Source organism: Neovison vison, chromosome X, assembly GCF_020171115.1.
Source record: "Neovison vison isolate M4711 chromosome X, ASM_NN_V1, whole genome shotgun sequence".
In the NCBI taxonomy this organism is placed as follows: domain Eukaryota; kingdom Metazoa; phylum Chordata; class Mammalia; order Carnivora; family Mustelidae; genus Neogale; species Neogale vison.
Genome location: NC_058105.1, coordinates 59,029,311 through 59,317,668, shown reverse-complemented (window position 1 = coordinate 59,317,668; position 288,358 = coordinate 59,029,311). Strand labels below are relative to the sequence as shown.

At 36.7% G+C, this 288,358-nt stretch overlaps 1 protein-coding gene and 1 pseudogene across 1 annotated transcript; both read right to left on the bottom strand.

Annotated features, from left to right (window-relative positions):
* Nucleotides 1-45,940: 45,940 nt before the first annotated feature.
* Nucleotides 45,941-46,589, bottom strand: LOC122896582 (annotated as a pseudogene).
* Nucleotides 46,590-73,135: 26,546 nt separating this feature from the next.
* Nucleotides 73,136-268,887, bottom strand: HDX (highly divergent homeobox). Its single transcript, XM_044235562.1, has 9 exons — nt 268,741-268,887; nt 261,450-262,565; nt 220,948-221,001; nt 138,079-138,225; nt 108,451-108,658; nt 94,562-94,638; nt 91,762-91,845; nt 77,679-77,801; nt 73,136-73,594 (listed from the first exon to the last, which is right to left on the bottom strand). Exons 1-9 carry the CDS (start codon nt 268,885-268,887, stop codon nt 73,469-73,471), a joined length of 2,082 nt encoding a protein of 693 aa, XP_044091497.1. The 3' UTR covers nt 73,136-73,468.
* Between the last annotated feature and the right edge of the window lie 19,471 nt (nt 268,888-288,358).

Sequence of the window (288,358 nt, the reverse complement as noted above, 5' to 3'; positions counted from 1 at the left end):
AGGAGTTCTTTATAGATCCTGGATATCAACCTTTTGTCTGTACTGTCATTTGCAAATATCTTCTCCCATTCCATGGGTTGCCTTTTTGTTTTCTTGACTGTTTCCTTTGCTGTGCAGAAGCTTTTGATTCTGACGAAGTCCCAGAAGTTTATTTTGGTTTTGTTTCCTTTGCCTTTGGAGACATATCTTGAAAGAAGTTGCTGTGGCTGATATCGAAGAGATTACTGCCTATGTTCTGTTATGCTGAAAATAAATAAAAAATAAATTAAAAAAAGAATACACTTATCCAAAAAATGGCTAAAGAAAAGAGGGAGTATATCCATGGGTTTCTAAACTCAATGATTATTTCTCTAAATTCCCTTGATTCAATTCAACTTAAGCTCCTTTCCCAATCAGGAATATTCCAATTTTTAAATATGTCTTGCTTCTGGAAGCAAAAGAAGATGTTAGAAAAACGTGTAGGCCTATTTTAGGGCATAGGCTGGTTCTGGAGGAAAGCAGGGTCTAGAGTCTTAGAGGTCTAACAGTTGTCAAGAGGATCAAAGTTGTGCAGGGTCCATTAGCTTTAATCTGAGGACAGCATCTATTTGTTTCTGCTAGATTTTAACCTACTTGCTGGGTGTGGTTTTACAGGTGTAGATTATATCCAGAACAAATTAAGAAGGCTGTAGGTAAATTCTGCCCTTACCAGAAAGCCAGGGATAGAGACACAGTAGAATCACTCCCATACCTTTTTATCATCAAGTCCCTTCTCTGAAATTGAAAAGAGTAGTTACTTAAAGGTCTTCCCCATCTTTTTGTCAACCTTTTGACCCTCTCTTTGCAGAGCCCACTCTTTTTATTTTGCTGTTTGATGAATTTTCCATGCTGACGTTTCTCTCTCTCCCTGACTGTTTTACCATTCCTCCCCTTCTGCCCAACCTTCATTTCCTACTTCTTGACCTTGCCTTAGCACCCTGAAAACTTGGTTGGCCTCACAGATCTACAGCTGCTCACTTTCTCTAAAGTCATTTTCAACCTGGATCTTCCAGGATGCCTTTGGCCATAGTTCCTTTGTAAACCCCAAAATACCAAGTTGACAGGAAAGACTGGACAGAATCAAGATCAAATCCAAATATTGAGAAAAAATCTCCACCTTCTCTTTTAGTATTTTTCTGGGTTTTTAATGGTGGTTTTCTTTGTTTCAATTGTGCATCATGGAGGTGTGAAAGGTATGCCTTCTTCCATATTTTATCTACTATATGGTAAGAACTGTCTACACTCAGAATGTTCTATATAATAAAAACAACATTGATTACTATAATACAGTTGTGTTGGGGAGGACTTGGGGATTCCTTGAAGAAACTCCTGGTGGAGGAACAGCTTGGTGTAGAGAAAAGAACACTGAACTAGGAGTTAATACCTGCATTCTAGTCCCAGATGTGTCACTCAATTCCTGTGTAACTTTGGGCAAGTTATTCTTTTTCTCCATTATATAAAAACAACAACAGCAGCAGCAGCAGCAACAACAACAGCTTATTATTTACCATGTTCCAAGAATGAAAGAAACACTATATATGCCCTATCATATTTAATATTTACAACAGCCCCATAATAGAGATAAAAATAGTTATAATAATCACTTTTCAGTTTTGATAACTGAAGGTCATAGAGGTTGAAAAAATTGTTCAAAGTTGCATATAGTCTAGGGGGTTTACAGGGTTTCAGAACTGGAGTACAAGGAGCTAGTAAGTATTATAACCAGCGTACAAATTCAGGTCCATCTGACTCCAGAGAACATACTTTTAAGCAGAATGAAATGTTACTGCTTTAAACATTTTATCAAACCTTAGTTCTCACATTCATAAAAATAAGGGTTTTGGGTTAACCTCTAAATTCTGTTTTAGTTCTAACTTGTTAACAGAGCCAAAAAAATCCATGTCGGTTCTTTCACAAATGGAAAGGACAATGTCTTGCCAGTGTTTTTCTTAGCAACATTAGGAAGAAGGAGGAATGTATAGCATCAATAGCTTTTGAGCCATAGGTCAGAAGGAGAGAAGAGCCTAGTATTTCTATCAGGAAACTGAGGACTAGGGGCACCTGATGGCTCAGTCAGTTAAGTGTCTGACTTCAACTCAGGTTATGATCCTGTGGTCCTGAGATCGAGCCCTGTGTTGGCCTCCTTGCTCAGCAGAGTTGGCTTCTCCCTATCTCTCATCCTTTGCCCCTACCTCCCCACTCATGCTTTCGCTCTCATGCTCTTTCTCTCTCTCTCTCTGTCTCAAATAAATAAATAAAATCTTTTTTTAAAAAAAAAAGTGAAACTAAAGACTAGCAGAAACACATAGCTTCAGATCTAATAAATTTGCCAGGGATAAAATGGGCATTATCTTCCAAGAACTAGGGGAGGCCAGCTCTGTAAAAATTGGTAACCAATAACAGTGTATAAAGAAGCTCTAAATCTACTGAGAATTGAGCAAGGCTTGACTTTCAAGGATGAAACACTTGGGAATATTAATTTCAGTGTCATAAATAACAAATTACTACCAGAGAAAAACATTCCAGATGAGAATTTCATGACTTTAGCTGATATACCACAAAGACAGGGAGCACTGGTGAAGCCAAGGATTATTTTGAGAGTCATTCTCCCTCTACATTTTCTACTTTTAAGCCCTTGCCCACTAATGTAGCTTCAACTGTCACATCTCTCTGGACAACTCCCAAATCTATATCTGCAGTTTTATCCTATCACACTAACTCCAACTCTTTATCACAGCTACTTCCTGGACATTTCCACAACTTTCTGACATCACTTCAAACTTATTAAACATCTAATCAGATGCATCATATTCTGTTTCAAGCTAGCCCAAACTAAAGTAAGAAAAATGCTTTGACACCTATAAAGACAAGTGCAAATATAAAGTAGTATTATTTTTATTTATCAATGTCAATAGCACCATTGTTTACCCAGGCACATAAGCCTGGGACTTTGGAGTACTTCTCCAAAACCAGGCACTTATTAATCTAATAGTTTCTTCCCTTGTGGGATCTTTCATATTTGTCCCTTCTTTTCCATTATCTCACATCATTACTTCCAGACTGATGAATCCTAAATATTTATCTCTTAACTTCTGTAAATGAATGTAACTATATCCAGCATCTGGCACACAGTGGTGATCAATGTTAGATGCATTTGAAGCCCTAGGCATACTTCACTTAGGTATCTTTCTAGTACCTCAAGCTCAACATGTTCTGAAATAATGGATTTTCTTCTCTGAACTAGTTTCTCCTGACTTCCCACTATCAGTTATTGACACTATAGTCTGCTCATTCAAGTCAAAACCTGGGTGGTGTGACTTCTTTCAGTTTTTTTCTTTTTTGCTACCTACAAATAATTACTTGTCAAGTCTTATCAATTGTGTCTTGTATTTCTTTCCAATACTTTTCCCCTCTATGTCTTCATTGCCATCATCCCAAAGAAAGGTCTTTGGAGGGCTTCCATGTGTGATGCAGTGGGTTAAGCATCTGACTCTTGGTTTTGGCTCTGGTTATGATCTCAGGGTCCGGGGATTGAGCACTGTGTCAGACCCCCTGCTCAGAGTGGAGTCTGTTTGAGATTCCTTCTCTCCCACTCCCTCTGCCTCACCCACTCATTTTTTTTGTTTCTTAAATTCCACATATGAGTGAAATCAAATGGTATTTCTCTTTCTCTGATGTATTTTTCTTAGCACCATATTCGCTAGATCCATACATGTTGTTACAAATGGCAAGATTTCATTCATTTTCATCACTGAATAATATTCCATTATATGTATATACCACTTCTCTTTTATTCACTCATCTGTCAATGGACAGTTAGGTTGTTTCCATATCTTGACTATTGTAAATAATGTTGTAATAAATGTAGGGGTGCATATATCACTTTATTTTTTTAAATTAATTTATTTATTTGACAGAGAGAGATCACAAGTAGGCAGAGAGGCAGGCAGAGAGAGAGAGAGAGAGAGAGAGAAGGAAGCAGGCTCTCCGCTGAGCAGAGAGCCCGACGCGGGGCTCGATCCCAGGACCCTGGAATCATGACCTGAGCCGAAGGCAGAGGCTTTAACCCACTGAGCCACCCAGGCGCCCCCATATATCACTTTAATTAGCGTTCTTGTTTTCTTTCAGTAAATAGTAAGCAGTGCAATTTCTGGAGTATAGAGCAGTTCTATTTTTAACAATTTGAGGACCTTCCATATTATTTTCCACAGAGGCTCTGTTTGCATTCCCAACAGTGCAGGAAGGGTGACCTTTCTCCACATCCTCAACAAAACTTATTGTTTCATGTGTTGCTGATTTGGGGGATTTTGATGAGTCTGAGATGATATCTCATTGTAGTTTTGATTTGCATTTCCCAGATGGTAAGGGATGATGAATATCTGTTCATGTGTCTGTGGGATATCTCCACATCTTCTCTAGAAAAATGTCTATTCGTAACATCTGCACATTTTAAATTGGATTATCTGTGTTTTGTGTTAAGTTTAATATGTTTTTAATAGATTTTGGATGCATATTTTATGGCATTTGGAAATATCTTATCCCACACTATAGGTTATCTTGTAGTTTTGTGTGTGTATGTGTGTGTGTGTGTGCGCGCGCGTGTTTCTTTGCTGTGCAGAGTATTTTTATTTTTATTTTTTTATTTTGATATTTTTTATTTGGTTTTGATATTTTTATTTTGATGAAGTTCCAATAGATTATTTTTCCTCTTGTTTCCCTTGCCTCAAGAGACATATAGAAAAAGAAGTCGCTATGGCCCATGCCAAAGAAGATATTGCCTGTGTTCTATTCTAGGATTTTTGTGGTGTCAGGTCTCACATAGAAGCCTTTAATCTATGCTGAGTTTATTTTGTGTATGGTGTAGGAAATTGGTCCAGTTTCATTCTTTTGCATGTAGCTGTCCAGTTTCCCAACACCATTTGTTGAAGAGACTGTCTTTTTCCCATTGGATATTCTTTTCTGCTTTGTCAAAGTGACCATATAGTTGTAGGTTTTTTTCTGAATTTTCTATTCTGTTCTATTCTATATGTATACTTTTGTGCCACTACCATACTGTTTGATTACTGCAGTTTTGTAATATAACTTGAACTCTGGAATTGTGATACCTCCAGTCTTGCTTTCTTTTTAAATCTTCCGTTGGCTATTCAGGGTCTCTTTTTGCTCCATACAATGTTTAGGACTGTTTATTCTAACTCTGTGATAAGGTTGAATTAAATATGTAGATTGCATTGGGTAGTAGGGAATTTTTTTTATTCAAATTCAGTTAGCCAGCATATAGTACATCATTTTTTTCAGATATAGTGTTCAATAATTTATCAGTTGCATATAACACCCAGTGCTCATCACATCATGTGCCCTCCTTAAAGCCCATAATCCAATTACTCCATCCTCCCACCCACCTCTCCTCCAGAAAACATCAGTTTTTTCCCTATAGTTAAGAGTCTCTTATGGTTTGTCTCCCTCTCAGACGACTTCCCAGTCATTTTCCTTCCATTCCCCGATGATCCTCTGTGCTGTTTCTTATATTACACATATGAGTGAAACCGTATGATAGTCTTTCTCTGATTGACTTATTTAACTCAGCATAATACCCTCCTGTTCCATCCATGTTGATGTCAATGTTAAGTATTCACCCTTTCTGATGACTGAGTCATATTCCACTGTACATATATACCACAGTTTCTTCATCCATTCATCTTTCAGTGGACATCTCAACTCTTTCCACTTTTGGCAACTGTAGACATGGCTGCTATGAACACTGGGGGGTATGTGCCCCTTGTGATCACTGCATTTGTATTGTTGGGGTAAATATGTGTTAGTGCAATAGCTGGGTTGTAGGGTAGTTCTATTTTAACTTCTTTAGGAAACTCCATACTGTATTCCACAGTGGCTATAAAGAATTGATATAATTCACAATTGCACCAAACACCATAAGATACCCCATAATAAATCTAACCAAAGAACTCCAAGATCTATACTCTAAAAACTACAAAACACTTATGAAAGTAATTGAGGAAGACACCAAGAAATGGAAAAACATTCCATGTTCATGGATTGGAAGAATAAACATTGTTAAAATATCTATGCTATGCAGAGCAATCTATACAGTCAATTCAATCCCTATCAAAATCATTGAAAATCTTCACAGAATGCAAACAAATAATCCTAAAATTTCTATGGAACCAAAAAGTACCCCGAATAGCCAGAGGTGGTTGAAAAAGAAAGCCAGAGCCGGTCGCATCACAATGCCAGACATCAAGCTACATTACAAAGTCACAATCATCACAAAATTTTGTGTCTGGCAGAAAAACAGAAATGGAACCTCAACTCTATGATCAATTACAACAAGGCAGAAAAGAATGTCCAGTGGAAAAATGACAATCTATTCAAAAAATGGTATTGAGAAAATTGGACAGCCACATACACAAGAACAAAACTGGACCATATTCTTTTTTTTTCCAATTTATTTATTTTCAGAAAAACATTATTCATTATTTTTTTCACCACACCCAGTGCTCCATGCAAGCCGTGCCCTCTATAATACCCACCACCTGGTACCCCAACCTCCCACCCCCCCCCGCCACTTCAAACCCCTCAGATTGTTTTTCAGAGTCCATAGTCTCTCATGGTTCACCTCCCCTTCCAATTTACCCAAATTCCCTACTCCTCTCTAACGCCCCTTGTCCTCCATGCTATTTGTTATGCTCCACAAATAAGTGAAACCATATGATAATTGACTCTCTCTGCTTGACTTATTTCACTCAGCATAATCTCTTCCAGTCCCGTCCATGTTGCTACAAAAGGTAGGTATTCATCCTTTCTGATGGAGGCATAATACTCCATAGTGTATATGGACCACATCTTCCTTATCCATTCATCCGTTGAAGGGCACCTTGGTTCTTTCCATAGTTTGGCGACTATGGCCATTGCTGCTATAAACATTGGGGTACAGATGGCCCTTCTTTTCACGACATCTGTGTCTTTGGGGTAAATACCCAGGAGTGCAATTGCAGGGTCATAGGGAAGCTCTATTTTTAATTTCTTGAGGAATCTCCACACTGTTCTCCAAAGTGGCTGCACCAACTTGCATTCCCACCAACAGTGGAAGAGGGTTCCCCTTTCTCCACATCCTCTCCAACACATGTTGTTTCCTGTCTTGCTAATTTTGGCCATTCTAACTGGTGTAAGGTGATATCTCAATGTGGTTTTAATTTTAATCTCCCTGAGGGCTAATGATGATGAGCATTTTTTCATGTGTCTGATAGCCATTTGTGTGTCTTGATTGGAGAAGTGTCTGTTCATATCTTCTGCCCATTTTTTGATGTGTTTGTCTGTTTCGTGTGGGTTGAGTTTGAGGAGTTCATTATAGATCCTGGATATCAACCTTTTGTCTGTACTGTCATTTGCAAATATCTTCTCCCATTCCATGGGTTGCCTCTTTGTTTTTTTTGACTGTTTCCTCTGCTGTGCAGAAGCTTTTGATTTTGATGAAGTCCCAGAAGTTTATTTTCGCTTTTGTTTCCTTTGCCTTTGGAGACGTATCTTGAAAGAAGTTGCTGTGGCTGATATCAAAGAGATTACTGCCTATGTTCTCCTCTAAGATTCTGATGGATTCCTGTCTCACGTTGAGGTCTTTTATCCATTTTGAGTTGATCTTTGTGTACGGTGTAAGAGAATGGTCGACTTTCATTCTTCTACATATAGCTGTCCAGTTTTCCCAGCACCATTTATTGAAGAGACTGTCTTTTTTCCACTGTATATTTTTTCCTGTTTTGTAAAACATTAATTGACCATAGAGTTGAGGGTCTGTCTGGGCTCTCTACTCTGTTCCACTGGTCTATGTGTCTGTTTTTATGCCAGTACCATGCTGTCTTGGTGATCACAGCTTTGTAATAAAGCTAGAAAGCAGGTAAGGTGATGCCGCCAGCTTTATTTTTGTTTTTCAACATTTCCTTAGGGATTCGGGGTCTCTTCTCATTCCATACAAATTTTAGGATTATTTGCTCCAGCTCTTTGAAGAATGCCAGTGGAATTTGGATCGGAATGGCATTAAAAGTATAGATTGCTCTAGGCAGTATAGACATTTTAACAATGTTTATTCTTCCGATCCAAGAGCATGGTATGGTCTTCCATCTATTTGTGTCTTCTTCAATTTCTTTCATGAGTGTTCTATAGTTCCTCAAGTACAGATCCTTTACCTCTTTAGTCAGGTTTATTCCCAGGTATCTTATGGTTCTTGGTGCTATAGTAAATGGAATCGATTCTCTAATTTCCCTTTCTGTATTTTCATTGTTAGTGTATAAGAAAGCCACTGATTTCTGCACATGGACTTTGTATCCTGCCACATTGCTGAATTGCTGTATGAGTTCTAGTAGTTTGGGGGTGGAGTCTTTTGGGTTTTCCATATAAAGAATCATGTCATCTGCGAAGAGAGAGAGTTTGACTTCTTCATTACCAATTTGGATACCTTTTATTTCTCTCTGTTGTCTGATTGCTGTTGCTAGGACTTCTAATACTATGTTGAACAAGAGTGGTGAAAGTGGGCATCCTTGTCTTGTTCCTGATCTCAATGGGAAGGCTGCAAGCTTTTTCCCATTGAGGATGATATTTGCTGTGGGTCTTTCATAGATAGATTTGATGAGGTTCAGGAATGTTCCCTCTATCCCTATACTTTGAAGCGTTTTAATCAGGAACAGATGCTGGATTTTGTCAAATGCTTTTTCTGCATCAATTGAGAGGACCATGTGGTTCTTCTCTCTTCTCATATTTATTTGTTGTATCACATTGATTGATTTGCGAATGTTGAACCATCCTTGTAGCCCAGGGATGCATCCCACCTGATCATGGTGGATAATCTTTTTAATGTGCTGTTGGATCCTGTTGGCTAGGATCTTGTTGAGAATCTTAGCATCCATATTCATCAGTGATATTGGTCTGAAATTCTCCTTTTTGGTAGGGTCCTTGCCTGGTTTGGGGATCAGGGTAATGCTGGCTTCATAGAAAGAGTCTGGAAGTTTTCCTTCTGCTTCAATTTTTTGAAACAGCTTCAGGAGAATAGGTGTTATTTCTTCTTTGAAGGTTTGGTAGAATTCCCCAGGGAATCCGTCAGGTCCTGGGATCTTGTTTTTTGGGAGGTTTTTGATCACTGATTCAATCTCGTTATTAGATATCGGTCTATTCAGGTTGTCAATTTCTTCCTGCTTCAATTTTGGGAGTTTATTGTTTTCCAGGAATGCATCCATTTCATCTAGGTTGCTAAGCTTATTGGCATATAACTGTTCATAATAACGTCTGATGATTGTTTCTACTTCCTTGGTGTTAGTTGTGATCTCTCCCTTTTCATTCATAATTTTATGAATTTGGGTTTTCTCTCTTTTCTTTTGGATTAGTGTAGCCAGTGGCTTATCGATCTTATTGATTCTTTCAAAAAACCAGCTTCTAGTTTCATTGATACGTTCTACTGTATCTCTGGTTTCTCCCTCATTGATCTCAGCTCTAATCTTGATGATTTCCCTTCTTATGTGTGGAGTTGGTTTGATTTGTTGTTGATCCTCCAGTTCTTTAAGGTGTAGAGACAACTGGTGTGTTCTGGATTTTTCCAATTTTTTTGAGCGAGGCTTGGATGGCTATGTATTTTCCCCTTAGGACCTCCTTTGCTGTATCCCATAGGTTTTGGACCTAAGCGTCTTCATTCTCACTGGTTTCCATGAATTGTTTCAGTTCTTCTTTGATATCCTGGTTGATCCAAGCATTCTTAAGCAAGGTGGTCTTTAGCTTCCAGGTGTTTGAGTTCCTTCAGAACGTTTCCTTGTTATTGAGCTCCAGTTTCAAAGCATTGTGATCTGAGAATATGCAGGGAATAATCTCAGTCTTTTGGTATCGGTTGAGTCCTGATTTGTGACCCAGTATGTGGTCTATTCTGGAGAAGGTTCCGTGTGCACTTGAAAAGAATGAGTATTCTATTGTTTTAGGGTGGAATGTTCTGTATATATCTATGAGGTCCATCTGGTCCAATGTGTCATTCAATGCTCTTGTTTCTTTATTGATTTTCTGCTTCGATGATCTGTCTAATTCTGAAAGAGGCGTGTTAAGATCTCCTATGATTAGTGTATTCATATCAATATGACTCTTTATCTTGATTAACAGTTTTCTTAAGTAATTGGCTGCTCCCATATTGGGAGCATAGATATTTACAATTGTTAGATCATCTTGGTGGATAGTCCCTTTAAGGATTATGTAGTGTCCTTCTGTATCTCTGACTACAGTCTTTAGTTTGAAGTCTAATTTATCTGATATGAGAATCGCTACCCCAGCCTTCTTTTGAGTCCCATTGGCATGAAAGATGCTTCTCCACCCCTTCACTTTCAGTCTGCGTGTATCTTTAGGTTCAAAATGGGTCTCTTGTAGACAACATATGGATGGGTCCTGTCGTTTTATCCAATCTGCAGCCCTGTGCCATTTTATGGGTGCATTTAGGCCATTCACTTTGAGAGTGATTATTGATAGATACGTTTTTATTGACATGGTGTTACCTTTGAAGTCTTTCTTTCTGTAGACTGTCTCTATATTTCTGTTCAATGCTATTCTTGGGATTTTTCCTCCTTTATAGAATCCCCCTTAATATTTCCTGCAGTGACGGCTGGGTGGTTGCATAGTCTTTTAAGCCTTGCTGGTCTTGGAAACTCTTTATCTCTCCATCCATTTTGAATGTCAGTCTTGCTGGATAAAGTATTCTTGGCTGCATGTTCTTCTCATTTAGTGCCCTGAATAAATCTTGCCAGCCTCTTCTGGCTTGCCAGGTCTCTGTGGACAGGTCTGACGTTATTCTGATGGGCTTCCCTCTGTAAGTAAGGAGCCTCTTTGCCCTGGCAGCTTTCAAGAGATTATACCTACAATTATAATTCCTCAATTTGACTATCAGGTGTCGTGATGTTTTTTTGGAGTGTATAATCTTGGGTGGAGACCGTTCAGCCTCTAGTACATGAACGTTGGTTTCATTCGCGAGATTCGGAAAATTTTCATGAAGGACTTGTTCCACGATATCTTCTAGACTTCTTTCTTTCTCCTCCCCTTCAGGGATTCCAATAATTCTGACGTTGGAATGCTTCATGGCATCATTTATTTCCCTGATTCTGCTTTCGTGGGATCTAAGCTGTTTGTTCCAGGCTTCCTCCTGATCCTTTCTCTCTATCTGTTTGTCTTCCAGATCACTAATTCTATCTTCTGTCTCAGTTACCCTAGCTTTGAGAGAGTTTAGATTAGATTGGAACTCATTGAGAGCATTGTGGACCTCCTCCCTGGTAGCTTTAAGCTCCGCCCTAACATTGTGAACATCCTGTCTGGTCGCTTTCAGTTCGGCCCTAATCAATTCTGTTTGGTCATCCATGGCTTTCTCCAACCTAGCTATTGCCTGGATAATTGTTAGCCTGAATTCTCTTTCCAACATATTGTCTATGTTGATAGCTGTTAGCTCTGTTGCAGAAGGTCCATCCTCTGTATTTTTCTTCTGTTGGGCATTCCTCCTCCTAGTCATTTTGGTGGGAGAAGACTGAACAGATGTAGCTGGATGTATCAACTCTGGTGCATTCAAGGTGCACCCTGGAACACTTCTGAGCAATCTGGATTCCCCACCCAAATGAGAGACAAAAGAAAAGAAAAAGAAAAAGAAAAAGAAAAAAAAAGAGAGAGAGAGACAGGAAAGAAAGGGAAGATGAAAGAGAAGGTTCAGCCCAGATGGGCCCCAAGGTAAGATTTATGAAGTAGACAAACAAAAAGAGATAAAAAGACTGATACAATTATATGGCAAGAGAAAGAAAAAAAAATATATATGCAAATAAAGAAAGAACCTCGTCAAAAAGAACCACAAGTGTAAAATTTATATGCTATCAGGACAAACTCAAAAAACACAGAAACACTGGTGGAAGAAGATGGGAGAGTTCTTATAAATTCTCAGTGTGTGCGAGGAAGGTTGTTTTGCTTCTTCCTGGATGTATCTTGATATCTTTGTTAAAGGACTCAACTTTCCTAACATAAAGGGGATTAAAAATTGGTTTACCTATAGGGGTAGTATTGATTGGGGAAAGGGGATTACTTTGAAGTTAACTCTATATGAATATTAGAGGATAAAAATAAAAAGGAATATACTAGACTAAACTAAACTAAAATTTTAAAAAAAGGAATTCAAAAAATAAAAATGCAAAAGAAAAACATAGGTGTATGTATCAAAAAGTTCAGGATAGAAAGGTATTATGGAATTTGATGTACTGTACAGCTCGCTGTGGTGGTAAATAGGTTAAAAAAATTACCTATGTGTAAAAATATATATATATATATATATATATATATATATATATATATATATGAACCGGAATAGTGGAAACGAGTGAATAATACAAGTTTTCCTATGAAGTAGTGGTGGTTCTCTTGTAGTCCTTTTTTTTTCTTTCTTGGTTTGTTTTCTGGGGGAGGGGCCTGCCACGTGGGTTGTCAGTCAATGATGTTTCCTGAGTTGAGTCCCCCCACCCCCCTCAAGGGGGGTGGGCTCTGGGGAAACTGGTTTTTTTCAGGCTTTTGTTCTCTGGCGGTTTTTTTGCTTGTTCACTTTTTTCCCTCTCACCTTGACCGCCTTTGATGGTTTTTGTAGTATTAGAAGAAATCAAACCGCCCCCTGATCTCCGTCTCAGAGAGAAGCCTCAGTCTGGGTGCAGAAGCTGAATAAATTCCCCCTTGGCCGCTGGCAGCGCAGGTTCCAAGTTGCAGACCCTGGGGGCGCAGGATCTTTTGCTCGTCCCCAAAGCCAAGGCAGTGGCGGCTGTCTGGGAGCTCCCGACCGCCAGAGAGGTTCCAAGCAGCGATCGCACACTGAGATTTTGCCGCCGGCCCGGGCTGGGAGTGCCCGGATTGCACGCACCTCTTTTCAGAGGCGGCTGTGGGTCGGGCGCGCGTCTGGGGCACTGAGAACAGGGCGCTGGTCCGTAAGCCGCAGGCTGGGCTTTTGCGCGCCTCTGTCCGGGGAAGAGTTGAGCACGCGCGCACGCGGCTTAGGCTTTGAAACAATGGCGCGGGTCAAGGAGCGCCGGCTGGGCCTCAGTAACCCAGGGGAGCTCTAGGGACATGCACGCGCATCTCAAGCTTTGTGGTAGGGCTAGCGCGCATTCTGCAGACCGGCGCAGCTCCCATCCCCTCACAGGAGCCGGAACCCACGCGCTCTGGGGCGCGCTGGTGGCTTAGAGACCAGGAGCTGGTTTCTCAGCCGAACTTTCTCTGCCTCCGCGCCGCGGAGGCCCTCTGGGACCGGGGACTTAAGCCCCTGTCCCTAGCCGCCTCGATTCCCACAATTTCCCCCCGCGATCCTTTGCTCTTTTGGAGTGCTTTCAACCAGTCTCCAAGTTAATGCTGGTCCCCAGACGCAGGGCACTCTTGCTCGTATTGGGGTATTACTTTCCCACCGGTCGCCACTGGTGGCTCCCTTCCCCTTTTGTTTATCTTTCGATATCAGTCCGCTGTTCCCATCCCGCTTTACCTGCTCACTGGCATCTTCTGCCCCTGTAGAGATCCAGACGTGTATAATTCTGATCTCAGGCTGATTTCATGGGTGATCGGAGTTCTTTGGTAGGTGATCAGCTCACTTTGGGGTACCAGCTGAAAAGACGCCTCTTCCTACTACCCCGCCATCTTGTCCCCCCTCCCTAGTAGTTCATTTTTGCTCTTACTTCCCTTGCCTTTGACAATGTTTCTAGGAAGAGTTTTCTGCAGCTGAGTTCAAAGAGGCTGCTGCCTATGTTCTTTTCAAGAATTTTGATGGATTCCTGTTTCACATGGAATTCTTTCATCCATTTTGAGTCAATTTTTTTATGTGGTGTAAGGAAATGGTCCAGTTTCATTCTTTTGCATGTGGCTGTCCAATTTTCCCAACACTATTTGTTAAAGGGACTGTCTTTGTTCCATTGAACATTCTTTGCAGCTTTGTCAAAGATTAGTTGACCATAGAGTTGAGGGTCCATTTCTGGGCTCTCTATTCTCTTCCATTGACCTATATTTCTGTTTTTGTGACAATACCTTACTGTCCTGATGATTACAGCTTTGTAATAGAACTTGAAGTCTGGAATTGTGATGCTGTCAACTTTGGTTTTCTTTTTCAACATTCCTCTGGCTATTCAGGGTCTTTTCTGTTTCCATATAAATTTTAGGATTATTTGTTCCATTTCTCTGAAAAAAAAAGTTGATGGTATTTTGATAAAGATTGCATTAAATGTGTAGATTGCTCTAGGTAGCATAGACATTTTCACATTTGTTTTTCCAAACCATGAGTATGGAATATTTCTCCATTTTTTTGTCTTCCTCAATTTCTTTCATGAGTACTTTATAGTTTTCAGAGTATAGATTCTTTGCCTCTTTGGTTATGTTTATTCCTAGTTATCTTACAGTTTGGAGTGCAATTGTAAATGGGATTGACTCCTTAACTTCTTCTATCTTGCTGTTGGTGTATAGAAATGCAGCTGATTTCTGTGCATTGATTTTATATCCTGACACTTTACTGAATTCCTGTATGAGTTCTAGCAGTTTTGGAGTGGAGTCTTTTGGGTTTTCCACATAAAGTATATATCATCTGCAAAGAGTGAGAGTTTGACTTCTTCTTTGTCAATTCAGATGCTTTTTATTTCTTTTTGTTGTCTGGTTGCTGAGGTTAGGACTTCTACTACTATGTTGAATAACAGTGTTGATAGTGGACATCCCTCCCATGTTCCTGACCTTAGGGGAAAAAGCTCTAGGTTTTTCCCCATTGAGAATGATATTCAATGTGGGTTTTTCACAGATAGCTTTTATGATATTAAGGTATGTACCCACTATCCCAAAACTGTGAAGAGTTTTGATCAAGAAAGGATGCTGCACTTTATCAAACACTTTTTCAACATCTATTGGGAGTATCAGTTGGTTCTTGTTCTTTCTTTTATTATTATATTGTATCACATTTATAGACTTGTGGATGTTGGATCAGTCTTGCAGCACAGGAATAAATCCCACTTGGTTGTGGTGAATAATCCTTATTGTGCTGTTGGATCCTATTGGCTAGTATTTTGGTGAGGATTTTTACATCTGTGTTCATCAATGATATTGATCTGTAATTCTCCTTTTTAATGGGGTCTTTGTCTGGTTTTGAGATCAAGGTCATGCTGTCCTCATAAAATGAGATTGGATGTTTTCTTTCCATCTCTATTTTTTGAAACAGTGTCAGAAGAATAGATATTAATTCTTCTGTAAATGTATGATAGAATCCCCTTGGGAAGCCATCCACCCGTGAGTTCTTGTTTGTTGGGAGACTTTTGATGGGAGTTTCAATCTCCCTACTGGTTATGGGTTCGCTTAGATTTTCTGTTTCTTCCTGGTTCAGCATGGGTAGTTTGTATGTCTCCAGGGATGCATCCATTTCTTCCAGATTGTCAAATTTGCTGGTGTATTGTTATTCATAACGTGTTCTTAAAATTGTTTTTATTTCCTGGTGCTGGTTGTGATTTCTCCTCTTTCATTCATGATTTTATTAATGTGGGTCCGATTGCATTTCTTTTTGATAAGTGTGGCCAGGAGTTTATTGATATTATTAATTCTTTCAAAGAATTAGCTCCTACTTCTGTTGATTTGTTTTATAGTTCTTTTGGTTTCTAGTGCATTGATTTCTGCTCTGATCTTTATTATTTCTCTTCTCCTGCTGGCTTTAGGCTTTCTTGGTTGTTAGCTCCTTTAGGTGTAGGATTAGGTTGTGCAATTCAGAACTTGTTTCTTGAGAAAGTCTTGTATTGTTATATATTTTCCTCTCAGTACTGCCTTTCCTCAGTCCCAAGGATTTTGAACACTTGTGTTTTCAATTTCATTTGTTTCCATGATTTTTTTAAATTCTTAATTTCCTGATTGACCCATTCATTCTTTAGAAGGATTCTCTTTAGCCTCCATGTATTTGAGTTCTTTCCAACTTTTCTCTTATGGTTGAGTTCTAGTTTCAGAGCATGATCTGAAAATATGCAGGGAATGATCCCAATTTTTTGGTACCAGTTGAGACCAGATTTGTGACCCAGGATATAATCTATTCTGGAGAATGCTCCATGTGCACTAGAGAAGAATGTGTATTCTGTTGCTTTGGGATGGAATGTTCTGAATATATTTGTGATATCCATCTGGTCCAGTGTGTCATTTAAAGCCTTTATTTCTGGGGCACCTTGGTGGCTCAGTGGGTTAAAACCTCTGCCTTTGGCTCAGGTCATGCTCCCAGGGTCCTGAGATCGAGCCCCACATCGGGATCTCTGCTCAACAGGGAGCCTGTTTCCATTCCTCTCTCTCTGCCTGCCTCTCTGCCTACTTATGATCTCTGTCTGTCAAATAAATAAATAAAATCTTTAAATAAATAAAGGTTTATTTCCTTGTTGACCTTTCACTTAGATGATCTGTCATTTTCAGTGAGGGGGTGTTACATCCCCTACTATTATTGTATTATTGTTGATGTGTTTCTTTGATTTTGTTATTAACTGGTTTATATAATTGACTGCTCCTGTGTTAGGAGCATAGATATTTAAAATTGTTAGATCTTCTTTTAGACAAGCCCTTTAAATATTATATAGTGTCCTTCCTCATCTCTTATTATAGTCTGTTGTTTAAAATCTAACTTATCTGATATAAGGTTTGCCACCCCAGCTTTCTTTTGATGTCCATTAGCATGGTAAATTGTTTTCTACCTCCTCACTTTAAATCTGGAGGTGTCTTTTGGTATAAAATGAGTTTCTTGCAGACAGCATATTGATGGTTTTTATTTTTTATCCATTCTTATACCCTCTGTCTTTTGATTGGGGCATTTAGCCCATTTACATTCAGGGTAACTATTGAAAGATATGAATTTAGTGCCATTGTATTGTCTGTGAGGTGACTGTTACTGTACATTGTCTGTTCCTTTCTGGTCTGTTTCTTTTAGGCTCTCTCTTTGCTTAGAGGACCCCTTTCATATTTCTTGTAGGGCAAGCTTGGTGTTTGCAAATTCTTTTAGTTTTTGTTTGTCCTGGAAGCTTTTTATCTCTCCTTCTCTTTTCAATGATAGCCTAGCTGGATATAGTATTCTTGGCTGCATATTTTTCTTGTTTAGTACTCTGAACAACTCATGCCAGTCCTTTCTGGCTCACCAGGTCTCTGTGGATTGGTCTGTTGCCAATCTAATATTTTTACCATTGTGTGTTACAGACCTCTTGTCGGAGCTGCTTTCAGGATTTTCTCCTTGTCACTGAGACTTGTAAGTTTTATTATTTGATGGTGGGGTGTTGACCTGGTTTTATTGATTTTGAAGGAGTTATCTGTGCCTCCTGGATTTTGATGGTTGTTTCCTTCCTCAAATTAGAGAAGTTCTCTTCTATAATTTGCTCCAATATACCTTCTGCCTCCCTATATCTTTCTTCCTCTTCTGGGGCCTCAATTTTTCTAATATTGTTTCATTTTATGGTATCACTTATCTCTCTAATTCTCCCCTCTGTGGTCCAGTAGGTGTTTATCTCTCTTTTTCTCAGCTTCATTATTCTCCATCATTTGGTCTTCTATACCACTAATTCTCTCTTCTACCTCCTTTACCCTAGCAGTAAGAGTCTCCATTTTTTATTGCACATCATTAAAACTTTTTTTTTATTTCAAGTTGGTTAGATTTTAGTTCTTTTATTTTTCCAGAAAGGGATTCTCTAGTACCTTCCATGCTTTTTTTGAGCCTAGATAGCACCTTGAGAATTGTCATACTGAACTCTGGTTCTGACATCTTAGTAATGTCCATATTGATTAGGTCCCTAGCCATTGGTACGGCCTCTTTTTCTTTCTTTCTTTTTTTTTTTTTTGAAGTGAGTTTTTCCACCTTGTAATTTGATGAGTGAGAGAACAAAATACTAAATACTAAGATACTAAAAGGGTAGAAAGGACCCCAGAAAAATATACACTAGTCAAATCAGAAGAGACCCAAAACCAGGGGGCAAGGGACAGTGAGAAGAAAGGAATAGAACAGAGCCACATACTTGATTTTGGATGTACCTTGGTCTGTTAGAAGAAACTGACTCCCAAATTTTAAAGAAAGAAAAACTTATGTATATACAAAAATAAGGGTAAACATGATGAAGGGATGTATTGTGAATGTAAAGATGAACACTTAAAAAGATTCTTAAAAAGGAATTGATAAGATAAAAAGTTGGTTGAAAAAAGAAAAAAAGAAGAAAGAATGTGATCAGTCTGGAGACTACAACAAAGCTATGTGCTAGATTTATGGTATATTTTGACCTGTTAGAAGAAACTGTATCCAAAAATTTTAAAGATATATATATAGATATCTATATATATATGCACACACACACACACACACATACATACATATACACATACGCACAAAAAAATTAGGTTAAATACAACAAAGAGATAGAATATGACTACAAAAATGAAAACTAAAAAATATTTTTCCTATGGACCTGCAATTGCACTACTGGTTATTTACCACAAAGATACAGATTTAGTGAAAACGAGGGCCATATGTACCCAAATGTTCATAGCAGCAATGTCCACAATGGCCAAACTGTGGGAAGAGCCAAGATGCCCTTAAACAAATGGATAAAGAAGATGTGGTCCATATATACAATGGAATATTACTCAGCCATCAGAAAAGATGAATACCTAACTTTTGTATCAACATAGATAGGATTGGAGTTTATCCTGAGTGAAATAAGTCAAGAAGAGAAAGTCAATTATCGTATGGTTTCACTTACTTGTGGAACATAAGGAATAACATGGAGGACATTAGAAGAGGGAAAGGAAAAGTGAAGTGGGGGAAACCAGAGGAGGAGATGAACCATGAGAGATTGTGGACTCCAAGAAAAAAATTGAGGGTTTTAGAGGGGAGGGGGTTGGTGATGGGTGAGCTTGGTAGTGGACATTATGGAGGGCACGAATTGCATGGAGCCCTGGGTGTGGTATATAAACAATGAATCTTGATACACTGAAAAAATACCATAAAATTTGGGGAAAAATTAAAAAAAGATTTTTTTAAAGAGGTATTGATAAGATAAAATAGTTTAAGGGTTCCTGGGTGGCTCAGTGGGTTAAGCCGCTGCCTTCAGCTCAGGTCATGATCTCAGAGTCCTGGGATCGAGTCCCGCATCGGGCTCTCTACTCAGCAAGGAGCCTGCTTCCTCCTCTCTCTCTGCCTGCCTCTCTGCCTACTTGTGATCTCTGTCGAATAAATAAATAAAATCTTTAAAAAGAAGATAAAATAGTTTAAAAATGTTAAAATAGGAAAGAGGAAAAATTTTAAAAATAGAAGAAGAAAAAAATAAAATTTAAAGATATTTAACTTTGAATGAGTAAAGAATCATGGGGGAAAAAGCCAGGAATGCTATGAGTTGCTTTCCCCTAGCTCTGGAGTTCCACAGTTCTCTTTGATTTGGGAACTTGGTCTTAGCTGGATGTTCTTGCTAATCTTCTGGGGGAGGGGCTTTTTGCACTAATTCTCAAATTACTGTTTTTCCCCGAGGAGGAATTACACTGCCTTTGCCAGGGACCAGGCTGAGTAATCTGCTCAATTTTGCTCTTGGTGACTTTTTTTTTCCCTGAAAGCTTTCTGCACAGCTTTGGAAGATGAAAATGAAAATGGTGGCTCCCAATCTCTGGCCCCATGGGAGCTGAGAGCTCAGGAACCCACTCTTCAGTGTGGCCTCAGAGAAAAGCAGTCAGTCACTCCCTTCTCCCTGGTCTCTGGCTCCGTGCTCACCCAGCCTGTGACCAAGTATTTTTATCTGGTGCATGGCCTCATTTGGAGTCTCCATACCCAGCAGATTCCTGTAGCATGCTCCTGTACCATTTTCCCAGAGGGGGAAGGAGGGTGTTTCCATAGAACTTCCTCTTGTGCGATCACTGCTCGAGGAGCAGTGGCCTGACTGTGCCTCAGAGCATGGTTTAAGGTAACCCTGAGTTGAGAGCCCACTCCTGGGCTCTGTCACTGCAGCTGCTTTCCCTGCTTGGATACCTGGGAGCTCCGCCACACTCAGACACCCACCATGGTCTTTTTGTGACCCTGTGCATGCTGAAACCACACTGTCCAGGCAAGGGCTCCAACCCCTGCTCAGCCTCTGGAGTGATGTCCCTCAGTGGAGCAGACTTCTGAAAGTCTAAAAGAGACTTTGTCTGTACTGTCATTTGCAAATATCTTCTCCCATTCCATGGGTTGCCTCTTTGTTTTCTTGACTGTTTCCTTTGCTGTGCAGAAGCTTTTGATTTTGATGAAGTCCCAAAACTTTATTTTCGCTTTTGTTTCCTTTGCCTTTGGAAACAGATCTTGAAAGAAGTTTCTGTGGCTTATATCAAAGAGATTACTGCCTACGTTCTCTTCTAGGATTCTAATGGATTCCTATCTCACGCTGAGGTCTTTTATCCATTTTGAGTTTACCTTTGTGTACAGTATAAGAGAATGGTCGAGTTTCATTCTTCTACATATAGCTTCCCAGGTTTCCCAGGATCTATAAAGAACTCCTCAAACACACACAAAACAGATAATCATATCAAAAAATGGGAAGAAGATATGAACAGACACTTCTCCAATGAAGACATACAAATGGCTAACAGACACATGAAAAAATGTTCATCATCATTAGCCCTCAGGGAGATTCAAATTAAAACCACTTTGAGATATCACCTTACACCACTTAGAATGGCCAAAATTAGCAAGACAGGAAACAACATGTGTTGGAGGGGATGTGGAGAAAGGGGAACCCTCTTACACTCTTGGTGGGAATGCAAGTTGGTGCAGCCACTTTGGAGAACAATGTGGAGATTTCTTAAGAAATTAAAAATAGAACTTCCCTATGACCCTGCCATTGCACTCCTGGGTATTTACCCCAAAGATACAGATGTCATGAAAAGAAGGGCCATCTGTACCCCAATGTTTATAGCAGCAATGGCCACGGTCACCAAACTGTGGAAAGAACAAAGATGCCCTTCAACAGGCGAATGGATAAGGAAAATGTGGTCCATATACACTATGGAGTATTATGCCTCCATCAGAAAGGATGAATACCCAACTTTTGTAGCAACATGGATGGGACTGGAAGAGATTATGCTGAGTGAAATCAGTCAAGCAGAGAGAGTCAATTATCATATGGTTTCACTTATTTGCAGAGCAGAGCAAATAACATGGAGGATATGGGGAGTTAGGAGAAGGGAGTTGGGGGAAATTGGAAGGGGAGGTGAACCATGAGAGATTATGCACTCTGAAAAACAATCTGAGGGATTAGAAGTGATGGGGGGGTGGGAGGTTGGGGGATCCAGGTGGTGGGTATTAGAGAGGGCACAGATTGCATGGAGCACTGGGTGTGGTACAAAAACAATGAATACAGATATATGGACCCTCAACTCTATGGTCAATTAATCTTCAACAAAACAGGAAAAAATATACAGAGGAAAAAAGACAGTCTCTTCAATAAATGGTGCTGGGAAAATGGGACAGCTATATGTAGAAGAATGAAACTCGACCATTCTCTTACACCGTACACAAAGATCAACTCAAAATGGATAAAAGAGCTCAATGTGAGACAGGAATCCATCAGAATCCTAGAGGAGAACATAGGCAGTAATCTCTTTGATATCAGTTACAGGAACTTCTTTCAAGATATGTCTCTAAAGGCAAAGGAAACAAAAGCGAAAATAAACTTTTGGGACTTCATCAAAATCAAATGCTTCTGCACAGCAAAGGAAACCATCAAAAAAACAAAGAGGCAACCCACGGAATGGGAGAAGATATTTGCAAATGACAGTACAGACAAAAGGTTGATATCCAGCATCTATAACGAACTCCTCAAACTCAACACACACAAAACAGACAATCATATAAAAAAAAATGGGCAGACGATATGGACAGACACTTCTCCAATGAGGATATAAAAATGGCTATCAGACACATGAAAAAATGTTCATCATCACTAGCCCTCAGGGAGTTTCAAATTAAAACCACATTGAGTTATCACCTTACACCAGTTATGCTGAAAATAAATTAAAAAATATAATAATTATAAAAGAGACTTTTGTGCTCTGCTTCTCTACTACTTCCCAGGAACAGGCCCCTCCCCCAGTCGTCTATCTTCCCATGTATTACCTAGGATTAACTTCTCCACATGTCCTACCTTCCAGAAAGTGTTCATTTTTCTGTTCCTAGAATTTCTGCTCTTCTTCTCTTTGATCTCCTGTTCAGTTTGTAGGTGTTCAGAATGGTTTAACAACTATCTCGCTGAACTCCTGGGACCCCACAATATTTAGATATCTTACTCCTCTGCCATCATGCCTTCTGTTCCTCTCACTTTAAAAAAAAGTTTTTTGTTATGTTATTCACCATACAGTACACCATTAATTTCTGCTGCAGTGTTCCATGATTCATTATTTGCATACAACACCAAGTGCTCCATACAATCTGTGCCCTCCTTAATACCCATCACCAGGCTTACTCATTGCCACACCTCTTTCCCTTCTAAAGTCCTCAGTTTGTTTCCTGGAGGCCATAGTGTCTCATAGTTCACCTCCCAATCTGGTCACTCCCCTTCAGTTTGTCTTCTAGATCACTAATTCAATCTTCTGCCTCATTTACCCTAGCTGTTAGAATATCTAGGTTAGATTGGATCTCATTGATAGCATTTCTAACTTCTGCCTGATCAGCTCTCACTTCTGCCTTTAGAGAATCTATGTTGCCACTAATGGTTTTCTCCAAACTAGCCATTGTCTGGATAACTGTTACCCTGAATTCTATTTCCAATATCTTGCTTATGTCTATGTCCATTATTTCTGTGGCAGAGGTCACGGTCTTTTTTTTTTTTTTTTCTCTGTTGGGGTTCCTCCTCCTAGTCATTCTGGTAAGAGGTGGTTGAGGGACCGTACAGATTCCAAACTATTGGCCATAATCCAAGCAAGATATACCTGTATGATAGGGACTTTTGGGTTCTTGGCATCTTTTTCTTTCAGCCTACCTTCTGCAGGGAGAGGCCTGCCATGCTGTTACTCAGGCAAGCCCATTTGGGCAGAAAAGCTATCCCCCTGTAGTGGGGGATGGGCTCAAAGGAAAATGGTTTTGGGAGGCTTTTGTTCTCTGGCTTTCCCTGGCGGGTTTCTGTGTCCCTTCCAAGAGTCATAGTAGAAGTGACTGTACCCAAACTTCTGTTTCAGAACAGAGAGAGCACAGACTGTTCTCTAGAAAGCCTCCCAGGTCACTTTTACTCAGTTTTTGTTTGTGCTGCTAAAAACCACAGGACCCTGAGTTGTGCACCCCACTTCAGCTCTCCCAGCCCTCACTTCCAGTTCTAGGCACATCTCTGCCTTTTGTGTTTCTAAAACCTCCAGCTACCACCAGTTCATGCATGCACCCCCTCAGCTCCAGGTTTCAGCCTGGTGGGCTGCCCTAAAGTCCTTTACCTGTGGCTAGCAGTCTGTGAATCTGTGCCTGGGCCCCAGCAAAGGATACTTTTGTGCTCCTGTGTTATTTCACCTTCCCAGCACCAGTGCTTATGGGGGCTCCCTCCCTGTTCCCTTTACCTTCCAAGATCTGCCAACAGAATGTTGCTCCCTGCTTCATGCCTTGAAACCCACTCCCAAAGATATTCTGTTGGTATAGATGCTGATATATGGCAGAGGAAGAGAGAGAGATTGAATCTTAGGTAGGCTCCATGCTCAGTGTGCTCTGTACCATTACACTGGGCTTGATCTCACAACCCTGATATCATGACCTAGTCAAGCTCAAGAGTTGGATGCTTAACCAACTGAGACACCCAGATGTCCCAGGATCTGTAGAGTTTAATGGGAGTTGGAAAAGTCTGCATGATTTGAAAACTAGACAGGAAAGCCCAAGTACAAATATATAGGAAGATGTGTTGGATACCTTAATAGAGAGAGGGGGTTGGTAAAACAAAGGGTAGGATTTAAGAGATGTAATGAAAACATACAAATGGCTATCAGACACATGAAGAAATGTTCATCATCACTAGCCATCAAGAAGATTCAAATTAAAAGTACATTGAGATATCACCTTACACCAGTTAGAATGGCCAAAATTAGCAAGACAGGAAACAACGTGTGTTGGAGGGGATGTGGAGAAAGGGGAACCCTCTTACACTGTTGGTGGGAATGCAAGTTGGTGCAGCCTCTTTGTAGAACAGTGTGGAGATTCCTCAAGAAATTAAAAATAGAACTTCCCTATGACCCTGCCATTGCACTCCTGGGTATTTACCCCAAAGATACAGATGTCGTGAAAAGAAGGGCCATCTGTACCCCAATGTTTATAGCAGCCATGGCCACGGTCGCCAAACTGTGGAAAGAACCAAGATGCCCTTCAACCGATGAATGGGTAAGGAAAATGTGGTCCATATACACTATGGAGTATTATGCCTCCATCAGAAAGGACAAATATCCAACTTTTGTAGCAACATGGACGGGACTGGAAGAGATTATGCTGAGTGAAATCAGTCAAGCAGAGAGAGTCAATTATCATATGGTTTCACTTATTTGTGGAGCATAACAAATAGCATGGAGGACATGGGGAGTTAGAGAGGAGAAGGGAGTTGGGGGAAATTGGAAGGGGGAGGTGAATCATGAGAGACTATGGACTCTGAAAAACAATCTGAGGGTTTTGAAGGGGCGGAGGGTGGGAGGTTGGGGTACCAGGAGGTGGGTATTATACAGGGCACGGATTGCATGGAGCACTGGGTGTGGTGCAAAAATAATGAATACTGTTATGCTGAAAATAAAAAATAAATTAAAAAAAAGAGAGATGTAATGGGGTTGAGACTAAAACCAGCCCTAGACAAAATTGTGGTTTCTCCATAGTGCCACCTGTACCTCTTTCACCAGCCAATTCTTGCTGTTTTTAATACCACTCCCACCTCTGTGCATTTAGCAAACCAATACTAAGTTGTACGTGGCTTAGTGTATTTTCTTTCTCAGCAAAACTATGCCTTTCTTAGAAAAATATTTTGTTTATTTATTTGAGAGAGAGAGAGAGCGAGCATGAGAGCACAAGAGGAGGGAGAGGCAGGGGAGAAGCAGGCTCCCCACTGAGCAGAGAGCCTGAGGTGGGACTTGATCCCAGGACCCTGGGATCATGATCTGAGCCAAAGGCAGATGCTTAACTGACTGAGGCACCCAGGTGCCCCCAACCATGTTTTATTTAATGAATACTCTTGAAAGCTCTTTTTATCAACCAAATGTACCTTAGTACAATCTCAGAATGAATCAGAATATATGAAAGTCAAAATCTCAGGAAAAACTATGTAGGAGTAGCAGTAAAAGTAAGTAAGTATTCTATTCTCTAGAATATCTAATTCTGAGGTAGGGATGGAAGGTGAGGAGAAGCACAACCAAAAGGGAATAGAGCACTGGGAAAACCACATGTGGAACATCCTTATGGGTCTGGGCAGGGACTCTTATTCTCCCATGTCCTGTAAGACATCCTTCTACTTCTCTGCATAAAGTTTCTGATTCCTAAGTAGGGTATTAGAATTATTTTTCTACATTTTTAGAAATATGAATATTTTAATTAAATAGAATGGACCTTTACAGAAACTTTGAGAAGATATTAGTCAGGAATCTGCCTATTGACAGTCCCTACCCAGGGAGTCAGTATGACTTGTACAGAGAAGTGATAGAACACTGATTATAATATTTTCTCACTTTTGCCAGATGTCAGCCAAATACATAATTCAAAATATCAAAATATGAAGATTCTCCATTCCAACTTTTCTAAAGAGAACAGCAACCATTTTGAGAAGTGTTTGTGTATACAGATCCCAGGTAGCACACATTCAGCTCTTTTATTTGTTTTCAAAGGACTTACCTTGCAAAAGAGCTCTGAGTAGATAAAATAAGTATCAGTGGTATCCACATCCCCACCCTCTCCATTATGATGTGTGAGTCACTAGCCTCATGTGGCTATTTCCCTAGTCACCCCATGTATGCCTCCTTTTCTTTCGTTGCTTAGTCATTAAAGCAATGTGCGACTTCCCCGAGAGAATTTTGTAGTTCCTGCTGTAGCTGACGTAATTTTCAGATGAATTTGTATAATAAAAATTTTCACTGTCCTGATTCAAGCCAGGACAACAATAAACTAGGCCAGTGGAATGGATATACTAAAGAATGGACTTTGAAACTCTGAAGACTTATCATTGTTAACAGCTCAACAACTCCTCCAAAATGGGTTTGATTTTGCCTCTGACCAAGAACAAAAACAGCAATGTACCTTTTCCCTTTGTGAAGCTATCTCTAATCTAGTCTGTGATTTGAAATGAAGATAACCATTGCAATGTCAAAATAAAATCAAGCAACTTTACACTTGATCTTAGCCAAAAGGCTGAGAAGTGATTCAAGGGATTTTGAATCCATTTAGATTTCTCCTTGTTTCAGGGATGATACTAATAAGATGAGGGGGGAAGATCTCATATGTTGTGATTTCAGGGTTTCAGGGTACAATGAGAAAGCACCATTTCTTCCAAAACATCTTCCTCTATTAAACTGCTAATGCCCCAATATCTGTCATCCGTTTATTTGATACTTACTTGCAGTATCTACCACGTACCAGGTATATTCTCAGGAACATGACCAAGGTTGAGGCATATTCAGATGCAGAAAGAGAAATAGTATTAAAAACTACTTGAAAGCTGGCCTGCAGGTAATGGGGGAGGGGAGGGGAAAAAGGGATTAACACCAAAAGAAGAAAAAGTTAAGAAGAGAGAGATAGACAAATTTTCCTGATTTCTTAATTGTGGTCCCAACAGCACTGTCAATATGTCTCATCTACAACTCCAATTAGACGGTTTGGTGATTGTAGATACTCGAATGTGTCTTAATTGTGGGAGAGAAATATCCTGAAAAAAGTAATGTTTTACATTTGTATTTCTTTATTTTGAGGGTTTTGAAATATTATCTAAAAATAAATTAATACATTTTACTATTTTAATTAAATTAAATTCAGTAATTAAATGTTCAATATGTTTTCAACTTATAATTGATTCATCACTCTTGTTTAAAGAGATAAATATTTTGCATAGCTTATCAAGGTTTTTCCCCAAGACTTTTTAAATTTTTAATTCCTGATAAAATATTAATCTAAGGTATATGGGGTTTTTTGTGTGTGTGAACCAACTGAATATGTTCAAAGATCAGTGATTACACCTTGTTGGCATTGACAGTTTCCCAAAAAGACCAACATCGGTTTTAGCAGCATTTTTCATGTGATTCCTCAGACCAGGAGGCAATGATCTTGATAATACCCTGGCCACATTGTTAAATAAGACCTATACTTGCAATAGAAATCTCACACCCTGAGATGGCTGTTTTTTGGAGATTAGAGTTTATTTTCTAAATCTTCCTTACTCTCTACTTAAGCATATGGTCAATGAATTTCTCCCCCATAAACATCAACAATTCATCCTTTAATAGACCTGATACCATAAACATACAAAAAATATTAAAAGTATGATTGTGAAGTACTACTTTGACATATATGTAATATAATATTGTTGTTTAACATAAGCTCAAAACTAGAGTGGTGGTACTTGTTATGTAATCAAATTTTAGTCATGTGAAAGTTGATAATTTCTGGTACATTACTATCTGACTTATTCCACTTATCATAATACACTCTGGTTCCATCCATTCTGATGCAATTGGAAAGATTTAATTATTTTTGATGGGTGAGTAGTATCCCATTATAGATATATACACACATGTTCTTTATCTATTCATCCATTGATGGGTATCTTGGCTCTTGCCATAATTTGGTTATTGCTGATAGGGCTGCTATAAACGTTGGCATGCATGTGTCCCTTCAATCATCAGTTCTGTATCCTTCAGACAAATACATAGCAGTGTCATTGCTGAATCATAGGGTACTACTATTTTTAACTTTTTGAGGAACCTCCATAATGTTTTCCACAGTGGCTCTACTAGATGACATTCCTACCAATGGTGCAAAAGTATTTCCTTTTCTCTGCATCCTCCCCAACATCTCTTTCCTGATTATTAAATTTAGCCATTCTGACCAAAGTAAGGTGGTATCTAATTGCATTTTGGTTTATATATCCCTGATGATGAATGACGTTGAGCATTTTTTCATGTTTTGTAGCCATTTGTATGTCTTTCTAAAAATATATCTTTGTGACTTTTGCCCATTTCTCAATGGGATTATTTCTTTTTTGGGTGTTGAGTTTGAAAAGTTCTTTATAGATTTTGGATAAAAACCTGTTATCAGATAGTCATTTTCAAATAACTTCTACCATTTCATAGGTTGCCTTTTAGTTTTGTTAATTGTTTCCTTCACTGTGCAGATGATTTTTACCTTGATGAAGTCTAAATAGTTGATTTTTGTGTTTCTTTTCCTAGGTTCAGGAGACTTTTATAGTGAGACACAGCTGCAGCCAATGTCAAAGAGGTTACTACCTGTGTTCTCCTCTAGGATTTTGATGACTTCTTTTCTCACATTTAGGTCTTTCATCCATTTTGAATTTATTTTTGTGTATGGCATAAGAAAATGGTCCAGTTTCATTCTTCTGCAAGCCACTGTGCAGGTTTGCCAATACCATTTATTGAGGAGACTCTTTTTCCTCCCATTGGATATTACTCCCTGCTTTGTCAAAAACTAATTGACCATATAGTTGTGGGCCCATTTCTGGGATTTCTATAGTGTTCCATTGATCTATGTGTCTGTTTTTGTGCCAGTACCACACTATCTTGATGATTACAGCTTTTTAATACAGATTAAAGTCTGGGATTGCGAAACCTCCCACTTAGCTTTTTTTTTTTCCTTTTTTTTCTTTTTTTTCAACATCACTTTGACTATTCAGGTCTTTCCTGGTTCCATACACATTTAAGGACTGCTCTAGTTCTGTGAAAAATGCTGGTGTTATTTTCACCAGGCTTGTGTTGAATGTGCAGATTGTTTTGGATAGTATGGGCCAATATTTGTTCTCCCTATCCATGAGCATGGAATGTTTTTCCATTTCTTTGTGTCCTCATCAATTTCATTCGTAAGTGCTCTATAGTTTTTAGCTACAGATTTTTTTCTCTTTGGTTAAATATATTCCTAGGTATCTTATGGTTTTAGGTGCAGTTGTAAATAGGATCAATTCCTTGATTTCTCTTTCTGCTGTTTCACTATTGGTGTATAGAAATGCAACGGGGGCACCTGGGTGGCTCAGTGAGTTAAGCCTCTGCCTTTGGCTCAGGTCATGATCTCAGGGTCCTTGGATCAAACCCTGCATAAGGGCTCTCTGCTCATCAGGGAGCCTGCTTCCTCCTCTCTCTGCTGCCTCTCTGCCTACTTGTGATCACTCTCTCTTTCTCTCTCTCTCTCTGTTAATAAATAAATAAAATCTTAAAAAAAACTGAGAGAGGGTGCCTGGGTGGCTTAGTTGTTAAGTGTGTGCCTTTGGCTCAGGTCATGATCCCAGAATCCCAGGATTTGGGCCCACATGGGGCTTGCTGCTGGATGGGAAGCCTGCTCAGTGAATGGTAGCTGTAGAAAATGTGAAACCTAAAATTTCCCTCTCCCTCAATGGCATGGAGATGGAGAAAATGAATGATATTGCAATATGTGTGCAACTTGATAGGTCATATGATCTATAAAACTAGTCTTCCACTTATAAATTCTGTACCAAAAGTTATAAACAAATTGCTAATATGCCATAAAGACAATATTCTAAATGGTGGTTAAGCTCCCCACATCAGCCAGTTTAAACCATTTTAACCTGGAATATAATACAAAGAGTACAATACTGTATACTTATTGTTCTCATAGTAGTGGCACCTCCTAGGAGACGTGGGCCCCTGAAGGAGGAGTGAGCTATCAATGATCTTGGGAGTGCAGAACTATAAACCAGTCTGTTCATCAGCATGTGCGGGTCAATGAGACACTATCTCTATTAAGATATATCATATGTCAGTTTCAGAAAAAAAAACATACCTGAAGTAACAAACTATAAAAAGTAGCAAGATACAGAATCACAATTATCACTTAGGCTACTTAGGCTAGCATCATTGTGGTGATAATAGAGAATGTCTTGGTGTACTCCTCCTGCATACAACTTTAACTTGTAGTAAACACAGACCACTTTATATTTATAGTATGTTTTCAAATCATAAATAGTTCCATATGAACACAAGGGAGACAGGTCTATGCTATTTAACATCTATACATTGGGGAGCCTGGGTGGCTCTGTGGGCTAAGCCTCTGCCTTCAACTCAGGTTGTGATCTCAGGGTCCTGGGATTGTGCCCTGCATGGGCATTGGACTCTCTGCTCAACAGGGAGCCTGCTTCCCCCTCTCTCTCTGCCTGCCTCTCGGCCTACTTGTGCTCTCTCTCTCTCTGTGTCTAATAAATAAAATCTTAAAAAAATAAAATCTTTAAAAAAAAGAAATGCAACGCATTTCTGTATGTGGATTTTATACCCTGTTACTTTGCTGAATTCATGAATCAGTTCTAGAAATTTTTTGGGTGGAGTCTTATAATTTTTCCTTTTTTAAAAATTTAAATTCAGTTAGCCAACATATAAAACTTCATTAGTTTCAGATGTGGAGTTCAGTAATTCATTGGTTGCATATAATGCCCAGTGCTCATGAAATCACATCCCCTCTTTAATGCCTGTCACCCAGTTACCCCATCCACTCACCCAACTCCCCTCCAAAGACTCAGTTTCTTTCCCACAGTTAAGAGTCTCTCATGGGGGACGCCTGGGTGGCTCAGTTGGTTGAGCAGCTGCCTTCGGCTCAGGTCATGATCCCAGCATCCTGGGATCGAGTCCCACATCGGGCTCCTTGCTCGGCGGGGAGCCTGCTTCTCCCTCTGCCTCTGCCTGCCTCTCTGTCTGCCTGTGCTCGCTCTCTCTCCCTCTCTCTGACAAATAAATAAATAAAATCTTAAAAAAAAAAAAAAGAGTCTCTCATGGTTTGTTTCCCTCTCTGATTTCTTCCCATTCAGTTATTCCCTCCTTTCCCCTATGATCCTCTGTACTGTTTCTAGTCCACATATGAGTGAAACATTATACTAATTGTCTTTCTCTTATTGACCTATTTTGCTCAACATAATACCCACCTGTTCCATCCATGTCAATGTAAAGAGTAAGATTTTATCCTTTCTGAAGGCTCAGTAATATTACACATGCACACACACACACACACACACACACACTCACAGAGAGAGAGAGAGAGACAAACACACACACACACACACACACATTAATATCATGTTCTTTATCCATTCATCTGTCAGTGGACATCTCAGCTCTTCCCATAGTTTGACTACAGTGGACAATGCCACTATAAACATTGGGATGCAGATGCCCCTTCAGATCACTACATTTGTATCTTTGCAGTAAAATTTAGTAATGTGATCATTGGGTCATATGGTAAATCTATTTTCAGATTATTGAGAAACCTCTTTACTGTTTTCCAGAGTGGCTATACCAGCTTGTATTCCCATCCAAAGTTTAAGAGAGTTCCCCTTTCTCTGCATCCTCACTAACGTTTGCTGTTTCCTCACTTCTTAATTATACCCATTTTGACTGGTGTGAGGTGGTATCTCATTGTGGTTTTGATTTATATTTCCCTGATGCCAGGTCATATTGAGCATTTCTTCATCGGTTTGTTGGCCATTTGTATGTCTTCTTTGGAGAAATGTCTGTTCATGTCTTCTGCCTATTTCTGAACTGGAGTCTTTGTTTCTTGGGTGTTGAGTTTGATTAAGTTCCTTGTAGATCTTGGATACTAGCTAGCCCTTTAGCTGATATGCCATTTGCAAATATCTTCTCCCATTTCATGGTTTGCCCCTTTGTTTCATTGACTGTTTCCTTTGCTGTGCAAAAGCTTTTTATCTTGGAAGTGTCAATAGTTCATTTTTTCTTTTGTTTCCCTTGCCTTTGGAGACATGTCTAGCAAGAAGTTGCTGCAGTTGAGGTGGAGGAGGTTGCTGCCTGTTTTCTCCCTCAGGATTTTGATTGGGTTCTGTCTCACATTCAGGTCTTTCATCTACTTTGAGTTTATCTTTGGGTGTGGTGTAAGAAAATGGTCCACTTTCATTTTTCTACACCAGACTGTCCAATTTTACCAGCACCATTTATTGAAGAGGCTGTCCTTTTTCCACTGGATATTCTTTCCTGCTTTGTCAAAGATTAGTTGACCATGGAGTTGAGGATCCACTTCCAGGTTCTCTATTCTTTTCTGTTGATCTGTGTGTCTGTTTTTGTGCCTGTACCATACTGTCTTTATGATCACAGCTTTGTAATATAGCTTGAAGTCAGGCATAGTGATGCTCCCAGCTTTGGTTTTCTTTTTCAACATTCTCAGGGCCTTTTCTGGTTCCATACAAGTTTTAGGATTGTTCGTTCCAGAGCTGTGAAAAATGTTAATGGTATTTTAGTAGGAATTGCATTGAAAGTGTAGATTAGGGGCACCTGGATGCCTCAGTTGTTAAGCATCTGCCTTCGGCTCAGGTCATGACCCCAGAGTCCTGGGTTCGAGCCCCGCATCGAGCTCTCTGCTCAACGGGAAGCCTGCTTCTCCCTCTCCCTCTGTCTGCCTCTCTGCCTGCTTGTGATCTCTCTCTCTCTCTGTCAAATAAATAAATAAGATCTTAAAATTAAAAAAAAGAAAGTGTAGATTACTCTCAGAACCATAGATATTTTAACAAAGTTTATTCTTCTAATTCATGAGTATGTAATGTTTTTCCATCTCTTTGTGTAATCCTCAATTTCTTTCAAGTGTTCTGTAGTTTCTAGAATATAGTTCCTTTACTGCTTTTCTTAGGTTTATTCTTAGGTATTTTATGGGTTTTGGTGCTATTGTAAATAGAATCGATCCCTTAATTTCTCTTTCTCCAGTTAACGTTATTAGTTTGTAGAATGGCAACTGATTTCTGTGCACTGATTTTTTATCCTGTCATGTTGCTGAATTTCTCTGAGTTCTATTAATTTGGGGAAGGGTTTTTTGGGTTTTCCACATAAATCATGTCATTTGTGAAGAGAGAGAGAGTTTAACTTCTTCTTTGCCCATTTGAATGCCTTTTATTTTTTTTAATTGTCTGATTGTTGAAGCTAGGACTTCTATTACTATTTTGAACAACAGTGGTGAGAGTGAACATTCTTCAGGTGTTCCTGACCTTAGGGGAAAGCTCTGTTTTTCCCCATTGAGAATGACTTTCACTGTGGGATTTTTATAGTTGGCTTTTATGATGTTGAGGCATGTTTCCTCTATGCCTACATGGTGGAGAGTTTTAAACAAAGGGTCTTCATCTCTGAGTGTGACCCCTTGCCTTCTTCTCCCTTTCACAGCAAAGTTTGGGGGTAATCTTTCATCCACTGGTAATCTTTCATCCATTCAGGCATTGTTGGCCATTTCTGGCATCCCAGATTGCCTAATTTGTTGGCATAGAGTTGCTCATCATATGTTCATAAAATTGCATTTCCATGGTGTTGGTCGTGATCACTCCTCTTTCCTTTATGATTTTATTAATCTGGGCCTTTTCTCCTTTCTCTTTGATAAGTCTGTCTAGGAATTTATGAATCTTATTAATTCTTTCAAAGAACAGTTCCTTATCTCATTAATTTGTTTTACTGTTCTTTTGGGTTCTATTTCATTGATTTCTTTTTTTAAAGATTTTATTTATTTATTTGACAGACAGAGATCACAAGTAGGCAAAGAGGCAGGCAGAGAGAGAGGAGGGGAAGCAGGATCCCCGCTGAGCAGAAAGCCCGATGCGGGGCTCAATCCCAGGACCCTAGGATCATGACCTGAGCCAAAGGCAGAGGCTTACACCCACTGAGCCACCTAGATGCCCCTGTTTCATTGATTTCTGCTCTAATCTTTATTCTCTTCTCCTTCTTGGTTTAGGCTTTGTTTGCTCTTTTCTATCCAGCTCCTTTAGGTGAATGGTTAGGTTGCATATTCGAGACTTTTCTAGTTTCTTGAGAAAGGCTTGTATTGCTATGTACTTTCCTCTTGCAACCACCTTTGCTGCATCCCAAACGTTATGAACAATTGTATTTTCATTTTCATTTGTTTCCATGATTTTTAAAATCTTTTTAATTTCCTGTTTGACCCGTTGATTTTTTGGTAGGTTGCTCTTTAACCTCCAAATATTTGAGTTCCTTCCAAATTTTCTCTTGTGGTTGTGTTCATGTTTCAGAGCACTGTGTCCTGGAAATATGCAGAGAATAATCCCAATTTTTTGGTACAGGTTGAGACCTCTTTGTAAACTAGTATGTGATCTATCCTGGAGAATGTTCTAGGTGCACTTGAGAAGAATGTGTATCCTGTTGCTTTAAGATGGAACGTTCTGTACATATGTGGGAAGTCCATCTTGTCCAGTGTGTCTTTCAAACCCACTGTTTCCTTGTTGATGTTCTGCTTAGATGATCTGTCCCTTGTTGTGAGTGGGGTGTTAAATCCCATTATTATATTATTATCAATGTGTTTCTTTAATTTTGTTATTAATTGGTTTCTATAATTGGCTATTCCCAAAGTAGGAGCATAAATATTCATAATTGTTTGATCTTCTTGTTGAGCTAGACCTTTTATGTATGATATACTTACTCATTCTACATCCCTTAGTACAGTCTTTGATTTAAAATCTAATTTTTCTCATATAAGGATTGCTACCTTTGCTTTCTTTTGATGTCTTTTAGCATGAAAATTTTTTCTCCACCACCCAGAGCAGGAGTTGTTCATTTCTGTGTGAACTATAAAGTTGGAATTAGCTTGATGTTCCTGTTTGTCTTCTGGGGATGGGGCCTGTTGCACTGATTCTCAGGTGTTTTTGCCTGGGTGGAGTTTCACCACCCCTTGGCAGGGAGCCAGGTTCAGTATACACTGCTTGGGGTTGCTCTATTGGCTTTGTTCCATGAATGCTTTGCCTGCCACTTCAAAGGCTGGAAAATACATAAAACAAAATGGCTCCAGCCTGGTCTCCAGCCCCGGAGCTGAACAATTGCAGTGCACCCTCAGGGAAAAGCAACCAATCATTTCTGTGTATGCCAAACTCTGCAGACTCCTGCAGTGTGCACATGTGCCAGTTCCCCCAGGGTAACAGGGAAGTCTTACCATGGTTCTGCCCCTTGTTGGGCCCCTGCTCTTAGACCAATATCTGGATCAGTTCACACCCATGCTGCTCCTCCTGGGAGAAGGTGAAGGGTCTCTCAGTGGTTCCTCCACTTGTTGGGCCACTGCTTGGAGAGCAGTCTCCTGATCCTGCCTTTGGTCATGGTTTATGGCAACACTGAGCTTCGAGCCCATTTCTGGGCTTGCTGATTATAGCTGGCTTTCCTGCTCCAATGCTTAGGGACTCTGCTGCACTCAGGTACCCCTATTTTTTCTGTGATCCCAGAGATCCTGAGACCACACTGCCCTACCTAGAATTCTGCCCCGCTTCACTACCTGAGCACCTGTCAGGCAAGGACATCCCTCACCAGAACAGACTTTTCTAAAAGTTCTGATTGCATTCTCTGTTGCTATGTCACTTTCCAGTAGCTGGCTTACAGAGGTTCTTCCCCCTGAAATTTATCTTCCTATATATATCTCCTCAGATTCACTTCTCTGTACCTCCTACTTTGCAATAAGTGGTCACTTTTCTATTTGTAGAATTGCAGCAATTCTTTTCTTAGAACTCTGGTTGAATTCACAGTTGTTCAGGATTATTTGAAAGACTCTGGTTGAATTCAAGGGACCAGACAAAATGAGGGTCACCTACAGTTCTACCATCTTCCTTCCTGGGTTTTCTACATAGAGTATCATGTCCTCTGCAAACAGTGAAATACTGACTTCTTCCTTTCCAGTTTGGATGCCTTTTGCTGTTGTTGTTGTTGTCGTCTGATGGCTGAGGCTAGGACCTCCAGTACTGTGCTAAATCAAAGTGATGAGAGTGGACTTCACTGTCTTGTTTCTGGCCATAGAGGAAAATCTCTCAATTTTTCCCAATTAAGGATGACAGTAGTCATGATGACACTAGGTTTTTCATATATGGCCTTTATGAAGTTGTAGTATGTTCACCCTACCCCTACGTGGTTGTGGGTTTTAATCATGAAAGCATATGGTACTTTGTCAAATGCTTTTCCTGCCTTTATTGGGAGGATCATATGATTCTTATTCTTTCTTTGTTAATGTGGTATCTCATATTGATTGATTTGCAAGTGTTTAACGACACTTGCAGCCCAGGGATAAATCCCCCTTGATCATGGTGAATTATTCTTTTAATGTACTGTTTGATTCTATTTGCCAGTATTTTGTTGAGAATTTTTGCATCCATGTTCATCAGGAATATTAGCCTGTAGTTCTCATTTTCAGTGGAGTTTTTTGTCTGGTTTTGGAATTAGGGTCATGGTGACCTCATAGAATGAGTTTGGAAGTTTTGTTTTCATTTCTGTTTTTGGAATAGTTTGAGAAGAACAGATATTAAATCTTCTTTAAATGTTTGGTAGAACATTCATAGATGGCTATGAAGCCGTCTGACCCTGGACTTATGTTTGTTGGGGGATTTTTGATTACTGATTCAATTTCTTTGCCAGTTATGGGTCTGTTCAAATTTTATAGTTATTCCTGTTTCAGTTTGATAGCTTATATGTTTCTAGGAATTTACTCATTTCTTCCAGATTGTGTAATTTGTTGACATATCATTTTTCTTAATAGTTTATACTTCTGTGGTGTTGGTTGTTATTTCTCCTCCCTCATTTGTGATTTTATTTATTTCCATCATTTCTCTTTTCTTTTTGATAGGTGTCAGTATTATTAAGTTTTGGAGGGATCTAGCTCCTAGTTTCATTGATCTGTTTTAATGTTTTTCTAGTTTCTATATCACTTGTTTCTGCTCTAATCTTTATTATTTTCCTTCTTCTGCTTTCTTTAGGCTTTGTTTATTGATTCTTCTTAGCTGCTTTAGGTTTAAGGTTAGGTTGTTTATTTGAGATTCTTCTTGCTTCTTGACTTAGACCTGTGTTGCTATATATTTCCCTCTTGTGACTATTTTTGCTACATCCAAAATGTTTTGGACCATATTGCTTTCAATTTCAATTTATTTTCATGTATTTCTAATTTCTTAATTTCCTGGTTGACTCAGTTCTTCTTTAGCAGCATATTGTTTAACCTGCATGTATTTGTGGTCTTTCCTAATTTTTTCTTGTGGTTGGCTTCATTTTTTGTAGTGTTCTGGTTGGAAAATATGCATAGTAGGGTCTGAATCTTTTTGTACTTGTTGAGGCCAGATTTGTGACCTAGTATGTCATTTATTCTGGAGAATGTCCCAGGTGCACTTGAAAAGAATGTGTATGCTGCTGCTTTAGGATGAAATGTTCTCTATATCTTTTATGTCTATCTGGTCCAAGGTGTCATTCAAAACCATTGTTTCCTTGTTAATTTTCTGCTTACATCATCTGTGCATCGATGTAAGTGGGGTGTAAGTTCCCCTACTATTATTGTATTATTATCAATTTGTTCCTTTATGCTTGTTATTGCTTTACATGTTTCAGTGCTCCCAAGTTGGGGGCATCAATATTTACAATTGTTATATCTTGTTGGATGGTGCCCTTTATTATGATATAGTGACTTTCTTCATCTGTTGTTATTGTCTTTGGTTTAAAATCTAGTTTGTCTGATACAACTATTGCTATTCCAGCTTGCTTTTGGTGTCATTTGCGTGAGAGATATGTCTGAACCACCTCACTTTCAATATGCAAGTGTCTTTAGGTATAAAATGAGTCTCTTGTAGGCAGCATATTGATGGGCCTTGTTTTTTATCCATTCTAAGACACTACGTCTTTTGATTGGAGCATTTAGTCTTTTTATATTCAGAACAATTATTGATAGATATGTATTTAGTATCATTTTAGTACTTGTTTTGTCATGTTTCTAGAGATTTTCTCTGTTCCTTTCTAATCTTTGTCACTTTTGGTCTTTCCTTCTGACTCAGAATCCTTTATAATATTTCTAGCAGGGCTGGCTTAGTGGTCATGAACTCCATAATTTTTGTTTGTCTGGGAAACTCTTTATCTCTCCTTCTATTGTGAATGATAGTCTCGCTGGATAGAATATTCTTGGCTGCAGAGTTTTCCCATTTAGCACATCAAATATATCATGCCACTCTCTTCTAGCTTGCCAAATTTCACAGGAAAGATCTGCAGCTAACCCTATGGGTCTTCCTTTGTATGTTAGGGACTTCTTTTGTATTTCTGCTTTTAGTCCTTTTTTCTTTTTTTTAGAACTATGTTTTTTTTTTCCCCAATTTATTTATTTTCAGAATGTTTTGCAAATTTAACTGCAGTATATCTTTTTGTTGGTCTGCATTTGTTGATTTTGGTGGGAGTTCTCTGTGCCTTCTGGTTCTGGATGTCTCTTTCCTTTCCCAGATTAGGAAACTTTATAGGTATAATTTCATCAAAAACCTTCTCCTCTTTCTCTCTCTTCTTCTTATGGCACTTCTATGATATGACTGTTATGTTTATTGGAGTCACTGAATTCCCTAAGTCTAATCTCATAATCCATCATTCTTCATTCTTTCTTTTGTTCAGATTCATTTTGGGGGCATTATTTATCTTCTATATCACTTATTTGTTCCTCTGCTTCTTCCATCCCTGTGTTCATTACATCCAGTTGGTTTCAAATCTCAGTTATTTCATATTTAATTTCTGATTGATTGGTTTTTATCTCTTCAGAAGGGTCTCCCTGCTGCCTCCCATGCTTTTCTCTAGGCTAACTAGTTTCCTTATGATTGCTGTTTCAAATTCTCCATCAGACATATTATTTATATCTGTTTTGATTAGATCTTTGGCTGTGACCCTTTCTTGTTTTTTTCTTTTGGAATGAATTCCTCTGTCTCAGCATTTTGTCTAGATTTCTGTCTTCTCTGTGTTACAAAAACCTGTTATGTTTCCTGCCCCTGAGAGTAATTGCTTTATCAAGAAGAGGTTATATGATGTCCAGGAGCTGGTGTTTCAGGAAGTGTCATGATGTGTGCAGTGTGCAATCTGTTGTTGTGTTTTGGCTGCTCTATCCCTCAAGTCAGTTGTCTGCAGAGGGTCTCCTTGCCCACAGTAAACAGTGTTTGGACCTTGGCCACAATGTGACAGGTTTTAACTAGGTGTCCTCTGGTCTGTTTGTTAAATGAGATCTCATGCTATTTTCACTAGAACCGAAGGCTTACAGAACTCTGTGGTTTGTAGACATGGTGAATATGGGGGTTTGTTCTGGTCTTCTGGGAAAGAAGCCCACTGCACAGTACTTAGGCATACTTGCCTGAGAAAAGCAGTACCAGCAAAGCACAAGGGTGGGAGTGTAGACTCATAAGCAGGTTGGACAGTCAATTTTGGCACTGTTACATTTTCTCAAGTTGGCTTGTGCTGAGGGGTAGGGGAGTGAAATGGCACCAGGCAGGTCCTTCGTCCCCAGCAAGGGGAGCCTGTGCTTGTTGCTTTCAGAGAAATGCTCCAGGAAGAGGGAATTATTTCCTCTCATGCATTTTAGGTGTTTTTCAGATTGGTGTTTTCACACTTTTTCTAGGCTGCTTGTCTATCTAGAACAGTGTAGTGCACTTTGGGTTCTATCCTAGCCAAGCCTGTTGACTTTTAAAACCAAAATTTAAGGACCTCGTGTGGAATGGACCTGTGCTGGTCTTCTGGGTGAGGGTCTCACCATGCTGGCACTGATGCATGTTTGATCCAGAAGGGGAGTAGTGCCAGAGCACAGGGGCATGGGATTTGGAGTAAAGCAGGCTAAAAAGCCAGTGTCCGGGTTAGCTCTGCTCAGCAAGTGTCCTCTGCACCTGTGATGAAGGGTGCAGGAGGAAAATGGTGCATGTTAGCTCTTCTGTCTCTGGAGAGGCAGTGCCCCATCTCCCAGATGCACTCCAAAAAGAGGGAATAGTCTTTCTCTGTGTGCCTTAGGTGATCCTCAGATCATGTTGTCTGCCCCGGGGCTGCTTGTGTGCCTTCTTTCCAGGAGTAAGGCAGTGCCCTCAGGGCTCTATTCCAGTCAAGACCATAGACCTTGAAAACTCCTATCTTTGAGCCCAGATGGTTGCAAAAATGCATAAAAATCAGCCCTTCTTGTTTTCCCAGAAGTCAGTGGCTTTGAGGAAGTGTTCTTTTCCTGTGTATCCCTGTACACTCCACTCCTTCTTGTCCCTCTCAGTGACAAGGAATTCTTCCCCTCTCTAGTACCCATGATCCATGATCTGTTTTGACCCCAGACCATGTCTCTGTACTTCCTACCTTCTTTGGTGTGGCCTCTCCTCTCCGTCTAGTTGTGCAGTTTGTTCTATCTGTTCTTGGGTCAATTTCTTGGGTATTCAGAATGATTTTATTGTTACCTAGCTGTGTTCCACGGAAATGTCAAGCCTAGGGTCCTCCTACTATGCCACCAACTGAGCCTCCCAAAAGACAACAATTGTGTGCACTTTCTATTCACCTTTGCTTTGCATCCTCTGGTTCTTGCTCACAGTGGTATTTCAGTAAATATTTATTGAAGTGTTTGAATTTCTATATTTACTATTAAGTATAGTCAAATCAATCATCCAGCCATTCAGCAACATTTACTAGAGATACAGCACTGAACATGATATATAATAGACAATATCTTTATCTTTCTTAATGTTTTCATCCTAATGGAATGGACAAAAAAATACATTATATAATTTCCAGAGTGAAAAAGTGCTATGAAGGCTGGAAACTCCTTGAGAGCAGAGGCAGTTTTGGATTCATCATATTTTGCCATAATGTCAATAAATTCAATAAATTCGTGTTATTGATGATTTTGAATGGTTTCTGATTTAATAAAAAATGAATTAGTAACACCTTTCATTTTATTGCACTTAACAGTTTTAAAGAATTTTTAAGGCTTTTCTGATTTGATACTATCAACCTACTTGTGGACTAGATAGAATGGTTAGTGTTCCCATTTTATAAAATGAGGCAGATAAAGCCCAGGAAGCTTCCTTATTCAATGTTTAAAAGTGGTTCCCTCTTGAACCACTTTGAACCACTGGAAGTCTCAGCCTCAGCAATCAGACAACAAAAAAGAAATAAAAGGCATCTGAATTGGGAAGGAAGAAGTCAAACTTTCACTATTTGCAAGTGACATGATATTCTATGTAGAAAACCCAAAACACCCCACCAAAAAAAATTGCTAGAACTGATTTGTGAGTTCAGGAAAGTTGCAGGATATAAAATCAACAAGCATCATCAAAACATTTCTATACACCACCAACAAAAGAGATTGGCAAGGAAGCGGAGAAAGGAAGACTCTTATGCTGTTGTGAGAGTGCAAAGCGGTGCAGCCACTCTGAAATACAGTATGGAGTTTCTTCAAAAAGTCAAAAATAGAACTAACCTATAACCTAGCAATTGCACTGCTAGGTATTTACCCAAAGAATACAAAAATACTTATTTGAAGGGGCATATGCACCACATATGTGGTGGTTCCCTCATTCACCACATATGAGTGGTTCCCTCATTCATTTAAAAAAAATTATTGATAGCCTACTCTATGAGAAAGCTATAAAGCTAAATAAGGCATGTTTCTAAGGAGCTTCTGATTGAGAGGGGGAAAATGTATTAATTATAACCCAAGACAATATGAACACAATGCATTAAGAAAGTTATCAACATGGCACTCTGGTAGTTCAGGGGAGGAGAATCAGATAAAGTTTTAGGAAGAAGTTGAGCATTTAATCCAGGCCTGAATTTCCCCTCATTTATAATGGCAGTGTGGAGATTATTCAGAAAAATTCCCATTGAGAGAAATGGCCCTATTTTTGTCTCACCCATTATATAAGGCATAACTATAAACCCATAGGACTGATTTTTTCCATGTGGCTCATTATAATAAAATATGTAACTTTTCAAAATTATTACTTTGAAGGGAGCTCCACTCCTTTGACTGTACAATACCAATACTTAATAGCAAATTAACACCTTATTTTTGGGCAAAGATGAATTTTGCTTAGCAAGAGTGTTATCCCTGATATGGTTGAAGTATATATTAGGAACTAAAAGAGCATAAAGTGATAGCATCTTAGGGCTGTAATATAATCTTTTATATCTTATCACCTCAAAGAAAAAGGTAGAGGGTGTTGGGGGCTAAACTGCTATGACAGACTCCTGGGAACTTCCTAAGTATAATAAAGTTCTTGTGTTCCCAAAAACAAGAGATCAATATAATAACATTTAGAATCAGATTTCATTTAAAAATCAGATTTCATAATTACAAATTTGAGAATATAAGACAAATAATCTAAACAAGCTCTACTACCATCTTAGACCTTAGTAGTTTACAGAAAAAATAGTTGTACACAAGTTGTGTGACTAAGCCAAACGTTTCAGTTAAGTCATATTTTAAAGATTAAAATACAGTATCTTAGAAATATATGAAAAGATGTAAATTTTTAAAGTACTAATTAAAATAACTTTGGGAACAAACAGCATGACATCTCATAAAAATCATTTCTCATTTAACTATTGATAAAGTGTATTTTTAAATAAGCTGACTTTCTACAACTTTTTAGATAAATATTTATTTTGTTTAAAGTTAATATTTATTTATTTATTTTTCCAATTTATTTATTTTCAGAAAAACAGTATTCATTATTTTTTTAAAGTTAATATTTAAATTCTACTTAGTTTATTGTAGGGTATTATTGGTTTCAGGTGTAGAATTTAGTGATTTATCACTTACATACAACACCCAGTGCTCATCATAACAAGTGCCCGTCTTAATACACATCACCCATTTAGCCCATCCCCCACGCCCCTCCCCTCCAACAAGGCTATGTCCTCTATAGTTAAGTGTCTCATTTATGGTTTGCCTTCCCACTTTTCTTTTTCCTTTTCCTCTATGTTCATCTGTTGTGTTTCTTAAATTCTGCATATGAATGAAATCATATATTTGTCTTTATCTGACTGACATATATCATTTGGCATAATACACTCTAGCTCCATCCACATCAGTGCAAATGGCAAGATATTTTTTTGATGGCTGAGTAGTATTCCATTGTGTATATATTCCACATCTTTTTTTTTTCCCTTTCATCACACAATGGACATTTTGGCTATTGTCGATAATGGGGCTATAAACACTGTGGTGCATATGCCCCTTCAAATAAGTATTTTTGTATTCTTTGGGTAAATACCTAGCAGTGCAATTGCTAGGTTATAGGTTAGTTCTATTTTTGACTTTTTGAAGAAACTCCATACTGTATTTCAGAGTGGCTGCACCGCTTTGCACTCTCACAACAGCATAAGAGTCTTCCTTTCTCCGCTTCCTTGCCAATCTCTTTTGTTGGTGGTGTATAGAAATGTTTTGATGATGCTTGTTGATTTTATATCCTGCAACTTTCCTGAACTCACAAATCAGTTCTAGCAATTTTTTTTGGTGGGGTGTTTTGGGTTTTCTACATAGAATATCATGTCACTTGTAAATAGTGAAAGTTTGACTTCTCCCTTCGCAATTCAGATGCCTTTTATTTCTTTTTTGTTGTCTGATTGCTGAGGCTGAGACTTCCAGTACTATGTTGGAGCAAACTGGTGAGAATGGACATCTGGTGTTTCTGACCTAAGGGGAAAAGCTTTCAGGTTTTCCCCATTTAGCATGATATTAGCTGTGGGTCTTTTGTATATGGCTTTTATGATGCTGAGTTGTGTTCCTTCTATCCCTACTTCCTTGAGCATTTTTATCAAAAGAAGATGTATTTTATGAAATGCTCTTTCTGCATCTATTAAAAGGATCATACAGTTCTTATCCTTTCTTTTATTAATGTGATGTATCACCTTAATTACAGATATTGAACCACCCTGAAGCCCAGGAATAAATCCCACTTGATCAGGGTGAATAAATCTTTTAATGTACCATTGGATTGGATTTGCCAGTATTTTGTTGAGAATTTTTGCACCTATGTTCATCATGGATATTGGTCTGCAATTCTCCTTTTTGATGGGGTCTTTCCTTTGGTGGGGTCTTTGGCATCAAGGTTATGCAGGTCTTGTAGAATCAGTTTGGAAGTTTTCCTTCCAATTCTAGTTTTTGGAACAGCTTCAGAAAAATAGGTATTAATTCTTTAAATGGCTAGTAGAATTCCCCTGGGAAGCCACGCAACTACAAGAGTCACATAAAAGATTCATAATCACAAATCACCATAACAAATACAATATTTTTTAAAAAATTTTGAAATATCATGAGAATTAACAAAATTTGACACATATGTAAACTGAGCAAATTCTATTTGAAAAGTGGTGCTGATAATCTTGCTTGAAGCAGTGTTGTCACAAACCCCCAATTTGTAAAGCATTCAATACCTGTGATGTGCAATGAAGCCATGTGCAATAAAATTAGATATGTCTGTAGTTGAAATCAATGACATGTTGCTTCATACCATGGACATAGAGGAAGTCATACTTAATGCCTTCTGAAAACAGAGGGCTTTACTCCTTTTGTTTGTTTGTTTTAACTTGTTCTTAAGAATTTAAGATGTGAAAGTTTATTTGCACAGAAATTTATTTATTATTATTAGAGATTTATAAGGGGAGTAAACAACTATGTTTGATCATTCCTAGGCAAGGTACTAGTTGCATAGATCACATCCCAATAGGATACGAATTTGAATAAAGAAAAAGATGTAGGAGCTTCTTGCTATGGTTGGACTATTTAACTTATCTAATGTGCAGCTCTGGCTCCTTTTATTGTATAGAAATCAAGAGTAAAACCATGTTTTGAAGGGGTGGGGGGTGGGAGGTCGGGGTACCAGGTGGTGGGTATTATAGAGGGCACGAATTGCATGAAGCACTGGGTGTGGTGCAAAAATAATGAATAATGTTATGCTGAAAATAAAAAAAAATGGTTGCAAAGACAAAAAAAAGAGTAAAACCATTAGCAGCTCTATTTACTGATGACTGACCATACTGCATCTGGGATATTATTTTTTTTCTAGGTGCAAAAATCTTCTAGAAGGCTATTCTTCTAGAAGAGAGTAGTCAGCCTCATTTAAAGTCTGGTTAGGAAGTCCAATGTGGAATCTTTAGAATAAACCAGGGCATTCGACACAGAAAAATGCTTGTTCTGCATGGAAATTTGAGGTGTGGCTGGAGAGAGAGGCCATGCTTATTGCTTTCAAATATTTTTGGACATTTCACATACAAAACAGGAATTTCTCTGTATCACTTAAGAGGTCAAAGTTTGGTTCAATTGGTAGAAATTACAGGAAATAAGAATTCAGTGCATTAGAATGATAAAGGGATGTCACAATGGAAGAGATTGCATTCTTAAGGAGTGATCTCCCCTTCACTAGAAGTGTTCAAGTAGAAGCTGAAGGACTTTATGACAGTGATTTTATATATATATATATATATATATATCTCATATATATAAATATATGATATATATCTCACTGCAGGGACCTGTGGATGTATGTTAGTTATATATATTAAAATGCATTTTGTTTTTAGACAACCTACATGACATTTTTTCCTTGAAAACAATGCCTTTGTTCCAAATAAAATCAAGGTCAAGGAGTGCTTGTGCTTGAGTGGCCCAGTCAGTTAAACATCTGCCTTTGGCTCAGGTCATGATCTCAGGGTCCTGGGATAGAGGCCCAAGTCAGGCTCTACACTCAGCCAGGAGTCTATTTCTCCCTTTCCCTATGCCCCTACCCCCATCCCTGTGCTCATGCATGCTCTCTCTTTTTCTTTCAAATAAATAAAATATTTAAAATAAACAAATTAATTAAATCAAATAAAATCTTTTAAAAACCAAGGTCAAAATAAGTGAAGAACTCAAGATGACATCAGTCCCATTTTTCTAAGTCCTGGTGTTTTGTGCATGAAGAACAGAAGCCAGTAACAACAATAGGTGATACATTTAAAGTAATCATCAAATTCATTAATATTTTTCCATTTATAAACCATCCTTTAAAAAAATCATATATGGGATCACACCATCCTCCTGGTAGCTCAGCAGAGCAACCATATCATCTGGATTCATGTTTTCACCTATAAGGAATTTGTAATTTTTGAAATTATTAAGGGTGTACAGCCCCTGTCATAAAATGTTTTACTCTTTCTAACTTCTGTTCTTCAAGTTTGCCTTTGATTAACTTCATGTAATCTTTGACGTAATTGCTGTAGGCTTTTTTTGTAAAGCTGGTTTCCTATAAATTAGTGTGCTTGTGGTACCCTTGCTCTCTGGGACTTCAGTAGAGGCATTTGCACCATGAGCAAGTAATCAAGTTTACCCTCAGTTCTTTTTTTTTTTTTTTTTTTAAAGATTTTATTTATTTATTTGACAGACAGAGATCACAAGTAGGCAGAGAGGCAGGCAGAGAGAGAGAGAGGGAAGCAGGCTCCCTGCTGAGCAGAGAGCCCGATGCGGGACTCGATCCCAGGACTCTGAGATCATGACCTGAGCTGAAGGCAGCGGCTTAACCACTGAGCCACCCAGGCGCCCCTACCCTCAGTTCTAAAGACCATCTTCTCCTCTACCTCCAGACACAGCCCATCTGGGATTTTGTAGATATCGGAGAACATCGCATCATGACTGATGAGGTCCCTGTAGATGATCATGACAGTGGCTGGAGTTGACAGATACACTAGCTTAGCAGGAGCAGGTTGTTCTCAACAAGCTTAATGCAGCCAGAGCCACCTTTGCAGGAAACAGGCAGAAAAAAGGCCAGTGATATTTGAAAGGATTTCTTTGTTGGATTAAACATTGATCTGAATCAGTTGCTTTCTTATACACTAACAATGAAAATATAGAAAGGGAAATTAGAGAATCAATTCCATTTACTATGGCACAAAGAACCATAAGATACCTGGGAATAAACCTAACCAAAGAGGTAAAGGATCTGTACTTGAGGAAATACAGAACACTCATGAAAGAAATCGAAGAAGACACAAAAAGAGGGAGGACCATTCCATGGTCATGGATTGGAAGAAAAAACAATCTTAAAATGTCCATATTGCCTAGAGCAATCTATACTTTCAATGGCACCCCTATCAAAATTCCACCAGCATTTTTTTTAAAGAGCTGGAGCAAACAATCCTAAAATTTGTATAGAACCAGAAGAGACACTGAATCGCTAAGGAAATGTTGAAAAAGAAAAACAAAACCGGGAGCATCATGTTTTCTGATTTCAAGCTTTACTACAAAGCTGTGATCACCAAGACAACATGGTACTGGCACAAAAACAGACACATAGACCAGTGGAATGGAGTGGAGAGCCCAGATATGGACCCTCAACTCTATGGTCAAATAAACTTCGACAAAGCAGGAAAAAATATTCAATGGAAAAAAGACAGTCTCTTCAATAAACTGTGCTGGGAAAATTGGACGGCTATGTATAGAAGAATGAAACTCAACCATTCTCTTACACCATACACAAAGATAAACTCGAAATGGGTAAAAGACCTCAAGGTGAGGCAGAAATCCATCCGTGAGTTGAACATAGGCTGAAACTGTTTAAAGGCTTTTATCTTATTTTCTTTTCTTTTAATTTAATTTTATTTTTCAGTGTTCCATGATTCATTGTTTATACACCACACCCAGTGCTCCATACAATACGTGCCTCCCCAATACCCACCACCAGGCTCCCTCTACCCCCCACCCACCTCCCTTCCAAAACCCTCAGTTTGTTTCACAGAGTCCACAGTCTCTCATGGTTCATCTCCACCCCCCCACCCCGATTTCCCCCAATTCACTTTTCCTTTCCTTCTTCTAATGTCCTCCATGTTATTCTTTATGCTCCACAAGTAAGTGAAACCATATGATAATTGAGTCTCTCTGCTTGACTCATTTCACTTAGCATAATCTCCTCCAGTCTCGTCCACGTTGATACAAAAGTTGGGTATTCATCCTTTCTGATGGAGGCATAATACTCCATAGTGTATATGGACCATATCTTCTTTACCCATCCATCCATTGAAGGACATCTTGGCTCATTCCACAGTCTGGGAACTGTGGCCATTGCTGCTATGAAAATTGGGGTACAGATGGCCCTTCTTTTCACTACATCTGTATCTTTGGTAGTGCAATTGCAGGGTCATAGGTAGCTCTGTTTTTAAATTCTTAAGGAGTGTCCTCACTGTTTTCCAAAGTGGATTCACCAACTTGCATTCCCACCAACAGTGTAAGAGGGTTCCCCTTTCTCCACATCCTCTCCAACAGTTGTTGTTTACTGTCTTGTTAATTTTGGCCATTCTAACTGGCATAAGGTGGTATCTCAGTATGGTTTTGATTTCAATTTCCCTGATGGCTAATGATGATGAACATTTTTTCATATGTCTGTTAGCCATTTGTATGTCATCTTTGGAGAAGTGTCTGTTCATGCCTTCTGCCCATTTTTTGACTTGATTATTTGAATTTTGAGTGTTGAGTTTGAGGTGTTCTTTATAGATCTTGGATATAAGCCCCTTGTCTGTAGTGTCATTTGCAAATATCTTCTCCCATTCCGTGGGTTGCCTCTTTGTTTTGTGGACTGTTTCCTTTGCTGTGCAGCAGCTTTTTATCTTGATGAAGTCCCAAAAGTTCGTTTTTGCTTTTGTTTCCTTTGCCTCTGGAGACATGTCTTGAAATAAGTTGCTGTGTCTGATGTCAAAGAGGTTACTGCCTAAGTTCTCTAGGATTCTGATAGATTCCTACCTCATGTTGAGGTCTTTCATCTATTTAGAGATTATCTTTGTGTTTGGTGTAAGTGAATGGTCGAGTTTCATTCTTCTATACATAGCTGTCCAATTCTCCCAGCATCATTTATTGAAGAGACTCTCTTTTTTCCATTGGATATTTTTTCCTCCTTTGTCAAAGATTATTTAATCATAGAGCTGAGGGTCTATATCTGTGCTCTGTACTCTGTTCCATTGGTTTATGTGCCTGTTTTTGTGCCAGTACCATGCTGTCTTGATGGTGATCACAGCTTTGTAGAAAAGCTTGAAATCAGGGAATGTGATGCTGCCAGATTTGTTGTTCTTTTTCAATATTTCCTTAGTGATTTGGGGTCTTTTCTGATTCCATACAAATTTTAGGATTGTTTCTTCAAGCACTTTGAAAAATTCTGGTGGATTTTGATCTGGATGGCATTGAAAATATAGATTGCTCTCGGTAGTACAGACATTTTAACAATGTTTTTTATTCCAATGTGCATGTAATGCTATTTCATCTTTCTGTGTCTTCTTCAATTTCTTCCATGAGTGTTCTGTAGTTCCTCGAGTATAGATCCTTTACCTCTTTGGTTAGGTTTATTTCCCAGTATCTTATGGTTCTTGGTGATATAGTAAATGGGATCAATTCTCTAATTTCCCTTTCTATATTTTCGTTGTTAGTGTATAAGAAAGCAACTGAAACATGGCAATCAATCATACACATTGATTGTGTATCTTGCCACACTACTGAATTACTGTATGAGTTCTAGTAGTTTGGGGGTGGAGTCTTTTGGGTTTTCCGTATAAAGTATCATGTCATCTGTGAAGAGAGAAAGTTTGACTCCTTTATCAATTTGAATACCTTCTTTTTTTTTCTAACTGCTGTTTCTAGGACTTCTGGTACTATGTTGAACAACAGTGGTGAGAGTAGATATCCTTGTCATGTTCCTGATCTAAAAGGAAAGGCTGTCAGCTTTTCCCCACTGAGAATTATATTTGCTGTGGGTTTTTCATAGATAGATTTTATGAAGTTGAGGAATGTTTCTTCCATCCATACACTTTGAAGAGCTTTAATCAGGAACAGATGCTGTATCTTGTCAAATACTTTTTCTGCATCAACTGTGAACACCATTGGTTCTTCTCTCTTCTCTTATTGATTTGTTCTATCACATTGATTGATTGCAAATGTTGAACCACCCTTGCATCCCATGAATAAATCCCACCTGGTCATGGTGGATAATCTTTTTAATGTACTGTTGGATCCTATTAGTTGGGATCTTGTTGAGAATCTTGGCGTCCATATCATCAGGGATATTGGTCTGAAATTCTCCTTTTTGATGGGGTCTTTGACTGGTTTGGGGATCAAAGTGATTCTGGCCTCAAAGAAAGAGTCTGGAACTTTCCCTTCTGTTTCTATTTTTCGAAAAAGCTTCAGGATATTAGGTATTATTTCTCCTTTGAATGTTTGGTAGCATTCTCCAGGGAATATTGGGGGTCAGTTCAGGGGAACAGTTCAACAGCCCAGGTCAGTTCCTGGGCTCTTGTTTTTTGGGAGGTTTTCGGATCACTGCTTCAATCTCATTACTAGATATTGGTCTATTTAGGTTGTCGATTTCTTTTTCAGTCTTGGAAGTTTATATGTTTCCAGGAATGCATCCATTTTGACTAGGTTGCTTAACTTATTGGCATATACCTGTTAATAGTAATTTCTAATGTTTGTTTCTATTTCCTTGGTGTTAGTTGTGATCTCTTTCTTTTCATTTATAATTTTATTAATTTGGGTCCTCTCTCTCTTTTTTTTGGATTAGTTTTGCCAGTGGTTTATTGATATTATTAATTCCTTCAAAGAACCAGCTTCTAGTTTCATTGATGTGTTCTACTATATCTCTAGTTTTTACGTATTGATCTCTGCTGTAATTTTAATTATTACCCTTCTTGTGTGTGGGTTAGCTTAACTTGTTCATTTTCCAGTTATTTAAGGTGTAAAGAGAGTTTGTGTATTTGGGATTTTTCCATTTTTTGTTTTGTTTTTTGTTTGTTTGTTTGTTTTGTTTTGTTTTGTTTTTGTTTTTTGAGTGAGGCTTCATGGCTATGTATTCCTCCCTTAGGATCACCTTTGCCGAATCCCATAGGTTTGGTACTGATGTGTCTTCATTCAAATTGGTTTCCATGAATTGTTTAAGTTCTTCTTTGGTTTCCTGGTTGACCCCAAAATTCCTTTTTTTAAAAAGATTTTATCTATTTATTTGACAGAGAGATCACAAGCAGGCAGAAAGGCAGGCAGAGAGAGGGAAGCAGGCTTTCTGCTGAGCAGAGAGCCTGATGTGGGGCTCGATCTCAGGACCCTAAGATCATGACCTGAGTTGAAGGCAGAGGCTTAACCCACTGAGCCACCCAGGTGCCCCAACCCAAATATTCTTGAGCAGGATGGTCTTTAGTTTCCATTTGTTTGAATTCCTTCCAAACTTTTTCTTGTGGTTGAATTCCAGTTTCAAAGCATTGAGGTCTGAGAATATGCAGGTAATATTCTTAGTCTTTTCATATTATTTGAGCCCAATTTGTGACCCAGTATGTGGTCTCTTCTGGAGAAAGTGCCATGTACACTCAAGAAGAATGAGTATTCTGTTGTTTTACATTGGGATGTTTTGTATAAACCTATGAGTTCTATCTGGCCTAATGTGTCATTCAAAGCTCTTGTTTCTTTGTTGATTTTCTGCTTAGATGACCTGTCTGTTACTGAGAGTGGCATGTTAAGATTGCCTACAATTAATATATTCATATTGATATGACTCTTTATTTTGATTAACAGTTGGCTTACATAGTTGGCTCTCCTATATTGGGGTGCATAAATATTTACAATTGTTTTTTTTATTCTTGGTGGATAGACCATTTATGAATGATGTAGTGTCCTTCTGTATCACTGACTACAGTCTTTAGCTGAAAATCTAATTTATCTGATATGAGAATCACTAGCCCAGCTTTCTTTTGAAGCCTGTTGGCATGAATGTTGCTTCTCCATCCCTTCACTTTCAGTCTAGATATATCTTTAGGTTCCAAATGTATGTCTTGTAGACAATATATGGACATTTTATCCAGTCTGAAACCCTGTGAATTTTATGGGAGCATTTAGTCTGTTCACATTGAGAGTGATTATTGAAAGATACATTTTTATTGACATCATGTTGCCTGTGAAGTCCTTGTTTCTATAGATTGTCTCTGTAAATTTCTGTTCTATGTCACTCTTGGGTTCTTTCTTATTTTATAGAACCCTTCTTAATATTTCTTATAGTTCCAGCTCGGTGGTCACATAATCTTTTAAACTTTGCTGGTCTCAGAAGCTCTTTATCTCTCCATCCACTCTGAATGTCAGTCTTTCTGGAAAAAGTGTTCTTATCCTGCCTTTCTGGCTTGCCATGTTTCTGTGGACAGGTCTGATGTTATTCTCATGGCCCTTCCTCTGTAGTTAAGGAATCTCTTCCCCTTAGCTGCCCTTCAAGACATTTTCTATGAATTTATGTTTCATGAATTTCACAACTATGTACCTGGAAGACTTTCTAGACTCGTTGATTTTGGGGGTGTCCTTTCTGTCTCTAGGACATGAACACTTGTTCCATTCCCCAGATTAGGAAATTTTTCATCCAGGATTTGTTCAACTATATCTTCTCATCTTTTCTCTCTCCACCCACTCAGGGATCCCAACAATTCTGACATTGGGATGTTTCATGGCATCATTTATTTCCCTAATTCCGTTTTCATGGCTTCTAAGCTGTTTGTTCCAGGCCTCCTCCTGATCCTTCTTTTCTATTAGTTTGTCTTCTAGATCACTAATTTGATCTTCTACCTCTGTTACCCTAACTGTTAGAGTATTTACATTAGATTGGATCTCATTGATAGCATTTTTTAAGAAGATTTAATTTATTTATTTGACAGAGAAAGATCACAAGTAGGCAGAGAGGCAGGCAGAGAGAAAGAGAGGAGGAGAGGAGGAAGCACATTCCCTGCCAAGCAAGGAGCCTGATGCAGAATTCCATCCCAGGACCCCAAGATCATGACCTGAACTGAAGGCAGAGGCTTAACCCACTGAGCCACCTAGGCGCCCTCTTTGATAGCATTCTTAACTTCTGCCAGATCAACTCTCACTTCTGCCCTTAGAGATTCTATGTTGTCACTAATGGTTTTCTCCAACATAGGCATTGCCTAGATAATTGTTACCCTGAATTCCCTTTCCAACATACTGTTTATGTCCATATCCAATAGTCTCTGATGGAGAGGGCACTGTCTCTGAAGTTTTCCTCTGCTGGATGTTCCTCTTTCTAATCATTTCAGTGAGAGGTGTTTGAGGGGATGTACAGCTGAATATATCAACCACAGTCCAGGGAACGTGCACCTTGGAAAGTTTCGCAGCATTCAGAAGTCACCACCAAAAAGAAAGAAAAAAGAAAAAAGAGAAAAAGAGAAAGTAAAAAGAAAAAAACACAGCCAAAATGAGCCCCCAAAGTAGGATTTATAAGGAACATAAACAAAAATGAATAAACAAAAAGACTGACAAAAGCAAAAGAAAAAAAATAAAACCGAGCCAAAATGAATCTCTAAAATAAGATTTATATAGTACAGAAACAAAAACAAATACACAGAAACACTGACAGAAGAATAAGATGGGAAGGTGTTTATAAATCCTCAATGTGGGCGAGGAAGTTTATTTCAGTTCTTCCTGGGTTTATCTTGTTCTCTTTTGTTACAGGACTCAACTTTGCAAAGATACAAAGCAATAAAAACTGGTTTATATATAGGAGTAGTATTGAATAGGGAAAAAGGATTACCTTGAAGCTTATATCCATATATCTATATCTATCTATAAGAAAAAAAACAAGTATATGTATAAAGAAAGTTCAAATAAAAAAGTTATTATGGTATATGTTGTATTAAACATCGAGTTGTAATGGTAAGTAGGTTAAGAAAATAATAGAATAATCGCAAGAATGAATAAAAACCAGTTGTATCTATGACATATGTAGGTTTGGAGGAAGTACTGGGAGGTTAATATATTGTTTTCTCCTGATGTTGAGGTTTACAGTTTTATGGGGACCCTATGGTTATTGTCCTTTCGTTCTTTTGGTTTATCTTCTAGTGGCAGGGCCTGCCACATTGTTTTTCAGTCAGTCTTGCTTGGGCTGAGTTGCTCTTCTCCCTATCAAGGGGCTGGGTTCTGTGGAAAATGGTTTTTCAGGCTTTTGTTCCCTGGAAATTTTCTTCTTTGGTGGCTTTTTTCTGCTTTTTGGAGGGTTAGTGTAAAGTAAACTCTCCATACCCAGACCTCTTCCTCAGAGAGAAGCCTCAGTGTGCTCCCCTCTGGGTCATCCAGAACACACAGACTCCTGCTCTGCAAACTCTGTTGAACCTCACTACCTTCCACAGGTGGTGCGCACCCCCCAGCCACTGTCTCAGTGGTGGCCCAAGGTCCCCGCTTGTCTCTGCACCCCCGTGCCACTAAAACCATGAGCAATATTGGTCCAGAGAGCCCACTTCCAGTGGCTGCCTTTGCCAGGACTGCTGTCTGGAGTCTATGCACATGCTGGGTGCTTTCGGACCCTGCAACACAGGTCTCAGAAGGCTGGGGGCTCAGGGTCCTCCAGCAGGAGCCTGAGCAAGGCTCTTTCAGACATGGGTGGGCACCAGCAGTGACTGCCGTGGGATTGTGAGCTTAGGTCCATGCCTGTGGCTTCCCCATTCCACCAGTTGCCCCTTAAGACCCTCTGTTCTGTTTGAGTGCTGTTAACCAGTCTCCAAGTTAATGCTGTCCCCCAACCACAGGGCACTCTCATATTGGGGTATTACTTTCCAATGGGTCACTTCTGGTGGCTCTCTCTCCCTTCTGTTTATCCTCTGATATCAGTCCAAGTGTTCCCACTCCATTTTACCTCTCCACTGATGAGCTTCTGCCCCCAGAGAGATCCAGAAGTGTATAATCTTACATCTCAGGCTGATTTCATGGGTGTTCAGAGTGTTCTGGTAGATATTTAGCTCACTTTAGGGGACCAGTTTAAACAGGGTCTCCTACTTCTCCACCATCTTGCCCTTCTTTTCTTTATTTTATTCCTTTTCAAAGCTGTTTAAAGTCTTTCAAGTCTGAAGGTCTATACCAAAATTGACGCAGTGGATTTTGTCTATAGGATTACTATTTTTTGAATAATATATCACCATCAATAAGCATTTTTGAGTGACTATTGTATACAGAGTGTTGTATTAATTCTTAAAACTATGTATATGCTTACCTTGGTTTGCTCTTGTATTATATTCCGGTAAAAGACTAAAATCCTCCAGCCCCTAAGATATAATGTGTGAAAGTCTGCTTTCTAAGCATTGTATACTATGATTACATTTTGTTTCTGGGAAGTGTTAAAAAAAAAACCCACTACTAAATGCTACTAAATGTGTGAATGAAAAAGTAAATAAACAAATGTGTGAATGTCATCATTATCCAAATGGCTGTTTAGCATGTAGGTGTTTGATGCAAAGAGTTTATGACAGTAAACATAAGATCACTGGGTTATATACTGGCTCCTCAGTTCTTGTCTAACTCTTGGACCTTGGGCAAGTCACTTTTTTAATGATAAAAAATGTTTAACGATATTCAGTTCTAAAATATTTCCCTGCCACATTATGGCTTAAAGAGTTATGGAGATTCAAGAATATCCCAACTCTAGCACATCAGTCAGCCTTTGTTCCACTTTGAAGTTGCTAAAGAGAAATTATATGAGAAACAATGGCAAATGAGAAAGGCAAGTGTGACTGTATTAACTGCACTTGATGGAAAGTACAGTGACCTGGGGAAGAGGAGACTTAAGATCATGTCCTAGCTTTACCCTTATTATTTGTGAGATCTTGGGTAAGTGATGTTATCTATTTGAGCACCATTTCCTTTCTCTATACAATGAGAAATTTGATCTGCAGAAACTCTAAGGTTTTCTTCAGCTCTAGCACTGTATAAACCTGCACATGAGACATTAAATTAATTGAACTTGTTCCAAGAGGTCATAGGCCTATCACCTAGCACAATGCCTGGCACATTAAAATGAATTCAATAAATATTAGTTATACGAATGCAGACAGAAAGTATAAACATGTTCAAACAGAAATTAAATAACTTTTCAAGTGACAGATATGTATTGGACAATGCATTATGGTAAGCTAGGAAAATATTTGAGAACTATCCTTAAACTTCTGAAGACAAATTATATATATATTTCCCCACAACATTTATTGGTAGCCATCAGGGATGAATACTTTATTGGATTCAACCAAATCAAACTTACCTTTTTACACAAAGTTTCTTTCAACAACTACCCCTTATTTAGGTCCCCTCCAAGCAACCCTCTACCAACCTGTTAGCAATCACACCCTGTCATTTAATCCTCAATTATATGCTGTCATTTGTTGCATTTTATCCATTTAAACTAATGTTTCAAAGTATGCCAAGGTCCTGGAAGCCAGGGGAAATACCCCTTTCCATATGACCCTCAGAACCTATATAGTGTGAAATATACAGACAATGAATGAGTACTTTATTAAAAGATGTTAATCATTTGCATTAGTGTTGAGTTTTGTAAGCTATAAAATGCTTTTAAAACTAGTTTATTTGATTCTCACAACCCCTGTGAGAGGCAATCAGAGCAGGCATTATTATTTACATTTCACAGATGAAGAAATTAAGGCTCAAAGAATTTACAGCAGTTTGAGCAAAATCACATAGCTGGTGCTCTTTCTTCTCTACCACACTAGAGTGTATCTTATTGGAGAAAGATGTTGGGACATAGGTTTTAGGATCCAGAAACTTTACATCTCAAATTTCAGTCCCTTCTACTAAAAATGTTTCTACTAGAAAAGGCCAAAAACAAAAAAAGAACAGAAGTCTGTAATTTTGTAATGTTCTAATTAAGGTGAAGAGAAACATTAATCACTGGATAAGTTGCTTTATTACGTTCTGACTTGATATTGTCTTGGTTCTAAGGTTTTCTAAATTCTTCCACCCAAGCTTTGTTTTCTTCCTTGTTTCCACCAAGCATCTGTACTCAAATGGGTTACTATTTCTTTTCTGAGTAGACCTAAGATCTCTTGCCTTTTATGTCTTAACCTTTAGGGATGGTTTCCATTGCTGCTTTTCCAGTTAAAAATATATGCTAGTATTTTAAAAAATGGAAAAAGAATACAAAAATTTATGAGGAGATACAAGAAAATAAATCCACTGAAGTCTTTATGTAATTTCTCTAGCATGTACATTAGTAGATTTTGAAAAAATACCATACAGTATGTAGCATTTTGTGTCTGGTTTCCTTTACTTATCATAATCTCTTTGAGGTTCATCCAAATCCTTGCATGTATCAGTAATTTGTTCCTTGTTTCACTTGATTGGAAACTAAAGATAAGCCAAAACAAAGCAAATAATCTAAAATTTCTGCAGGGAATTTCAAAGGTAAGTGTCAGAAATTTACCTGCATGCACATAAATTAAGCTGGAAATAAACATTTGATATAAAAACAGTAAAATGACTGACTAAAGCAATATCTTTTTCCACAATGAGTGGTTCACATAAATTATAAAACAGTACTTATACAAATAATGGGATCAATAAGAGTGGATATATTGTTACACACTAACAGTATTTTATTCAATCCAAAATAATGTATCTGATTTGTTCCAGTTCCCATGGCAGCTCTTTGATAGTGAGGAAGGGCAATTAACTCTTAAGGCAGTAAGAAGACCATTAAAGGCATACCAATAAAATTGCGCTGCTCTTTAATGTGACAACCCTGCTAGTAAGATACTAAATGTAGTTGAAATTATTTTGAGCTGTGTTTTGATTTTCTTAAATCTTCGCATTAAGCCATTTCTGTCCAGGGCAAAATTGGCAAGTGGAAATTGTCTTTGGTTCCTTTCAATCTGCTTTTCTGTAAGTAATGTTAATAGCATTGACTAACAGTTACCAAGCATTTACTTTGTGCTAGGCACTGTGCTAAGCACTGTATGGTAGGTTATCTTATTCTTCACAATAGCACTATGAGATAGGCACGATCATTATATTTTGCAAAGAAACTGAAACAGTTCAAACAACTTGCCTAAGACCTTTCAGATGGTGTTAAAACATTTGAACCCATGACTTAACTATCAGAATATTCTACCCCAACACCATGCACTACACTACCATACATGCATTTAACCTTCCAGATTTGAGTCTTAAATTCCTTCTCTCCCGCCTATCAGCCATTTAGTGTCTCCCATTGTTAGTCCTCCCTTAAGACTTCTAGAAGTTCTATATTTATTCCTCTTCAGTTTTAATCACCCACCTTACCAACTACCCTTCTCTCAGTGTCCTGCTTTTAACTCAATTTTGTAAAATAATGCAGTTGATAAAGGTATGGTAATGAATATATCATAGAATAATTTATATTTGTTAGGAATTATAAAATTGTATATAAAATTATCCTCAAGGAATTATTACTAATAAACTTCTAACAGAGTCATGGTTGGGGGTAGAAATGGATGGGGGAACCTCCCTAACACCCATTATTTTATGCCACTTAAGCAACATAGAATTTGACTGTATCTCTTATGCTTTCCAACTGGTCCTCAGTTATAAGTGACAGACTACAAGACAAGATTACAAATACAGGTACATGGTAGCTCTGTCATTGAAGGATTTTTTTCTCTTTATATAAGTAAATAATCTGAATGGAGGTCAAACTTGGGTCTCAGAATTATGTTCTATCTAATTTAAGCTAATATGCATTATTGATATCAGTTCCTACATTATTGAAACCATACATTGAATGGTCTCCTAACAGCTTGAAGAAATTAATAAGCCTGTCTAAAGATCTTTTAACTGGGAATGACCTAGGTATTGGGAAATGTTAGTTTTATATGGCTTAGATCACAAAGGAAGTCACTTGATTATGATAGTCTTGGTGCATCATGTAATAAAATGGAAATACAAATACGTTTTTTTCACAGGAAAATCCAGAATTGGCAAAATTTGCCAAACTTCTCAAACTGTCTGAAACAGAACACTTTGATTTCACTATAACACAGTGTATATTATTTTTGGTGCAAGTATAAGTGGGATTGTTTTCTTAAGTTCTCTTTTTGCTACTTCATTGTTAGTGTATATAAATGCAACAGATTTCTGTATATTAATTTTGTAACCTGTGAGTTTACTGAATTCATTTATCAAGTCTAGTAGGTTTGTGTGTGTGTGTGTATGTGTGTGTGTGTGTGTGTGTATGTATGCATGTGTGTAGTCTTTAGGGCTTTCTATACATAGTATGTCATCTACAAATTGTGAAAGTTTAACTTCTTTCTTATTGATTTGGATACATTTTCTTTCTTTTTGTTGTCTGACTGCTGTGACTAGGACTTCCAGTACCATGCTGAATAAAAGTGATGAGTGGACATCCTTGTCTTGATCCTGATCTTAGAGTAAAAGCTCTTATTTTTTCACCAGTGAATCTGATGTTAGCTGTGGGTTTTTCATATCTGGCCTTCCTTATGTTAAGGTATGTTCCCTCTAAACCTACCTTTTAGGGGCTTTTATCATGAATGGTTGTTATACTTTGTCAAATGCTGTTTATGTGTCTATTGAAATAATCATTTTTTTCTTTCTCTTTTGATGTGATGTATCATGTTGACTGATTTGTAAATTCCTTGCATCCCAGGAATAAATCCCACTTGATCATGGTGAATGATTTCTTAAAAAATGAATTGTTGGATTCAGTTTGCTAGTATCTTATTGAGGACTTTGCATCTATGTTCATCAGAGATATGGGGCTATATTTCTCTCTTTCTCTCTCTCTCTCTTTTTTCTTTTAGTGTCTTTACCTGGTTCTGGTATTAGGATAAGTCTGGCCTCATACAATGAGCTGGATTCTTTCCTTCATTCCTAGTTTTTATAATAGTTTGAAAAGACTAGTTATTGATTCTTCTTTAAATGTTTGGTAGAATTCTCCTGTGAATCCATCTGGTGCTATAGTTGTTCGTTGGGAGTATTTTGATTACTGATTCCATTTCATTGTTAGTAATTGGTCTGTTAAAAGTTTCTATTTCTTCCTGATTCAGTTTTGGGGGTTTATATGTTCATAGGAATTTATCCATTTCTTGTAGGTTGGCATATAATTTTTCAAAATATTCTCTTAACAGCCTTTTGTATTTCTGTGGTGGTGTTTTATTATTTCTCCTCCTTTATTACTGATTTTATTTATTTCATGCCTCTCTCTCTCTCTCTCTTTCTCTGTCTCTCTCTCCCCTCCACCCTGTAATCAGTCTGGCTAAAGCTTTATGTTTCATTGACCTTTTCAAAGAGCCAGATCCTGGTTTCATTGATCTGTTCTTTTGAATTTTTTGGTCTCTATTCCATTTATTTCTGCTGTATTATTTCTTATTTCCTTCATTCTACTGGATTTGGGTTTTCTTCTTTTTCTAGCTCTTTCGGGTGTAAGGTTAGGTTGTTTATTTGATTTTTTTTTCTCTAGGTAGGTTTGTATTTCTACAATCTCTCCTCATAGAACAGCTTTTAATGCCTCCCAAAGATTTTGGACCAGTGTGTTTTCATTTTTATTTGCCTTCATATATTTTAAAAAATTTCCTCTTTGAATTCTTGGTTGACCCATTCATTATTTATGTTTATTATAACATTATTTATAATGGCTAAGATATGGAAGCAACCCAGTTGTCTATCCATAGATGAATGGATATAGAATAGGTGGTGTGTGTGTATGGGTGTGTGTTGTGGAATATTACTCAACCATAAAAAAGAACAAGGACTTGCCATTTACAACAACATGGATAGATCTAGAGAGTATAATGCTAAATGGAATAAGTCAGTCAATGAAAGAAAAACACCATTTGATTTCATGCATATGTGGAATTTAAGAAACAAATTGACAAATAAATGAAGAGACAAACAACAACAACAAAAAACAAAAAAAAATAAAACAAAAAAAGAACCCCAAAATAACCACACAGACAAAAAAAAACAGGCTCTCAAATATAGAGAAGAGACTGGTGGTTGCCAGAGGGAAGGTCAGTAGGAAGATAGTTGAAATAGGTGAAGGGGATTAATAGTATACTTTTTATGATGAGCACTGAGTAAATGCCTAGAATTGTTGAATATTTATGTTGTATACCTGAAACTAATATAACACTATATGATAATTATACTTACATTAAAATATAAATAAATAATAATAAAAATCAGTCATAGTCTTTAGAGAAAAATTAGAATTGGATTCCAACTTGCTTCAAAAAATTACTACTGAAGTACCTATTGGTTTATGCAATATGAGATTTTCACACCTAAAAATGATATTGGTTTTATTTTTAAAGTTTAGAATAGCTTACTAGTATAGGTGAAAAAAACATTATTGGAGTCAAAGTATTAAGAAGTATCTTGTAACTTGCAACCAAAGTAGAGAAACTTTATTATTGTGAGGATAAATAAATAACATCATCTGTTTTAAACCATATGAAGACACCTGACTCCAGGAAACAAACTGAGTGTTGAAGAAAGGGAGGTGGGTAGGGGGATGGGGAAATGGGTGATGGGAATTAAAGAGGGCATGTGATATGATGAGCACTGGGTGCTATATTCAACTAATGAATCATTGAAAGTTATATAAAAGACGAATGATGTACATACTATACCTTCTCTAATTGTATTTAAATAAACAAAATCTAAGGTAAGAAAGATAGAATTTATGTAAAGCAGATACTTATTAATTCTCCAGAGCAGATGTATTTTAATCAGAAGAATTTATTTTTTTCTCATATAAATTTTTAGAATTTTTTAATTTTAATTTTTTATTATGTTATGTTCGTCACCATACAGTACATCATTAGTTTTTGATGTAGTATTCCATGATTCATTTTTTGCATATATCTCCCAGTGCTCCATGCAATCTGTGCCCTCTTTAATACCTATTACTGGACTAACCCAGCCCCCCAACCCTCTCCTCTCTGAAACACTCAGTTTGTTTCCTGGAGTCCATAGTCTCTCATAGTTCATCTTTCCATCTGATTTCCCCCCCTTCAGTTCTCCCTTCCTTCCCCTAATGTCTTCCATGTTATTCCTTATGTTCCATAAATAAGTGAAACCATATGATAGTTGTCTTTCTCTGCTTGACTTATTTCACTTAAAATAATCTCCTCCAGTTCCATCCATGTCGATATAAATTGTGGGTATTCATCCTTTCTGATGACTGAGTAATATTCCATTATATATGTGGACCCTTTAAGTCCAAATGTAATTGACAGTAAAATACCTTGGTGACAAATGATTACATAGGAATGCTCTCAATATATTACAAGAAAAAAATGCAGGACATATAAAAGCATATTCAGTATAATCCCAATTTTGCTGAATATATGTAATATGAAGAAGAAAAGACTGGAATGAAATATGCTAAGACGTTAACAATGATATTATTGGAATATGGGGACTGCAAGTCCTTCCTTTTTTCTTTATACTATCTACATTTTCTAGAATACCTAAAATGAATATGTATTACTTTTGTAATATAATACACACAAGAAATGTAAAAAAAAACCATAGTATCAAATGTTGTGAAAAACATTATTCAGTATTATGGACATACTCATCCATTGACTGTCTCTTAAATAGATATATAATTATTCTCATTCATTTTTTTTAAAAATTGTGATTATTTTTTTTAATTTATTTTCAGCATAACAGTATTCATTATTTTTTCACCACACACAGTGCTCCATGCAATCCGTGCCCTGTATAATACCCACCTCCTGTTACCCCAACCTCCCACCCCCCGGCCACTTCAAACCCCTCAGATTGTTTTTCAGAGTCCATGGTCTCTCATGATTCACATCCCCTTCCAATTTTCCCCAACTCCCTTCTCCTCTCTAACTCCCCACATCCTCCATGCTATTTGTTATGCTCCACAAATAAGTGAAACCATATGATAATTGACTCTCTCTGCTTGACTTATTTCACTCAGCATAATCTCTTCCAGTCCCGTCCATGTTGCTACAAAAGTTGGGTATTCCTCCTTTCTGATGGAGGCATAATACTCCATAGTGTATATGGACCACATTTTCCTTATCCATTCATCCGTTGAAGGGCATTTGGTTCTTTCCACAGTTTGGCGACTGTGGCCATGGCTGCTATAAACATTGGGGTACAGATGGCCCTTCTTTTTACGACATCTGTATCTTTGGGGTAAATACCCAGGATTGCAATGGCAGGGTCATAGGGAAGTTCTATTTTTAATTTCTTGAGGAATATCCACACTGTTCTCCAAAGTGGCTGCACCAACTTGCATTCCCACCAACAGTGTAAGAGGGTTCCCCTTTCTCCACATCCCCTCCAACACACGTTGTTTCCTGTCTTGCTAATTTGGGCCATTCTAACTGGTGTAAGGTGACATCTCAATGTGGTTTTAATTTGAATCTCCCTGAGAGCTAGTGATGATGAACATTTTTTCATGTGTCTGATAGCCATTTGCATGTCTTCATGGGAGAAGTGTCTGTTCATATCTTCTGCCCATTTTTGATATGATTGTCTTTTTTGTGTGTGTTGATATCCAGGATCATTATAGATCCTGGATATCAACCTTTTGTCTGTACTGTCATTTACAAATATCTTCTCCCATTCCATGGGTGGCCTCTTTGTTTTTTTGACTGTCTCCTTTGCTGTGCAGAAGCTTTTGATTTTGATGAAGTCCCAAAAGTTTATTTTCACTTTTGTTTCCTTTGCCTTTGGAGACATATCTTGAAAGAAGTTGCTGTGGCTGATATCGAAGAGGTTGCTGCCTATGTTCTCCTCTAGGATTCTGATGGATTCCTGTCTCATGTTGAGGTCTTTTATCTATTTTGAGTTTATCTTTGTGTACGGTGTAAGAGAATGGTCAAGTTTCATTCTTGTACATATAGCTGTCCAGTTTTCCCAGCACCATTTATTGAAGAGACTGTCTTTTTTCCACTGTATATTTTTTCCTGTTTTGTCAAAGATTAATTGACCATAGAGTTGAGGTCCATATCTGGGCTCTCTACTCTGTTCCACAGGTCTATGTGTCTGTTTTTATGCCAGTACCATGCTGTCTTGGTGATCACAGCTTTGTAATAAAGCTTGAAATCAGGTAACGTGATGTCCCCAATTTTATTTTAGTTTTTCGACATCTCCTTAGCAATTCAGGGTCTCTTCTGATTCCATACAAAATTTTGGATTATTTGCTCCAGCTCTTTGAAGAATACCGGTGGAATTTTGATTGCAATGGCATTAAAAGTATAGATTGCTCTAGGCAGTATAGACATTTTAACAATGTTTATTCTTCCGATCCAAGAGAATGGAATGGTCTTCCATCTTTTTGTGTCTTCTTCAATTTCTTTCATGAGTGTTCTATAGTTCCTTGAGTATAGTTCCTTTACTTCTTTGGTTAGGTTTATTCCCAGGTATCTTACAGTTCTTGGTGCTATAGTAAATAGAATCGATTCTCTAATTTCCCTTTCTGTATTCTCACTGTTAGTGTAAAAGAATGCCACTGATTTCTGTACATTGACTTTGTATCCTGTCACGTTGCTGAATTGCTGTATGAGTTCTAGTAGTTTGGTGGTGGAGTCTTTTTGGTTTTCCATATAAAGAATCATGTCATCTGCGAAGAGAGAGAGTTTGACTTCTTCATTACCAATTTGGATACCTTTTCTTTCTCTTTGTTTTCTGAATGCTGTTTCTAGGACTTCTAATACTATGTTGAACAAGAGTGGTGAAAGTGGGCATCCTTGTCTTGTTCCTGATCTCAACGGGAAGGCTGCAAGCTTTTTCCCATTGAGGATGATATTTGCTGTGGGTCTTTCATAGATAGATTTGATGAGGTTCAGGAATGTTCCCTCTATCCCTATACTTTGAAGCCTTTTTAATCAGGAACAGATGCTGGATTTTGTCAAATGCTTTTTCTGCATCAATTGAGAGGACCATGGGGTTCTTCTCTCTTCTCATATTAATTTGTTGTATCACATTGATTGATTTGCAAATGTTGAACCATCCTTGTAGCCCAGGGATGAATCCCACCTGATCATGGTGGATAATCTTTTTAATGTGCTGTTGGATCCTGTTGGCTAGGATCTTGGAAACACTTTATCTCTCCATCCATTTTGAATGTCAGTCTTGCTGGATAAAGTATTCTTGGATGCATGTTCTTCTCATTTAGTGCCCTGAATATATCTTGCCAGCCCTTTCTGGCTTGCCAGGTCTCTGTGGAGTCCTAGCGTCTTTCAAGAGATTATACCTACAATTATGATTCCTCAATCTGACTATCAGGTGTCGTGATGTTTTTTTGGAATGTATAATCTTGGGTGGAGACCGTTCAGCCTCTAGTACATAAACGCTGGTTCCATTCGTGAGATTGGGAAAATTTTCATGAAGAACTTGTTTCACTATATCTTCTAGACTTCTTTCTTTCCCCTCCCCTTCAGGGATTCCAATAATTCTGACGTTGGAACATTTCATGGCATCATTTATTTCCCTGACTCTGTTTTCATGGTTTCTAAGCTGTTTGTTCAAGGCTTCCTCCTGATCCTTTCTCTCTGTTTTTCCTCCAGATCACTAATTCTATCTTCTGTCTCAGTTACCCTAGCTTTGAGAGAATTTAGATTAGATTGGAACTCATTTAGAGTATTGTGAACCTCCTTCCTGGTAGCTTTAAGCTCTGCCCTAACATTGTGAACATCATCTCTCCTCGCTTTCAGCTTGGCCCTAATCAATTCTGTTTGGTCATCTATGCCTTTCTCCAACCTAGCTATTGCCTGGATAATTGTTAGCCTGAATTCTCTTTCCGACATATTGTCTATGTTGATAGCCATTAGCTCTGTTGCAGAAGGTCCATCCTCTGTACTTTTCTTAGGTTGGGCATTCCTCCTCCTAGTCATTTTGGTGAGAGATGACTGAACAGATGTAGCTGGATGTATCAAACATGGTGCAGTCATGGAAAACTTCTGAGCAATCAGGATTCCCCACCCAAGTGAGAGAAAAAAGAAAAGAAAAAGAAAAAAGAGAGAGAGAGAGAGATAGGAAAGAAAGGGAAGATGAAAGAGAAAGTTCAGCCCAAATGGTCCCCAAGGTAAGATTTATGAAGTAGACAAAAACACACAAACAAAAAGACTGATAAAATTATATGACAAGAGAAAAAAATATATATATATGCAAATTAAGGAAGAACCTCGTCAAAAAGAACCCCAAGTGTAAGAATTATATGCTATCAGGATAAACACAAAAACAGAGAAACACTGGTGGAAGAAAAAGATGGGAGAGTGGTTATAAATTCTCAGTGTGGGTGAGGAAGGTTGTTTTGATTCTTCCTGGATGGATCTTGATATCTTTGTTAAAGGACTCAACTTTCCTAAAATAAAGGGGGATTAAAAATTGGCTTAACTATAGGGGTAGTATTGATTGGGGAAAGGGGATTACTTTGAAGTTTAACTCTATATGAATATTAGAAAATAAAAATAAAAAGGAATAAACTAGACTAAACTAAACTAAAATTTAAAAAAAAGGAATTCAAAAAATAGAAATGCAAAAGAAAAACATAGGTGTATGTATCAAAAAGTTCAGGTTAGAAGGTTATTATGGAATTTGATGTACTGGACAGCTCGCTGTGATGGTAAATAGGTTAAAAAAATTATCTATATATTAAAAAAATGAACCAGAATAGTGGGAACGAGTAAAAAATAAAAGTTTTCCTATGAAGTAATGGTTGTTCTCTTGTAGTCCTTTTTTTTTTTTCCTTTCTCGGTTTGTTTTCTGGGGGAGGGGCCTGCCACGTGGGTTTTCAGTCAATGATGTTCCCTGAGTTAATTCCTCCCCCCCCCCCCCCCGCAAGGGGTTGGGCTCTGAGGAAACTGTTTTTTTTTCAGGCTTTTGTTCTCTGGCGGTTTTTATGTTTGTTCACTTTTTTTTTTTTTCTCTCACCTTGACCGCTTTTGATGGTTTTTGTAGTTTTAGAGGAATACAAACTGCACCCCGACCTCCCTCTCAGAGAGAAGCCTCAGTCTGGCTGCAGAGCCCAAATAAGTTCCCCCTTGGCTGCTGGCAGAGCAGGTTCCAAGTCATGATCCCTGGGGACGCAGGATCTTTTGCCTGTACCCAAAGCCAGGGCAGTGGCGTCTGTCTGGGCAGGTCCAGACTGCCAGAGAGGTTCCAAGCAGCAATCACACACTGAGATTTTCCCACTGGCCCAGGCTGGGAGCGCCTGGTCTTTCTGGGTCTAAGAGTGCCCGGGTTGCGCGCACCAATTTCGGGGAAGGCTGTGAGTCGCGCACCGGTCTCAGGCTCTGAGAACGGGGTGCAGGTCTGAAAGCACCAGGCTGGGCCTTCTAGTACCTCTCTGGGGGGAGAGTTTGGTGCACGGCTCTGAAACAATGGCGCATATCAAAGGGTGCTGGCTGGGCCTTTGTACCTCTCTCAGGGGAGTATCTCAGGCTCTATAGCAGGGCTCAGGCATTCTGCCGTCAGGCATGGCTCCCATCCCCTCACAGGAGCTGGTCCCCACGCATTCTCGGGTGTGCTGGCGGCTTAGGGACCAAGACCTGGTTTCTCTGCTGTACTCTCTCTGGCTCAGCACCAGGGGAGGCTGTCCTGGGACCAGGGACTTAAGCCCCAGTCCCTAGCTGCCCCGATTCCCACAATTCCTCTCCCCCCCCCACCGTGATCCTTTGCTCTTTTGGAGTGCTTTCAACCAGTCTCCAAGTTAATGCTGGTCCCCAGATGCAAGGCACTCTCGCTCGTATTGGGGGTATTACTTTCCAACCGGTCACCTCTGGTGGCTCCCTCCCCCTTTTGTTTATCTTCCGCTATCAGTCCGCTGTTCCCACTCCACTTTACCGGCCCACTGGCGTCTTCTGCCCCTGTAGAGATCCAGACGTGTATAATTCTGATCTCAAGCTGATTTCATGGGTGATCAGAGTTCTTTAGTAGGTAATCAGCTCACTTTGGGGTACAGGTTGAAAAGGCACCTCCTCCTACTTCCTCGCCATCTTGTCCCCTGATTCTATTCCCATTCATTTTTATAAAATGAAAGGATTTCACCACCTTAACTCAATGTTTTTGCAGACTGAGAAACACTTGGGTCATTTGTAGTGCATGTTTGTATGTGATTTTTTTCCCCTTGCAACACTCTTGAACTGGGAAGGAAAACTGTTGATGTGCTATTTTAAACTCACCTCCTGCCCTCTCCCATTATTTAGGTAACACGAGCAGTTTTCATTGGTTTAAGATTTTGACAAAAAAATGCATGGGCATATTTTAGCCAAATTAAAAGCATGCTCTACTGGTGTCAAGGAGAGGCAGATTTAGATGCAACCTTATCACTTTAAAAAATTTGTTATGGGGCGCCTGGGTGGCTCAGTGGGTTAAGCCGCTGCATTCGGCTCAGGTCATGATCTCAGGGTCGTGGGATCGAGTCCCGCATTGGGCTCTCTGCTCAGCAGGGAGCTTGCTTCCCTCTCTCTCTCTCTGCCTGCCTCTCCGTCTACTTGTGATTTCTCTCTGTCAAATAAATAAATAAAATCTTAAGAAAAAATTTGTTATGAAAATAACATTCTTTGCTTATTCGGTGGCAATTTACTTTCTGGTTTTACTATTTAAATATCCTTCCCTGGACAAATCTTTTCATCTATCACTGAATATCCACTCTAGTGCATTGAAATTGGAGTAATCCTTTTTTAATTAAAGTCAGTTAAAGATGATGTACTTGAAAGCTTGGAATTCAACCAAATTTTCACTTGAGCATTCCATGTTCTCCCTTCTCTGAGACATAACACCTTATTATTGTCTGCATTTTGGGGGGTCTTTTTATCAGAGCCTTATTTTGGGAGGAAAAATTATCTTTAAAAAAGGAATAATGCTTTAAATACAAAGAGTTATGGGGCATCTGGGTGGCTCAGTCAGCTAAGCATCTGGCTCTTGATTTAGCTCAGGTCATGATCTCAGAGTTGTGAGACAGAGCCCTGCATTGGGCTTCCCATTGAGTGTGTAGCCTACTTAAGATTCTCTCTCTTTTTCTCCCTCTGTCCCTCCTCCCCCTCATTCTTGTTCTCTCTCTCTCTCAAAAACAAACAAACAAACAAAAACCACAAAGACTTAGAAAAATAAACATTAAAAGAAAGAAATAGATGTCTATTAGTTGGAAATCATTTATTGCCTCTATAAAATTTAAATAAAAACCCTATAAAAGATCACATTACAATGATGTAGTTTGAAGGTGGTAATATATTTCAGAGGTAGTATCAGTAAAATGGGATGCAGAATCACTTAAAGGAATTACTTAACAAGTTAACATAAAATAAAATTTCAATGCAGAGCAATATATACTCAGTATAAACTTTAACGGAACAATCAATTATAGTTTCATGAAAATATTATTTTATTCTCTTTCCCTCTTAAGAAATCTGACCTTAATAATGGTTTGTTTGGGGCAATAGTATGCTGACCATAGTCTCACAATTTAGTAGGATCCTCCCTTATATCATCACAAAATAATAGCCTGATATGATGAGTATACTAGTGTTGTCTTCCAAAAATAACACCAACTTCAAAGATAAACATTTACTCATCTTTTAGACACTATAGCATTGATAGCTCCTTAAAGGGCTAATATGTCAGAATTTGTCATTTTTTAGGACCTGAATGAAAATCTAATATATTTTTTTAATTAGGCAATACTCCTCCTATAGCTTCACTACAATGTGGAGAAAGGACAGGCCTTAAAATATTAAGAATTTCTTCTAAAAATGATCATAAACTATTGGGTTAAAATGAGGAAACTATTCCTTGGAAATGGGCTGAATGTTCCCTCCTCCCCCCAAACATAAAGCAACAAAGTCTAATTTAGAGCCTACAATTCTTCTAAATACATAGCTTCTGTTTTTCCTATAAATTTAAAGATGACTGGCTATGAAAGTGCCTTAAAATAGATACTGTTGTCTTTGGGGCCTCTTTGACATTTCTTGAAGTTCTGGTAGTATACACAGCACATGATGTGATTGGTTTGTAGCTTTTTCATCTCCAACAATAACATTTTTATCATGATTACATTGGTAAGCATAGAAGTTCTAATGTTGATATATGACCTTACAACAAAGCATCCCCAGTTCCCATAGAAAGAACAACTTTCTTTCTTTTTTAAGATTTTATTTATTTGACAGAGAGAGAAAGAGAGGGAGGATGAGCAGGGGGTAGGGGCAGTGGCAGAAGCAGACTTCCTGCTCAGCAGGGAGCCTGATGCTGGGCTCCATCCCAGGACCCTGAGATCATGACCTGAGCCAAAGGCAGCTACTTAACAGACTGAACCATCCAGGTGCCCTCCAAGAAGTCCAATTTTCTTTTCTTTTTTTTTCCAGTGTTCCAAAATTCATTAAGAACAATTTTCTTTTAATTTTCCTTGCATATGCTAAGTTTCCTATTTTCCAGGGTAACTATAGTTCTCATTTTCTTGTAACTAATGTTAGCTTGGCTGGAATGAGGAAGGTATCTTCAGGTTATTTTTTAAAACCCATTTTAAAGTAAGTGTCCTTAGATAAACATTTGTTACTTAGAAACTGCTTGGCTATCCTAAGCTGAAAGCAAACATCAAAGTGTAATTAAAAGGAAAAAATTTAAAAAAATTTTTACCTTGGTATCTGTCATTGTGAGAGATGCTTCAGATAGTATAGTCTGTTTTAATGTGTCAAAACCCTAAATCATGAGAGACTACGGACTCTGAAAAACAATCTGAGGGGTTTGAAGTGGCGGGGGTGTAGGAGGTTGGGGTACCAGGTGGTGGGTATTATAGAGGGCACGGATTGCATGGAGCACTGGGTGTGGTGAAAAAATAATGAATACTGTTTTTCTGAAAATAAATAAATTGAAAAAATTTTAAAAAAATTAAAAAAAATGAAACATTAGTTGTTTTTCTCCCCCTAGTCATGAAGATGTCACAAAAGCAGTCAAACTGATATTTTTCTGCTTTAAGATGTCTCAAAAAATTCCAACCTATTATGTGTTAAAAAATATATTTTCTTCATAATAAACTTTTGATACTTGATTTTGGCAACTTCTAAAAAATCTGTAGTACTTAATTTAATTCTGTCAATTGTGATTTTTTTTCTGGATGCAGCTGTTTCTTTTGGTCCCTGGTACAGACCAACTACATTTCATTTTTTAAATGTTTTAATTTTGAGAATAAAATAAATAACTCTGGTGCTGAAACACAAAACAAAAGGATTCCTAAGTGTACTGTTTCTATTTTAATGGAACTTTAAACAGGAACAAAGAAATCATCAATGTGTCCTCTCAAAATTGTAGATGATAACTTTTTCTAGGAATCACACCTAACAATCTTTAAGTTTATTAAAATTTCTACTTAAATAACTTTTATTAGTATCTCTGAGAAAGTGAAAAGACATAATTCGTTTTGAAGTTTATGCCTTGCTAAGGAGTAGAAATCAAATGTCCCTATAGCAGAGGCTCAATGAATATTTTTTGATTTGGTGTCTAATTGCTGAGGTGTAACCGATACAATCTGTAAAGCTGAAAGATGTAGGAGAGAATTATCTATCCTTACTTGGTGACAAGAGGGTGTGGTACATAAACAATGAATCTTGGAACACTGAATAAATAAAATAAAATTGGGGAAAAAAAAAGAACCAAATAAGAAAGAGCTTAAATTGGAGCAGAAGAAATTACAGTTTAAAGATAAACTCAGTGAACAGGATGGAGCTCCTAGGAGAGACTTGAAAGCCTGGAATTTGTTCATTCTATCCTATGAGATGGTTTCTACATTTACTGTGCATAGTAGGGACTCTCTATCTCATGGAGGAATTGACTGATAAATTTATTCCTAATGTCTGAAGTTCTTTTACTCAGAACTCTTTTTCTGAATGGAGTTTTACTTCACAGCAAGGAGTACTAAACATTATTTGAAAAGAACTGTATGGCTTTCATCTAAAAGGGATCATACCTAACCACTGAAATATTTCTGTTAACAAAAGAACCATAGCAGTAGCATGGCAATAGTCATAAACAATAGCTGACAAAATAAAGGATTACCAACGGACATTTCAGGGTCAAAGATAAACATGACTGCCTTTTTGCATTCATAAATAGGTATCTGAATTCCAAGATCAAAATTGATTTTGCTTGCCAATTACAAAAATATGTGACATAGAAACTTGATAGCCAAAAGAGCCATCTAGTTGGAGCATCTGGGTGGCTCAGTCAGTTAAGCATCTGACTACTGATTTCAGCTCAGGTCATGATCTCAGGGTTGTAAGACTGAGACCTAAATAGCGCTGTGGGATGGGCATAGAACCTGCTTAAGATTCTCTCTCTCTCCCTCTCCCTCTGCCCTTCCCCCACCTCTCTCTTTCCCTCTCTTAAAAAAAAATGAAAGTCATCTAGATACTTGATTAATCTTTTAGGAATAGATAGTAATTTAACAATGCAACACAACTCCACACAGCCAACTCGCAAAAACATGATGCCGTATGCTCAGGGAGAAACTAAGAAACTGGCATTTTCCCTTCTTTGGGTCTTGGTAATACCAGCTGGTACCCCAGAAGGAACAGTGTGCAAAGTATTGTCTACAGTGTATGGCCATCTGGTACCTACTAATAGAACAACTGGGTGGCATGCCCATTTTAGGAGTGTACTCACAGAAAAGTGTCCAGGAAATTCAGAGGACTGTGATTTACAACCACAGTAGTGTATAACTCTTTTTTGATATTATCCTTGGTGGATGGCTCTGTACAAGCCTCAGATGAGAATGGGGCAAAATTTGTGACAAAACTCAGTGGCTAGATTAAAAAAGAAGACTCTACCTTACCTTGACTTCCTGTTTCATAAAATGTAAGAATTGAAAAAGTATTATGAAGATAGTGATAAAAGTGTAATATTTGTGCAAAACTTCATCTAACTTAGTTATACAGATTTACTAGTAGAACGTGAATCTTACCAATATTTGTCATTTGCAACAATTAAGAATCCCCATTAAGACTAATCTTTTACAACATTTTGTTTCTATACACTTAATAATTTATTTGATATCATGTTGGTTAATTACTTTTCCATAGTGATTTCCCCCTACCGCCCAAATATTTGGGTTAGAAAATGGAAGAATATCAGCAATTTACAATTATAAACCAGTGATCCTTAAATTTTCATTCATCAGCTGAAGTCAAATTCTCATAGGAAATCGAAAATATATCCTAGGACTCATTCAGGTAAAATAATTTTTAAGGTTTTGTTTTCAAATTTCAGTCCACTTTCCTGAGTAAAGGTGTATGTAGCTGATAGGTAAAGGAGAGAGAATAAAGATGTAATGGCTACAAAACAAAGCTAACCAAGCTTTAGTAACTTGATAAGTAATGCTGAAATAATTTTATTTTTATGTTTCGGGTCAAAACTATTACTAAAACTAAGATTCTTCTAAAAACCAAACAAAAATCTTTCAGAAATTAGACATTACACATTTCAGATAAACTGTTAAAAATTAAATACAAATGTTCCCCAGAGTTTTATCAGTTTGGAAAGATTTCTCAAATGATGCTTTTAAATTTCACATACATTTTTACACTGTAGCCATTATATCTTGTCCATTCTTCACAGAATATGTCAGTTCCAACAATATGTTTTACCAACTGAGGAATTTTGAGGCAAGAGAATGCAGTTATCTGGAAATGCACAACTGTTAGGCAGTCAAAAGTCTGTATGTATCATGTACCCCCCGTCAAATCACAAGCTGTCTGAGGCATTTTTCTCTGATAAAGAAGACACACTGAATGAGGTATCATCAGGCTCTGGTGAGGCATGATTGAAATCCATCTCTTCTAATTCAGGAGGTAAATCTGACAGCAGTGCCTGAGCCAGAAAAATCAATTTTTTAGAATTAGTATGTGGACAGGTGTTTTTTATTTTTTCAATTTTACATTAATAAATGCTCTCTTTTGTCAATTTATATTCATGGACTTAAAGAATGAAACATTTCTCTTCAGGACCTTATACAGTATCTTACATAAAAGAAAACCTCTTCATACACTATTAAGGAAGTAATAAAATACTAGATCTTGAGAGTGTGGATTATGTAGAGTGAAACCCTGGATAAAAGGCAAACTATGAGGGAAATGCTCAACTATTCTGGACAAAGTGCTTTGAAGTATTTGAGAAAAGTGATTTTCATACTAGTTTTTAAGTCTTCACTTATCACTGCTAAAGGGTTTTACAATTATATTCCTTATTAAAATACTCCTGCCCACTTATACTGTCCTTTATAGAAAAACACATATCACAGGACTAGTATGTACTTCACTAGGAGAAAGAACTTATTAGGGAAAATCTCAGTTATTCCACTTTAGACTAAACATTAATAACTTGAAAATTCCAAGTAACTTTTTTTCTTTTCTAAGGCTATGCCCATATCTATCGATGGTCAAGCACCCACCAAGGCACAGTTGGACAGTAAATCTAGCTGTGAAATTATATCTCTAGGGGACTGCTCATTTCTTCGTTGGAGTAAATAGGATAAGCCAAGAGTCATGGACTAAGCTTTGCCATGGAAAAAATGTTTCATCTGGAATTGTATAACATGTATCCATACAAAGGAAATAAATGATTAATACATTTTTATGTGGCTGACAGTCCTGATGCCCATTTGACCATAAAAAATACTGTGAACTAAATGATTGATTTGATGCTTCCAATATTAATAATGTATCATATCCGGGTACTTTAAGACAGAATTACTTGTAGTGTGGACTTTTGGTGCAGTGGTAAATAAGGACCAAAGGAACATGGACAAATGCAAGCTTGTCATTACTGAATTAAGGAACAGAAAGGGCGTACTGGAGAATTTATGAAATCCACTGTTTAAATAAGACAGTATTTTATTCTCTTTATTAAAATAAATGTCATTTATACATTTGTCTTATAGCAGAGAGACAAGATTAGAAACTTTCTCCTTTTTGTTACTCTGCATAAGGAAAGACTAACTCCTATCTGATGGGAAAGTTATTTGTTTTATACTCTTAAATAGCACATGAACCTCTTGCTGAAATTTGGAGAATTCACAAAGCAGTCATCTACTGGTTCTACATGCTTTCTAAGGTGCTAGGTTGCAGTAATAGAACACACAGCCATTTTCTTCTAGAATAGTTGTTTATCACTAACCCAGTCAAGGAGAAACAAAGCCTTTGCTGACATTAGTTGATCATAGTTTAAGAGAAATACATCACTGGATTTAGTTCACTTTGTAACTGTGAAGAAGCCATATGAAAAAAGGCAAAGTCCTCCACTCACATTCATTGAATATGTGCTTAGAGTATTAGAAAGTCAAGTAAATGAACATACTTGATGACATTCTAAATTCTCATGGGGATACCTTCAAGTCAAAAGAGGATTATTATTTTTTTTTGTAACTGAATTTTATGTAGCTGACTGACTATATATAAGGCAGCGTGGGGCACTGTTAATACATGAGGTCCACTTCAAAATTCTTTTAGTATCTTACTGGATTGCAGCATTGACATACTGAACAAATCTATGGATTATGACAATTGCTAGAAATGCCTTTTACATATATATTAAGTAAACACATAACTTTTTTTTTTTTTTACTATAGATTCTTCATCAGTCTATCTTTAGAGACTCATCTGGTGCCATTATTCCCAAAAGATTAAAGCAATTCCCAAATATATCATCTGTCTTTATAATACTTATGCAAAGCCCTGGGGTATCAATGCCAAATTCCATAATATTAATCATTCTTATCCTCCTTACAAAGTGGAAAAATTTAAGTTCAAGAAAAGCAATTGATCTGGCTGGGATCACACAGTGAATTATCAGGAGAAGAAAGACACTAATGATAATACAGTGGTGGCAAAATTATTTTTATTTAAAAATGGCTATTAATTAAAAGAAACCCTTTGGGTAATCTAAAATTTCAATCAGACAGTGCCATATATTTTTTTAAAGCCTGGACTGCTTTATTGCAGAAAAATATGCTGTGAACCACTCATCTCAGTTTACCCAAAGCAAAATTAATTGAAAGAAATTAAGAGTTTTTAAAATAAGAAACCAATGACAAAATGGTTTTCTTTTATTAAATAGAATAAAAATTGCTTTCTTCTATAAATAAAACTTCTAAGTATCTCATAATGTGAAGATCAGTAACTTAAAAGATCACCTTAATAACTTTTGTAAACTACTATTGGTGTCTTCTATACTTATACATGTGTTATACCTGATCTCAACTATAAAAATTAGTATTTTCTCTTTGGATGATGAGCATATAGGGTATGAATTTCAGTGCAATTTTTGTATAATTTTCTCTTTTTTATGGCCAATGTTTTTCCATATCTTAGTTCATCAGTATTCTATCAGAGGAAAAGTATAAGAGGAGAAAAGTAAAATATACAATAGTTATTTTTCTTATTTGTTAGTGGTCTTGGGAAAAGAACCAAGTCATTAGAAGTAGAAACAAAATGCAGTCTGTGTGCTGTTCCTAGATATCAAGACACATAGATAGATGTTGCTAGTTATCTGCCAATGTAACTCTGAATTCAAAACCATGCTTTAACTTTTGGGACCAGGCCCACACTCCAAGTTATTTCTGAAGGTGAACCTAATTTTTTTACAGTTATTGAAAATTTACAGTACCCTTGGGACCATGTTTAAATCTGCCACCTTATTCATTCAAAATCCATAGTTTACATTCCTAAAAAACAAACACACTTTCAATATGCCATGGAATATGGAAAATGAATAACTCATGTAATACAGCAACATGCTTAAATAAAGCTGGCAAAGCTAAGTGAAGACTACTGTCTTGGAATGTCTGTGTGTGCGAAGCACAGGGAAAGTAAACTTATAAAACTGGGCACATACTGTACATGCTTGTTTGAGTCTCATGAGTAAATTCTTTTCTTTTAAAAAAGAATTGTGGGATGCTAATACTCTTCTTTTTCCCTGGAGATATCTGGGATGAGCTACAAATGAGCAGTCTTGCTTGGATATAAGGGATGAATTTTTGTACAGTATGCATGAGATTTCTTTCCTGAATAAAAACCTACAAGACTGCTTCCAAATTAATGGTTACTTGTGTGACCTACTATTCACTGAATGTCTCAAGAATAGTATACCACTCAGGCAAATTTGGTATCATTTAGTATTGAGTGTAACATTAGAAAAATTCTATAATTCTAAAGCAAGCTTAATATATTTTTATATACATTTCACATAAAAATGAGACAACATGTGTAATTTGGGAGGAATTTGTAAATATAATTCCATAGTGACAAATAAAAGACATCTTTGGGGTAAAGGAACCAAGCATTCTAGTTAAATTGGGAAAAGTAAATGATGCACTGTGATCACAAAGAATTTTACAAAGTAATTTCATATTTCTTAGTGATAAGCAACATATTTTGAAATAGAAGGTATTTAAACATTTGTGAAATCTATTGAGGTCTGGAAGGTAACTGAAATACAGAAGAGAGGCAAATGCCTCACCTTTTTTTTTTGGAGTTCCAATAAAACTTTTTTTATAAAAACACACATCAAGTTGGATTTGGCCCTGAACTCTGCACCAGAATATTTTATTCACGAAAGATTTCAAAATGTGTGTTTCTCCAGTTAGGGTAGCCCAGACTCTACAAACATGGAGAATTTCTTTAAAATTCATTTTTAAAATTATTTTTTCCTTTTTAACTCTAGCCTGAAATTAACAAAGTATAAATCAATTATTTTGATTTTCTATTAAGGCAGCACACAAATATCTGAATATCTACTCTTAAAAATACTGTGCTAAAAAAGTTATAAAGTAACAAATCCTTTCTTGAGGCAGGCAGGAAAGAAGTATAAAAATTAAAAAAAGTATTAAGAACTCAAATGTGCCATGTCATTTTTCAACATGATACATTACAGCTTACTATTCTCTTCTGGCACCTACCTGTTGTTGTTCCTTATCATCAGCTTTCATAGCTAGTATCAAGCTTCTAACAAATGTCTGAAGTTTAAAGTATTTTTGCTTTTGAATCTCTAGCTCATTTTCAATGAATCTGACTTCTTCATTCTGAAGGAGAGAAGATCAAACAATACAATTACCCTATGCAAACCTAGGACTATACATGTTTGATGCACAATAAAATTCTAAAAAAGCAATCAAATTAGGAGGACAGTAAAGAAGATGTGGTCCATATAGACAATGGAATATTACTCAGCCATCAGAAAAGATGAATACCCACCATTTGCATCCACATGGATGGAACTGGAGGGGATTATGCTGAGTGAAGTCAGTCAAGCAGAGAAAGACAATTACCATACTGTTTCACTCATATGTAGGACATAAGGAATAGAGTGGAGGACCACAAGGAAAGGGAGGGAGAACTGAATAGGAAGGAATCAGAGAGGGAGACAAACCGTGAGAGACTCTGGACTCTGGGAAACAAACTGAAGGTTACAGAAGGGAGAGGGCTGGGTGGATGGGGTAGCCCAGTGATGGGTATTACGGAGGGCACATGTTGTGATGAGCCCTGAGTGTTAAACACAACTACTGAATCGCTGAACACTACAAAAAACAGAGAAGAAGATAATATTTTGGCATAAGGAATATAAAGCACAGAAGAAAATTTTACTTTTTAATTTTAATTAATTAATTTAATTTAATTTACTTCTAAATTTTAATTTTTCTTTTACTCAAAGACTACTCAAAGCAAATCACAAACAGAAAATAATTTGCAAGGTCAAAAATACAATCAAATAAATTCCAGTAAGGTAGAACTCAAGAAACAGTGCCCTTTTGGAAAGAGTCCTCCTATATTAAACCTAATTAGCATTTAGATTAGGATTAAGAATAGGCAAAGCCCAATTAAGCCCAATTATAGAGCAATAGCAGATGCAGTAATGCAGAATGTACCATTCACAAAGCCAAATACTGAGAACTAAAAAGATTATTTTGCACCAAGGAGGGACTAAAATTACTACTGTCTTTGTCTTAAGTAGTTGTTGAGTTCCCTGCCTTTATGTAGGAGTCTGTTATTCAGAAAATATCTCCTAATATGCCACTGTGTACCACTGAGACACAGTTTCCTTTCACTACTTTTGTTAGTTTGGTAGGAAAAAATAATATACTAGGATTTGGGGAGATTTTAATGCCAGGTCTACTGATAGCTGTGTAAACTTGGGCAGGCCAAACTCTCTGTGATTCTGTTTACTCATCAGTAAAATGGATATAATACTAGTAATCTTTGGCAAATCTAGGTTTGAGGGTTATATGGTCACAAAAGTGTTCTGAATAGATTTTATATTAAAGCTACAGTAATCAAGAAGTTACAGTTTTGGCAAAGGGTGGACATATAGATCAACGGGACAGAAAAGAGTCCAGAAAAAAAATATATACAGTTGATTTTCTTAAAACGTGCTGAGGTAATTCAACAGACAAAGAAAGGACAATCTTCCAAAAAACAGTGGTTGAATAAATGTAAATTCATATTAAAAAAAAGATAATCAACTCTTACGTCATATACACAATTTAACAAGAAATTTGCAAAACCTAAAACCATAAAGCTAGAGGAAACGGGAGAAATTTTTTGTGTCTTTGGGTTAGGCTGTTTCTCAACAGGCACAAAAAGCATGAAACTTAAAAGAATTCATTAAAATTAAAACAAACAAAAACCCCTTTGCTCTTCAAAAGACACTTAAGAAAATAAAAATATGAGCTTCATATTGGGAGAAAATAAATGCAAATCACATAGCTGATAAAATACTTGTATTCACAATACATAAAGAATGCTTATACTACAATTTTAGGATCACAAACAGAATAAAAACAGAGAAAATACTTACACACTTCATCAAAGAAGACATGTGAATGACCAATAAGCATGTGAAAAATGCTTAATATCATTTTTCATTAAGGAAATGCAAATTAAAACCCCAATGAAATATTACCACTAACATATTACAATATCTACAGTTAAAAAGACTGACAATAGCTAGTTCTGGTGAGAATGTGGAGCAATTAGATGTCTTGCACATTGCTGGTAGGATTATAAAACAGTACATATGCTTTGGAAAATGTTTTGGCAGTTTCTTCTAAAATCAAACATTATATAATCTTTCTTTCCTACCATCTGACTCAGCACTACTAAGTATTTACCCAAGGGAAATGAAACATGTGTCCACAGAAAGATATACATGAATATTCATAACAACTTTATTCATAATAAACAGAAACTAAAAACAATACAAGGGTTCATCAGCAGGTAAGTAAATTGTGGTCTTGGTTACAGAACTGTGTCCACTTGTCAAAAGTCATCTAACTATACAAAGAGGTGAACTTTATTGTATGGAAATTATATATCGAGAACTTGATTTAAATTGTTAGCTGGTCCTCTTGCAGGGAAAAAAAAACATAGAAATGTTAAAAATAAGCTATGAGTAAAAAAAAAAGCTATCAATGAAACTAGAAGCTGGTTTTTTGAAAGAATCAATAAGATCGATAAGCCACTGGCTACACTAATCCAAAAGAAAAGAGAGAAAGCCCAAATTCATAAAATTATGAATGAAAAGGGAGAGATCACAACCAACGCCAAGGAAGTAGAAACAATCATCAGAAGTTATTATGAACAGTTATATGCCAATAAGCTTAGCAACCTAGATGAAATGGATGCATTCCTGGAAAAATATAAACTACCAAAATTGAACCAGGAAAAAATCGACAACCTGAATAGACCGATATCTAATAACGAGATTGAATCAGTGATCAAAAACCTCCCAAAAAACAAGAGTCCAGGACCTGACGGATTCCCTGGGGAATTCTACCAAACCTTCCAAGAAGAAATAACACCTATTCTCCTGAAGCTGTTTCAAAAAATTGAAGCAGAAGGAAAACTTCCAGACTCTTTCTATGAAGCCAGCATTACCCTGATCCCCAAACCAGGCAAGGACCCTACCAAAAAGGAGAATTTCAGACCAATATCACTGATGAATATGGATGCTAAGATTCTCAACAAGATCCTAGCCAACAGGATCCAACAGCACATTAAAAAGATTATCCACCACGATCAGGTGGGATTCATCCCTGGGCTACAAGGATGGTTCAACATTTGCAAATCAATCAATGTGATACAACAAAATAATATGAGAAGAGAGAAGAACCCCATGGTCCTCTCAATTGATGCAGAAAAAGCATTTGACAAAATCCAACATCCGTTCCTGATTAAAACGCTTCAAAGTATAGGGATAGAGGGAACATTTCTGAACCTCATCAAATCTACCTATGAAAGACCCACAGCAAATATCATCCTCAATGGGAAAAAGCTTGCAACCTTTCCATTGAGATCAGGAACAAGACAAGGATGCCCACTTTCACCACTCTTGTTCAACATAGTATTAGAAGTCCTAGCAACAGCAATCAGACAACAGAGAGAAATAAAAGGTATCCAAATTGGTAATGAAGAAGTCAAACTCTCTCTCTTCGCAGATGACATGATTCTTTATATGGAAAACCAAAAAGACTCCACCCCCAAACTACTAGAACTCATACAGCAATTCAGCAACGTGACAGGATACAAAGTCAATGTACAGAAATCAGTGGCATTCTTTTACACTAACAGTGAGAATACAGAAAGGGAAATTAGAGAATCGATTCTATTTACTATAGCACCAAGAACTGTAAGATACCTGGGAATAAACCTAACCAAAGAAGTAAAGGAACTATACTCAAGGAACTATAGAACACTCATGAAAGAAATTGAAGAAGACACAAAAAGATGGAAGACCATTCCATTCTCTTGGATCGGAAGAATAAACATTGTTAAAATGTCTATACTGCCTAGAGCAATCTATACTTTTAATGCCATTGCAATCAAAATTCCACCGGTATTCTTCAAAGAGCTGGAACAAATAATCCAAAATTTTGTATGGAATCAGAAGAGACCCTGAATTGCTAAGGAGATGTCGAAAAACAAAAATAAAATTGGGGACATCACGTTACCTGATTTCAAGCTTTATTACAAAGCTGTGATCACCAAGACAGCATGGTACTGGCATAAAAACAGACACATAGACCAGTGGAACAGAGTAGAGAGCCCAGACAGACCCTCAACTCTATGGTCAATTAATGTTTTACAAAACAGGAAAAACTATACAGTGGAAAAAAGACAGTCTCTTCAATAAATGGTGCTGGGAAAACTGGACAGCTATATGTAGAAGAATGAAACTCGACCATTCTCTTACACCGTACACAAAGATAAACTCAAAATGGATAAAAGACCTCAACATGAGACAGGAATCCATCAGAATCTTAGAGGAGAACATAGGAGTAATCTCTTTGACATCAGCCACAGCAACTTCTTTCAAGATACGTCTCCAAAGGCAAAGGAAACAAAAGCGAAAATAAACTTCTGGGACTTCATCAAAATCAAAAGCTTCTGCACAGCAAAGGAAACAGTCAAAAAAACAAAGAGGCAACCCACGGAATGGGGGAAGATATTTGCAAATGACAGTACAGACAAAAGGTTGATATCCAGGATCTATAATGAACTCCTCAAACTCAACCCACACGAAACAGACAAACACATCAAAAAATGGGCAGAAGATATGAACAGACACTTCTCCAATCAAGACATACAAATGGCTATCAGACACAGGAAAAAATGCTCATCATCATTAGCCCTCAGGGAGATTCAAATTAAAACCACATTGAGATATCACCTTACACCAGTTAGAATGGCCATAATTAACAAAACAGGAAACAACATGTGTTGGAGAGGATGTGGAGAAAGGGGAACCCTCTTCCACTGTTGGTGGGAATGCAAGTTGGTGCAGCCTCTTTGGAGAACAGTGTGGAGATTCCTCAAGAAATTAAAAATAGAGCTTCCCTACGACCCTGCAATTGCACTCCTGGGTATTTACCCCAAAGATACAGATGTTGTGAAAAGAAGGGCCATCTGTACCCCAATGTTTATAGCAGCAATGGCCACAGTCGCCAAACTATGGAAAGAACCAAGATGCCCTTCAACGGATGAATGGATAAGGAAGATGTGGTCCATATACACTATGGAGTATTATTCCTCCATCAGAAAGGATGAATACCCACCTTTTGTAGCAACATGGACGGGACTGGAAGAGATTATGCTGAGTGAAATAAGTCAAGCAGAGAGAGTCAATTATCATATGGTTTCACTTATTTGTGGAGCATAACAAATAGCATGGAGGACAAGGGGCGTTAGAGAGGAGTAGGGAATTTGGGTAAATTGGAAGGGGAGGTGAACCATGAGAGACTATGGACTCTGAAAAACAGTCTGAGGGGTTTGAAGTGGCGGGGGGTTGGGAGGTTGGGGTACCAGGTGGTGGGTATTATAGAGGGCACGGCTTGCATGGAGCACTGGGTGTGGTGAAAAAATAATGAATACTGTTTTTCTGAAAATAAATAAATTGGAAAAAAAAAAGCTATGAGTAGTCTCTGTAGCTGGAGAACTGGTCTCAAAGAGCATAGCAGGACTTAACAAGGTATGTTCAAAGAGCTGCATAGTAGGTATTACAATTAGTTAATTATATGCTAATTTTTATTGTTTCAATTGAGAAGATACAGTTACAATAATCATATTCAATCTGTGAACTGCATCAATTATTTTATCAGTTTAGAACTTATTTTACTTAATAAAACTGCTTCCTTTTCAGACCATTTAATATCAAATGCATCATCTGCAAATAAATATTTAAGCTAAATTCCTTATCCACAGGCACCTGACAATCTAAATTATAAGTAAGCATTATAATAAAATTTCACATGCTTCTGCCATATTATGTTTGACTAATTCTAAACTTTTTTTTTTTTTTTTTTTTTTTAGTATTCACTGTCAGAGCAGTAGTATTAGTAAAGTGCTGACTCAGAAGTCTTTTCAAATCAGGACTGTAGTGTCTGCTTTGAATGCATAGTCTTAATGAGCTGCACTCACAGTCCATTAGAAAACATTTTAAAAATATTAACTTACATTTGCAGAAATCACAAATCATCTTTCAGTATACAGATCTCTATTTTCTATGCAAATATTTCTTCTACTCAGTATTTATGCAACATTTGAAAAACAAACAGCTTTAAGATAATTTAATAGTGCAAGTATTTTCTTCTTGGAGCTTTTTTTTAAAAGATTTTTAAAATTTACTTGACAGAGAGAGATAAGTAGGCAGAGAGGCAGGCAGAGGGAGGGCTGGAAGCAGCCTCCCCACTGAGCAGAGAGCCTAATGTGGGGCTCAATCCCAGGACCCTGAGACCATGACCTGAGCTGAAGGCAGAGGCTTAACCTACTGAGCCACCCAGGTACCCCATGGAGTTTCTTTTTGCAAGCCTGTGAAACATTTCCTAGATTAAGGCAGAAATTTATGTATGTATGTATGTGTATATATATTTAAAGATTTTATTTATTTATTTGACAGAGAGAGAGAGATCACAAGTAGGCAGAGAGGCAGGCAGAGAGAGACAGGGTGTGGCGCCAGCAGGCTCCCTGCTGAGCAGAGAGCCCGATGCGGGGCTTGATCCCAGAACGCTGAGATCATGACCTGAGCTGAAGATAGAGGCTTAACCTACTGAGCCACCCAGGTGCCCCTTGGAGTTTCTTTTTGCAATCCTGTGAAACATTTCCTAGATTACAGGCAGAAATTTATGTATATTTTAGGGACTTTCCTAAGTAAGTGTTGTCTTTGTGAGAGGAACTAGTAAGATAACATCAGTCACTGAATTGCACAAAAGATCCAGCTCTAATTTCTTGTTAAAATCTTCCCTGCATTCCTAGTAATCTTTGTCAATTCTTCTCCAAGAAGATTGTAGGGAGAATTCAAGGCTTCATATGGACAGGAGCTCTGATATCTGAGCAGGTAATCAATGGCTGTCCAAACTGAGGTGTTATTTTATGATGTAGCTACTCATAACTCAGAGATTGAGCTCACCAGTTTGTCTCATAAGCATTTTGTATTAGTCAAAACTCCTAGCAATGTGGATTTCTAGCAATCAATCAGAAAACCCACTATGTACAAACTGAATATTGTATAGTAATAGTTATCGAATGCACACAAGTAACCATTCTTTCATTTTGTTACACTGAATCTCAAGAATGAGAGATTTTTTAATTCAATGTGGGAGAAGAGTTAGAGTGATCCAGTTTTTAATCTTAATTGATTTTATGTAAATGAGCATTTGCATACTGCTATTCAAAGTTTTTCCAAGGATAAGTAAACTAACTTCACTCATGCGAACTAAATGCTGGGCACCTTTGTGCTGGAAACTAGGGCCAGGGAACACATGGATGACTAAGATAAATCTCTGCTTTCAAAATACTTATGATGAATATATTTAAGAAACCAACAAAGTGATTATGATCCCAAAACAAGGAACACTAGCATGCATATGCAAAAGAGAACACAACTGTTCTCTGAAAAAAGACTGAATTTCAAAACTGATAAGCTGTTTTTTTAATTTATTTTTTATTGTGTTATGTTAGATAAGCTGTTTTAAGTCAATATTCTGAAATCAGCAATAAGAACCACTATATGGGGTTTTATTTACCCTTAATTTCTATCTTATTTTTCTTTCTGGGAGAAAATAGTTTTCAATCTAACTAATCTCCAATAAATCAATAAGGAAAAGACATTAATGTATTAGAAAATTGGGCAAAATACTTGAAAAGTTACTTCAAAAAGATTATAGAAAAAGCCAATATCATAATTAAATATTTAGGTATATGAATTACCAGGAAAATGAAAATTAAAACCACAATACAATAATATTTCAAATGAAACAGAAAGGCTAATAACATGTAAAAATCAGACAGTACTACTCAAGGAGATTAATAGAATTCCTATTCACTGATGTTGGAAGTGTAAAATTGGGAATTCCATTACAGTTGAACATTTTTACATCTTTTCTTTATAATCCAGCAGTTTCATATGCATAAGCATGGAAGTGTATATACATTTACACATATACATATATTTTATATATATTAGTTTGCTACATAATTATTATTATTGAAGTAAAATTGACATACAATGTTATATTGGTTTCAAGTATACAAAATATTGATTTGACAAGTTTCTCAATGCTCATGACAATAAGTATAGTCCCAGTCTGTCACCATACAATGTTACTACAATGTTATTGAATATATTCCATACATTGTACTTTAGTACTCTGCAACTTATTTATTTTATAACTGGAAATTTGTATCTCTTAATTCCCTTCATCTATTTTGCTCATTCACCCAACCTCCTCCTCTCTGGCAACCACCACTTTGTTCTCTGTATTTAAGTGTCTGTTTATTTTGTTTGTTCATTTGTTTTGTTTCCTGAATTCTGTGTATAAGTGAAACCAAACGGTATTCATCTTTCTCTGTTGAATTCATTTTAATTAGTGTGATACCCTCTAGGTCCATCCACGTGGTTGCAAGTGACAAAATCTCACTCTTTTTTTATGGTGAAGTAATACACATACACCACATACACATAAACACAAACACACACACACAAATGATTTCTTCTTTACCCATTCACCTATCTACGGACAGTTTGGAAGACTATGTTTCTAGGAATTTATTCATTTTTCTAGGTTGTCATATTTGTTGGCATATAATTTTTCCACAATATTCTCTTAATTCTTCATATTTCTGTGGTATCGGTTCATATTTCTCCCCCTTCATTTTATTTGAGTCATCTCTTTTTTCTTGATGAGTCTGGGTAGGGGGTTATCAATTTTGTTTATCTTTTCAAAGAAGCAGCTCTTGGTATCATTGATCCTCTCTGTTATTTTTTTGTCTCTATTTTACTTACTCTTACTCTAATATTTATTATTTCCTTCCTTCTACTAGCTTCAGACTTTGTTCTTCTTTTTCTGTTTCCTTTAGGTGTGAGGTTTGGTTGTTAATTTGAGATAGTTCTCATTTCTTGAAGTATGTCTCTATTGCTATATAAACCTCACTCTTAGAACTGCTTTTGCTGCATCCTAAATATTTGGACTGTTGTGTTTACATTTTCATTTGTCTCCATGCATTTTTTAAATTACCTTTGATTTCTTCATTGACCTATTGTTTGTTCAGTACTGTGTTGTTTACCTCTGTGTGCTTGTGTTTTTTCCAGTTCCCCTCCACCCCGTGATTGATTTCTAGTTTCATACTATTGTGGTTAATATTATGCTTGATATTATTTTAATCTTTTAAAATTTATTGAGACTTGTTGTATGGCCTGATATATGACCTATCCTGGAGAATGTGTCATGTGCCCTTGAAGAGATTGTGTGTTCCTCTGCTTCTGCGTAGAACGTTCTGGAAATGACCATCAGGTTTATCTGGAGTAAGTGCCATTCAAAGCCAGTTTCCTTGTTGATTTCTGTCTGGATGATCTATCCACTGATGCAAGTGAGTTGTTAAAGTCCCCTGCTATTGTTGTATCACTGTCAATTTCCCCCTTTATGTCTGTTAATATTTGCTTTATGTATTTCAGTGCCATGTTGGGTGCATAAATATTTAAATATTTATAATAGTTATATCGTCTTGTTGGATTTTCCCCTTTATCATTATGTAGTATCCTTGTTTGTCTCTTATTACACTCTTTGTTTTAAAGCCTATTTTGTCTCATATAAGTAGTGCTACCCAGCTTTCTTTTTTGCTTCCATTGGCATGGTAAATATTCTTCCATCCCTTCACTTTCAATTTACATGTGTCTTTAGGTCTGAATTAAGTGTTTCGTAGGCATGATATAGATGAATCTTGCTTTTTTATCCATTCAGTCACCCTGTGCTTTTTGATTGGAGCATTTGGTCCACTTGCCTTTAGAGTAATTATTAATGGATACATACTTATTGCCATTTAAAAAATTGTTTTCTGGTTGTTGTGGTAGTTCTTCTTTGTTCCAGTCTTCTCTTGTTTACTTCCCTTATGTTTTGATGGCTTTCTTTAGTGTTATGCTTAGCTTCCCTTCCATTTATTTTCTGTTTCTTGTAATTTTTTGTCTTGTAGTTGCCATTGCATTCATATATTACATTTTCTGTGTATAGCAATCTATAATAAGTTGATGGTCACTTAAGTTTGAACACATTCTAAAAGCACTAAATTGTGACTTCCTCCTCCACGTTTTATGTATATGATGTCATATTTGACATCTTATTTCATGTATCCCTTAACTGATTATTTTAGGCACACTTGATTTCACTACTTTTGTGTTTTAACCTCCATACTGGTTTTATAAGTGACTAATCTACCTTTCACTATATGTTTGTTATTCCCATGAATGTTTCCTTTCTTAATTTTCTTACTCCTAGTCATGGCCTTCTCTTTACACTCAAAAAAGTCCCTTTATCATTACTTGTAAAGTAGATTTAGTGGTGATGAATTCCTTTAACTTCTTTTGTCTGGGAAATTCTTTCTATCCCCTTTAATTCTGAATGATAACCTTGCTGGGTAGGTTATTCTAAGTTGTATTTTTTTTTCCTTTTTTCACTTTAAATATATCATGCCAATCCCTTCTGGCCTATATTTTTCTGGTGAAAAATTAGCTAATAGCCTTTTGGGGTTTCCTTTGCTTGTAACCATTTTCTTTTGTTGCTTTTAAATTCTATCATTACATTTAGCCATTTTAATTATTATGTGTCTTGGTGTAGCCCTCCTTGGGTTCATCTTGTTTGGGCTCCTTTTACTTCTTGAATCTGTATTTCTATTTCCTTCCTCAGGTTAAGGAAGTTTCCAGCTATTATTTTTTTCAAATAGATTTTTTTGGCCCTTTCTTTCTCTCTTCTTCTGGGATTTCTATAATGTGGATGTTATTATGAATGATAGTGTTGTATTGTTTTATTAATTTTTTTAACCTATTCTCCTCCATTATTTTTTCTGCTTTTTGATGTTCAGATTGGTTACTTCCCATTATCTTGTCTTCCAGATCCCCGATCCATTTTTCTGCATTCTCTAATCTGCTGTTAATTTCCTCTAGTGTATTTTTCATGTGAGTTATTGAACTCTTGAGCTCTGACTCATTCTTGTTTATATTCTCTCTCTCTTTTTGGAAGTTCTCACTGGGTTTATCCACTCTTTTCTCAAGTCTTCTGAGTACCTTTATGACCTTTACTTTGAACTCTTTATCAGGCATATTGCTCATCTTTGTTTCATTTCACTCTTTTACTGTGATTTTGTCTTGTTCTTTCATTTGGGACATATTACTCTGTCTCCTCATTTCATCTAACTCTCTGTGTTTGTTTCTATGTGTTAGGTAGGTCAGCTACATCTTCTGATTTTAAAAATTGTGGCCTTCTGTAGAAGAGGTCCTGTGGTGCCCTACAGCACAGTGTTCACATGTCACCAGAACCAGGTGTCCCACAGGTGTCCCCTGTGTGGGCTGTATGTATCCTTCTCTTGTGGCTGAGCCATGTTTACCTTCAGCTCAGATAGCTTCAAAGGCCTACTTCTGTGGGCCTCTGTGAATACACTTTTGAGAGTCTGGGCTGAGGCCAGGTAGGACCGGTTGGTGGGTGGGCCCATTACACATCCTAGCAACATGCTATTAGCCTCTCTGCCAAAACTGCACAGAAGTGTAGGGCTCAGTCCCTGTACATGCAGATAAGAGGCCTGGCTACAGGAACTGTGGGTGCCTGTTGTGTGGGTTTGTTACACCTCCCCACGATGGGGGTCACTTTGGAGTGGCACTGGTCTGGGCCTAAGCTGCATAACAGGTGTGGTTGGGCAGGAGCAGCTTTGGAACTTGTGCCTGCCATGGTAGGTAGGTTGGGTGTAGTTGGTCCACAGGGGAATTACAGGGTGAAGCATTTGTGTTGACAAGGAAGATGGAGAGTGTTATAAATTGTTGTTTTAAGCTTTTGGCTTTTTACACTGGGGGAGGGAAAGAAACAGGTGATAGCTTACACTTTTGTTCTTGTAGAAATTTGCAGATCCTTGCCCTTCTGGCACATGGTCTAAGATGACCCAATAAATCTCTTTCATGTATAACCCAGCCACTTTCCAAACTGCTGTTTCTATGCTATGTCTTGGGCTCATTTATATTACTAATATGTGGTTCTTTATGGGTAGGTACTTGGTTTTCCAGCAACCTCCAGGTTCCCTGACATCAAGCTTACTGATTTTTAAAGCTCCCAGAGTTAAAGTCTGCTAGTTTTCAAAGTCAGACATTAAGGGGAATTGTCTTCCTAGTATGTGTCTCCAGCACCAGTGGTGCCCTGTGTGGGGTCTGAGTCTCTCACTTCTCTGTAGTTGTGATGTCCCTCTTGTTTGTGTTTAGTCACACAGAGAGTTTGGTTCCCAAATGCCTCTCTGCCCCTCTTACCCCTTTCAATGTGGCTTTCTCTCTATGACTAGCTGTGGAATGTCTCTTCTGCTAGTGTTCATCATTTTTTCAGAGATCGTTGCATAGATGTAGTGTTGCCTAGGTGTGTCTGAGGGAAGAGGTAGGCACAGGAGTCTCCTAGTCTGTCACTGTGTTTCTTTCACTAATTTGTCCTGACTTTAGAATTAAGGCAATGCAATTCACAGATGAGGTGAAGTGTTTTTAATAATGATTATGAAAAATATATTTCTATACAATTGTTAAATTTTTAGAGTTAAAAAGTAAATTTATGTAGGTGGTGATGTGTTGTCGAAGACATTCCTAATAGGGTAGTTAAGGACTTCTTGTTCCCACATCATTTACCACATGGAAAACACAGGATCATTAAATGTCCTGTAAAGTTCAATAAAAATGTTAACTAGCATTCCTGGGTTAGATACTCTACCCTACCCTGGTCTTTAGCTCCAAACCTTCTCAAGTGGCACTCCAGAAATTTAAGGTTCTCCAAAGTATCCTTTGTACTGAGCCCAGCCCCATTTGACCTTTTTGAGAGTGTTAAGAGGAGAATACTTAACAGCTGTGCAATCCAGTCCTCTCCTCTGTCCATATCCTGTGCCAAGTGGCACAGAGCACTTTTAAACCTGAATTGGGCATTTGGAAATATTTTATGACTATGTAGGAGAGATTAGAATGATCTCTTATAGTTCAGAAACAATCCTAAAATTTCATTAGTCGGAAATACAGTTTAAATACAGGATTATGCTGTGCTCTTTAGGCACTTATGGAATAAATTTCAAAAGATAATTGTCTTCTGATGATAATATTCAATATTATAAAGTCTGACATGCTATAAACATTTAGGGAACAATCTGTTGAATGACATAACTTTCAATTATAGAAAAATGGAAAAGAGTTTTGAGAAAATGACAGCTATTATCTTTTCTGATTAAATCTTATTTTCTGTTAGCATTTTAAGATTATTAATCTCTGCTTTGAACACTTAAAGTTTTCCACCAAAGGGCTTCTCTGTATGGACAGAATGATTGTTTGGCCAAAATTTCAGAGGCCCGAGGTTACCTAGTAAGATAGGATATTGATTAACAAAGGAAAACAACTACATATCCATGCAGAAAACATATCGATATAGACAGATAGCTCATGTCAAAATTTCATAAAGTTACATATGGCACACTCTCAAAGTAAGCCTTTCAGTTTAGGTACCAGTGAATTTAAGAAAATATCACTTCTCTTTATATTCATTTGGCATTTGCTTCAGGAATTGTCTTTAAACTTCTAAAACTGGTTCCCTAAAAATGATCTTCAAAATTTGCAATTCAAGATAAAATTAGCAAGGGCCACTGGAAAAAATTCTCCCCTTTACCACCATTTAAAAGTAAACACTAGCTTTAAGGCCACTGTCATAAATTTCACATTAACTACCATTATGTCCTGCCTCACCTTGATGTACACTCTCAATACCTACTCCCATTCATCAAGCTCTTTGCTTAAAACAATAACCGCTAAACCAGCCAGAATTAATTAAAATGTCCATATCCTAACTGGTATCTAAGTGCCTGAGAAAGTCAATAGGGAGCCCCACTTTAACTTATTAAAAAAATTGAAAGTGAAATAAGCTAGTACAAAGGCAATATAAAAGTCTGCCTCATTTAGTACCTTCTTTTAAGGAATTCAGAATTTGAAATTACTTTTACCTTATAATCCAAGAGAGAATTGACTTGTTCAACTTCAGAATTACTTATCATGTCACTTTCTTCATCATCAATAATTTCTATTTTCTGTAACACAAGTAGAGAAGTTTTCATAAATACGTATCTGATCATCAACACTATATCCAACAATGTATAGTACATAAACATTCAATGTTTAGTTTTAATGATGGGGTTGTCTTGTCTAAGTTATCCAGAATAAATTCTGATAACTGGTTCTTCAGTGTTATATACAGTGTATGTCTGAGCCACTTTTTGCTACCTTTAGCTGATGACTGCTTTTTAACTAAAAAATTATTATAAAACTATTTAAAATAGAAAAGTCTCTCACAATATTTCTGAAAAACAAGAGGCATTTGAATTCTGCTTAAATAGCGCCCTCCAGTGACAGGAAACTCCCTTCCTTTAAGAGGAGTCTTTCTAATGCTAACCATGTCTACTTTGTTGCATTGTTTTGTTTTTTAATTACCATGTACATCTTTACAATTTCTAATGTAAAATATCAATATGTGACATGCATTCCAAAGTCAAATGCAGTTTTCTAAGTCACTTATTTAATGCACTCCATTAGCTAGACAAATTGAAAGCAGACATTTATGATATAATTATAAAAATAAACTGGTGATTTTCTTCCTTCACTGAACAGTAAAAGGGAGAGAGAGAGATCCTAAAGTGTCATTATGTTATAATTAAGGTGTAACATAGTTCGTACAGTATTTTGCACACAGTAGGTACTAATTAAATATCTGTCAAAAGAGTCAACAAAACAGCTTACTGCTGACGTGAAGAACGACCAGTAAACTCCCAACCATGGGGGCAAAGAAAGTTCTCTAATCATAGAACATTATTTTTTAAAAAAGCAAAAGCAAAACCAAAATGAGCTCTAAATATTTGAGCACTGGTATTGCATGGAAGTATTGAATTACTATATTGTACACATGAAACTAATATTATACTGTATGCTAATTCATTGGAATTTGAATAACAATATTTCAAAAGTCCCAAACATACCTGGAATGATCATACTTAACACATTGCCTATGAGGATATGTAACCATAACAGGATGTGTGACCTACAGGCTTCTGAGTCAAGAGGATAGTTGCAATGAAACTGATTTCTACTGCTGATTGGAGATGAATCTAATTTTTTTTTATTAAAATCACTATAAACTTGGGGTTTCAGTATGTCAGCTTTCACTAGACCTAATTTGATACTTTCAAAAAAAAATTTTTTTAGATTCTCTGTTTGGATCAGTTCTGGAAAAAAAGAGGTAAGTAATCCAGGGAAGAAAGCTCCAAAGTCCACTCTATAGATTTTTGCATATAAATCAGTCTTAAATGTTTTTGTGATTTGCCATCTATGAATAATTGCGGGCACTCAAAGTTACAGGCAGAGGAGATGGACCTTTGACAGTCTGAAGTTCTGTCTCTAAAAGTGAATTTTTTTCCCAAAAATTAGATGCTTAAATGAGTTGGGTCATTCCATGCAATTATTTCATTTATTATTTCCAAATGTCTGCTGAGGAGAGATCCAATGCAGAGAAATTCAGACTAAAAATGAGCATGTGTTTACAGAAGAAAAAAGGGTTTAGTTTGTAAATAATTGTATATAACTTGTTTAGTGTAACTCAAATCTAGAGCAGAGAAGATTATTACTTCACCGAATTTGAGAATATTAACACAACTAATTGTGGAAATAATTATTACCAGCTATCTAATGAATACATTTCATTAAAATCAAAGTTTGTTTTCCTATATGTCTATTGAGTTGTGTTAGTAGGGTCAGACATCAATTGAAATCAGGACTGAAATCAGTTCAGTAAATGTAATCCTAAACTATATTCTGCATGTGGAAAATACTGTTATAAACTGTTGCTTAACAAAAAAGAACAAAACTGTAATTTATGTGTTCAACTTCTACTAAGGAGATGTGGAAGAATTATAGTGTCCTATAAATAATGTTTATAATAGAAACCAGAAATGAAGTTACACCCATTTTGTAACAGAGAAAGCCATTATAGGGACCATTTTTTAAAAGACCACAATCAAGCAAAAATCACTTTGAAAGAAAAAACAAAATGGCATTTGCCTTTATGTTTGACTTTAATATTATTTTGATTTCTATATTACTTGAGAAGTCAGGATACAAACAGACGTGCTAAAACAGCTGCTTTGAGAACATTTCTATATACCAATAATGTTTACATTTTCACAAAGCCCAGTTAAATCCACATATACCCTGTCTCTGCCTATATTTCAGCATGTTAATATTGTCTTTCCTCCATCAGGGCAATTTTTAAGACTAAGAGAGTCTAATTCAACTAGAAAGAAGGGAATGTTCCAAACGTAGTAAAGACAGATATCGTCTGAAAAGAGAACTCTGAATGAGAGTCAAGTGTATCTGAATCAGATACAAGTCTTAGAACTAAGAAAGCCTTCTTTCATTATTGCAGTCTAACCTCAGCCTTAATTCTGTTCTTTGCTAAATATATTAAAGAAAAATAACATATGTATAAAAAGTCTATATGTAGTAAGTTTTGGGTTTTTATATTCGCAAATCTCTTCAGTCAAAAAAATTGAGGCAGAAATGACAGTGCTTTAAATTTCATTTCTTTAACCCTCAAAGATAAATAATTTCATTGATGACAGCTTTGTTTTGGCTTGTGAAGTGGAGAAGAATATAATTACGATAACACTGATATTATTACCAACTAGAAACATATCCTTGAAATCCATCATGTAGGAAAGAAACCATCATGAAGAAAGAATTTTAAAATGTACATACCACATTATCTGCAGATACTGCATGGTGGTCCTCCTCCTTATGAACCCTTGCCTCATTTGGAACTTCACTGGACTCTTCTATGGAAAAAAAAATGCTGTGATTTCATTTTTCATTCCTCAAAACTTTATTGAGAATGCTTCTCTCAAGATCACTTAAATAATTTCTTTATTTTAAAAAGATACAAATGGGGGTGTCTGGGTGGCTCATTCAGTTAAGCATCTGCCTTTAGCTCAGGTCATAATCCCAGGGTCCTGGGATTAAGCCTCACAGTGGGCTCCCACCTCAGTGGGGATCTGGTTTCTCCCTCTTCCTCTGCCACCACCCCTGCTAGTGCTCTCTCACTCTGTCAAATAAATAAACAAAATCTTTACAAATAAATAGACACAAATGATAAATTTATATCATATATGCTTTGATAAGCAGTTGTACTTCTAACAGTGCCTTCTAGGAAATAAGTATGGATAAGTACAAATACAAGGATGGCCGCTACTGTGCTGTTTATAATTGGAAGAAAAAATTGAAGCAGTCTATATGCTTAACAATGGATGATTGTTTCATTTAGGACCTATTCCTTTAATAAATACTATAAAAATGAAGGGCAAGAAGAGTTGATACTAAGGAAAATATTCACCATCTACTGTTAAGTGAACAAATGAAGGTAACAAAACCTACTATGTAGTTACACCATGATTTTATTTATTTATTTATTTATTTATAGAGAGGATGTGAGTGCAAATGGGGGAGGAGTAGAAGGAGAGAGGGAGAGAATCTCTAGCAGACTCTGTGCTAAGCATGGAGCCCACCATGGGGTTCCATCTCATGACCCTGAGATCATGACCTGAGCCAAAACCAAGAGTTGGTTGCTTAACTGAGCCACCCAGACATCCCTATGATCTTAATTTTATAAAAGAAAAAATTGTACATTTTCATCTACAATGAAAAGACTGATATTATTTAGACCAAAATATTGACATTATTATTTTTGGATGGAATTACAGGAAATTTTATTTTTTTCTTTGGTCTAATTTTACTTATTTCAATACTTATTATTTTTTTTAATTTGCTTACTTATATTGAAATATTTTTATAATGAATTTGTATCACTGGTTGTAATAAGAGAAAAAATGATAAAAGCAATTTTTGAATACATGATATAAAACTATAAATATAGTACATTTCCAATTTTTTGAAAAAGCAAGTGTATGTGAATACACATACATACACACACACATACCCCTGCATATATGCAAGGAGAAAACACTGGCAAGAATATTCACCTGCTCCTATTTTAAGAATAGTTATTGCTGAGAGGTAGGATTATGTCAAAACTTCTTACTGTATATTCATATATTTTCTGTAATGAACATGTATTCCTTTTATGATCAAAATGGAGAAAAACCATAAGAGACTCTTAACTATAGGAAATAAATTGGGGGTTGCTGGAGGGAAAGGGGTTGGGGGGATGGGGTAACTGGGTGATGAGCATTAATGAGGGCACATGATGTGATGAGCACTGGGTGTTATATGCAACTGATGAATCACTAAACTCTACCTCTGAAACTAATACAATATATGTTAATTAATTGGTTTTAAGTAAAATAAAAAATTCAATATTCTTAAAATGTGAAAAGGTTAAACTAATAAAAATTAATTAAAAGAAACAAGTCTTTTAAAAACTCTCTGTGTTGAGCTAGGAGAAGTGGCTAGTTCACAGCATAGGCTGTCTACCAAATAAAGCCCTCTCTTTGATTACCCCTACATCTATCTACTCCTTAATAAAATAAGACAGCAATGTTTCTCTCTTCTTTATGCACAGTCATGTCATTGAGATTATTTAAACACTAGCTGAAGTTGTCTGCCTCTTGGTAGCTGATGTTTTTTTTTTTTCAATTTATTTATTTTCAGAAAAACAGTATTCATTATTTTTTCACCACACCCAGTGCTCCATGCAAGCTGTACCCTCTATAATACCCACCACCTGGTACCCCAACCTCCCACCCCCCCTACCACTTCAAACCCCTCAGATTGTTTTTCAGAGTCCATAGTCTCTCATGGTTCACCTCCCATTCCAATTTACCCAAATTCCCTTCTCCTCTCTAACGCCCCTTGTCCTCCATGTTATTTGTTATGCTCCACAAATAAGTGAAACCATATGATAATTGATTCTCTCTGCTTGACTTATTTCACTCAGCATAATCTCTTCCAGTCCCGTCCATGTTGCTACAAAAGGTGGGTATTCATCCTTTCTGATGGAGGCATAATACTCCATAGTGTATATGGACAACATCTTCCTTATCCATTCATCCGTTGAAGGGCATCTTGGTTCTTTCCATAGTTTGGCGACCGTGGCCATTGCTGCTATAAACATTGGGGTACAGATGGCCCTTCTTTTCACGACATCTGTATCTTTGGGGTAAATACCCAGGAGTGCAATTGCAGGGTCATAGGGAAGCTCTATTTTTAATTTCTTGAGGAATCTCCACACTGTTCTCCAAAGAGGCTGCACCAACTTGCACTCCCACCAACAGTGTAAGAGGGTTCCCCTTTCTCCACATCCTCTCCAACACATGTTGTTTCCTGTTTTGTTAATTTTGGCCATTCTAACTGGTGTAAGGTGCTATCTCAATGTGGTTTTAATTTGAATCTCCCTGAGGGCTAATGATGATGAGCATTTTTTCATGTGTCTGATAGCCATTTGTATGTCTTGATTGGAGAAGTGTCTGTTCATATCTTCTGCCCATTTTTTGATGTGTTTGCCTGTTTCATGTGTGTTGAGTTTGAGGAGTTCATTATAGATCCTGGATATCAACCTTTTGTCTGTACTGTCATTTGCAAATATCTTCTCCCATTCCGTGGGTTGCCTCTTTGTTTTTTTGACTGTTTCCTTTGCTGTGCAGAAGCTTTTGATTTTGATGAAGTCCCAAAAGTTTATTTTCGCTTTTGTTTCCTTTGCCTTTGGAGACATATCTTGAAAGAAGTCAAAATTGAGGAATTATAATTGTAGGTATAATCTCTTGAAAGCCGCCAGGGCAAAGAGGCTCCTTACTTACAGAGGGAAGCCCATCAGAATAACGTCAGACCTGTCCACAGAGACCTGGCAAGCCAGAAGAGGCTGGCAAGATATATTCAGGGCACTAAATGAGAAGAACATGCAGGCAAGAATACTTTATCCAGCAAGACTGACATTCAAAATGGATGGAGAGATAAAGAGTTTTCAAGACCGGCAAGGCTTAAAAGACTATGCAACCACCCAGCCAACACTGCAGGAAATATTAAGGGGGGTTCTATAAAAGAGGAAAAATCCCAAGAATAGCATTGAACAGAAATAGAGAGACAGTCTACAGAAAGACTTCAAAGGTAACTCGATGTCAATAAAAACATATCTATCAATAATCACTCTCAATGTGAATGGCCTAAATGCACCCATAAAACAGCACAGGGTTGCAGATTGGATAAAATGACAGGGCCCATCCATATGTTGTCTACAAGAGACCCATTTTGAACCTAAAGATACACGCAGACTGAAAGTGAAGGGATGGAGAAGCATCTTTCATGCCAATGGCCCTCAAAAGAAGGCTGGGGTAGCGATTCTCATATCAGATAAATTGGACTTCAAACTAAAGACTGTAGTCAGAGATACAGAAGGACACTACATAATCCTTAAAGGGACTATCCACCAAGATGATCTAACAATTGTGAATATCTATGCTCCCAATATGGGAGCAGCTAATTACTTAAGAAAACTGTTAATCAAGATAAAGAGTCATATTGATATGAATACAATAATTGTAGGAGATCTTAACACACCTCTTTCAGAATTAGACAGATCATCGAAGCAGAAAATCAATAAAGAAACAAGAGCATTGAATGACACATTGGACCAGATGGACCTCATAGATATATACAGAACATTCCACCCCAAAACAATAGAATACTCATTCTTCTCAAGTGCACACGGAACCTTCTCCAGAATAGACCACATACTGGGTCACAAATCAGGACTCAACCGATACCAAAAGACTGAGATTATTCCCTGCATATTCTCAGATCACAATGCTTTGAAACTGGAGCTCAATCACAAGGAAAAGTTCCGAAGGAACTCAAACACCTGGAAGCTAAAGACCACCTTGCTTAAGAATGCTTGGATCAGCCAGGAGATCAAAGAAGAACTGAAACAATTCATAGAAACCAATGAGAATGAAGACACTTGGGTCCGAAACCTATAGGATATGGCAAAGGCGGTCCTAAGGGGAAAATAAATAGCCATCCAAGCCTCGCTCAAAAAATTTGAAAAAGCTAGAACACATCAGCTGTCTCTACACCTTAAAGAACTGGAGAATGAACAACAAATCAAAACAACTCCACACATAAGAAGGGAAATCATCAAGATTAGAGCTGAGATCAATGAGGTAGAAACCAGAGATACAGTAGAATGTATCAATGAAACTAGAAGCTGTTTTTTTGAAAGAATCAATAAGATCAATAAGCCACTGGTAGCTGATGTTTTATTTCATCATAGAAAGCAGAAGAAAGGAGTGCCTGGGTGGCTCAGTCAGTTAAGCATCTGCCTTTGGCTCAAGTCCTGGGATCTAGCCCAATACTGGGCTCCCCACTCAGCAGCGAGTCTGCTTCTCCCTCTCCCTCTGTAATCCTTCTCACTCTAACTCTCTCAAATAGATAAATAAAAATCTTTTTTAAAAAAAGAACAAAAATATTTATCAGTCTTCCTAAGATTTTTCCAGACACATTCCTTCCCATGGAAAGATGTGTAGAGGTGCCCTGTATGAGCATAGAGCATTAACAGAAAAACAAAAAAACAAAACAAAACGAAACAAAAACTAATGGAGGAACTCACATGAGGACATAAAGAATTAGGTTTAAGATATACAGCAAAACTTTACCAAAATTTTAATGCAAAGTCCACCATAAATTCAATTTATTTATTTATCAAGTTAGTGATTTTCATGTTTTTATTTAAATTCCAGTTACTTAACATACAGTGTAATATTAGGTTTGGGCATACAATATAGTGATTCAACAATTCCTTACAACACCCACTGCCTAAACACAACAAGTGTACTTCTTAAACCCCATCACCTATTCCACCCATCCACCTCACCTCCCTATTGGTAACCATCAGTTTGTTCTCTATAGTTAAGAGTCTATTTCTGGGCACCTGGGTGGGTCAGTGGGTTAAGTCTCTGCCTTCGGATCAGGTGATGATCTCAGGGTCCTGGGACTGAGTCCCACATCGGGCTCTCTGCTTGGCAGGGAGCCTGCTTCCTCCTCTCTCTCTGCCTGTCTCTCTGCCTACTTGTGATCTCGCTCTGTCAAATAAATAAATAAAATCTTAAAAAAAGGAGTCTCTTTCTTAGTTTGCCTCTTTCTCACTTTTTATTCCCTTTGCTTATTTGTTTTGTTTCTTAAACTCCACATATGACTGATCATATGGTATTTGTCTTTCTCTAACTTATTTTGCTTAGCATAATACTTTCTACCTCCATCCATGTCATTGCAAATGGTAAAATTTCACTTTCTTTTATGGCTGAATAATAACCAGTTGTATATATATATACACCACATCTTCTTTATCTAATTATCTATCGACAGGTGCTTGGGCCACTTCCATAGTTTGGCTCTTGTAAATAATGCTGCAGTAAACATAAGGGTGCATGTTTCATTTCAAATTAGTGTTTTTGTACTTTTTGGGTATATACCTAGTAGTACCATTACTGGATTATAGGGTAGCTCAATTTTAATTTTTGAGAAACTTCTCTACTGTTTTCCACAGTGGGTGATCAGTTTGCATTCCCACCAAGAGTGCACAAGGTTAATTTTTCTTCATGTTGCTCCCAGAACTTGTTGTTTTTTGCGTTTTTTATTTCAGCCATTCTGACAGGTGTGAGGTGATAACTTGTAGTTTTGATTTGCATTTTCCTGATGATGAGTGATGTTGAGCATCTTTTCATGTGTTTGTTGGCCATCTGTATGCCTTCATTGGAAAAATGTCAATTTGCCTCTTCTGCCCATTTTTAATTGGGCTATTCACTTTTTGGGTCTTTAGTTTTATAAGTTCTTTATATATTTTGGATACTAACCCTTTATTGGATACATCACTTGCAAATATCTTCTGCCATTCCATAGTGTGCATTTTAGTTTTGTTGGTTGTTTCCTTCACTGTGCAGAAACATCTTATTTTGATGTTGTCCTGATAGTTTGTTTTTTGTTTCCTTTGTCTCAGGAGACGTATCTAAAAAGAAGATACTGCAGCCAGTGTCAAAGAAATTAGTGCCTGTGTTCACTTCTAGGATTTTTATGGTTTCAAGTCTCACATTTTGGTCTTTGATCCATTTTGGATTAATTTTGTGTATGTTGTATTTTGCATGTACTTGTCCAGTTTTCCCACCACCATTTGGGGAAGATAATTTTTCTCATTGAATAATCTCTCCTGCTTTGTTAAAGATTAATTGATATAGAGTTGTGGGTTCATTTCTGGGTTTTCTATTCTGTTCTATTGGTCTACATGTCTATTTCTGTGGCAGCACCACACCATTTTGATCAATACAGCTTTGTAATATAGTCCAGAATCGTGATGCCTCCAGCTTTGCTTTTCTTTTTCAGGATTTCTTTAGCTATAATAATCTTTTGTAGTTCTGTACAAATGTTAGGATTATTCATTCTATCTCTGTGAAAAATGCTGTTGGTATTTTGATAGAGATTGCATTAAATGTGGAGATTGTTTGGGGTAGTATAGACATCTTAACAATATTTTTTCTTCCAATCTATGAGCATGGGATGTCCATTTCTTTGTGTCATTTTCAATTTCTTACATGAATGTTCTATAGTTTTCAGAGTGCAGATCTTTTACCTCTTTGGTTAGGTTTATTCGTAGGTATCTCATGATTTTTGGTGTAATTTTATAAAGGATTTGTTCCTTGATTTCTTTTTCTGCTGCTTCTTTATTGCTGTATAGAAATGCAACAGATTTCTGTATGTTGATTTTGTGTCCTGCAACTTCACTGAATTCCTGTATCTGTTCTAACAGTTTTGTTGTATTCTTTTTTTTTTTTTTTTTTTGGTGGAGGCTTTTAGGTTTTCTATACAGAATATCGTGTCATCTGCAAATAGTCAAAGTATGACTTCTTCCTTGCCAAGTTGGATTACTTTTATTTCTTTTGCTTTCTGATTGCTATGGCTAGGACTTCCAGCACTATGTTAAATAACAGTACTGAGAGGGGACATCTCTGTCTTGTTCCTAACTGTAGAGAAAAAGCTCTGTTTTTTTCCCATTGAGGATGGCATTACCTGTGGATTTTTCATAAATGGCTTCTATTTTGTTGAGGTATAATGCCTCTACACCTACTTTGTTGAGGGTTTTTATCATGAATGGATGTTGTATTTTGCAAAATACTTTCGCTGCCTCTATTGAACACCATAAATTCAATTTATTTTTTTAATAAAAAAATGATTCCTAGATGGAGGAGACTTTATTCATTATTTAGACATTTCAAATCACAGGAATTTCGAAACCTATGTAATCAGCAACTAAATTAAATGAAGGGTGGGTTGTTACCAGGTTTAGCTGCAGAGCTGATACTAGGACTAACTGTCAGAATAGATGTTACAGTGCTCATCAATAAGATCATTACTGGTATCATTCCTTATGGCTTTGCTTTATGTTTCTGTTCCTACTTGCTCAAAACTATATACATTTATGCTTTACTGGCCATATATATATGCAGGGTTTGATATTTTATTAGATGTAAATAAAAATTATTTTGAGGATTTCTAAAATAAAAATGTATGATGTGATACAGCTGAATAAGGCATGTTTTCTTTTGCTTGCAGATAGCTTCCACAGTACTGCAAGTTTGAAGGCTAAACACAGTCAATATGTCGCTTATTCCTCAGGAAAGGCAACTCCGCAAATTGTAAAATAAATAAGTAAAGGTATTATCAGTAAAAACTCTAGAGGGCACTCTATATGGTAGTCAATATACTTAAACTGAGTACCTGCTAAACTATACTTTATATGCACAGCCATATAAACCCACACACATGAAAAGTGGCCTTGCTATAAAATTTAACATTAAAGATGTTACTCTCATACTTTAAAAAGTTTGATTCTCAGGATAGTAAGAATCTTTAAAATTGCTCAGCCATGCATGTATTTTAGCAGAGACACAGAATTTTACATTAAAGAGCTGAGTCATCTATTACTTTTGCTGGAGTTTGCAGTCCTGTGAGGGGTGAAGCCAGGCAGCTTTACCACATCTCCTTTCTCTTTATTTCCACACAGGGAAAGGAAAACAAAATGGAAGAAGTGAAGGTGGGAGACAGAAGGTGGAAGTTTAGAGGTAAGTCAGAATCTTGTATCAGGGAAGTACCTGTTTCTCAGGAAAGAAAAAATGGAACTGAAACTGCTAAAAGATCGTAACACTTTTTGGTGATTTGGGCTAAACTTGCCTTTTACTTTATTTTAAAAATATAATGCTTTGGGGCACCTGGGTGGCTCAGTGGGTTAAGCCTCTGCCTCTGGCTCAGGTCATGATCTCAGGGTCCTGGGATCTAGCCCCAAGCCCTGCATTGGGCTTTCTGCTCAGCAGGGAGACTACTTCCTCCTCCTTCTCTGCCTGCCTCTCTGCCTATGTGATCTCTCTCATCCTGTCAAATAAATAAATAAAAACTAAAAAACAAAACAAAACAAAACTTAAAAAAATTAAAAATATATAAAAAAATATAATCCTTCTTTCAGCATGTAGAGTTTTTTCCTAGAAAAGTTTAACACATTTTAAAACTAATTTTTAACATGTAAAATGTTCCTGCTTTAAATATATTTTTCTTTTTCTTATTTAGAAGATTAATTTTCTTGAAGCAACAGCTATATTATAAGGGACTATGTTTCAAGTTGTTAGAATTTTGAAATAATATGGGCAACTACTCTATTTTGTCTCCATATCTCTCAGACGTAGCAAATGGAAATCTCAAAGTAAACACATTTAACTACATGTTCAAAACTGAAAGAGAATAATGTAGCATATCATAAAGTTATGATATTAGTCTAGGCCACATGATACAATTCACTTAATCATCACAAAAGAATTACACAGCTAAATCAATCAGTTTAGCATTTTCCATCAGCAAAATGAGAGAGAAAATAGTACAGAACTCATTGGAAATAGTACCAAAAAGGGCTCTTTTTATATTTTAAAACTCTTTTATATTTTTCTGCTCCAACTTCTGATGAGAATGAAAAGGTTATTGTGCAGCTGTAAAAAATAAGCCACTGAAAGGAATTCTAGGCAATCTCACTTCCCATCAAGTATTTTTTGATTCATATATTAACTTCTCTCTCTCCTTTTTCTCATTAGGTCTTGATTGCTATGCCAGCCACCTACAGAACACACTATTAAATGACAAAGGATGGCAGTGTAGGAGCAGTGGTCCATTAGCAACCTTAAAATTAACTCACTTTTTCCCCATTAACTACTGATTTTTTAAAATTCCTTTTTAAGTGGGGAAGTAGAAGTCTTAGGTTGAAACTCCCCTTTAGGGGCTTATGTAATTTACTTCAATCAGAATATTTCTTCATAGCTTTCCCACCCACTCACGGAAAAACACAAAACCCCATAATCTTATAAATAGTTGCCAGCCATCATTCTCTAAAGATCCATTCATAAATCACTGAAAATATTCAAGTATTCCCAGGCACATATAATTTAGTAGAGACTAATAGAAGACAAAAATGGTTTAATGGACCAGATTATAAATAAGGGATTTGGAAATGATGAAATAGCTTCTTTTTTTTCCTACTTCACAGTTTTCCTGTACACCAAATTCTGTGTTATCATCTTCGTCAATACCAACAGCAAAGACAGTGAGAGAGACAGAGGGAGGGAGGGAAGAGAGAGAGAGCGCGTGCGAAAGGAAACAACTGAACATTCACAAAAATTTTTAAACACTTGGTATTAAAATATATGGCCCTGGCAATACTAAGAGCTTTTATATGCTGTTCATTACTCAACCTATTGCAATCTGTTGGCTTCTATCTTGCAACACACATTGTTTTTTGAAAGAATCCCTTAATCACCCAATTCAATGGGTTCTCATTCTTTTTAAAATTTTATTTTCATTTTTCTTTTTTATTAAGTTATAATTGGCATACACCACATACACATAATTAATATATACAATTTGGTGAGTTTGGACATGTGAATACACTCATGTTACCATCACCACAATCCAGGTAATAAACATATCCATCACCTCCAGAAGTTTTCTTGTATCCTTATTTTTTGTGTTAAGAACACAATATGATTTACCCTTTTAACAAGATTTTTTTAAGTCTATAACCCCTTATTGCCAGCTATAGGAACTATGTTGTCTAACAGTTATACTATAGTTGTAAAATTGTAACTTTATACTCAATGAACAACTCCTCATATCCCTGTCTCTCATCTTCTGGTACCATTATATTGACCACTTATATACATTTTGCCATTTTTAGATGCCTCATAAGAGAGAAGTTTCTATTTATCTTCCAAGAGATGACCAAGATAATGATATTTCTTTCTTCTGAAATCTCTTTCTTTGATTTTAGTAATAACATAACATCTTCATTCTCCTATATCTGAATATTCTTTTGATGGCTCCCTTTTCTTCTCTAGCCCCCAAATCTGGATATTTCTCAACACACAGCTCTTATACATCTTCTTTTTTATTTTCCATTTTCTCACTTAACTATATTTTCTATTTCTATGGCTAGACTTTTTTTTTTTTTGCCTCAATGTGGGTGGTTCCTATATTTCTTTTCATGTCTTAATTCCTCTTCTGGGTTTCAAACCCACATTATCCATGAGTCTGCTGAACAGCTCCACATGGAAGTTCTAATGTCATCTAAAACTTAACACATGCAAAACTGAATTTATCTTTCTATATTTTACTACCCACTTAATGCAGTGTCAATAAAAAAATCTTAAAATGATTTTGGGGGCGGGCGCCTGGGTGGCTCAGTGGGTTAAGCCGCTGCCTTTGGCTCAGGTCATGATCTCGGGGTCCTGGGATCGAGTCCTGCATCGGGCTCTCTGCTCAGCAGGGAGCCTGCTTCCTCCTCCTTCTCTCTCTACCTGCCTCTCTGCCTACTTGTAATCTCTCTCTGTCAAATAAATAAATAAAATCTTTTAAAAAATGATTTTGGGGGAGAGGGATTGGGGAAAGGTATGACTAAGCAATTCTAATGTCAATCTAGAAGAATCTGGTGCTACAAGAGCTAAGAAGAGTAATCAGATCACTACCAGATATTTAGATATTTTATAAAGCCACAGTTATAAATAATTAGATCAATGTAACATAACAGGAAACCTAAGATGTGTATGTATACATATATGTGTGTATGTATATAATACTTGATAAAAAGCTACAATTAAACTCACTGGGAAAATGCTGGATTATTTAACAAACAGTGTAAAGGCAACTGGTTAACCATTTGGAAAAATAAAATTAGGGGTTTTCCTCACATACCTTAAAGTAAAATAAATTCTACACCAAATAAATATCAAGTTGTAAAAATGAAACCATGAGAATATAAGATGCAAACATGGGGGTATGTTAACATATTCCATTGTGATAAAATATAATCAGGACACTGAAGTCAGAAACCATAAAGAAAAAGATTGATATATTTGGCAACATAAATATTATAAACAAAAGTTCTGACATCCATAATCAAATTTAAAAGGCAAAAATTAAACTGAAAAATATGTTGTTAATATTCATTTTTTTAAAGATTTTTTTTATTTATTTGTTTGACAGATAGAGATCACAGGTAGGCAGAGAGAGAGAGAGAGAGGAGGAAGCAGGTTCCCTGCTGAGCAGAGAGTCCGATGTGGGGCTGGATCCCAGGACCCTGGGACCATGACCTGAGCCGAAGGCAGAGGCTTTAACCCACTGAGCCACCGAGGTGCCCCTGTTGTTAATATTCTGATAAGTAAATTAAACAAAATTGGTCAGTGCAAGATTCTTTTTCTTTCTCTAAGTTGCAAAAAGGCTATATATTGTATGATTCCTTTCATATGAAATATTCAGAAAATACAAGTTTATACTGTCAGAAAGTAGATCTGTGGTTGCCTGGGTTTGGATGTGGAAGTGAGGGTTGATTACAAATGGGCTCAAATTTTTTGAAGTGATGAAAATATTCTAAAGTTGTATTTTAGTGATGGTGATAATCCACAACTCTATAAAACTTACTAAAATTTATGGGATTCTACATTGACAATAGATGAATTTTATGATATGTAAATTAAACCTTAATAAAAGTATTCATTGAAAAAGTGCATGTTATTATTTCAATTCTCACTAGGGAAACACTGAGCACTGTTATAAAGATGATCCAGCCTATTTTCCTTAGTTTACAGATGTGGAGCTAAGGCCCCATGAATTAAATGTTTTGCCTGAAGTCACATAATCATCTAGTGAAAGATCTAGAACTTTCACCCAGGTTGCCTAATACCCTGATGTTAATCACATTATACCATACTTTCTTTTATTATAATACATTGATGATGTTCTAACATAAATCGATTATAATTCCAATAAAATAAAAACCGTCATGTCCTTAATTATAATTATGGATTGTTGCAATAACCAACATTTCTAAATGTGAGAGATCATTATTGTGGTAGATAAGTATTGTGATGACTCAATGAGGCTCTTTAGGTGGAGGCATTAAAAATTAAAAAAAAAAGATTAAAAAACAATGGGTGTTGGTGAGGATAGAGAGCAAAGGGAACTCTTGTACACCATTGGTCTAAATGCAAATTGGCACAGCCATTATGCAAAACAGTATGGGGGTTCCTCAAAAACCTAAAGCTACAACTACCATGTGATCCAGTAATCACTCTTCTGGATATATAAACAAAAGAAATACAATTAGTACCTCAAAGAGATATCTGTGCTCTCACATTTCTTGCAACATTATTTATATTACCCAAATATGGAAGCAACCTAAGTATTTGTTGACAGATAAATGGATAAATTGAGAAATATATATATTAATTATTTATATGAATATATAATATATACATATTAACACACACACACACACACACGGGAATTTATTCAGTCTTAAATAAAGGAGCTCCTGTCATTCTCAATGCATGGATGAACCTGGAGGCATCATGTTAGAGTAAATAAGCCAGGCACAGAACTAAAAATACTGACAATCTCACTTATATGTGGACTCTTAGAAAGCCAAAGAGAAGCAGAGAACAGAATGATAGTTACCATGGTGGGGAGGTCAGGAAATGGGGGAATTTGGCCAAAGGATACAAATTTGCAATTACATAGGATGGAAAAGTCCAGAGATTTAATGTACAGCATGATTATTACAATAAACAATTCAATACTGCATACTAGAAATTTGTTAAGAGAGTAGATTTCAGGTGCTCTCACCATATACATAAATGGTAACTATGTGAGGAATGGATGTATTAATTAGTTTGACTGTAGTAATCATTTCATTATGTAAGTGTGTATATATAAATATATAATCAAGGGGTGCCTACGTGGCTCAGTGGGTTAAGCCTCTGCCTTCCACTCAGGTCATGATCCCAGTGTCCTGGGATCAAGCCCTGCATCAGGCTCTCTGCTCAACAGGGAGCTTGCTTCCCCCTCTCTCTGCCTGCCTCTCTGCCTACTTGTGATCTCTTTCTCTCTGTCAAATAAATAAATAAAATCTTTAAACAATATATAGTCAAAATAAATAAATTTCTTTTCAAATGTTAAAACAAAAGTTTTGAAGACTTTAAATGTGGAATGCAATTAGCTGAGAGCAAATTAAAATCCAACAAATTTACAAAAGCTATTATTAGGAAGTGCAGCATATGAAATACCTTGAGAGCTTCCTTCAGACAAACAGATGGATACTTCATCATTTCTTTCATTATCCTCTCCTACTTCAGGACCAGCTTCCTCTCCTGATGTCAGTGCAGACAAAGAACCAGACTCAGGTTGCTCAGAGAAATCAGCAGGGCCTCCTCTTGGAGGCGGAACTTCAATCCCCATTAAACGATATTTCCTTCTTCGATTCCCAATCCAAGTCTTATAAGAAAAATACAAAAGGAATTTTTGTAAACATAGAATCTTTAGGAATTCTGGCCATTAAAATAACAAATGGATGCTGCATAAAATATTATTAAAACTAAATAGGTACCTAAAATAACAACATTTAATTATTAGTCAGTAAGCAAAAATTTAAGATAATTATGCTTTTACTTTTAAATATATTATTAGCAGAAAGATGACATTTATCTAAATACTCAGACTTTAAAGAAACATGAAGTCCATTGCAGAACACTACTTTTAGACTCCTTTTTCGAGATTGATCATTTTATTAATTTTATATAGTATAATCTATCAAAATGTCCAATATAAATGACTAATAAAAATTTATAAGCAGATATTTATGCTTATGAAGCAAACAAAATTCAAACAGGATAACCTTTAGAGGAAATTTAACAAATGTATTTAATTTTTTGATAAATGATAATTAAATAACAATGTTAACTTTTTAGAAAGTGTTTCTCTTAAATAAATCACTGTCTTTTTTAATTAGTAAAAAATATATAATTTTTGTTTTGTTTTGTTTTCAGTAGAAATAACCCACCAAATCTTTCAAACAAAACACAATTTGATTCTTTTCCTAGTGGCACCAGACATATAGCTATAACTACAGTTCATATCCCATATCCAATCTTGCTTCAAAGGTGAAAATATAACTTTATTAACTTTGATTCTTTAATGGTTACTTGGGTATTTCAAATTTCCTTGAATTCAGAACCAATTTCTAAAAAGTTTCATATTAAAATATTTTTAAAGGCACAGAAGTTTCAAAGGTAGATCTCCTTCACTCAGTTTTCTTCAATTGATGTTTTGCATAATTATATCACAATAATTAAAATTAAAACAGGAAATTAATATTGCACAGTATGTATGTACACTTCTATGTTCCTTTACCACATGATTTTCTCCCTCTTTTATCTATCATTTCCAGCCCTTGGCAACCATTCAACTCTTTTCCACTTCTATAATTGTGTCATTTAGAAAATATTATATACTCCATTTATGGAGTCATACAGCAAGTGATTTTTTTAAAGTTGGCTTTTTTTATTATGTTCAGTTAGCCACTGTACAGTACATAATTAGTTTTTGATATAGTGTTCAATGATTCATTAGTTAAGTATAACACCCAGTACTCAGCACAGCACGTGCCCTTCTCAATACCCATCACCCTGTCACCCCCTCCCCCCACACTCCTCCCCTCTGAAACCAGCAGAAACGACCTGGGGTCCATAGTCTCTCATGGTTCATCTCCCTCTCTAATTTTGTCCCCTTTGGATTTTCCTCCCTTCCCCTATAAGTCCTCTGAGTTATTGCTTATGTTCCATATATGTGTAAAACCATATGATAATTGTCTTCCTTTGCTTGACTAATTTCGCTTTACATAATCCCCTCCAGTTCCATCCGTGTGGATGCAAATGGTGGGTATTCATCCTTTCTGATGGTTGATTAATATTCTATTGAGGCAGGCTTTTTTCACTCAGCATAATTTTCTGAAGATTTTTTCAAGTTGCATTTATCAGCAGTCCATTCCTTTTTATTGTTAAGTTGTATTCCCTGATTATTTATGTACTATTTTTTCCATTTATTTGCAATGTTTGTCTAATCATTCATTCATCAAAGGGAACTTGGGTTGTTTTCATGTTGGGGCCCTTAAAGCTTTTATGAACAGTTGGTCATGAGCAGGTTTTTATGCAGATAAAAGTTTTCATGTCTCTAGAATGCAAATGCTCAAGAATGCAAATGCTCGGACCTATGGTAATTACATGTTTAGTTTTATTTAAAAAAAAAAAAGCTGTCAGATCATCTCCAGAAAAATAGTACCATTTTACATTTTTACCAGCAATGTATAAAAAATCCAGTTTCTTGGCATTCTTGCTAACATCTGGTATTCTCAGTAATTAGAAAATTCGCTGTTCTTATGTGTGCATGCAGTGATAGATCACTGAGTTCTTAATTTGATTTCCCAAAGGCTAGTTGTTGAAAAATTTTTTTATGTGCTTCCATATACTCTCTTCAGCGAAATATTTCTTCATGCATTTTGAAGTATGAGAGACTGTGGATTCTGAGAAACAAACTGAGGGTTTTGGAAAGGAGGGGGTGGAGGGATGGGTGAGCCTGATGGTGGGTATTACGGAGGGCACATCTATTGCATGGAGCACTGGGTATGGTGCATAAACAATGAATCTTGGAACACTGAAAAAATTAGATTAAATTTAAAAATAAATAAAATGTGTTTTAAGAGTTCTTTATATATTCTAGATATGAGTTGTTGTCAGATACGTGGTTTTACAAATATATTCTCCCAGTCTATAGCTTTTATTTTCCTCATCTGGGTCTTTTGCAGAAAAAAATGGGGGATTTTAATTTTGATGAAGTCCAAGCTATTTCTTCTTTTCTTTTCTGGATTGTGCTGTTAGTGTCATTTCTAAAAATATTTCACCAAGCCCTAGGTCCTGAAGATTATCCCCTATCTTTTCTTTTAAATTTTTTATAGTTTTTACTTTTTACATTTAAATCTATGATCCATTTTGAATTCATTTTTGTATAAGGTGTGAGATTTAGATCAAAGTTCATTTCTGTTTTCTATAGATATCAAAGTGTTCCAGAAACATTTTTTGAAAAGACTTTGTCCGTTGAATTGCTTTTGCATCTTTGTCAAAAATCAACTAAATTGTCCATAGCTATTTCTGGGCTCATTAATCTGTTTCACCAATCTGTATATGTATCTTCCTGCAAATACCACATATTCTTGATTACTGTAGCTATATAAGTCTTGAAATTAGGTAGGTGGATTTCTTCCATTACATTCTTTTTTCCCCCCAGAGTAATTTTAATTATAGTAGAATATTTCCTTTCCATATAAATCTTAGAGTTTTCTGGTCTATATCAACCAAAAAATATTGTTGAGACTTTTATAAGAATTATGTTAAACCTGCATATTTGGAGGCATTTCAGTTTTACTATGTTGAGTCTTCCAATCCATGAGCATAGATGTCTTTCCATTTATTTAAAACTTCTTTGATTTCTTTCATCAATGTTTTTTAATTTTTAGCAAAAAAGCCCTATACATATTTTGTTAGATTTACATTATTTTTTTCAGTAATTGAAAATAGTATTATATATTTAATTTCAGTTTCAATATATTCATTTTTACTATGTAAACACACAACTGATTTTTGTATGTTGATCTTGTATCCAGAGACTTTGTTAAATTCACTCATCGGTTATAGGACTGTTTTTGTAGTTTCCTTAGAATTGTCAACATAGGCAATTGTATGTTACTTTTACTTCCTTTTCTTGTTTCATTGCATTAGCTAGAACTTCTAGTATAAATTGAATAAAGGTGGTCAAAGTGGACATCTTGTTTTGTTCTTTATCTCAGGGGGAAATCATTCTGTATTTCACTATTAAGTGTGATGTTAACTGTAGGTTTGGGCACCTGTAGATTTCTTTTTGAAGGGCAATTTAAAAAATATATTTATTTTTTAATTTCTTCTCAGTGTTCCAGAATTCATTGTTTATGCACCACACCCAGTGTTCCATGCAATACATGTCCTCCATAATACCCACCACCAGGCTCACCTAACCCCCCAAACCCCTTCCCTCCAAAACCCTCAGTTAGTTCCTCAGAGTCCATAGTCTCTCATGGTTCGTCTCTCCCTCCAATTTCCCCCAACTCCCTTCTTCTCTCCATCGCCCTATGTCCTCCATGTTATTCCTTATGCTCCACAAATAAGCGAGACCATATGATAATTGACTCTCTCTGCTTGAGTTATTTCACTCAGCATAATCTCTTCCAGTCTGTCCATGTTGATACAAAAGTTAGGTATTCATCCTTTCTGATGGATGGAGGCATAAGGATGAATTCAATTTCCTTAATAGTTATAGGGCTAATCAAATAATATATTTCATATTGGGTAAGTTGTGATAATTTGTACTTTTCCAGGAATTGATCCATCTCGTCTAAGTTCTCAAATTTGTCCATATAGATTTGTTTGATATATTTTCTTTTATCCTTTTTCTGTCTGCAAATTCTGTAGAAATATCCCTTGGCTCATTCCTAATATTACTAACTTCTGTCTTCTTTCTTTTTTCTTTGCCATTCTTACTAGATGTTTGTCAATTTCACTGATCTTTTCAACATACTCACTTAATATTTTATTGATTTTCAAATTCTTATTTATTTTTACTTTTTGACCACCTTTACTCATTTCTCCCATCTTCCAACTCCCTCCCGCACCATTGCATCTGGCAAACACCAATCTGTTCTCTATATCTATTAATTAAAAAAAAAAAAGATAGAATTGGCTTTGGTCAGAGTTCCAAGGTGGCAGTGTAGTAGGGTACTCTGAATTTGCCTCATCCTTGGAATACAACTAGATCAACCTCCAACTATGCTGAACAACCAAGAAGAGGACTGGAGGAGTATGGAAACAGTATATACAGTTGGAGTGAAAGAATTTGGCAGAAGTGAGGTTCAGAGCTCTGAATTGGGGAATTGGGAAACTGCATGGCTGGGAATGAAAGGAAGCTGAGTTCATGAAGTTAAGTCAGGAAGAGGGAGAAAGTTAGAAAGATTATAGCAGTTTGTGACCAAACCATAAGCCATGGCGAGTGGATCCCTGGGAAGCTCAGGGAGAGATTGCTCCCCTTCCTAAAAGGGTATTTGGAGGAGCATATCTGTGCTCTCTAAAGACAAAGGGACAGCTAGGGAACCTTGAGGGGGACTCAACAGCAGGGTCAGAGGGGAGCAGAGAGGGGAGAAAACCTCTTAACTTTTTAGTGTGAGCCACATTAGGTTTAAGCTTCTGTGCATGTGCCAAATAGCTGCTTTTTGGGGGACTTACTGAGCAGATCACAGAGACTAGAGCAGAATGTAGATAAGCTTGCTGCTATTTTTGCTGCTGCCACAACAGATTCAAGCCTCTGCAATGGCTTTTCTGGGTCTAAGGGGAGTAGGGGACTGAATCAAGTACAGATGGCTGATAACAAGACCCCAGCTTTTTGTTGAGTGATACAATAAACTCTAGCCTCTGCACACACATGGGGTGATGGCTTTTCAAGGACAGGATGGTGCTGGCCACACACTGAGCCTCCCAGCCAGGGGACAAGAATGGGCACACACATTAGCAGGCCCTTTAAAATTTTAAGGTTTGAATTCCAGCCACTGGCCAGAGATAAAATACAGGAGATCTGTGGCTCTGGTTATACCAATGACCCAGACCCAGACAGGTCAGGACAGGGAACTGAGGAGGTCCTGGGTCACAGGAGACTGCTTGCTTTTTTAAGAGGGCCTCCTGAGCAGTGGCTGCCAGTTCCACTCCCCAGGGACAAGAGGGAGAGGTGATGCCTTATTCTATCTACCTCTTCCATCCCCCCCCTCCTCTCACCCCCAGGAAAGTCGGACTCCAGAGAGAAACACAGTGCCTCTAGTGGAGGCCCAGACACTCCTACACTAAACCCAGACACCCTGACCTGGCAGGAGCATCTTTAAGAGGGCCAGTCAGATTGTGAGCCAGCACAGCAGATCTCTTCCTCAGAAGACCAAGACAAATCCCCATATCTACCAAGTCTACTTATTAAAGAAAGCTCAAAAACATCAGCTTCCAACTTATCTTCACAAACAAATCAAGGCATAACTACTTAAAGGCCAAAACACTCTCTACTACAAGCAAGTAGGAATTCTGTAGAGAAGGACCATTAGGAAAGATCAGCCAAAATACAACAGCAGAGTGTGCATACCATACACCAGAATCACTTTCTGAAGATATTTTTGTTGTTCTTGATACTATTACTGCTGATTCTGCTGGTTTTGTTTGTTTGTTTGGTTTCTTTTTTTTCCCAAATTATTTTCTTTATTTTATTTAAAAAAATTTTGTTATGTTCACTTAGCCAACATATAGTACATTGTTAGTTTTTGATATAATGTTCAATGATTCATTATTTGGATATAACACCTAGTGCTCATTACATGTGCCCTTCTTAATACACATCACCCTGCTACCCCCTCCCCACCCCCCCGAAACCCTCAGCTTTCTTTCCCTTTCTTTCCTGACCAAATGACTAGAAGGGGAATTTCAAAAGAAAAGGAACAAGTAGATGTAGTACTTCCTGCCACAGATTTAATCAATATGGATATAAGTAAGATTTCAGAACTGGAATTCAGAACAACCTTTATAAAGATACAAGATAGGCTTGAAAAAAGCATAAAAGATTCTAGAGAATCCCTTACTGCTACTGATATAAAAGAAAAAATCTTATCAGGCTGAAAGTAAAAATGCTTTCACTGAGAGGCAAAAAAAAAAAAGAAATGGAGGTTCTAACTACTAGGGTAAATGAGGAAGAAGAGTCAGTGATATAGAAGACAAAATGGTGGAGAAAAAGAAAACTGAGGAAAAGAGAGAAAAACAACTATTGGATCAAGAGGGGATGATTTGAGATATTAGTGACACCATAAAGGGCAATAATATTAGAATAATAGGGGTCCCAGAAAATGAGGAAAGACAGAAGGGGCAGAAGTTTTACTTGAACAAATTGTACCTGAGAACATCCCTAATCTTGGGAAGGAAACAAGCATTCAAGTCCAGGAGGCACAGAGAACCCCCCTCAAAATCAATAAAAATAGGTCAACATTGCAGCATATAATAGTGAAGCTTGCAAATTTCAGAGATAAAGAGAAAATCTTGAAAGCAGCTCAAGACACGAGGCTAAGAGCTCCAGTACTCTGTTGAACAATAGTGGGAGAGTGGACATCTGTGTCTTCTTCCTTACCTTAGGGGTGAAGTTGTCATTTTTTTCCTCATTGAGGATGATAGTCACTGTGGGTATTTTATATATGGCTTTTATGATTTTGAGGAATGTTCCCTTTATCCCTACATGGTAGAGGGTTTTATCAGGAAAAGATGCTGTATTTTATGAAATGCTTTTTCTGCATCTATTGAGATAAAGAAATCTTTAAGAAAATAAAATAAAGTAAGCCAAGTAACCATGAGAGAAGAGAGCAAGAAAAGAAAGGGATGGAGAAAAAGTACAAAACAACCTTATAAAAATTGAAAAACTGGCAAAATATACATATCTATCAATAATTACTTGGAATTTAATTGGCTAAATGCTCTACTCAAATGACAAACATTGATGGACTAGATTAAAACAAACAAACAAACAAATGCACACCAAGGCCCATCTATATACTTCCTATGAGATAATTATTTCAGACCTAAAAACACATGAAGTTTAAAATTTAAGGGTTGGATAATTATTTATCATGCAAATTTCCATGAAAAGAAAGATCTGGTAGCAATACTTACATATGACAAAATAGATCTTGAAACAAAAAGTTTAAAAAGAGACAAAGATGGACTAATCACTGCTGGCACATCCCAATAGGGGGATAATACAACTGAATATTTATGCACCCAAAATGAGAGTACCCAAATTCTTTGAGCAGTTAATAACAATAATAAGGAACAAATCACTAGTAATACAATAATAGTTCGAGACATTAACATCCCCATAAGATAGATCATTGAACCAGAAAATCAACAAGGAAATGTTGGGTTTGAATGATACATTGCCCTAAATAGACTTAATAGCTATATTCAGATAATTTCATCCTGAAACAGCAGCATACACATGCTTTTTAAGTGCACAGGGAATATTCTTCATAACAGGTCATATATCTGGGCACAAAATAAGTCTCAACAAATTCAAAAAGATCAAAATCATTCCGTGGAAATTTTCTGACCATAGCACTTTGAAACTAAAAATCAATCATAAGGAAAAAATCTTGAAGTAGCACAAACATGTGGGAGTTAAATAACATGTTACTAAACAATAAATGGGTCAACCACAAAATCAAAGGGAAAATTAAAAAACAACATGGAGACAAATGAAAATGATACACAAAGTTATAAAATCTCTGGGATGCAGCAAATGCTGTTCTAAGAGGGAATTTTATAGCAATACATGCCTACCTCAAGAAGCAAGAAAAATCTAGGGGCACCTGGGTGGCTCAGTCTGTTAAGTGTCTGCCTTCAGCTCAGGTCATGATCTCAGAGTCCTGAGATTGAGCCCCGCATCAGGCTCCCTGCTCAGCAGGGAGTCTGCTTCTTCCTCTGCCCCTGCCCCAGCTCTTGCTAAATGCTCTTGGCTAAACTTTTTAAAAAATCTTTAAAAAAAGAAGAAGCAAGAAAAATTTCAAATAAACAACAAAACCTCATATCTAAAGGAGCCAGAAAAAATTAACAAACAGAACCCAAACCAATAGAAAGAAGGAAATAATAAAGATTAGATCATAAATAAATAAAATATAAGCTAAAACAAGGGAGCAAATAACCAAACCAGGAACTGGATATTTGTAAAGATTAACAGAATTGATAAAACTTTAGCCAAACTCATTTAAAAAAACATAGAGTGAGTGGATTTAATCAAACAAAATCAGAAATGGAACAGGAGAACAATTGGGCAATACCACAGAAATACAAAGGATTTTAACAGAATATTATACCAACAAATTGGATAACATAGAAGAAATGCATAAATTCCTAGAAACATATAATCTCCCAAAATTGAATCAAGAAGAAACAGAAAATTTTAAAAAGACTGATTACCAGCAATGAAATTGATTCAGTAATCAAATAAGTCCGAAAAAAGAAAAGTTATTGGCCAGAAGGTTTCCCAGATGAATTCTACCAAACATTTAAAAAACAGTTAATACTTATTATTCTCCAACTATTCCAAAGAATAGAAGAGGAAAAAAAATTTCCAAATTCATTCTGTGAGGCCTGCATTACCCTGATATCAAAACCAGATAAAGATTCTACAAAAAAGGGAAATACAGGCCAATATCTCTGAGTTTAGATGCAAAAAGCCTCAACAAAGTTTTGGTAAACTGAATCCAACAATACCTTAAAAAATCATTTACCACAATTAAGTGGGATTTATTCCCAGGATGCAAGAGTACTTCAGTAATCACAAATCAAATAATGCGATACATTACATCAATAAGAGAAAGGATAAAAATCATATGACAATTTCATTAGATGTGGGAAAAGCATTTGAAAACATAAAACAGCCAAGAATTTTATATATATATATATATATATATATATATATATCATACATTAGATTTAGAGGGAGCATACCTTCATATAATAAAGACCACATATGAAAAATCCACAGCTAAATCATACAAAATGGGGAAAAACTGAGAGCTCTTCTAGGATCAGGAGGAAGACAAGGATATCCACTCTCACCCCCCTTTTTCTCCAACACATTATTTGAAGTCATAACCACAGCAATCAGACAAAAAGAAAAGGAATAAAAACAACTACATTGGTAAGGAAGAAGTAAAAATTTCACTATCTGCAGTGACATAACACTATATATTCAAAGCCCCAAAGAATTCACCAAAAATTACTAGAACTGATAAACACATTCAGTAAGTTTGAAGGATACAAAACTCAATGAACAGAAATGTATTGCACTTCTATACACTAACAATGAAACAACAGAAAGAGAAATTAAGAAAATAATCCCTGTGGAATCCCATTTACAACCACACCAAAGATAATGAAACACCTATGAATAAACTTAACGAAGGAGGTGAAAGCTGTATGGTGTGTGAACTATAAAATACTGATGAAAATGACACAAACAAATGGAAAGATACTCCATGCTCATTTACTGGAAGAAGAAATATTGTTAAAATGTCCATATTATCACAGGTGCCTGGGTGGCTCAGTTGGTTAAGTATCAGTCTCTTGATTTGGGCTCAGGTCATGATCTCAGGGTCATGAGATCAAGCCCTGTGTCAAGCTCCACAATCAGTGAGAAGTCTTTTGAGATTATCTTTCTCCCTCTCCCTCTGCCCCTCCCCCCATGCTCTCTCTTTCTATCTAAAATAAATAAATAAATCTTTAAAAAAATGCGTATACTACCCAAAGCACTCTGCAGATTTAATGAATCCCTATCAAAATACCAACAACAGGCTTCATAGAACTAGGAAAAACAATCATAAAACTTGTATGGAAACATGACACTGAATAGCAAAACTATCTCAAAAAAGAAAGACAAAGTTGGGGCACCTGGGTGGCTCAGTGGGTTCAGCCTCTGCCTTCAGCTCAGGTCATGATCTCAGGGTCCTGGGATGGAGTCCCACATTGGGCTGTCTGCTTGGCGGGGATCCTGCTTCCCCTCTCTGCCTGTCTCTCTGCCTACTTGTGATCTCTTTCTGTCTCTCTGCCAAATAAATAAAAATCTTTAAAAAAATAAAAAAATAAAAAATTTTAAGAAAGACAAAGTTGCAGGGGTCACAATTCCATATTTCAAGTTATATCATAAAGCTGTAGTAATAAATACAATATGGTCCTGGCACAAAGACAAACACATAGATCAACAGAACAGGCTAGGTGATCACCAAGACAGCATGGTACTGGCATAAAAACAGACACATAGACCAGTGGAACAGAGGAGAGATCCCAGATATGGACCCTCAACTCCATGGTCAATTAATCTTTGACAAAACAGGAAAAAATATACAGTGGAAAAAAGACAGTCTCTTCAATAAATGGTGCTGGGAAAACTGGACAGCTATATGCAGAAGAATGAAACTCGACCATTCTCTTACACCGTACACAAAGATAAACTCAAAATGGATAAAAGATCTCTACATGAGACAGGAATCCATCAGAATCCTAGAGGAGAACATAGGCAGTAACCTCTTCGATATCAGCCACAGCAACTTCTTTCAAGATATGTCTCCAAAGGCAAAGGAAATAAAAGCGAAAATAAACTTTTGGGACTTCATCAAAGTCAAAAGCTTCTGCACAGCAAAGGAAACAGTCAAGAAAACAAAGAGGCAACCCACGGAATGGGAGAAGATCTCTGCAAATGACAGTACAGACAAAAGGTTGATATCCAGGATCTATAATGAACTCCTCAAACTCAACATACACAAAAGAGACAATCATATCAAAAAATGGGCAGAAGGTATGAGCAGACACTTCTCCAATCAAGACATATAAATGGCTATCAGACACATGAAAAAATGTTCATCATCTCTAGCCATCAGGAAGATTCAAATTAAAACTACATTGAGATATCACCTTACACCAGTTAGAATGGCCAAAATTAGCAAAACAGGAAACAACATGTGTTGGAGAGGATGTGGAGAAAGGGGAACCCTCTTACACTGTTGGTGGGAATGCAAGTTGGTGCAGCCTCTTTGGAGAACAGTGTGGAGATTCCTCAAGAAATTAAAAATAGGACTTCCCTATGACCCTGCCATTGCACTCCTGGGTATTTACCCCAAAGTTACAGATGTCGTGAAAAGAAGGGCCATCTGTACCCCAATGTTTATAGCAGCAATGGCCACGGTCGCCAAACTGTGGAAAAAACCAAGATGCCCTTCAACGGATGAATGGATAAGGAAAATGTGGTCCATATACACTATGGAGTATTATGCCTCCATCAGAAAGGATGAATACCCAACTTTTGTAGCAACATGGACGGGACTGGAAGAGATTATGCTGAGTGAAATAAGTCAAGCAGAGAGAGTCAATTATCATATAGTTTCACTTATTTGTGGAGCATAACAAAAAGCATGGAGGACATGGGGAGTTAGAGAGAAGGGGGTTGGGGTAAATTGGAAGGGGAGGTGAATCATGAGAGACTATAGACTCTGAAAAACAATCTAAGGGGTTTGAAGTGGCGGGGGGGTGGGAGGTCAGGGTACCAGGTGGTGGGTATAATAGAGGGCACGGATTGCATGGAGCACTGGGTGTGGTGAAAAAATAATGATACTGTTATGCTGAAAATAAATAAATGAAAAAAAATAAAACTGCCCTACAATCCAGTAATTGCATTACTGGATATTTACCCAAAGAATACAAAAATAATAATTAGAAAGGATATTTGCACTCCTACTTTTTTTGCAGTATTATTTACAATAGACAAACTATGGATGCAGCCCAAGTGTTCATTACTAGATGAATGGATCAAGAAAATGTGTATATACATATAGATGGAATGTTATTCAGCTGTTAAAAAAGAGTGAAATCTTGCCATTTGTCATAGCATGGATGGAGGTGAAGAGCATGATGCTTAAGTGAAATACATCAGGAAAAGACAAATAACATATGATTAGTCATACATGAAATTTAAGAAACAAACAAAAAAGGAACAAAGGGAAAAAGAGAGAGAGACAAACCAAGAAACAGACACTTAAATATAGAGAAAAAACTGATGGTTACCAGAAGGGTGGTAGTTGTGCAGATGAGTGAAGTAGTTGATGGGGATTATGAAGTACACTTACCATGAGCACTGAGTAATGTATACAATCATTGAATCACTATATTGTACACCTGAAACTAATCTAACATTATAAATCTACTGCACTTGAATTAAAATTAAAATTTAAAAAACTTAAAAAAAGAAAAGATAATCAACATCACTAAGCAACAGGAAAATAAAAATCAAAACTACAGTGAGATATCACCACACACCAGCAAGAATGGATATTATCAAAAATTCAAGCAATAACAAGTGTTACTGAGGATGAGGGGAAAAAGGCAACCCTGGTGTTCTGGTGGTGAGAATGTAAATTGGTGCAACAACTATGGAAAATAATGTAGAGTTTCCTCAATAACTTAAAAAAATTGAAATACCATGTGATCAAGAATTCTACAACAGGATATATACACAAAGATATATAAACTTCTGGGACTTCATCAAAATCAAAAGCTTCTGCACAGCAAAGGAAACAGTCAAAAAAAACAAAGAGGCAGCAGCTTGCATTCCCACCAACAGTGTAGGAGGGTTCCCCTTTCTCCGCATCCTCGCCAGCATCTGTCATTTCCTGACTTGTTGATTTTAGCCATTCTGACTGGTGTGAGGTGATATCTCATTGTGGTTTTGATTTGTATTTCCCTGATGCCGAGTGATATGGAGCACTTTTTCATGTGTCTGTTGGCCATCTGGATGTCTTCTTTGCAGAAATGTCTGTTCATGTCCTCTGCCCATTTCTTGATTGGATTATTTGTTCTTTGGGTGTTGAGTTTGTTAAGTGAAAAAACAAAACAAAACAAAACAAAGAGGCAACCCACGGAATGGGAGAAGATATTTGCAAATGACAGTACAGACAAAAGGTTGATATCCAGGATCTATAATGAACTCCTCAAACTCAACCCACACGAAACAGATAAACACATCAAAAAATGGGCAGAAGATATGAACAGACACTTCTCCAATCAAGACATACAAATGGCTATCAGACACATGAAAAAATGCTCATCATCATTAGCCCTCAGGGAGATTCAAATTAAAACCACATTGAGATATCACCTTACACCAGTTAGAATGGCCAAAATTAACAAAACAGGAAACAACATGTGTTGGAGAGGATGTGGAGAAAGGGGAACCCTCTTACACTGTTGGTGGGAATGCAAGTTGGTGCAGCCTCTTTGGAGAACAGTGTGGAGATTCCTCAAGAAATTAAAAATAGAGCTTCCCTACGACCCTGCAATTGCACTCCTGGGTATTTACCCCAAAGACACAGATGTCGTGAAAAGAAGGGCCATCTGTACCCCAATGTTTATAGCAGCAATGGCCACAGTCGCCAAACTATGGAAAGAACCAAGATGCCCTTCAACGGATGAATGGATAAGGAAGATGTGGTCCATATACACTATGGAGTATTATGCCTCCATCAGAAAGGATGAATACCCAACTTTTGTAGCAACATGGACGGGACTGGAAGAGATTATGCTGAGTGAAATAAGTCAAGCAGAGAGAGTCAATTATCATATGGTTTCACTTATTTGTGGAGCATAACAAATAGCATGGAGGACAAGGGGCGTTAGAGAGGAGTAGGGAATTTGGGTAAATTGGAAGGGGAGGTGAACCATGAGAGACTATAGACTCTGAAAAACAGTCTGAGGGGTTTGAAGTGGCGGGGGGGTGGGAGGTTGGGGTACCAGGTGCTTGCATGGAGCACTCGGTGTGGTGAAAAAATAATGAATACTGTTTTTCTGAAAATAAATAAATTGGGGGAAAAAAAGGATATATACACAAAGAAAATGAAAACACTAATTTGAAAAGATATATGCATTCCTTTGTACATTACAGTATTATTTACAAATGCTAATGTATGAATGTTTAAAGTAGTGTGTAGTGTGTGTGTGTGTGTGTGTGTGTGTGTGTGTGTGTAGAGAATGTCTTGCCAGTTGAGACAACATGGATAGACCTACAGGGCATTATTCTAAGTGAAATAAATCCCACAGGGAAAGACAAGTAAACATGTGATTACACTTATATGTGGAATTTAAGAAACAAACAAATAAAAAAACCCCAAACTAACAAAGATTGGATTAAAAAAAGCAAGAACCATTGATACACTGTCTGTAAGAGACTCATTTTATTTTATTTTTTTACTTTAAAAAAATTTTTTTAATTTTTTATTTTTTTTATAAACATGTAATGTATTATTATCCCCAGGGGTACAGGTCTGTGAATAGCCAGGTTTACACACTTCACAGCACTCACCATAGAACATACCTTCTCCAATGTCCATAACCCCACCACCCTCTCCCGACCCCCTTCCCCCCAGGAACACTCAGTTTGTTTTGTGAGATTAAGAGTCTCTTATGGTTTGTCTCCCTCTCGATCCACCTTGTTTCATTTATTCTTTTCCTACCCCGCAAACACCCCACATTGCCTCTCCACTTCCTCATATCAGGGAGATCATATGATAGTTGTCTTTCTCTGATTGACTTATTTCACTAAGCATAATATCCTCTAGTTCCATCCACATCATTGCAAATGGCAAGTTTTAATTTCTTTTGATGGCTGCATAGTATTCCATTGTATATATATACCACTTCTTCTTTATCCATTCATCTGTTGATGGACATCTAGGTTCTTTCCATAGTTTGGCTATTGTGGACATTGCTGCTATAAACATTCGGGTGCACATGACCCTTCTTTTCACTACATCTGTATCTTTAGGGTAAATACCCAGAAGTGTAATTGCTGGGTCATAGGGTAGCTCTATTTTCAACTTTTTGAGGAACCTCCAAGCTGTTTTCCAGCGTGGTTGCACCAGCTTGCATACCCACCAAGAGTGTAGGAGAGTTCTCCTTTCTCCGCATCCTTGCCAGCATCTGTCATTTCCTGACTTGTTAATTTAAGCCATTCTGACTGCTGTGAGGTGGTAGCTCATTGTGGTTTTGATTTGTATTTCCCTGATGCCCAGTGATGTGGAACACTTTTTCATGTATCTGTTGGCCATCTGGATGTCTTCTTGGCAAAAATGTCTGTTCATGTCCTCTGCCCATTTCTTGATTGGATTATTTATTCTTTGGGTTTTGACTTTGATCAGTTCTTTATAGATTTTGGATACTAGCCCTTTATCTGATATGTCATTTGCAAATATCTTCTCCCATTCTGTCAGTAGTCTTTTGGTTTTGTGAACTGTTTCCTTCACTGTGCAAAAGCTTTTGATCTTGATGAAATCCCAATAGTTCCTTTTTGCCCTTGCTTCCTTTGCCTATGGTGATGTTCCTATGAAGAAGTTGCTGCGGCTGAGGTTGAAGAGGTTGCTGCCTGTGTTCTCCTCAAGGATTTTGAGAGATTCCTTTCTCACATTGAGGTCCTTCATCCATTTTTTCTAAAATTTATTTATTTTTCAGAAAAACATTATTCATTATTTTTTTTTCATCACACCCAGTGCTTCATGCAAGCTGTGCCCTCTATAATACCCACCACCTGGTACCCCAACCTCCCACCCCCGCCCCCACCACTTCAAACCCCTCAGATTGTTTTTCAGAGTCCATAGTCTCTCATGGTTCATCCATTTTGAGTCTATTTTCGTGTTTGGTGTAAGGAAATGGTCCAATTTCATTTTTCTGCATGTGGCTGTCCAATTCTCCCAACACCATTTGTTGAAGAGGCTGTCTTTTTTCTGTTGGGCATTCTTTACTGCTTGGTTGAAGATTAGTTGACCATAGAGTTGAGGGTCTATTTCTGGGCTCTCTATTCTGTTCCATTGATCTATGTGTCTGTTTTTGTGCCAGTACCATAATGTCTTGATGATGACAGCTTTGTAATAGAGCTTGAAGTCTGGAATTGTGATGCCACCAACTTTGGCTTTCTTCTTCAATATCCTTTGGCTATTTGAGGTCTTTTCTGGTTCCATATAAATTTTAGGATTATTTGTTCTATTTCTTTGAAAAAATGGATGGGATTTTGATAGGAATTGCATTAAATGTGTAGACTGCATTAGGTAGCATAGACATATAAACTACCACAACTGAACCAGGAAGAAATAGAAAACTTGAACAGACCCATAGCCAGTAAGGAGATTGAAACAGTCATCAAAAATCTCCAACCACACAAAAGTCCATGGCCAGATGGCTTTCCAGGGGAATTCTACCAAACATTTAAAGAAGAATCTGTACCCCAATGTTTATAGCAGCAATGGCCATGGTCGCCAAACTGTAGAAAGAACCAAGATGCCCTTCAACGGACGAATGGATAAGGAAGATGTGGTCCATATACACTATGGAGTATTATGCCTCCATCAGAAAGGATGAATACCCAACTTTTGTAGCAACATAGACGGGACTGGAAGAGATTATGTTGAGTGAAATAAGTCAAGCAGAGAGTGTCAATTACCATATGGTTTCACTTATTTGTGGCGCATAACAAATAGCATGGAGGACAAGGGGTGTTAGAGAGGAGAAGGGAGTTGGGGGAAATTGGAAGGGGAGGTGAACCATGAGAGACTATGGACTCTGAAAAACAATCTGAGGGGTTTTTAGTGGCCGCGTGGTGGGAGGTTGGGGTACCAGGTGGTGGGTATAGAGAGGGCACAGATTTCATGGAGCACTGGGTGTGGTGAAAAAATAATGAATACCGTTATGCTGAAAATAAATAAATTAATAAAAAAAGAAGAATTAATTCCTATTTTCCTGAAACTCTTCCAAAAAATAGAAATGGAGGGAAAACTTCCAAACTTATTTTATGAGGCCAGCATCACCTTGATCCCAAAACCAGACAAGAATCCCATCAAAAAAGAGAATTACAGACCAATATCCTTGATGAACACAGAGACGAAAATTCTCACCAAAATACTAGCCAATAGGATTCAACAGTAAATATAAAGGAATATTCACCCATGACCAAGTGGGATTTATTCCAGGGCTACAAGGTTGGTTCAACATCCACAAATCAATCAATGTGATACAATACATTAATAAAAGAAAGAACAAGAACCATATGATACTCTCAATAGATGTTGAAAAAGCATTTGACAAAGTACAGCATCCCTTCCTGACCAAAACTCTTCAAAGTGTAGGCATAGAGGGCACATACCTCAATATCATCAAATTCATCTATGAAAAACCCACTGCAAATATCATTCTCAATGGAGAAAAATGGAAAGCTTTGCCGCTAAGGTCAGGAACACGGCAGGGATGTCCATTATCACCACTGCTATTCAACATAGTACCAGAAGTCCTAGCCTCAGCAATTAGACAACAAAAAGAAATTAAAGGCATCCAAATCAGCAAAGACGAAGTCAAACTATCACTCTTTGCAGATGATATGATACTATATGTGGAATGCCCAAACGATTCCACTCCAAAACTGCTAGAACTTGTACAGGAATTCAGTAAAGTGTCAGGATATAAAATCAATGCAGAAATCAGTTGCATTTCTTTACACCAACAACAAGAGAGAAGAAAGAGAAAATTTTTACTTTTTAAAACATCTTGTTTTTTTTATTTTTTCATGTTCCAAGATTCATTCTTTATACACCACACCCACTGCTCCGTGCAATATGTGCCCCCCTTAATATCCACTACCAGGCTCACCTAAACCCCAACCCCCTGCCCTCCAAAACCCTCTGTTTGTTTTGCAGAGTCCACAGTCTCTCATATTTCATCTCCCCCTCAGGATTCCCCCAATTCACTTTTCCCTCTCCTAATGTCGTCCATGTTATTCCTTACATTCTACTAGTAAGTGAAACTATATGATAATTGACTTTCTCTGTTTGACTTATTTCACTCAGCATAATCCCCTCCAGTCCCATCCATGTTGATGCAAAAGTTGGATATGCATCCTTTCTTATGGCTGAGTAATATCCCATTGTATATATGGACCACATCTTCTTTATCCATTCATCCGTTGAAAGGCATCTTGGCTCTTTCCACAGTTTGGCAATTGTGGCCATTGCTGCTATGAACATTGGGGTACATATGGCCCTTCTTTTCACTATATCATCTATCAGATATTTAAAGAAGACTTAATACCTATTCTTCTCAAACTGTTCCAAAAAATAGAAATGGACAGAAAACTTCCAAACTCATTCTACGAAGCCAGCATTACTTTGATTCCAAAAGATTCCACTAAAAAGGAGAATCACAGGCCAACATCCCTGATGAACATGGTTGCAAAAATTTTCAACAAGATACTAGGAAATTGAATCCAACAGTACATTTAAAGAATTATTCACCACAATCAAGTGGGATTTATTCCTGGGCTACAAGGTTCATTCAATATTCACAAATCAATCAATATGATACACCATATTAATAAAAGAAAGGATAAGAACCATATGATCTTCTCCTTAGATTCAGGAAAAGCATTTGACAATATACAGTATCCACTCTTATAATGTCCCTCAGCACAGCAGGGATAGGGGGAACATACTTCAACATCATAAAGGTTATGTGTGAAAGACCCACGGCTAATGTCAATTTCATTGGGCAAAAACTGAGAGATTTTCCTTTATGGTCAAGAATAAGACAGGGATGTCCACTCTCACCATTTTACTTAACATAGAACTGGAAGCTCTAGCCTTAGCAATCAGACAACAAAACAAAACTAAAGGCATTAAATCTGCAAGGAAAAATTCAAATAAGTGTTCAATATTCACAGATGACATGATATGCTATGGAGAAAACCCAAAAGACACCACCAAAAAATTATAAGAACAGAAATATGAATTCAGGAAAATGAATAGGATATAAACAGGATATAAAACGGGATATAAAATCAAGGTCAGAAATCAGTTGCATTATCATACACCAGTAATGAAGCAACTGGAAGAGAAATCAAAGAATCAATCCCATTTACAGTTGCACCAAAAACCATAAGATACCAGGAATAAACTTAACTAAAGAGATAAAGTATCTTTCTTCTGAAAAGTGTAGAACACTAATGAAAGTAATTGAAGAGGACACAAAGAAATGGAATGATAGTCTATGCTCATGGAATGGGAGAACAAATATTGTTGAAATTTCTATACTATCCAAAGCAATCCATGTATTTAAACCAATCATCCCCAGCATTTTTCACAGAGCTAGAACAAACAATCCTCAAATTTGTGTGGACACACAAAAGACCCCAAATAGCCAAAGCAATGTTGAAAAAGAAAAGCAAAGTTGAAGGCATCACAATTCTGGACTTCAAGCTATATTACAAAGCTGCAGTCACCAACACAGTAGGCTACTGGCACAAAAACAGATATATAGATCAGTGGAACAGAATAGACATCCCAGAAATGGACCCATGACTGTATGATTAACTAATCTTTGTCAATGTACAAAAAACTATCCAATGTAAAAAAGACAATCTCTTCAACAAATAGTGTTGAGAAAACTGGACAGCAACATGCAAAAGAATGAAACTGGACCTCATTCTTATACCATACACAGAAATAAATTCAAGATGGATGAAAAACCTAATTGTGAAACAGGAAATAATCAAAATCCTGGAGGAAAACACTGAAAGTAACCTCTTTGACCTTGGCCACAACAACTTCTTGCTAAACACATCTCTGGAGGCAAGGGAAACAAAAAAAAATGAAATATTTGGACTTCATCCAGATTAAAAAAAAATAAACAACAACCTTCTGAGGAATGAAGGAAACAATCACCAAAACTAAGAGACGACCTAAGGAATGGGAGAAGATATTAGCAAATGACATAGCTGATAGCATCCCAAATCTGTAAAGAACTTTCAAACTCAACAACCTCAAAAATAAATAATCCAGTTAAGAAATGGGCAGAAGACATGAATAGATATTTTTCCAAAGAAGACATCTAGATGGCTAACACATGAAAACACATGAAAAGATGTTCAACATCAGTCATCATCAGGGAAATGCAAATCATAACTATGATGAGATACTATCACACAACCTTTCAGAATAGCTAAAATTAATAACATAAGAAACAAATGTGACAAAGGGGAACACTTTCACACTGTTGAAGGGAATACAAATTTGTGCAGTCTCTCTGGAAAATGGGGTGTCCTCAAAAAGTTAAAAGTCGAACTATCTTTTGATCCAGCAACTGTACTACCAGGAATTTACCCATTTGATACAACAAATCTTTTTGACTCTCTGAAGTCAAAGAGACACATGGATTCTGGTGTTTATAACGGTATTATCAACAATAGCCATAGTATGGATAGAGCCCAATTCTCCAAAGACTGATGAATAAAAAAGATGCAGTAAATAAGACAAAATCAGAGAGAGAGAGACAAACCATAAGAAACCCTTAACTATAGGGAACAAACTGAAGGTAGCTGGAGGGGAGGTGGGTAAGAAGATGGGGTGGCTGGGTGATGGGCATTAAAGAGGACACTTGATGTAATCAGCACTGGGTGTTATATGCAAGTGATGAATTACAAAACTCAACCTCTGAAACTGAAAACAAAACAAAACAAAAAGAAGATGTGGGGTGTGTGTGTGTGTGTATATATACACACACACTGGAATATTACTCAGCCATGGAAAGGAATGAAATTTTGTCATTTGCAATGACATGGATGGAGCTAGAGAGTATTATACATAAAATAAGTCAGGTAGTGAAAGAAAATACCATATGGTTTCACTCATACATAGAATTTATGAAACAAAATAGATGAACATAGGGAAAGGGGAAAAATAAAGAGTGAGAGAAGCAAACCATAAGAGACTCTTAACAATGGAGAACAAACTGAGGGTTGACAGAGGGAGGTGGATGGGGATGGGCTAAATGGGTAATGGGTACTAAGTAGGACACTTGTTTTTTGTTTGTTTGTTTGTTTTGTGTATGTGTGTGTGTTTTAATATTTTATTTATTTATTTGACAGACACAGATCACAAGTAGGCAGAGAGGCAGGCAGAAAGAAAGAGGGGGAAGCAGGTTACCTGTTGAGCAGAGAGTCTGATGCAGGACTCAATCCCAGGACTCTGAGATCATGACCTGAGCTGAAGGCAGAGGCTTTAACCCACTGAGCCACCCAGGCGCTTCTTGGAGGGCACTTGTTGAGATGAGCACTGGGTGTTATATGTAAGTGAGAAATCACTAAATTCTACACATGAAATGAATTTTACCATGTATGTTAACTAGAATTTAAATTAAAACTTGAAATTAAAAATGTAAAGGGTCAATTTTACTTCAGTAATAAGTTTGTAGAAAAAAGTAACAAAATATATATAAAATAAAACTTATATGTATTATATATAACATATATGTAGGGGTGTGTGTGTGTGTAATCAATCACTACACTTATGTGGGTGATCACTGAGGAATGTATAGAATTATAAGTCAATATGTTGTATACCTAAAGCTAATATAACATTGTAAGCCAATTTTACTTCAAGAACAAATTATTTTTCCATTCACTTGCCACATACTTTTGTCAAAGATAAGTTGACTATATTTTGTGCATCTACTTCTAGTCTCCCTATTCTTCTCTACCACTTTTTTTTATACTTTTGCCAATACCACATTGTGTTGATTGGTTTAGCTTATGCTAAGTTTTGAAGTTTGGCAGTGTCAGTCTTCTGACTTTTCTCTTTTGATATTTCATTGGCTATTCTATATTGTTGCTATTTTTTTCCAATTTATTTATTTTCAGAAAAACAGTGTTCATTATTTTTTCACCACACCCAGTGCTCCATGCAAGCCGTGCCCTCTATAATACCCACCACCTGGTACCCCAACCTCCCACCCCCCCCATCACTTCAAACCCCTCAGATTGTTTTTCAGAGTCCATAGTCTCTCATGATTCACCTCCCCTTCCAATTTACCCCAAAGCACATACCCTCCCCAATGTCCATAACCCTACCCCCCTTCTCCCAACCCCCTCCCCCCAGCAACCCACAGTTTATTTCGTGAGATTAAGAGTCACTTATGGTTTGTCTCCCTCCCTATCCCATCTTGTTTCATGGATTCTTCTCCTACCCACTTAAGCTATTTTTATATAAACTTTGAATCAGTTTGTCAATATCCACAAAATAACTTGAGGGATTATTATTGTGTTTGCATTAAATCTATAGATCAAGTTGTGAAGAAGTGACATACTAACAATACTGAGTCAATCTATGTACATAGAAAACCTCTCAATTTACTTAAATATTTCATTTCTTTCTTCAGAGTTTTGTAGATTTCCTCTTATAGTTCTTGTACCTATTTTGTTAAAGTTATGTATAATTATTTTATTTTTGGGGTTATTTTAAAATTTTTATTCAAATCCCAGTTTATATAGAGTGTAATATTAGTTACAGGTGTACAATATAATGATTCAACACTCCCATACAATACCCAGTGCTCATTACAAGTGCATTCCTTAATCTCTATCACTTGGTTAACTCATCCCCCAACCCACCTCCCTTCTGGTAACCATGGGTTTATTCTCTATAGTTAAGAGTTCGTTTCTTGGTTTCTTTCTCTCTCTCTCCTCATTTGTTTTGCTTCTTAAATTCCACATATTAGTGAAATCATATAGTATTTGTCTTTCTTTTTTTAAAAATTTATTTATTTGACAAAGATCACAAGTAGGAAGAGAGGAGGAAGCAGGCTCCCCACTGAGCAGAGAGCCTGATGCGGGGCTCAATCCCAGGACCCCAGGATCACGACCCAAGCTGAAGGCAGAGGCTTTAACTCACTGAGCCACCCAGGTGCCCCGTATTTGTCTTTCTTTGACTGACTTCTCTCACTTAGCATAATACTCTCTAGCTCCATCTGTGTTGTTGGAAATGGCAAGTTTCACTCTTTTTTATGGCTGAGTAATATTCTTTTGTGTCTTTTTAAATTCAATTTTTACCTTAAATTCTAATTAGTTAACACATATGGTTAATTTGATTTCAGGTGTAGAATTTAGTGATTCATCACTTACATAGAAATCCCAGTTCTCATCCCAAGTGCCCTCCTTAATAGCTATCACCCATTTAGCCCATCCTCCCCACCCATCTCCCTCCATCAACCCTGTTTTTTCTCTATCCTTAAAAGTCTCTTATGGTTTGCTTCCCTCTCTTTTTTCCCTTCCCCTATGCTTATCTATTTTTTTCTGAAATTCCACATATGAGTGAAATCATATGGTATTTGTCTTTCTCTGATTGACTGATATGACTTAGCATAATACTCTCTAGCTCCATCCAAGTCATTGCCAAAGGCAAGAGTTCATTCCACTCCTTTTGGTGGCTAAGTAATATTCCATTGTAGATATATATACCATATCTTCCTTTTACACTCATTAGTCGTTGAACTCTTGGGCTTTCGCTGTAATTTGGCTATTGTAGATAATGCTTCTATAAACTTTGTGGTGCATGTATCCCTTCGGTGTACTAATGTAAATTGTACTTTTTCAGTTCCATTGAGTTTTGCTCACAACTTTATTATTTCCTTCCTTCTGTTTGCTTTGTGTTTATCTTGGTCCCTTTTTGTGGTTTTTTGAGATGGAGTGTTTAGATTATTGATTTGAGATTTTTCTTTTTGCTAATGTATAACTCAGTGTTATAAATTTCACTCTCAGCACTACTTTAGCTGCATCCCACAAATTTTAATATGTAGTATCCTTTATGTTCATCCTGTGGAGCATCTTTTTACCTTTGCTATTCTCTTACACTGTTCCTTTATACAGATTCAAGTCTTTGAACTACATCATTTTATTTCTTTCTGAAAACTTTTGATTTCTTGCAAGCAGTTCTACTGGCAACGAATACTCACTATTTTTGTTGTTTGTCTGAGAAAAATTTTATATCTCCTTCACTTTTGAAGGATAATTTCATAAATACAAAATTCTAAGTTGGTGTGTATTTTTTAACAAAACTTTAAATATTTTACTTTACTATCCTTTCCTTTGCATGACTTCTAAGATGTCAGACATAATTTTTAAATTTGCTTCTCTATAGGTAAGATATTTTTCCCTTTTTCTTCTCTCAAGATTTATTCTTTTTCTGTTCCCTGCAGTATGAATATGATATACCTAGGTGTATTTTGTGGGGTTTTGCTTGTTGTTGTTTTGTTTTGCATTTATCCTGCTAAGTTCTCTGAGCTTGCTGGATCTATGATTTGCTGTCTGACATTTATTTGAGGGATTTCTCTGTCATTATTGCTTCAAATATTTCTATTGTTTCATTTACTTCTTCTGGCATCCCCATTATGCATATGTTATATATTTTTGAATTGTTCCACAGTTCTTGTATATGTTGTTCTGTTTTATTTCTGTCTTTTATATCTTTTTGCCATTTGGTTTTGGAAGTTTCTGTTGACATATCCCTCACCACAGAGATTCTTTTCACAGACATGCCATCTACTAATAAGCCCATCAATGTCAACCTTCATTTCTGTTGCAGCGTTTTTGATCATTTCTGTTTGTTTCTCAATTAGGATTTCTATCTCTCTTCTTACATAACCTGTTTGTTCTGACATGTTTTCTGCTTTCTGTTTTCTGCCTTCGGCTCAGGGCGTGATCCTGGAGTCCCGGGATCGAGTCCCACATTGGGCTCCCAGCTCCATGGGGAGTCTGCTTCGCTCTCTGACCTTCTCCTCGCTCATGCTCTCTCTCACTGTCTCTCTCTCTCAAATAAATAAATAAAATTTAAAAAAAAATCTTTAATTAAAAAAAAAACTACAGTTCTAGCCTATCAATCATAGTTACTTTACATTTCTGGTCTGTAATTCTAACATCCTTGTCGTACCTGAATCTGGTTCAGATTCTGGCTCTGTCTCTTCAAACTATAGGGTGTTTTGATTTGCCTTTTAGTATACCTTGTAATTTTTTGTTAAATGTCACACACAGTGTAGTGGGTGAAAGGAACTCTGATAAACAGTCCTTTAGTTAGTAGTGGTAAAATGTGGTGTGGGGAAGTAGTCTACAGTCTTACAATTACTATCACTATTATAATTAGTCTGTGCACCTGGCCTATGAATTTCACAAGTGCTCTTTAGCACCATCCACAAACTTTAAGTGGAGCAGAATAGCTAGAGAAAGCTTCAGTTGGTTATTTCACTTTTTCCAGGTTGATTAGGCACTGAGAAATCCCCAGTAGGTTAGGCTATGGTAAAATAGTTTTTTTTTTTTAAATGTAGGCCTTGTCAAGAAGAACAGAATGCTTTAACACATTTTAAAATATACATTTTCCTTGACTTACCATATGTTTGCATCCCAATAAACCCATCATAATTTGAAAATATCATAAGTCAAAAATGTATTTAATACACCTAAGCTATTGAACATCATAGCTTAATCTAGCCTAATTTAGAAATGTTCAGAACACATTAGCTTATAGGTGGGCAAACTAATCTAACACAAAGCCTATTTTATAAAAATTGTTGACTATTTCATGTAGCTTTTTCAATAGTATATTTAATGTGAAAAACAAAATGGTTACATGGTACAGAATGATTGTAAGTGTATTGGTCATTTATCCTAGTTACGTATTTGACTGGTAGTTGTGGTTCATCTCTTCTGCCCAGCATCATGAGAGAGTATTGTACTGAATATTGCTAGCCTGAAGACTAAAATTCATAATTTGAAGTATGATTTCTAATGAACACATATTGCTTTTACACCATTGTGAAGTTGAAAATCTTAAGTCAAACCATCATAAATTGGGGATTATCTGTAGTCACTTTTTTCCTGCCCTTGCCTGACATGGATGATGGGCTCTTCCCTCATATTCACAGTGAGAACTTGATAGACCTCCTGGAGGTAGAACTCATAAAAGTATGGGAACCCCTTTATGACTGACAACCTTCCTGTAGTTTTTAAGTCTAAGACTTTCCACATTGAGCTTTCAGCAATTTGTCAATTATACTTTAAATTTTGTTTTGTTTTGTTAACCTCAGTACTGATTCCCACAGAGGTTTCTGCTCCAGTAAGTTGTGATTCTCTATATTCACCTGCTTATCTCTCTAATCCTGGGGGCAGTGGTTTGCCCTATGACCTCGTTTACCTGGCATATCTAGGAAAATTTGTTAATTTATTAATTTTTTAGCTTTTTATTTGTGTTAAGATAAAGTAAAACTCCAAGCTTCTTACATGCAAGAGCAGAAACTAAACCTCAAATATATATTTTTTATTTCCTTTTAGATTTCCTCTTTGACCTGTGGATTATTTAGAGATGTGTTGTGTAACTTCCAAGCATTTGGAGATCTTCTTGTTATCTTTCTATTATTAACTTGTACTTTGGTTCAACTATGGTCAGAAACATATGCTGTATGATTTCATTTAGTCAATTTATTGATGTTTGTTTAATGGTCCAGGATGCATTTTAACTTGATAGGTGTTCCCTGGGCACTTAAAAGAAATGTGTATACTACTGTTGTTTGGTTGTGTGCTCTATAAATGTCCATTAGATCCTATTGATTGAAGGTAGTTTTATCTTTGCTTGCATAAATAGCTGTACATGATTAATGTATACAACCTGATGGGTTTGAAGATAAGTATACACCCATGAAACGATCCCCACAATCTATGTCATAAACCTGCACATCATTACCAACTTTCCTCTTATTTTTTAATTACTGTTATTTATTATTATTATTTTATTATATGATAACATTTCATAATATCTACCCTTTTGGAAATTTTTTTAAGTATACAATATAGTATTTTTGACTATAGGCAACATGCTATGCAGTAGATCTCTAGAATTTATTCATCTTGTGTAACTGAAATGTTGTATGCTTTGACTAATTCCTCCACATTTCCCCCTACCCTCATCCCTATTCTACTCTCCATTTCTATGAATTAAAAATCAGTAGTATTATGTAGCATTTGTCCTTCTGTGTCTGGTTTATTTCCCTTAGCATAATAACCTCCAGTTTCATCCATGTTGTTGCAAGGCTTTTAAGGCTGAATGATATTCGATTGTATGTATGTTCTCCATTTTCTTTATCCTTTCATCTCTTGATGGGCATTAGGTTGTTTTCATATCGGATATTGTGAATAATGCTTCAGTGAATATGGGAATGAAGATATCTTTTTGAGATAGTGACTTAAACTTCTTTGTGTATATATCCAGAGGTGGGATTGATGAATCACATGGCAGTTCTATTTTTAGTTTAGTTTTTTTAAATTTTTTTTGGAACTTCAATACAATCTTTCCATACTGACTGCACCAATTTACATTCTCATCAATAGTTTAAGGGTTCCCATTTTACCACATCCTCTCCAACAGTAGTTATCTAATAATTATCCTAGTAGGTGTGAGTTGATATCTCATTATTCTTTTGATTTGCATTTCCCTGATGATTAATGATGTTGCATACCTTCTCATATATTTGTTGGCCATTTGTATGTCTTCTTTGGAAAAATGTCTATTCAGTTCCTTTGCCTATTTTAAAATCAAATCATTATCTATCTATCTATCTATCTATGATCTATCTCTATAAGTCATTTGTATTATGACAAAATTACACAAGATGATGAAAGTCTAGGTTTATATTTATATGCATAGATAATGTTTTGTTTATGCATTCACTTGATGGACACTTGTTTTTTTTACCACTTTGATTATTATGAACAATGCTGTTATGAATATTCATATATAAAGTTCTTTAAAGTTTTTTTTTAATTCTAGTTCGATAACATAGAGTGTAATATTACTTCCAGGTGTACAATTTAGTGATTGAACACTTACATACAACCTGATGCTCATCACAAGTGTACTCCTTAATCCCCAGAACCTATAAGCCATCCCCCCAATCACCTTCCTTAAAACTATTAGTTTATTTTATATAGTTAAAAATCTGTTTCTTGGTTTCTTTTTCTCTCTCTCCTTCCCCTATGCTCATTTGTTTCATCAAAATAAAAAGCTTCTGCACAGTGAAGGAAACAATCAACAAAACTAAAAGTCAACCTAAGGAGTAGGAGAAGATATTGGCAAATGAAACATCTGATGAAGGCTTAGTATCCAAAACCTACAAATAATTTATCAAATTCAACATCCCCAAATGAATAATCCAATCAAAAATGGTAAGAAGACCATTTCAAAAGAAGACACTCAGATGGCCCTCAGGCACATGAAAAGATGCTCACCATCACTGATCATCAGGGAAATACCAGAACTACAATGAGCTATCACCTCACACTTGTTAAAATGGCTAAAATTAACAACAGGTGTTGGCAAGCATGTGGAGAGAGGAGAAGCTTCTTGCACTGTTTATGGAATGCAAACTGGTACAGCCACTATGGAAAACAATATGGAGGTTCCTCAAAAAGTTAAAAATAGAACTACCCTATGACCCAGCAGTTGCATTACTATGTATTTATCTGAAGAATACAAAAATACTCATTCAAAGGGATAGATGCAGGCCAATGTTCATAACAGCATTATCAATAATAGCTAAATTATGAAACTAGGCCAAGTGTCCATTGACTGATGAATGGATTATTACTCAGTCATAGAAAAGAATGAAATCTTACCATTTGCAGTGATGTCAATGGAGCTGCAGAGTATTATGCTAAGTGAAATAAGTCAGAGAATGAGAAATACCATATGATTTCGCTCATATATGGAATTTAAGAAACAAAACGAACAAGCATGTGTAAGTTTTTGAGTATACATACATTTCATTTCTTTTGGGTATATAACTTAGAGTGTAATTGCTGGTTCTATGATAACTTTATGTTAAAAATTTTGAGGATTATTTTCCAATGTGGTTAAAACATTTTACATTTCCACCAGAAGTGTATAATGGTTCCAATTTATCCACATCCTGGTCAACACTTGTTATCATCTGTCTTTTTTATTATAGACATCATATTGGCTATTAAGTGGTATCTCATTGTGGTTTTGATTTCCATAATTATAAATGATGAACATTTTTGTGTATTTATTGACCATTTATATAACGCATTTGGATAAATGTGCGTTCAAATTCTTTGCCTTTAATTTCATTATTTGTCTTTTTATTATTAAGATGTAACAGTTAATATTTATACACCCTGAATAGAAGTTCCTTATCAGATATGTGATTTGAGCATATTTCCTTCTATTCTGTGGATTATCTTTTTCACTTTATTGATGTTCTTGTTTACAGTACCTAGTGCAATTTTTTTAAAGCTTTAATTTATGACAGTCTTCAACCACAGCATGAAAATTATTGAAAATGTCTTACCCGAACTATTTCACAGTCAACATTTAATTCAGTTGCAACTGCTTCAATTTTCTCTCTACAAACTGAACCAAGGCTGGTCATTCCATTGTCCCAGTACTTCTTAAGGGTGGCTAAGTCTTGGTCACTGAACTGAGTGCGATCTTGTAGCTGTTAAAACAGATTTAAAATAATTAGAGTAATAAAAGAAAAGAATTTTATAGAAAGGACCATCTGGGTGATATTTGCTAGGTTACTTTCAACACATAACAGTAGATAAATTAATTTCACAGTTTTTTAAATTAATTTATTTGAAAGAGAGGGAGTGGCGGGGGGAGGGGTAAAAGGAGAGGGAGAGAGATTCTTAAGCAGGCTCCATGCTCAGCATAAAGCCTTAGGACCCTAAGATCACAACCTGAGCTGAAACCAGTAATTGGAGGCTTAACTGGCTGTGACACCCAGGCACTTCTGATTTCACAGTTCTTAATATGTGTTCCCCCATTTTGAAATGGGCCTGTCCATATTTTTTTAATTTATTTTCAGAAAAACAGTATTCATTATTTTTTCACCACACCCAGTGCTCCATGCAAGCCGTGCCCTCTATAATACCCACCACCTGGTACCCCAACCTCCCACCCCCCGCCACTTCAAACCCCTCAGATTGTTTTTCAGAGTCCATAGTCTCTCATGGTTCACCTCCCCTTCCAATTTACCCAAATTTCCTACTCCTCTCTAACACCCCTTGTCCTCCATGCTATTTGTTATGCTCCACAAATAAGTGAAACCATATGACAATTGACTCTCTCTGGCCAAAATTAACAAAACGGGAAACAACATGTGTTGGAGAGGATGTGGAGAAAGGGGAACCCTCTTACACTGTTGGTGGGAATGCAAGTTGGTGCAGCCTCTTTGGAGAACAGTGTGGAGATTCCTCAAGAAATTAAAAATAGAGATTCCCTATGACCCTGCAACTGCACTCCTGGGTATTTACCCCAAAGACACAGATGTCGTGAAAAGAAGGGCCATCTGTACCCCAATATTTATAGCAGCAATGGCCACAGTCGCCAAACTATGGAAAGAACCAAGATGCCCTTCAACGGATGAATGGATAAGGAAGATGTGGTCCATATACACTATGGAGTATTATGCCTCCATCAGAAAGGATGAATACCCAACTTTTGTAGCAATATGGACGGGACTGGAAGAGATTATGCTGAGTGAAATAAGTCAAGCAGAGAGAGTCAATTATCATATGGGCCTGTCCATATTTATTTCCATAACATGAAAGTGTGCTAGAATAAAATGAGTAAAGACTGTTTAACTGTTAGGGGCACCTGGGTGGCTCAGTGAGATAAAGCCTCTGCCTTCAACTCAGGTCATGATCCCAGGGTCCTGGGATCGAGCCCCACATTGGGCTCTCTGCTCAGCAGGGAGCCTGCTTCCTCCTCTCTCTCTCTCTGCCTGCCTCTCTGCCTACTTGTGATCTCTATCAAATAAACAAATAAAATCTTTTAAAAAAAGAATGTTTAACTGTTAGAAATTAAGTAGTATTTATTTTAAATAGGTGCAACCACTTAAATAATGCATTGCCATTGCAAAAAATACAGATAAATTAAAAAAAAAGATTTTATATCATCCACAATTCTGGGAAATAGCACTTGTTAACATTATAATGTGTATTTTTCAAGCTTTTTTTCCTATGATACACATATTTACATTCATACTACATACATTTTTAAAATAACAGCATCACATCACTGTGTTGTTTTTAAATAAATTAATCTAGATTTGCCATACATAGGTTTCGTACTGTTATAATTAAAAGTGTAAATAAAAAGTATAAGAAGATAATGTAGACTTAAAAATCAGATTTATGGCTTCAAAAAGTTTCATAATAACCTTGTCCTTTTTTTCTTAGATTTTTTTTTAGTCCAATAAACTATGGTCATTTATATTTTTTTAATTCAATAAATCCTGGAGGCACCCCTAGGAAGTAAATCAGAAGAAGCATGATAGAATAATGACTTCCAGTTTTCCAATAGGGAGTCAGAAAATCAAGGTCAGAGAACTCATTCAACAGGGCACAGAATGTACATGGCAGAGCTAGAAATAGAAATCTCATTTTTTCCCTAGTACCTTCATCCCTATGATGTCTCCAATTATCTCAAAGGGTAGTAAAAACAACCTGAAAATAAATTTTAACTAAAAATATATATCCTGTATAGATATCCTGTATGTGGATGCATGTTTTTGTGATGAAAGAATAATGAGAGATCAAGAGAGTGATAGAAAACCAGTGAGATTGAGTTGAGGAGAAATGTTGCAAATCATGGAATGAGGTATGAGGCTCTGTTGCTGCCCTCGTTTTAGGCTACACCTCAAATACTTTGTAGATATATACTGATTTCTTTCTTTCATTTTTTTAGACTTTATTTATTTATTTGAGAGAGGGAGAGAGCAGAAGCAGGGGAAGGGAGAAGCAGACTTCCCAGTGAGCAGGGAGACCAAGGTGGGCCTAGATCCCAGGACCCTGAGATCATGACTTAGCTGAAGGAAGATGCTTAACCCACTGAGTCACCAGACACCCAACAACATGATTTCAATATTCCCTTTTTTTTCCAATTTATTTATTTTCAGAAAAACAGTATTCATTATTTTTTTACCACACCCAGTGCTCCATGCAAGCCGTGCCCTCTATAATACCCACCACCTGGTACCCCAACCTCCCACCCACCCCCGCCACTTCAAACCCCTCAGATTGTTTTTCAGAGTCCATAGTCTCTCATGGTTCACCTCCCCTTCCAATTTACCCAAAAGCACATACCCTCCCCAATGTCCATAACCCTAGCCCCTTCTCCCAACCCCCCTCCCCCCCAATATTCCCTTTCTAACTGAAATTTAAAATGGAACCCTCTCTTAAATTGATTTGAATAACAGTGGAAAATAATCTATACAATGTATAAAATAGGACTTAAAAGAGTTATCATAGCTAAAACTGATATAATACTAACCAACAAGTGCAAATTTGTTTTAAAGCTACAACCTTGGGACACCTGGGTGACTCAGTTAAGTGTCTGCCTTCAGTTCAGATCATGATCCCAGGGTCCTGAGATTGAGTCCCACACCAGTCTCCTTGCTCAGTAGGAAGCCTGCTTCTCCCTTAGACTGCCACTCCCCTGCTTGTGCTTGCTCTCTGACAAATAAATAATCTTCAAAAAAATTGTTTAAAGCTACACCCTTTTGAAAGAGAGCTTTAAACATCAGGAAGAAAAGCAATATATAAATTCATGGTTTACCACCAAAAGAGTGAATTTAGATTATATAAGTAATATGTCTATTCATAAAAAATATAATAGTTGTTCTGTGTGTATATTAATAATCAAGTTCCTTATCAAATGAATCTTTTCTTCCTCTACTTAAAAAACATGATAAGCAACATGTGTTATAAGAACTGGTACTGAAATAATTATATATCCCTAATAAATGAAGTAAAACATGACACCCAAGTTTTTTTTTTAATCAAGTGGAATAAGCTTCAAGTTATTTATTTATTTTACTTTTTTTAAGATTTTATTTATTTGAGAGAGAAAGAGAGTGAGAGAGAGAGCACTGGAGTGGGGTGAGGAGCAGAGGGAGAAGCAGATGTCCTGCTGAGCAGGAAGCCAAGTGTGGGACTCAGTCCCAGGACTGGGATCATGACCAGAGCAGAAGGAAGATACTTAACCAACTGAGACATCCAGGCACCCATAGTTATTTACATAAATATCTCATTAGGCTCTCATTCTATATTGATTATACAGTAATTTTTGTAGCTGAAATTCTCAAAATAAAACAGAAAGCAAAATAAACACTCATCAGGCTCTATGTAGATTCAAATAATCCACCATAACAGCCAGTGTAAGTGTTCTCATATATTTCCATTGCAACAAATGCTCCAGTGCAAGCCTGTCTATATTATTGTCAGAATGGAAGGAATAATGAACAGAACACTGAACACACTCAGTCAATTAATTTGTAATTCATTTAGAAGACACCCAAGGCTGATTCATCCCTTAAATTGAACTAAACAAAATCTGACTTGATTTGTTAGAAGTGTGCTGGGGTCTCAACATTAGCAATACTGAAAGAACCTTTTTTTTTTAAGAGGACCTTTTATGACAGTGCCTATTAAGTAGAAGCTTATGTGGGAAGAGCAAGTTATTTTTAAAGTCCTTAAGAGCATATTTTAACTAAGAAATAAGGTAACAACAATAATATAACATTAAAACTGTAAATATTGATTTAGAGAAGGATAAAAAGGTGGACAGAAAGGATAAAACACATTCTGCTCTGATGTTAAAATCAGTTTTGTTTTCAATTGGGCTCTACGGCCACTTTCACTTTACAAAGAAACCTACAGCCTAAACCACTGGCTCAGTAAGTTAGACATATTAAACAATTCTTTTGTTGATTTTGTGAAAATAGTAACATTCCAGGTACATTCCTTGACAATCTTGGTGAAAGCTCAGGCTTGGCCCTAGTGACCATATAACTATGCTGCTTTTACATGGATTATTTTATAACACAATAAACAGAAACTTTCCGGCTTCTTTACCAGTTTCAGTAACATTTCTAGGAATTTAGTTATTTGCTTTTCTTTCAAAAATAGAACTAGATGACAAAACAGTGATATTGAGGAGCACAGTTTCCTGTCTTAAATATGTGTCATACTTAATTGCAGAACTAAACTATTTGTACTCAGAAGCAATCCCTTTGAAATAAGAAACATTAAAAATTTCTAATCCAACTGACCTTTCCCTCAGTTTACTCCTTCAGTGTTCCATATGCTGTGCACTATTTGGTCTTATTTCAATGATAAGTCCAGACACTAGCTTGTGCTGTTGAGATTTCAAACTTATTTTGTGAAATTCTGTTAATCTTTCCACTTGATAATGGCTTCATTAGTAATGGAGATCATACCTTTTTACTTTTATTTTCATTATAAAAGTGAATTAATAATGCATTTGATAAAAAAGTCAAACTCTCAGAAAGGTGTAAAATGAGCTATAGTCCCTCCTCCTTATTGATAAATTCCTAATCTAAACACCAAAGGCACTGTCAGTAATTACTGTCAGTAATTTCCAGAGTAACTTTACAAAATAAAAATACATATACACTTACAAAAAAGGGATGCTAATATAAACAAATTTTTTTAATTTAAGTTTATCTTAGAGATATTTCTATACCATCATATACAGATACACTACTTCAATCTTTTCAGCTGCTAAATTTTGCTCCATGGACTACATCAAAATAAAAAGCTTCTGGATTGCAAAAGAAATAAGCAACACAACTAAAAGATAACCCACTGAATGGGAAAAGATATTTGCAAGTGACATATCCAATAAAGGGCTAGTATCTAGAATATATAAAGAATTTATACAGCTCAACACCAGAAAAACCTCAAATTATCCACTTAAAAAAACGGGCACAGGACATGAACATATTTTTCTCCAAAGTAGACATACAGATGGCTAATGGACATATGATAATATATAATGCTCAATATCACTCATCATCAGGGAAGCGCAAATCAAAACTACAATGAAACATCCCCTCGCACCCTGTCAGAAAGGCTAAAATTAACAACAAAAGAAACAACAGGTGTTGGTGAGGATGGGGAGAAAGGGGAACTGTCTCACACTATTGGTGGGAATGCAAGCTGGTGCAGCCACTCTAGAAAAGAGTACGGAGGTTCCCCATAAAGTTAAAAATAATCACCCTACTCTTGATTTTGCCTCAGGTCTCAGGGTTGCGGGATTGAGCCCTGTGTCAGGCTCTCTACTCAGCAGGGAGTCTGCTTCTCTCCCTCTCCTTCTGTCTGCCCCTCTGCTCTTTCTAAAACTAACAAATAAATCCTTAAAAAACAATGAGATATCACCTCATACCTGTCAAAATGGCTAAAATCAAAAACAAAACAAACAAACAAAAAAACAAGTGTTGAGGATATGGGAAAAAAGGAACACCCACGCACTGTTGGTAGGAATGCAAACCATTGTGGTCAATGTGGAAAACAGTATGGAGGTTTTCAAAAGATTAAAAATTATCCACTAATTCCACTACTGGGTATTTACCTAAAGAATACAGAAACATTACCCAAAAGATAGATGCATCCTTATTTTAATTGCAGCATTATTTACAATGGTCAAATTATGGAAGCAACCCTAGTGTCCAATGATAGATGAATAGGTAAAGAAGATGTGAGATGCGTGTGTGTGTGTGTGTGTGTGTGTGTGTGTGTGTGTGTAGAGAGAGAGAGAGATAATGGACACTCAACAATTTAGAATTGTCTAATGATGGAACTTTAGGTGGTTTTCAGGTTATTGCTAGTACAAACAATGCTTAAATGAACATTCATATACATAGATCTTGCTTTATATTTGCAATTTATATACTATGGGAAATTCCTAGCTTTGTGTTTTAATCACCTCCACTTCTTCCCACTGGTGAAGAAGGGATTCCTGCCCTAGATGGGGATAGCCAAACAAAACCTCCCAACACCAGACAGATAAAATCAACAGGAGTGTATCGTTTAGGTAAACTCATAGCCTGGAAGAGGAGAACACCATATGCCACACAGGGACACACATATATTCCATTGGGAAACAGAATGAACAAGCAAAGGCTGTACTATAACCTCTAAGAGTGGTGAAACCCCATTTCCCACAGGAGATGTGACTGGCCTGCTTGAACTGAAGGCTTCCATTCAGAAATAATCAGGCATTTTGCTTGGTCCCTGAGATAAATTTAGTTATTTGAATATGGTACTTTATCTGCACAAACAGGATGAGAAGGGGAACTTGTGGTTGGCCATCCTTTGGGACTCTCTTGGCTTTCCTCAGATGTTAAAATGCATGTAATATGGCACTTTAACATCAGGTCTTGTAATTTCTTAAGGATTTTATTTATTTATTTGATAGAGAGACATAGAAGTATACAGAGCAGCAGAGAGAGAGGCAGGAGAAGCAGGCGCCCTGCTAAGCAGAGAGCCCGATGTGAGGCTCAATCCGAGGACCCTGGGACCATGACCTGAGCCAAAGGCAGACACTTAACTGACTGAGCCACCCAAGCACCCCATATTTGAATATATTTGAGACACAGTGTTGCAATAGTTTCGGGTGTACAACACTGTGACTCAACTTCTCCACACATTATGCTATGTTCACTACAGGAGTAGCTACCATCTGTCACCATGTAATGCTATTACAGTATCATTGAATGTATTTCCTATCCTTTTATTCCCATGACTTATACATTCCATAACTGGAAGCCTGTATCTCCCACTCCCCTTCACCCATTTGGCCCATCCCCTACCCCTATTCCTCTGACCATCAGTTTGTTCTCTATATTTATAGATCTGATTCTGCTTTTAGTTTGTTTTTCAGATTCCACATAGTAGTGAAATCATATGGTACATATCTTTCTGACTGATTTATTTTACTTAGTATAATACCTTCTAAATCCGTCCATGTAGGTCTTATACCACAAATTAGGATTAGCAGGCCAAAGAATATGTGCATTTAAATTTTTATAAATCTAGCCAAATTGCCCTTGGGCAAGGGCTGAAATATACGATACTCCTTATAGTCCTATATCTTTGTGATAGATATTGTCCAGTTTTATAATTTTTGCCAGTTTAGTGAAAAATGGTATATTATTTTGATTTGTATGTCTTTAAGAACACTTATTTTTTTAATTTTTAATTTTTTTAATAAACATATAATATATTTTTATCCCCAGGGGTACAGATCTGTGAATCACCAGGTTTACACACTTCATAGCACTCACCATAGCACATACCCTCCCCAATGTCCATAACCCCAGCCCACTTCTCCAAACCCCCCTCCGCCCAGCAACCCTCAGTTTGTTTTGTGAGATTAAGAGTCACTTATGGTTTTGTCTCCCTCCCAATCCCATCTTGTTTCATTTATTCCTCTCCTACCCCCTTAGCCCCCCATGTTGCATCTCCACTTCCTCATATCAGGGAGATCATATGATAGTTGTCTTTCTCCGCTTGACTTATTTCGCTAAGCATGATACCCTCTAATTCCATCCACATCGTCGCAAATGGCAAGATTTCATTTCTTTTGATGGCTGTATAGTATTCCACTGAGTATATATACCACATCTTCTTTATCCATTCATCTGTTGATGAACATCTAGGTTCTTTCCATAGTTTGGCTATTGTAGAAATTGCTGCTATAAACATTCAGGTGCATGTGCCCCTTCGGATCACTACATTTGTATCTTTAAGGTAAATACCCAGTAGTGCTATTGCTGGGTAATAGGGTAGTTCTATTTTCAACTTTTTGAGGAACCTCCATGTTGTTTTCCAGAGTGGTTGCACCAGCTTGCATTCCCATCAACAGTGTAGGAGGGTTCCCCTTTCTCCGCATCCTCGCCAGCATCTGTCATTTCCTGACTTGTTGATTTTAGCCATTCTGACTGGTGTGAGGTGATATCTCATTGTGGTGTTGATTTGTATTTGCCTGATGCTGAGTGATATGGAGCACTTTTTCATGTATCTGTTGGCCATCTGGATGTCTTCTTTGCAGAAATGTCTGTTCATGTCTTCTGCCCATTTCTTGATTGGATTTGTTCTTTGGGTGTTGAGTTTGATCTGTTCTTTATAGACTTTGGACACTAGCCCTTTATTTGATATGTCATTTGCAAATATCTTCTCCCATTATGTTAGTTGACTTTTGGTTTTGTTAACTGTTTCCTTTGCTGTGCAAAAGCTTTTGATCTTGATAAAATCCCAATAGTTCATTTTTGCCCTTGCTTCCCTTGCCTTTGGCGATGTTCCTGGGAAGATGTTGCTGTGGCTAAGATCGAAGAGGTTGCTTCCTGTGTTCTCCTCAAGGATTTTGATGGATTCCTTTCTCACATTGAGGTCTTTCATCCATTTTGAGTCTATTTTCGTGTGTGGTGTAAGGAAATGGTCCAATTTCATTTTTCTGCATGTGCCTGTCCAATTTTCCCAACACCATTTATTGGAGAGGCTGTCTTTTTTCCATTGGGCATTCTTTCCTGCATTGTTGAAGATTAGTATACCATAGAGTTGAGGGTCTATTTCCAGAAATAGACCCTATTCTGTTTCATTGATCTATGTGTCTGTTTTTCTGTGTCTGTGTCTGTCTCTATTCTGTTTCATTGATCTATATGTCTGTTTTTCTGCCAGTACCATGCTGTCTTGATGATGACAGATTTGTAATAGAGCTTGATGTCCGGAATTATGATGCCACCAACTTTGGCTTTCTTTTTCAATATTCCTTTGACTATTCGAGGTCTTTTCTGGTTCCATATAAATTTTATGATTATTTGTTCCATTTCTTTGAAAAAGATGGATGGTACTTTGATAGGAATTGCATTAAATGTGTAGATTGTTTTAGGTAGCATAGACATTTTCACAATATTTATTCTTCCTATCCAGGGGCATGGAACATTTTTGCATTTCTTTGTGTCTTCCTCAATTACTTTCATGAGTTCTGCGTATAGATACTTTGCCTCTTTGGCTAGGTTTATTCCTAGGTATCTTATGGTTTGGGGTGCAATTGAAAATGGGATTGACTCCTTAATTTCTTTTTTTTCCAATTTATTTATTTTCAGAAAAACAGTATTCATTATTTTTTCACCACACCCAGTGCTCCATGCAAGCCGTGCCCTCTATAATACCCACCACCTGGTACCCCAACCTCCCACCCCCCCGCCACTTCAAACCCCTCAGATTGTTTTTCAGAGTCCATAGTCTTTCATGGTTCACCTCCCCTTCCAATTTACCCAAAAGCACATACCCTCCCCAATGTCCATAACCCTACCCTCCTTCTCCCAACCCCCTCCCCCCAGCAACCCACAGTTTGTTTCGTGAGATTAAGAGTCACTTATGATTTGTCTCCTTCCCTATCCCATCTTGTTTCATGGATTCTTCTCCTACCCACTTAAGCCCCCATGTTGCATCACCACTTCCTCATATCAGGGAGATCATATGATAGTTGTCTTTCTCCGCTTGACTTATTTCGCTAAGCATGATACGCTCTAGTTCCATCCATGTTGTCGCAAATGGCAAGATTTCGTTTCTTTTGATGGCTGCATAGTATTCCATTGTGTATATATACCACATCTTCTTGATCCATTCATCTGTTGATGGACATCTAGGTTCTTTCCATAGTTTGGCTATTGTGGACATTGCTGCTATAAACATTTGGGTGCACGTGCCCCTTTGGATCACTACGTTTGTATCTTTAGGGTAAATTCCCAGTAGTGCAATTGCTGGGTCATAGGGCAGTTCTATTTTCAACATTTTGAGGAAACTCCATGCTGTTTTCCAGAGTGGTTGCACAAGCTTGCATTCCCACCAACAGTGTAGGAGGGTTCCCCTTTCTCCGCATCCTCGCCAGCATCTGTCATTTCCTGACTTGTTGATTTTAGCCATTCTGACTGGTGTGAGGTGATATCTCATTGTGGTTTTGATTTGTATTTCCCTGATGCCGAGTGATATGGAGCACTTTTTCATGTGTCTGTTGGCCATCTGGATGTCTTCTTTGCAGAAATGTCTGTTCATGTCCTCTGCCCATTTCTTGATTGGATTATTTGTTCTTTGGGTGTTGAGATTGCTAAGTTCTTTATAGATTTTAGACACTAGTCCTTTATCTGATATGTAGTTTGCAAATCCTTCTCCCATTCTGTCCGTTGTCTTTTGATTTTGTTAACTGTTTTTTTTTTTGTTGTTTTTTTTTTTTTTTTTTTTTTTTTGCTGTGCAAAAGCTTTTGATCTTGACGAAATCCCAATAGTTCATTTTTGCCCTTGCTTCCCTTGCCTTTGGCAATGTTCCTAGGAAGATGTTTCTGCGGCTGAGGTTGAAGAGGTTGCTGCCTGTGTTCTCCTCAAGGATTTTGATGCATTCCTTTCTCACATTGAGGTCCTTCATCCATTTTGAGTCTATTTTTGTGTGTGGTGTAAGGAAATGGTCCAATTTCATTTTTCTGCACGTGGCTGTCCAATTTTCCCAACACCATTTATTAAAGAGGCTGTCTTTTTTCCATTGGACATTCTTTCCTGCTTTGTCAAAGATTAGTTGACCATAGAGTTGAGGATCTATTTCTGGGCTCTCTATTCTGTTCCATTGATCTATGTGTCTGTTTTTGTGCCAGTACCATGCTGTCTTGATGATGACAGCTTTGTAATAGAGCTTGAAGTCCGGAATTGTGATGCCACCAACTTTGGCTTTCTTTTTCAATATCCCTTTGGCTATTCGAGGTCTTTTCTGGTTCCATATAAATTTTAGAATTATTTGTTCCATTTCTTTGAAAAAGATGGATGGTACTTTGATAGGAATTGCATTAAATGTGTAGATTGCTTTAGGTAGCATAGACATTTTCACAATATTTATTCTTCCAATCCAGGAGAATGGAACATTTTTCCATTTCTTTGTGTCTTCCTCAATTTCTTTCATGAGTACTTTATAGTTTTCTGAGTATAGATTCTTAGCCTCTTTGGTTAGGTTTATTCCTAGGTATCTTATGGTTTGGGGTGCAATTGTAAATGGGATTGACTCCTTAATTTCTCTTTCTTCTGTCTTATTGTTGGTGTAGAGAAATGCTACTGATTTCTGTGCATTGATTTTATATCCTGACACTTTACTGAATTCCTGTACAAGTTCTAGCAGCTTTGGAGTGGAGTCTTTTGGGTTTTCCACATATAGTATCATATCATCTGCAAAGAGTGATAGTTTGACTTCTTCTTTGCCGATTTGGATGCCTTTAATTTCCTTTTGCTGTCTGATTGCTGAGGCTAGGACTTCTAGTACTATGTTGAATAGCAGTGGTGATAATGGACATCCCTGCCGTGTTCCTGACCTTAGCGGAAAAGCTTTCAGTTTTTCTCCATTGAGAAAGATATTTGCGGTGGGTTTTTCATAGATGGCTTTGATAATATTGAGGTATGTTTCCTCTATTGCTACACTTTGAAGAGTTTTGATCGGGAAGGGATGCTGTACTTTGTCAAATGCTTTTCAGCATCTATAGAGAGTTACATATGGTTTTTGTTCTTTCTTTTATTGATGAGTTTTATCACATTGCTTCATTTGCAGATGTTAATCCAATCTTGCAGCCCTGGAATAAATCCCACTTGGTCATGGTGAATAATCCTTTTAATGTACTGTTGAATCCTATTGGCTAGTATTTTGGTGAGAATTTTCACATCTGTGTTCATCAAGAATTATTGGTCTATAGCTCTCTTTTTTGATGGGATCCTTGTCTGGTTTGGGGATCAAGGTGATGCTGGCCTCATAAAATGAGTTTGGAAGTTTTCCTTTCATTCTCTTTTTTGGAACAGTTTCAGGAGACTAGGAATTAGTTCTTTAAATGTTTGGTAGAATTCCCCTGGGAAGCTGTCTGGCCCTGGCTTTTGTTTGTTTGGAGATTTTTGATGACTGTTTCAATCTCCTTACTGGTTATGGGTCTATTCAGGCTTTCTATTTCTTCCTGGTTCAGTTGTGGTAGTTTATATGTTTCTAGGAATGCATCCATTTCTTCCAGATTGTCCAATTTGTTGGCGTAGAGTTGCTCATAGTATGTTCTTATAATAGTTTGTATTTCATTGGTGTTAGTTGTGATCTCTCCTCTTTCATTCATGATTTTATTTATTTGGGTCCTTTCTCTTTTCTTTTTGATAAGTCTGGCCAGGGGTTTATCAATCTTATTAATTCTTTCAAAGAACCAGCTCCTAGTTTCCTTGATTTGTTCTATTGTTTTTTTTTTTTTTTTTGGTTCCTAATTCATTGATTTCTGCTCTGATCTTTATGAATTCTCTTCTCCTGCTGGGTTTAGGGTTTCTTTCTTGTTCTTTCTCCAGCTCCTTTAGGTGTAGGGTTAGGTTGTGTAGCTGAGACTTTTCTTGTTTCTTGAGAAAGGCTTGAACCACTATATATTTTCCTCTCAGGACTGCCTTTGCTGTGTCCCACAGCTTTTGAACCGTTGTGTTTTCATTACCATTTGTTTCCATGAATTTTTTCAATTCTTCTTTAATTTCCTGGTTGACCCATTCATTCTTCAGAAGGATGCTGTTTAGTCTTCATGTATTTGGGTTCTTTCCAAATTTCTTCTTGTGATTGAATTCCAGCTTCAGAGCATTGTGGTCTGAAAATATGCAGGGAATTATCCCAATCTTTTGATACCAGCTGAAACCTGATTTAGGACTGAGGATGTGATCTATTCTGGAGAATGTTCCATGTGCACTAGAGAAGAATGTGTATTCTGTTACTTTGGGATGAAATGTTCTGAATGTATCTGTGATGTCCATCTCATCCTGTGTATCATTTAAGGCCTTTATTTCCCTGTTGATCTTTTGCTTGGATGATCTGTCCATTTCAGTGAGGGGAGTGTTAAAGTCCCCTACTATTATTGTATTATTATTGATGTGTTTCTTTGATTTTGTTATTAATTGGTTTATATAGTTGGCTGCTCCCACGTTGGGGTCATAGATATTTAAAATTATTAGATCTTCTTGTTGGACAGATCCTTTGAGTATGATATAGTGTCCTTCCTCATCTCTCATTATAGTCTTTGGCTTAAAATCTAATTGATCTGATATAAGGATTGCCACTCCTGCTTTCTTCTGATGTCCATTAGCATGGTAACTTCTTTTCCACCCCCTCACTTTAAATCTGGGGGTGTCTTTGGGTTTAAAATGAGTTTCTTGTAGGCAACGTATAGAAGAGTTGTTGTTTTTTTTTTTTTATCCATTCTGATACCCTGTGTCTTTTGATTGGGGCATTTAGCCCTTTAACATTCAGGGTAACTATTGAGAGATATGAATTTAGTGCCATTGTATTGCCTGTAAGGTGACTGTTACTGTATATTGTCCTGTTCCTTTCTGGTCTACTACTTTTAGGCTCTCTCTTTGCTTAGAGGACCCCTTTCATTATTTCCTGTAGAGCTGGTTTGGTGTTTGCAAATTCTTTCAATTTTTGTTTGACCTGGAAGCTTAATCTCTCCTTCTATTTTCAATAATAGCCTAGCTGGATATAGTATTCTTGGCTGCATGTTTTTCTCGTTTAGTGCTCTGAATATATTATGCTAGCTCTTTCTGGCCTGCCAGGTCTCTGTGGATAAGTCTGATGCCAATCTAATATTTTTACCATTGTATGTTACAGACTTCTTTTCCCAGGCTGCTTTCAGGATTTTCTCTTTGTCACTATGACTTGTAAATTTTACTATTAGGTGATGGGGTTTGGACCTATTCTTGTTGATTTTGAGGGGCATTCTCAGCACCTCCTGGATTTTGATGCTTGTTCCCTTTGCCATATTGGGGAAATTCTCTCCAATAATTCTCTCCAATATACCTTCTGCTCCCCTCTCTCTTTCTTCTTCTTCTGGAATCCCAATTATTCTAATGTTGTTTCATCTTATGGTATCACTTATCTCTCGAATTCTCCCCTCGTGGTCCAGTAGCTGTTTGTCCCTCTTTTGCTCAGCTTCTTTATTCTCTGTCATTTGGTCTTCTATATCACTAATTCTTTCTTCTGCCTCATTTCTCCTAGCAGTGAGAGCCTCCATTTTATTGCACCTCATTAATAGCTTTTTTAATTTCAACTTGGTTAGATTTTAGTTCTTTTATTTCTCCAGAAAGGGCTTTTATATCTCCCAAGAGGTTTCTCTAATATCTTCCACGGCTTTTTCGAGCCCAGCTAGAACCTTGAGAATTGTCATTCTGAACTCTAGATCTGACATATTACCAATGTCTGTATTGATTAGGTCCCTAGCCTTTGGTACTGCCTCTTGTTCTTTTTTTTTTTTTGTTGTGAATTTTTCTGCCTTGTCATTTTGTCCAGATAAGAGTATATGAAGGAGCAAGTAAAATACTAAAAGGGTGGCAATAACCCCAGGAAAATATCCTTTAACCAAATCAGAAGAGACCCCAAATCGTGGGGGGGGGAGAAATGGGATAAAAAGAGGTTCAGAAAGAAAAAAAAAAGAAAAGAAAAGTAGCAATTAAAAAAAAAAGAAAACGAATAAGGAAAAAGTATAAAAAAGAAAAATATATATATTATATAAACTGGTTAAAAACTTTAAAAAAGAAAAGGGTAAAAGTTAAAAAAATTTAGCATTAGAAGAGAAAAAAATTGAAAAAGAAAAAAAATTAAATTAACTACAAGACTAAAGAATCATGGGGAGAAAGCCACGAGTTCTGTGCTTTGCTTTCTCCTCCTCTGGAATTCCGCTACTCTACTTGGTATTGAAACTGCACTCCTTGGTAGGTGAACTTGGTCGTGGCTGGATTTCTTGTTGATCTTCTGGGGGAGGGACCTGTTGTAGTGATTCTCAAGTGTCTTTGTACCAGGCGGACTTGCACCGTCCTTACCAGGGGCTGGGCTTAGTAAGCTGCTTGGGTTCGCTTTCGGGAGCTTTTGTTCCCTGAGCACTTTCCATAGAGTTCCAGAGGACAGGAATGAAAATGGCATCCTCCCGGTCTCCGGCCTGGAGGAACTGAGAGCCTGGGGCCCCACTACTCAGTTCGCCCTCAGAGAATAGCGCTCAATTACTCCGGCCACGTTCCGAACTCACCAAGCCTGCGACCAGTTCAATGTAACCCTGAGCTGGGAGCTCACTCCTCGGCTCTGTCTCTGTAGCTGGCTTCCCTGTTCTAATATCAGTAAGCTCTGTGACACTCAGAAACCCCCGATCCTTCTGTGACCCTGCGGGACCTGAGGCCACACTGACCCCGCAAGAGCTTCACCCCAGTTTAGCCTCTGGAGCGATGTCCCTCAGTGGAGCAGACTTTTAAAAGTCCCGATTTTGTGCTCCTTTGCTCCACTGCTTGCCGGGAGCCAGCCCCTCCCCCCGGGGTCTATCTTCCTGTCGCCTTGGATTCACTTCTCCGCCAGTCCTACCTTTCAGAAAGTGGTTGATTATCTGTTTCTAGAATTGCTGCTCTTCTTCTCTTCGATCTGCCGTTGGATTTTTAGGTGTTTTCAATCTTTAGATAAGCTATCTAGCTGATCGCCTGCTAGCTGAAGTAGTCTCAGCCTGCTACTTCTCAGCCATCTTGACTCCTCCTCCAAGAACACTTATTTTTATATGCTTACTAGCCTTATGTATTTATTTTTCTAAGAAATACTTATTTAATGGATCATACTTTTTTCTTCTTTACTGTTTTTTGAAGTTCATAGACTAAACATGTTAGATATCATTTTTATACATTTTTACACATCACATTGAATACATTATCCATGATTAACAATGCACTACCTTTTAAATTATGTATATGACTTTCAGAAAAACTTATGCTCTATAGATCTGAGTCCATTCAATTTAGTAATTAATTGATACATTCTCCACCCTTAGTGAAAGTGTTTGCTTATCTGTAAGACGGTAAATATCATATCCTTAAAAGAGTCCTCTTTTGTAACTGTTGGTGAAAATTTGACATTTTTTCCAAATCATGGTAAAATACACATAATGTAACATGTACCATTTTAATTACTTTTAAGTGTACAGTTCATTAGTAAGTATATTCATATCATTGTGCAACCAATCTCTAAAATTTTTTTATTCCCATTAAATAACAAATTCCCATTTTCCTCTTTCTTTATCCACTGGAAACCACCATTTTATTTTCTGTTTCTATGAATTTGACTCTAGAAGCTCATATAAGTGGAGTAATACAGTATTTGTCTTTTTGTAACTACTTATTTCACTTAGCATAATGTCCTCAAGGTTCATCCTTAATATAGCATGTGTCAAATATTTTTCCCTTTCAGGAATAAATATTCAATTTTATATATATAGCACATTTTTTAAACCAGTACATCTGTTGATGGGCATTTGGGTTGCTTCCACATTTTCATTATTGTGAATAATGTTGCTATGAGCATTGGTATACAGATATCTGTTTGGGTCATTCCTTTGAATTCTTTGGGGTATAAACCTAGAAGTGGAGTTGCTGGGTTATATGGTAATTCTATTTTAATTTTTCTTTAAAGGTTTTATTTATTTATTTGACAAACAGAGATCACAAGTAGGCAGATAGGCAGGCAGAGAGAGAGGAGGAAACAGGCTTCCCACAGAGCAGAGAGACTGACATGGGGCTCGATCTCAGGACCCTGGGATCATGACCTGAGCCGAAGGCAGAGGCTTTAACCCACTGAGCCAGCCAGGCGCCCCTATTTTAATGTTTTGAAGAATCATCCTACTGTTTTTCATAGTGGCTGCATCATTTTATATACCCATCAATAGTGCATAAGTGTTCTAAATTCTCCACATGTTCACCAACACTTGTTAATTCCTGTTTTTTTATAATAATAACCATACTAATCAGTTCTGTGGTGATATTTCGTTGTGGTTTTGATTTGCATTTTTCTGATTACTAGTGGTATTGGCATCTTTTTATATACTTGTTAGCCATTTATATATTTTCCTTGAAAAATTTATATTCAAGTCCTTTGTTCATTTTTATTTATTTTTTATTTTTTTTTAAGATTTTATTTATTTATTTGAGAGAGAGAGACAGTGAGAGAGAGCATGAGCGAGGAGAAGGTCAGAGAGCGAAGCAGACTCCCCATGGAGCTGGGAGCCCGATGTGGGACTCGATCCTGGGACTCCAGGATCACGCCCTGAGCCGAAGGCAGTTGTCCAACCAACTGCGCCACCCAGGCGTCCCCTTTGTTCATTTTTAAATTAGGTTATTTCTTGCTGTTGTTTAGTTGTAAGAGTTCTATATATATATATACACACACACACACACACACATATATATATATATATATATTCATTTTCAGATAAGGGGTTTATTGTATACATCCTGATAATTTCTAGTCCTTGAATTTCTGAGATACATTACTGTGATGATTAACTTTTTGGGTTAATTTAACTGGGTCACAGGCTGGCCAGAAATTCAGTCAGACATTATTCTGGGTGTGTCTGTGAGGTGTTTCTGGATAAGATTAACATCTGAATAAGTAGATTGAATTAAGCAAATTGCCCTTTCCAAAATGGATGAGCTTCATACAATAAACTAAAGACCTGAATAGAAAAAAAGGGCTGAGTAAGAGGGTACTTGGTCTGTCTGAGTCATGAGCTAGAATGTTGGTCTTTTCTGGCCTTTGGACTGGGGCTGAAACATTGACTTTTCTTGGCTCTGGAGCCTGCTGCCGTTTGGAATGGATCTTGCACTATTGACTACCCTTGTTTTGTCATTTAGACCTAGACCAGAACAACACATGGGCACTCATGGCTCTTTAGTTTGCTAACTGCAGATATTTGGACTTTTCAGCCACCATTATTGTGTGGACCAATTTTTTTTATAATAAATCTCTCTCTGGAAGTATACATACATTCTATTTCTTCTGTTTCTCTGGAGATCTCTCACTAATATAATCTCTTTATAAACCCAATGCCACTTACAATTACTTTTGAGATGAACTTCCTTCAGTTTTACATTATAGTTGTCCAAGCATTGGGTATCTTTAACCTTTAGTCCCAGGAATATTGTCATCTGAATTCTTGATCCAACATCCCTCTAAAGGCACCATATGTGAAAATTTACTGTCATTTTGGTTTCATTAAAAAAAAGGATTAACAGTCAATGCTAGAGTTTAAACTGACATTGCCCAGCTAATCTTTTACTAGTCACATGCAGTCCCAATCACAGTCTTCTGCTACAGGAATGACATATAAAAATATTGTGCAGAAATAGAAAACTTCTATCTACTTATAAGCAGAAGTGAAGATAAATCCCAAATCACTACAGCTAAGCTTAAAAACATTGGATGTAGTTAACTTGTTAAGGAATTCACTAAAGACATCGACTCATCTTTGGAAAGAATTAAATAAGTGTTTTCGCTAAACTTAGAAGGCAGCAGTCTCAATACAAAATAAAGGAACTGCTGGTAAGCCTCTATGTACAAGAGCAAACTTGTTAAAAATAAATAAATAAATAAATAAATAAATCTATTTCACACAGTGAGGCACATTACTTCAATGTGTATGCAAAAATCCTATTCTCCAGCAACAATTAAAATCCAGAAGCAATGGAAGTTCTGATTATGATTAGCATATGGTAGGTAGAGCCTTAGGACTGGTGACATACAGCAAGTTAAAACTATCCTTAGTGCAAAATAGTGGGAATAAAAAAAGAGGTCCTGAATTTTAATCCTAACTCTGTCTCTTCCTAGTTTTGGGCAAATGACTTCATCTCTAAGACTCAGTTTCCTTATCTGAAAATGAGCATGATACTAGCTATCTCATAAGATTGTTAAAAGGAAAAAAAAAGATTGTTAAAAGGGTTAAAAGGAAACAGTCAACAAAACAAAGAGGCAACCCACTGAATGGAAGAAGATACTCACAAATGGGGTCACCTGGGTGGCTCAGTGGGTATGCCTCTGCCTTCAGCTCAGGTCATGATCTCAGGGTCCTGGGATAGAGCCCCTCATCAGGCTCTCTGCTCAGCAGGGAGCCTGCCCCCCTCTTTCTCTATCTGCTTCTCTGTCTACTGTGATCTCTGTCTGGCAAATGAATAAATAAAATCTTAAAAAAAAGATATTCACAAATGACACTACAGACAAAGGGCTGATATCCAAGATCTATAAAAAACTCCTCAAACTCAACACCCTCACAAAACAGATGACCATGTTAACAAATGGGCAGAAGACATGAACAGACACTTCTCCAAAGAAGATATACAAATGGCTATCAGACACGATGGGAGAAGATATTTGCAAATGACAGTACAGACAAAAGTTTGATATCCAGGATCTATAAAGAACTCCTCAAACTCAACACACACAAAACAGACAATCATATTAAAAAATGGGTAGAAGATATGAACAGACACTTCTCCAATCAAGACATACAAATGGCTGTCAGACACATGAAAAAATGCTCATCATAAGTCTACGGCCATACCACCCTGAACGCGCCCGATCTCGTCTGAAAAAATGCTCATCATCATTAGCCATCAGGGAGATTCAAATCAAAACCACATTGAGATACCACCTTACACCAGTTAGAATGGTCAAAATTAACAAGCCAAGAAACAGGTGTTGGAGAGGATGTGGAGAAAGGGGAACCCTCTTACACTGTTGGTGGGAATGAAAGTTGGTGCAGCCACTTTGGAGAACAGTGTGGACATTCCTTAAGAAATTAAAAATAGAGCTTCCCTATGACCCTGCAATTGCATTACTTGGTATTTACCCCAAAGATACAGATGTAATGAAAAGAAAGGCCATCTGTACCCCAATGTTCATAGCAGCAATGGCCACGGTCGCCAAATTGTGGAAAGAACCAAAATGCCCTTCAACTGATGAATGGATAAAGAATATATGGTCCAGGAGGGGGGACAAGATGGCGGGGAAGTAGGAGGAGGCGCCTTTTCAGCCTGTACACCAAAGTGAGCTGATTACATACCAAAGAACCCCGTTCACCCTTGAAATCAGCCTGAGATCAGAATTATACATGTCTGGATCTCTACAGGGGCAGAAGACGCCAGTGGGCAGGTAAAGCGGAGTGGGAATGGTGGACTGATATCAGAAGATTAAAAAAAAAGGGGAGGGAGCCACCAGAGGCAACTGGTAGGAAAGTAATACCCCAATACGAGCGAGAATGCCCTGCATCTGGGGACCAGCATTAACTTGGAGACTGGTTGAAAGCACTCAAAAAGAGCAAAGGATCGTGGGGGGAAATTGTGGGAATCGGCTAGGGACAGGGGCTTAAGTCCCAGTCCCAGGACAGCCTCCCCGGTGCTGAGGCAGAGAGAGTGCGATGGAGAAACCAGGTCTTGGTCCCTAAGCTGCCAGCGCACCCGAGAATGCACGAGTTCTAGCTCCTGTGAGGGGATGAGAGCCACGCCGGTCGGCAGAACGCGCGAGCCCTACTACAAAGCCTGAGATACGTGTGCATGTCCCTCATGCTCCCCTGAGAGAGACAAAGTCCCGGCCGGCACTCTTTGACCCGCGCCATTGTTTCAGAGCCTAAGCCGCATGCCCCAAACTCTCTCCCCTGACAGAGGTGCGCAAAAGCCCAGCCTGGTGCTTTCGGACCTGTGCCCCGTTCTCAGTGCCTGAGACGTGCGCATGACCCATAGCCACCCCTGAAAGAGGTGCACGCAAGCCGGGCACTCTTAGACCTAGCAAGACCAGGCACTCCCAGCCCGGGCCAGTGGGAAAAATCTCAGTGTGCGATTGCTGCTTGGAACCTCTCTGGCGTTCGGGAGCTCCCAGACAGCCGCTACTGCCTTGGCCTTGGGTACAAGCAAAAGATCCTGCATCCCCAGGGTCTGCAACTTGGAACCTGCTCTGCCAGTGGCCAAGGGGGAACTTATTTAGTTAGGCTCTGCACCCAGACTGAGGCTTCTCTCTGAGAGGGAGATCAGGGTGCGGTTTGTTTTCCTCTAAAACTACAAAAACCAGCAAAAGCGGTCAAGGTGAGAGAAAAAAAAGTGAACAAACATAAAAACCGCCAGAGAACAAAAGCCTGAAAAAAACCATTTTCCTCAGATCCCACCCCCTTGAGGGGGGCGGGAGGACTTAACTCAGAAAACATCATTGACTGACAACCCAGGAGGCAGGCCCCTCCCCCAGAAAACAAACCAAGAAAAAAAAAGAAGAAAAAAAAAAAGGACTACTAGAGAACAACCACTACTTCAGAGGAAAACTTTTATTTTTCACTCGTTCCCACTATTCTGGTTTTGGTTTGTATTTTTTTTTTTTTACACATAGGTAATTTTTTTAACCTATTTACCATCACAGCGAGCTGTACAGTACATCAAATTCCATAATACCCTTCAATCCTGAACTTTTTGATACATACACCTATGTTTTTCTTTTGCATATCTATTTTTTGAATTCCTTTTTTTAAAATTTTAGTTTAGTTTAGTCTAGTTTATTCCTTTTTATTTTTATCCTCTAATATTCATATAGAGTTAAACTTCAAAGTAATCTCCTTTCCCCAGTCAATACTACCCCTATAGGTAAACCAATTTTTAATTCCCTTTATCTTTGGAAAGTTGAGTCCTTTAACAAAGAAATCAAGATACATCAGGGAAGAATCAAAACAACCTTCCTCGCAGACACGGAGAATTTATAACCACTCTTCCATCTTCTTCTTCCACCAGTGTTTCTGTGTTTTTGTGTTTGTCCTGACAGCATATAAATCTTACACTTGGGGTTCTTTTTGATGAGGTTCTTCCTTTATTTGCATATATATACATATATATATATTTTGCTCTTGTCATATACTTGTATCAGTCTTTTTGTTTGTCTATTCCATAAATCTTACCTTGGGGCCCATCTGGGCTGAACCTTCTCTTTCATCTTCCCTTTCTTTACTGTCTCTCTCTCTCTCTCTCTCTTTTTTTTTTCTTTTTCTTTTTCTTTATCTTTTCCTTTGTCTCTCGTTTGGGTGGGGAATCCTTATTGCTCAGAAGTGTTGCAGGGTGCACCTTGACTGCACCACAGTTGATACATCCAGCTACATCTGTTCAGTCATCTCCCACCAAAATGACTAGGAGGAGGAATGCCCAACAGAAGAAAAATACAGAGGATGGACCTTCTGCAACAGAGCTAACGGCTATCAACATAGACAATATGTCGGAAAGAGAATTCAGGCTAACAATTATCCAGGCAATAGCTAGGTTGGAGAAAGCCATGGATGACCAAACAGAATTGATTAGGGCCGAACTGAAAGCGACCAGACAGGATGTTCACAATGTTAGGGTGGAGCTTAAAGCTACCAGGAGGAGGTTCACAATGCTCTCAATGAGTTCCAATCTAATCTAAACTCTCTCAAAGCTAGGGTAACTGAGACAGAGGATAGATCAAAAGGATAAACAGATAGAGAGAAAGGATCAGGAGGAAGCCTGGAACAAACAGCTTAGAAACCACGAGAACCGAATCAGGGAAATAAATGATGCCATGAAGCGTTCCAACGTCAGAATTATTGGAATCCCTGAAGGGGAGGAGAAAGAAAGAAGTCTAGAAGATATAGTGGAACAAGTCCTTTATGAAAATTTCCCCAATCTCGTGAATGGAACCAGCATTAATGTACTAGAGGCCGAACGGTCTCCACCCAAGATTATACATTCCAAAAAAACATCACGACACCTGATAGTCAAATTGAGGAATTATAATTGTAGGTAAAATCTCTTGAAAGCCGCCAGGGCAAAGAGGCTCCATACTTATAGAGGGAAGCTCATCAGAATAACGTTAGACCTGTCCACAGAGACCTGGCAAGTCAGAAAAGGCAGACAAGATATATTCAGGGCACTAAATGAGAAGAACATGCAGCCAAGAATACTTTATCCAGCAAGACTGACATTCAAAATGGGTGGAGAGATAAAGAGTTTCCACGACTGGCAAGGCTTAAAAGACTATGCAACCACCCAGCCGACACTGCAGGAAATATTAAGGGGGGTTCTATAAAAGAGGAAAAATCCCAAGAATAGCATTGAACAGAAATATAGAGACAGTTTACAGAAAGAAAGACTTCAGAGGTAACTCGATGTCAATAAAAACGTATCTATCAATAATCACTCTCAATGTGAATGGCCTAAATGCACCCATAAAACGGCACAGGGTTGCAGATTGGATAAAACGACAGGACCCATCCATACGTTGTCTACAAGAGACCCATTTTAATCCTAAAGATACATGCAGACTGAAAGTGAAGGGGTGGAGAAGCATCTTTCATGCCAATGGGACTCAAAAGAAGGCTAGGGAAGCGATTCTCATATCAGATAAATTGGACTTCAAACTAAAGACTGTAGTCAGAGATACAGAAGGACACTACATAATCCTTAAAGGGATTATCCATCAAGATGATCTAACAATTGTAAATATCTATGCTCCCAATATAGGAGCAGCCAATTACTTAAGAAAACTGTTAAGTAAGATAAAGAGTCATATTGATATGAATACACTAATCATAGGAGATCTTAACACACCTTTCTCAGAAATAGATCATTGAAGCAGAAAATCAATAAAGAAATAAGAGCATTGAATGACACATTGAACCAGATGGACCTCATAGATATATACAGAACATTCCACCATAAAACAACAGAATACTCATTCTTCTCAAGTGCCCATGGAGCCTTCTCAAGAATAGCCCACATACTGGGTCACAAATCAAGACTCAACCAATACCAAAAGACCGAGATTATTCCCTGCATATTCTCAGATCACAATGCTTTGAAACTGGAGCTCAATCACAAGGAAAAGTTCCAAAGGAACTCAAACACCTGGAAGCTAAAGACCGCCTTGCTTAAGAATGCTTGGATCAACCAGGATATCAAAGAAGAACTGAAACAATTCATGGAAACCAATGAGAATGAAGACGCTTAGGTCCAAAACCTATGGGATACAGCAAAGGCGGTCCTAAGGGGGAAATACATAGCCATCCAAGCCTCCCTCAAAAAAAAAAAAAATTGAAAAATCCAGAACACAGCAGCTGTCTCTACACCTTAAAGAACTGGAGAATCAACAACATATCAAACCAACTCAAAACACAAGAAGGGAAATCATCAAGATTAGAGCTGAGATCAATGAGGTAGAAACCAGAGATACAGTAGAACATATCAATGAAACTAGAACCTGGTTTTTTGAAAGAATCAATAAGATCGACAAACCATCGGGCACACTAATCCAAAAGAAAAGAGAGAAAGCCCAAATTCATAAAATTATGAATGAAAAGGGAGAGATCACAACTAACACCAAGGAAGTAGAAACAATCATCAGAAGTTATTATCAACAGTTATATGCCAATAAGCTTAGCAACCTAGACGAAATGGATGCATTCCTGGAAAACTGTCAACTCCCAAAATTGAACCAGGAATAAATCGACAACTTGAATAGGCCGATATCTAGTAATGAGATTGAAGCAGTGATCAAAAACTTCCCAAAAAACAAGAGCCCAGGACCTGACGGATTCCCTGGGGAAATCTATCAAACTTTCAATGAAGAAATAACACCTATTCTCCTGAAGCTGTTTCAAAAAATTGAAGCAGAAGGAAATCTTCCAGACTCTTTCTATGAAGCCAGCATTACCCTGATCCCCAAACCAGGCAAAGATCCTACCAAAAAGGAGAATTTCAGACCAATATCACTGATGAATATGGATGCTAAGATTCTCAACAAGATCCTAGCCAACAGGATCCAACAGCACATTAAAAAGATTATCCACCATGATCAGGTGGGATTCATCCCTGGGCTACAAGGATGGTTCAACATTTGCAAATCAATCAATGTGATACAACAAATTAATATGAGAAGAGAGAAGAACCCCATGGACCTCTCAATTGATGCAGAAAAAGCATTTGACAAAATCCAGCATCTGTTCCTGATTAAAAGGCTTCAAAGTATAGGGATAGAGGGAACATTCCTGAACCTCATCAAATCTATCTATGAAAGACCCACAGCAAATATCATCCTCAATGGGAAAAAGCTTGCAACCTTCCTGTTGAGATCAGGAACAAGACAAGGATGCCCACTTTCACCACTCTTGTTCAACATAGTATTAAAAGTCCTAGCAACAGCAATCAGAGAAATAAAGACAACAAAGAGGAATAAAAGGTATCCAAATTGGCAATGAAGTAGTCAAACACTCTCTCTTCGCAGATGACATGATTCTTTATATGGAAAACCCAAAAGACTCCACCCCCAAACTACTAGAACTCATACAGCAATTCAGCAACGTGGCAGGATACAAAGTAAATGTGCAGAAATCAGTGGCTTTCTTATACACTAACAATGAAAATACAGAAAGGGAAATTAGAGAATCGATTCCATTTATTATAGCATCAAGAACCATAAGATACCTGGGAATAAACCTAACAAAAAATGTAAAGGATCTGTACTTGAGGAACTACAGAACACTCATGAAAGAAATTGAAGAAGACACAAAAAGATGGAAGACCATTTCATGCTCTTGGATCGGAAGAATAAACATTGTTAAAATGTCTATACTGCCTAGAGCAATCTATACTTTTATTGCCATTCTGAACAAAATTCCACCAGTATTCTTCAAAGAGCTGGAGCAAATAATCCAAAAATTTGTATGGAATCAGAAGATATCCCGAATCTCTAAGGAAATGTTGAAAAACAAAAATAAAGCTGGGGGCATCACGTTACCTGATTTCAAGCTTTACTACAAAGCTGTGATCACCAAGACAGCATGGTCCTGGCATAAAAACAGACACATAGACCAGTGGAACAGAGTAGAGAGCCTCAATTCTATGGTCAATTAATCATCGACAAAACAGGAAAAAATATACAGTGGAAAAAAGACAGTCTCTTCAATAAATGGTGCTGGTAAAACTGGAGAGCTATACACAGAAGAATGAAACTCAACTATTCTCTTACACCGTACACAAAGATAAACTGAAAATGGATAAAAGACCTCAACGTGAGACAGGAATCCATCAGAATCCTAGAGGAGAACATAGGCAGTAATCACTTTGCTATCAGCCACAGCAACTTCTTTCAAGATATGTCTCCAAAGGCAAAGGAAACAAAAGCGAAAATAAACTTTTGGGACTTCATCAAAATCAAAAGCTTCTGCACAGCAAAGGAAACAGTCAAGAAAACAAAGAGGCAACCCACGGAATGGGAGAAGATATTTGCAAATGACAGTAGAGACAAAAGGTGGATATCCGGGATCTATAATGAACTCCTCAAACTCAAAACACATGAAACAGGCAAACATATCAAAAAATGGGCAGAAGATATGAACAGACACTTCTCCAATCAAGACATACAAATAGCTATCAGACACATGAAAAAATGTTCATCATCACTAGCCCTCAGGGAGATTCAAATTAAAACCACTTTGAGATATCACCTTACACCAGTTAGAATGGCCAAAATTAACAAAACAGGAAACAACATGTGTTGGAGAGGATGCGGAGAAAGGGGAACCCTTTTACACAGTGGGTGGGAATGCAAGTTGGTGCAGCCTCTTTGGAGAACAGTGTGGAGATTCCTCAAGAAATTAAAAATAGGACTTCCCTATGACCCTGCAATTGCACTCCTGGGTATTTACCCCAAAGTTACAGATGTCGTGAAAAGAAGGGCCATCTGTACCGCAATGTTTATAGCAGCAATGGCCACGGTCACCAAACTGTGGAAAGAACCAGATGCCCTTCACTGTACGAATGGATGAGGAAGATGTGGTCCATATACACTATGGAGTATTATGCCTCCCATCAGAAAGGATGAATATCCAACTTTTGTAGCAACATGGACGGGATTGGAAGAGATTATGCTGAGTGAAATAAGTCAAGCAGAGAGAGTCAACTATCATAGGGTTTCACTTATTTGTGGAGCATAACAAATATCATGGAGGACAAGGGGTGTTAGGAGAAGGGAGTTTGGGGAAATTCCAGGGGAGGTGAATCATGAGAGACGATGGACTCTGAAAAACAATCTGAGGGGTTTGATGTGGCGGGGGGGTGGGTGGGAGGTTGGGGTACCAGGTGGTGGGTATTATAGAGGGTATGGTTATTGCATGGAGCACTGTGTGTGGTGAAAAAATAATGAATATTGTTTTTCTGAAAATAAATTAATTAATTAAAAAAAGATGATATGGTCCATATTTACAATGGAGTATTATTTGAAAAGATGAACACCTCCATCAGAAAGGATGAATACACAACTTTTGTATCAACATGGATGGAACTGGACGAGATTATGCTGAGTGAAATAAGTTAAGCAGAGAGAGTCAATTATATGGTTTCACTTACTTATGGAGCATAAGGAATAACATGGAGGGCACTGGGAGATGGATAGGAGAATTGAGTTGGGGGAAATTCGAGGGGGAGACAAACCATGAGAGGCTGTGTATTCTGAGACACAAGCTGAGGGTTTTGGAGGGGAGGTGGTTAGCGGTTGGGTGAGCCTGGTGGTGGGGTATTATGGAGGGCATGTATTGCATGGAGCACTGGGTGTGATGCATAAACAAAGAATGCTGGAACACTGATAAGAAATAAAATAAAATAAAATAAAATAAAATAAAATAAAATGGAAAAATAGGATTAACTAAAAACCCACATGAAATAAATCATGCTCATAGAGGGACCCAACAGATGTTAGTCTTCCTCTGACAAACTTCCCCACACACCCACCCACTTATATCCTAAACAGGAAGAAATTACAAAGTTCTCTTTGGGGGATACTAATTCATAAAAATCTCATATACCTGACAGAATAACCTGGCAGTTTAGAAAGAACTGCAGTAGCTGGGCATGCTTGGAATATGCTCCAGCTTCTTTGTGAAGCGCATCTAATCCTGCCTATTATTATTTTCTTTTTTAATTATATACTTGCATATATTCAATAGAGAGAATGTAGCTTTTTGGAAATATATATTTGAGTCACAAGCACCATGAAACACAGATGTCACTTGGATGATAGCTGATAATATGAGAAAAAGGTCTGATTTTCTACCTTGTCAGTATCATCATGTTACTATTCAGAAAAATATATACATAGCTCCATTAAAAGCTTCTCTGACATTCCCAGTGATGGCTACTCAGATTCACATTTAGTACTGCCAGCTACTCTGTGCTCCCTGAGGAACCTTGTATGTTGACTAAATTAAATATTGGGACTCCATACCATGAAGAAAAGTGTGGACTGAAAGTCAAACTGCTGTAGGCTTCTTCTACAGTATGGTCAGTTGCCCATTTCTACTGCTAACTTCCTACAGTTCTTATACACTGGCTGCATTTCTCCATTACTCATTTAGAAATTGGTAAATTTAGGAAGAATTTAGTTTAAAAAATAAATCAAAATTGAAAGCTGACACCAAAATGTAATTTGAAAGGTGATACAGTAGAATGAGTGTATAGATGTATTAAAATGTTCAGATCCAATAAAACAGCAGCCATAACATAGAATAAGATATCACAGAATTATAGACAAAAGAAGTAAGCATATTAACAAATCAGCACTGATTACATGATATTTCCTTACATATCTCTTATAATCTTAATCCCACAGCAGAAAGTGTTATCACATTTTTCAATGTTAAGTAAAATTTTTGGTGTCATATATAGAAATATGTATATCCACATTTAATATACAATTTTAAGACATACTGAATAAAAAATACTTTTTGCATAATCCTATATGAGGAGAGAATCTTCCACTAGAAAGGATCTTCTCTCAGCCAATTAACATTATTGGTTTTCTAGTTGCTATGTGGTACATAAGTATACAGCAGTACTGTTTATAAGTTCACATTTAACTGCCACTAAAAATAATTTTGTGGTCAAGGATTCCATAAAGCTGTCGGCATCACCTTACCTGATTTCAAGCTTTATTACAAAGCTGTGATCACCAAGACAGCATGGTACTGGCATAAAAACAGACACATAGACCAGTGGAACAGAGTAGAGAGCCCTGATATGGACCATAAAGAATTCAAAACCTCAGAAAATTTTTGCCTTTTAAATTCTTTTTTTTAAATATTTTACTTATTTATTTGACAGACAAGATCACAACTAGGCAGAGAGGCAGGCAGAGAGAGAGGAGGAAGTAGGCTTCCTGCCGAGTAGAGAGCCCAATGTGATGCTCGATCCCAGAGTCCTGGGATCTGAGCCGAAGGCAGAGGCTTTAACCCACTGAGACACCCAGGCACTCCAATGCCTTCTAAATTCTTTTCTTTAATCTCTTTTCATTGTACAGGTACTTATTTATCCTTACAGTCTCTTATAAAAATACTTCTATCTTATCTTACTGAAGTAAGGTATAATATACATCTAAAAATAGGAATTGAGAATTGTACTTGAAAATTGAAAATTGAATTAAACCCCAAAAGATTTATCAGAAGGTATGACTTTTAAGATAGCACTCTTACCTGAGGATAGGAAACGTTCTGTAATAAGTATAAAACAAATATAATCATAAAATTAAGGCATTTAATTTACAGCATGTAAGACACAAGACAATAAAATAGCTACATAACTGGTATTCTGCCACCCCCATTCCTACGCTAAAACCCCCAGAAGAAAGACAAAAAAAATCTGTAATCACTCTGACAACTCTATTTAAAGCACTCATATCTTCAAATGACAGCATTAAGATAAAGATCATTAAATTGCCCAAAATTAGAGCTATTTTGGTTTCATTAAAACTATGTCATTTATAAATAAATTATGGGTTTATTCATAAATGCTGAGGTTTTAAAAATGGTTAAAACAAAACAAAACACAAGTCCATAAGCATTTTACAAAGAGTAAGACCTAATTTAGGGAAAAGCCAGCCTTACCAGCCAGGTTGTCCCTAACCTAACCATTGTGAAGGAACTAAGAACAGAGCTACTCTGAAGAGTAGCACAAAAGATTCAAAATCCAGATTAATTTAACATATGCATTTGTTATTGAAAATAGAAAATATTGCCTGTAAATGGGCTTTGATCCATGTTTTGAAACACTGGAACCTGGTAAGCAATGTGGATTAGCAAAAAGATTTAGTTCTAAGTCTTGGCACTTTGACTATTATGGCAAAAGAACACAGATACTTAACACAAATTACAAAGTGCACTCAAATTACATAGAAACGTTATCTTAAAAAAATAAAAATAATTCCTAAAACAGTTTTCAATAACCAAATTAAGTCATGATCATTTTGAAAATTTGAACAATATATTAAGTTTAAAAGTGATATACATGAAGTAAAAGCACAGTGTTCTCAATTCTGGCCATTTGTAATCTACCTATAAAGTGATGCCATCAACAACACAAGGAAAAAACATTTTGGGAGAGTAGACTTACCCTAAGAAATGTTTAGAAATAACATAACTGTTTGTGGATGGCTGAAATTAAGTCACCCAAAGAAAAGACTATTCCTAGATGATTTCATAATGTCTCACGTGAATTTTGAAATCTGATTTCATGAAAATGTTAATCATAGCTAGAGAAATCTAGATCCAGTACACATCACAAGACATCTCCAAAAGAATGTACTTAATGTTTATTGTATCCCATCAGTAATACTGAGTAAAATCTAATGTTCAGTCCATTGTTATTTTTTATTAATGTGCATTTTTTGAAGTTTTCACTAATAATTTCAGTAATAAGGAATAAATATTTTAAAAGTCACCAAGATAATATGTTTGGCTACATTTACCTGTTGTTGCTGTATTGTTTTGTTAATATTGAATTCTGTCCCTAGAAGCATCAGCCATCCCAATTTCTATTCACACATGCATCTTGTTCTAAATAATATGGTGCAATAGACTTAAAATCATTACTACCGGTTAAGTGTAAAAACTAATTCTACTTTTCCCAGCACATTAATTTGTGATTGATGTTAACTAAGCTTACTGTGGTAATAATTTCACAATATACACACATATATCAAACCATTATGTTGTACACCTTGGAATAATGCAATGTTATATGCCAATCATATCTTAATAAAATTGGAAAAAATAAACTTATCATTAAGGCAATAATTCATATTCAGTTTTACTTTGGACTAGATTAAATATATTTTATACAAAGGAACTTTTAAATAGTTAATTTAAGTTTCCAGTATTGTAACTTAATAGCCTTTCTTGTACATGACTAGTTATAGTATAAATATCACTTATGTTTTTATTTAAATTCCAGTTAGTTAACATACAGTGAAATATTAGTTTCAGGTTTAGAATTTAGTGGCTCATCACCTACATACAATGCCAAGGGCTCATCACAACAAGTACACTCCATAATACCCATCACCTATTTAACCCATCCAGTGGCCCATCTGCCCTCCATTAATCCTCAGCTTCTTCTCTATACTTAAGAGTCTGTCCCATGGTTTGCATCTCTTTTTTCCCCCCTTTGTTCATCTGTTTTGTTACTTAAATTCCACATGAGTGAAATCATATAGTACTTGTCTTTTTCTCACTGACATACTTTGCTTAGTATAATATGCTCTAGCTCCATCCATGTCATTGCAAATGGCAAGATTTCATTCTTTGATATACCTAGAAAGAAGTTGCCACTGCCACTGTCAAAGAGATTACTGCCTGTGTTCTCCCCTATGATTTTGACGGTTTCTTGTTTTGCATTTAGATCTTTCATTCATTTTGAATTTATTTTTCTGAATGGTGTAAGAAAGTGGGTCCGGTTTTCCAAACATCATGTGTTGAAGATACTGTCTTTTTTATTGGATATTCTTTCCTTTGTCAAAGATTAGTTGACCATATAGTTGTGGGTCCATTTCTGGGTTTTCTATTCTGTTATATTATCTACGTGTTCATTTTTGTGTGATTACTACATACTCTTGACCAATACAGCTTTGTAATATAACCTGAAATCTGGGACTGTGATGCTTTCAACATTGCTCTTCTTCTTCAGGGTTGCTTTGGCTATTCAGGGACTTTTGTGGTTACATAAAATGTTTAGGACTGTTTGTTCTTGCTCTGTAAAAAATGCTGGTGGGATTTTGATAGGGATTGCATTAAATGTGTAGATTGCTTTGGATACTATAGATATTTTAACAGTATTTATTCTTCCAATCCATAAACATGGGATGTTTTTCCATTTCTTTGTGTCCTCTTCAATTTCTTTCATAAGTGTTTTAATTTTTTCAGAGTACAGGTCTTTCACCACTTTGGTTAGGTTTATACCTAAGTATCTTATGGTTTTTGATGCACTTGAAAATGGTATTGACTCCTTTGTTTCCTTTCTGCTGCTTCATTATTGGTGTATAGAAATACAAAAGGTTTCTGTTTGTTGATATTGTACCTGTGGCTTTCCTGAATTCATGTATCAGTTCTAGCAAATTTTGAAAATTTAGTTACAGTATATCTTGATGTTGGCCTGCTTTTGTTGATTTCGATGGGAGTTTTCTGTGCCTCCTATATTTGGATGTCTGTTTCCTTCCCCAGATTAGGGAAGTTTTCAGCTATTATTTCCTTAAGTAATTCTTCTTGACCCTTTTCACTTGCTTTTTTTTTTCTGGGACTCCTGTAATGAGGATGTTATTTTGAGTTTCTAAGTCTAGTCTTGTGACCTATAACTCTTTCTCTATTTTGTTCAGCTTTGTTATTTTCCATATTCCTTTGATTCTTCCATCCTTGCAATTATTACATCTAGTCAATTTCCAATCTCAATTATTGTATGTTCATTTCTGACTTTTTAAACTGTTTTAGCTCTGTAGTAAAGGCCTTCCTGATGTATTCTGTACTTTTCCCTAGCCCAGTCAGTATCCTTATGATTATTGCTTCAAATTCTCAATCAGGCATGCTACTTATGTCTACTTTGATTAGAATTCTTGCCATGACCTTTTCTTGTTCTTTCTTTTGGGATGAATTACTCCATCTTGGCATTTTGTGTAGGTCACTGTCCTCTGTGTTAGAAAAGTCTGTTAGGTTTCCTGTTCTCGAGAGTAATGGCTTTATGCAGAAGAGGTCATATATTGTCCAGGGCCTGGCTCTGCAAGGAGTGTTGCTGGTATGTGCTGTGTCTACTCTGCTGCCCTGTTTTGGCTGTTCTACCTTTCATGTCAGTCATCTGCAGGGTTACTCTTTTTCTGTAGTGGATAGTGTTTGGACATTGGCCAGAGTCTGGGGAGTTTTAACTAGATATGCTCTGGTCTGCTTATAAATTGAGACCTGATGCTAGTAGAACTGAAACCTTGCATAAGTCTCTGTTCTGGAGACACGGTGTTTGCAAGTGTTTCTGCTGGTCTTCTGGGGATGGGCTCTGCTGCTCTGAGACTTAGGCACACTTGCCAGAGAAAAGCAGTACCTGCAGATCCATAGGGGCTGGGGCTTGGTGAAATTGTGTTAGGTAGCCAGTTTTGGCACTTGTGCTATTTACTGAATCTGTTTTATGTTGAAGGTTGTTGGGGGGGAGAAATGGAGCCAGCCAGCTCTGCCTCTGTGCTTGCTGCTAGCAGGGAAGCACTCTTGGAAGGGCGAATAATTTATCCTTGTGTGTCCCAGGCATTCTTCAGATTGCCATTTTTATGCTGTCCATCTCCTGATTGCTTGCCTGCTTGGGTCAGTGTAGTGCACTTTGGGATGTATCCCAGCCAAGTCTGCTGACATTAAAACTCCAAGCTTTCAGGGTGTGTTGTGGCGGAGGCCTGCACTAGTCTTCTGGGTAAGTGAACTGCCATGCTGACATGGTTGTACGTATAACCAAGAAGGGCAGTTGTGCCAGATTGGAGGGTTGTGAAACTTGCAGCAAGCAGGCTGAACAGCCTTTGTCAGGGTGAGACGCCCTTAGCAGGTGTTTATGCACCCATGTTGAGGGGTGGGGAAAGGAAATAGTGCCTACCACTTCTTTTTTCCCCAGAGAGGCATCTATGAATGTCACCTTTCACAGATGAGCTCCAAGAACAGAGTACAGTCTCTCTCCTCCTTGCCTTAGGTGATTCTCAGTTCATAATATTAGCTCTGGTGATATTTGCCTGCCTTCTCTCCAAGAGTGGGGTAGTGTCCTCAGCATTCTTTCTCAGCCAAACCTGTAGACTTTAAAAAACTCCAGTCTCAAGCTACACTGGTTGCAAAAACATAAAAATCAGCCCCTCTCATTTCCCAGCCAATGGCTTTGGGGAAGCGTTCTCCTTGTGTGTTTCCCTGTATCTCCTCTCTCCCTTTCGCTCTCGTTCTCTCTCTTTCTCTTTCTCTCACTCTTTGTCTTCCTAACCAGGGCTCCCTTTCCTCTGAATTGCCCTCAGTCCATTTCTCCCCCAAACAACATCTCCACACTTCCTACTTTCCTCAATGTGGCCTCTTCTCTCCCTCTAGTTGTCTAGTTGTGTAGTTTATTCTGTCAGTCCTCAGGTCTATTTCTTGAGTATTCAAAATGATTTGATAGTTATATAGCTGTGTTCAGGGCACAAGAAAAGCTTAGGGTCCTCCTACTATGCCACAAACTTAGCTCCCCTCTCTTATGGTATAAATATTTTTTAAAAATAATATTCCAAAATTTTGTTTAGCTTTTAACTAGAAGTTACTAGAGGGCAGGGATTGGAAGTATTAACTTTCTTTTGTACACTTAGCATAGATTAAGAGTATAATTCTGAGGCATGCTGTGGCTCATAGAACCACAGAAAAAGTAGATCTCTAGCAATTCTTCAATCCAGGCTGGACAACTTCAAAATTATACAAGATAATTGAGTATCAGTATTTGTCTGTGGTTATCCAGTCTATAAAAGGAGAATCTATGCAAGTTACCAAAAGATTCTAATTTATTATAACTTGTAATCTCATGTACATAAATAGTAAGTAAAATAAAGTAATTGACTCATTTTTCACACATTCTCTTGCATAAGAAAATAGCTTAAAGAGTTAGTCAGTTAACCATTGTTAACATGGTTAACAATAAGGGATTCAAATGGAGACTTGTCCCATAATAAGACATACCTAAGATGTGGATAACTGTTATTAGTTATAGCAGTAACTATATTGGTAAAGCAGATGAATGCAGAAATTGAGAACTCCTATACAATCAATTTAATTTTGAAAGATTTAAATTTTGTGCACTCCATTGCAGGCTTTACATGTATCTGTATAGCCTTTTGTTATAAAATTCTCTGTGTTTTATAGTGTAATATGTCCACCATTACAGGACTATATGGAACATTTCACCTCCCTAAAAATAAATCCTCTGGAACATGAGGATTTATTCAACAACAATGCCCCAGTGAATCCTTGGAAACCACTGTCCTGTTTATCATCTATATAGTTTTGCCTTTTTCAGAATGTCATATAAATGGAATCATACAGATTAAGGCTTTTAAAACAGGTTGTTTCTCCTAGGAAAATGCATTTAAGATTTATTAATGTCTTTTTAAAAAAGATTTTATTTATTTATTTGACAGACAGAGATCACAAGTAGGCAGAGAGGCAGGCAGAGAGAGAAGGGGAAGGAGGCTCCCTGCTGAGCAGAGAGCCTGATGCGGGGCTTGATCCCAGGACCCTGGGATCATGACCTGAGCCAAAGGCAGAGGCTTTAACCCAATGAGCCACCCAGGCACCCCCATCAATGTCTTTTTTAAAAATAATTTTTTTTGAGCAAATACAATTTTAATGCCAAAACTAGTAAAGGATAGCTTTAAAAAAGAATGTCACAGGCAAATTTCACTCAGAAATAAAGATGCAAAAATTACAAACAAAATCTTAACAAACCATATCCAGTAGTTAAAAAAATACATATAATATCATGACTGAATTGAGATTATCATGGAAATCAAGGGTGGTTTAATAGAAAATCTATAGATGTTCTTTACCATATTAACAAATTATTGGAGAAGAACAATGTGATCTCAACTTCCAGGAAAAAAAATACTTGATAAAATTCAATACAAATTCATAACAAAAGATTTTGTGTGTTGTTTTTAAGCATTTTTTTTCCAAACAGAATGAAGAGCCCCAAAGTAGACAGACATTTACATAGAAATTTTAAATATTTTGTTACCTTGAAGATCACTAAGAAAGGAGGAAACTAGTTAATAAATAGTGCTGACTGACATGATTCTCTCTCAGGAAAAGAAAATAAAACTAAACCTCTCATATCATTCCATACACAAAAATCAAATCAATTTTAGATGGATTAAGGACATCAAATAGGCGGCAAAATCTTAAGATGTTTGATTTGGGAGAACATACCCTCAGGGTAGAGGAGGTCATCTTAACAAATAGAGCACTAGCCATGGAAAAAAAAGTTATCAAGTTCATCATTGTTAAAATTAAGAACGCTTTGGGGCACCTGGGTGGTTTGGAGGGTTGGGCCTCTGCCTTCAGCTCAGGTCATGATCTCGGGGTCCTGGGATCGAGCCCTGTGTCGGGCTCTCTGCTTGGCAGGGAGCCTGCTTCTCCCTTTCTCTGCCTACCTGTGATTTCTGTCAAATAGATAAATAAAATCTTCAAAAAAAATTAAGAATGCTTTATTCATCAAAAGATAGCATAAGCAAAGTAAAAAGACAAGTCACATACTAGAAGGGCTTTAACTGTAGCACATACAACTGACAAAAAGCCAAGTAACTCTATAAAATCTGTCACCATGTCAGGAAAAGACAAGCGACCCATTAGAAAAACGGATATCAGTCTTGAACAGCTATTTCACAAACAGAAAGTAGAAATGGCCTATTTATATATCACAATTACCTAACCTCTTTGGCATCTTAATTTGCATTTCTTGGTTACTAATAAGATGTTGTTTTATGCCCCTTAGATTAGCAAAAATTACAAAGCCTGGAATAAAATTACTGGCAAGGACATGGATCAAAAGGAATTTACATATGTGCTGAGATGTGGAAACTGAGCTGTCACTTGGGAAAACAACTGGGCATTATCTTCTCATTGTGAAAATTATCATACATTGTGACCTAGCAATTCAGCATCCATCCCCAAAGCCAAATGTGAGAATGTTCATGGTAGCAAAACCATAATTTTGAAAAGAAAAAGAAACAATCTAAAAATTCTTCAACAGGTATATATACCACATCTTCTTTATCCATTCATCTGTTGATGGACATCTAGGTTCTTTCCATAGTTTGGCTATTGTGGACATTGCTGCTATAAACATTCGGGTGCATGTGCCCCTTTGGATCACTACGTTTGTATCTTTAGGGTAAATACCCAGTAGTGCAATTGCTGGGTCATAGGGCAGTTCTATTTTCAACATTTTGAGGAACCTCCATGCTGTTTTCCAGAGTGGTGGCACCAGCTTGCATTCCCACCAACAGTGTAGGAGGGTTCCCCTTTCTCCGCATCCTCGCCAGCATCTGTCATTTCCTGACTTGTTGATTTTAGCCATTCTGACTGGTGTGAGGTGATATCTCATTGTGGTTTTGATTTGTATTTCCCTGATGCCGAGTGATATGGAGCACTTTTTCATGTATCTGTAGGCCATCTGGATGTCTTCTTTGCAGAAACGTCTGTTCATGTCCTCTGCCCATTTCTTGATTGGATTATTTGTTCTTTGGGTGTTGAGTTTGTTAAGTTCTTTATAGATTTTGGACACTAGTCCTTTATCTGATATGTCATTTGCAAATATCTTCTCCCATTCTGTCCGTTGTCTTTTGATTTTGTTAACTGTTTCCTTTGCTGTGCAAAAGCTTTTGATCTTGACGAAATCCCAATAGTTCATTTTTGCCTTTGCTTCCCTTGCCTTTGGCGATGTTCCTAGGAAGATGTTGCTGCGGCTGAAGTCGAAGAGGTTGCTGCCTGTGTTCTCCTCAAGGATTTTGATGCATTCCTTTCTCACATTGAGGTCCTTCATCCATTTTGAGTCTATTTTTGTGTGTGGTGTAAGGAAATGGTCCAATTTCATTTTTCTGCACGTGGCTGTCCAATTTTCCCAACACCATTTATTAAAGAGGCTGTCTTTTTTCCATTGGACATTCTTTCCTGCTTTGTCAAAGATTAGTTGACCATAGAGTTGAGGGTCTATTTCTGGGCTCTCTATTCTGTTCCATTGATCTATGTGTCTGTTTTTGTGCCTGAACAATGTTCGCATACAATATTCCTTTAGTTTCAGGTGTAAACCGTAATTCAACATATCTGTGTGTTACGCTATGCTCACCACAAGTGTAATTACCATATGATACCATGCATTACTATTATAATATCATTGACTGTGTTCCCTATACTGTGTCCTTTGTCCCTGTAACTTATTCATTCCATAACTGGAAGCCTGACCTCCCATTTCCCTTCACCAAACTTGCCCATCCTCCCATGCCCTCTTCCCTCTGGCAATCATCAATTTGTTCTCTGTATTTATAGAGAACAAATTTGTTTTTTATATATTTATTGATATATTTATTTCTGCTTTCTGTTTATTCATTTGTCTTATATATAGACTCCACATTTGAGTGAAATCACATGGAATTTGTTTCTCAGTCTACTTTATTTCACTTAGCACAATACCCTCTGGGTCCACCCGTGTTGTCACAAATGGCAGGATCTTATCCATTTTTTATGGCAGTCTAATGTTTTACTGTAAGTATATATATATATATGTGTGTGTGTGTGTGTGTGTGTGTGTGTGTATCACATCTTCTTTCACCACTTTGTTAAGAATTTTTATCATGGGGCACCTGATGGCTCCATGGGTTAAAGCCTCTGCCTTCGGCTCAGGTTGTGATCTCAGGGTCCTGGGATCAGGGTCCTGGGATCGAGTCCTGCATCGGGCTCTCTGCTCAGCAGGGAGCCTGCTTCCTCCTCTCTCTCTCTGCCTGCCTCTCTGCCCACTTGTAATCTCTCTCTGTCAAATAAATAAATAAAATCTTTTAAAAAAAAAGACATCTTGGTTGTTTCCAGTTTTTTTTGGTTATGAATAAAGCTGTTATAAATATTTACATGTAGGATTTAAGTAAGCATACATTTTCAGATCAGTTTGGTAAATACCTAGGAGCATGATTGCTGGAACATATGGTAAGACTATGTTTAGCTTTTTGAGAAACTTTCAGAGTTTTTTCCAAAGTGATTGTATCATTTTATATTTTACATTTTACATTCACTACAAATAAACAAGAATTTCTTTTGCTTCTCATCAGCAATTGTTATTCTCTGTCTTTTGGATTTAGCCATTCTAGCGGGGGTATAGCATTTTGGGGTAAAACATATACAGTCAAAAATGACGGAATTTTCACACTTAAAGAGGCATCTGGGTGGCTCAGTTGGTTGAGCACCTGCCTTCACTCAGGTCCTGGGATCAAGTCCTACATCAGGCTCTCCACTTGGCAGGGAGCCTGCTTCGCCCTCTCCCCCTACCTGCAGCTCTGCCTACTTGTGCTCTCTGTCAAATAAATAAAATCTTTGAGAAAATAAATAAAAATAAAAAAAGAGGAAGAAAAAGAATTTTCACACTAAGGACATGGCACTTTGCAAAATCACCTTTGTATGAAATTTTTAGGATTTGTTTGTTTGTTTCAGAATGTTAAAAACTGTGACTTTATATTTGAGCTTAAATATGCATTTATGCCAAATTTTACATGAGCTTAGAAAGTATTTTTTAAAAGTCTAGAGCTATTTGCTCCAATATGACTTGGGGAAAAGTCATAGTAATTAACTCATTTTACCAATCATCTTAGAATATAGTGTTAGCCAAAACAAAACAAAACAAAAACAATAATAGAGTTTGCTATTTGCATGCAGAAAATGCTAGACTCTAGTCAAACTTTGCAGTAACTTTTACTATGAAACATCCAGCAATTCTAAGCTAAATAAGCAGATTGAGACATACTAATACATAAAAATAAGTGTTAAGTAGAATGTCTTTTGTACTTTATCTATCTAAAAATAAAAAGGAGGGATTGGAAGAAGGTAAAAGGTACAAACTTCTAGATATAAGGTAAATAATTACTAGGCGTGTAATGTACAGCTGATGACTATAGTCAATACTGCTGTATAATAGATTCAAAAATTGTTGACAGAACAAATACTAAGAGTTCTTACCACAAGGAAAAAACTTTTTTTTCTTTTTTTGTATCCATATGAGATGATGGATGCTAACTAAATTTATTGTAATGATCAATTTATAGTATTTGTAAGTCAAGTCATTATGCTGTATGCCTTGAACTGATACATTATGGTATGCCAATTACATTTTAATAAAACTGGGGGAGGAAAAAGCTAAATTTCCTTTTGATAATATTAAGACTGCCAATTCCAAAACAAAATGGACAAACAAAAAAAATCAAAATATACAGAAGAACATATTGTAAAATTATCATTTGGGAGCTATATCACTATAAGAAGATAAAAATCCATACTTATACTGCATATTTAATAAATGACAAAGAGTAATTAATGCTCAAAATAGATGTACAATTCTAAGTATACTAGAATTACTATAATGTTTTAATACTGATCTTAGTTTTTACTAATTTGAATATATTGAAATAGACAGGACACCAAATACCTTAATACAGAAATTTTTGTTGTCTAACAGCCCAACTATAAACCACAAAGCTTAGTAAGCAGCCTAAGTCACATTATGCTGGAATACAGAGTAAGATAGTCAATGTCTTTCAACATCTATATACAATGTCTGTAAACTAAGCTCTTCAAACTAAATTTAAACCTCTGTTTTCCTTTTAATATGGGAAAGGGAATCTTGTAATAAATATTTTCAAAAATCAAAATAACTAAAAAAAATAAATTTAAACTTCATCACAATTAAAAAACGAACTAATTTACATGTAGGTAGGAAATTTAAAATGTACATCATAAAGACATATTAAACTCTCACAGAAATTTTATATGACATTCACTCAACAGAAGATGGATGTATTATTTTTTCAGGTATACAATACTAAATTGGAAAAAAAGTGCAGTATATTAATTTGGGACAGAGGAAAGAGAGAAAGGAAAAGAAATTGTGCTTCCTTAAAATACCTTTAAATAAACTACACTGGTAAACATATTTTTAAAACACTCATAATTCTTTCTTTTTTGTTAACCCTTTTAAAAGTAAACTTATCTTAATTTAGTTACAAATAACTATTCTAAGCATCTAGTTCCTGATAAAAAGTAGATTAATCTAGTTAATTTCTTTTAATATTTTATTTATTTGGCAGAGAGAGAGCACAAGCAGAGGGAGAAGCAGGAAGAGGGAGAAGAAGGCTCCTTGCTGAGCAAGGGAGCCCAATGCGGGGCTCAGTCCCAGGACCCTGGGACCATGTCCTGAACTGAAGGCAGATGTTGAATGACTGAGCCACCCAGGCACCCTTAATTTCTTAAATCAAAAAAGTATCTGAATTATAAAAATACTTTCATAAGCACACACCTTCATGTTGCTAAAAAAGATTTACTTCCTGTGATTCTTATTTTATACAGTTCTTACTGTTTTCATAATACCAGAGCTGTGTCACATCTCTAGGGTTTTTATAAGCAATGGTATCACTCAACAGATTTAGAAACAATCAGCGTACTTTTTGAAAAACCATGAAATTGATTTTTGTCCAGTAACTGGCTGATTAATGAAGTCAAAATAGTCCACCTAAAGTCCTTATACAAAGAATATTGTACTTTAATACACCACCAATTCATTTCAACATGCTTACAGGTAAAGGCTAAGAACTTTATTATTAAGTATTATAGGTGATAGAAGAGAGTCTTTCTTGGGAGGCAGAATAAACAAACAGAAATTGAAAGCTTAATGGAACTAAAGGCTGAAATGTATCACAAAAATTGTAAGCATTATAGAATTTCAGATGGAAGGAGGGCAATGTAGGTCACTGGAGTGGACTATGAGTTGAGCCTGAGATATGAATAAGATTCAAGTAGAGAGAGATAAGGGATAAAGTAAGAACAGTAAAAGTGAAAGCAAGGAAACCAGACAACACAATGTATATGCTCAAGTGAACAAAGGAGGCAAAAATATACATTGAAAGATAAATTTAAAAAGGCAAGTTGAGACAAGGCAATAGTGGGCTCTAATGACACAATAAGTTTTTATTAGATTCCACAGGCAATAAGGAGCCACAGCAGCTGCATCAAACAGGAGGAACAAGAAAGAAACTATAGAAATGCTAAAGAAGAATACAGATGCCAGACAGGGGCACTTATATTTCAAATATCACAGAGAAAAGAAATAGAACTATATATTCCAATTATCAAGGCAAAGTCTAACATGTAAGTATTAAGTAATGGCCAAAAATTCATATATAAGTAATATGCTAAAATTGTTTTAAAAAAACCCTAGACTTCATAACAGTTAACTCTAAAGGAATTCCACAGTAGTGCTGCTGGAATTACAAAGGCAAAGCCTTTTGAGTATTGAAATGACCAAGAACCAACATGGCACACTGGTAAATCTTTCCCTTCACTGAGGCTTATATAATACTGGAAACTGTTTCTCTTGCCTCTCAGCACTAGCAATGCCCTTTACTCTGTTTGTTTTTTTTTTTCCCCTCCGTGGTACTTAAAAGCTTCTGATATATAATTTATTTCCTTATCTGTTTACTGTGTATATCCCCTAACTACAAAGTAAGATCCACAAAGGCATGGATCTTTGTTTGTGTCGTTCTTGATATATAACAAATGGTAGATTAATGTCTGAAACAACAGGAGCTTCAAATAAATACTTCTTGAATGAGTAACTGAATGAATGAATGGATGAATGAATGACTGAATGAATATAAGGATTTTATTAAAATGTATTACAGTCTATTATATTCCCAGATTATGGAAGCAAGATATGAATATAGCAATTAAAAACTGAATGAAAAGGAGAAAACGTGTCTGTTGGCCATCTATATATCTTCTTTGGAGAAATGTCTGTTCATGTTTTCTCCCCATTTTTAATTGGATTATTTAGTTTCTGGGTGTTGAATTTTATAAGTTCTCTATATATTTTGGATACTAACACTTTATCAAATACATTCATATGCAAATACTTTCTCCCATTCCATAGATTGCCTATTAGTTTTGTTGATTGCTTCCTTTACTCCTTCACTATGAAGAAGCTTTTTTATTTTGATGTAGAGACATTTCTAGAGAAAAGTTGTTACATCTAATGTCAAAGAAGTTACTGCTTGGTTCTCTTCTAGGATTTTTATGGTTTCAGATATCACACTTAGGTCTTTAATCCATTTTATGGTTTTTTGTGTGCCTGGTGTAAGAATATGGTCAAGCTTCATTCTTTTGCACAATGCTATCCAGTTTTCCAGACTAGAGAAAAGTCTGGACTGGAAAAAGTCTTTTCCCCATTGGATATTATTTCCTGCTTTCTTTTAAAAAAGATTTTATTTATTTAATTGACACACAGAGAGAGAGAGCAGCAGAGGTAGAGGAAGAAGCAGACTCCCAGCTGAGCAGGAAGCCTGATGTGTGCTTGATCCCAGGACCCTGAGATCATGACCTGGGCCAAAGGCACACACTTGACTGAGCCACCAAGGCACCCTCTTTCCTACATTCTTGAAGATTGACAATTATCATTAGGAAAATGCAAATAAAAAATACGAGATATCACTTCTTACCTGTCAGAATGGTTAAAAGAAAAACCACAAGAAACAACGATTGTTCGTGGGAGTGTGGAGAAAAAGGAATATTTGTGCCATGCTGGTGGGAATGCAAAAGGGTGCAGTCACTGTGGAAAACAGCATGGAGGTTCCTCAGAACGTTAAAAATAGAAATAACCTACGATCCAACAATCACAGTACCAGGTATATGTCCAAAGAAGACAGCACTAATTCAAAGGGACACATGCACCCCTATGCTTATAGCAGCATTATTAATAACAGCCAAGATATGGAAGCAGCCCAAGTGTTTATCAACTGATGAATGAATAAAGATGGTTGTTAGGTGGGTGGAGGAAAGGGTCAAATAGGTGATAGGGTTTAAGAAGTACACCTGCCCTGATGAACACAGGATGATGTATGAAAGTGTTGAATCACTATATTGTACACCAGTAACCAATATAGTACTGTATGTAAACTAACTAGAATTAAAACAAAAACTTTTTAAAAAGGGAGAAAGTAGGAGGTATCATGTAAGTATTTATAAATTAAGCTACTTTTATCTTCCAAGTTTTTTGGATAGGTGCTTTGGTTTGAATGAGAAGTTAAAAGATAAGGTGTGTAAGGTAGAAAGAATAAAAAGAATCAACTATTAGTTCACAAGAAAAAAAAATGAGATTTTTCCCTTATGCAAAGTGCATAGCATCATTCATTTTCTCAATACAGAAATATAGAAAGGCAATTAAATAGACAGAGAATGAAGCATACACTTCTTCCACTAGGTCTCATGTTGTAAAAAAAATGAATATTGCAGACATATTATATGAGAATTTTAATGTAATAATACTCAATAAATTGACATTTTACCTGTACTAATTTTATGTAAAAATGAACAGAAAAAAATAAGTTCAGTTGAAAACTTTGGTCTATAGCAAATACTCTAAAAATTTAAAAAAGAGCCACAAAGCAACAAGAATTTTAAGATTTCAAATCAAGCTCTGTCAATCATCTAGCTATCCTTTTTAGAAAATCTTAATTTCAATCCAGAAATTTAGATGAAGTCATTTAGGTTTTAAAAATACAAATACAACTAGTTCAAACTTAATTTTCCTAGAATTTCTACATATTCTGCATGAGATAAATTTCAACCTCCTACAGACCAAACCAGTATCTTCTTTTTTTGAAAGTTTTCACATTTTAAATGTGTATTTTTAAGGGTTTTTAAAAGGCACCTAAACAGATATAAGCAGAAAAGTAATGCCTTGCAAAAGTGACATTAACTGAATTAAAAATGTCTTTTAACTGTATTTTTACTTTGTAATGATTGAAGACTATTGCATGGTTAGTTGTTGTAAATGTACTATCACTTCCTTGGAGATTCATTTTGATAACTATAGGATCTTGATTTGATATTTTTCTATTGCTTCCCTATTTCAGAACTATGGATTGTGAGCCTGACAGACTATATATTTTTACAAAGTATGAGTGAATGCTATTACTCTATTTTGAGAAACTGTTTTTTCTTCTATTGGTGCCAACCCATTATGAAATATTGACTATAATCCTTTTTCAATGAACTAGACTCAGGGGCATCCTGGGAGACGGTAGAGTAGGAAAACCCTAAGCTTGCCTTGTCCCACAAATACAACTAGGTAACACTCACATCAGAATAAGTAATTCAGAAAATGATCCAAAGATTGACAGAATAAAAAAACAAAAAACAAAAAACACAACCCTCCATAACTAACGGTAGAGAAGAGGCCACATCAAATCATGTAGGAAGGGTGAAGACACAGTTTGGGAGGCAAATGGACTATGGCTATCCACAGTGGGAAGGGAACCGGTAGTACAGAAGGAGGGCAAAAAACAGACATTCACATAGGGAGCCCACACAAGAAAGATGAATTCCCAAAGCATTTGGGTTTGAAAGTGAGAAGAACCAAATTTCATGAGTTCTTAGAACCAGTAGGACTTAAACTTGGAATTCTAAAATTCCAGTGGGTTTGTCTCTGAGAACAAGGAAGACATTAGAAAGCAGAGTCCCTGTCCTTAAAGAGAGAGCATGACAAACAGCCTATGCAGATACAGCAAAAAATTAGCAGTTCAAAAAACACCAAGAGCAGAGGGAGAGTGATTTATTCATTGCAGAGCATGGCCCAGGCCGGCAGAGATCATGAGGAGACCCTTCCGGGAACAAAAGAGCTAGATATGTCATTTCCATCTCCCATCCATCCATTGTGTGTGTGTTGCGAGTTGTGTGTATGTGTGTGTGTGTGTATTACATCTTCTTTACCCATTGATTAGTCAATGAACATTTGAAGTGTTTCCGTAAGTTGGCTCTTGTTGATAACACTGCTATAAACATCGGTTGCATGCATCCTTACAATAGTATTTTTGTGCCTTGGGGTAAATACCTAGTGGTGCAATTCCTGGATCATATGTAGTTCTATTTTTAATTTTGGGGGGAACCTCCATACTATTTTCCAGAGTGGCTGCACAAGTTTCCATTCCCTAGGATGGGTTCACCATTCTCCACATCCTCGCCAAAATCTGTTCTTTTCTGTGTTGTTAATTTTACTCTTTCTGAGAGCTGTGAGGTGATATCTCACTGTAGTTTTGATTTGTAGTTCCCTGATGAAGAATGATATTGAGCACATTTTCAAGTTTCTATTAGCCATTTGTATGCCTTCTTTGGAAAAATCTCTATTCATGTGTTCGGCCCATTTTTTAACCAGATTTTTTTAATGTTCAGTTTTATAAGTTCTTTACATATTTTAGATAATAACCCTTTATCAAATATGTCATTTGTAAATACCATCTCTCATTTCATTGGTTTCCTTTTAGTTTTATTGATGGTTTTCTTTGCTGTGTAGAAGTGTTTTATTTTTATGAAGTCTGAATAGTCTATTTTTTCTTTTTGTTCCCTTGTCTCAAGAGACTTATCTACAAAGAAGGTGTACAGCCAATATCAAAGAAGTTACTGCCTCTGCTCTCTTCTAAGATTTTTATATGCTCAGGTTTCACACTTAAGTCTTTTAAGCATTTTGAGTATATTTTTTGTGTATGGCATAAGGAAGGGGCTCAGTTTCACTCTTTTGCAGGTAGTTGTCAGTTTTCCCAACACCATTTGTTGAAAAGACAAATTCTGAAAAGACCACAAATATATGGATGTTAAATAACATGCTACTAAACTATAAAGGGTGGAACGAGAAATCAAAGAGCAAATAAAAATGTACATGGAAAGGAATGAAAATGAAGACACAAACTTCCAGAATATTTGGGTTTCAGTAAAAGTGGTTTTTAGAGGTAAGTTTATAGTAATACAGGCTTACATTGGGAAGCAAGAAAAATCTAAAAAAAAACAACCAACCAAACAAACAAAAAAACAACAAAACCTAAACTTACACCTAACGGAGCTAGAATAACAACAAACACAACCCCAAACTAGTGCAAGGAAGGAAATAAATGATACAGAAACTAAAGAAACAATAGAGCAATGAAGGCAGGAGCTGATTCTTTGGGGGAAAAATCCTGATCAACCTTTATGTAGAACCATCAAGAAAAAGAAAGAGAGATAGGGAGAGAAAATATTCAAACAAAACTACAAATGAGAGAGGAGAAATAATGACCAAAACCACAGAAAATACAAATAATTTTAAAAGAATATTATAAAAATTTTGTGTCATCAAACTGGCCTAGAAGAAATGGATAAATATAAACAAACATATAACCCGCCAAAACTGAAGCAGGAAAAAATACAAAATTTGAACAAACCAATTACTAGTAAGCAAATTTAATCAGTCCTCAAAACATTCTCAAACAAAAGTCCAGGACTAGATGGTTTCACAGGGAATTCTACAAAAAATAATTTAATGTCTATTCTTCTCAAAGTATTCCAAAAAACAGAAGAGAAAGGAAAATTTTCAAATTATTTCTACGAAGCCAGCATTACCATAATACCAAAACCAGAAAAGATAACACCAAAATGGAGTATTACAGGCCAATATGTGATGGACCTAGATGTAAAAAATATATATAAAACACTAGCAAACAGAATTCTACAATAAATTTTAAAAAATCACAAGCACATAGGATTTATTCCTGGGTTATAAGAGTGATTTAATATTTGCCAGTCAATCAATGTGATACATCTCATCAATAAGAGTGAGGATGAAAACCATGTGATGATTTCAATAGATTCGGAAAAAGCATTTGACAATGTACAGCACCAATTCGTGATAAAAGCCCTCAACAAAGTAGGTTTGGCCGTACATGACAAAACCAGAACTAATATCATCCTCAGTGGGGAGCAACTCAGAGTTTTCCCTACAGTCAGGAACACAACAGGGATGCCCACTCTCACCACTGTTATTTAACATAGTACTGGAAGTCCTAGCTTCAGCAATCAGACAACAAAAATAAATAAAAAGCATCCAATCAGCAAGGAAGAAGTCATACTTTCACTATTTGCAGATGACATGATGCACTATATAGAAAACGAGAAGGACTCCACCAAGAAACTGGTACTAAATTTGCAGGATGCAAAATCAATGTATAAGAATTCAATTGCATTTCTATATACCAGTAATGGAGCAGGAGAAAGAGAAATCAAGGAATCAATCTTATTTGAAATTGCATGAAAAACCATAAGATACCTAGAAAAAAACTAAATGAAGAGGTAAAAAATCTGTTCTCTGAAAACTATAAAACAGTGAAGGAAGAAATTGAAAATGACTAAAAATTGGAAAGACATTCCATGCTCATGGATTGGAAGAACAAATACTGTTAAAATGTCTATACCACCCAAAGCAAACTAAACATATAATGTAATCTCTATCAAAATACCAATAGCATTGTTCACTGAACTAGGACAAACAATCTTAAAATTTGTATGGAACGACAAAAGACCCTGCATAGCCAAAAAAATCTTGAAAAATGAAAGCAAGCTGGAGGTATCACAATGCCAGTGGTATTACAGTTATATTACAAAGCTGTAATAATCAAAATAGTATGTACTGGAAGAAAAAATAGACACATAGATCAATGGAACAGAATAGAAAATTCACTGGGTGTGGTGAAAAAATAATGAATAATGTTTTTCTGAAAATAAATAAATTGAAAAAAAAGAATAGAAAACTCAGAAATGAACCCACAACTCTATGATCAATTAATCTTCAAAAAAGCAGGAAAGAAAATCCAATGAGAAAAAGACAGCATCTTCAGCAAATGGAGCTACATAAATTGATCAGCCACATACAAAAGAATGGAACTGGACCACTTTCTTATGCTATTAAAAAACAAATTGAACACCTAAATGTGAGACCTGAAACCATTCAAATCCTTGAAGAGAATACAGGCAGTAATGCCTCTGTGTTGGCCATAGCATCCTTTTTCTAAATATATCTCTTAAGGTAAGGAAAATAAGGCAAAAATAAAGTACTTGAGACTACATCAAAATAGAAAATTTCTGCACAGTGAAGGAAACAATCAACAAAACTAAAAAACAACTTACTGAATGGGAGAAGATATTTGGAAATGTCTTATCTGATAAAACATTAGTATTCAAATATATAAAGCAGTGATAAAACTCAACACTCAAAAAACCCCAACAATAAATAATCTAATTAATATGGATGGGACTGGAAGAGATTATGCTGAGTGAAATAACTCAAGCAGAGAGAGTCAATTATCATATGGTTTCGCTTATTTGTGAAGCATAAGGAACAACATGGAGGACATGGGTAGATGGAGAGGAGAAGGGAGCTGGGGAAATTGGATGGGGAGACAAACCATAAGAGACTGTGGACTCAGGAACTGAGGATTTTGGTGGGGAGGAGGGTGGGAGGTTGGGTGAGCCTGGTGGTGGGTATTGTGGAGGGCACGTATTGCATGGAGCACTGGGTGTGGTGCATAAACAGTGAATTCTGGAACACTGAAAAGAAATTAAAAAAAAAGAAATAAAATTTTTAAAAAAAGAAATGAGCAAACTTTTATCCCAATGGCCAACAAATATATGAAAAGATGCTCAACATCACTCATCATCACAGAAATGCAAATCAAAACTACAATGCAAATCAAAACTACACTTGTTAGAATGGCTAAAATCAAAAACACAGGTAATGAGTGTTGGCAAGGATGTGGAGTAAAAGAAACATCTGTGTACTGCTGGTAAGAATGAAAACTGGTGCAGACACTGTGGAATACAGTATGGAACTTCCAAAGTTAAAATTAAAATTACCCTACAATTCAGTAACAAATTCGTTGTAGAGAATTATAAAAATATAGAAAAGTCTCTGAAAAATTTTAAAATTACTTAATACCCCACCACCCAATGAAAACCACAGCCAACATTCCGCAGTGCTTGCTTTGTGTGTTTGTGTATAAATTGAGTTCATATTGTATATATAATTTTGTTGTTCATTCTTTTCAATCAACATTATGTCATAAGCATTTTCCTATATCATCAACCATCAAAAATAATAAACTGGCTACATAGTATTCCAGAATAAGAAAAAAAGTTACCCTACAATTCAGTAATTTCCCTACTGGGTATTTATCCCTAAAATACAAAAACACTAATTCAAAGGGATATGTGCATCTCTATGTTTATTGCACCATTATTTACAGTACAGAAGATATGGAAGCAACCCACATGTCTATGGATAGATGAATAGATAAGGAAGAGGTGTTATATATATTATGTTATATATATATATATATATATATATATATATATATATATATATATAAAAGAGAATAGTATTTAGCCATAAAATAAATGACATCTTGCCATTTGCAACAACATGGATGAAACAAGAGAGTATATTGCTTAGTGAAATAAGTCAGTCAGAGAAAGACAAATACCATATAATTTCACTCATATATGGAATATAAGGAACAAAATAAGGAATAGAAGGAATAAAAAAGAGAAGAAAAAGAAACAAATTCCTAAATATAGTCAACAAACTGATGTTTATCCAAGGTGTGTTAATTGGTGGGATGGGTGAAATAGGTGATGGGGATTAAGGAGTGCTCTTGTAGTGATAAGCACTAGGTGATTAATAGAATTATAGAATCACTATATTGTATACCTCTAATTAATATAACACTGTATGTTAACCATACTGGAATTAAAATAAAAACTTAATAAAAAAGAAAACTAAATAAATAAACTGGACTCTACTCCAAAACCATGATTAGTAAACCAAAAAAAAAAAAATCAACAGCAATAATATAGGCCATTACTGAGTACGTTCAAATTTATTTCATTTACATTTCAAAATAACCATGGGTAGTACATAATATTTGGATTTGTGCAGATTTGGGAATTGATGTTCAAGAGTTACATGCTTAACCAACTGAGCCACCCAGAAGCCCCTAAGTGACTAACTTTTAAAGTTAAAAAGTTTAAAAGTTAGCCCCTAAGTGACTAACTTTTAAAAACTTCAGATTCTACCTGGTGAACAATGTGTCCAGCATATGATAGATGGCTCATTTTAATAAATGTAATTAATACAACTAATATTAACCAAGTGATACACTGTTACCAATAGATATGCAAAGTTCATAATGATAGAGTTTAAAATCTGGTGATGATAAAGATCAAGTAAACCAATAAATATGCTACTTTGGACTAATGTTATGTGCTACAAAGAAAATTAAATAGGGTAACAGAACAGAGAGTGACTAGGGCTAGAAGAGAGTTTTTTATATAAGACAGTAAAAAATCTCTTCCAAATGTGGTGACATTCAACCTAGGACCTTAAGACACATACACAATCATACATATTTTTATACAAATATTCATATATATCTCCAAATGTGGATAGGTATTTTTAGAAAGTTACAGAGCTTTAATTTTATATTTTTAAGATATAAGACATTCCAAAGTTAATAAAAAATAGACTAAGCAAGAGGCAACCAATACTATGCTCTATTGTGCATGGAAGATCATTGTAAAACTTTAGTCTTTAGGTTTATAATCTTAACTCAGAATGCTTTATTTTTACATATCAAATTAAACAACTGATTTACTAATTTATTCCATATGAAACCAAACAAGAATAAATGCTCACTTTTTTTTAAGTTTTCACTTAAATTTGTTAGTTTACATACAGTTTAATATTAATTTCAGGTATATGATTTAATGATTCAACATTTCCATACAACACTTGGTGCTCATCACAAGTGCAGTCCTTAATCTCCATCACAGATTTAACCCATCGCCCCAACTACCACCCTTCTGGCAACCATCACTTTGTTCTCTATAGCAGAGTCTGATTCTTGGTTTGCCTCTCTTTCTTTTCCCTATCATCTTTAGTTTTAATCTTTTTTGTTTTTTATGATTTTTATTTATTTATTTGAGAGAGAGTGAGCCAGTGAGAGGAGGAGAAGAGGAAGAAGCAGGCTCCCCGCTGAACAGGGAGCCTGAATATCTTTTTCCCATTGGATATTCTTTCCTGCTTTATTTTTTTTTTAAGATTTTATTTACTTATTTAACAGAGAGAACAGCAGAGGGAGAGGGAGAAGCAGACTCCCAACTGAGCAGGGAGGCTGATGCCAGGACCCTGACATTATAATCTGAGCTGAAGGCAGACACTTAACCAACTGAGCCACCCAGGCACCCCAATCCTTTGTTTTAATTCTTATATTTCACATATGAGTGATATTATATTGCATTTATCTTTTTATGACTGGAGTAACACTTTTTAGCTCTATCAATGTCATTGCAAATGCCAAGATTTCATTCTTTTTTTTTATGGCCGAGTAATATTCCTGTGTGTGTGTGTGTGTGTGCGTGCACACGTGCTTCTCTCACTTTTGCTTTATACATTCATCAGTGGATCGACAACTGACTGTTTGCATAATTTGGCTTTTGGAGATAATGCTGCTACAAAAATCAGGGTGCATATATCCCTCTGAATTTGTATTTTTGTATCCTTTGTGTAAATACCTAGTAGTGCAATTGCTGGATCATAGAGTAGTTCTATTTTTAACTTTTTGAGAAACCTCCATACTGTTTTCTAGAGTGGTTACACCAGACTGCATTCCCACCAATGGTGCAGGACTGTTCCACTTTTTCCACATCCTAATCCAACACCTGTTTATTGTTCTGTTAATTTTAGCCATTTTGACAGGTGTGAGATTGTATATCATTGTAGTTTTTATTTGTATTTCCCTGATGATGAGTGATGTTGGGCATCTTCTCATGTGCCTGTTGGCCATCTGGATATCTTCCTTGGAAAAATGTCTATTCATGTCTTCTGCCAATATTTTAATTGGACTATTCATTTTTTGGGGTGTTGAGCTTTAGAAATTCTTTATATATTTTGTATATTAACCCTTTATCAGATAAGTCATTTACAAAAATCATCTACCATTCTGTAGGTTGCCTTTTAGTTTTGTTCATTGTGCCCTGCACTATGCAGAAGCTTTTTATTTTGATGACATCCTAACAGTTAATTTTGCTTTTGTTTCCCCTGTCTCAGGAGACATATCTAGAAAGAAGTTGCTACAGCCAAAGTCAAAGAGATTACTGCCTTTGTTCTCCTCTAGGATTTTAATGGTTTCAGATCTCATATTTCACTCTTTAATCAATTTTTTAAAATTTATTTTTAAACATGGTGTAAGATAGGGTATGTGCTTTTGGGTAAATTGGAAGGGGAGGTGAACCATGAGAGACTATGGACTCTGAAAAACAATCTGAGGGGTTTGAAGTGGCGGGGGGGGGTGGGAGTTTGGGGGTACCAGGTGGTGGGTATTATAGAGGGCACGGCTTGCATGGAGCACTGGGTGTGGTGAAAAAATAATGAATACTGTTTTTCTGAAAATAAATAAATTGGAAAAAGAAAAAAAAAAAGATAGTGAGCCTGTCCCATCCCTTTGTATGTTGCTGTCCAGTTTTCCCACCATTTGTTGAAGAGACTGTCTTTTTCCCATTGGATATTCTTTCCTGCTTTGTTAAAGATTAATTGACTATACACTTGTGGGTTCATTTGTGGGTGTTCTATTCAGCGCCATCAATCTATGTATCTATTTTTGTGCCAGTACCATTCTATTTTGATCACTACAGCTTTGTAATATCACTTGAAGTCCAGAATTGTGATGCCTCCAGCTTTGCTTTTCATTTTCATGGTTGCTTTCACTATTTGGTGTCTTTTGTGGTTCCACACTCATTTTAGGATTATTTGTTCTAGCTCTGTGAAAAATGCTGATGGTACTTTAATAGGAATTGCATTAAATGTGTAGATTGATTTGGGTAGTATAGACATTTTAGTATTTTTTCTTCCAACCCATGAGCATGGAATGTGTTTCCATTTCTTTGTGTCCTCTTCAATTTCTTTCAGAGTATAGGTCTTTCACCTCTTTGGTTAGGTTTATTCCTAAGTATCTTATTGTTTTTTTGTATAGTTGTAAATAGGGTTTATTCATCTATTGCTCTTTGTGCTGCTTCATTGCTGGTATACAGAAATGGAATCAAATCACATATGTTGATTCTGTATCCTACTACATTTCTGAAGTTGTTTATCAGTATAGCAGTTTTTTTGTTGGGAGTCTTTTAGGTTTTCTATATAGAAAATAGTGAAAGTTTTAATTTTTCCTTGATGATTTGGATTCCTTTTATTTCCTTTCATTGTTTGTTGTGGCTAAAAATTCCAGTACTGTGGAGGTGCCTGGGTGGCTCAGTGGGTTAAAGCCTCTGCCTTCAGCTCAGGTCATGATCCCAGGGTCCTAGGATTGAGCCCTGCATTGGGCTCTCCTCAGTGGGGAGCCTGCTTCCCCCTCTTTTCTCTGCCTGCCTCTCTGCCTACTTGTGACTGCTATCTGTCAAATAAATAAAATCTTTAAAAAAAAATTCCAGTACTGTGTTAAATAACAGTAGTGAGTGGACATCCCTGTCTTGCTCCTGACCATAAAGGAAAAGCACTGTTTTTCCTCACTGAGGATGATATTAGCTGTGTGTTTGTCATATATAGCCTTTATTACATTGTGGTATCCTTTCTTTAAACCTACTTTCTTGAGGGTTTTTATCATGAAGTAATGCGTCAAATGCTTTTTCTGAATCTATTGAAATGATATTATGGTTCATATCCTTTCTTTTATTAAGGTGGTGAATCACTCTGATTGATTTGCAAATATTGACCCACCCTTGCAACCCAGGAAAATATCCCAATTGATTGTGGTGAATGAATCAATGTAATTGTGGGTTTGGCTTACTAGTATTTTATTGAGAATTTTTACATTCATTTTCATCACAGATATTGGCCTGTAGTTCTCTTTTTTTATTGGGAGTCTTTATCTGGTTTGGTATTGTGGTAATGCTGGGCTCATAGAATGAATTCAGTTTTCCTTCCTTTTCCATTTTTTAGAGTAGTTTAAGAAGAATAGGTATTAACTCCTTTTTAAATATTTGGTAAAAAAAAATGTTTGGCAGAATTCACCTGTGAAGCCATCTGGCCCTGGACATTTTTTATGTTGGGAGATTTTTTATTCCTGATCCAATTTTTTTGCTCGTTGTAATCAGTTTAAATGTTCTCTTTCTTCCTATTTCACTTTTGGTAGTTAATGTTTCTAGGAATTTATCTATTACATCCTGGATGTAAATTTGTTGGCATATAGATTTTCATAATTGTGTGTTTTTCCATGTTGTTGGTTGTTATTTCTCATTGATAATGTGTTATTTAATGAATTTGGGTCCTTTCTCCTTTTTTGATAAATCTGGCTAGAGGTTTTACAATTTTATTACATTTTTCAAAGAATCAGCTCCTAGTTTCATTGATCTGTTCTTTCTTTCTTTCTTTTTTTTTTAGTTTTTGTATTGTTTATTTCTGGTCTAGTCTTTATTATTTCCTTTAGACTTTAGATTTCATTTGTTGTTTTTTTCTAGCTCTTATATATGTAAAGTTACGCTCATCACAAGATTTTTTCTTGAGGCGGGCCTGTATTGCTATATACTTCTTTCTTATGACAGTTTTGCTACATCTTAATGGTTATGGACCATTCTTTTTTTTCCAATTTATTTATTTTCAGAAAAACAGTATTCATTATTTTTTCACCGCACCCAGTGCTCCATGCAAGCCGTGCCCTCTATAATACCCACCACCTGGTACCCCAAACTCCCACCCCCCCGCCACTTCAAACCCCTCAGATTGTTTTTCAGAGTCCATAGTCTCTCATGGTTCACCTCCCCTTCCAATTTACCAAAATTCCCTTCTCCTCTCTAACGCCCTTTGTCCTCCATGCTATTGGTTATGCTCCACAAATAAGTGAAACCATATGATAATTGACTCTCTCTGCTTGACTTATTTCACTCAGCATAATCTCTTCCAGTCCCGTCCATGTTGCTACAAAAGTTGGGTATTCATCCTTTCTGATGGAGGCATAATACTCCATAGTGTATATGGACCACATCTTCCTTATCCATTCATCCGTTGAAGGTATCTTGGTTCTTTCCATAGTTTGGCGACCGTGGCCATTGCTGCTATAAACATTGGGGTACAGATGGCCCTTCTTTTCACGACATCTGTGTCTTTGGGGTAAATACCCAGGAGTGCAATTGCAGGGTCATAGGGAAGCTCTATTTTTAATTTCTTGAGGAATCTCCACACTGTTCTCCAAAGAGGCTGCACCAACCTGCATTCCCACCAACAGTGGAAGAGGGGTCCCCTTTCTCCACATCCTCTCCAACACATGTTGTTTCCTGTTTTGTTAATTTTGGCCATTCTAACCGGTGTAAGGTGATATCTCAATGTGGTTTTAATTTGAATCTCCCTGAGGGCTAATGATGATGAACATTTTTTCATGTGTCTGATAGCCATTTGTATGTCTTGATTGGAGAAGTGTCTGTTCATATCTTCTGCCCATTTTTTGATGTGTTTGCCTGTTTCGTGTGGGTTGAGTTTGAGGAGTTCATTATAGATCCTGGATATCAACCTTTCGTCTGTACTGTTATTTGCAAATATCTTTTCCCATTCCGTGGGTTGCCTCTTTGTTTTTTTGACTGTTTCCTTTGCTGTGCAGAAGCTTTTGATTTTGATGAAGTCCCAAAAGTTTATTTTCGCTTTTGTTTCCTTTGCCTTTGGAGACGTATCTTGAAAGAAGTTGCTGTGGCTGTAATCGAAGAGATTACTACCTATGTTCTCCTCTAGGATTCTGATGGATTCCTGTCTCACGTTGAGGTCTTTTATCCATTTTGAGTTTATCTTTGTGTACGGTGTAAGAGAATGGTCGAGTTTCATTCTTCTACATATAGCTGTCCAGTTTTCCCAGCACCATTTATTGAAGCGACTGCCTTTTTTCCACTGTATATTTTTTCCTGTTTTGTCGAAGATTAATTGACCATAGAGTAGAGGGTCCATATCTTGGCTCTCTACTCTGTTCCACTGGTCTATGTGTCTGTTTTGGACCATTCTATCTTCATTTTCACTTGTTTCCATGTATTTTTGTTTGTTTGTTTTAATTTCATAGTTAATTTCATAGTCACTATTTAGTGGCATGTTGTTTACCTTCTGTATATTCATTGTCTTTCTAGATTTTTTTTCTTATGACTGACTTCGAGTTACATAGTGTTGTTTTCAGAAAATATGCATGATATGATCTGAAATTTCTGTATTTATTGAGGCCTGATTTATGACCTAATATGGGATCAATTCTGGAGACTGTCTCATGTGCACTCGAAAACAATTTGTATTATGCTGCTTTAGGATGGGATGTACTGAATATATCTGTTAAGTTCATCTGGCCCAGTGTGTCATTCAAAGCCATTGTTTCCTTGTTGACTTTCTGTGTAGAAAATTTGTCCATCGATATAAATGAAATATTTAAAGTCCCCTACTATTATTATATTATAATCAATGTGCTCCTTTATTTTTGTTATGGATACTTCTTTATATTTAGTGCTCCCATGTTGTCTGAATAAATATTTATAATTGTTAGTTCTTCCTGTTGGGTTGTTCTCTTTATTATGATATAGTGTCCTTCTTCATCTCTTATTGCCATCTTTGCTTAATGTCCAGTTTGTCCAACATAAGTATTACTGTTCTGGTTTTTTTTATGTCCATTTGCATAAGAAATATTTCTCTATCCCCTCACTTTCAATCTGCAGGTGTAGTTGGATCTAAAATTAATTTCTTGTAGGCAGCATATAGATGGATCTTATTTTTTATGCTTTCTGATATCCTGAAACAGTCAAAATTTTCAAAGATAGTTAAATCTTTATTTCTCAACAATATTTCTATCTTTAGTTTTATAATTATTATCTTATTTTGGTAAGAATACAACACAAGCTCTAACTGTAGCTTTGTAACATATTTTGAACATGGAAGTGTGATGCCTTCAGATGTGTCCGTTTTGAGAATTTTTGGTTATTCTTAGTCATTTGTGGTTCCACAGGAATTCTGGAATTTTTTTCTGATATATATAAAAAATGTCATTGACTCTTTGGTAGGGATTACACTGAATGTGTATATTGCTGTGAGTAACATGGGCATTTTAACATTAGTTCTTCCAAGCCATGCAAATGGGATTTTTTTCAGTTGTTTTTGTCTTACATAATTTCTTTCACTAATGTTTTGTAGTTTTCAGTTTATGTCTTTAGTTCAGTTTATTCCCCAATATCATCAAAAGAATAAATCTTTTTTGATGCTACTACAAATGGGTTTATTTTCACAATTTCTTTTCAAATAGTTCATCGTTAGTATATAGAAACACAGCAAATTTTTGTATCCTGAAACTTTACTGATTTTAATTATTATAGAATTGTGTGTGTGTGTGTGTGTGTGTGTGTGTGTGTGTAGTATTTAAAGTTTTCTGTATATAAGAACATTTATCTGAAAACAGATTATTTGGATATTTTCTTTTTTTTTTTTTTCCTATTTGCTCTGGCTGGTACTTCCAGTACCACATTGAATAGAAATGGTCAAAGTGAGCATCCTTGCCTTGTTCCTCCTCATCTTAGTGGAAAACTTTCAGTTTTTTACCACTGAGTATAAAGTTAGTTGTTGGCTTTTCATATATGGCCTTTACCATGTTCAGGTACTATACTTCTATTCCCAGTTTGCTGAGGGTATTTCTCATTCAGTGGTGCTGAATTTTGCCAAATGCTTTCTCTGCATCTATTAAGATAATCAAGTGATTTTTTCATTTATTCTTTATTTCAGCCAGTATGGTTAACATACAGTGTTATGTTAGTTTCAGTGTACAATATAGTGATTCAACAATTCTATACATTCCTCAATGCTCATTACAAGTGTACTCTTAATCCCCATTCACTTATTTTACCTGTTCCCCAACCCATCTCCCCTCTTGTTGCCATTAGATTGTTCTCTATAATTAAGAGTCTATTATTCTGGTTTGTCTCTTTTTTCTTTGTTCACTTGGTTTCTTAAATTCTACAAATGATTGAACTTATATGGTATTTTTATCCTTTATTGTTTTAATGTGCTCTATTACACTAATTGATTTTCATAGGGCAAAGAAGAGAGAGGTAAACCAAGAAAATGGCTCTTAACTATAGAGAACAACTGATGATTACCAGAAAGGAGGTCAGTGGGGGAGTGTCTTAAATAGTTGATGGGGATTAAGGAGTACACTTGGAATGATCACTAGGGGATGCAAGTATTTACTCACTGAACTGTACACTCTGAACTAATATTGCACTGTATGCTAGTTATAATTTAAATAAAAATGTAAAAGAAATAAAAATAAAATGAAAAATAAAGAATATTTATAACTCCCCCATTTAAAAAAAACAACCTTGCATCCTAGGACAAATCCAGCTTGGTCACAACTTATGAATCTTTTAATATGTTGTTTAATTCAGCTTGCTTGAAAGTTTTTGCATCTATATTCGTCATGGATGAATATAGAAATCTCCCTGATGGCTTGTGATGATGAACATTTTTTCATGTGTCTGTTAGCCATTTGTATGTCTTCTTTGGAGAAGTGTCTGTTCACGTCCAGGTCTTCCTATTCTTCCATCTTGCTGATATCACTGCCATTATTCTTTTTTAAAGATTAAAACAAGAGTTTCAAAGGCTTACAGGCAAGACCCCATCAAATAGGAGACTTTCAGACAGATATCCCTGATATGGATGCCAAGATTCTCAACAAGATCCTAGCTAATAGGATCCAACAGTACATTAAAAATGTACTTACAACCATGAACAGGTGGGATTTATCTCTGGGTTGCAAGGGTGGTTCAACATTCGCAAATCAATCAATGTGATAGAACAAATCAATAAGAGAAGAGAAAAGAAACACATGGTCCTCTCAATTGTTGCAGAAAATGTATTTGACAAGATACAGCATCTGTTCCTGATTAAAACTCATCAAAGTATAGGGATAGAGGGAATATTCCTCAACTTCAAAAGTCTATCTATGAAAAACCCACAGAAAATATCATTCTCAATGAGGAAAAGCTGACAGCATTCCCTTTGAGATCAGGAACATGACAAGGGGGCCTACTCTCACAACTGTTATTCAACATAGTACTAGAAGTCCTAGCAACAGCAATCAGACAACAAAAAAAGAAATAAAAGGTACTCAAATTGGCAAAGAAGAAGTCAAACTCTCTCTTCACAGATGATATGGCACTTTATATGGAAACCCAAAAGACTCCATCCCCAAATTGCTAGAACTCATATAGCAATTCAGTAATGTGGCAAGATACAAAAATCAATTCACAGAAATCAGGTGCTTTCTTATGCACTAACAATGAAAATATAGAAAGGGAAAATAGAGAATTGATTCCATTTATTTTAGCACCAAGAGCCACAAGATACCTGGGAATAAACCTAACCAAAGAGTTAAAGGATCTGTACTTGAGGAACTACAGAACACTCATGAAAGAAATTGAAGAAGACACAGAAAGATGGAAGAACATTCCATGCTCATGGATCGGAAGAATAAACATTGTTAGAATGTCTATACTGCCCAGAGAATTCTATATGCTCAAAGCCATCCCAATCAAAATTCCACCAGCATTTTTTTTTAACAGGAAATATATATTTTTTATTATAAATCACAATATCACAGTATTTCAAAACAACCAATGTTGAAATGCCTCCAATAGAAGTACAGAAGCATATACTTACAGTGATGACTCAAGAGAATATTGCTAGACTCCAGCTGACTTCAGGAAGAACCAGTGAGTATTCTAAGCCAGTGGTTCTTATAGTGTGGTACCTGGACAAGCAGTCTGTGCAACACCTGAAAACTTGTTGGAAATGCAAATGCCCAAGTTCCATCCCAGACCTATTGAATCAGAAACTCTGTGGTGAAGACCCAATAATAACAAGACTTCAGGTAATTGACATGAAGCTGAAGATTGAAAACCACTGTTCTAAGCTACTATACAAGAAGAATTTTAGAAATTATAAGAACATCTACTTAAACTCTTTCATGACACTAAGATTCACAGTGTTCATGAAAAAGAGATTACTACATTAACAAAATGCATTCGGTAGATTAAGTGTAGTCTATTTCTCAACAGTAGACAGGTTGTTTTATATGAGACACATAAAATATTTTACATACATACATGTGAGCATGTGTACGTGCACACACATACACAAACACACATAAAATTAGTTTTTTTTTTCTTAAAAGATTCTTTTTTTTTTAAGACTTTTATCCATTTATTTGACAGAGAGAGATCACAAGTAGGCGGGGTGGGGGAGGAAGCAGGCTCTCTGCTCAGCAGAGAGCCCGATGCAGGGCCCGACCCCAGGACCCTGAGACCATGACCTGAGCTGAAGGCAGAGGCTTAAGCCACTGAGCCACCCAGGCACCCCTTTCTTAAAAGATTCTTAAGAGGTTGTTTAAGTCATGTACTCAAAGTGTAATCCCTAGACCAAACATTAGGATTACCTGGGAGCTTATTAGAAATGCAGATCTCAGCAACACCTGGGTGGCTCAGTGGGTTAAAGCCTCCGCCTTCAGCTCAGGCCATGATCTCAAGGCCCCGGGATCGAGCCCCGCACCGGGCCCTCTGCTCAGCAGGGAACCAGCATTTTTTAAAGTGTTGGAAAAAATAATCCTAAACTTTGTATGGAACTAGAAAAGACCCTGAATTGCTAAGGAAATGTTGAAAAAGAAAAACAAAGCTGGGGGCATCAGGTTACCTGATTTTAAGCTTTACTATAAAGCTATGATCACCAGGACAGCATGGTACTGGCACAAAAACAGACACATAGACCAGTGGAACAGAGTAGAGAGCCCAGATATGGACCTTCAACTCTATGGTCAAATGATCTTCGGCAAAGCAGGAAAAAATACCAGGGGGAAAAACACAGTCTCTTCAATAAATGGTGTTGGGAAAAATGGACTGCTATGTATAGAAGAATGAAACTTGACCATTCTGTTACACCATATACAAAGATAAACTCGAAATGGATAAAAGACCTCAACGTGAGGCACGAATGTATCAAAATCCTAGGGGAGCACACAGGCGGTAACCTCTTCGACACTGGCCACAGAAACTCCTTTTAAGATATGTCTCCAAAAAAAAAAAAAAAAAAAAAAAAAAGATATGTCTCCAAAGGCAAAGGAAACAAAAGCAAAAATGAACTTTTGGGACTTCAAGATAAAAAGTTTCTGCACAGCAAAGGAGACAGTCAACAAAAAAAAGAGGCAACCCACGGAATGGGAGAAGATATTTGCGAATGATACTACAGAAAAAGGCCTGATATCTAAGATCTATAAAGAACTTCCCAAATTCAACACCCCCAAAACAGATAATTACAACAAGAAATGGGCAGAAGACATGAACAGACAATTCTCTGAAGAAGACATACAAACGTCTAACAGACACATGAAAAAATGTTCATCATCACTAGCCATTAGGGAGATTCAAATCAAAACCACATTGAGATACCACCTTACACCAGGTTAGAATGGCCAAAATTAACAAGACAAGAAGCAACAAGTGTTGGAGAAGATGTGGAGAAAGGGGAACCCTCTTACACTGTTGTGGGAATGCAAGTTGGTGCAGCCACTTTGGAAAACAGTGTGGACATTCTTTAAGAAATTAAAAATAGAGCTTCCCTATGACCCTGCAATTGCACTCCTGGGTATTTACCCCAAAGATACAGATGTAGTGAAAAGAAGGGCCATCTGTACCCTAATGTTTATAGCAGCAATGGCCACGGTCGCCAAACTGTGGAAAGAACCAAGATGCCTTTCACTGGACAAATGGATAAGGAAGATGTAGTCCATATATACTATGGAGTTTTATGCCTCCATCAGAAAGGATGAATACGCAACTTTTATACCAACATGGATGGGACTGGAAGAGATTATGCTGAATGAAATAAGTCAAGCAGAGAAAGGCAATTATCATATAGTTTCACTTACTTGCGGATCATAAGGAATAACATGGGGGACATTAGGAGAAGGAAAGAAAAAGTGAATTAGGGGAAATCAGAGAGGGAGTTGAACCATGAGAGACTGTGGACTCTGAGAAACAAACTGAGGGTTTTGGAAGGGAGGGGGTGGGGGAATGGGTAAGCCTAGTGGTGGGTATTATGGAGGGCACGTATTGCATGGAGCACTGGTTGTAGTGTATAAACTATTAATCTTGGAACACTGAAAAATAAAAATAAAATAAAAATGACCTTTCAAGATGGTGTATGCTGACAGTGATTATTACACAAACAGAATGTTAAAGACAATGTGCATAATGATATCTAGGTGTACACTGATAAGAAAGAAAATAAAAGCAGCCACTGTCATCCAAAATTATCTGATGTTCAGAGTTAGACATCTAGGTGTACACTGATAAGAAAGAAAATAAAAGCAGCCACTGTCATCCAAAATTATCTGATGTTCAGAGTTAGACCTCAATATTAATACAAGCTGGACTGACACTCATATGCAGGCCATTTCGTTGTCTTGTTGGACATCATCTCACAGACTACTACCTAAAACAAGTTTACTCTGACACCATGATAAAGTGAAACAAAACAAGGCTACTTCATAATTTTGCCTAAACATACACAAAGCTATGGCTGCTATGTCACACAAAAAATACAATGATAGAATTGCTCCCACTTTCTCACAGTACCCAATCTAGAGCAAACCCTCACTTCCTTAAACCTTCCCCCAAAATAACCCAAAGCCAAAATCCTCTAATAAGTTATTTCTAACATTGTCTCACTGAGATATGCCATCATTTTTCATGGTATGTGTTCTCTTTTGCTGCAATAAATAATAAACACAACTTACTTAATTACTGGTATGTTCTTACTTGGTTTTGACTGAGGGGCATTGACCCTGGTAAGATTTTAGAAGTGGGTGGAAGAATTTTCAGAGACTGTCATAATATTTCACTTTGTGAGTAAAGTTCACTTCCAGAAGAAGCTAGAAAGTGATGAATGTGGTCATTTGTCACAATGACATTTTTAATATATTATTATGTGATTGTTTCAGTAATACCTCTCCTTCATATTAAATCTAGATGGTTAGTTCCCTGACAGAAGGGAAAATCTCTGGTTGTTCTCACTACTGCCTCTGTAAGATCAAGCACAATACCTTGTATATTAAGGACCAGTGTAAAACAATAGCAATATAATATGAGCCACACATATAGGCTCATATTTTCTAGTAACAACATTAAAAAATCATTTTCAATAATATAGTTTAACTCAATTTATCCAACATATTATCATTTGAATGTGTAGTTTATATAAAGATTACTAAGATATTCTACGTATTACTTTTCAGCATTGAAAAATCTTTGAATTCGATGTTTTACACTTACAGCACATGTCACTTTGAATGCTAAATATCTACCACCAAACTTGATTTATTTGTAAATTTCATAAGGTTAACAGTTGAAAAAGTAGATTCAAATACCTAGGTTCCTTAATAACAGAATTTAGGTTTTTTTTTAAGATTTATTGAAGTACAATTACATAAAATTAATTTCACTTATTTAAACTGTACTATTAGATGTTTTGATAAGTGTATACACTCAAGAAACACACCTACCATCGCCAAAAGTTTCCTAATGCCTACTTTCAATTTCCCCTACCTTTCTCTCCATAGCTAACCATAAACCACTGATCTACTTCCTCTCACTAGTTTTCATTTTCATTAGTTTTACATAGATGGAAGCATATAGTATATGTTCTTTTTTAAATCTTTTTTTTCCTCTCAGCCTGATTATTTTAAGATTTACCCATGTTCTTGTGTGCATCAATAGTTCATTTTTTATTGTTTAATAGTATTTCTCTATATGGATAAAAACTATTTGTTTATTCGTTCACCTATTAATGAACATTTGGTTTGTTCCTAAGTTTGGCTATTGCAAATTAAGCCACTTTCAGCATTCATGTGCAAGTCTTTGTATGAATATGTGCTATCACTCTTCTTGGGTAAATACTTACAGAATAGCTAGATCATGGGACGAGCGTGCACTTAAATTTTTAATGAACTGCAAAACTGTTTTCCAGAGTGGTTGTACCATTTCACATTCCTGATGGCATTGTATTTCATTGCCAATTCTTTCACTTCCTCACCAAGATTTGGTATGATCAGACTTTTTAATTTCAGAATCTCATGTGGCCCTTGTGAATGATTTTTTTAATACACTGTTGAATTCCTTTTCCTACTATTTTAGTAAGAATTTTTCTATCTGTGTTCAACAGGGATATTGGCTTGTAATTCCCCGTATAGTAGTGTCTTTTTTTGGTTTTGGTATCGGGATAATCCTGGACTCATTGAATGACTTTGGAAGTTTCCCTTCCTTTTCTAATTTATGGCATAGTTTGAGAAAGCTAGGTATTAACTCTTCTTTAAAGGTTTGTTCAAATTTCCCTGTGAAACTACCTGGTCTTGGACTTTTGTTTGTTGGGAGTCTGCTTACTGATTCATTTTTTTTTTCCTGGTTGTCATTCTGTTCAAGTTTTGTTATTTCTTTCTGTTTCAGTTTTGTTAGTCTTTATGTGTCTAGGAACTTGTTCATTTCTTACAGGTTGTCTAATGTGTTGGCATATATTTTTCCATAATATTCTCTTATAATTGTTTGTGTTTCTGTGGTGGCGTTTGTTATTTCTCCTCTCTCGTTTGTGATTTTATGTACTTGGGTCCTTTCTCTTTTCCTTTCGATTAAATCTGGCTAGGTTTAATAAATTTTATTAATTTTTTCAAAGATACACCTCTTAGTTTCTTTAATCTGTTTTATTGTTTTTCAATCTTTGTTTTTACTTTTTATATCATTTATTTGTGCTTGTTTTTACTTTCTATATCATTTATTTGTTCTTTAATATTTATTATTTGCCTACTACTGGATGTAAGCTTTATTGTTCTTTTTCTAGCTCCTTTAGGTATAAGGTTAAGTAGTTTATTTGAGATATTTCTTGCCTCTTCAAGTAGATCTGTATTGCCATATACTTCCCTCTTAGGACAGCTTTTGCTACATCTCAATGGTTTTGGACCATGTGTTTTCATTTTAATTTCTTTTCATGTATTTTTTTATATTTGTTCTTTTATTTATGGGTTGATCCATTCATTATTTTGTAGCATATTGTTTTACTTCTCTGTATATGTTGTCTTTCCAAATTTCCTCTTGTGGTTGATCTCAAGTTTCATAACATTGTGTTCAGAAAATATGCATGATATGATCTGAATCTTTTTGTACTTCTTGAGGCCTGATTTGTGACCTCATGTGTAATCTATTCTGGAGGAAGTCCCAGGTGCACTTGAAAAGAATGTATAATCTTCTGCTTTAGGGTAGAATATTCTGAATATACCTTTTAAGTCCCTCTGTCCAGTGGGTCATGGAATGTCATTCTTTCCTTTAAATTTTCAGTTTAGCTGACCAGTCCATTGATATAATTGAGGTGTTAAAGTCCCCACACAATTATTGTATTATCAATGTGTTCCTTTGTTTGTTTTTCCTTTTTAATATATATATTTGTGTACTTCCATGCTGGGTGTCTAAAAATTTCAGTTGTTAGATCTTCTTGTTGGATTGCCCCTTTTATTATACTATAAGTCCTTCTTCATCTGTTTTTACAGTCTTTGGTTTAAAATCTAGATTTCCTGATACAAGTATGGTTACTCTGGCTTTCTTTTGATGTCCATTTGTGTTATAAATATTTCTTCATCTCCTCACTTTCAATCCACATGTGTCTTTATGTCTAAGCGTGCCTCTTTTTTTTTTAAAAAGATTTTATTTATTTATCAGAGAGAGAGAGGGAGAGTGAGCACAGGCAGACAGAATGGCAGGCAGAGGCAGAGGGAGAAGCAGGCTCCCCGCCGAGCAAGGAGCCTGATGTGGGACTTGATCCCAGGACGCTGGGATCATGACCCGAGCTGAAGGCAGCTGCTCAACCAACTGAGCCACCCAGGCGTCCCTAAGTGTGCCTCTCGTAGGCAGCATTAACGGGTCTTTTTTTTTTTTCATTCATTCTGACACCTTGTGACTTTTTTTTTTTTTAAGATTTTATTTATTTATTTGAGAGAGAGAGACAGTGAGAGAAAGCATGAGCGAGGAGAAGGTCAGAGAGCGAAGCAGACTCCCCATGGAGCTGGGAGCCCGATGTGGGACTCGATCCCGGGACTCCAGGATCACGCCCTGAGCCGAAGGCAGTCGTCCAACCAACTGAGCCACCCAGGCGTCCCACCTTATGACTTTTGATTGGAGTGTTTAGTCCACTTACAGAATAATTATCGATAGCTATGTATTTAGTGCCATTTTATTACTTGTTTTGTCATTGTTTCTACAGATTTTCTCTGATCCTTTGTTTTCATCCCTGTCTTTCATTTCCACTCAAAGAATCCCCTTTAATATTTCTTGCAGGGTTGGTTTAGTAGTCAAGAACACTTTAGTTTTCTGTGAAAATTTCTCTCTCCATTTATTCCAAATGATAGCCTTGCTGGATAGAGTATTCTTGGCTGCAGATTTTTTCCCATTCAGCATGTTGAATATGTCATGCCACTGGCTTCTGACCTGTATAGTTTCTGTTGAGAGATATGCATTGTCCAGATTACAGAAGTTTTCAGGTATTGTTTTCCCGAAATAAATTTTCTGTCCCCTTTCCCCTCTCTTCTTCTGGGACTGTAAAATACAAATGTTATTACATTTAATGGAGTCACTGATTACCAAACATCTATTCTTGTGTTTCCATAATTCTTTTTCTCTTTTGTTCACCTTCATTATTTTTCATTATTTTATCTTCTAAATCATTAATTTGTTCCTCTGCTTCATCCAACTTGCTGTTCATTGCATCAAGCCTGTTTCTAATTTCGTTTATTGCATCCATCCTCTCTGATTAATTCCTTTTAACTCTTTTTTATCACTGTGGTAAGTGTCTCACTGATGTCGTCCATTGTTTCCTCAGGCCCAGCAAGTATCTTTTTCATTGTTGCTTTAAGTTCTCCATCAGTCATGTTACTTATATCTGTTTTGCTTAGATCTCTATCCATGGCCTTATCTTATTCTTGCATTTGGGATGAATTTCTCTTAGTTGGTATTTTTCCAAGTTTCTGTCCTCTTCTGTGTGTCAGAAAAGCCAGCTATTTTTTCTTCTTCTAGCAGTAATGCCTTTATGAAGTAGAAGCCATATATTGTCCAGGGCCTGGCACTTTAGAGCATCTCTGTTGTGTGTTGTTCGTGGTTTGCTTTTGTGTTTTGGCTGCTCTATACTTCAGGCCAGGCTGAGGCCCTTCTTGCCTATTTTGGGCAGTGTTTTTTTCCTGGTCTGTATGTGACAAGTTTTGGAACTAGGTGTGCTCTGGTCTGCTTATAAAATGAGACCTGTCATGACTTTCACCATACCTGAGGACCCGAGGAACTCTGTGGTCAGGAGATGTGGGTTGTGTGTATGTTTGTGCTGTTTTTCTGGGGGAGGGACCTCCTGCACTGGGACTGAGAGAAGCATGACTCATTAAATGCAGTCCCACCAGATCATAGGGACGTGGTGATTGGGGTACAAAACTCAGGCAGCCAGTGTCAGCACTGATTTACACAGTGGGCTCTGAGTTTATGCTGAGGTTTGGGGGAAGAAAATTGCACTGGTGTGCTCCTTTGTTTTGGGAGAGATGTCTCTGAATCCTGCCTGTCAGGGATGCACATGGAGATGAACAAATTATCTTCTCACTGTCATACCAGGCACTCTTCTGATTACAGTTTCCACACTGTCAGTACCTGGGTTATTTGCCTGCCTTTTCTTAAGGAGCAGGGAAATGCCCTTTGGGCTCTATCCAAGCCAAGACCACTGACATTTAAATCTCCAGGTTTTAAGCCCCATTGTTTGTAAGAATCCTTGAAAAACAGCCCCTCTCATTTTCCAAGCCAATGCCTTTGGATAAATGTTCTCTGTGTAGGTTCCCATGTGCTCCTCTCTCTCTCACCCTTCTCTGTGACCTCAGCTCCCTTCACTCCATAGCACCTGTGATCTGTTTCTCCTCTAAACTCCATCTCTGTACTTTCTACATTCTTCAGTGTGACCCTATCTCTCCCTTTACTTGTGGAGATTTTTCTATCAGTTTTCAAGTCTGTTTCTGTGGTATTTAGGATGATTTGATAGATATATAGTTGTGTTGATGGGACCAAGGCTCACCTAGGCTTCTCCTATTCTAATCATCCTCTCTCCAAAATCCAGCTAGGTTTTTTTTTTCCTAAGTTGTTTTGGCCATTTTATGTCCTTTGAATTATAATATAAATATTAGAGTCATTTTGTCATTTTCTACAAAAACCCTACTGCAGTTCCATTTAGAGTTGTTTTGAATATATAGATAAATATGGAGAGAATAGCATTTTAGCAATATTAAATATCTTGACCCTTTTTTTTAAGCCTTTTAAATTTTACCCAGAGATAGTTTGTTATTTTTGTTGTGGAGCTTGTGAGTTCTATCCCTCATTATTTCATATTTCTAAGATATCTTCAATGTTTTTCAAATTTCAATTTCTGATTATTTGTTGGGTTGTAAATACACATCTTGTATCCCGTCATCTTTCTAAACTCACTATTTCTAGTTGATTTTTTCATGAATTCTATTGAATTATCTACATAAATGATCATATCATCTAGGAATAAAGATATCTTCACTTCCTTCCAATATGAATAATATTTTCTCTTATCTTATAGCATTATATAGAATTTCCAACACAGTGTGGAATATAAGTGGAGAGAGTAGACATCTATGTTTTGTATTTGATCTTAGTAAGGAGTCATTCAGCCTTTCACCATGAAGTATGATGTTAAGTATAGGGTTTTTGAATATGCACTTTATAAAGTTGAGAAGTTCCCTTCTACTTCTAGATTTCTGTGTTTATCAATAATGGACATTAACAAATGCTCTTTCTACATCAATTGATATAACCATGTGATTTTTCTTTTTATTTCATAGTATCATGACTGCTTTGATTTTTTAATGTTAAACTAATCTTGTATTGCTGGTATAACCTCGACTGGATCCAAACTGCTTGATGAATTCTTTCAGTTGGTGTGTATCTGAAAAGGTCTTTATTTCATGGTCAATTTTGAATATTCTAGTTGGGTATAACAATCTGATTGAGTTTTTATTCCAGTGTTTTAATAAAATTATTGTGCCACTGCCTTATTACCTGTATTGTTTCCCATGAGAAACCCAATACCATCCTTATCTTTGTTTCTCTGTTCATAACATATTTTTTTCTGGATGCTTTTAATTTTTCTGTTCATCCTTAATATTAAACATTTTTTATGATGTGCCTTTGTGGTTCTTATACCTGGGTTTCATTGAGCTTCTTGGGTCTGTGTATAGTTTCATCAAGTTTGGAACATTTTAATATATTATTTTTTCAAATATTTTTCTGTCTTATCTCTAATTCTTTGAGATACTTCAATTATAAGATACATTGGGCTACTTAAAATTCTCTCACAGGTTATTGATGCTCCTCTTTCAATATTTTCTTCTGTTTCACTTTGAATATTTTGAATTTTTGTGCCTCCAAATTCACTAATCTTTTCTCTTGCAACATCTAATTAATTCCATCTAATATTTCCCCCCACCTCAGACATTGTAACTTTTGTCTCTAGAAGTTTTATTTGGTCTTTTTATATGTGCCACATCTCCACTTAACTTTTAAAACATACAAAATACATTAAATAACTGCATTCATTTCCTCTTCTGCTAATTCTAGCATGTTTCCATTCTGGGTCATTTTCATTTAATTAATTTTCTCCTAATCATGGGTCATATTTTCTTGCTTCTCCATATGTTTTCCTTTGCTTCTTTTTCCAGTAGTTTTTGATGAATAACAGACACTGTAAATTTTATCTTGTTGAATGTCATATATTTTTAATTTCCATAATATTTAACTTTGATCTAGGATACCAATAGGTTACTTGGAAGCTTATCCTTTCTGAATTTGCTTTTAGGATTTGTTAGGTAGAATATGAGAAGCATTTAGTCTACAACGAGCTTTTTGTGTGGCTTACACAATGAGTCATGAATCGTGTTTTCTGGTATGGTTGGTAGGTAAGTCACTCTTCCTGGCCCATATGAACACTAAGTCATTTCATTTTCAGTCATTTCAAATCTTTTCAGATGGGTATTTTTCTAGACTTAATTTCTCCATACATATGGGTAGCCAGTACCCAGTTCACTATTCAAGGATAAACTTCTGCCAAATTCCTGAGTTCTCTCTGTGTGTAGCACTCTCCTCTCCAATACTCTGCCTGGCAAATTCTAACCATCTTATTTTCCCTGGCCTCTTAATTCCATCTCTTCAACTGAAAAAGTACTTTTAGGCTCCACTTGGGCTTCTCCTCCCTACATCAGAGTCTACGAGCTTTTTGAAGGCAGTAAGATGCCTTCAAAGATTGCCAGGAAGATTTAGTATCACTATTGTCCATTTTTGTGGCTGTCTCTAAGGTGGAAACCTCATTAACCCATCACCTGGTTTTCAAGTGCTTGTATAATCCCTTCCTCTGAATATGGGTAGGATCTGTGACTTGTTTCTAACCAACAGAATATAGTAAAAATGATAGGATGTCATTCTTATAATAATGTTATATTATAAAAGACTTTGTTTTGCTAGTGGACTCACTCTAGATTCTAGAGACTCCCCTTGATGGCTTGAAAGCACAAATGACCGTGTTTTTAAAGCCTACATGACAACAAAATATGTGAAGTATCTAGGACCAGTGGGTAACCTCTAGGAATTAAGAAATGTCTCTAGAACTGTAGGAAGCCCCTTGTAGGACCTGAGGGTAGCCTCCAGGTTAAAACCAACATGATGTCAAGGCCTCACACTTACAGTCACAAAGAATGTATTGTTCCAACAACCTGTGTGAAATTAAAAGTGTATTCATCCATATTCAAACCCCCATAAGCGAACACAGACTAGCCACCCCCTTGATCACATCTTTGTGAGAGCCTAAGCAAAAGACCCAGCTAAGGTATGCCTGGACTCCTGACTCACAGAAATGGTGAGATAATAGATGCATGTTATTTTAAGTAGCTAAGACTGGTAATTTTTCATGCAGCAACAGATAACTAACACAGTTGCCAGGTTTCCAGTGTTTTGAAAACTATTGTTTCATATATTTAGTTCAGTTTTCTGGTCCTTTCAGGTATGACTATAAGTCTAGTATTACTCAGGCTAGGTCAGAAGTGGAAGTCCATGTATCAGATTTTGAATTTTAATTTAAAATAATGAAATAAACTGTGAAAATTCAGATCCTCAGTTGCACTAGCCACATTCAAAGTAAGCAATAGTCTAGCTGCATGTGCTAGTGGTAACTGTATTAGGTAAACACTTTAACCAAAATATGAATCAAATGAACAAATGGCAGTTGTCATGATTCGGGCTTCTCTCAGGCTTCATCTCAGAATATGTTTTCAGAGAAAGTAAGTTGAGAAAGATGAGATGAAGTGAAGTAAAGACATGGGTGCCAGATTATCTCTATAGCAGTGACATTAGATTATTTGTGTCATACAAACTGAAAGAGAAATCATGAATGATGGAGGGCTGGGGACAGAAACTAAAGAGAAGTGGGACTTGAAAGGTGTGTGTGCAAGTGTGTGTAAGTGGTATTGAACATGTAAATATTTTAGAGTTCATTCTAACAACTCCTCTAAACCTCAAGTATTCTAGTCACAACTACATTAGTCTTTCCAAATGCATTCATCCTTCTTAATTCCTTATGTTGGTTAATGGAATTCCCATTTAGTCACCAATGTTTTTGTTTGTTGTTTTTTTTCAAGATTTTATTTATTTGACACAGAGAGAGAGCTCATAATCAGGAGGAGCAGCAAGCTGAAGGAGAGGGAGAAGTAGGCTACCCACTGAGCAGAGAGCCTGACTTGGGGCTCAATCCCAGGACCCCAGGATCATGATCTGACCCGAAGGCAGACAACCAATCAACTGAGCCACCCAGGTGCCCCCTACCTAGTCACCATGGTAAAAAAAAAAAAGTCACTTATGGTTTCATGCACTCATTCATCCTTTCCACATTGATTCATTTACCAAGTCCAATAATTTTTCTCCTTAACATCTATTGTGTTCACTGCCCCATTCTATCCTCACTGTTACTGCCTTCATTCAAATCTTCATCACATCCTGCTTGGAGTATTGAAATTATAATAGCATTGTTTTCCTAGCTTCAGTTTAATATTTTTCCTGTTCTGCTAGAGGTTTATCAATTTTACTAATTTTTATCCAGAATCAGATTAATCGTTTATTGATTTATTTACCTCTTTCATATTTTAATTTCAATGATCTCTGCTGTTATAATATCCTGCTTTTTCTTTGCTCTGGGTTTGTTTTGTTCTCATTTTTTCAGTTTCTTTTTTTTTTTAAGATTTTATTTATTTATTTGACAGAGAGAGATCATAAGGAGGCAGAAAGGCAGGCAGAGAGAAAGAGGGGAAGCAGGCTCCTCCCCGCTGAGCAGAGATCCTGATGCAGGGGCTCAATCCCAGGGTCATGACCTGAGCCGAAGGCAGAGGCTTTAACCCACTGAGCCACCCAGGCGCCCCTTTAGTTTCTTTAAATACAAACTTAGATGTTCAATTTCAGTCTTTTTCTCATTTCCGGTGTGAGCATGTAGCATGGCAATAAAAATTTTAATATTGTTTTAGCTATATCCCACATCTTTTGATATGCTATATTTTCATTTTATGTACTTATATGTATTTCTATGATTTTCTCTTTACTCATAGATTATTTAGAAGCATGTTGTTTAATTTATATATAATTAGTTAATGTTCATGTTGTTTTTCTGTTACTGATTTCTAGTTTCATTCTAGTGAGGTCTGAGTATACAACATGTATGGTTTCAATCTTTTAAAGCTATTGAGATTTGTTTTACAGCATAAAGCAAATGACTTGATGACTGTTCAGGGATCTTTTAAAACTATGTGTTCTTGTTGGGTGGAGTGTTTTATACATGTTCTATATGTTTTGATTAGATTTTTTTGGTTGATTGTGTTGTTCAAATCTTCTTTGTCCTTACTGATTCTCTGTCTAGTAGCTCTATCAGTTTCTGAGAAGAGGGTGTTGAAGTATCCCTCTACAATTGTAGATTTGCCTATTATCTTTTCTGCTCTATCAGTTCTTGTTTCATGCATTTTGAAGATCTGTTGCTTTTGTACATTTTTGTACATTGTTCTGTTTTCCTGGTGGACATATCACTTTACATTATCTAATAACTTCTTTTTCTCTAGTAATTTTATTTATTTTAAAGTTTATTTTAGTTTTGTTGATTTCTTCCTTCACTGCGCATAAGTTTTTCTCTTGATTAAGTCTCAATAGTTCATTTTAGCTTTTGTTCCCTTCCTTCCAGTGATGTGTCTAGTAAGAAGTTGCTGTGGCCAAGGCCAAAGAAGTTACTGTCTATGTTCTTCCTTATGATTTTGATGGTTTCCTACATCACACTTACATCTTTCATCCATTTTGAATTTATTTTCCAGTATGGTATAAGAAAGTGGTTCAGTTTTATTCTTTGGCATGTTTCTGTCCAGTTTTCTCACCAGCATTTATTGAGGAGACCCTCTTTTTAAAATTGGATATTCTCTCAGTTTTTTTGAAGTTTAGTTGACCATATAGTTGTAGATCCACTTCTGAATTTTCTGTTCTTCTCCAAGGACCTATGTGTCTGTTTTTGTGCCAGTACCATACTGTCTTGATGACTACGGCTTTGTAATATAGCTCGATGCCTGGATTTGTGATGCCTCCAGGTTTGGTTTTCTTTTTCAGGATAGCTTTGGCTATTCAGGGTCTTTGTGGTTCCATACAAATTTCAGGATTGTTTTTTTCTAGCTCTGTAAATAATGCTGGAGATATTTAAAAAAAATTTTTATTTAAATTCAATTGGCCAACATGTAGTAGCACATCATTAGTTTCAGATGTAGAGGGAAGCAATCAACAAAACTAAAAGGCAGCCCATGGAATGGGAGAAGATATTTGCAAATGACATGTGATAAAGGGTTAATATCTAAAATCTATAAAGAACTTACTAAAAACAACATCCCCAAACCAAATAATCTGGTTAAGAAATTATCAGAAAACATGAATAGGTACTTTTCCAAAGAAGACACTTAGATGAATAACAGACACATGAAAAGATGTTTAACATCACTCATTGTTGGGGAAATACAAATCAAAACTATTATGAGTTACCACCTCACACCTGTAAGAATGGGTAAATTTAACAACTCATGAAACAACAGATGTTGTCAAAGATGCAGATAAAGAGGAGCCCTTTTATGTTGTTGGTGGGAATACAAACTGATGCAGACACTAAGGAAAACAGTATGGAGGTTCCTCAAAAAGTTAAGAACAGAACTACCCTATGACCCAGAAATTGTACTACTAGCCATTTAACCAAACAATACACAGATTTGAATGTGGACATTCACCCCAATATTTACAGCAGCATTATCAACGATAGTCAAGCTATGAAAAGAGCCCAAAATGTCCACTGACTGATGGATAAAGAAGATGTGCTCTGTGTGTGTGTAGATATTCACAGTTATCAAAAATTGTCATGAAAAATTTTGATTTTACTTAACCATCAAAGAAATGCAATCTTGCCATATGCAACAAGATGGGTAGAACTAGTGTGTTATGCTAAGCAAAATAAATCAGTCAGAGAAAAACAAATACTATTTGGTTTCACTCCTGTGGAATTCAGGAAAGAAAACAGATGACCAAATTGTAGGGAAAAAAAGAGAAAGACTGGAAAACAAACAAAAAAAAAAGACTCTTAAAGACAGAAAAGAAACTGAGGGTTGATGGTGGGAGCTGGGTAGGCTATTGGCTAGAGGAGTGATGGGTATGATGAAGGTTACTTTTTTATGATGAGAACGGAGTGTTGTATGTAAGGGATGAATCACTAAATTCTACTCTGAAACACGTATTACACTATATGTTAAATAACTAGAATTTAAATAAACATTTGGAGAGAAAAAAAATAAAGTCTATTTTATCTGATGTTAACACAGCTGCTCACTTCTGGCTTTTATGATTAACATTTGCATGGTATATTTTTCCCTAAACATTTGCATGGAATTGGGGCGCCTGGGTGGCTCAGTGGGTTAAGCCGCTGCCTTCGACTCAGGTCATGATCTCAGGGTCCTGGGATCGAGTCCCACATCGGGCTCTCTGCTCAGCAGGGGGCCTGCTTCCCTTCCTCTCTCTCTGCCTGCCTCTCTGCCTACTTGTGATCTCTCTCTGTCAAATAAATAAATTAAAAAAAAACATTTGCATGGAATATTTTCCCCTATCATTTGCATTTCAGACTACATATGCTGCTGAATTTGAAGTCAGATGTTATAAACAGCATAAAATTGAGTTGTGTTGGGGCGCCTGGGTGGCTCAGTGAGTTAAAGCCTCTGCCTTCATCTCAGGTCATGGTCTCAGGGTCCTAGGATCAAGCCCCACATTGGGCTTTCTGCTCAGCAGGGAACCTGCTTCCTCCTCTCTCTCTGCCTGCCTCTCTGCCTACTTATAATCTTTGTCTATCAAATAAATAAATAAAAATCTTTTAAAAAATGAGTTGTGTTTCTTTTATCAGTTCTGCCAATATATATAAATTTTACTTGGTATATTTAAGTAATTATTGCCATATTACGGCTTATGTCTGTCATTTTATTATTTTCCATTTCTTCTGTTTTGTATTCCTCTGTTTCTTTTTTTTTTCTTTTCTTTTCTACCTGTGTGACTTGAATATTTTTTAGGTTTCTATTTTGATTCATTTTAGGTGTTTTATAGTGTATTATTTTGTAGTTTTTGATCGTTCTCGCTATCAAATACACATAATGTGACTGGTCATAGTGTACTGGTTTCCATAACTTACCCCTTCTGACAAAGTGTGGAAACTTTACTTCTGTTTATATGCCTTTAATCTTCCAAGTTTTAAGTACCATTGTCTTGGGTATCAGAGAAATGGTACTATTATTTTTGTTTTAATCAAGAATATAATATAGAAAATTCATGAGGAGCAAGACGGGCCTATTTCTGCACTTTCTGTTGTTATTTCTTCCTCCCTACTGCCCCCAAGTTCCTCTTCTATCATTTTCTTTTTTTGTGAAGAACTTCCTTTAGCCATTGTTTCAGAGTAGGCAAGCTACCAACAAATTACTTTACTTCTTTTCATCTGAAAATGTCTTATTGTTACTTCATTCCCTGAAGGATAGTTTTGTCAAACAAAGAATTATTGGTTGAAAGTTATCCTCTTCAACATGTGAAAAAATATTGACCTTCTGGTCTTCAAGGTTTCAGATGAGAAATCCACTGTCATTTGAATTGGTATTCTTCCAGAAGTAATGCATCATTTCTCTCTGACAGCATTCAAGACTTTTTTGCATTGTCTTTAGTCTTCAGAAGTTTAATTATGATGCTCCTAGGTATGGATTTCTTTGCATCTCTCTTGCTTAGAATTCACTCAGTTTCTTGAATCTGTAGGTAATGTTAGATTTTTTCCCAAATTTGAGATGCTTTTGCCACTGTTTCTTTGAATATTCTTAATGTCCCATTCTCTGTCTCCTCTTACTATAGGACTTCAATGACACAAATATTGAATCTTTTGTTATTTTTCCACAGGATTTTAAGCCTCTAATATTTTTCAGTTTATTTTCTTTCTCTAGTTCCAGTTAGTTAAATTCTATCACTCTGTCCTCAGGTTCATTGATTCTGTTCTCTTTTATCACCACTCAAATCTTGAGGAATCCTGCAGGTTTATTTGTTATTATATTCTTCATTCCTACAATTCTCATTTGGTTCTTTTATAACGTTGATTGTTTTCTTGAGATTTTCTATTTTTTTCGTTTGCTTCAAAGGAATGCGTAACTGCACGTTGGAAGAGTTTTATAATGGATGCTCTAAAATCCTTGTCAGATAATTCCATTATCTACTTCATCTCAGTATTTGTGCCAGTTGATTGTCTCTTATCATTCATTCTGTGATTTTCCTGGCTCTTGGTATTCTGAGTGATTTTTTCCTGAATACTGTGGCCGTTATATAAAGAGATTTTTGGTTTTATTTAAATCTTTTTTTATTTTACCAGGCAGGCACACAGTTCCAGGCTGATGTTTATGGGCTGTGGTTCTAATGGTACCTTCTGGTGGTATTTTAATTTTCAAATAAGCTATAGTGTTGTTTTAATTGCTTGATTTATTTGGTACCACCTGGGCTAGTGTCTCCATGTGGAAAAATAGATTTTCTATCCTTCAGTGATGAACAGCACACTGACAAAGCTGTGCACATATAGTGCCTTGATCACTTTTGCTGGTGCTAACCAAGCCACCTGATTCTCTAAGTTGGGGAAATAATTCTCTGACTTAACCAGGCCAAAGAGGTTTTCCAGGTCAAACTACTTTTTGTGGCATCTCCCTTTGGTATTTCTCCCTGGTATCTCCACCAAAGGAAGAAAGGTTCAGGTGCAACAGAGAATAAGAACACTTCTCTGGTCCCCTTACTGTTACTGAGGCTTCTGACTGCTCTCCTATGGCAATATTGCCAGGATCACTTCATGCTGTTTGGGAACTCCCACCCCAACAATGGGAGGAATGAGCCTACCCAAGCTGTTTTCTCTTATTACACTGGGGGTCATGAGATGCCTGGCCTGGTTACCTTCTGTTGTTAATTGGGAGACAAAATACCCTGTAGTTCTTCCAAGTCCTGGAGTTACTAACAAGTTGCTTCCTTTCCAACTTTTAGAAATCTCCATTGGTGGCATCCTATATTATTTTCATGGTTTATAGTTCTGTTTTGAAGGGAAGAGAAAGTTAAAAAGAGTCTACATAATCCCGTACAGTACAAAAGTTCCTAGCTTCAGTTTTACTATCCCTGAACCTACCTACCATAAAGTAACTTGAGTTATCTTTCTAAAATTCTATTTACGTCTCTTTTATAATTAAAATCTTTTAATGGTTTCCCATCTATTGACCATTTACATCGAAATCTCCTGAGGTGTTTCTTAAAATTCAGATTTATAGGTCCCACACAGACCAACTGAATAAGATTCTTTGATAAAACACAATTTTAATTAAGTTTTTGTTATTAACATTATACAAATCACAATGGTTGGGGTAGGAAGTCAGAAAAACAAAATAAGACTGTTAAACTACTAGTTACTCATTACTTTTGAATACTGAAATGCTAGATTTTCTTGTTGGATAGACCGTTTAAGTATGATATAATGTCCCTATACATATCTTATTACAGTCTTTGGTTTAAAATCTAATTTGTCTGATATGAGGAATGCTATCCCAGCTTTTTTTGAGATCCATTAGCATGGTAAGTTGTTCTTTACCCCCTCACTTTCAATCTGGAGGTGTTTTAGGTTCAAAATGAGTCTCCTTTAGACAGCATATGGATGGATCCTATTTCTTATCCAATCTGAAACCCTGTGTCTTTTGTTTGGAGCATTCAGCCCATTTACATTCAGAGAAACTATTGAAAGATATTAATTTAGTGCCATTGTATTGCCTGCAAAGTCCCTGTTTCTGAAGAATGATTCTGTTACTTTCTGCTCTGTTACTCTTGGTGTCTCTCCTTACATACAGTATCCCCCTTAATATTTCTTGCAGGGCTGGCTTGGTGGACACATATTCTCTTAGCTTCTGTCTGTCTTGGAAACTCTATCTCTCCTTATATTCTGAATGACAGCCTTGCTGGATATTCTTAATTGCATGTTCTTCCCATTTAGTACCCTGAATATAACTTGTCACACCTTTCTGATCTACTAGGTTTCTAAACTCTTCAAAGTATAGAGATACAGGGAACATACCTCAATATCATAAAAGTCATCTATGAAAAGCCTACAGTGAATATCATTCTCAGTGGGGAAAAACTGAGAGCTTTTCCTTTAAGATCAAGAATACAACAGAGATGTCTACTCTCACCACTGTCATTCAAAATTATACTAGAAGTCCTAGCTTCAGCAATAAGACAATAAAACGAAATGAAAACATTCAAGTTGGCAAAGAAGAAGTCAAACTCTCACTCTTTGAAGATGACGTGATTCTTTATGTAGAAAACCCCAAAGACTCCACCCCAAAATTTCTAGAACTCATACAGCAATTCAGCAAAGTGACAGGATACAAAATCTGTGCACAGAAATGAGTTACATTTCTATACACTAGCAATGAGGCAGAAGAAAGAGAAATTAAGAAACGTATCCCATTTACAATTGCACCAAAACCATAAGATACCTTGGAATAAACCTAATCAAAGAGGTAAAAGATCTGTACACTACAAACTGCAGAATGCTTATGAAAGAAACTGAAGAACACAAAGAAATGGGAAAACATCCCATGCTTGTGGATTGGAAGAATAAACATTGCTAAAATGTTTAGGCTGCACAGAGCTATCTACACATTCAATGTAATCCCTATCAAAATACCATTGACATTTTTCACAGAGCTGGAAAAAACAATCCTAAAAGTTGTGTGAAACAAGAAAATACCCTAAATCACCAGAGGAATGTTGAAAAATAAAACCAAACCTGGAGGCATCACAATGCCTGACTTTAAGTTATGTTACAAAGCTGTAATCATCAAGACAGTATGGTACTGGCACAAAACAGACACAGATCAATGGGACAGACTAGAGAGCCCAAAAATGGACCCTCAGTCTTAGGTCAACTAATCTTCAACAAAACAGGAAAGAATATCATACAGAAAAAAGACAGTCTCTTTAATAAACAGTGCTGGGAAAATTGGACAGCCACATGCAGAAGAATGAAGCTGGACCATTCTCTCACACCATACACAAAGACAAACTCAAGATGGATGAAAGATCTAAATGTGAAGACAGGAATCCATCAAAATCCTAGAGGAAAACACAGGAAACAACCTCTTCGACCCTGGATACAGAAATTCTTGCAAGACACATCTCTAAAGGGAAGGGAAACAAAAGCAAAAATGAACTACTGGAACTTCATCAAGATAAAAAGCTTATGCACAGCAAAGGAAGCAATCAACAAACCTAAAAGCAACCTAGGGAATGGGAGAAAATATTTGCAAATGACATATCAGATAAAAGTCTGTTATCCAAGATCTGTAAAGAACTTATGAAACCAAAAAACAAAGAATACAGTCAAGAAGTGGGCAGAAGGCATAAAGAGACACTTCTCCAAAAAAGACATACAAATGGCTAAAAGACCTATGAAAAAATGTTCCATATCACTTGCCATTGGGGAAATATGAATCAAGCCACAATGAGATACTACCTTACACCAGTTAGAATGGCTAAAATTACCAAGGCAGGAAACAACAAATGTTGGTGAGGATGTTGAACAAGGGGAACCCTATTACACTGTTGGTGGGAATGCAAACTGGTACAGCCACTCTGGAAAACAGTATGGTGGTTCCTCAAGATGTTAAAAATAGCACTTCCCTATGACCCAGCAATTGGGTATATTTACCCCAAAGATACAGATATAGTGAAAAGAAGGGGCACATGTATCCCAATGTTAATAGAACCAATGTTCACAATAGCCAAACTGTGGAAGGAGCCAAGATGTTTTTCAATAGATGAATGGGTAAAGAAGATGTGGCTCATACATACAATGGGATATTACTTAGCCATCAGAAAAGATGAATATCATTTACATATACATGGATGGAATTGGAGGTAATTACGCTAAGTGAAATAAGTCAATCAGAGAAAGACAATTATCACATGGGAATGGTTAAGAGTATAATAAGTGAAGGGAGGGGGAAATGAATGAAATCAGAGAGGGAGACAAACCATATGTGACTTCTGACTCTGGGAAACAAACTGAGGACTGCAGAAAGGGAGGGGGGTGGAGAGATGGGGTAACTGGGTGTTGAGCATTAAAGAGGGTAAGTGATGTGATGAGCACTGGATGTTATATACAACTAATGCATAGTTGAACATGTTATCAAAAACTAATGATATACTAATCATTGGATAATTGAATTTAAAGGAAAAAACATATTGTGTGTCAAGGCTTTTACAACCATAAAAATACTGAAATGCACTAAAAATAAATAGTAATGTAAATTTCTTAATTTTGATCGAGACATTTAAATCAATCACAATTCAATTATATGATCAAATTAACTGGGATAATTAGATATAAAAATATTATGGTATTTTATCTTTTTACTGAAGTATAGTTAATATATAGTGTTAGATATATATTAGTTTCAGGGGTGTAATATAATGATTCGACAATTCTATACATTACTCAATGCTCTTCTTATTCCCCTCTATTTCACCTATCCCATTAATTACCTTTGTGTGCTTTTTAAAACTATAAAAACTTGCTCAAAGATTAGATGGTACACTGAATACTACATTTCATTTAAGATTATATTGGTAATATATATAAATATTATGATCTCAGAATATGTACTTTGAGATAATGCAGTTTTAGTGAGGCTCAATTTTGCCAACTTTATAAATAATCATGAAAATATTCTCATTGGCATTCTTAATAACAACAGAGGGGAAAACCCTACTTGTTGTTTTAAATGAAAGATTACTTACTGCTCTTTTTCTAGAACACCCTGTAATCCAAGGCACAGTAAGGTTTCCTGAAATCTGTGGAAACAAGAAATGGAATTTCAGTAAGGTATGCATTGGCAGTACTTCAAATAATGATCAACAGCAAAAAATTCATACAGGATGTCAAGATAGTTATGCATTCAGAGCATATGCCCCATGTAGACAGTGCCATTTCCTTATTGAACACAACAGATTTAAAGGGTCTTCCTTTAGAAGTAGTACAGTTTCCCTGGGAATTCAAGAAAATTTCTAGGGCATTATTGGGGCCTAGAAGCATGCTTCAAAATTCTGTGGACAAGAAAAATTTTATAGGGGAGTCTGGTGGCTCCATTGGTTAAACATCTGCCTTCAGCTCAGGACATGATCCTGGGGTCCTGGGATCAACCCCTGCTTCAGGCTCCCTGCTTGTCCCTCTCCTTCTGCCCCTCTGCACTGTTTGTGCTCTCTCTGAAATAAATAAATAAAATCTTCAAAAAAGAAAATTCTTTTAGTAAAAATTCAGCACTCTGTAGAATATATGTTATAATAATTAACTTATTAACTATAGTCATCATGCTATATATTAGTTTTCTAGACTTAGCCTACATAACCGCAATTTCCTTTTTAAGCAGGAACTACTAAGATGAATAGCCAGCAAAACCTTATTACATCAGCATTGTCTCACAAGGAGATAAGTGCTACTCTAGTTGGATTCTGGCAACTGTTTACAGAGACCAAGGTGGTCCTGTGAGTTACAATACAGAGTAGCCTAGATGTAACCATACATTTCCCTGGGATTCACAAGTTTGGGGGAATACTCCAAATTCTCGTGCTGCCTTCTCCTTCCCTCCCAAACACATACCTCCTGAGAGACTGACAAGTCAAATCAGCCTTGCAAGTTGGTGATGCTGAGAATATGGTATTGAATAGAAAATTTATTGTTTTGATAAAATTACATTTAGTGATGACCTATGAATCATTATTATGCCACTGATAAGGAGTGATATTCAAACAGTCAATGCAAATAGTAAAGTAATATCCTTAATTATTCATAATTCAGATAAATTATTACTGCCCTGGCCACTAGATCTGAAATTTTATTTTGAGTTCAAAGTACACCAACATAAGGGATAGCCTAAGAAAAATTAATGATATAAACTCCAAATAATACTTTTAAGGAAAAAAAATACTTTTATTTGAGTTAAAAATCCCATTACAGTAACGTGGCAATAAACTATAATGCTTGAGGATCATGAAAAGTTTTGAGTAATTGATTCTTAAAATGGTAAACTAAAGTAATAAATAAATAAAATTGGTAAACTGAGTGATAATGAAATTTTTATGGAAAAAAGTTCTTTAAAACATCCACTTTCTTGTCCTCACATCAGTACTTGTTATATAACATAATGTTTGTAAAGTATATTGGTTGCTAGCTCAGTGAAAGAGGTAAGACTACTGCAATAATCACACAATATATTCTTGAAAAAACAGAGATACCCAACAATTTTGGATTATCTGTGCACATGCTTCCTTCCACCCGTTATGATAATTTAAAACTGGCTATATAAATTTGCTCCAAAAAACATGTTAAACCAAACAAATTGCAACCCCCCCATAAACAAGTATTAAAAAGTTGCATATGAAATTTAAAAAAAGGTTCATACAATATACATTATAATTGAATGTCTTTAAAATTGGGCATTATACATTTTAAGAATATAAAATGTGGGTTTTTTTCTGGGGTGCCTGGGTGGTTTAGTCAGTTAAGTGTCTGACTCTTGATTTTGGCTCACGTCATTTCTAGGTGGTGGAATTGAGCCCCATGTTAGGATCCACACTCAGGGGAGGCTGCTTGAGAGTCCCTCTGTCCCTCCCCCCACTGAAACTTGCTCTCTCTCTAAATGAAATTAAATAAATAGATAGATGGATAGATAAAATGTGTTTTTCTGCTTATGTCAATTGTATGTAACCAAGAAAATAGAAAACTCCTATAAGGACATTCACATACAAATATTATCAATTCTATGTGCATTGGGAATAGATGAAGTTTCACCTTTTTTTTTTTTTTTAATAATTCTGGGACACCAGTTACATAATACTCAAATGCTATATTCAACTACCGTCTCCTGGTTACTTCAAATCTTTTTTCAATGGAGAGGAAAAGGGAGTTGGGGGAAATAGGAGGGGGAGATGATCCATGAGAGACTGTGGACTCTGAAAAACAATCTAAGGGTTTTGGAGGGGAGGGGGATGGGGGTTGGGTAAGTCTGGTGATGGGTATTATGGAGGGTATGTATTGCATGGAGCACTGGGTGTGGTGCATAAATAATGAATTCTGGGACGTTGAAAAGAAATTTAAAAAATAAATAAGAATTAAAAAAGAATCTTTTCTCAGTTCTTTGTGTTTCTGGTAAAACTCAGGAAAGCCAACCACAGCAGCTGAACTTGTATGCTTTTTAAAATAATAATACTGTATAAACATATTTTCTTCAAATGTGGAAAGTTTTGTTTGGTCAATAGTGATGATTTAATTTCTTCTTCACCAGAAGCTACAAAAATAGTAATTCAAATGAGCAGCACAATATACATATCATTTAAATGATATTTAAATTCCAAACACATTTTCAACACCATGGTTTGGAAAACTGTAAAATTAATTGACAAAGAAACAAGACTGATGTAACAAATATATTCAAACTTGACACATTTGAATGAGTATTGTATGTTTCAAAGTAGAAAACTTAGGAAGGTATAAAGTCATTACAATGATGTTGCCATTGTTGAAAACATTTTGGGAACTTTTCTTTTGGAGTTGGGAGACAGAGACTCTGTCTCATTAATTCATATTCCCTTTGTTTTAACTGAAAACATAAAAGCCCAAATTGAACATCAATATTATTCACTAAGTGTAGCTTAGAATAAATTTTATGTTCCAAAATCAAATTCTTCCCAAAATGATTTGCATTTAAAAAAATCTTTGCATTTAGTGGCGGTCCCCGAGCTGCAGTTCCGGGAAGCCGGCAAAAGAAGGTTTTCCTTCCAAGTCAGTTCCTCCGTAGTTAGCTACACAATGTTCTTTCACCAGTATTTCCCCCAAGAGTGCGACGATCCAAATAAGGTTTCCCAGTGCAAAGTTCATGGGCGCAGACTTCACACCTGTGATTCAAGTACACGTCTTTCAGGGCACCTTGCTGGCTGGCTCGGTCCAGAGGATCCCCGAGGAAGGCGACTCTTGATCTGTGGGGGTCCTGAGTTCCAGGGCCACACTGGGTGGGTGTACAGAGCTGACAGGCCAAAGACATTTGAACTGCTATGTCGATTTCAAACACAACATAGGAAACCAAAACAAAAATCAGAAATAAAGTCACCCCTGGTCAAAAAAAAAAAAAAACTTTGCATTTAAATTTGCATTTAAAAAATTTGCATTAAAAAATTTTGCATTTTAAAAAAGCATTTAAAAAAACTCAGAGGCTCTTAAAGCAATTGTAAAGAACTTCAATAACTTGACAAATTAAACATCATTGAAGTAAGTATAGATAACTTTCCAAAGTAACTAACTGAAATCTGTTCAAATATTTATCAGGCATCTCTTCTAAAGTAGGTGCTATTTTAGGTGCTATAGGAAATAAAGAAGATGTGTAAGACATAATTTCCTAGAGGGCAGAATTATGAGAGGAAAAGGTAAGAAAGGAACATAAATGACTTTAATATAAGAAAGATACAACAAATTAAATGCAATAGGAGTTCAAGATATGGCAAAACTACATCCAACTTGAGGATTTATCTCAGCTGAACCTTAAAAAAATGAGCAGAATTTTGATAGAAATAACAAAGAGCATTCCAGGGGAAGAGAAGAGCATGGGCACGATGGAATAAAAGGATAGGATGTGTCTGGAAAAGAACAGTTCAACTAGAACTCAAAATGGAATTAGGGTTACTTTGTGGAGGCCATGAATACCAAAATAAATTTATATCTAATTCCATGAAAAATAGAGGAGGTTCCACCAAGATGGTGGAGAAGTGGGGGACTCCTTTTCAACCGGTCCCCTGAATTTACCTAGAAATCTCCCAAGCAACTCTGAACACCCATGAAATCAGCCTGAGATGTAAGATTATACACGTCTGGATCTCTACGGGGGCAGATGATCATCAGTCAAGAGTTATGAAGGATGAGTTGGGATTGTGCAGACAGATATTGGAGGATAAACAGAAGGGGGAGGGGGCCACCAGAAGCTAGCCACTGGAAAGTAAAATAATACCCCAGTGCAAAAACGTCCTGCACCTGGGGACCAGCAATATCTTAGAGACCAATGGCTGCGAGAAGGGAAGGGACTGATAACAGCACTCAAACAGAAAAAAGGGGCCTAAGGGGCAAATGCTGGGACCTGGTGGTGACAGACATGGACCTAAGCCAATGGTCCCAGAAACAGCAAACACCAGGACCAGAATCACTGGTGATTTTGGTGGCATGAGGGTATGGAGACAAGAGGAGTCCACAGTCAACCACTAAAAGGGTCGCTGGGGGCACACACCACTTATAGGAGGCTACTGTTTTCAGTGTCACTTAAAGAAGGGTAGACTACTCTGGAGGCTTCAGATGGGAGCAGACTGCGGCTTCTCTTTGAGCCGGAGGTCGAGTGCAGACAGTTTACTTTGCTATGACCTTCCAAAAAGGTGAAAAAGCCGCCAGAGAACAAAAGCCTCCAGAGAACAAAATCCTGAAAAACCAGTTTCCATGGGGTCTAGCCCCTTAATAGGGGGCAAGGCAACTCCTCCCAAGTAGGACTGACTGAAAAACAACATGGCAGCCTGTTCCCCTAGAACACAAGCTGAAAGAACAAGAGGACAAGAACCGCAGGGTCTCTCTTAAACTGTAAACTTTCAGAACAAGGGGAAAACAATATATTAAGCTCCTGGTATTGCCTTGCAGCCTGTATATTTCTTAGATACAACTTTTCTCTCTTTTTCTTTTAACCTACTTATCATTTCAACTAGATGTTTAATACAACATACTCCATAGTAACTTTTAAACTTGAACTTTTTCAAACATACACTTTTTCTTTTTCATTTTATATAGATATAAATATAAGTGTCAATGTAGTCCTTTTTTCTTTATTCAATACTACCTTGATATATATACCAGTTTTAATTTTCTCGTATTTATGGGAAGTAGAGTTCTCTAACAAAGAGAACAAAATACACCCAGGAAGAACTGAAATACCTTTCCCGATCCAAATGGAGGGATTATAACCACTGTCCCATAACCTGTGCCTTTTATTTTGGGTTCCTTTGTTTTTGTTTTTGTTTTGTTTTGCTTTTCTGTTTTTTTGTTTGTTTGTTTGTTTATTTTTGGGGTTTTTTTGGGTCAGTCTTCTTGTTTGTTTGTTTTTGTTTGTACCTTATAAATCTTACTCTTGTGTCTCATTTTGGCTGGTGTTTTTGTTTGTTTGTTTGGTGACTTCAGATTTCTCTGAACCTTCCCTGGATTGTGGTTGATATTTTAAGCTATACATCCACTCAACCACAACACAACAGAATGACTGGGAGGAGGAACACCCAAAAAAGGAAAGGCCCAGAGACAATGACCTCTCTTGCAGATTTAATGGATATGGATCTAAGCAAGATGTCAGAAATAGACTTCAGTGTAGCAGTTATGAAGACAATAAGCTGGAGAAAACTATTAAGAGCAATATAGATTCTCTAAGGCCAGAAATGAGAGTGGATCTGGCAGAATTTAAAAATGCTATCAATGAGATACAATCTAATCTAGATACTCTAACAGTTAGGGTAAATGATGCAAAAGAACAAATTAGTGATCCTGAAGACAAACTGATAGAAAAGAAGGAGCAAAAGGAGGCCTGGAACAAACAGCTTAAAATCCATGGAAACAGAATTAGAAAAATAAATGATGCCATGATACATTCCAATGTCAGAATTATTGGGATCCCTGAGGGGATGGAGAGAGAGGACTAGAAGATATATTTGACCAAATCAGAGTGGAGAACTTCCCTAATCTGGGGAAGGAAATGAGTAATCACATCCTAGAGGCAGAGAGGACCCCTCCCAGAACCACGTAGACCAGACCAATGCCCTGGCATGTAATAGTAAAACTTACAAATCTTAGAACCAAGGAAACCATTTTAAAGACAGTTAGGGGGAAATGAGTCCTTACATACAGAGAGAGGAACATCAGAATAACATCAGACCTGTCCACAGAGGCGTGGCAAACCAGAAAGGGCAATAAATGAGAATAATATGTAGCCAAGAATTCTTTATCTGGCAAGGCTGTCATTCAGAATGGATGGAGAGATAAGGAGCTTCCAGGACCAGCAGAGACTGAAAGAATGTAACAACTAAACTGGCTCTGCAAGAAATATTAAGTGGGGTTCTGTAAAAGGAGAAAGACCCCAAGTGTGATATAGAACAGAAATTTACAGAGACAATATATAGAAAAAAGGACTTCATAGGCAAAATGATGACAATAAAATCTTATCTTCCAATAATCACTCTTAATTTGAACAGCCTAAATGCTCCTATGAAGTGGCACAGGGTTGCAGATTGGATAAAAACATAGGAGCCATCCTACACGCTGTCTACAAGAGACTCATTTTGAACCTAAAGATACATCCACACTGAAAGGGAAGGGATAGAGAACCATCTCTCATGCCAGTGGACCTCAAAAGGAAGCTGAGGTAGCAATTCTCATATCAGACCAATTAGATTTTTAGCTAAAGACTGTATGTAGTTAGAGATACAGAAGGACACTATATCGTTCTTAAAGGGTCTATCCAAAAAGATCTATCAATTGTAAATATCTATGCCCCTAACATGAAAGCAGCCAACTACATAAGCCAACTGTTGCCCAAAATAGACATATTGATAATAATACCTTAATTGTAGGAGACCTCAACACTCCACTCTCAGCCATAGATAGATCATCTAAGGAGAAAATCAACAAAGAAACAAGAGCTTTGCCAGTTTGGTGATATGGTGAGTGCTGTGAAGTATGTAAGCCTGATGATTCACAAACTTGTGCCCCTGGGGCAAATAATGCATTATATGTTAATAAAAATAATTAATTAAAAAATCAAGGAACACAATATGGTATATAAAAAAAAAGAGAGAGAAGAGGCACCTGGGTGGCTCAGTGGGTTAAAACCTCTGCCTTCAGCTCAGGTCATGATCCCAGGGTCTGGGATCAAGCCCCACATTGGGCTCTCTGCTCAGTGGGGAGCCTGCTTCCTCCTCTCTCTGCCTGCCTCTCTGCCTACTTGTGATCTCTGTCTGTCAAATAAATAAAATCTTAAAAAAAAAAACAAAACAAGAGCTTTGAACGACACACTGGGCCAGATAGAACTCATAGATATACACATAACATTGTACCCTAAAACAACAGAATACTCATTCTTCTTGAGCACGCATGGAACTTTCTCCAGAACAGATCACATACTGGGTCACAAATCAGGTCTCAACCAATATCAAAAGATTGGCATTATTCCCTGCATATTCCCAGACCACAATGCTTTGAAACTGGAACTCAATCACAGGAAAAGTTTGGAAGAAATTAAAATAATTGGCAGCTAAAGAGCATCCTGCTCAAAAATGTTTGGGTTAATGAGGAAATCAAAGAAGAACTTAAACAATTCATGGAAACCAATGAGAATGAAGACCATCAATACAAATCCTATGGGATACGGCAAAGGCCTAAGTCCTAAGGGAGAAATACATAGCCACCCAAGCTTCACTCAAAAAAATAAAAAATTCCTGGATACACGAGCTCTCTTTATACCTTAAAGATCTGGAGGATCAACAACAAATTAAACCTAGCCCATACATGAAAAGGGAAATAATTAAGATTAGAACAGAAATCAGAAATATCGTAGAACACATCAATGAAACTAGAAGTTGGTTCTTTGAAAGAATTAATATGATCGATAAACCACTGGCCAAACTAATCTAAAAGACAAGAGAAAGGACCCAAATTAATAAAATTATGAATGAAAGGAGAGAAGTCACAACTAACAGCAAGGAAATAAATACAATTATCAGAAATTATTAACAACAGCTATATACAAATAAGTTAAGCAACCAGGAAGAAATGGATGCATTCCTGGAAACCTATAAACTTCCAAGACTGAAACACAAAGAAATTGACAACATGAATAGACCAATAACCAGAAATGAGATGGAATTAGTGATCAAAACCTCCAAAAAAACAAGAGTCCACAGGCTGATGTATTCCCTGGGTAAGTCTACCAAACATTCAAAGAATAGTACCTATTTTCCTAAAACTATTTAAAAAAATAGTAACAGAAGGAAAACTTCCAGACTCAGTCTGAGGCCAGCATTACCTTGATCCCCAAACCAAGCAAAGACTGCATCAAAAAGGAGAATTTCAGACCAATATCCTTGATGAATATGGATACCAAAATTCTCAAAAAGATCCTAGCTAATAGGATCCAACAGTACATTAAGATGATTATCCACCATGACCAGATGGGATTTATCCCTGGGATGCAAGGGTGGTTCAACATTTGCAAATCAATCAATGTGATATAATATGTAAATAAGAGAAAAGACAAGATCCATATGGTCCTCTCAAGGATGCAGAAAAAGCATTTGACAAAATATTGCATTCTTTCCAGATTAAAACTCTCTAGAGTATAGGGATAGAGGGAATATTTCTCAACCTCATAAAATCCATATAAAAAAACCCTCAGTGAATATAATTCTCAATGTGGAAAGCTTAGAGATTTCCACCGAGATCAGGATCTGGACAATGATGCCCACTCTCACCACTATCATTAAACATAGTAGCAGAAGTCCTAGCAACAGCAATCAGACAAGAAAAAGAAATAAAATGTATTCAAATAGGCAAAGAAGAAGTCAAACTCTCTGGCTTCAAGGATGATATAATACTTCATGTGGAAAACCCAAAAGACTCCAACCTCAGATTACTAGAACTCATACAGCAATGCAGTAATGTGGCAGGTTACAAAATCAGTGCACAGAAATCAGTTGCTCACTTAAACACTAGCAATGCAACTGTAGAAATAGAAATTAGAGAATCAATTCCATTTGCAATAGCACCAAAAACATAACATACCTTGGAAAAAACCTAATCAAAGAGCTAAAGGATCTATACTCAAGAAGTACAGAAAACTCATTAAAGAAATTGAAGAAGACACAAAAAGATGGAAAAATTTTCCATGCTCATGGATTAGAAGAATAAACGTTGTTAAAATGTCTATGCTGCACAGAGCAATCTATACTTTCAACATCAACCTGATCAAAATACCAATGGTAATTTTCAAAGTGCTGGAGCAAACAATCCTAAAGTTTGTATGGAACCAGAAAAGGCCCTGAATTGCCAAGGAAATGTTGAAAAACAAAAACAAAAACAAAAACAAAAAACCTGGGGGCATCACATTCCCTGATTTCAAGCTCTATTACAAAGCTGTGATCACCAAAACAGCATAGTACTGGCACAAAAAGAGACACATAGATCAATGGAACAGAATAGAGAACCCAGATTTGGACTCTCAACCGTAGGTCAACTAATCTTCAATGAAGCAAGAAAAAATATTCATGGAAAAAAGATAGTTTCTTTGATAAATAGTGCTGAGAAAATTAGACAGCTATATACAGAAGAATGAAACTCGACCATTCTCTTACGCTATACACGAAGATAAACCCTAAATGGATGAAAGACCTCATTGTGAAAGAGGAATCCATCAAAATTTTAGAGTAGAACAAAGGCAGTAACATTTTCGACATCAGCCACAGTAACTTCTTTCAAGACATGTCTCCAAAGGCAAAGGAAACAAAAGTGAAAATGAACTTTTGGGACTTCAGCAAGATAAAATCTTCTGCATAGCCAAGGAAATAATCAACAAAACAAAGAGGCAACCCACAGAATGGGAGAAGATTGTTGCAAATGATACTATAGACAAAGGGCTGATATCCAAGATCCACAGACAACTTCTCAAACTCAACTATCTTAAATATTCTCAAAGAGCTAAAGGAAGATATGACAAAGAACTAAGGGAAAACAGGAAGAAGGTATATGAGCAAAATGAGAATATCATCAAAGAGATAGAAATTATAAAAAGAACCAAACAGGAATTTTGGAAATGACAAGTACAATAATTGAGTTTAAAATTTAACTCACAGAGTTTAGTAGAGGGGCACCTGAGTGGCTCAGTGGGTTAAAGCCTCTGCCTTCCCCTCAGGTCATGATCCCAGGCCTGGGATGGAGTCCCACATCGGGCTCTCTGCTCAGCAGGGAGCCTGCTTCCCCCTCTCCCTCTGCCTGCTTCTCTGCCTACTTGTGATCTCTGTCTGTCAAATAAATAAGTAAAATCTTTTTTTTAAGATTTTTATTCATTTATTTGATAGACAGAGATCACAAGTAGGCAGAGAGGCAGGCAGAGAGAGAGGGGGAAGCAGGCTCCCTGCTGAGCAGAGGGGACGTGGGGCTCAATCCCAGGATCCCGAGATCATGACCTGAGCTGAAGGCAGAGGCCTAAACCACTGAGCCACCCAGGTGCCCCAGTAAAATCTTTTTTAAAAAAAGTTTAGTAGAAAATAGGAAGAGGTAAAAGAATCAGTGGGCTTGAAGGAAAGTAATTAGATATTATCAAGTTTGAGGACCAAAATAAAAGCATGAAAAAAAGTAAACAGGGCCTAAGAAACTTATGGAACATTAACCACCAGACCAATATGTGTATTATAGAAGTCCCAAAAGGAAAAGAAAAAAAGACTAAGAGACAGATAAATGATTTGAATAAATAATAGCTGAAAACTTCCCAAATCTGAGGAAAGTCTTTGACTTTCTTCACATAGAAATTTTTCCACATTGATTTCTCCACATAGAAATCCATAAAGCTCAATGAACTCTTACTAGGGTAAATTCAAAGAGATTCACATGGAGACACATTATAATCAAACTGTCAAAAGACACATACAAGGAGAACATATTGAAATGAGCAAAAGTGACTCATCACACACAGGGGCTCACAACAACTAGCACTCAGATTTGGGCAGATCAAATTCCTGACTGCAATGTCCATGCAGTAGTCCTACCAGTGGTATGGCTTACCTGCAGAGCAGCATGGTTGTATAGTCTGACCGGAGAACTCAGCAAGCTGCAGGTCTGCCTTGTTTGGGTTCTCAAGTGAAGAGCTTTCCAGCCCTGCAGCTTCATCTGCCCCGAGATTGCTAAGTCATGGCCCAACCCATTGCTGAGTGTAGCTTCTAGCCATTCCTAACCAGAAAGGCTAGCCAGAATGCCTGGAAACTGCATAACTCAGCAGCACTAGATTAAAGTGTAGCCGGTAAAGTTGATCATCCACAGAACACAGCAAGGGGCACTATTCAATTAAGGAATTAGGGCAGTAGGCCAATTTTAATCAAGACCATAAATAAAGAGCTTCTCCCAGCTTGGAGTCAGTTTACCTGCTCTGCTCAGCTAGGGGAGTTAATTCATAATCCCCCTCATTGATGAGCATAGCTCCAAACCCCTCTGGACCAGATACTCCAACTGGTCATATATGGAAGGCTGCTTGGGGCTGGCTATCCTGCTTGCTCAGAGGGGAGACACTTCCTACCACACCCACTGCTAAGTGTAGTTCCCAGTACCACCTGACAAGAAACTCTGGCTGACACACCTGGAGAGCATCATAGCCTACCAATACTTGAGTAGAGAATCTGGCAGGAAAAGCTGATTATCCACAGAGCAAGGCCAGTGGCCCCACCGAGCCAGGAAATTTGGTGGCATGGTTTGACTTGAGTCAAGACCAAAAACAAAGAGCCTTCCACCCTTGAAAATAGTTCCCCTCTCCACCCAGCAAGACAAATGAATTTTTAGCCCTTCCCATTGTTAAATACAGCTGCCTATCTAACCAACCTAGGGACCCTAACAAGAGCACATGGGAAGATTCATAGCTCATCCAACAGCCCTGCTTACAGTTAATCTTTTTTTTTTTTTTTTTGCTTACAGTTAATCTTAAGCAGAAAGCAGAACCCATGGCTTTTTCCCACCTGCAAAGGAAAACTGGCGGCCCTATATGGCAAGGGAATTCAGCACATAGTCTTACCTGATTTAAATTTCTGAACAAGAAGATATGCAGAAACTGGGGCCTGTTCTGTTACACTGAACAATTTCAAAGTATCAACTATTAATGAGTATAGTACCCAGACTTAACCATTTAGGAAGTCTGTCAAGGGAACCCAGACAATTGTGGAACATAACCTAAGGGGTAACTTGACCTGCTTGTGCAGAGAAGCAACCGAGCAATCCTATTCAACTGTTCTCAGCCAGAGGAAGCCCAAAAATCTCAGAGCTCAGGCAGTGACCTTGACCCAAAACAAATTCTGTTGGCAAGTTCCACCTTCCCAAAGACATTACCAGCACCATATTCAGAAACCCAGAGTGAGCTGACTGGTGAAGAACTGTCTCTGTCAAAGAGAACATGTGAAGTCTGAAAGAAGAGAGTCTTTACTGAAATGAACAGGCACTAAAGTAAATAATGAAGGATCATGAAAAATCAGGTCAACATACACCACCAAAGGAACTAATAAAATTTCAATAACTGCTCCTAAAGCAATGGGGATCAATGAACAGTTAAAAAAAAAAAGAATTAAAACAATCCCTTTGAACTAGTGAACAGTGAACTAGCACACTGACCTACAAGAATACACAGACATACAATTAATTGAAATTATGGAAACAATGCATGAAAAGAAAGAAAGGTTCAACAAAGAAATAGAAACCACTGAAAACAAAAACAACAACAACCAGAAAGCCTAGATCTGAAAAATATGATGACTGACCTGAAGAATTCAATGGAGAGCTTCAAAACCAGGCTGAGTCATGCAGAAGAAAGAATCAGAGACCTAGAAGATAGATCATTTGATATTACACAGTCAGAAGATCAAAAAGAAAAAAAAAAGAAAAAGAGGGAGAAAGACAATGGAATTTATGGGACACAACAAAAAAACATTTTCTACATTATGAGAATGCCAGAAGAGAAAGAGACAAGGACAGAAAGTATATCTGAAGGAATAATGGCTGAAAACTTTGCAAACGTGGGGAGAAAACTAAACATCCATATCCACAAAGCTCAAAGGACCCTAATAGTGAACAGGGCAGTATTAAGTTTGAACAGTGAACAGTCAACAGGGCACTGTTTGAACAGTGAACAGGGCAATATTAAGATACATTATATACTAAATTATCAAAAGTCAAAGACAAAGAAAGATTTGAGAGTAGCAAGAGAGAAGAAAGTTACATACAAGGGAACTCTCATAAGATTATAAGATTTTCAGGCCAAAAGATAATGGGATGATATAATCAAAATATTGAAAGAGAAAAAAAAAAACAACTGGGGCATCTGGGTGGCTCAGTCACTTAAGATTAAGTCACTTAACCTGACTCTTGGTTTTGGCTCAGGTCATGATTTTATGGATCATGAGATCAAACCCTGTGTTGGGCTCTGTGCTCAGTGGAGAATCTGCTTGAAGATTTTCTTCCTCTGCCCCTCCCATTGTCATGCACTCTCTCTGTCACTTTCTATCTCTCAAATAAGTGAATCTTTAGAAAAAGAAAAGAAAAAATGAACTGTCAACCCAGAAACTATACCCAGCAAAGCTGTCCTGGGTGCCTGGGTGGCTCAGTGGGTTAAGCCGCTGCCTTTGGCTCGGGTCATGATCTCAGGGTCCTGGGATCGAGTCCCGCGTCGGGCTCTCTGCTCAGCAGGAACCTGCTTCCCTTCCTTTCTCTCTGCCTGCTTCTCTGCCTACTTGTGATCTCTCTCTGTCAAATAAATAAATAAAATCTTTAAAAAAAAAAAAAGAAATACTTTCTTGAATAAACAAAAGCTGAGGGAATTCACTAAACTAAACCTGCCTTACAAGAAATGTTAAAGGGAGATCTACTAATGAAATTAAAAATATGCTAACACCATAAAAACACTTAAAGGTAGAATAAAATTTACTAGAAACTATAGTCAAAGTTAGATTCTATAATATGGAAGTGGTGGTGTATCATTTGCTTACACCTGTACTTTAAAAGTTAAAACACATAGTAAATAGATAACTATAAGTAACAAAATGTGTTATTGGTTATGCAATATAAAAATATGTAAACATCTATAACTGAAAATATGGGGGTAGGACATAAAAGTAAAAGAAACAGAATGGCTCAATGGATGAAAAAACATGATCTAATAATATTCTGACTACAAAAGATTCACTTTAAAGACATACATCTTAAAGACATACATAGACTGAAAGTAAAGAGACAGAAAAATATTTCAAAAACACTAAAAAAGAAAGCAAGAATATCTATCATCAAATCAGACAAATTGGACTACACTAAAAAGGGTAAAAAGAGACAAAGAAGGTCATCATACAATGATAATGGGAGCCAATCCATTGACACAATATAAAAAGTATAAATGTTTATGTGCCCAACATCAGAGGACATAAATATATAAAGAACTACAAATGATAAAAGACAAATGGTAATTCAGTCATAGTTGTTGACTTCATAATTTTTAATTTTTTATTTAAACTCTAGTAAGATAACATACAGTGTAATATTAATTTCAGATGTACAGCTTAGTGATTCATTTAAATACAACACCCAGAGCTCATCACAAGTGTACTTCTTAATAGCCAGCACTTATTTAAACCATCCCCCAACCACATTCCCTCTAGTAATCAACAGTCTTCTCTCTAGAGTCAGTCTGTTTCTTAAAGGGGAACACTTCTGCACTGTTCTTTTTTTAAAGATTTTATTTATTTATCTGAAAGAGAGTGAGAGAGACCATGAGAGGGAAGAAGGTCAGAGGGAGAGGCAGACTCTGGGTAGAGCTGGGAGCCTGACATGGGCCTGGATTCCGGGACTTTGGGATCATAACCTGAGCCGAAGGCAATTGCCCAACCAACTGAGCCACCCAGGTGCCCCACTTTTGAACTGTTAATGGAAATGCAAACTGCTGCAGCCACTCTGGAAAACAATATGGAGGTTCCTCAAAAAGCGAAAAATAGAACAACCATCTTACCTAGCAATTGCATTACTAGGAATTTAGTCAAAGGATACAAAAGTACTGATTCAAAGGGGCCTATGTACCTCAATGTTTACAGCAGCACTATCAACAATAATTTTCCACCAGTTGATAAACAAAGAAGATGTGGTGTATATATGTTGGTGTGTATATAAACACACACACACACAAATAGGATATTAGCCTTCAACAAGAATGAAATCTTGTTATTTGAAGCAAAGTAGTATATTATACTAAGCGAAATAAATCAGTCAGAGAAAGACAAATATAAGATTTCACTCACATGTGGAATTTAAGCAACAAAACAGCTAAGCATAGAGGGAAGGGAGGAAAAAAATTAAAAAATAAGATAAAAACAGAAAGAAAGGTAAGCCATAAAACAGACTCTCAACTATAGAGAACAAATTGAGGGTTGCTGGAAGGAAAAGGAGGGCTGGGATGAAAGGGTGATGGGCATTAAGGAGGGTACTTGTTGGGATGAGCACTGGGAGTTGTACGTTAGTGATAAATCCCTAAATCCTACTCCTAAAGCTAATACTACACTGTATGTTAACTAACTTGAATTTTAAAAAAAGACTCTGTTTCTTGGTTTGCATCTCCCCTTTTCCTCCCATGATCATTTGTTTTGTTTCTGAAATTCCACATATAAGTAAAATGATATGGAACTTGCCTTTCTTTGGTAAATTATTTAACATACCATTATACACTCTAGCTCCACCTATGTTGTTGCAAATGGCAAGATTTCATTCTTTCCTGGCTGAATAATATTCCTGTGTGTGTGTGTGTGTGTACCACTTCCTCTTTACCCATATATCCGTTGATGGACATTTGGGCCCTTTCTGTAATTTGGCTATTGATAATGCTGTTATAAACTTTGTGATGCATGTATCACTTTGAATTAGTATTTTTGTATTCTTTGGGTGAATACCTAGTAATGCAATAACTGAACCATAGGTATCTCTATTTTTAAATTTTTGAGGAAACTCCATACTGTTTTCCAGAGTGGCTGGACTAATTTGCATTCCCACTAACAGCGTAAAAACAAGAAAATGAAAACACAACAGTCCAAAACCTTTGTGATACAGCAAAAGTGGTCTTCAGAGGTAACTACATGGCAATATAGGCCCACCTCAAGAAGCAAGAAAAATCTTAACTAATAGAACCTTACAACTAAAGGATCTAGAATAAAAAACAAAAAATGAAGCCTAAAGTGGGAGAAGGAGGGAAATAATAAAAAAATAGATAATTGTCTTTCTCTGATTGACTTATTTTGCTTAGCATGATACCCTCTAGTTCCATCTACATCATTGCAAATGGAAGATTTCATTTTTGATGGCTGCATAGTATTCCATTGTCTATATATACCACTTCTTCTTTATCCATTCCTCTTTTGATGGGCACCTAGGCTCTCCCCATAGTTTGGCTATTGTGGACATTGCTGCTATAAACATTTGGGTGCATGTGCCACTTCAGATCACTACATTTGTATCTTTAGGGTTAATACCCCATAGTGCAGTTGCTGGATCATAGGGTAGCTCCATTTTCAACTTCTTGAGAAACCTCCATACTCATTTCCAGAGTGGCTGCACCAGCTTGTATTCCCACCAATAGGGTAGGAGGGTTCCCCTTTTTCCGCATCCTTACCAGCATCTGTCATTTCCTAACTTGTTAATTTTAGCCATTCTGACTGGTGTGAGATGGTATCTCACTGTGGTTTTGATTTGTATTTCCCTGATGCCAAGTGATGTTGAGCAAGATGGGACCAGGGAGGGAGACATCCATAAGAGACTCTTAATCTCAGGAAATAAACTGAGGGTTTGCTGTAGGGTGGGAGGTAGGATAGGTTGCTTAGCATGATACCCGGTAGTTCCATCTATGTCATTGCATACCCTAGAGGAGGTTATGTGCTATGGTGAATGCTGTGAATTGTATAAGACTGATGATTCACAGACCTGTACCACTGAAGCTAATAATACATCATATGTTAATTTAAAAAATACATTAAAATTTTAGAAAAAAAGATCAGAGCAGAGATAAATAATATAGAAACTTCAAAACAGTACACTTCCTCAATGAAACAAGGAGCTGGTTCTTTGAAAAAAATTGATGAAATCAGTAAACCCACAGTCAGAATTGGCAGAAAAAAGAAAGGACCCAAATAAATAAGATCACTAATGACAGAGGAGAAATAACAACCAACACCAAAGAAATACAAATAATTATAAGACAATATTATGAAAAACTAATGGCAATAAATTGGAAAACCTGGAAAAACTTGATAAATTCCTAGAAACATATAAACTACCAACACTGAAACAGGAAGAAATAAAAAACTTGAGCAGACCAATAACCAGCAAAGAAATTCAATCAGTAATTGAGAATTTACCAACAAAAAAAAAAGTCCAGGGCCAGATAGCTTTATAGACAAATTCTAACAAACATTTAAACAAGAGTTAATACCTCTTCTTCTCTATTTCAAAAAATAGAAATGGAAAGAAAACATCCAAATTCAGTCTACGAGGTTAGCGTTACTCTTATGCCATAACCAGATACATAAAGACTCCACTTAAAAGGAGATTAGACCAATATCCCTGGTGAACATGGATGCAAAAATTTTCAATAAAATAGTATCATATCAAATCCAACAGTACATTAAAATAATCATTCACCACAATCAAGTGGGATTTATTCCTGGGCTGCAAGTGTGGTTCACTATTCACGAATCAGTCAACATAATACACCACATTAATAAAAGAAATTATAGGGGGGCATCTGAGTGGCTCAGTTGGTTAAGCATCTGCCTTTGGCTCAGGTCATGATCTCAGGCTCCTGGGATCAAGCCCCAGGCGTAGGCTTAGTCCTCTCCCTGTGCACCAGCCCCCTCTCTCTCTCAGACAAAATCTTAAAAAAAAAAAAAGAAAAGAAATCATAGGAACCACAGGATAGGAAAAACCAACAGCTAATATCAATCTCATTTGGGGACTTTAAAACCATACTTTCAAGAAGGGATAGATTATCTCAACTGGAAATCAATAAAAAACAGATTTGTACTACAATATAGACCAAATGGACCTAACAGACCTATACAGAGCATTGTATTTGACAACAGCCCAACATACATTCTTCCTAAGTGCACATGGAACATTTTCCAGGTCAGGTCATACGTTGGGCCACAAAATAAGTCTTAGAAAATTCAAGGAGACTGAAATCATACCAACTATCTTCTCTCACCACAGTGGTATGAAACTGGAAGTTGATAATAAGAGGAAAAGTGTAAACTCACAAATACACAGAAATTAAACAATACTTTCTTGAATAACCAATGGAACAATGAAAAATGTAAAGGGAAAAAAAATCCTGAGACCAACAAAAACAGGACTACTGCACTCTGAAATACACAGGATGCAGCAAAAGCCATTTTGAAAACAACATTTATGGCAACAAATGCCTATATTACAAAACAAGAAAGATCTCAAATAATCTATTTCTATGCCTCAAGGAACTAGAGAACGAACAAACTGAACCCAAAGGTAGCAGATGGAAGGAAATAATGAAAAGAATAGAAATAAATGAAATAGAAAACAGGAAAATCAGAAAAGATTAACAAACCTAAGAATTCCTTTTTTTAAATGACAGAGTTGAGAAACCTTTACTTAGATTAACTACAGAAGTGAGAATAAGTCCCCAAATTAACAAAATTATAAGTGAAAAATAAAACATTACTACTGAAACCACACTAATGTGAAGGGTAATAAGGGACTACTATGAACAACTATACACTAAGAAACTGAACAACCTAGAAGAGAAAAATTCTTAGAATCATACAACCCACCTAGAATCAATTAGGAATAAATGGGAAAATTACTCATAAGGAGATTGAATCCATATTCAGAAATCTTCCAACAACAGTTAAATTCCCAGGACCAAATGACTTCACTGATAACTTTTAGTAAACATTTAAAGAAGAGTTAATGGCAACTCTTCTCAAAAACTTCTAAAAAGTCCAAGAGGAGGGAACATTCCAAAACTCATTTCATATGGGCAGCATTACCCTGATAGGCATAAAAGGGCACTACCAGAAAAGAACATTACAAACCAATCCCCAATAAATATAAATACACAAATTCTCATTAAAATACTGGCAAAACAGCAAGGACAGGAAAAGATGTTTAATATTAGTAATAATTACAGAAACGTAAATCAAAACCACAATGGATGGAACTAGAGCGTATCATGCTTAGTGAAATAAGTCAAGCGGAGAAAGACAACTATCATATGATCTCCCTGATATGAGGAAGTGGTGATGCAACATGGGGGCTTAAGTGGGTAGGAGAAGAATCCATGAAACAAGATGGGATAGGGAGCAAGACAAACCATAAGTGACTCTTAATCTCACAAAACAAACTGAGGGTTGCTGGGGGGGAGGGGGGTTGGGAGAAGGGGGGTAGGGTTATGGACATTGGGGAGGGTATGTGCTTTGGTGAGTGCTGTGAAGTGTGTAAACCTGGCGATTCACAGACCTGTACCCCTGGGGATAAAAATACCTGTTTATAAACAATAAAAAATTAAAAAAAAAACCCACAATGAGGTATTGCCTCATACCCACTGTAGGAGCAATTAAAGAAAAAAAAACAGTTGTTAGGATGTGGAGAAACTGAAACTGTTGTGCCTTGTTGGTGCGATGTAAAATGGTGTAGTTGCTATGGAAAACATTATGGCAATCCCTCAAAAAAATTAAAAATAGAATTACTGTGAGGGTGCGCCTGGGTGGCTCAGTGCGTTAAGCCTCTGCCTTCAGCTCAGGTCATGATCCCAGGGTCCTGGGATCAAGTCCCACATCAGGCTCTCTGCTCAGCAGGGAGCCTGCTTCCCCTTCTCTCTCTCTCTGCCTTCCTCTTTGCCTACTTGTGATCTCTCTCTCTGTCAAATTAATAGATAAAATCTTTTTTAAAAAAATAGAACTACTGTGTGATCCTGCAATCTATCTCCATTGTTTGGTACGTATTCAAAAGTATTAAAAAACAGGATCTTGAAGAGATATTTGCCTGTTATGTTCATTACAGAATTATTCACAATTAGCTAAGAGAAGTAAACCAAATATCCATCTTTGGTTGAATGGATAAATAAAATGTTGTGTGTGTATGTATGTGTATATATATATATATTCATTTTGTGTGTGTGTGTGTATATATATATATATATATATACACACAATGTATATGTGTATACCTTGTAGAGAGTCTCAAAAACAAAAACAAAAAAACAAACAAACAAGGAAAGCCTGCCACATTCTACCACACTTATGAACCTTGATAACGTTATACTTTGTGGAATAAACTAATCACGAATAGACAAATACTGACTGTATGACTCCACTTATATGAAGAAGCTAAAGTATTCGAACTCCTAGAAATAGTAAGTAGGATGGTAATTTCCAGGGGATAGTGGGAGGAGGAAATGGGGAATTGTAATTCAATGGGTATAGAGTTTCAGTTTGGGAAGATGGAAAAATTCTAGAGATCTGATACGTAACAGTGTGAATAAAATTAACACTCTGGAACTGTACCTGTAATAATAGGTAATATGGTGAATTTTATGTTACATTTTTTTACCACAATTGAACAACAACAACAACAAAACACATTCATTAAGAAGTAGATAAACTGAGTAGTCCTATATTGAAGAAATTAAAATCCCACACCGTAAACTCCAGGAACAGATGGTTTCATTAATGAATTCTATTAAACATCTGAGGAAGAAATAACACCAGCTATATACAAACTTTAACCAGAAAACTGAAGAGAAAAAAAAATACTCCGGAACTCATTTCATGAGGTTGGCATTATTCTTATAAATCAGACAGGCTTTTTAAGGAAACGCAGATGAATACTTAACATAGATGCAAAATTCTAAACAAAATTTTAGCAAATCAAATCCAACAATATAGTAGAAGAATACAGCATCATGACAATATGGGGCTTATCCCAGGAATTCAGGGTTGTTCTTAAATATAGAGAAAAAAACTGAGGGCTGCTGGACAGGTGAGTTGGGGGATGAGCTAAATGTGTGATGAGCATTAAGGAAGGCACTTGTGATGAGCACTGAGTGTTATATATAAGTGATGAATCCCTAAATTCTATTCTAACTAATATTAGTTCCTCTATGTTAACTAATTAGAATTTAAATAAAAATTTGAACCAAAAAATTAATGTAATTCACCATATTAATAATCTTTTTTTTTTAAAGATTTTATTTATTTATTTGAGAGAGAGACAGTGAGAGAGAACATGAGCGAGGAGAAGGTCAGAAAGAGAAGCAGACTCCCCGTGGAGCTGGGAGCCTGATGCGGGACTCGATCCCGGGACTCCAGGATCATGACCTGAGCCGAAGGCAGTCGTCCAACCAACTGAGCCACCCAGGCTTCCCCATATTAATAATCTTTTAAAAGTTATCTGAGATGCAGAAAAATTGCTTGACAGCATCCAATATCCATTCATGATAAAAATGCTCTGCAAGGGGCTCCTGGGAGGCTCAGTCAGTTGAGCATCTGCCTTTGGCTCCAGTCATGATCCTGGGGTCCTGTAATCCAGTCCTGCTTTGGGCTCCCTGCTCAGTGGGGAGCCTGCTTCTCCCTCACCTTCTGCTGTTCCCCCTGCTTGTGCTCTCTTGCTTATGCTCTCTGTCAAATAAATAAATAAAATCTTAGGGAAAAAATAAAAACTCTCAGCAAACTACAAATATAAGGGAACGTCCTCAATCTGATAAAGATCATCTACAAAAAATTTCAACTAATATTGTATTTAATGATAAAAGGCTGAATACTTTACCCCTAAGATCAGTGACAATACATGGATGTCCATTTTCACCACTTATCGCCAACATTCTATTGCAAATTCAAATTAGTGCATTAGGCAAGAAAAAGAAAAGGCATCCAGATTGGAAAGGAAGAAGTAAAACTATGTTCACAAAAAATATGATTATGTACAAAATCTAATGGAATCTACAAAAATAGCTATTGGAGCTGAGTTTTGGAAGAATATGGAATAATAATATACAAAACCGAACTGTGTTTCTATATAATAATGACAAACAATAAGAAATTAAAAAATAATCAATATCATCTACAAGGGTATCAAAAATATGAAATACTTAGGGATTAGTAATAAAAGATATAAATGGTGTGTATACTAAAAGATATAGAGAAATTAAAGACCTACATAAATGGATTAATATATATTATTCATGGATCCTTAGTTAAGATTACAATTTTCTCTAAATTGTTCTATTGTTTCATTACAGCTCTCCCCCAAATTGAATTTTTTGTAGAAATTGACAGAAATTACTTTAAAACTTACTTAGAAAGTATAGAAAAGCAAAGGCACTAGAATAGCCAAAACAATTCTGAAAAATAACAAAGTCAGAGAACTCACATTACCAAATTTCCAGACTTAAGTACAGTAATCAAAACAGTGTGGCATTAGGTAAAGAATGGACATATCAAATAGTAGAACAGAATAGAGAGCCTAGAAACAGACTCACACAACTGATGCTTCACAAAGGCAATTCATTGGAGGACAGGGAGGGGGATGGGAGGTTGGGTGAGCCTGGTGGTGGGTATTATGGAGGGCATGTATTACATGGAGCACTGGGTGTGATGCATAAACAATGAATTTTGGAACACTGAAAAAAAATTAAAAAAAAAGAAACTCTGCTAGAACAACTGGACACCTGCTTTGTAAAAATGAACAATATATACCTAACACCTTGCATAAAAAATAACTCAGAATGATTGAGGCTTAATTATACACAAGTACACATTATATTTATACAAAGTTATAAAACTGTTAGATAAAAATTTGCATGTCCTTGGGTTTAGATATGAGTTTTTAGATACAGTAAAAAAACAAAAGTACAATACATGAAAGAAAAAAATTGTATTTTATCAAAATTTAACCTTAAGAGAAAAATCACCAAATGCCAGCATGTGATCTCTCACACCTCACACCACCTGTAGCAACCCCAACTCAGCAGTGAGCACAGGTGGCCTGAGAAAAACTGAGGGACAGAAGAGGGGGGCTGATGAAGGCCCTAAGTTTAAATCTTAATGTCAAAGATAAAAAATTAAAAATAAACTAAAACAAAATACTAACAAACCAAGGTCAACAACACATTTAAAGTATTTTTCACCATAATCAGGTGTGATTTATTCCTGAGATGCAAAAAGGGATCAAAATACACAAATCAATCAATCTGATGCAATGCATTCATTAGTAGAATGAAAAAAATATAATCGTCTCAGTAGATGCAGAAAAAGCATCTGACAAAACCCAACATCTGTTAATGCTAAAACGTCTTAACAAATTAGGTATAGAAGGAAGAAATCTCAACATTTAAAAAACCATATATGAAAAGTCCATAAATAACATTATACTCAGTAGTCAGTGGTTTAAAGCTTTTCCTCTAGGATCAGGAATAAGACAGTGGTGCCCTCTCATCACCCTTATTTAACATAATACTGGAAGTCCTAGCCACAGCAATCAGGTAAGAAAAGGAAAAGGCATCAGAATTAGAAAAGAAAAAAGAAAACACAAAATTGGCTCTATCTAGAGATGACATGCTACTATATACAGAAAACCCTAAAGATTCCAAAAAAAAAAAAAACTAGATCCCATCAACAGCTTCAGTAAAGTTGTACAAAAAATTAACATATGAAAATCAGTAATATTTCTATATACTAGCCACAAATTATGTGAAAAGAAATTTAAAAATGATCCCATTTTTAATGGAATCCAAAACAATAAAATACTTAGGAACAAACATAACTAAAAGGATAAGATATCTCTCAAAACTATGATATCTCTAAAAACTATGATATCTCTAAAAACATGGCATTGATGAATGATATCAGAAAAGACACAATTGAAACAGTATCCTATGCTCATGATTTGGAAGAATTAATATTGTTAAAATGGCCACACTACACAAGATTCCAAAGGTATTTTTCTTTTTACTAATGTAAAAAAGAATCCTAAAATTTATATGGAACCATCAAAGACCCTAAGTAGCCAGAGCAATCCTGAGAAAGAACAAAGCAGGAGGCATCATACTTACTGACTTCAACCTATATTAAAAACTATAACAATCAAAAAAGTATGATACTGGCATAAAAACATATAGATGAATGCAACAGAATTGAGACCCTAGAAATGAGTTAATGCATATATATCAAATATATGTCAAATAATACTTGACAAGAAAGCCAAGAATACTCAATAAAGAAAATACAGTCTCCTTAATAAATGGTGCTAAAATAATTATATATTCAGATGTAAAATAATGAAACCAGACCTCTATCTTACAATACTTACAAAAATAAACTCAAAAAGGATTAAAGACTTAAAGGTGAGACTGGAAGCCATAAAACTCCTAGAAGATAGGGAAAAAGCTCCTTGACATGGGTGTTGGCAATGATTTTTTTTTTGTATACAATACCTAAAGCACAAGTAATATAACAAAAAATAAACAAATGGGACTAGGGGCACCTGGCTGGCTCCATCAGTGAAGCATGTGATTCTTTTTTTTTTTTATTTGAGAGGGAGAGAGAAAATAAGCAGGGGGGAGGGCAGAAGGAGAAGCAGACTCCCTACTGAGTGGGGATCCCAACACAGGGCTTGATCCCAGGAACCTGAGATCATGTCTGGAGCTGAAGTCACATACCTAACTGACTGAGCCACACAGGTACCCCATGCATTCAATTCTTGATATTAGGATTGTGAGTTTGAGCCCCATGTTGGGTGTAGATATTACTTAAAAATAAAATCTTCAAAAAAAATGGTACTACATCAAACAAAAAAAGCTTCTGCACATCCAAAGAAATGATCACAAAATGTAAAGGTAATATAAGGAATGCAGAAAAACATTTGTAAATCATGTATCTGATAAATAGCTAATATTCAACATATATAAAGAACTCATATAATGCAATAGCAAAATTCTTACAACCCAGTTAAAAACTGGGCAAAGGACCTCAACAGACATTTTCCAAAGAAGATATATGAGTAGTCAACATGTACATGAAAAGCTGTTCAACATCATTAATCTTAAGGGAAATACAAATCAAAAATCACAATGAGATACAACCTGCCTGTTGAAGTGGCTATCATAAAAAAAAACCACAAGATAACAAACACTGGTGTGGATTTGGATAAAAGGCAATCCTTGTGCACTGTTGGTTAGACTGCAAATTGATATAGCCACTATGCAAAATTGTATGGAAGTTCTTCAAAAAATTAAAAGCAGAACTACTCCATAATCGAGCAATTCTACTTCTGAGAAATAGATATACTCTGTCAAAGAAATATCTGCACTCCCATGTTCATAGCAGCATTATTTTTTACAATAGCCAAGACACAGAAGCAACCTAAATTTCCACTGACAGATGAAAGGAGAAATAAATTGTGGTACACACACACATACACACAGAGAAGAATATTATTCAGCCATAAAAAAAGAAATCCTGTCATTGGCAATATCATGGATGGACCCTAAATTCATTATGCTATGTGAAATAAGTCAGACAGAAAAAGATAAATACTATACGATCACACTTACATGTAGTGTCTAAAAAATAAAACACAACCCCAAAGGAAAAAAAAATGAGATTTGTGGTTATCAGAGGTGGAGGTAAGGGGGGTAGGTATTGGAAGAAGGTGGTCAAAATATACAAACTTTCATTATAAGACAAATAAGTACTAGAAATGTAATGTACAACATGACTATACTTAAAGTTGCTGTATTGGTATATTTGAAAGTTAAGAGTATAGTCCCCAGGGATTCTCATCATAAGGAATAAAACACTTTTGTTTGTTTTTGTTTGTATCTATATGAGATACATAAACTTCTTGTAATACTTTCACAATATAATTGAAATGATTAATGCTGAGCGCCTTAACCTTATACAGTGCTCTATATAAATTATATTTTAAAACTGAAAAAATATATATACAAAATAAACACCAAAAGAATAAAAGGAAAAGAAAATCAAACAGTGCAATACTCCATATTAATAGAGTAAAATTTAAAAAATGTACATGACTATTTCCTTAAGTGCAGAAATAGAATTTGACAAAAATCCAACACTTTTTCATGATAAAAGCCCTCAACAAACCAGGAATGAGAGGGAATTTCCTCATCCTGATAAAGTATATCTACACAAAATCCATAGGTAACACCATATTTAATTGGGAGAGACAGACTGTGTTCAACCTAAGGTCAAGAAGACAGAGATATTTAGTCTTACCAGCTCTATTCAAACTTGTACTGAGGTTAATTAGCAATTAGTCAAGAAAAATAAAATGCATTCAGGTTTTACACAAGTAAAATTATCTGTTTGTAGATGGCATAATTGTATATATAGAAAACCTTAAGGAGTCCACTATTGTCTATCAAAATAATTTAGTTCAGCACATTTTCAGGATATAAGTTCAGAATACAAAAATCAATAAAAAATTCAATAATTAACTAGGCAATTCCATTTAAAATAGCATCAAAAAAGTTATATACTTAAGAATAAATGTAACAAAAGAAGTTCAGGCGTTAGCTACTGAAAAGTAGAACACATTGTTACAAAACTTAATCAAAATTAAAAATATTTCTGTATAAAAAATTCCCTTGAGAAAGGCAAAATATGAGAGAAAATATTTGTAAGTTATATCTCTGATAAGGACTGATGTAGAAAATATGTAAATAATTGAACACTTACAATTCAGAAAGAAAAAAGTAAACAATTGAAAAAAAGGACGAATTATTTGCAGACATTTCCAAGTAAGGTATTCAAATGGCCAACATGTACATCAGAAAAATACATCATTAGCTATTAGAGAAGATCAAAAATTCCATTAGATATTTTATAGAAATGATAATGGTTATAATCAAAATGCCTGACATAACAATTACTGATCAAGATAGGGAGAAACTGGATATCTTATACAATGATGGTGGGAGTTTGAAGTGGTACAGCTACTTTGGGAAAAAGTTTGGCAGTTCCTCAACATTTTAAGCAGAGATTTACAATATGAATTAGAAATCCACTCCCAGATATATTCCCAAAAGTTTTGAAAACATGTCCACACAAAAATTTGTATATGGATACTCCCAGCAGCATTACTCATAAAAAACAAATGTGGAAACAGACCAAATGTACATTAACTAATGAACATACACAAGTTCATATATATATACACACATATATTATATATATATATATGCTATATACACACAAGTGAGTATCATAGAGAAATATAAAATAATGCAGTGCTGATACATATTACAACATGGACAAACTGTGAAAACGTGCTAACTGAAAGAAGCTGTCATACAATATGTGACAGAATGTCACATATTGTATGATTCCATTTAAAATAATATCCAGAATAGACATGCCTGGGGGGCACCTGGGTGGCTTAGTCAGGTAAGTGGCTACCTTCAGCTCAGGTCATGATCCCAGGGTCCTGGGATGGAAACCCACATCAGGTTCCCTGCTCAGGGGGAGACTGTTTTTCTCTCTCCCTCTGTCTGCCACTCCCCCTGCTTTTGCTCTCTCTGTCAAATAAGTAAATAAAATCTTAAAAAAAAAAAAGATAGAGGTGCCTGGATGGCTCAATCTGCCTTCAGCTTTGGTCATGATCCCTGGGTCCTGGGATCCAGCCCTGAACTGTACTCCCTGCTCAGCAGGGAGTCTTCTCCCTGTTCTTCTGACTATTCCCCCATGCTCATGCTCTCACCCTCTCCCCCCTCTCAAATGAATAAATTTTAAAAAGTTTTTTAAAAAGATGTAAAATAATATCCAGAAGAGGTAAATTCATAGAGACATAAAAATGATTAGTGACTGTCTAGTGCTGGGATGGGGGTTTGGCAGGCTAATGGGTAGGTAGTTAATTTTTGAAATGATAAAGTATTATTTTTTTAAGATTTTATTAACTTATTTGACAGAGAGAAACAGTGAGAGAGGGAACACAAGTCGGGGGAGAGGGAGAAGAACAAGCAGGCTTCCTGCAGAGCAGGGAGCACCATGTGGGGTCCTGGGATCATGACTTTAGCTGAAGGTAGACTCTTAACTGACTGAGCCACTCAGGAGCCCTGAAGTAATAAATTATTCTAAAATTAGGTTGTGGTGCTATTTGAACAACTCTTTGAAAAAAAAAGATGCAACTGTACAATTTTTTTTTAAGATTTTATTTATTTACTTGACAGACAGAGATCACAAGCAGGCAGAGAGATAGAGGAGGAAGCAGGCTCCCCGCTGAGCAGAGAGCCTGATGCAGGGCTCGATCCCATGACCCTGGGATCATGACCTGAGCTGAAGGCAGAGGCTTTAACCCACTGAGCCACCCAGGCGCCCCGCAACTGTAAAATTTTAATATGTGAGTTCTATACTACATGAATTTTGTCTCAATGAGGTTTTACAAAAATGATCCCTGCTAACTATATTCATATTCAAAACACATTATTATTATTTTTAAGTTGAATATTTGTCTGAGAGTTATTTTAGCAAAGTCATTTATTACTGACCTCCACTTTTCTCAAATCACAATACCATTTGTATTGGTTGATTTTAAAGTTTATACAACTACTAAATTTTCAAATTTATTGTTAAAAATACACTGAAGTTCACAAATACTTGTAGAAAGTTGGAGTGCACTATGAAAGCACTTTCACTGATGAAGATGCCTTGTATTTATGAAGTATCTTTTAAAGAGTCATTAAAGGTTCTTAGAAACAAAAAACAAAAACAAATAAAGGAAACTCAAGGTACTACTATTAACTCCTAAGTCCTTATGAAGTCCATGAGAGATGGAAATGCAGTTAATTGGTAGGCCACAATAATAACTGTATTTATAGCACCTGTCTCCCAAAATGCTCCAGTATCTTCACATAAGTGATCATCAATTATTAACCTTCAATCAGCACAGTAGTCTTACAATAAATAGATGAACTGACCTAGAGATATCATAAAAAGTGAATCGCACTTTGGAGACCAATATGGTCACAATATGGCCCCAAAGGAGTGAAGTTCGTCTATAACATTTTGTTTGTTTGTTTAAGATAGAAATGGAAAGGGGAGAAGCTAAGATCATAGAGTAGTAGAAGAACCCTAGGCTTGACTCATCCTTTGAACACAGCTAGATAAATATCAAATCATTCTGAATACCCAAGAAATTGATCTGAGGACTGACAAGACAAACTGCACAACTAGAGGGAAAGAAGAGGCAATATAATGGAAAGTAGGATATGTGGAGTTGTGGTTTGGAGGAGAAAGAGACTGCAGGTGCTGCCGAGGGGATGGAGCCCTAGTCACAAGCAGGAGAGAGAGCGAGAGGAATGTACAAGGAAAACACTCCCCCAAAGCCATTGATTGGGAGAGAAAAAGAATGGCTGGTTTTCCTAGGTTTTTGTAACTAACAGGACTCAAAGGTGAATTTTAGAGGTCCTCAGTGTGGCTGGTATGGAGCCCTGAGGGTACCACAGTGCTCCTGGAGAGAAGGCAAGAAGATAGCCTGGGGGCACAAGGCACAATCTCAGAATCCCATGGGACACACTGGTTGAGATGGTTCTTCCTTCTTGGAGTGCATCTGAGAAAGATGGCATTGCCTCTCCTGGGACAAAGGAGATGCAAGTTGCCTTTCCCTTCCTCAGCCCTCAGCATAAGCACAGAAACACCTGCCAAGGGCAAATAACCTAGACATTGGCTCTTTACTGTGCTCAACTTCAAACCCCACACCCCTGCTCTTTGGTGTAAATGCCCTTCTGAGTCAAATCTGCATCAGTCCCAGCACAGCAAGACCCTCCCCCAGAAGACAAGTGTGGGTTGTCACCACACCACGTTCCTAAAGTTTGGAGTTTTAAAATTCAGCCTGCCTGACTAGGATTGAGCCCCAATGTGTACTGTGCTGCTCCAGGCAAGCAAGCAACCCAGACACAGACAACATGAAGGCAGAAGTCTGAAGGATGACTGGGATTCACAAGAGGAAATGGTTATTTCTTTTAGGAGGGCTTCCTGGACAGCAGCAAGTGCAAACCCCCCTCTCCAGGAGCTAAGGAGATGGCTGGTGCCATTTCTGGCCCCATCCCCCAGCATAAGCTAACTTCAGTAAACAGCATGGTGCTAACACTGGCTGACTAAAGTAGTTATGCCAAGCACCCCTGCCTCCTGCGCTCTCCTGGTACTGCTTTTCTTGGTTAAGTGTGCCTGGGAACCAGCTGAGTGGGCTCTAATGTAAGAAGATGTACTCCCAAATGCACAATGTTCACTGTCCATAGAGTTCTGAAAAGCTTCAGCTCTAGTAGAGATAGCATCAGGAGTCTTTTAACAAGAGGATCAGAGCATACCTAGTTAAAACCTGCTACATGCTGGCCAAGATCCAAACACTCCCCACTGAGGCAAGGAGAAACTCTGCAGAGGACTAACCTGAGGGACAGAGTAGCCACAACACAGCAGCAGAGTGCACATAGCATACATCAGAGACACCTGCTGAAGCACCAGGCCCTGGATAGTATATGACCTCTTCTTCAAAAAGCTATTACCCTTAGGAGCAGGAGACAACAGGATTTCCTAACACAGAGAAGACAAAGATCTAGACATAATGCCACGAGAAGGAATTCATCTTAAAAGAAAGAACAATATAAAGTCATGGCTAGGATCTAATCAAAACAGATATAAGAAATATATGTGATGGAAAATTTAAAGCAGCAATCATAAGGATACTGGGTGGGCTTAAGAAAAGCATCAAAAACACCATGTAGTCCCTTACTGCAGAGAGAAAGAGCTAAAAACAGATTAGGATGAAATGAAATGAAAAATGCAATAATCTAGGGGCACCAAGGTGGCTCAGTGGGTTAAGCCTCTGCCTTCAGCTCAGGCCATGGTCTCAGGGTCCTGGGATTGAGCCCCACATTGGGCAATCTGCTCAGTGAGCTTCCCTCACTCTCTGCCTGCCTCTCTGCCTACTTGTGATCTCTCTATCAAATAAATAAAAATATTTTTAAAAATGCAATAATGTAGATTTGAAACCAGCTGGATATAATGATCACAAGGATGGAAGAAACAGGGAAAGAATAAGTGATATAGAAGACAAAATTATAGAAAGTAATGAAGCTGAAAAAAAAAGGAAAAGAAAAATCTTGGATCATGAAAGTACACTAAGGGAACTCAGTAACTCCATAAAGAATAACATTCATATCACAGAAACCCCAGAAGAAGAACATCAGGAAAAGGGGGCAGAGGGTTTATTTGGAGAAATTATAGCTGAAAACTTCCTTAATCTATGGAAGAAAACAGACATCCAAATCCAGGAAGTGTAGAGATCTACCATCAAAATTAACAAGAGCAAGCCAAAACCCAGACATAGCGAAGTTAAATTTGTGAGCTATAGAGATAAAGAAGAAATTCTGAAAAGCAGCAAAGCAAATAAAGTCCCTAACTTAGAAGGGAAGACAAATAAGGTTAGCAACAGATTTCTTCAAAGAAATGTGGGAGGCGAGAAGAAATTGGCATATTATTTTTTTAAGCGGCATATTACATTCAACATGTTGAATGGAAAAAATAAAAAACTATGCAACCAAGAATACTCTAACCAACAAGACTATCATTCAGAAGAGAAGGAGTGATAAGGAATTTCAGAGACAAACAAAAATGAAAGGAGTTTGTGACCATTAAACCAGCCCTTCAAGGAATAGTAAAGGTGATTCTTTAAGTGGGAAACAAAGACCAAAACTGACAAAGACTAGAAAGGAACAGAGAAAATCTCCAGAAACAACAAAACAAGTAATAAATGTCACTAAATTCATAGTTATCAATACTCTGAATGTAAATGTACTAAGTGTCAGAATGGATAAAAGAAACAAGACCCATCTATATCTATATGCTGCCTGAAAGAGAATCATTTTAGACCTAAATACATGTGCAGATTGAAGGTGAGGGGACAGAGAAAGATTTATCATGCAAATGGACATCAAAAGAAAGCCAAAGTAGCCATATGTGTATCAGACAAACCAAATTTTAACCCAAAAACTGTGACAAAGGATGAAGAAGTGCAGCATCATAATAAAGAGGTCTATCCAAGAAGATCTAGCAATTGTAAACATTGATGGACCCAAATTGGGAGTACCTACACATATAAAATAATAAATAATAACCATAAAGATATCATTGATAATAATACGATAATGGTAGGGTACTTTAACACTCACCTTACATCAATGGACAAATCATCTAAAAAGAAAATTAACAAGGAAACAATGGCTTTGAATGACACACTGAACCAGATGGACTTAAGAAATATATTCAGAATATTCCATCCTAAAGCAGCAGAATACACAGTCGTTTCAAGTGCACATGGAAGTTTCTTAAGAATACTTAACATACTGGGTCACAATCGAGCCTCAACAAATAAGAAAAACTTTAGAACATAGCATGCATATTTTCTGAACACAGTGCTATGAAACTTGAAGTCCACCACAAGAAAAAAATTGAAAAGACCAAAAATTCATGGAGGAGAAAGAACATCCTACTAAAGAATGAATGGGTCAACCAAGAAATCAGTGAAGTAATAGCATAGAAACAAATGAAAGTGAAGGTCCCCAAGATGCAGCAAAAGTGGATATAAGAGGTAAGGATGTGTTGGAGAGGATGTGGAGAAAGGGGGACCCTCTTACACTGTTGGTGGGAATGCAGGTTGGTGCAGCCACTTTGGAGAAGAGTGTGGAGATTCCTCAAGAAATTAAAAATAGAGCTTCCCTATGACCCTGCAATTGAACTACTGGGTATTTACCCCAAAGATACAGATGTAATGAAAAGAAGGGCCATCTGTACCCCAATGTTTATAGCAGCAATAGCCACGGTCACCAAACTGTGGAAAGAACCAAGATGCTCTTCAATGGACGAATGGATAAGGAAGATGTGGTCCATATACACTATGGAGTATTGTGCCTCCATCAGAAAGGATGAATATCCAACTTTTTTAGCAACATGGATGGGACTGGAAGAGATTATGCTGAGTGAAATAAGTCAAGCAGAGAGAGTCAATTATCATATGGTTTCATTTATTTGTGGATCATAACAAATAACATGGAGGACATGGGGAGACGGAGAGGAGAAGGGAGCTGAGGGAAATTGGAAGGGGAGGTGAACCATGAGAGACTATGGACCCTGAAAAACAACCTGAGGGTTTTGAAGGGGCGAGGGGTGGGAGGTTGGGGGAACCAGGTGGTGGGTATTGGGGAGGGCACATATTGCATGGAGCTCTGGGTGTAGTGCAAGAACAATGAATACTGTTACGCTGAAAAGAAATTTAAAAAAAAAAGAAAAGTATATTAAAAAAAAGAAAAAAGAGGTAAGTATGTGGCAATACAGGCCTACCTTAAGAAGCATGAAAAAATTCAAATAAAGAACATAGGGATACCTGGGTGGCTCAGTGGGTTAAAGCCTCTGCCTTCGGCTCAGGTCATGATCCCAGGGTCCTGGGATCCAGCCCCACATCAGGCTCTGTGCTCAGCAGGGAGCCTGCTTCCCTTCCTCTCTCTGGCTGCCTCTCTGCCTACTTGGTATCTCTGTCTGTCAAATAAATAAATAAAATCTTTAAAAAAATAAAATAAAATAAAATAAAGAACCTAACCTTACACATAAAGGAGCTAAAAATAGAACAAGAAATGAAGCCTAAAGCCAGTATAACAAGGGAAATGATAAAGGCTAGAGCAGAAGTAAATGATATAGAAACAAACAAACAAAAAAAGTAGAACAGAACAATGAAATCAGGAGCTGATTCTCTGAAAACCTTAATAAAACTGACAACCCCCTATCAGACTCAAAGAAAAAAAAGGAAGAAAGAAAGAAAAGAGAGAGAGAGAGAGAAAGGACTTGATAAAATCACTAATGAGAGAGGGAAAAATCACAACTAACAACACAGAAATACAAACAATTATAAAAGAATGTTATGAATAGGATACACCAACAAACTGGGCAATTGGGAAGAAATGGATAAATTTCTAGAAACTCACAAACTATCAAAACTGAAACAGGAAGAAATAGAAAACTTCTATTTTCTGATAACTTCTATTTTCTAGACTGATAACTAGCAAAGCAATTGAACCAGTAATCAAAAATCTCCCCAAAAGTCCATGGCCAGATGGCTTCAGAGGTGAATTCAATCAAACATTTAAAAAAGAGTTAATACCTACTCTCAAACTGTTCCAAAATGTAGAAAAGGAAGAAAAACTTTCCAACACCTTCCATAAGACCAGCATTACCCAGATTCCAAAACCAGACAAAGATTCCACAAAGAAAGAGAACTATAGGCCAATATCACTGATGAACATGGATGCAAAATTTCTCAATGAATTACTAGCAGAATGAATCCAACAATACATTAAAAAAAACTTCAAGTGGGATTTATCCTGGATTGCAAGGGTGAGTCAATATTTACAAATCAACATGATACATCACATTAATAAAAGAAAGGATAAGAACCTTATGATCCTCTCAATAGATATAGAAAAAGCAACTGAGGGTGTGCAGCAACAATTCTTGATAAAAATCCTCAACAAAATATGGATAGAAGGAACATACCTCAACATCATAAAGGCCATATACAAAAAACAAAAGAAAACAAAAAACCCACAAAGCTAATATCATCCTCAATGGGAAAAAATTGAGAGCTTTTTCTCTATGGTCAAAAACAAGACACAAAATTATGCTGAGTGAAATAAGTCAAGCAGAGAGAGTCAATTATCATATGGTTTCACTTATTTGTGTAGCATAACAATAGCATGGAGGACATGGGGAGTTAGAGAGGAGAAGGGAGTTGGGGGAAATTGGAAGGGGAGGTGAACCATGAGAGACTATGGAATCTGAAAAACAATCTGAGGGGTTTGAAGCGGAGGGGGGTGGGAGATTGGGGGAACCAGGTGGTGGGTATTAGAGAGAGCATGGATTGCATGGAGCACTGGGTGTGGTGCAAAAATAATGAATACTGTTATGCTGAAAATAAATAAAAAAACAAAATAAAACAAAACAAACAACAAACAAACAAACAAAACAAGACACATGTTGGCCACTCTCACCACTGTGATTCAGCACAGCACTGTTTTAAGTCCTGTTCTCAGTAATTAGACAACAAAAAGAAATAAAAGGCTTCAAATCAGCAAGGACAAAGTCAAAGTTTAACTATTTGCAGACAAAATGACGTTCTATGTAGAAAACCCAAAAGACCCCTCAAAAAATTGCTAGAACTGATAAGCAAATTCACTGAAGTCACAGGATACAAAATCAACATAAAGAAACTTGTTTCAGTTCTATATACCCTAATGAAGCAGCAAAAGGAGAAATCAAGGAATTGATCCTATTTACAATTACACCAAAAACTATAAGATACCTAGGGACAGACCTCACCAAACAGTAAAAGATCTGTACTCTTAAAAGTGTAAAACATTTATGAAAGAAATTGAGGAAGACACAAAGAAATGGAAAAACATTCCATGCTCATGGATTGGAAAAATCAAATATTGTTTAAAATGTGGATACTACCGAAAGGAATCTATATCCTTAATGCAATCCCTATCAAAATACCACCAACACTTTTCACAGCATTAGAACTATCCTAAAATCTGTGTGGAACCACAAAAGACCATGAATAGCCAAATCAATCTTGAAAAACAAAAGGAAAGGTGGACACATCACAATACCAGACCTCAAGTTATATTACAAAGCTGTAGTAATGAGGACAGCATGGTACTGGCACAAAAACACACATAGACCAATGGAATAGAAGAGAATAGAGAAGAAAAAAAAATAGAAAACCTCAACATGAACCTACACTATAATGTCAACTAATCTTCAACAAAGAAGGAAAGAATGTCCAATAGAAAAAAAAAATCTCTTCGACAAATGGTGGGAAAACTGGACAGGAACATGCAGAAGAATGAAACTGGATGACCTTCTTTCATGATGCACAAAAAATAAGTTGAAAATGGATGAAAGAACTAAATGTGATTAAGGAAACCACCAAAATCATGTAGGAAAATGCAGACCATAATCTCTCTGACACTGGCCATAGCAAGTACTTACTATAAAGATCTCTGGAGGCAAGGGAAACAAAAGGAAAAATTAATTATTGAGACTTTACCAAGATAAAAAGCTTCTAAGCAGCAAAGGAAACAATCAGCAAAACTAAAAGGCCATCTACAGAAGAGAAGAATGTTTGCAAGTGATATACCTGATAAAGTCTTAGTATCCCCAATATATAAATAATTTACAAAACTCAACACCCAAAGAACAAATAATCCAGTTAACAAATAGGTAGAAGACATGAACACACATTTTTCCAAAGAAGACATACAGGTGACCAACAGACGCATGAAAAGATGCTCAATATCACTCATCATCAGGGAAATAAAAATGAAAACTAAAATGAGCTATTACCTCACAGCTGTAAGAAATATTAAAATTAACAATACAGGAAACAACAGATGTTGGTCAGGATGTAAAGAAAGGGGAGCCCTCCTACACTGTTGGTGGGAATGCAAGCTGGTGCAGCTAGTCTGGAAAAGAGTATGGAGATTCCTCAAAATGTTAAAAATAGATCTACCCTATGATCTAGAGATTCCACTATTGGTATTTACCCAAAGGATACAAAAATACTGATTTGAAGGTATATATGCACCCTGATATTTATGGCAACATTATCAACCATAGCCAAATTATGGAAAGAGCCCAGATGTCTATTGATAAAGGCATAAAGAAGAAGTAGCATATATACACAATGGAATATTACTCAGCCATAAAAGGAATGAAAACTTGCCATTTGCAATGACATGGATGGAGCTAAGAGAAATAAGTCAACCAGAAAAAGACATATACTGTATTATTTCATTCATATGTGGAATTTAAGAAACAAAGCAAATGAATATGGGGGAAAAAGAGAGAGGCCAACCATAAAATGGACTCTTAATTATAGAGAACAAACAGGATTGCTGGAGGACAGGTGGGTGGGGGGATCAGTTAAATGGGCAATGGGTATTAAGGAGGACAATTGTGATGAGCACTGGGTGTTGTATGTAAATGATAAATCAGTAAATTCTACACCTAAAACTGTTATTACACTGTATAGTAACTGGAATTTAAATAGAAGCTTGCAATTACCAAAAAACGTGTATACAAAATGAAATAAACTGGCCTGTAAAGAAAAAAATTAGAACTGAACTTTAGTATCCTGACATAGCCACCCCCTAACAGTTTCCTTACTACCACTTCAAGCTTTAATATGGTATTCCCAAGAGGATCCAAAACAGAGCTTCCTTTCAGCATCCTCTGGGAGTCCTTCAACTGTACTCACTCACCTAGATCGCTTGGAACTAGACTATCTTTCAGGAATAGGACCTCAGCTCGAAGATACCTAGTGTGACAGGGAGAAGAGGCAGATATCTCTGTTATATAGTCCTAAAGTCAGAAACTTTTGCTTGTAGTTTTATAGAAAGTTGCCAATATGGCCATAAGTTCTATTTTTCTAAGTCCTCACCTAATAGTAATGTAACTTGGTAATAGAACTTCATCAAAATCCTATAGAATAACTATCATAGACTGAATGTTTGTACTTCAGCTGAATTCAGATGTTAAAAACTAATCCCGTGTGATGATGTTTCGAGGTTGGGCTTCTGAGAGGTGATTAGGTCATGAGAATGGAACCTCATGAATGGGATTAGTTTCCTTATAATAGCAAACCCAGGGAGCTCCCTTGTCCCTTCTGTCATATGAGGACACAGTGAGAGGACTGTCATTTATGAATTAGGAAACATCCCTTTACCAGATACAGAATCTGTCAGTACCTTGATCTTAGGCTTCCTGGCCTCTAGAACTGTGAGAAATAAATGTTTGTTGTTTAATCTACCCAGTGTATAGTATGTTCGCTATAGCAGCCCAACTGGGCTAAGATATTTTCATGGACTACACTTCCTCAGGCTGCTTTGATTTTTCCAAATCTCAACTAATTAAAAGAAAGGTGGGGCAAAGTAATGCCCCAGGGGTTCTCTGCAAATACCCTTTACCATACTGTCTAAGGTCAAGTTGGAAAAGGTCCAGTATATTATAATTAAGTACATCGATTATGGTAAAGTTGAGGCTAATCTCCAGTCTTTTTCTGGTCAGCCCTACAGCTATTTCTTCTTCAGCTACCCTGTGATAATAGTGGACTCTGCAATATTTTACTTAAAATTGAATGTAAAGGAGATGTGGAGCAGCAGAGCTTCATTAACTTTCCAACTACAACATTAAAAGTTTAAGAATGTTTATGTGCCAGGGAAGGAACAAGTAGCCTTGCACTGATTGTGACATAATTATGTCACAGCTTTCCTGTGAAATGGATATTAACCACATTATACAAATGAGGAAACTGTTAAACAGAGAAGTTGTGTCACTTGCCTGAGGTCACACAAGTGGAAAGTGGCAAAACTTAAATTTGAATCCAGGTCTATTGGGCTCTAAGTCAATGCTCTTCATTGTTATGTCAGACTGCCTTTCTTTAAAGAGATTAGTACTCAATTATTTGCTAAATTTTATTACTTTCAAGAGTTTCTTTTATATAAAACAAATTTAATTTCTTTAAAAGTTTTTTTCAGGAAAAAATAAGACTATAAAAATGTATAGGTTAAGTTATTTTAAAGGGAGTGATTTGCTTATGAAAAAACAAAAGTTAAACTGCACTTTCAGGCTTCCAAATAATTCTAACACAGTTGAAATCATTAGACTATATGATAAAGCATAAAAAAATACATGATATATTTCTTAGTTGGAATACTAGTTCTGTATTGGACTTACTGGCTGTGTAATCTTGGACAAGTTATTGAAATTTATATAAAATGCCTATAAATCCAGAGTGGGCTACATGTCCAGAAGATTAAATGAGATCAGGTATATAAAATGACTAATGATGCTTGGTATGTGGAAGTCCCTCAACAGATGGTAAATTTTACTGTCATTAATATTACTAAGAAAAACACTAAAGGGTATAAAAAGAAGTACAAAAGAGAAGGTGAATTAAAGCTGGTTTGGTGGAAGTTTTTTATTTTTTCATTTTTTTCCATATCTCAGTGGTATGATTCAGTGTTACTTTAAGCATGCTTTAGGAAATAACAAACAGAAAAAAATGAGTGGGTTCTCAGTAATAAATGAATACTAATGATGATGATACAGCCATCCTTTGTTAGGACTAGGCGCAGGAGAGATTCTTCCTATACTCTGTTACAGCTTTTTGTTTTGAAGCAGGGAGCTATAAGATGGGGGGGGGCGGGAATGAGGAGAAACTGGTTCCTTATATAGGTTGAGAAGCGCCTAGAAGGACCTTAAGCCCAGATTAAATGTAAACACTGTGGCCAAGGTCCACCGTACAAAGGTCCAGCTAGTAGCAAGGAAAAACAGCAAACTTCCCTGTCCTATTCAAATTCTCAGAAACATATTTTTTCAGAGAAACCTATGGTCTTGGGATGTTCGGAGGTGGGCTTCTGCCTCAGTGTTGAGATTATTTACAGCACATTTAAACAACTGAATACGTGAAATAGTGAAGAAACAATACTTATTTTCTGCACAGGACTAAAGTTGCTTTAAATTTTACTCTGAATGTCTCTTCTCTATAAACACTTTAAAAACTTGATCAACGGGTGCCTGGGTGGCTCAGTGGGTTAAGCCTCTGCCTTCGGCTCAGGTCATGATCCCCAGGGTCCTGGGATCGAGTCCCACATCGGGCTCTCTGCTCAGCAGGGGGCCTGCTTCCCTTCCTCTCTCTCTGCCTGCCTCTCTGACTACTGTGATCTCTCTCTGTCAAATAAATAAATAAAATCTTTAAAAAAAACTTGATCAACATTCCACTTGATGTTTTAATAAAGCGTTTACTTTTAGAAAAAGCATTTGGCTGAGTTACTGCATACTCTGACTTCTTAGCCACCATCTCTCAAGGAAATGACTGACTTGCTTTGCTATGTATCCAAAGAAAGCACCACTTATCTAGTGACAGCTTTCCAAATTTCAAGTAAAAACCATTACAGGAATAATCTATGTTAAAGGGGATGAGCCGAGTCACTTTAGTCCTATTTTGTGATGGGACATGCCACACTTCCTATAAAACTACTATTTCCTGAACAAAATAATTTTAAATGTCAGGAGAAAGCTTCCATGATTATATTCCATGGAGAAAAACTCACCATTTTAAACATGACCAAGAAAGCACAAGAGTCTTCAAAGATCCCAAAGCACCACTTTGAAGCAAAAACTCTCAAATTACTTCAAAATAAGAGTTAAATGAGCCAGGTCTCATGTTTAACTGGATATCAAACGGCTTTTTATATCAAGCAAAACTTTTAAAAAAACTTTTATAAAATAAATGCATACATTACCTGGTAATTGTTTTGGTTTTGTGACAATCTCAATTGGTTTGATGATGCAAAATGTGAAGAAAAATTACTCCGTGATGGATTTGTATTACTGTACATTGTAGTAGCTACTGTATGTAATGAGGTCCGTGGTGTCAAATGGTAGTCTCTGTTTTGATACAGTACATTGTCTGACAAATCTCTAACATTCACCATTTGTGAATTTGGCATATTTCTTCCTGGTCCAGGCAATGCTGTACTTTGGTTCTCTGTCCCAAGGGATCTGCCACTTTCATAAAATCTTGAGTAGTTTGGTATCTGTGCTCCCATTAATGCCAACTCTTCCTCTTTGGCATACTCATCATCAGCATCTCCAGTCTCCATTGCAATGGACAAACAAGTTCCTTCTGCTGAACTAGGCTTCTGTGGGGCATTTCCCCCCAGAATTCTCTGGGGACAATCACTAACAGCCAATGAAAATACCTCACGGATTTCCAAGTTTTGTGTTCTACAGTAAGGGTCTCTAATAGTTGGCTTTTGCCCACATAAGTTATGTGGTGCTAGACCTGTGTGTTCAGGCTTATACGACCTTTGAATTCCAACTGGTTCAATTTTGCAAGGTCGGTGGCACACAGATGGCTTTTGAGGTACCATCATATCAGAGGCTTGCATTGAAGATCTTCCATAGTTCTTCTTTGTGTGACTGTATACTGAATTTCCAGCATTTAGCACACTTGTCTGTCTTGACAAGATAATTGTTTTTTCACCTACGAGCAGAGAGGCATTTTTACAGTGTGCTACTTGTCTTTGAACAGGAATGTGCAACTCAAACTCAGTATCACTTTTACTGGCCGTTTTCTGAATAGGAATTTTATGTGCTTCTGTAAGTTGTGTATCTGAATGTTTGGTTGTCCCTTGCCTACTTGATGAACTTGCTGGACTGTATGTACCAGTTACAATGACATCATTATTGACAGATGTCCAGGAAGACTGCTGGCTTGAGGGTCGAGTGATGTTAACTACATTTCTGACTGTAATGTCTGGAGATGTCAAAGAGGTACCAGGAAGAGTTCCTGTTGTTGCTGCTCCTGATTCAGAATTCTTACTACTCATTTTTCTTCTCTTATTGCCAACCCACGTCTGTAATGATAAAAAATGACAATATGGAAATGTTCTTAAAATATAGGAAAAAAACTTTTAATGTGATAAATTGTATTCTCATCTGTCATAGAAGTAAGGCCTATACAAATAGTAAACACTACATACAAAATGAATGATGTACTATATGTTGGCTAATTGAATTTAAAAAAAAGAAATAAAAATAAATAAATGAAACAAAAAAGATACAATAAAAGAAAAAGTAACTAAAGTATAAGGTTAGAAAATAAAAATAAAGTATAAGGTCAGTATAATGTTAAAGAACTTGCTCTTAGGGGTGCTTGGGTGGCTCAGTGGGTTAAAGCCTCTGCCTTCGGCTCAGGTCATGATCCCAAGGTCCTGGGATCGAGCCCTGCATCGGGCTCTCTGCTCAGCAGGGGGCCTGCTTCCTCCTCTCTCTCTGCCTGCTTCTCTGCCTATTTGTGATCTCTCTCTCTGTCAAGTAAGTAAATAAAATCTTTAAAAAAAAGAAATAGCCATAGAAAAAGAACTTGCTCTTAATAAATATCTAAGAACTTTGAAAACAGAATTGTATTATTGCTTCTTTCCCCAAAATCCATTCAATTAATGTACAGCAAGAATCCTAAAAATGTTTATATCCCTTGACCTAGTAAATCCATTTCTAGGAATTTATCCTTAAAATAATCATATGTGTATACAAAGTATATATGCAATTATGATCATCATATATTTATTATTAATAGTTAAAGATTGGAAGCATACTAAAGTAGGATGTTAAATGACATTGGAAAATACTCATAGTATTATTAAACAAATATACACTTGTAATCTTCAGTTTTAACAACTTCTGTTCTACAGATATATCATAACTTGGTTAATTTAATATTGCAAGATACTACTGGGTTATTTTTGGAATTATTCACTATTATAAAACCATACTGAAATATATGTCATTATATATGCATCTTTGTGCTAATGAATCATTAAACTTTATATCAAAAACTAATGATGTACTAAGAAAAGAAAGTGTTGGGCTTTTTGATATCTTCAAAGTACCCTCCAATGTATAAGAGTTCTGATTTCTGCACTCCCTCACCAACATCTTGCATTTTCTTTTTGTAGTGTTTACTAGCCAGGAGTTAATATAAGGTATATAATTTCTCTTTGCATTTGAATTTTTATGGTTACTATACTATGCTTAGCCATTAATTTTACTCATTTTTATATTGGGGTATTTATCTTTTTAAGTTTATTTATAAAAGCTATTTTTTAGTAGAGATAGCAACAGTCCCAATTTGCAAATATTTCCCTGTTTGTTACCAATTTATGGTGGTTATTTCCTTCTTTGTATTTTTCTCTACTTACCAAATTTTATATAGTAAATGTGCCTTACTTTTATAAACAGAATAATCATTATTAATAAAAATAACACAAGAGATTGGCATTCGAATTTGATTACAAAATATGTACTTTTATATAAGTAATCTGTTGTAATGATCTTAGTAATATTACACTGAATCATGATTATACAATAAAAATATGCAATAAGAAATATTACATTCCATAATGTGATCAGTAAACCTTATAAGTATTTTAAAATGTATACCACAGTATAAACTGCCAAAACACATTAATCTATTACAAATTTTTTAAAAAATAAGTGAAAATATTAAATAAACTAGCCTTTCACAAACATGGTGCAGGGTGTATTTGGTTAACCTTTATGTGATGTGTTTTTATTTATTTTTTTAAAAGATTTTATTTATTTATTTGACAGACAGAGATCACAAGTAGGCAGAGAGGCAGGCAGAGAGAAAGGAAGGGAAGCAGGCTCCTCGCTGAGCAGAGAGCCTGACGCAGGGCTCAGTCTCAGGACCCTGGGATCATGACCTGAGCTGAAGGCAGAGGCTTTAACCCACTGAGCCACCCAGGCACCCCTGTGATGTGTTTTTAAAGACCACAAGAAATTCTCAGTTTTTGATGTTTATACAGTATACAACATCAATGTTGCTATAATATTATAAATAAAAGCTAACATGTATTGAATCCCCATTATGTTTATATATATTAGCTTATTTGATTATTTTTCTAATTGTATAAATGAAAAAATTGATGTTGAGAAATATTAACTAGCTTATACAAGGATATCCTGTCAGCAAATGATGGAGCAATGATTCAAAATCAAGTCTACTTGACCTCAAAGCACATTCTCCTTCCACTATGGCAAGAAACTCCCAAAATGGTCATCCTTGTTGGCCATTTAATTTTTATACTTAGTATTTCTCTAACAAGGAAAATGTTCCAGAGATGTAGATGCTCTATTTTGTTTCACATGAGGCTGTGGGAATTTTATAGTCACTCTAGTTTTACTAAACAGCAGAGGTGAGAATTACAAGCAAAGGGACAAATAAATGTAAATGTCAATGGAGATGGAGGCAGAGTAGAAAAAGTGAAAGGTTTTGAAGTATATACTCAAAAGAAACATTTAAATAGAAGTGTTTTGGATAAATATAATTTCAAGGTATGGTCCAAAAAGGTGAATTTTACAAATATTCAAACTAAGTTACTGTATTATGGCTTTTCAAGTATGGAATTATGCATAGGAAGCATAGTGCATTTGTTCATAATTTTTAAAAATGTACAGTCATTACACTTAAAAACTTTCAAACTTAGTGAATTTGTAACAGCTGAACTCAAGAAGTACTACATTTGGAGGGCAGATCTGGGCAATATTTCTAAGAAAACAAATAAATGTTCTCATTACTATAACTACCTTAATGCAGAAAGTTTAAGAGTGATCTTAGTGAATTGCAAATTTATGGCTTACTTTAATAGTCCATATATATAATGAATAGTAATGAAAATTATAATGAACTATAATTGTTCATATATATAAAATGAACTGTAAAATTATCAAAATAAGCCATAAATTTACAATATATTTCTATATATAGTTACTTACAGAGTTTTAGATATTTACATTACATACTCATAAAAAAGTAAAATGCAGTAGAATATCATGTGCGTATGAAGCTCAGCTATCTGACAATCTCACTTGTCCAGAACACAGCCAACACGGATATCACAGGATACATGGGCCTTGCTAAAAGCACAACCCTAAACCTTAAAACACACCTTCTCCTATTTTATATATTATTTCACCAAATCTGGTATTCTCATCTGTAACAAATTAGAAATAATAAGCAGAGCATTGGTGACAGAAATTGCTATTAGAGGCAACTAGGATGGCACCAAAACAGAATGTTCATGAAATTTTGCTCACTAAAAAGGTTAAGGAAATACATAAGAAAATTAATGTGAGAAATAATAGTTTGGAGTTCTTCAGTAAAGGAGAAAATCACCCCATATAGCTTACCATGTTATAAGAATTACCATATAATTCATTTTCATAATGAAACTGTGAGTCAAAAAGTAAGTGTTCAGTGATTTTCAATACTTTCCATTGAAGTTAAGTGAGAAAGTATATACTTAAGAAATATTTTTAAAAATTCTGAAAATAAAGAAAATGTATTGCCCAAGCATTCCCAGTAACTGAATTAAATTTAACTTAAAGCCATTCAATTACAGGATCAAAAATTTACCAGTGCTCAGAGGATGTAAATGATTTTCATTCTAAATGTCTCATTGGTTGAGAGAGAAAATGGGTCAAACAAAGCTGATATGATGAGAATCTGGGGTCTATAACTAATAACAAAGCAATACTACATAAAAAAGAAACAATGACACTAGGCCATCAGTTCGTAAAATTCTCTTTCAGTTCTCTCTTTGAAATTAAGTCTCCATTGCTTCTTAGCCTTTTGGCTAAGATCAAATGAAATTCACTGTCTCCAAACCTGTTTTCCTTTTTCTATACCTCCTTCTTTGATTCTGTGTTCCTTTACTCTATTTTTGCATATGTTTTAGCCTTTTAAGTTCATTTTACATTGGGATCAGGTTCTTAGTACCATAAGATTTGAGTTCTGAGGAAAAACACAACAAATATTATATTAAAATAATAAAGAAAGGTCTCTTTCAAGTACAACATATACACCTAGGAAAATATTGAGAACAAGAGAGGTTATAGAATAATGGATCTATAAACAACTCCCTTCTCAGACTGCAGAAAGCAACCAAAATTGTGCTGGAATTTAGATTAGGAAGACTGAATTTCTGTACAATTTATACTCGTTTAGAACAGAGAGAATGAATCTGTTTTACACAAGTCCTTAAAACTTAAGTAATATTTTACTTGTAAGCTTAAAATCTATGAATTTATTTCTGTCATTCTAATTGTTTTTTTAGATTTCATACCATTTGGAACATAAATATAAATGTTTGCATTTCAGCACTGTCAATATTCAAGTACAATCAAGTAAGTTATTGCAATGACAAACTGGAAATATGAACCATCACAAAGTACATAAGAAGCTGTCTGATAAGGATTTTCACTTTTAAGTAATGATAAAATAAAAGGAAGAAAAAATAAGAAGAAAAAGAAAAACAGTTACTCCAAAAACAATGAGTTTGTACTTGTAAAATGCAATCTTGTCAATTTGAAATATAAAATTTATTTTTTTCTAAGGAAATTAAACATTTTTCTATGAGGTTTACTAAAGGGAAATAGGAACTTGAATATACCAGGACAACTTTGACCTTAAAACACACTTTCTCTTATTTTACCAAATTTTATTGTATTATGTTAATTAATTATGTTATTTATAATCAATGTTAATTATATTTATTATATAACCATTATATATAGTACAATATATAATATATAAGTTATTATATACTATAAAATCACATTATATGTATAAATATGATTCTATATAAATATCTAAAAATATAATTGTAAAATAATAATCATTATATAAAAATAATAATCATTATATAAATATCATATAACATATGATATTTATATAATGATTATTATTACATATGATATATAATATACTATATAATGTGATATACTATGATATATTAATTATTAAATATTAATATATTATATTAATATAACTATTTTATCAACTATTTATGGCACAATTTTACCAAATCTTGTACAAAAAAATTAGTCTAGAATTCATAGTAAAGAAGAAATTTGAGCTGTAAATTCAAATAGGGAATTTATATCTACAAATAGAAAGAAGATATTTCTAGTTCTTACACGAATCTGAATATGATGATTGATCTCAGCACATAAAAATAGATATCATGTGATAATTCCCTAGAATTGGTATCATAATTCCCTGTTCAAAGGTAAATATATCCTTTAGTCTTTAAGAAATAGTTTTTCCAAAGAATTCTGCTTGTCAAGAGATTTCTTTTATAATTAGGGTCTTTTGAAAGTTCTTCCAAAAGAAATAAACCTAAAAACTGATGTCCTAGATTCTCTTTGACAAAGTAGCCTAAAGAATGACAAGGATGAGAAAGTCGTCAGTCTGTGAATCCATAACTTTTCAAGCCAGGAGTATTTGTACCATGTTCAGACAAACATGACAGGACCTATGTACTCCAATAAAATCTGTAACTAATTCTGTTAGATTTGTCTCATCTCCTTTCCATCACCTTCTCATTGTCTTTCAAAGAAGTTTAAGGGCTCTGATTTTTACAGCTGAATAACTATGGTTGTGATAAAAGAAAATTTCCTCCCATGGGATTTCTTGTTTCTTACTCATTAATTAACCCATTAAAATCCATGCATTTTACTTAGGATAAGGAGTGGGTATTCATAAAATAGGCCCAGTTTTCCTAAAAAAGCCCAAAATACCGAAGTCAAAAATGCTTCAAAAAAATTCAAATACACCAAGAAAATATTCTAGGTGCACAATAGTCCCTTGGTAAATGCCTGTGTTACTGATATAATTTTGGTGGGTTATCTCCAAATTAATCCTGGGTTTAAAGAAGGCACAGGATAAGCAACTAATCTCAAAAGTATTCATTAGTTCAAAGGATTAGGATTTTTTTAAAGCTATGTTTACAATGCAAAAGTTTTAGTGTTTTCAAGGTATTTACAGAAACAAATACATACTAAATGATTAGCTCTATTTATTATTTTTTAAGAAAGTAGCATTTTTATACCAGGGAAATGAAACTGTTTATAACATTAGTGACTTCATACTCTGATAGTTTTTCTCATAGGAAGCAATTATCACTTATAAAAAGCTATAAATTCAAGAATGACAGCCTCAATACTTACCCTGACTACACTGAAGTCCAGCTTAGTCTCCTGTGCACACTGTAATATGAGCTGAAAGCAATTTTTACTTTGATTTGTCATTCCATTTTCATAATAACGCTGTAAAATCCTTTGTTGTTCTACAGTAAATACAGAACGTAGATTCATCTAAAAATAAAAGAAGATACTCTGAAAATTGTAGTAAGTGTTGGGTGTATGCAGAGTTTGCATGCTACTGTTTTTTATACAGTTTCAGTGCTTCAAAGCTGCAAAATTTATTTAATTGAACTAATTCCCAGTAATGGGCAAGAATTTGTTTGCCAAAGGGAAACAGGCTCTAAGTGACAATTATATATAATGCAAATGCTTATTAAATTTGTTCAGAATAAGTAACAACTTTAAGGACAAAAAAAGAGAGAGAGAGGAAAACCCTATCTGGTTAGTGTTGGTACATTGGGAAGTAACGGTTTTTTCACTGAAATAAATATTTTTGGCTAGTAAAGTCAGAGATGGTGGTAGCCATACATTCATGGTCAGTTATCAACAGGAACTCTCACTGTTCTTTGTCAAACAAGGCATCTGACAAACGTCTTACAGCCAGAAACTGTGGTCTGAAACAAAGAGGTGCTTTTATTTTTTCTTTCTTGAATAAAGGGGTTCTTTGTATATATAAAAACAAAACCTCTCTTTATAAAGCTTAAAAATAAATAGGAAGTGCTGGTAACTCAAAATATCTATACTAATATCTCTACTAACCAAAATAATTATTTTTAATAACTATAGTATATAAATCAAAGTTCAAAATCATGTGCATTTTACTAAAAGGAAACATGTAAAAACTACGTACTTTTAACCCACTGAGCCACCCAGGTGCCCCAAAACTACGTACTTTTAATTAAACTGACAGCATCAAAATTACACAAGAGAAATTTAAAAATGCACTTTATCCTTTCTGCCAATACATAAAGTGTTTAATACTGAGAGGAAAACAACCTGTGAAACTCACAATAAAAAGCAGGTCAAACTCTTTTTTTTCTTAAAAAGGGTGAATTCTAGTAGTGCATTTAATGAAAAAAACCCTTGTAATTAGATTAAGGCAACTTCTGGTTCTTATTTAAAGCATTTATACTGAAATTATTATTCCTAAAAGTTGACAGAAAGAAAGAAAAAAAAACCCTTCCAAAGGAAATTGTCCCTTCAAAATTAGGAAAACAGCAATGACAGAAACACTATAATCCAACCCAAACAAAAATCATTCTAGTATACTGGGTATGGAAACAACCAAGTACACTGATGTGGAAATAAAAATAATTTTCCTTTCTCTGAATATATTGAACTATAAAGGAATTAAAGACAGCCATATAGCAGTCTATTGCCATTTGTACACCTGAGTCTTTTTCCTGCCCACACAAACATCTTCCTATCTAATGTTAAGAAATCCAATTATAGAAAATCAGATGTGGGAAAGGACGCAGAAAAGATAAGTTGATAGTCCCTGAAACTTCATGAATAAAATAACTCCACTAACTTTCTGAAGGGGATCACATTGTGCCACGTGACCAAACTTTCAAGGATGTTTGGGCCAGAGGGTAGTGATGGTATCCATCAAAGCAACATTTACTATCATGGCTGTCACATTTTCGAGCAATTTGGAATTCCTATTCCTAAATAATTCAGCTACAGTCAAGAGAGGAGCCGGGAAGTAGAGGGCAAATACCTAAAATATATCATCTCGTGTGGGTTTAGAAGCAAAGTGTTTTGAAATCAAGGCCATAAACTTCAATTTCACTAACGCATAATGAGGGTAATGGTTCTGATCCTTCTCTGCAGGGCTGTAATTACAAAAACAGAAAATCCTGGAATACGAGATACGAGTGATCCTCATTTGTGGTGATACAGCTGTAAAATATACAAGTGTTTTCCTATTGGCTAGCTACAACAGCAACATGTACTCAAATACGGTATAAATATTAAAAAGCACAGCAATTTCTTCCTCACTGATAACAACAGCCAAATACCCATGCTGAGCACTAAATTGACTTCTGGAATCTACATCCTGACAGGAGACAATGCTATGACCTTTTCAGTTTCTCTCTTAAATTCATAGCAACAGCAAGAAAGCCACCTTGCTCAAGAGAGCGAGTATTCATGGGACATTTATTCTTTATCACAACAACTAGATAAAAACCTTATAACCAAGATAACTTGTCATTATCTCTACCTACCCTAGGTACCTTGGCCTGTGAAGTGGCAAGATATTGAATGACGGCATAGACAAAGTTACTAATCATTTACACAAAAATCAGGAAGAGAATTGTAAAAACCTTCATTTTAAAAGTCCAGTTATTATTTCTGTGGAAATAAAATGGTAACCCATTGGTTTCATGGAAATCGAGGTTTGTTGGGTTGAGGTACGGAGGGTAACTGAATTAAGGAATTAAATACTGAAATAACAAGTCATTAGCCTTACCCCAAGACTTACTAATCTAATACCCTTTGCGATGTGGCACTCACTTAGCACATGATAGCACACAGGAATATGATGACTTGTGTGCTACACTTAGCTCCACTGTGGACTAGTGTGCAAGTCAATTAAATTTTATGAGCCTCTATTTCCTAATCTGTAAAATGCTAGAATATACTACATGTACTACCTACTAGTCTGGGTTTTTACAAATAATTAAGGATTTGGGAGCTCATTTTCTTACATTGTAAAGCATGCTATAATTGTAACATACTTGTAAGTATGACTAGGCTCCTTACTTTATCATATTCAGATATGGGATTTCTCAGGTTGCCCTCAGCTTTGGGATTCAGTGTTTTAATAAAGATTCTGAGCCACAGAGAGGTTTATGTTCAGTGTGTTCTATTCAAACAAGCAAAGCACTGAGTAAAATGTTATATAAATTTATTGCCTCAGGAGTACTTGAAAAATGAAGCTTTTAAGAATGACTTCCCCTTAGCAGTATCACATAGCTTTGGTCATATTTTCACATGGGAACATTTCAGATAAATTTCTCCGTAACACTGTTCTTACACATCTGATTTCACACATAAACCCAGATCTAGTAATGCCCTAATAATGTCTTAACTGGTTAAATCATTTGAAAAATACAAAAAAATTTTACTCCTAAGTATTCATTTTTGGAAAATTGATTCTAAAAATGGATTGAGTCCAAAAAATCACCACCGAGTCAAGTATAAAACATTCTTTCCAATATTAAAAGTAATTTGACCAATACATCTCTATTAACATTGATCTTTTTACCCATTATTATTATTCACTTTTAAATTCATATACAGTTAATTTCATTCATTTTGGTATACAGTTTTATGAGTTAGGACAAACAAATATATTTATGAAACCACCATCACAACCAAGACACAAAACAGATCCATCACTCCAAAAAAAAATCCCTTATGCTGCTCCTATATAATTAAAACCTCTCGCCATCCCATCCTGGGCAACAACTAATCTGGTTCTATAATTTTGACTTTTGAAGAACACTGTATAAATGGAATAACAGTATATATTCTATTCCTCCTAGACTAATATCTTTCACTTAGCATAATGCATTTGAGATTTTTCTGAGTTGTCTGTATGTGGAGTATTCTCCTTTCTATTTCAGTGTAGTATTCCATTGCATAGAATGTACACAGTTTACCCATTTACCCATTGGCAGACATTTGAAATCTCCAAGTTCTTGGCTACTGTGAATACAGTTGATTAAAAAAAAAATTGTGTGCAGGTTTCTGTCTTTTCATTTCTCTGGAGTAAATACCTAGGAGTGGATTTCCTATAGTAAGTGTATGTTTATAAGAAATGACTAAATAGTTTTCAAAAGTGACTGTAAAATTTTGCTTTCTCACCAATATTTGATATAAGCCTGTTTTTTTTTTATTTTATCACCAGTATTTGTTATAAACAGATATTTCTTGTTTTTCAGAGAGGGAGAGAAGGGGGTAAAGGGGTGAAACAGGGAGGGAGAGAATCTTTCTTTTTAATTTTTTTTATTTTTTATTATTTAAAATTTCTTTTCAGCGTAACAGTATTCATTGTTGTTGCACCACACCCAGTGCTCCATGCAATACGTGCCCTCGGTAATACCCACCACCTGGCTCCCCCAACCTCCCATCCCCCGCCCCTTCAAAACCCTCAGGTTGTTTTTCAGAGTCAATAGTCTCTCATGGTTCACCTCCCCTTCCAATTTCCCTCAACTCCCTTCTCTCCATCTACCCATGTCCTCCATGTTATTTGTTATGCTCCACAAATAAGTAAAACCATAGGATAATTGACTTTCTCTGCTTGACTAACTTCACTCAGCATAATCTCTTCCAGTCCTGTCCATGTTGCTACAAAAGTAGGCTATTCATCCTTTCTGATGGAAGCATAATACTCCATAATACTCCATAGTGTATATGGACCACATCTTCCTTACCCATTCGTCCATTGAAGGGCATCTGGGTTCTTTCCACAGTTTGGCGACTGTGGCCATTGCTGCTATAAACATTGGGGTAGAGATGGCCCTTCTTTTCACTACATCTGTATCTCTGGGGTAAATACCCAGTAGTGCAATTGCAGGGTTATAGGGAAGATCTACTTTTAATTTCTTGAGGAATCTCCATACTGTTTTCCAAAGTGGTTGCACCAACTTGCATTCCCACCAACAGTGTAAGAGGGTTCCCCTTTCTCCACATCCTCTCCAACACATGTTGTTTGCTGTCTTGCTAATTTTGGCCATTCTAACTGGTATAAGGTGGTATCTCAATGTGGTTTTAATTTGAATCTCCCCAATGGCTAGTGATGATGAACATTTTTTCATGTGTCTGATAGCCATTTATATGTCTTCATTAGAGAATCCTCTGTTCATATTTTCTGACAACTTTTTGATATGATTATCTGTTTTGTGTGTGTTGATTTTCAGGAGTTCTTTATAGATCCTGGATATCAACCTTTTGTCTGTACTGTCATTTGCAAATATCTTCTCCCATTCCGTGGGTTGCCTCTTTGTTTTGTTGACTGCTTCCTTTGCTGTGCAGAAGCTTTTGATCTTGATGAAGTCCCAAAAGTTCATTTTCGCTTTTGTTTCCTTTGCCTTTGGGGACATATCTTGAAAGAAGTTGCTGTGGCTGATATCAAAGAGGTTACTGCCTATGTTCTCCTCTAGGATTCTGATGGATTCCTGTCTCACATTGAGGTCTTTTATCCATTTTGAGTTCATCTTTGTGTATGGTGTAAGAGAATGGTCGAGTTTCATTCTTCTACATATAGCTGTCCAGTTTTCCCAGCACCATTTATTGAAGAGACTTTTTTCCGCTGTATATTTTTTCCTGCTTTGTCGAAGATTATTTGCCCATAGAGTTGAGGGTCCATATCAGGGCTCTCTACCCTGTTCTACTGGTCTATGTGTCTGTTTTTATGCCAGTACCATGCTGTCTTGGTGATCACAGCTTTGCAGTAAAGCTTGAAATCAGGTAACATGATGCGGCCAGTTTTATTTTTGTTTTTCAACATTTGTTTAGCAATTTGGGGCCTCTTCTGATTCCATACAAATGTTTGGATTATTTGCTCCAGCTCTTTAAAAAATACCGGTGGAATTTTGATCGGAATGACATTAAAAGTATAGATCGCTCCACGCAGTATAGACATTTTAACATTGTTTATTCTTCTGATCCAAGAATATGGAATGATCTTCCTTCTTTTTGTGTCTTCTTAAATTTCTTTCGTGAGTGTTCTGTAGTTCCTCGAGTACAGGTCCTTTACCTCTTTGGTTAGGTTTATTCTCAGGTATCTTATGGTTCTTGGTGCTATAGTAAATGGAATGGATTATCTAATTTGCCTTTCTGTATTTTCATTGTTAGTGTATAAGAAAGCCACTGATTTCTGTACATTGACTTTGTATCCTGCCACATTACTGGACTGCTGTATGAGTTCTAGTAGTTTGGGGTTGGAGTCTTTTGGGTTTTCCATATAAATAATCATGTCATCTGCGAAGAGAAAGAGTTTGACTTCTTCATTGAAAATGTGGATACTTTTCTTTCTCTTTGTTGTCTGATTGCTGTTGATAGGACTTCTAATACTATGTTGAACAAGAGTAGTGAGAGTGGGCATCCTTGTCGTGTTCCTGATCTCAACAGGTAGGCTGTGAGCTTTTCCCATTGAGGATGATATTTGCTGTGGGTCTTTCATAGATTTTATGAAGTTCAGGAATGTTCCCTCTATTCCTATACTTCGAAGCGTTTTAATCAGGAACAGATGCTGGATTTTGTCAAGTGCTTTTCCTGAATCCATTGAGAGGACCATGTGTTTCTTCTCTCTTCTCTTATTGATTTGTTCTATCACATTGATTGATTTACTAATGCTGAACCATCCTTATAACCCAGGGATGAATCCTACCCAGTCATGGTGGATAGTCTTTTTAATGTCCTGTTGGATCCTGTTTGCTAGGATCTTGCTGAGAATCTTAGCATCCATATTCATCAGGGATATTGGTCAAATTTCTTTTTGGTGGGGTCTTTGCCTGGTTTGGGGATTAGGGTAATGCTGGCTGTATAAAAAGTGTCTGGAAGTTTTCCTTCTGCTTCAATTTTTTGAAACAGCTTCAGGAGAATAGGGTTAATTCTTCTTTGAAAGTTTGGTAGAATTCCCCAGGGGATCCGTCAGGTCCTGGGCTCTTGTTTTTTGGGAGGTTTTTGATCACTGCTTCAATCTCGTTACTAGATATTGGTCTATTCAGGTTGTCAATTTCTTCCTGGTTCAATTTTGTAAGTTTATAGTTTTCCAGCAATGCATCCATTTCATCTAGGTTGCTTAGCTTATTGGCATATAACTGTTGATAATAACTTCTGATTATTGTTTCTACTTCTTTGGTGTTAGTTGTGATCTCTCCCTTTTCATTCATAATTTTATTAATTTGAGCTTTCTTTCTTTTCTTTTGGATTAGTCTGGCCAATGGTTTATCAATCTTATTGATTCTTTCAAAAAACCAGCTTCTAGTTTCATTGATACGTTCTACTGTATCTCTAGTTTCTACCTCATTGATCTCAGCTCTAATCTTGATTATTTCCCTTCTTATGTGTGGATTTGGTTTGATTTGTTGTTGATTCTCCAGTTCTTTAAGGTGTAGAGACAGCTGCTGTGTTCTGGATTTTTCAATTTTTTTGAGGGAGGCTTGGATGGCTATGTATTTCCCCCTTAGGACCGCCTTTGCTGTATCCCATAGGTTTTGGACCAAAGTGTCTTCATTCTCATTAATTTTCATGAATTGTTTCAGTTCTTCTTTGATCTCCTGGTTGATCCAAGCATTCTTTTTTTTCCAATTTATTTATCTTCAGAAAAACATTATTCATTATTTTTCACCACACTCAGTGCTCCATGCAAGCCGTGTCCTCTATAATACCCACCACCTGGTACCCCAACCTCCCACCCCCCCGCCACTTCAAACCCCTCAGATTGTTTTTCAGAGTCCATAGTCTCTCATGGTTCACCTCCCCTTCCAGTTTCCAAGTATTCTTAAGCAAGGTGGTCTTTAGTTTCCAGGTGTTTGAATTCCTTCCATACTTTTCCTTGTGATTGAGGTCCAGTTTCAAAACATTGTGATCTGAGAATATGTAAGGAATCATCTCAGTCTTTTGGTATCGGTTGAGTCCTGATTTGTGACCCAGTATGTGGTCTATTCTAGAGAAGGTTCCATGTGCACTTGAGAAGAATGAGTATTCTGTTGTTTTAGGGTGGAATGTTCTGATATATCTATGAGGTCCATCTGGTCCGGTGTGTCATTCAATGCTCTTGTTTCTTTATTGATTTTCTGCTTCGATGATCTGTCTATTACTGAGAGAGGCGTGTTAAGATCTCTTACTATTAATATATTCATATCAATATGACTCTCTATCTTGATTAATAGTTTTCTTATGTAATTGGCTGCTCCCATATTGGGGGCATAGATATTTACAATTGTTAGATCATCTTGGTGGATAGTCCCTTTAAGAATTATGTAGTGTCCTTCTGTATCTCTGACTACAGTCTTTAGTTTAAAATATAATTTATCTGATATGAGAATCACTACCCCAGCCTTCTTTTGAGGCCCATGGGCATGAAAGATGCTTCGCCATCCCTTCATTTTCAGTCTGGGTATATCCTTGGGTTCAAAATGTGTCTCTTGTAGACAACATATGGATGAGTCCTGTAGTTTTATCCAATCTGCAACCCTGAGTCATTTTATGGGTGCATTTAGGCCATTCATATTGAGAGTGATTATTGATAGATACATTTTTATTTTTTTTATTTTTTTAAAATATTTTTATTTATTTATTTGACAGACAGAGATCACAAGTAGGCAGAGAGGCAGGTAGAGAGAGAGGAGGAAACAGGCTCCCTGCTGAGCAGAGAGCCTGATGCAGGGCTTGATCCCAGGACCCTGGGATCATGACCTGAGCTGAAGGCAGAGCTTTTAACCCACTGAGCCACCCAAGCACCCCTAGATACATTTTTATTGACATTGTGTTACCTTTGAAGTTTTTCTTTCTGTAGATTGTCTCTATATTTCTGTTCAATGATATTATTAGGATTTTTCCTCTTTTATAGAACCCCTCTTTATATTTTCTGCAGTGTCGGCTTGGTGGTCACATACTCTTTTAAGCCTTTCCGGTCTTGGAAACTCTTTATCTCTCCATCCATTTTGAATGTCAGTCTTGCTGGATAATGTATTCTTGGCTGCATGTTCTTCTCATTTAGTGCCCTGAATATATCTTGCCAGCCCTTTCTGGCTTGCCAGGTTTCTGTCGACAGGTCTGACATTATTCTGATGGGCTTTCCTCTGTATGTAAGGAGCTTCTTTGTCCTTGCTGCCTTCAAGAGGGCCTACCTACAATTATAATTCTTCATTCTTACTATTAGGTGTCTTGAGGACTTTCGAGAATGTACAATCTTGGGGGGAGACCCTTCTGCCTCTAGTACATGAACGCTGGTTCCATTCGCGAGATTGGGGACATTTTCATGAAGAACTTGTTCCACTATATATTCTAGACTTCTTTCTTTCTCCTCCCCTTCAGGGATTCCAATAATTCTGACATTGGAATGCTTCATGGCATCATTTATTTCCCTGATTCTGTTTTCGTGGCTTCTAAGCTGTTTGTTCCAGGCTTCCTCCTGATGCTTTCTATTTGTCTGTCCTCCAGATCACTAATTCTATCTTCTGTCTCAGTTACCCCAGCTTTGAGAGAATTTAGATTAGATTGGAACTCATTGAGAGCATTGTGAACCTCATCACTGGTGGCTTTCAGTTCTGCCCTAACATTGTGAACATCATCCCTGGTGGCTTTCAGTTCTGCCCTACTCAATTCCGTCTGGTCATCCATGGCTTTCTCCAACCTAGCTAGTGCCTGGATAATTGTTAGCCTGAATTCCCTTTCCAACAATTTGTCTATTCGATAGCCATTAGCTCTGTTGCAGAAGGCCCATCCTCTGAATTTTTCTTCTGTTGGGCATTCCTCCTCCTAGTCATTTTGGTGAGAGATGGCTGAACAGATATAGCTGGTTGTAACAACTGTGGTGCAGTCAAGTTGCACCTTGGAACGCTTCTGAGCAATCAGGAGTCCCCACCCAAATGAAAGAAAAAAGAAAAGAAAAAGAAAAAAGAGGGGGGGAAGGGAAGATAAAAGTGAAGGTTTCGCCCAAATGGGCCCCAAGGTAAGATTTATGAAGTATACAAACAAAAACAAAGAAAAAGACTGATAAAAGTATATGACAAGAGAAATATATATATATATATATATATATATTTTTGAATATTTTTGAAGAACCTCTTCAAAAAGAACCCCAAGTATAAGATTTATATATTATCAGGACAAACACAAATACACAGAAACACTGGCAAAAGAAAAAGATGGGAGAGTGGTTACAAATCATCAGTGTGGGCGATGAAGGCTATTTTGATTCTTCCTAGATGTATCTTGATATCTTTGTTAAAGGACTCAACTTTCCTAAGATAAAGGGGGATTAAAAATTGGTTTACTTATAGGGGTAGCATTGATTGGGGAAAGGGGGTTACCTTGAAGTTTAACTCTATATGAATATTAAAAAATAGAAACAAAAAAAGAATAAACTAAACTAAAATTTTAAAAAATTAAAAAAATAGAAAAGCAAAAGAAAAACATGGGTGTATGTATCAAAAAGTTCAGGTTAAAAGGTTATTATGGAATTTGATGTATTGGACATCTCACTGTGATGGTAGATAGGTTAAAAAATTATCTATATAAAAAAGTGAACCAGAATAGTGGGAACGAATTAAAAATAAAAGTTGTATCTATGAAGTAGTGGTGGTTGTTCTCTTGTCTTTTTTTTTTTTTCTATTTTTTCCTTTTTGGTTTTCTGGGGGAGGGGCCCGCCACGTGCGTTTTCAGGCAGTGTTCCCTGAGTTAAGTCCTCAGGCCCCTCTCAAGAGGGTGGGCTCTGAGGAAACCGGTTTTTCAGGCTTTTGTTCTCTGGAGGGTTTTTTTTTTTTTGTTTTTTGTTTTTCCCAATTTATTTATTTTCAGAAAAACAGTATTCATTATTTTTTCACCACACCCAGTGCTCCATGCAAGCACCTGGTACCCCAACCTCCCACCCCCCCGCCACTTCAAACCCCTCAGACTGTTTTTCAGAGTCCATAGTCTCTCATGGTTCACCTCCCCTTCCAATTTACCCAAATTCCCTACTCCTCTCTAACGCCCCTTGTCCTCCATGCTATTGGTTATGCTCCACAAATGAGTGAAACCATATGATAATTGACTCTCTCTGCTTGACTGATTTCACTCAGCATAATCTCTTCCAGTCCCGTCCATGTTGCTACAAAAGTTGGATATTCGTCCTTTCTGATGGAGGCATAATACTCCATAGTGTATATGGACCACATCTTCCTTATCCATTCATCCATTGAAGGGCATCTTGGTTCTTTCCATAGTTTGGCGACTGTGGCCATTGCTGCTATAAACATTGGGGTACAGATGGCCCTTCTTTTCACGACATCTGTATCTGTGGGGTAAATACCCAGGAGTGCAATTGCAGGGTCGTAGGGAAGCTCTATTTTTAATTTCTTGAGGAATCTCCACACTGTTCTCCAAAGAGGCTGCACCAACTTGCATTCCCACCAACAGTGTAAGAGGGTTCCCCTTTCTCCACTTCCTCTCCAACACATGTTGTTTCCTGTTTTGTCTCTGGAGGTTTTTATGTTCCTTTGCTCGTTTGGTTTTTTTCCCTCTCGCCTTGACAGCTTTTGATGGTTTTTGGAGGTTTAGAAGAAAGCAAACGGCACCCCCACCTCCTCAGTCTGTTCCCCTCTGGGTGCTCCGGAGCACATAAGTTCCCCCTCCGCCGCTGGCAGAGCACATTCCGAGTCACAGTCCCTGGGGACACAGGAACTCCTGTTTGTACCCAAAACCAGGACAGCGGTGACTGTCTGGACAGCTCCAGACTGCCAGAGAGGTTCCAAGCAGCGATGGCACACTGAGATTTTCCCGCTGGCCAGAGCTGGGAGTGCTTGGTCTTTCTGGGTCTGAGAGTGCCAGGCTTGTGTGCACCTCTCTCACGGGAGGGTGTGGGGCGTGCGCATCTCAGGCTCTGATAGGACGGCAGGCAAGGCGCTCGCATGGAGAGTGCAAAAAGGCTGTGCTTCTGCCGGCTGGCGAGGTTCCCAACCCCTCAGGAGAGTTGGACCCCACGGGTTCTCAGGCGCACTGGCGTCTCAGGGACCAAGACCTGGTTTCTCCGCTGCACTCTCTCTGGCACAGCACCTGGGGACTTAAGCCCCTGTCCCTAACTGCCCCAATTCCCACAATTTCCCCCGGCGATCCTTTGCTCTTTTTGAGTGCTTTCAACCAGACTCCAAGTTAATGCTGGTCCCCAGATGCAGGGCACTCTCATATTGGAGTATTACTTTCCAATGGGTTGCCTCCGGTGGCTCCCTCCCCCTTTTTTTATCTTCTGATTTCAGTCCGATGTTCCCACTTTGCTTTACCTGCCCACTTGTGTCTTCTGCCCCTGTAGAGATCCAGACATGACGTGTATAATTCTGATCTCGGGCTGATTTCATGGGTGATCGGAGTTCTTTGTTAGGTAATCTGCTCACTTTAGGGTACAGGTTGAAATGGCACCTCTTCCTACTTCCCTGCCATCTTGTCTCTCCCGGGAGAGAGAATCTTACGCAAACTCCACACCCAGCACAGAGCCTAATGCACAGCTCCATCTCACAAATTTGAGATCATGACCTGAGCTAAAATTAAGAGTTGGATGCTAAACCAAATGAGCCACTCAGGCACCCCAATTATCAGATATTTTTAAAAAGTGAATAAAACTACGCTATGATCCAGTAGTTTCACTGCTATTTATCCAAAGAATACAAAAATACTAATTCAAATGGAAACATACACCCCAATGTTTATAGCAGCATCACCTACAATAGCCAAATTATGGAAACAGCCCATGTCTATCAACTGATGAATGCATAAAGAAGTAGTATATATATATTCATTGGAATATTACTCAGCCATAAAAAAAATCTTGCCGGGGCGCCTGGGTGGCTCGGTGGGTTAGGCTGCTGCCTTCGGCTCGGGTCATGATCTCAGGGTCCTGGGATCGAGTCCCACATCGGGCTCTCTGCTCAGCAGGGAGCCTGCTTCCTCCTCTCTCTCTCTGCCTGCCTCTCTGCCTACTTGTGATCTCTCTCTGTCAAGTGAATAAATAAAATCTTTAAAAAAAAAATCTTGCCAATTGCAATGACATGAATGGAGCTAGAGAATATTATGTTGAGCGTAATAAGTCTGTCAGAGAAACACAAATCCTGTATGATTTCACTCACATGTAGAATTTAAGAAACTAAACAAATAAGCAGAGGTGGGGGGGTAGAGAAAGCGAGGCAAATTAAGAAACAGACTCTTAACTGTAGAGAACTGATGGATACCTGAATGGAGGTGGGTGGGGGACGGGTAAAATAGGTGACAGAGTGTTAAGGAGTGCACTTGTGATGAGCACCAGGTGTTGTATGGAAATGTTGAATCACTAAATCTTACACCTGAAATTAATATTATATCATATGTTAACTTGAATTCAAATAAACACTTCAAAAATAAAAAAATAAGGGGCACCTGGGTGGCTCAGTAGTTAAGTGCCTGCCTTCAGCTCAGGTCATGATCCCAGGGTCCAGGGATCAAGCCCCAAGTTGAGCTCCCGGCTCAGTGGGAAGCCTGCTTCTCCCTCTCCCACTCTGTCTACTTGTGTTACCTCTCTTGCTGTGTCTCTCATTGTCAAATAAATAAGTAAAATCTTACAAATAAATAAAAAATAAATAAAAATTAGCCATTCTAATAGGTTTTAAATTGTATGTTATTATTATGGTTTTGATTTGTATTTCCCTAGTGAATAATGACATTAAGCATCTTCTAATGTGTTTTTTAGCCATCTATATATGTACTTTGTATAACTGTCCAAATATTTTGCAAGTTTTTTAATTTTTTTTTTTACTTTTTATTGAGTTTTTAGGGGTCATTACATATTCTAGATACAAGTCCTTTATCAAGAAATATTATGATTTGTAAGTATTTTCTCTCTGTTAGTACTTTGTCCATTATATATTTTTTAAAGTAAAGTGTGGGGTGCCAGGGTGGCTCCGTTGGTTAAGTGATGGCCTTCTCAGGTCATGATCCCGGAGTCCCAGGATGCAGTTCCACATCTGGCTCCCTGCTGAGCAGGGAGTCTGCTTCACCCTTTGACCCAACCCCCCTCATGCTCTCTCTCTCTCTTTCCTCTCTCTTTCTCTCTCTCTCAAATAAATAATAAAAATAAAATCTTTAAAAAATAAATATTTAAAGTGTATTTCAAAAAATAAAAAATAAGTGTATTTCACAGAAAAGGTTTTAATTTTGATGAAGTTCAACTTCTCACAGTTTTACCTTTTACAGATTGTTCTTTAAGTGTTCTATCAAAATAAATATGTGTGTAGAAAGGATCAGGCATCCCAGATGCTTGATAAAATATGAGGTTTTCCCATCTGACTGTTGGTAATGTAAACAATTTTGGGTCTTATTTGAGCTATTAGGATTGTTTGCCTGATCTTTTCAAATGGTTCTTTCCTTGTCCTCAGTAGTTTTTTCACACACTGGAGATGACTAGTAGTTAGCTAAAGACTTGAGGGGTCCCTCTATAAATTTCCATAGCTTTCTCAATGTACAGTTCTAATCTCTCTGCAAGCTTTCTCCTCTCCAGTTTTGTTCCTCAAATTCTAGCCACCCTGTCATTTCTAAACTCTGTGTCCTCAACACAGAGAGAATCCCAGTCTGTTTGGCTTCACTTTCTTTTGGTTGTGATCTGGATACTTTTTTCAGGCAGTGAGCTGAGACACTCCTAGTGTTCACCTTGTTTCCCTTCTCCCAATAATCATGGTCTTCTGCTGCCTTTTGCTGCATATCTGAAATCCATTATTTCATATTATTTTTCCCTTTTTTTGTCTTAGATATTGAAGATAAGAAGGTAAATCCTGTTCCTGTTACTTCATCATGGCTGTAAGCAGAAGCTAAGGTGGCTTTTAGGAGTGGTAGAGTAGGAACACTATGTTAAAAATCAGGAAACATCTGTTTATATTCAGCTTCACTGCTTACTAGTTTTGTCACCTTAGCAGAGATAGTAGGCCTCTTGGACTCAGTTTCTTCATCTGGAAAATGGGGCTATAAAACTTTTCCTATTTTACTGCATATAATCATCTTCATTAAAATACATGGCAAACTATAATGTGCAATGCAAAAGCTATTTTTGTTAATAGTTAATATTATATATAACTACTTATTCCTACAAGTAACAATTGTTTTAATGAGTATCAAGCCACTCCCACACTATTTGTATATAAACCTCAAATGAAAAAAAATTATTATATTATCATGGCCAAAGGAATACAGATGCTATGACTCTCTTCTATCTGATGAGAGTTTGATCTTTGAAAATTCTGAGGGCATGATGTCCATTTGAATGGATGTCTCTGCATAATTTTTTTATGTAAATTGTATATAAAATAAAAGGACATATTTAACCAGGTAAATTATTCTACTAAAAACTATGTGATTAAGCAGCTATTTAGAAGAAGTTTGATTAAATACACAAAAATGAATTAACACTTTGAACTTAATGATATTTGAACATGTATAAGAGTTGTTATTGTAAATTTGTTCTCAGTTGTCATTTTAATCTGTCATTTGCGTTTAATGACCCACATCTTTACAAAAGCAGCTCTCTATATTTACTTTATTTTATAGCCTACATCCCAAAATTTACAAGTATTACAAAAAATAAATTTTACCATTAACTAATTATAAAATTGAGTAACACACTTTTGCCTATTCTAATACTATGAAAGGATATTCATTATTTCTTTATTTGGCTATAATTACTGAAACACATTGCACACATATTTTATCTGTCATTTTAGAGATATTGGACTCTATTACTTAGGTGGAAATATGAAACAAGAAATTATAACAACCTATCATATGCTTTTCTTAAGATACAAAGCAATTAAAAATTGACCTTATTTAAAAAACATTGGAAATTCTGTGTAATTAATATTTATATTTTTCAGCTACATAAAAGCTAAATATATATGCATAGTGACCTGGGTGCAAATTGCAAGACAATTTTGTGTTTACATTCTTCAAATAAATATATGAAAGATATACATTTGTACGGAAATAAACCTCTATAGCTTCATGTCTAATGTCTAAGAAGATTACTGGTTGTTCAGAAAAAAAAATTTAGAAATTTAACAGAATTTAACAGATTAGGAAAGGAAAAGGTGGCAGGACAGAAGGATCCTGAAACTCATCTCCTCCCATGAATATACTGAGGCAACTCACTGTGGAAATGACCTGAAGACTGGCAAAACAGAGCTTCCACAGATAAAATATTTAAGAAAATGTCATATCCAAAAGGGTGAGAGGGGAAGAGAAATGGTCAGGAACCAAACTCCTGGTGCAGTGACTGATAAGCAGGAGGGACATCACAAGCACAAAGGAGTGAGGGGATCAAGTTTCATATTGGGCATCCACAGCTCTGGGGTCCTGCACTGGAAAGACTCGTCCCCATAATGTTGGGCTTTGAAAATCAGCACGACTTAACACCAGGAGAACCCAAGGTCTATAGGAAACTAAGTCTCTGCCCTTAAGGAGCCAGGATGGCTTATAACCTAGACCCAGCACAGAAACAGGAATTTGAAAGGTGCCTGGGTAATATGTGAAAGAGATTTATCGACTAATTTTACAATGTATGCCAGATGGACAGGCATCTGCAGAAGATTTCTCTAAGAACAGAAATGCTGGTAGGCACCATTTTTCTTGCCCTCCCTCAACCTAGGTAGTCAGAAACTTATGGGAGACAGTTCTGACACTCTCCATTTAACTTGCTACCACAGGTTGCCCTGTCTTAAAGTTCCCCTGTGGACCTGTTCCACACAACCTGCCAACCTGGCAGGCATACTTCCAAAGCTATTCCCACCTTTCCATAACTGGCAGGCAGCTTCAGTCCGAATCAGTTTTCCCTGAACCAAAGTGACTTCCACTCTGCAACACAGAGCAGGTATCCTTGACTAGAACCAGTGCCCATCCAAATTAACTCCTGTCCCAAGGAGGGGGTACTAATGAAACACACTAACATACTTGCAGTAGCTTCAGCCAGGCCTCTAAGCTAGCCATGCCAGGAGTAACCCCTGCCCACCAGCACATCCAAAGCAGCTGCAACCAGGCCTTTGGACCAACTGTCGGAGGCCACGGCACAGTTGGAGTCGAGGACCAAACCAGGCCCTGACTTGTGTCTGCTTCAAAGTCCGGACACCTTGACAAGGTTAAGGACGGGAAAGTTGAGTGCAGTGAGAAAGGGTCTGTGCTATGTGTCGTGCGCTAGCCTACCTGACTTCCCACACACTCTCCCTGCAATAGGGAACAATGTGGCCAGAGTCCCGTGTTCTTAGTTAATCCTTGTTGTTCTGTACCTCCCATGATCCACTCACTGGTTGATTGTCTTGCTAATGGCTTTAGCCGAAACTACCTGGGGTCTCGAGGTTTGCTTGTAGTTCACGTAAACTTGTTATAGGAACTTGCGGTCATCTGACTAGGTACTGATGTAATGCTCCTCCTATTCTGGTCTGCCTTATAAATGCTTGTAAGACGTGGAATAAATCTGGCACTGTTGGACATCATCTTCAGTGTTCCTCCTGCCCCCATCTCTTTGTCTCTTAACTTTTTTTCATCATCCTCTCATCCCCCATGGTTACCCTGGTCGATTCGTCGCGCTGGCCGCGACAAGTGGCACCTGAACAGGGACCGTGGGACGTTTCACGGGAGCGCGCAGGTACAAGTAAGTGTACGGATTTCGGTAAGAGGAGCCCGGGCCGGCGGGCGATGGCAGGAGTAAAATAATATGGGGCAATCTCATCCTGTGCAACAGGAGGATCTTTTTGTTACGGTATTGCAGGCCGTCTTAAAGCAGAAGGGGTCTAGGTATTCAAAGGTTTTGAAGCAATTTTTTGGTGTGGTGTCTGATCTTTGTCCTTGGTTCCCTAAAGGAGGAACGGTAAACTTGCAAATTTGGCAGAAAGTAGGGCAAGAGATTATAAATCAGTTGAAAGTTAGAGGATCATGTGCTTGCCCTGAAGGAACTATGAAAGTTTGGGAAGATATTCGAGAGACTTTAGATCCACAACATTCTATAGAATTGACCTCTATAGCTTCTCATGATTCTCCTTGTAATCTGGTCATAGATGAATTGGAGAATGAGTCGAACATCTCGGTGCGGGTATTCCTCCTGAGTTAGTTGCTGGACCATCCCTAGCAAAGGAGACTCTGACTTTATTTCTCTCTGTTTCTCCTAATAGATGTGGGATCTTCTCCTTTACTCATTTCCCGTGTCAATGACTATAACCCGAGCCAACTGGGGTTACTCTAACTCGAGACAGAGACCGTAAGGAATATTCCCAAGCAGCTGCCGAAACTCTTTGTTTCGGGGAAGTTTCCCTGTCTTCTCTGGCCTGACTTGGACTGCTTAATCCCTCCCCCCCCTTACTGGCGGGAAAGCATAGCGTCTGCTCCTCTCTTGGAGCTGGTGAGCTCTAGAACTGGGAACCTTTACTCTGCCTTCTGGTGGCATTTTTTTCTGTTCTTTACTGTCAGGAAACAAGAAGAGCGCCCCCTGGACCTAACACCCCCCCGCTCCAGATCTTCCCACCGTGTCTCCGGTACACATTCGAAACGGAGTGGTACCAGGTGGAACGTAAATAAATATTTGAACTAAGTTAAGTTTATTGGGTTAATTAGTATAAATGTCTTTTGAGTTAACAGTAGTAAATGTGAAACTCAAAAAAGTTTTTACTCAAAGTCAAATAAGCTTGTGTTATTTGTTAAAATCTGTTAAAATTTGTGTTGAAATCTGTTGGTAAACATCTTTTGTGCTTAACTGAATTCTGTTGTAACAGCCCCAGGGCCACTGTCTGAGCTAGACCCATTCATAAAGAATGGAAGGGGAGACTGATCACCTCCCATTAGCCAAGGATACACTAAGGGGGGGGGTGTCCAACCTGTTTGAATCTGAAGAGTGCCTGACTGTGTGAACGTGTTTGTATGGCTCTACCGCTTCAGCTACAGATTCTGAGTGGGCTGCACCCCGAGTCTCACGGGGTGTCATATGGCATAACAGTCATCTACTCCACGGAGTAGCCTGGTCCGGGGTTTATACAGACAGACCTTAACTAAGACACTCCTAAGTTCCCGTGAGGGATGTGAGCAGGACAGCATCTGAAAGATCCCCCTCCTTTTGTCTGTGACATCATTTACGATGGAAGGGAAACCCAGAAAACTCAGTCTTAGGAAGAAAAGAGGAAATACATCGGTATAGAAAGGTCATTTTCTCTCTTTAAAAGGGCAAAGTTTTCTTAGATTAATTGATCTGCTGTTAAGAAAATGTAAATGGTTTTCTTGTTGCCTGCCCAGAGTTGTAAATGAGACCTCTTTGACTCAAGGCTTTTCCTTGATAGGCTAATTTACTCAGTACTGTTAAACCAAGGTTTAACCTTGTGTTACATTTGGGTAACAGCCCTAAAGGAAAATCAAACGGGAGATCTAGTTGGACTATGAAAAGATTAACTGTCCATCCTGGGGTGATAGATGAAGATTATACAGGAGAAATCAAAATTATGGCCACTTTAAGAGAAGGAGTACTTTTGCTGCAACCTCGGATTCCTATTGCCCAATTAATTACTATGCCACAGCTGGAAACCAATAATCCAGTGGTAAAGGGCAAGTGAGGAACCAGAAGGCTCTACTGATGTTTGTTGGGCTCATTTAATTTCTGCTGGCAAACCTTATTTGACCTTATTCGTTCAGGGTCGAGCCTTTTCAGAATTGGTGGACACTGGAGCAGATGTTTCAGTAATTGCCTCCCAGCATTGGCCTAAGAACTGGCCTCTTGTAGATTCAGATACTTCTATTAGAGGTGTAGGACAAGCCTATGCTCCTAAGTTAAGTGCTAATTTTTGAATTGGTCCACTGCTGAAGGTCATCAAGGAGTATTCCAACCATTTGTGCTACAAATCAATCTTAATTTATGGGGACGTGATGTCTTAATAGATAT

Bases quoted from the DNA above. Each gene is read 5' to 3' on its own strand.
- HDX (XM_044235562.1), bottom strand. From the start codon at position 268,887: ATGAATCTACGTTCTGTATTTACTGTAGAACAACAAAGGATTTTACAG. The intron at 138,226-220,947 runs GTAAGTAATCTT...CTGTTTTAACAG, and splicing joins GGTGTTCTAGAAAAAGAGCA to CTACAAGATCGCACTCAGTT. The intron at 108,659-138,078 runs GTAAGACATTTT...TTTTCTTATAAG, and splicing joins TTGACTGTGAAATAGTTCGG to ACTTGGATTGGGAATCGAAG.